Raw genomic sequence first — 278516 nt, 5'->3', positions numbered from 1 at the left:
TTCATTTAGGCAATCATCATATATTTAAGGAGCACACTTTTTGTGCCTGCTTGTTTTTATGTGTGAGTTGTGGGCGGGCCGACATGCGAGAACAGCAAAGAGACTAGGCAATGCTTTTTTTTTTTAATATTAAAAAGCAGGGCAGTGTGATTAGAATATAACAACAGAAAATAAGATGGCAGAGTTAACAGCAAACATATCAGTTATAACAATAAATGTAAATTGCTTGAACTCCTCCATTTAAAGACAGAAATTCTCCAATTGATTAGAAAACCAAATCCACTATAGAATCAGAGTAGAATTCAGGGCAAGAAAGGTTATCAAAGGAAATAGTAATTTTGTATTGTTAAAGATATCCATTATATTGATAAAGGAACCACTTTATTTTTACACATTTTATTTATTTATTTTTTTATAGAAACAAATATCTGTTTCTTTTATTTTTTGTGAGGAAGATCAGCCCTGAGCTAACATCCATGCCAATCCTCTTTTTGCTGAGGAAGACCAGCCCTGAGCTAACATATATTGCCAATCCTCCTCCCTTTTTTCTTTTTTCCTCTTTTTATCCCCAAAGCCCCAGTAGATAGTCGTATGTCATAGGTGCACATCCTTCTAGTTGCTGTATGTGGGACGCGGCCTCAGCATAGCTGGAAAAGCAGTGTGTCGGTGCTCGCCCGGATCCGAACCCGGGCTGCCAGTAGCGGAGCATGCGCACTTAACCGCTAAGCCATGGGGCTGGCCCCTATTTTTACACATTTTAAAATTAAATAAGTAACTCATGACTACATGTCATTGTTAAAAAAGAAATGCAAACAATACAATCTGTCCAGGACTTTTCTTAGAGCATGGGTCCTCAGGTTGGATTTTGCTTTCTCTCTCCTGATATTGCAGAACCATAATGCACTAACTAGTTTTGGGGTTTGGACACTTATAAAAACTCTAAGTGCAGAATCTTTATAAATTTTTATGATGTTTTCCCCACTACTTTACACTTGTTTTAGCTTCACCTAATTCAACAACTGTTTGTTTTTAGAGACTTGCCTTTACTGGACTCTGTAGAGCTTTCAGCATAGTTTTCATAGAAGCAATTACTTTTGCATTAAAAAAAACATTGGTTTGGGGGAGAGAGTAGCTAGTGAGCAATTTTTGTTTCTCTTCTGTAATTGCTCTTCTGTAATTCCCAAACTTTCACATTTAGAAACAAACAGTAATTTCTATTTTTTTAAAAACTCACCAGAGAGCAATATCAACAAATGGCTACCATTATTACATGGAGTCCTAGTTTGAGAAAGTTTTTACCTGCACAACTCATTTGATTGTCATAATAACTCTGTGAGTTAAATCAGACCATTTATTTTATTGCAGTAAAAAAATATTTAATAAAATTTACCATTTTAACCATACATTGGTTTTCATAATTAAATTATATAATTACATAACAAGTACGACTGGCATGAATAAGCTTAAGGATAAACCCACCGCTGTAAGCTCAACAGGTGGGAAGAGAAATGCGCAGATGCCCTAGAGAGTGTATTCTTCTGCTTGGAGGGCTCAGTGTACCCTCGAAACAAGTTTTATGGGGAAACAGAGAGGACTGTGGAATTTAGCAAGATCTTCTGTAGACATTAGTTAGGAGAGCTTCTGGTGCATACATCTTTGTGCTCCCGTGAGATGATGGCTATAGGATAGATTCCCAGATGTTGAACTGCTGGTCAAAAGTGAAATGCATTTTAAGTGGTGATGCATATTGCCAATTTGCCTTTCAAAAAGGCAGTACAAATTTTACATTACCACCAGCAGTGTGAGAGAGGTCACTTTCACACACCCTCCTAAGCCCTGTTATCAAACTTCTTAATTTCTGCTCTAATCTGTTGTTCAGAAATGGTATCTGGTTTTCACTACCTGTCCTCAATGACTCCTAAAGTTGAGTATCTTTATGTACTTATTGGCTTTTTCCATTTCTCTGTGAATTGCCTGTTCTTATCCTTTGCCCTTTTTTCTATTTGTTGATATTTATCTTCTTGATTTGTAGCAGCTCTTTATGCCTTTTGGATATTAATTTTCTTTAATATGTTGCAAATGTTTTCTCCCACAGTATGGTGTAGAGGAGGCAATATAACATGGTGGTTATGCGTACGGGCACTGGAGCCCAACTGCCTGGATTTGAACCCCAGCTCTGCTACTTCTTAGTTGTGTGATCTTGGGCAAGTTACTTAACTTTATGGGCTTTGGTTTCCTTATCTGTAAAATGGGAGTAATCATAGTACCGACCTCACCTCAGAGGGTTGTTTTGGCATGCCGTGTCTTCACAGGACTTAAAGATTAAATGAGTTAACACAGGTAAAGCACTGGGGACAGTGCTTGGTGAAAAGCTGACATGGATCAAATGCTTGCTATTTGCCACTTGCCTTCTCTCTTTGTGGTATCTTTTAACATATAAAATTTCCCTTTCATTTTTGTAGAAAATCGGTCAGTCTTTTTATTTATGTAAGCCAAATCTTTTAGATGTTGTATCTTATCATTAGGAAGGCCGTTCACAAGAGGTACACTTTACACTGAAAAGGTAGCAATCGTGAACTATTATGACCTGGGCAATCAAATAGAGCACAGTGTGCCAGAAACCAGAGCAGAAGTTGCCCCACACAGTGGACTATATGGGACATAACAGGGATATAGGGCATCTTAAAAATCATTAGGTTGATTTATAATATTGGCACTGAACTTTGTACTCGCTCAAGCAGTGCTGCCCCTAAAGTAGCCATTAGCCCCTTATGGTTGTTGAGCACTTGGCAAGTTACTAGCCCAAACTGAGATGTGTTGTATGTGTAACATACATACCAAATTGCGAAGACTTGGTTTGAAGATGAAGAGAAAGATGTGAAATATCTCACTTATAATTTTATATTAATTACTTGTTGAAGTGATAATATCTTGGATATGTTGGATTAATAAAATATATTAAAAAAAAAGAAAAGGCAGGGCACCGTGATTGAAATACGAGCCCTATCGCGCCGGCCACGCCTTTCCCCGCCCCGCGGCGGCTGCAGCCAAGACCCGGAGGCGGATCTGTCCTCGCCGCCGCAGGGACGACCCTGCGCCCCGCCCCTTCCGCGCCCCGCGCGCGTGCGCACTCCGGCGCGGGTCGCAGAGGCTCTCTGGGGTCCCTGCTACCCAAAGCCTGGGCGGGAGCCGAGCACCCCCTGATCCCCGGGAGGCTGGGGTGGTCCCGCCATGCGTTGGGGGCTGCGCCCTTCTGGGCCGGGGGCAGCCGCCCTGGCCCGGAATTTGTGGGTGCCGCCCCGCCTTCCTAGTCGCGCGGGGTGGCGAGGGACGGCGAGGAGGCTTTTGGTGCGGTCAGTCACCGGGGCCAGTAACCAGCTGCAGAACTCGAATAATGGCGGATACCGGGACACGGTGCTGCTGCCGCAGACCAGCTTCCCCATGAAGCTGCTGGGCCGCCAGCAGCCCGACACGGAGCTGGAGATCCAGCAGGTACGGCCCCGCCTCTGCGCCGCGCGGGGAGTGGGGCCTCGAGAGGGAGGCCCGACCCGGCCGGGGGCCACACCCGGGGGACCCACACCTCGGGCGGGGGGGACAGGGCCACAGGCTCCGGGCCCCTGTGGGCGGAGGGGGGTTGTGACCTGATCGGTGGAAATCATCCGCTTCCTACAGGTTTTATTGGCTAAAGACATGAGTCCGTCAGTGGTAGCAGGTTCCAGGGCGGAATGTTAAGGGGGAAACTAGCGATGCTCAGATAGCAGCGTGTATCGAATGTAAGTCCCATTTTTAGCTTAGGCAAAACAAATCGAATTTGGACTCTTTTCCAGTGGTTTGTAAGAAGTAAGTTAACATGCACACATATAAATAAAAACTCGCTTATGAGGAAACGTTGAAGCTCACCTTTATGGTATCAGTAAGGCCCTAGTTGGAATTATGACTTGTTTGAAGGGTAACGTAAAGGTACTTAGTTCCTCTGAGTCCCCTTCCTACATATTGTGCGTCTGTCTCCTGTCTTAGACGAACTTTCTAAGGGCAGAGAGGCACTTGGTAGTTTCTGTAATTCTAGAGTCTTTAAAATCCCTGATAGTCAGGACATATTGGTTAAATAAATGTGCTTAACCTGAATATTCTTATGACAGTTATCAGCATTCTAGACTCATAAATCTGTTTTGGCCACCTAATTTTTTAAAGTGTTTTATCCAGTGCCTTCTGTCTGCCAGCAACTGTGACATTGTCAAATGTTTTCTCATTTAATCTTCACACCAGCTTTGTGAGTTGGTATTAACATTTTTTCAAGTGAGGAAACCGGTCCCATAAGGGAAAAGTGACTTAGCCAAGGCACATGGCAGATGAGGGAAGAGGAGTGGGACTGCAATGAGTGTGGTTCCAGATTTAGAGAGGACAAGTGTTGAGGCCAAAAGATTGCAAGAATAGGGGATCTTCAGGTCCTTCAGCATGGCTGGACTGAAGAGTGGGTGGGGTGGGTAGTGCTGAGAGACTGCCCAGGAATTTGGTGGTCCTAAACCTTTATAAGGTATACGTATAAAGACCTCAGACTTGAATCTGCAGTCTATGGGGATCTTTTGGAAAGTTTTAAGAGATGAGTACTCAGGTGTGCATTTTAGAAACCTCACCATTTGTGTTTCAGTGTTAAATACATTGGAATAGGATAAGAAATAAGCAAGTGCTGGCTGTTAGGAGTGTGTATTTATATGATGTTTAGACATTACTGTTCTTTTTAAACAGAAATGTGGATTTTCAGAACTTTATTCATGGCAAAGAGAAAGAAAAGTAAAGACAGAATTTTGTCTTCATGATGGACCTCCTTATGCAAATGGTGACCCTCATGTTGGACATGCTTTAAATAAGGTAATTATAATTTAACTTATGAGATTTGAGGGGAAACTTTTATTTAAATACGATTTGCAAAAGAATGTATTCTAATTTTATGACAATTATGTAGATCTGCATTGCCACATAAACTAAAATGTCTTGGGGCCGGCCAGGTGGTGCAAGCGGTTAAGTGCGCATGCTCTGCTGCAGTGGCCCGGGGGTGGGGTGGGGGGGGTAGGTGCTCCGCACCGCTTGGCAGGCCATGCTGTGGCGGCGTCCCATATAAAGTGGAGGAAGATGGGCATGGATGTTAGCCCAGGGCCAGTCTTCCTCAGCAAAAAGAGGAGGATTGGCAGATGTGAGCATAGGGCTGATCTCCTCACAAAAACAAACAAACCCCCCCCCCCAAATAAAAATAAAATGTCTTAATAGAAAGCAGCAATAAACAGTTCTAGTACTGCATGAAAAGTAACATCACTGGTACTTGCTTTGAGCTTATTGCTGTTTTACATTAGTCGGTATCATTTTACTCAGTACATCATAATTGAGCACCTGCTATGTGCCAGGCATTGTTCTAGACTCTGGGAGTAGCAGTGAACAAAATAAAAGTAAGTCATATATATATATATATATACACACATACAAAATATGTAAGATGTTAGGTAGTTGCTATAGACTGAGTATTTGTCCCCCCACCCTGAAAATTCATATGTTGAAACATAATTCCTGATGTGATGGTATTTGGAGGTGGGGCCTTTGGGAGATGATTAGGTCATGATGGCAGCAGCCTCATCAATGAGATTAGTGCCCTTATTAAAGTGACCTCAGAGAGCTCCTTTGTCTCCTTATACCATGTGAGGTTACAGCAAGAAGGTGATGGCCTATGAACAGGAGGTGACTCTTACCAGATACTGAATCTGCTGGCACCTTGATCTTGGATTCCACAGCCTCCAGAACTCTGAGAAATAAATTTCTGTTGTTTAAGCCACCCAGCTTATGCTATTCTGTTATAGCAGCCCAAGTTGACTAAGACAATAGTGATAAGTGCTGTGGAGGAAAATAAAAACAGGGGAGAGCAACAGGGAGGGTCAGTTAGGCAAACTGCAATTTTGTTCAATTGGTCTAGGATGCCTTCCCCGCTGAAAAGGTGACATTTGTATAAAGACTTCAAGGAAACAAGGGAGTGAGATCCAGGTTTGTGGTAAGTATAGCCAGTGCTAACACCTTAAGGTGAGAGACTTTTTTTTTTTGCTCAGTGTAGTGCCCCTGAGACTCATCTAAGTTGTTGAGTGTATCAGTAGTTCATTCTTTTTTTTTTTTTTTAAAGATTTTATTTATTTATTATTTTTCCCCCCAAAGCCCCAGTAGATAGTTGTATGTCATAGCTGCACATCCTTCTAGTTGCTGTATGTGGGACGCCTTGCCTTGGCCTCAGCATGGCCAGAGAAGCGGTGCGTCGGTGCGCGCCCGGGATCCGAAACCGGGCCGCCAGCAGCAGAGTGCGCGCACTTAACCGCTAAGCCACGGGGCCAGCCCAGTTCATTCTTTTTTATTGCTGCGTGGTATTCCATGGTATGGATGTACCACAGTTTGTTTAACCATTCACCTGTTGAAGGAGATCTGGCTTGTTTCCAGTTTTGGGCTTTTATGACTAAAGCTGCTATAACCATTCATGTACAGGTTTTTGTGTGAATGGAAGTTTTCATGTCTCTGGGATAAATGCCCAGGACCACAGTTGCTGGGTTGTATAGTAGTTACATGTTTAGTTTTTTAAGAAAATGCCGAACTGGTTTCCATGGTGGCTGTACCATTTTACGTTCCTGCCAGCAGTGTATGAGTGGTCTGGTTTCTCTGCATCCTGTCAGCAGCATTTGGTGTTGTCACTATTTTTTATTTTAGCCATTCTGATAGGTGTGTAGTGATATCTCATTGTGGTTTTAATTCGCGTTTCCCTAATGGCTAATGATGTTGAACATCTTTCCATGTATTTATTTGCCATCTTTAGAGCCTCTTTGGTGAAATGTCTCTTTATGTCTTTTGCCCTTTTTCTAATTGGATTATTTTTTTTACTGTTGTATTTTCAGAGTTCTTTATATATTATAGATACTAAATCTTTGTCAGGTATTCAGTTTGCAACTATTTCTCCTAGTCTGTAGCTTATCTTTTCGTCCTCTTAACAGGCTGTATTGTAGAGTAAAAGTTTTTAATTTTGATTAAGTTCAGTTTATCAGTTTTTTACTTTTATGAATCACGCTGTTGGGTGTCATGTCTTAGAACTCTTTGCCTAGCTTTAGATCCTGAAGGTTTTCTCTCTTATTTTTTCTGTAAGTTCTATGTTTTACATTTAAATTCATGATCCATTTTGAGTTTATTTTTATATAAGATGTGAGACTTAGGTTGAGGTTTACTTTTTTCCCTGTGGATGTCTACTTGCTCTAGAAACATTGTTGAAAAGACTATCTTTTTCCTAATGAATTGCTTTGATATCACTGTCAAAAATCAGTTGGGCAAGTGTGTGGGATTTTGGATTCTCTGTTCTGTTCCATTGATCTGTGTGTCTCTCTTTCTACCAATACCGTGATTTTGATTACTGTAGCTACAGAATAAGTCTTGAAATTGGGTAGTCAGATTCTTCCTATTTCATTGTTTTTCAGAATTGCTTTAGCTATTTCGGTTTCTTTGCCTTTCCATATAAATTTTACAATAATTTTTTGATTTTGGTATCAGAGAAGGTCTCCCTTTAAGCTGAGTTTTGAGAGTACTTATTTGAGTGACTTATTTCACTTAGCATAATGCTCTCAAGGGGTCCATCCATGTAGTCGAAAATTGCAGGATTTCCTTCTTTTTCGTGGCTGAATAATATTCATATATATATATCACATCACATTTTCTTTATTCATCCATCAGTGGGCACTTAGGTTGTTTCTAGGTCTTTGCCATTTTAAATATTGCTGCAGTGAACATGGGGGTGCATATATCTTTTTGAGTTAGTGTTTTTATTTCCATCAGAGAAATACCCAGAAGTAGAACTGCTGGATCATATGGTAGTTCCTATTTTTAATTTTTTGAGGAACCTCCATACTGTTTTCCATAGTGGCTGCACCAATTTACATTTCCACCGAAAGTGTACAAGGGTTCTCTTTTCTCCACATCCTCATCAACACTTGTTATTTCTTGTCTTTTTGATAATGGCCATTCTAACAGGTGTGAGGTGTTATCTCACTGTGGTTTTGATTTGCGTTTCCCTGATGATTAGTGCTGTTGAGCACCTTTCTATGTACCTGTTGGCTGTTGGTATGTCTTCTTTGGAAAAATCTCTGTTCAGGTCCTTTGCCTATTTTTAATTGAATTATTTGTTTTTTTTTGCTATTAAGTTGTATATGTCCTTATATATCCTTGTATTGAGTTATATATATCCGTATTATAAATATCCTTATATTTTTGGATATTAACCGCTTATCAGATAGATGGTTTGCAAATATTTTCTCCCATTCTGTAGGTTGCCTTTTTATTTTGTTGATTGTTTCTTTTGCTGTGAAGAAGCTTTTTAGTTTGATGTAGTCCCTTTTTTTGATTTTGGCTTTTGTTGCTTATGCAACATAAATCATTGCCAAGAAAAAAGTCAACGAGCTTTTGCCCTATGTTTTCCTTTAGTAGTTTTACAGTTTCCAGCCTTATATTTGAGTCCTTAATCCATTTTAGGTTAATTTTGCTGAGTGGTATAAGACAGGGGTCTTATACCTTTCATTTTTTTGCATGTGAATATGCAGTTTTCCCAGCACCATTTATTGAAGAGACTGTCCTTTCCCTATTGCGCATTCTTGGCTCTCTTGTCCAATATTAGCTGATCGTATATACAAGGGTTTATTTCTGGGCTCTTGATTCTGTTCCATTGGTCTATGTGTCTGGTTTTATGCCAATTCCATGCTGTTTTGATTGCTATGGCTTTTTAATATCAGGAAGTATAATACCTCCAGCTTTGTTTTTTTCTCAAATTTGCTTTAGCTCTTTGGGATCTTTTGTGGTTCAATATGAATTTTAGGATTGTTTTTTCTATTTCTGTGAAAAATGCCATTGGAATTTTTATAGGGATTGCATTGAATCTGTAGATGGCTTTGGGCTATATGGACGTTTTAACAGTATTAATTCTTCTGATCCGTGAACGTGGGGTATCTTTCCTTATATTTGTGTCATTTTCAGTTTCTTTCATCAATGCCTTAATGGTTTTCAGTGTACATATCTTTTAAAGATTTTTATTTTTATTTATTTTATCCCCCCAAAGCCCCAGTAGATAGTTGTATGTCATAGCTGCACATCCTTCTAGTTGCTGTATGTGGGACGCGGCCTCAGCATGGCCGGAGAAGTGGTGCGCGCCCGGGATCCGATCCCCGGCCGCCAGCCGCCAGCAGCGGAGCGCGCGCACTTAACCGTTAAGCCACAGGGCCGGCCCTAGTGTACATATCTTTTAGCTCCTTGGTTAAATTTAAGTGTTTTGTTTTTTATGATGCTGTTGTAAATGGGATTATTTTCTTTATTTCTTTTTTAGGTAGTTCATTGTTAGTGTATAGAAACATGACTGATTTTTGTATGTTGATTTTTGTATCCTGAAACTTGAATGAATTTATTTAATCTAATAGTCTTTTGGGGGAGTCTTTAGGATTTTCTATATATAACATCATGTCAACTGCAAACAGACAATGTTACTTCTTCCTTTCTGGTTTGGATGCCTTTTATTTATTTTTCTTGCCCATTTCCTCTGGCTAGAACCTCCAGTACTCTGTTGAATAGGAGTGGTGAGAGTGGGCACCCTTGTATTGTTCTTGATCTTAGAGGAAAAGCTTTCAACCTTTCACCATTAAGTATGATGTTAGCTGTAGCCTTGTCATAGATGGCCTTTATTACGTTGAGGTACATTCCTTCTCTACCTTCTTTGTTGAGAATTTTTATCATAAAAGGATGTTGAATTTTGTTAAATCTTTTTCTGCTTCTATTGATATGATCATATGATTTTTATTTTTCCTTCTAATGTGATGTATCAGTTTATTGATTTGTGTATGTTGAACTATCCTTTCATTCCAAGGATAATCCCACTTGGTCATGGTGTATGATCCTTTTAATGTGCTGTTGAATTCAGTTTGCTAGTATTTTGTTGGGAACTTTTGCATCTCTACTCATTAGGGATTTTGGCCAGTAGTTTTTTTGTAGTGCCCTTATGTGGTTTTGGTGTCAGGGTAATGCTGGCCTCATAAAATGAGTTTGGGAGTATTCCTTCTTTAGTTTTTGGGAAGCGTTTGAGAAAGGTTGGCATTAATTCTTCCGTAAATATTTGGTTGAGTTCACTGGTGAAGCCATATGGTCTTGGGCTTTTCTTTGTTGGGAGATTTTTAATTACAGATTCCATCACCTTATTTGTTATTGTTCTGTTCAGGTTTTCTGTTTTTTCATGGTTTAGTCTTGGTAGGTTTTGCATGCCTAGGAATTTATCCATTTTTCCTAGAGTGTTCAATTTCTTGATATATAGTTGTTCATAGTAGTCTCTTAAGATCGTTTGTATTTCTCTTGTATCAGTTGTAATGTCTTTTTCATTTATAATTTTATTTGAGTTCTGTCTCTTGGTAAGTCTAGCTAAAGGTTCGTCAATTTTGTTTATATTTTCAAAAAAGCAACACTTAGTTTTGTTGATCTGTTCTATTATTTTCCTGTTCTCTATTTCATTTATTTCTACTCCAGTCTTTCATATCTCTTTCCTTCTGCTAACTTTGAGCTTAGTCTGTTCTTTTCTAGTTCCTTGAAGTGTAAAGTTAGGTAGTTTGAGATCTATCTTTTTTCTTAATGTAGGCATTTATTGCTGTAAACTTTCCTCTTAGAACTGCTTTTGCTGCATTCCATAAGTTTTTTTTTTTTCCAGCAGTTACTTAAGATGTTTATTCAAATTAATTTCATCTTTTTGGTAATTAGAAATATTATAATTTGATTTTGATTCTTTAAAATATCTTTTTAAATCAAGTCAGAGGAGTTTGCAAACACTGAATATTACCTTTTATTGATTCATTTACTCTTTCAATTTCTTATATATCTTCCTTTCTTACCTTTGGAAAATCTACCTTATTAGCTATCTTATATTACTGTCTTAGTCATCCTGGGCTGTCATAACAAAATACCGTAGACTGGTTTGCTTAAACAACAGAAATTTATTTTATCACAGTTTTGGAGGCTAGAAGTTCACCATCAAGGTGCCAGCATCATCAGTTTCTGGTGAGGATTCTCTTCCTGGTTTGTAGATGGCACCCTTGAAGCACCTTGAAGCTGTGTCTTTGTGTGATGGGGAGAGAGACAGAAAGCAAGCTTTCTGATGTCTCTTCTTATAAGGTCACTAATTCCATTATGAAGGCCCCAACTCATGACCTCATCCAACCCTAATTACCTACCAAAGGCCCCATCTCCAAATGCTATCACAGTGGGAGGACTTTAACATATGAATTTGTGGGGGACAAAAGCATCTAGTCCATTCACTAATAGAAAAAATGACACTGGCTCCAAATCACTAAGTAGATAATATGGAAATGAATGAACAAGTCAACTTGTTTTCAAATAATTCCAGTAAAAAGCTTCCCTTTTTCTTCCTTTCGTAGTAATCTAACTCAACAAGGAGGAACTTCCTAAAACTTTATGAGCTAACACTAATTTCGTAAAGTGATGACTTTTAAAAACCGAAGATAGAAAGTGAGACATACATTGTTTTGGTAAAAAACTGAGAAACAGACTATTAACCCATTGGTATATTAAATAAAAACAGCTTTTAATCCCCTATACATTGTTCCTGTATCAACTAAAGATTCTTAAGATAGTTTAAAACACTTGGATGTCCTTGGGAAGTGATATTGTAATGTACAGTAACATTTCTATATTATATTTTCGATAGATATTCTTAAAAGGAATAGTAGGGCTGGCCCCATGGGCTAGTGGTTAAGTTCGTGGTTTAGTTCTCGGGCGCGGACCTATACCACTCATTGGTGGCCATGCTGTGGCAGTGACCCGCATGCAAAATAGAGGAAGATTGGCACAGATTAGCTCAGGGTGAATCTTCCTCAAGCAAAAAAAAAAAAAGAGGAAGATTGGCAATAGATGTTAGCTCAGGATGAATCTTCCTTAGCTAAAAAAAAGGAATAGTAAATCACATGTTCTTTCATTCAAAATATGGAAGACTGAAATGTTAAAACAAAATTGACAAAATTATAATTGGTTTATGCTGGATTTTACCTAATTTTAATACAAATAGCTATTTTATTACATATTACATACATTTGAGGGTATAAGAATATATTTTTCTTGATTGCACAAAATTCTTTTTTGCAAAATACTTAAATACAGCTCTCTAAGAACATTTGCACAGTGACCATGAAGTGAATAGAGAGCATTTTTCATATTTTTGAGTGGAAGTGTAGGGGAAAGCAGGTTAAAAGGTGACTGAGATCCAGAGTTTAGGTGACTTGGTAAGGTCATCCAATTAGCAGGTTGCCATTATGGATGGGACCCAGGATTTCCTTGTCTAAAAATGCTGCAGATGAGTGTATTCAAGACAGAGGGGAAGAAAATCTTAATTATAGTCTAGATCATTTTATACTAGAAAACAATTGTAGAAACTAACAATTTTTCAAAACTCAATTAGCTGTGAGTATGGTCCGTTGGTATCCAGCTTTAACACCTGCCTGTCCCTGTAAATGCCATGTTCCACCAAAACCCCAGCTTCAGCACACTTGCTGTTAGCAGCTAATTCTTTTCCACGTAGAGTCACAAATTGGGAATAAAGTTTTAACTCTCCTTGTTTTCCCGAGTTAGAGTGATACTGCATGTTTCTTCCTTTTACTCTCCCTGCAAGGGTGGCTTGTGGGGTGATAAGAATGTTACCAGGTAGATCCAATATAGAGATGTGCTTGCCATTTTCTGTCTTAGGTAATTTCCCATTTGACAGGGTATTAAACATTTTGACAAGAAGTTCATTATCAGCTCCCTTGAGAAAGCTCATGTAGATCACTAATCTTCTCTGAACCTCCACCCACTAGGCCATGGCGTCCCCCTCAGTGGGGCGTACTTGCAGCCAGGTGTACAGGCACTGCCACAGGAGCACTCAGGCCTGAGGTGTCAGGCCGCCCTCAGCTGTGGCTGGAGCCCGCGTGGCAATCTGACGGGTTCAGGCTGTGTGCCATGGAGGCTCTTCTCACCATAAGTTTTGGTATATTGTGTTTGTTTTTATTTCAAGATTTTTTTTTTTTTTGTGAAGAAGATCGGCCCTGAGCTAACATCTGCCAGTCCTCCTCTTTTTGCTGAGGAAGACTGGCCCTGGGCTAACATCCATGCCCATCTTCCTCTACTTTACATGGGACGCCGCCAAAGCATGGCTTGACAAGCGGTGCGTCGGTGTGCGCCCGGGATCCGAACCGGCGAACCCCCGGCTGCCGCAGCGGAGCGCGTGCACTTAACTGCCTGTGCCACCAGGCCGGCCCCTATTTCAAGATATTTTTGATTTCTTTCTTTATTTCTTCTTTGACTCGTTGGATTTTCAGAAATGTGTTGTTTGCCTTCCACATATTTGTGAATTTTCCAGCTTTCTCCCTGTTATTAATTTGTCGTTTCATGTTATTTTGGTCAGAAAAGATTCTTGGTATGGTTTCAGTCTTTCTACGTTTAAGACTTGTTTTGTGGCCTGACATATGATCTATCCTGGACAGTGTTTCACATGCACTTGAGAAGAATGTGTAATCTGCTGCTGTTGGATAGAATGTCCTGTATATGTCTGTTAGGTCCATTTGGTCTAAAGTATAGTTTAAGTCCAGTGTGTCCTTGTTGCTTTTCTGTCTGGACAATCTGTCCATTATTGAAAATGGGGTATTGAAGTCCTCTGCTATTATTGTATCGTTATCTATTTCTCCAAATCTGTTAGTTGTTGCTTAATATATTTAGGTGCTCTGATGTCAAGCTTGTATATATTTACAACTGATATATTTTCTTGATGAAGTGACTCCTTTATCATTGTGATGACCTTCTTTGTCTCTTTTTTCAGTTTTTGACTTGAAGTCTGCTTTGTCTGATATAAGTATAGCTACCTCTGCTCTCTTTGGGTTTCCATTTGTGTGGAATATCTTTTGCCATCCTTTCACCTGATCCCAGTGTATGTCTTTAAAGCTGACATGATCTATTGTAGACACCATATAGTTAAGTCTTGTTTTTTTAATCCATTCAGCCACTCTATACCTTTTGATTGGAGAATGTAATCCCTTTACATTTAAAGTAATTATTGATCGGCAAGGACTTACTATTGCAATATATTAATTGTTTTCTGTTTGTCATGTAGTTCCTTTGTTCTTCTTTTTTTCTTTATGACTTGATTTTTTTCCTTAGTGGTATGCTTTGATTCCCTTCTCTTTATCTTTTGTGCATTGACTGTAGGTTTTTGCTTTATATTTACTACGAGGCTTACGTAAAACATCTTAGAGATATAACACTCTGTATAAGCTGATAACTTAAATTCAATTGCATACAAAAACTCTCCCCTTTTCTTCCCTCCTCATTTTATGTTTTTGATATCACACTTTACATCTTTTTATATCGTATATTTATTAACAAGTTATTGTAGCTATAGTTATATGTAATACTTCTGTCCTTTAACCTTTATGCTAGAGTTATGTGATTAACATACCACCATATTACAGTATAGGAATATTTTGAATTTGACTATCACTTACCTTTACCAGTATATTTTATAGTTTCATATGTTTTCATGGTACTAATTAGCATCCTTTCATTTCAGCTTGAAGAACTCCTTTCAGGATTTCTTGTATTGTAGGTCTAGTAGTGATGACCTCCCTCAGCTTTTGTTTGTCTGAGAAAGTAATTATCTTTCCTTCATTTCTGAAGGACAGCTTTGCCAGGTAAAGTGTTCCTGGTTTGCAGTTTTCTATTGCAGCACTTTGAATATATCATCCCACTCTTCTGGGCTGCAAGGTTTCTGCTGAGAAACCTACTGGTAGCCTGATGGAGGTTCCCTTGTCAGTGATAAACTTTTTTACTCTTGCTGCTTTCAAGATTCTCACTTTGTCTTTGATTTTTGACACTTTTATTATAATGTATTATAATACTATGTCTTTGAGAAGATCTCTTTGGACTGAATTTGTGTGGAGACCTATGAGCTTCATGAACTTGGATGTCCATCTCTCTCTCCATATTTGGGAAGTTCTCAGCCACTATTTCTTTAAGTATGCTTTCTGCTCCTTTCTCCCTCTCTTTTCCTTCTGGGACTCCCATAAAGCATAGATTGTTTGTTTTAGTGGCATCAAATAAGTTCTGTAGGCTTTCTTCGTTCTTTATCATTCTTTTTTGTTTTTGTACCTCTGATTGGGTAATTTCAAATGATCTATCTTTGATTTCACTGATTCTTTCTTCTGATTGGCCGTGTCTGCTGTTGAAGCTTCCTATTGAATTCTTCAGTGCAGTCGTATTTGTCAGCTCTAAAATTTCTTTTTGGTTGTTTTGTTTTCTATCTCTGTGTTGAACTTCTCATTTTGTTCATGTATTATTTTTCTGATTTTGTTAAATTGTTTATCTGTAATTGTGTTTATTTGTTTATCTTGTACCTCTCAGAGCATCTTTAGAACAATTATTTTGAATTGTTTGTCAGGCGATTTGTGGATCGTTATTTCTTTGGGTTTACTTATTCCTTTAGTGGTGTCATGTTTCCTTGATTCTTCATGGCCCCTGTGGCCTTGCGTAGATGACTGTGCGTTTGAAGAAGCACACACTTCTAGACTTTATGGACTGACTTCAATAAGGAAAGACCTTCATTTGTGAGTGGGGCATGTTGGAATGTGCTGTGACCCCGGGTCTAATAGTGCAGGGTGCCAAGTGTGTGTATGTGTGGTGCCTCCAGGTCAGCGATGAGGCTGGCATGGTGTCTTGTCTGCCCAGGCGGTTGGGGTCCGTGACGTCAACTCTGTGATCCTTGACAAGATCTACAGGTAGTCTGCCGTGGTTGCAGGAGCTGTTGGCATCTTCAGTGGTGCCTCCACGTCCAGAGACTAGGGACCAGGGCAAGCAGTGGTCATGATTGGAGCTGGTGATGTGCACGTGCTTGGCTCCAGGGGCCAGCTACAGATGCCTTTGTGGTGGCAGGGGCCAGCTGCAGATACACACGCTGTGGTCAGGGTCAGAGCCAGCAGTAGTGTCCCAGGCCACCTGTGGGCACCTGATTAGCTGTGGGGGCCCTGGCTGCCAGCAGGTACTCTTGTGACTGCAGTGGCTAGCTACAGGCATGTGCACACAGTGGATGTCAGTGATGGGAGTTGAGGCTGGCAGCATGCAGGTGAGGGATAGGAGTCAGGGCCAGATACAGGCCCATAAGCACCTGTGGGGGCCTTGGCTGTCAGCATGCACTTATATGGCTGCAGGGGCTTGCTGCAGGCCCTTGCAGCAGTGCCAGCCAGTGACAGGAGTCAGGGTCGAATCTGGTCCCAAAAGCAGCTCTGGGGCCCCCGGCTGTCAGTGTGTACTTGTGCAGCTGCAGAAGCTAGCTTTAGGCACATGCACGACAGTGGATGCTGATGGTGAGAATTGGAGGCCTGCAACATACAGGTGCACAGCTGCTGGGGCTAATCACAGGCACATGCAGTGGTGCAGGCCAACGAGATGCGTCAGGTCCAGATCTTTGTCCTCCAGCAGCTGTGGGACCTTAGTTGTCAGCGTGAACTTGTGCAGCTGCAGGGGCTAGCCATGGGTGTGTGCACAGCGGTGAGGGTCGGCCACAGGGACCTAGGCTGGCTGCTGGTGTGGATCCCGGGCTCTGGCAGCAGAGGGTGGGGAGCTAGCAGGGAGAGACTCAAGCAACTGGTGTCTACAGGAGTGAAAAGCTGGAGTGAAAACCTCAGTGGCGAAATCTGCAGGTTGTACAGGCATCTGTGCTGGCTGTTGGTTTCCTCAGCAGTGAAAGCCACTGGGGTCCTCTGTGGAAAGTCTGTTGTCTGTGACGAGGTCCTCAATAACGAAAGCTGGGGGAGGCTGCAGCCTCTGCAAGCACTGTTGAGATTCTCATGGGTGTAGGCTGCTGGAGTCCTCTGTGGAGCAGGCCACTGGGAACCGTGATTGCTCATGCCTCCTGGCTGATACTTGTTGCCTCTACCCAGCTTCCTTGATCCTAGCTGTCTGTAGATGTTTCACCTTTGCCACTCTCAGGGTGGGATGAAACCGAAGCGGATTCTTCACACAGTGCCCCGGAAAGCTGGAGACGCTGATCATTCACGCTGCTCTCCTTTTCCTGGTGTGGAGCCTTCTTAGGGCAAGGGGTGCCCTTGGTGCTGAGAATTGGTGGCCTGAGTGATGGGATGATGCAGGCAAGAGGAAACTGTTCTTCCCACCCTTTTTGTGTGGTTATTCTCAGGTTTTATGTTCCACTGTGTTGCTGAGGCTTCTTAAATAGATTCCAGAGCTATTTTCATTTGTGGATAAGTATCTAATTGTTCTTTGTAGAGGGACAGATATGGGGCCTCCTACTCCACCGTCTATGTGACATCCCTCATTTAAATTTCTTTAATTACTGTTTCACTATATTTTTTGTTATTTTTTTCTGGCTGCTCTAGGGCTTGCATATACATCACAACTTGTCGGAATCAGCTTCAGATTTATACTGGCTTAATTTTAATGAGATACAGAAATATTACTACTATATAGTTCTGTTCCTTTCTCCCTCTTATGGTTTTATTGTTGTGCAAATTGCGTCTATTAATGTTACAAACCCCAGAATACATTGTTATAATTATTATTTCACCATCTATAGTTATTTTCTTATCCCAGTACAGCCTTTCTCATAGGTGCTTCCTTTGTGCTGTTATTGGCAAATATATTACATTTCTGTGTGTTATACGCTGGACAACACATCACATACATATTATTTTATGCATTTGCCTTTTATGTCAGTTAGGAGAAGAAAGTAGAATAATAAGTATGCATTTATTACTATCATTTATAAATATTTCATTACCTTTACCAGTCCTCTTTGTTTTTTCGTGTGGATTTGAACTACCGTCTGTGGGTACTTGCTTTCAGCCTGAAGAACTTCCTTTTATATTCTTTCATGTAAGATGAGTCTGCTAGCAACAAATTCTCTCTGTCTTTTAATAAAGGAATTGCTTTATTTTACCTGCATTTTTGCAACATTGCTTCTTTGATGGATATAGGATACTTGGCTGACATTTTTCTTGAACACTTCAATATGTGATCCCACTGCTCTCTCCATTGTTTCTGCTGAGAAGTCAGCTATTAATCGTATTGGAGTTCTCTTGTAGGTGATGAGTTGTTTTTCTCTTGCTGCTTTCAAGATTTTCTCCTTGTGTCTTACTTCTAGCGTTTTTACTATGATGTGTCTTGGTTTGGCTGTCTTTTTGTTTATTCTTCTTGGAGTTAAGTGAGCTTTCTGGATGAGTAGGTTAGTGTTGTTCAGTAAATCTGAAAAATTATCAACTGTTGTTTCTTTGTATGTTTTTTCAGCTTCTTTCTCTCCTTTCCTGTGAAACTCCCATTCCTCTCATTATGTTGGTATGCTGAGTTATTCCTCCAGTTGGTATGCTGAATATGCATGTCCCACATTTCTGTGAGGCTCTGATCATTTTTCTCTCTGGTTCCTGTTTTGTGTAATCTCTGTTGATCTACATTCACACTAATTATTTCTTCTGCCAGTATATATATATATATATATATATATACTGTTGAGCTCCTCAAATGAAATTGAAATTTTTCATTTCAGCTATTATACTTTTCTTTCTTTTTTACTAATTTCTCTCTCTTTGTTGACATTCTCTATTTGATGTGACATTGTTATCCTTTACCTTTTTAATCATAGTTTCCTTTAAGTTCTTTACACACATTTATAATGGCTATTTTGAAATCTTTTTCTGTTAATCTGACATTTGGTTTCTGTCATAGATAGTTTTTGTTGCCTGCTTTTTTTTCCAGTGTATAGGCCATCCCTTTGTACTTCTTTATATGTCTTGTAATTTTTTTTTGGTTGGAAATTGGGCATTTTAGTAATATATTGTAATTAATCTGTGTACCGGTCTTTCCACCACCCTCACCCCACTCCCCCAGCTTTTCTTTGTAATTTGCTTGTTTATATGTATAGTGACTGGCTGGCTTAGGTTCATGAGGTCTGTTCCTGCCCCTCACCATTTTTGCTGTGGTAAGCCTCTGATGTTGCTTCTCAGGGAGGAGCAGCTTTGCTTATGCTCACTCACTCTGAGATGACATTGGTTTTGGCAGGGCTGCATCCTCTCTTTCCCTGACAACACCCATCTATTTTGTTCTGGAAATTTCCAACTGTCTGCTCTACTGTTTTCAGCAATGCCCTGGGTCATAAACTGTTCTGTAGACAAGCCAATCAAATTTGGGCTCCTTTGAAGTATTACTTCCCTGAGGTCAGTGTTTGATTTTTGTTCTGATCCTAGGAGGGCTCCTCCCAGCTGTCTCTTCTGTTTTTCTCCTGCAAACTAGCTGGCCTAGAGTTTAGCCTGTATCATCTTGAGTCTGTGAACTTCTCCCAGTTGCCTTTCCCCACAGCCTCCACTGTTTTGTGTTTTTGTGTGTGTGTGAGGAAGATCAGCCCTGAGCTAACATCTGTGCTAATCCTCCTCTTTTTGCTGAGGAAGACCGGCTCTGAGCTAACATCTATTGCCAATCCTCCTCCTTTTTTTGTTTCCCCAAAGCTCCAGTAGATAGTTGTATGTCATAGTTGCACATCCTTCTAGTTGCTGTATGTGGGACGCAGCCTCAGCATGGCCGGAGAAGCGGTGTGTCGGTGCGTGTCGGGGATCCGAACCCAGGCCGCCAGTAGCGGAGCGCGCACTTAACCGCTAAGCCACGGGGCCGGCCCAACCTCCACTGTTTTTGAGAGCCCTTTTAGGCATGAATTTCTTGTTTGCTGGGAAGAGAGTAAGAGCTGTTTGTCTTACTGTCTGCTTCTCCTCCCCTCACGCAAAATCTCCCAGCCAGGGCTCTGGAGCTTGGAGTGGGATAACTGTACACCTCTGTGTGAGACACCCCTACTTTAGGAGCTGGACACTCAGGAGGGTCAGTAGCCTGAGGTATTTGAATCGCCTTTCCTAATGTGCAGCCATCATCTTATGACCCTGGACAGGGGTGGTTGGAGCCCCAGTATTCCCAGTAGACTCACATCCCAAGTAGAGTTTCTGTTCCATGAGTGGGGGCTGAGTGAGGGAGGGAGTCCCTAGCTCTTGACTGCACTTGCCCAGAACTTAGCCTCAGCAACAGGTGGGTGGGGCAGGATCGTAAATGCTGACACCTTGCCCTTCCTGCGGAAGATAGCCCTCCAGCCGGGAGCTGGAGGGAGAGGGAGCCAGGTGTTGTTGGCTGCACCAGTCTGGGTGGAGTCGGCCTCACTGAGCTGGCAGGCTGGAGGGAAGGAGTGGTCTTGGGTCTCGTTTTTCTTACCAAATTTTTGTAGAATTTTTCCTATGTAGATACTTTTTCATTTGCTGTATGCCTTTAGGACCATTTCTAGAGGCTCTAAATGATTGGGTTTTAAATTATTTTTACCAGTTTTGCTGAGAAGTGGATCCATGTAGTTTCTCAAACTGTCATGCCTAAAGTCGAACTCTGTTTCCTTGAGTTTTCTATTGTTTTTCTATTTTTAATTTCATGATTTCTGCCTTTTATTATTTCCTTACTTCTACTTGCTTTGAGTTCATTTGTTCTTCTTTTTCTAGTTTCTTGAGGTGAGACTTTACATTATTGATCAGACTTTTCCTCTTTTCTAACGTGTGCATTCTATTGTTGGAGGGAGAGGGAGCCCTGTGTTGTTGGCTGCGTTAGCACTATTGTAGCTAATGTTCCACACATTTTGACATGTTGTATTTCCATTTTTATTCAATTCATTGTATTTTTTTATTTTCCTTAGGAATTCCTCTTTGATCCATGGATTATTTAGAAGTGTGTTGTCTTTTTATATCCTTATTCTTTAAAAGGTTCTGCTGCCCCCTAGTATCTAAAATGAAGCAAGGTGTAAACAGTTTGGAACTATACCAAGTGAAGAGGTCTACTGTTTTAATGTGGGTTTTGGTAATGACAGAAAGAGTTAACCATGATATTCCATACTCTGAGTACATTATAAATTCTGCATTGATTCTATAATATTTCTTAGCTAAATGTACATAATATTAGATCATTCACATTAATCTTTTTTTTTATTTGGTGAGGAAGATTAGTCCTGAGCTAACATCTGTTGCCAATCCTCCTCTTTTTGCTGAGGAAGACTGGCCCTGGGCTAACATCTCTGCCCATCTTCCTCTACTTTATATGTGGAATGCCTGCCACGGCATGGCTGGATAAGTGGTGCATGGGTCTGTGCCCAGGATCCGAACCTGTGAACCCTGGGCCGCTGAAGTGGAGCACGTGAACTTAACCACTACGCCACCAGGCTGGCCCCAATCATTTTTTTATAAGAGTAAAGCAAATTTGTAATTGACTTATTTGTACGCTGATTTTTAGAAGGTTCAAATTATTTCTTAAAAAATGTAGAATGGGCTGCTTATTTGGATATTCCAGCTTTACAAACAAATTAGTTATTTTGGGCATAATGTTTTTCACTTTGAAATCTTCTTTGGGGCTGGCCCTGTGGCTTAGCAGTTAAGTGCGCGCGCTCCGCTGCTGGTGGCCCGGGTTCGGATCCCGGGCGCGCACTGATGCACCGCTTCTCCGGCCATGCTGAGGCCGTGTCCCACATACAGCAACTAGAAGGTTGTGCAGTTATGACATATAACTATCTACTGGGGCTTTGGGGGGGGAAGAAAAAAAGAAAAGAAATCTTTGATTTTCTTCTGGGGGGGGTGTGTAATGGCATTTAAAAAGTTAAATATCTGTTACTCCTGTGTTCATGTAGAACTTGAGTTAGTAGATTTAATAGGTTATTTTATATAAATTCTTTTAAAATTGGGCTTTCTTAGTGTTTTAAAATGATATTAAGAAGAAATATAAATTGTAGGCCACATGCTTTATGTATGAATGATGATCATTTTATCTTTGCAGATTTTGAAAGATATAGCCAATCGATACCATATGATGAGAGGTTCCAAAATACATTTTGTGCCAGGCTGGGATTGTCATGGGTTACCCATTGAAATAAAAGTATTATCAGAACTTGGTGCAAAAGCTCAGAATCTTTCAGCTGTGGAGATTAGAGAGAAAGGTAAATAAGCACTATTTCTGCTTTAAAATGGTATTTGTAAACACTGGTTCTTGGGAAAAGTCAGGGCTTTATGAAGGAGACCTTTTGTTTTTTTTGTGTTTTGTTTTTGTTTTTTTGGTTGTAATGAGATTTGTTGGAAGCCACTTTGTGTCACAGGAAATTCAGATTTGGTTGAACTGACTTTTGTGAGAACTTATGTTCAGAGATTGAAGGAAAGATTTGCGAGCATTTCCAAGTACATTTTTCAGTTCTTTTGTCTTCATATTTTGTGAAATTATTATTTTGGTCAGTGTTTTTGTTTACTTTCCTGGCTAGGGCTTGGTGATTTATTTTAAGTGCTAAACCAAAAGTATATTCTAAAATATATATATATGTTTTATTAATGTATATATTAATCCCTTGTAATATATATTATATATACCCTTGTATATCTGTTATGTATATATATATACACACACACCCATATATTATATATTTTTATGTATATATATATATTTTTTAAATTAGTCTCCTATTTGATCCTTTCCTTCAGTAAATTGAGTCGGGGGGAATCTTCTAGTCCTATATGTTAAACTATTGTATACTTGGATATGATTGTGAAGATTTTTTACTTCCTTATGAAACATATTATTATTGGCTTAGACAGGATGTATGATTAATGTTTTGCATGTATAATGAAATGAGAATTTTTCTCTGACCTTATCTTAAGAAATATGAAGAATAATTTTTCCGGTTTATTTTTTCAAAAGGCAAGTTCATTGTATAAAGTCTGGAAAATACAGAAGACAGTGACAAAGTTTTAACTTTTGAAATTTTAGTTAATTTTAGAATTTGTTGGAGGTATCTTCTGAATACCTTTAACTTTCTTTTTTTTTTGTGAGGAAGATCAGCCCTGAGCTAACGTCCATGCCAGTCCTCCTCTTTTTGCTGAGGAAGACTGGCCCTGTGCTAATATCCGTGCCCATCTTCCTCTACTTTACGTGGGACACCGCCACAGCATGGCCTGACAAGCGGTGTGTCAGTGCACGCTTGGGATCCGAACCCGGGCCACCAGCAGCGGAGCGTGTGCACTTAACCGCTACGCCACGGGGCCAGCTCTGAATACCTTTAACTTTCAAAACAATTTTCCTATTAAATGAATTTGTAGTCTAAATTATATACAGTACCTGCATTTAGAGAAATATATGCTAAACCATGTTTAAGAATTTGAATTAATTGGTTTTCAAAAGCTTTCATTTCTTCCTCTTTTTTTTAGCTAGATCATTTGCTAAAGCAGCAATTGAGAAACAGAAATCAGCATTTATTCGTTGGGGAATAATGGCAGATTGGAATAATTGCTACTATACATTTGATGGAAGCTATGAGGCCAGACAGTTGAGAATTTTCTACCAAATGTATGATAAGGTAATAAAGTACTTTTTTCCTTTGAATATGTTAAATTATGTGTTAACAAAATTCCAGCTTTTGTATGTCTTTGTCTCTTCTAGGGCTTGATTTATCGATCTTACAAACCTGTGTTTTGGTCTCCCTCGTCAAGGTATTTGTGTGTTTTTGGTAGCTAAAGGGGAGAATTTTGTGAGGCTTCCAAATATTTATGTTTAATATTTTTAAACCTTAGGACTGCATTGGCTGAAGCAGAACTTGAGTATAATCCTGAGCATGTCAGTCGCTCAATATATGTAAAATTCCCTCTCTCGAAGCCTTCTCCTAAGTTGGCGTCTCTTATAGGTAAGATTTATTCGTTGCTTTAGTTTATTAAAGTTATGGAATTGTAACATTTGCTAGCATATTTGAAATTTTGTTTTCACAGATGGTTCATCTCCTGTAAGTTTTTTAGTCTGGACCACTCAGCCTTGGACAATTCCAGCCAATCAGGCTGTTTGTTATATGCCAGAAGCAAAGTAGGTATATCATAGCATTTTTTTTTTTGTCCACAAATAGGATCAATTCCGCATTAGCATTATTTTGAATTTATTTCATCCTCATTATCCTCTTAAAATTTAGTGAATTATAACATAGTTATTATGTTCATGTAGATTTTATTAATCTTTAGATGATTCCATTTACGACCTTATTTCCAGCCTTTTTGGAAAACAAAACAGAAATGTAAGGGATGAAGTCCTTTGCAAATGGTACTTTTTTTAATCTTGAGGTTAGTTTTTCTAAAATGTTGTAAATCATTTAAAATGTTATCAGTGGCTTTTCTTTTTTAATTATTATTAATTTTCTCCTAAAATTTTGTTTTAGATACGCTGTTGTGAAATGTTCCAAATCTGGAGACCTCTACATACTGGCTGCAGATAAAGTAACATCTGTTGCTCCTGTTTTGGAAACAACATTTGAGGTTATTTCGACATTTTCAGGTGAAGATTTATAGGTATTCTGACTATCACAGTCATCAAAATATTGAGTTGATTTGAGTTCAGTACCTTGCTGAACATTGCTCATTGTGAGTCAAGATGGATATGGCCTCTACCTTTCTAGAATCTATTTTACATTGATTAAACTGAAGGAGAATATACATTAAACATGATAAGAGTACAGAAAAATGTGAACACTGACAAAGGCACAACTGATAAAAATATTTCTGGCAAATATCCAACATAAAATTGGACAAATGTCCTTTGCACAATGTAGAATGTACAAATATCTGTTTAAAATTTTATTCAAAACTGAATCATTAAAAATTATTTTATCTGATTTAATCAAAGGAGCAAGGAAGGAAGGAAATATATATATTTTTTGCATATAATTTTAATAAGTAAATTGAATAAATACTGAAAATTATTCCAAAGACAGTGCTTTTATCAAAAGAATCCTTTAGTAAGCTATAATTTGGGACTTCTAAAGTAGTGACTGATTTTGAAATATTACTGTGGAAATCTAGGGAGGTTTAAAATTATCTTTGATCCTTAGGGAAGATATATCTTTGAGTTTCTTACTAAAGAAAAAAAATCACAAGAATAAAGATATTCAAAAATAGAAAAATTTCCTAACTAAATAAGGAAGGCCTCTAAATGCATCAGTTCAGATACAAGGCAATTAGAGGTTTAAATAATCTTAGCAAAAGTAAAAAGGTTTTTATGTCAAAGACAGAAAAGGAGCTACAGAATGTTTAATATTTAACATCATTTGCTCCTTGTTGGTGCAGAAGATAAGTTAGGGGATCCAGTATATTCTTTACTCCATACCCCCCACCTTTTTAAAAAAAATTTTTTTAAATTGGTATGTAATTGAAATATAACATTATATTAGTTTTAGGTGTACAACATAAAGATTCGAGATTTGAATATATTGCGAAATGATCACCACAATAAGTCTAGTTAACATCCATCACAACACATAGTTAACAAATTTTTTTTCCTTGTGATTGAAGATCTGCTCTCTTAGCAACTTACAAGTATACAATATAGTATTGTTAATTATAGCCCACCTCTTTTTTAAGTGCAGAAGGTATTATAGACTTGATTGACATGTTAGATTTTATTACAGAAGCTAAATGGCATTCTCACACAGTTTTTGAAAGTATTAAAGTTGAATTTAAAGACCGTTTTTCTAGATTGCATAATTTTTTCTAATTATTGCTGTGCATAGCATTGGTTGGTTGCCATTTTGAGCCACCATTTTGAGCCACCATGTTGCAGAGGAGTATATATACTTCTCATTCCTGGCAAAATAAGCTGGTGACAGCTAGCTTACTACTTGTTAAAGTAGTCGGAATGTTGAATAGCTAAAATGGAATAGTTTGTATGGGGTAGATTTTCTTTCCAGAAAAATGTAAGTTGTTTCTTATTAATCATTTGGAGATCTTAGTTGGGAGATGTGGGAGAGTAGTAAGTGGTATATACATTAAGTATGGGGATAAAGGAAAGTAGGTGAAATTTACTTTGACTGCCTCAAACATTTGGTTTCCATACTAAAAATAGCTAAAAAGTACAGCATAGGGTCATGGGAACTGGTTTTATTTATGAATCTAACTGAGAGAAAGGAATCAAAGTGAAAACTACAGTGTAGATTTCTCTAAAAGTGTTGACATTTTTCTTCTTTGACGGCACTATGAATTATCTGTGAAAGAATGCATCCTGAAGTATTCAAGTTTTTCCTAATAATTCAGGTATTTGCTAGTAATAAAATACTAAGTCATACAGCAAGGAGAGCTTGTGATTTTTTTTTAGAAAAGGGAGTTATGTTGTCATTAGTTATAAGGGAATGTCTGTTTTTCTCAAGCCTCTTACCGGTATTTTAACCAAAATGAAATCAGCGCCAGGGCTGTCAGAGTTAAAAGATTCATATTGTTCTTCGGGTAGTATGCTCTGGTTATGTAGTTTTTATTCCTATATGGCTAGAAAAAAGGATCACAGAGGTGGAGAAATTTCTCTGTGATTATAGATGTTTTTTAAAGTTAATATTATTTAGTTTGGAAAGATGAAGAATGATTTGTGGGGAAGACCTGAGGAGTAAGGGGGCCATTGAAGTTTCTGTAATTATTAAAGAGTAGAAAAACAGACTTCCTCAGTGTATCTCAGTAAGTGGGTAGGTAGAACCAAGTAACCTTTTTTTTTTTGTGAGGAAGATCAGCGCTGAGCTAACATCCATGCCAATCCTCCTCTTTTTGCTGAGGAGAAGTTGCCCTGGGCTAACATCTGTGCCTATCTTCCTCCACTTTATATGGGACGCTGCCACAGCATGGCCTGACAAGCGGTGCATCGGTGTGCACCCGGGATCTGAACCCCGGGTCGCCAGCAGTGGAGGGCGTGCACCTAACTGCTGTGCCATGGGGCCGGCCCCCAAGTAATCCTTTTAAAGTGAAGATTTATTTTTAGAATACATGAAAGATGAGTATATGAAACTCAACCCAAGACGCAGTAAAAGTGGGAAACAATAATACTGGTGTAGAAAACTAACAAGTGATGAGTATGATATATTATTAAAGGGAGCTAGAGTTATTAAAGTTATTAAAAATTTATTTTGAGTCCGGTCTATAGTATGTGCCTAGTAACTATTAGGTATTATTTGTCATCTTTTACCTTTTTAGGGTAACATTATGAAAAGCAACAACAGTGAGTTCCCACAGAGATAATATTAGAATCTGCTGGTCATTGACCTGTTGATCTAGAATTTCTTTGTTCTTATATTCCAAAAGGTACATAGCTGTACGTAAATTAGAGAAATTTCCTTGGACTCACTTGAGTTATCTATATATTATAATAATTGCTAATATTTTAAAGCATTCACAGTGTGGCAGATATTGTGCTAAGTGACCAAAATACTTAAAATGCATTAACCCAGTTTATTCTTACAGCAACCCTCTGAGGTAGGAACCGTAATTATTCACATTTTATAGATTTCTGAAGGTCGCAGAACAAGTGAAAGGGGATGCCAGGATTTGAGCCCAGTCTTGTTCCCGATTCTACACTTTTCACTTTTCTTGTGTTCTGTTGCTACTCTTAAAGAGGAGAAGAATTGCCATATAAAATGATTCTTAACTGTAGTTTTCTTTCCCCACAGGTGTAGACTTGGAAAGTGGTACTTGTATTCATCCTTTAATTCCTGAGAAAGTGTCTCCTCTTTTACCTGCAAATCATGTGACCATGACGAAAGGAACAGGCTTGGTTCACACAGCCCCAGCTCATGGTATGGAAGATTACAGTGTGGCCTCTCAACACAACTTGTCCACGGTACTGCTCCTCTTTTTTCCTTTTTAATGATTGCTTTTGTAGAATTAAAGTGATAGTTCCTAACTAACAACTTTATTTTTTGATAATAAACGGTCATTTTTGTCATCATAATTAAAATTGTGAAATGCTTAGGTTTGTGCAATACACTAAATAAAGCCTCATTAATTCATACTAATTGAGAAAGATTTCCTAGAATTAGCACAAAATCAACACAGAGTTAGAATTGAAAAAATATATTAAGTGGGGGAAGTTTTTTTCTTTCAACTGTTAAATCACATAGATTACTTTCAGTTCCTGAAAAATGGCACGTGAATTTTAGTAAATAGTTGAAAAGAACAGTTTGGTGTTTTTTTTGCTTTGTTTTTAACTAAATAATCTTCTCTAAATTTATTTTACACGTCAGTTACTTAGCGAGTTTTTCCATTTAGTTAAAGGCAAGTCTCATTCATCACAATGTATATACATTACCATAGATCTGTAAATTGAGACCAAGTTAAAGATGTTTTTAGTATATTTTCTTACTTTGTGGTATTAAACTTTGGGTATATGCTTTAATAACACTTTTTGGCTTTTGTGATTTAAATGTGTAAATTCATAAATTCTGATTGACTGAATAAGAAGTGCCCAAATTTTCAGTGTAGTGCAAGACTAGACTATACTGAGATGTTTTATATATATTGTTTTGCCAGATATTGTCATAAGATAAAACATCTTGATACTTTATTTTAATTGTTCAAAATGATACTTTGTAGGATTGTTTAGTAGATGAAGATGGAGTTTTCACAGATGTTGCAGGTCCTGAACTTCAAAACAAGGCTGTCCTTGAAGAGGGAACAGATGTGGGTGAGTATTATGTTTGCTGATATCATAAATACCTATTTTCTGAAAAACAGTCAGCAGTAACCTTTGCCGACTACCCTCCCATCTTATATTTTCAACAGAAACAAAAAGCTAAAATTATATTTTATTTTGCCACATAGTTTAAAATGGAGTTTGGGATTTTTTCATCTTTTGCTTTGAAGTTGCTCTATTTGTTCAAGCAAATCAGAGCAGTCAACAGGGAGTGATGTTGTTTTAGGACTACACAGATAGTGATCAGCAGTATTAGTTCTGTGGAAGGATGAAATCAAGCTTGGGGCTAGATGTTGACTGTGAATCAGACACTCCCCACTCCTTTTGTAACTCTCGTAAATTGCTGACCCAGGTAGCATGGTTTATGTATTGCCAATCTTAGGGGTCCTCCAGTCTTGATTTGTCTTTCTGCGTTTCTAAATTAGGTTTGTGCAATACTCTAATGGATCTAGGGACCAGGTACTATGAAAACCTTTCTTTGCCCACACTAAGACTAAGGCTAATTTAGACCTGGTGTATTACTTCCCTAGGGTTACTGTAACAAATTACCATAAATTTAGTGGCTTAAAACAACAGAAATTTATTCTCTCACAGTTCTAGAGGCTAGAATCTGAAATCAAGGTGTTGGCAGGGCCGTGCCTCCTCTGAAATCTCTTTGGAAGAACCCTTCCTTGCCTCTTCCTAGCTTCTCGTGGCTCTGATAATCCTCAGCGGTCTTTGGCTCAGAGTTGTATCACTTCAGTCTGCCTCCACTGTGGCCTGTCCTTCTTTGCTCTTGTGTGTCTCTGTGTATCCTCTCCTCTTCTTATGAGGACACCAGTCATTGGATTTAGGGCCCACTCTAAACCAGTGTGACCTCGTCTTAATCTGATTGCATCTGCAAAGACCATATTCCCAAATAAGGTGACATTCACAGGTACTAGGGGTTAGGATTTGGACCTATCTTTTGGGGGACAAAATTCAACCCACTATGCCTGATTTCTTCTAGATTATCTGGAGACCATTTTAAGATTCATGGTCTGAAAGCTTATGACTGAATTTCAGATACAGAATTCTAGATATATTCTGTCATCTTTCTTTTGAGGTGAAGAGCCATGGGAATGGGATAATTTGGAGTCTGATTAAGGTTTTATAGTCCTTGTTTATTTTTGCCAGGAGATTCACAGATTAAGCGTTTGATACCTGGGAGATGGCTACTCTTACTGTCAACCTATTGGTCCAGATTTAGTACTCCTGGGAGTTTAGAGAGTTATTAGGATTTTTGTAGTACTTTTTAATGATGTCTAATGTAAATTGTTATTGATTTCTTCTTTTTAAGTTATAAAGATGCTTCAGGCTGCAAAGAATTTGTTGAAAGAGGAAAAATTGGTACACAGCTATCCTTATGACTGGAGGACCAAGAAACCAGTGGTTATTCGTGCCAGCAAGCAGTGGTTTGTAAAGCTCACGGATCTTAAGACTACAGCCAAGGTATAAAAGGCATCCTACTATAAGGGTTGGGTTTATCACTCCCTCAGTATGAAAGGGTTGTGTGTGAGGTTCGGGTGGGGTTTGCGAAGTGGAAGGGATTGCTGCTATTATGATTTGGTTTCATAAAAATGTAGAATTTTAGATCTGGAAGGACCTTGGGTTTCATTCCTTCATTATACACATGCATAAAATCAGGCTTAAAGAGGCTAAGTTCCCAAATTTCCTGCCCACTGTTGTGAAAGTAGCATAGAATTAGGGCAGAACTGAGTTTAGCAAGTTGTTTAACCTCTCAGAACCTCAGTTTCCTCATCTATATAAAGGTGATAATAATGCCTAGCTCATGGGATAAGTGAATAAAAGTTCCCAGAACAGTGTCTGGCACGTGACAGACGTTCAGTAAAACTCTTTTAAAACCCTTTGCTTCCTTAAGATTGAAATTGCAATCTATTTGGAAAGTCGTTGCTTTGTTTATAACTGGTGTTCTAAATATTAATATATATTTGAGCTCTTTCATTTAGTACATGTATGTATCTGTGTATCTCACGAACAACTTGATTCTGTTGAATGAAAGACCTCAACTATATGTTTGTTAATCAGCCTCAGCATACAAATATTTTGCTTTACAGCTTACATCTAACATTACTATAATTAGTTGGTTTACTTGTTGGCCCAGCAATTTGAGGCCCTTGCCAAAGCTATGCAAGCATTTATGTTTTCTATATTTGTGTAGAGTGGACAACTGTGATGTGGACTGGTTTTTGTTCTTTGTTTTTTACATTTTTATGAAGTCTATTTTCCTTTTAAATGTTAAAATTTGTAACTTCCGGCTCTGCACAGATTTTTGGTTGCAGAACGTCCAAGTCTGATGTAATATGCTAAAGCCAAATGTTTTTTTTTAACTTCTTCATAGATAATTTTCAATTACTCCTTGCAGAAATAGAGAGAACAGAGTAACGTACTGCTATGTTTCCATCACCCAACTTCAACAATAATCAACTTTTTGCCAATTTTATTTTTATCTACACCCTGACCCGTTATCGACACTTCCTACCCTTTGGATTATTTTGAAGCAAATTTCAGGCATTATGTTTTCCATAAATATTTCAGCATGTATCTGAAAGATAAGGACTCTTTAAAACATAATTCCAGTGCCAATATTACCACCTTAAAAAAGTACCAGTTTTTCCTTAACAAAACCAAATATCCAGTTAATATTTATACTTCTTGGGTATTTAAACCATTTATTAGTCAAAATGAACTGCAGATGATGCCATCCTGCCAGCAGGTGGTGCTACAAAGAGCTTTCTGTAGTTCAGGTGAGTAAGGAAACGGTTTAAACCTGTCCTGAAAATATAAAAATGCTTTTATTATTGGTAGAGAGATTTTTTTTTTTCGGTGAGGAGGATTGGCCCTGAGCTAACATCTGTGCCAGTCTTCCTCTATTTTGTATGTGGGTCGCCACCACAGCATGGCTTGATGAGTGGTGTGTAGGTCTGCACCCACAAACCCTGGGCTGCCAAAGCGGAGCGTGGGAACTTCACCACCATGCTACCGGGCCAGCCCTGGTAGAGAGATTTTTTAAATGAAGTTAACATATTTTGGCTTTTTTGGAGATTATTATCAAACATTTTTGCTATACAATTCTTTTGATAATTGACAAATGAAATCAAATGCTAGTAGTTTACAACTTTTTTGGGGGGTGGAGAGAGGGAGAGTTCTTGAGAGATAATAAGTAAATAGGAAGTAGCTGTTATTTTGAGAAAGTGTTTTCTATGTTGTAATCCATGCTATGTAAAATTAGGTTATATTGCAATCCTTGTTTGTCAACCTAAGACAGTAGCTTATTTTGTAAGCATTTAAAAAAAATTGTTGAAATCAAGTTTGAATTGATTTTAACTGTAGTTTAATGAAGTATAGTATTTCTACTAAATCTGTTATTACTAGTTTTGATCTAGGGTGCTTGGAAATTAGTATAAAATCTCTTATCACATCCTCCAAAGGTGAAGTCTGTGCACGATGTTATTTATGAGATATTTTGTGGCCCCGTTTTAACTTTGCCTTATTTGCTCTGAAATCTGTAGTTTTTTAGTTTAGTTTCTTTTTGAGGGGGGCATGTGAATGACTATAAACATGCAAAGTCAAGGCTGTGTTAGGATAAATAGTGACAGTTTTAGAAAATTTGTTCTGCTTTCTCTCATTGGACTTGATTTTTGAATCAATTGCAGGAATTATTAAAAAAAGTGAAATTTATTCCTGGAGCAGCACTGAATGGCATGGTCGAAATGATGGACAGGAGGCCGTATTGGTGTATATCAAGACAAAGAGTTTGGGGTGTTCCAATTCCCGTGTTTCATCATAAGACAAAAGATGAATTCTTGATTAACAGGTAGAACTCTTTCTAAAATTTTTGAACATTTTAGAGTGAGTGTATTTTCTTCAAAAATAGAAAAATAGTGGACTATTAAGAACTCTTGATATGTGTTAAATAAAATACTGTAAAATAATTTTTGCGGGGGAATAAAATATAAATTTCAGAAAGATCCTTTCATATGATTGAAATTTTAACAAAAACTAGATTTATTCAATATTGATACTAAGAAGGAAAGGCTCTCATTTTTTCTATGAGACTTCATTGTTCCTGTGTGTCCAGTGTTGTGCTGGAGTAAGGTGTCTGGAATCCAGAGATGAACAGTGTTTAGTAGCAGAGCCTCGTATGTGATTGGTGTCACTCTCTTCCTCTAAGTCTGCTCTCCCTTTCAGTAGAAATGGCATCATGTAGTAGTGTAGGTACTTTAAAATTCAAGAAGCTAATATAGCTGAATGCACATAATTAAAGTTATTCTAGTGATGATTACATTCCCAGTTATTTCTTCTTTTTTTCCTTAAGTTTTTCTTAAAATTTGGAAAGATAATACATGGACCTCGTGAACAATTCACAGTAGAAAAGCCTGTAAAGTGAAAAGAAGATTTTTTTCAGATCATACACTAGACCCTTTTTTAAGGCAGTAAACAAGACTGACTTGGTACCTGCTCTTAATGAGATGATAATCTAGCTAGTTTATCTTCTAGTAAATTAGAGAGGCTTTCAGTATTATTGCTGATGTGGAAAAGGGGGTGTTAATCATTCCTTTTAGGAATGCATCCTAGGTTTTCATTTTCTTTGAGTAATTTTGTTAATGGAATTTTTACTAAGTTATGCCATAACATGAGCAGAGAGTTTGAGCACATTTTGGTAAGTATTTCCATGTTTCATCAGTTGGGGATCCAGTGAGGTTTTTGAGGGCATGGAGGCCAGAGTGTAATGGCGAGTTCAAGAGACTGTAGACAGAGTTGAATGTCCCTACCTTGCGGTTTCTCATCATTTTTGTAAAAAGGTTCTACTTTTCGTTGTCAGCATTATCAGTATTTCTTTAGGTGGTACTTTATGAATACATGTATTTTAGGGTTTTTTTAATGTCAATTGAAGTGGTTTTTTTTTTTAATCACCTGTAGCCATGTATTAGGTAGTTCTTAGTATGCTGTATGTGACGGTTCCTTTTCAATTTGAAATACTGTTTATTATATCACTACTTCATGGATGATTGGACACCTTATGGCAACATGGCTCAGAGGGAAGAACTAAAAGCTCTGCCTTTGGCAAATATTGAACCATAAAACAGCTCATTTGCTTCATTCGTAGAGGATGTGGCATTTAGGGCCTGGAGGATTAGGTAGGAAATGGGGGAAAGTATTTTGCAAGTAGAGGGATCAGCAGGAGCTGAGGACCTGAAGGGGGAAAAGTATAACGTGTACAGGAACTATAATGAGACTGTGGGGTGTGGAAGGGGACTAGAAAGGTAAACTAAGGAAGATTGGTTGGGGCAAATTGTAGTGAGTCTTGAATACCAGGCTACGGAGTTTAAAGTTTTAAGTAGGCATGAGGAGTAAGAGTATGTTTTAGGAAAAGAAACTAGAGGCTAGAGACCAGGAAGTCATTGTAAGTCTATTGTAATATTATTACAATTTGGAGCTGAGAAAGATGCTTTGGCCTAAATATTGTTACTTATGTTGTTCTTATAATTTAGAGCTTGGTCAGATATAAATTGCTAATATGTTAATACACCTATTAAAAATTAAATTTGAGATAAATCTACACAAGTATTGTTTAAAATTCCAAACCGGAAAGTTTTCTTTTAAGGAAACATTTATAAGACACTGCCTCATTCTTTTCAGTATTTAAAGAAAAAGATTTTTAGGGAATTTCTTTCAAGTGATTTGTATATATCATTTGATCATTTGATCAAGTGATTTCAAGTGATTTGTATATATTAGTAAGTAGAGCAAACTGGTTTATTTGACCATTAGTTAATCACAACAGTATAATGGTACGTAGGTCAATTGGTGAGTAACCTAGGTGAAATAAATGTGAGCTGTCAGAAAAACAGAAGCAAATTTTCATTAAGTATCATTTATGTTTTATTTACAGTCAATACATTTACATGGTTGTGTTACAGATTCTTTTCTGTGCGTCTACCATTGTGTTACTTGCATGGTATTAGTTGATTTCTGATTTTGAAGTAGCAGAGATATACAGAATATTGGCCTACAGAAATGACAGACAAACTTAGCTATATTGTCTGTCAATTCATAGGTCATTTTCCTGTACATCATTTCTTAATGATGACTCTAATCCTCTTCCATTGTTGGGTCCTTTTTGTGATGTAATATTTGATTTAAGAAAACAGATGTCAATTCTTAAGTATTTGTCAGTTTTTAAAGATAGCGTGAGAAGTTATCTTTTTTCCTCCTTAATCAAATGAGAATCAACTACCATGATTTTCTGTGTTTCTTGGGTATGCCTTTATATTGTAGTGAGTTGGTAACCATCAAAAGTAACAGCATCTCCACTGGAAATTGGTACACAGTCCACATGGAGTTGCTGTTACACTTGATAACCCCGTTAAACATATCAGAAGATTCCTCCTGCTTTTCTTGATGAAAGTCTGTAAATTATCTTTTAAGTATACTTTTTTCACAGAAGAAAATTTTGGTTAATTGATATTCTAAATAAGTTTAGAGTCTGGTAGATTTGAAACTCTGATGCTTAATTTTGATTTGAGTTAATGTTCTCACTTATACGTTATATTCATATTTGTATTTTCTCAAGAAATAATTCCATTTCTGACTCTAACAGTCGATCATTTTTCTGAATCTGTAATATAATGCCATTATAATTTAGGTGGACATCTATTCCTGGGTAATAAAGACAAACACTTTTTAGTATAAAAAAGATAAAATTTAGAAACATTTGCAGAGGCCTGGCTGGTGGTGTAGTGGTTAAGTTTGCACGCTCTGCTGCGGTGGCCTGGTGTTCACAGGTTTGAATCCCAGGGGCAGACCTACGCGCCACTCATCAAGCCATGCTGTGGCGGCATCCCACGTACAAAATAGAGGAGGATGAGCATGGATGTTAGCTCAGGGCCAATCTTCCTCACCAAAAAAACCCAAAAAATTTAGAAGCGTTTGCTACCTAGGAAGGAAAAGAAGTTGTTAGTTAAATTTCTTTCATCATTTCAGATGATTGTAATCAACTTAATAGTATTAATACAATAGTTAACATATGCATTTAGGAAACGGCCCCTGATTTCTGGAAATAATGAGAAATTCACTAGAAATAGGTAAAGAATTTCCAGTTTAATTTGATTGTTAGCTTTACCTACCTCAAACTTTTGCTCATGTTAATAATAATGACCTTTTGGTAAAAAAATTTGGACATGTTCATTAAATAACAAAAAATTTTTCCAAAATTGTTTTCTGTCACCTTTAAAACATAAATGTAGGATTAATTAAAAATAGAATTCCCCCCCAAAATTTCATTGTGTTCTAGAATTAAACTTAGTAAATAAATATGAAACATTTAGCCTCTTACCTCATTCTTTTTCCAGTAACTTGCAGAAGAAAAGTTGTCTTATAGTCCTTAATAGTTTTGTCTTTATAAAGACGAGACGCAGGAAACAGTGGAATGACAGCGACACTTGCTTCATCACCTAGTAATCGTAATGCAGCTTCATTTCCAGTAACTTGCTAAATAAGCCTTCAGCCCAGCTGATATGGAAGTTCAGAATGATTGGTTGGTGTTACGGTTGCTCATACCACCTAGTGGGTTTGCACGGATTGGAACCTAAGAAGGGACACGTAATGCATGTGTTCAGATAAGGCCCTTGTGTAAGGTACAAAGTTTTATGACAGACTTATTGCTTTATGAAATACAGCAGTAAAATGGAAGCATAGAGGTTATGTAGCGATAAGTGGTTTCACCCACTTTTATCAACAGTAACTTATACTGATCTTTAGGTTATAAGTTAACTATATATTTGTGCTCAGTATAGGATATTAACAAAGTAAAGGGGAGAATTCTTAAATTTCCAAAGACAAATTTTGACTTTCTTGTATTTAATATCATTAAGAAATGCCTATAAAATTGTTTTAAAAACTTTTTAAAGCGATTTCAGTTTCCTTATAAAAAATTACACTTCTAAGTATTTATCCTAAGGAAATGATGGCTAACGTCTCTTGTACAAAGATATATATGTAAGGATGTCTGAGTTGTTTGTAAAGGAATATAATGATGTAAAAAAGAAGAGATAATTTAAGTCACTTTTGGAAGAGTGAATATGCAGCCATTAAAAATGGTAGCTTAGCTTCTAATGGCTGCCTAGTTCCCTGTGTGTGAAAGTCAAATAGATGTGGCCCATCCCAACGTTTGGCTGTTTCTGAGTTTTCACTATAGCACTGTACTGAGTATCCTTAAGCACTTGTGCAGCATTTATTTGGATTTTTTTATCCAAATTATCTTTTCAGATTTTGTTTGAATGTTAAATTTGTCTTTGTTTTGGGACTAGCCCGGTGGTGTAGTGGTTAAGTGCGCGCGCTCGCTTCGGTGGCCCGGGGCTCGCAGGTTCGGATCCCAGGCGCACACAGACGCACTGCTTGTCAAGCCATGCTCTGGCGGCATCCCACATAAAGTAGAGGAAGATGGGCATGGATGTTAGCCCAGGGCCAATCTTCCTCAGCAAAAACAGGAGGATTGGCATCGGATGTTAGCTCAGGGCTGATCTTCCTCACACACAGAAAAGAAAAAAAAAAATTTGTCTTTGTTTTGCAACCCAATTTGGTTACCTCAAGTTTGTAGGTTGTATGTGTATGTTTATTTTTATTGAAAATTTTGTTTTTAAAACTCTGCCACAATTTTTTAGGATCATTCAGACCACCAGAGTACAAGTCAGGAGCAAGTTTTCACTTGGTGATACCAATTCTGTGTACTTAAATTTTGATTTGTTTGGATTGTAAGAATGTTTTTGTCTTTGAAGTCTGCATTCTTGTTTATCATACATTTTGTTCGGTTTTTATCCTCTAACTCCAGAGTTCTCTTTAGTTTATTTTCCTGTCTTTAAAAAACATTAGTAATAGAGTTGTCTAAGATCTCAAAATAGATCTGAGCAACAGAATATAAGCCTTATTAAAGTACATTTAGTGCATGATGTTTTTATTTCATGATACAAAGTAAGGAAGCAAGTCTTGCTCTAAGTATTAGTGAGACTTGCTCTATTAATGAGGGGGGTCTTCTTCTCTCCCCTCTTCACAATGGTTCATGTTTCTTTTGGATATGTGGAGAAAATTTTTCTTTCGTCTAGATTCGTCTGCATATGTTAGGAGGGACCCAAAAATATTGAGTCATTTTCTTAGTAGCGTGTAGTTTTACTTATGACAGCTTTTTTGAAATTAGATTTTTAAAAATTACTACTGTAGGATTATTTTCATTGGTGTAGATAACGTTATGTGGTTATGTCATTTTTAATAAATATTATTAGGTAAACTAAAAGAAAAATGAAACTAAACAAATTTTAAGAGTTTAAAAAAAGGATATTTGCAAATAAGGTATGTATAAAATGCAAGATTAAATTTCTTATATTGAAACATATTGTATATCTAAGTGAATTATTAGTATCTTTATAAGAAAATGTAGCAATTAAAACTTCAATTTTAGTTAGACCAGAGGTGGTTGACTAAACTTGGTGGGATTTTACAGTTGCCCTAATAACATGCCAGCTGCAAAATTGGAATCCTTCTTTGCTGTTTGGTATTAGACTAGTTAGTTATAGGCTCAGTAAGATACTTGAGCATAGTTAAGTAACACTTAAAATATAATTCTAAAACTTCATTGAATTATCTGCTACTTACGGATATAAAAAAGAACTTAGAGCTGTTATAGTTGAATTTGGCACTCTAAAACGGATCTGTGGGGCCGGCCGGTGGCGCAAGCGGTTAAGTGCGCGCACTCCGCTACGGCGGCCTGGGGGTCGCCGGTTCAGATCCTGGGCGCGCACCAGCGCACCGCTTGTTAAGCCGTGCTGTGGCGGCGTCCCCTATAAAGTAGAGGAAGATGGGCACGGATGTTAGCCCAGGGCCAGTCTTCCTCAGCAAAAAAGAGGGGGATTGGCATCAGATGTTAGCTCAGGGCTGGTCTTCCTCACACACACAAAAAAAAAAGGATCTGTAAGTATCATCTATAGTTGTAAGGTTACTGACTGAAATATTAGGACTTTTTCTTTTTATAAGTATAAAATTTTTCACATAGCCTTCTTTCTCACAGCTTTTGCCAGTGTTCGTAGAAGTTGAATCTCAGAAAGATAATATGATGTATTCCTGTCAGTATCTAATAAGCTGCATGTAGAACCTGGTCTTTGGACCTGGTGCTTGCTCTGTCAACATGCTAATCTCCTGAGACGCCCTGGTGCCTGACTTCATGTCTGGCTCCTGGTTTCATTATGCGTGGGTCATAAGAGTCTTTTTGCCTTTGCTTAGCAAACCCTGGAGAATAGGAGTGTGAGTTCACGGTTACAGTGGTTGTCTTGTTGGATGAGTTAGAGAGGCTGAATGGAGAAGTGAGAACAGAGTTGAACCGTGATTTAGAAGACACACTTTCAAGGCCTGGCTTTTAACTGTGTTACTTGCTTAGGCTCATGATTTAAGGAACCTGAGGCACAGAATAGTTTATCTGTCAGTTTAGCTACTGAATATGTTTTTCTGTGAATCCAATTAGAATGCTTTGAAATCTATAATGTGTGATATACACATAAATGCTTTTATTTTGATTAATGATAATATTAATCCTAACATCTCTATGTTATGTTCTAAATTAGTATGAAATTTTACTTCAGTATTATTTTGTATCTGTTTATTTCCAATACATTTAACGTAGTTTTACTATTTACCTAAAATTACGATCTATTGTAAAAATAAAAAGGCAAAATGACACTCATATTTAGAATCATTCTTTTTTATGAAAATTTCATAATTGGTATGAACAGCATATTTACTATAATTGTTTATGTGTAAATGCACTTTGCTAGTATTGCTCTTTTTTTTGGTTCTTTTAGAGTAATAGCTTTAGGTTTATTCAGATTTTCTATTATAGTATATTCAATTTTCTTAACTGATAAAATGTTCTGTGCAAATTATATAAAATAGTAATATGTAACTAAATATTGTCATATAACTAGGTAGTTATTGCACAAAGTTTTTATGGTCTCATATTGTAAAAGTTTATTTTTACTGTTAAAGTCCATCTAAAATGCGTGACTGCATTAGCATTATGGACTTGTGCCCATTTTAACATTCTGTTTCTTTATAATTTCTTCAAAATAGATGCTGGTAACATTATGCTTTTTCAGTCTTTCCTTTATTGTATGACCAACTTAAGTATTTCAAATTTTAATTTGTAAAGCATGTTTAATTTATAATACCCATTTGATTTTTGCTGCCCACAGCAATTTTTTCTAAACACTTCATTTTATCTGTGAATTATCAGACCTAGAGAGGTTAAATGATTTGCCATCAGTAGTCATGATCAATAAGAAGTAGATCCAGATTAAGAACTTAAAGCTTTTTCCTGTCCACTGCTCTGTCCATCTACTCTTGTGGACCCACATTCTTAGTGATTTGCATTAATGAAGTATGGTAGAAAGGAGGATAATTCAAAAGTTGGCTTTAGTATGTGTATTTTAATCTTTAAATATTAATATGAGTATGTATTTTGGTAATTGGTTAACAAAATTGACTGGCTAAATTTACCTGACTTTAAAGAAGCAGTTTAAATAATAGTTAATGCTTGCCTAACACTTACATGTGCCAGACATTGTTCTAGGCATTTTATATATAAGCTCCGTTAGTATCCATAATAGCTCTGGTAATGATGCCGTTCTTATTTGCGTTTTGCACACTGAGGTACAGAAATGCCAAGTGCTTTGCCCAGGGTCGCCTAGCTTGTAAGCGGTAGAGCCGGGAATTAAATCAGAGCTCTCTGGCTCCAGGGTCCGTGCTCTTGACCTTGATGTACACTGTGACTCAACGGAAGGCAACTAGAGGAGGCTGTAACGTCAATAAAGCTGTGATAATAAATGAAAAGTAGGTTATTCCTGTGAGAAAATTTAATATAAATTTTTCCCTGAGTTTAATTTTTAAATAATTTATAACTGTGTATCTTTCCAAAGAAATGGTCAATTTCAGTATTCATTTGACATGCATTTATTGGTTTCTGTTGTGTGATAGGCACTGTGCTAAGTTTTACGTGGATCATCTCATTTAGTTTGCCGTGAGGGGAGTATGTAGGATCACTAAAATGTAAGTTCTATTAGGTCAGGAATCTTGTCTGCCTTGTTAACTACTCTATCTCCAGTGCCTAGAACAGTGTCCAAGACTTTGAAGGTGCTCAATAAATATTTCTTTTTTTTAAAAATTTTTTGTTTATTGCAGTAACATTGGTTTATAACATTGTAAAAATTTCAGGTATACATCATTATACTTCTATTTCTGCATAGATTACATCATGTTCACCACCAAAATACTAATTAGAACCCATCACCACACACATGTACCGAATTATCCCTTTCACCCTCCTCCCTCCCCCCTTCCCCTCTGGTAACCACCAATCCAATCTCTGTCCCTATGTGTTTGTTTATTGTTATTATTATCTACTACTTAATGAAGGAAATCATACGGTATTTGATCTTCTCCCTCTGACTTATTTCACTTTGCATTATACCCTCAATGTCCATCCATGTTGTCACAAATGGCTGGATTTCATCATTTCTTATGGCTGAGTAGTATTCCATTGTGTATATATACCACATCTTCTTTATCCATTCGTCCCTTGATGGGCACTTAGGTTGCTTCCAAGTCTTGGCTATTGTGAATAACGCTGCAATGAACACAGGGGTGCATGTACCTTTACACATTGGTGTTTTCAAGTTCTTTGGATAAATACCCAACAGTGGAATAGCTGGATCACATGGTAGTTCTATCCTTGATTTTTTGAGGAATCTCCATACTGTTTTCCATAGTGGCTGCACCAGTTTGCACTCCCACCAGCAGTGTATGAGAGTTCCCTTCTCTCCACATCCTCTCCAACACATGTTGTTTCCTGTCTTGTTAATTATAGCCATTCTGACGGGCGTGAGGTGATATCTCATTGTAGTTTTGATTTGCATTCAATAAATATTTCTGAATAAGTGAATTCTATTATTCTCCTTAGCAGAGGGGACAACCAAGACTTTGAGAAGTTGTAGTACTTGTGCATGGTCATGTGTATAAAAAGTGGCAGAGTCAGGATATAAGCCTGGATATCTGTTGTCAACGTCTGGCCTCTAGTATGGCCTTGTGTCTTGTGCAGATGGTTTGGACTTAGTCCTGTAAGCAGTGAGGAGGGCCCTGGAAGTATTTGAGAGGGGGCTGGTATGATAAAAGCCGTTTTAGGAATGCAACGCTCTCAAAGATGGGTCGTGTCAATTAAAGAGATGAGAAGAGGGGAAAGTCAGACCACTGCATCAATCTAGTATTGTGGCAGTGAGGTGACTGATATAATATCAGTGAGACAAAGAACAAATCTGAGTAATACTTCAAAAGTAGGGACCTGGCAGAACATGTTGGTTTAATTTGGGCAGAAATTGGAGGGGGGGACATAATTAGGAGGTTGTGAATATAGAACCTGGATAGAAAATAGATTGATAGAAATAGGGAAACCAGTAACTGAAATAGGGATATCAGAAGTCTTTTTTTTTTCTTTTTCTTTTTCTTTTAAGGGATACATATGATCAGTTTGATATTGAATTTAAGATGACAGCAGCAGCCAAGTAAGCATGTAATTGAAGATAATACCACTAAAGTTTGGGGAAAAAGATAGGAAAAAAATATCCTGCAGATAGGGAAAAATATCACTATTTCTTAATTTTAAAATGTCCAGTATTAGTCACAATAGTTAATTGAACAGTTCTGCCTTGTCCCCCCTAAAATAGCCAAACCATCGAGCATATTGTGAAACTAGTGGAACAACATGGCAGCGATGTCTGGTGGACTCTTCCCCCTGAGCAGCTTCTTCCAAAAGAAGTCTTATCTGAGGTACATTTCTGTCTGTATTTAACAGCCTTTGGTGTGTTGCATGACTGAGTGACAACATGAGGATTCTTGGGTGTTAAAAAGTAGTTACATTATCGTGTCAAGTTAATGAGTTTATTATAAATTAGGAACTGGTGCAGTTTGAGAGTAGACATTTTTCTTTAGCTATAGAAGCTTGGTGTTTAATACAGCAGTAGAGCATGAGGGTTATTTGTTATTTCATTGAGGGCCAAGAGTTTAACTGATTTCGTTGACTGAGTAAATGTAACTGTGCCTGTGAGAGAACAGTGCCTAACATTGGTACATCAGAACTTCGTGGGGTCTGAATCAGAGTTAACTGGCTGCATCACACACCAAGAAAGCCAAATTGGAAGATAATTTCAAGAAAATAAGAACAATTTGTATTTACCTTAATAAGTGTGTAATTAAGTGGCCACAGTCACTTTTACATGCAAATGAGTCAGTTGTACTTAATTGTGAAATATTTGTATGTTTTAAATTTTATTTTAAAATGTGAATTTAATGGTCATATTTCATTTTCTTAAGACTTTTTGGGGTATTTATTATAAATATTATGGTCTTAGCATAATTAAAATGCTTTTACATTATCTTACTAGGTTGGTGGTCCTGATGCCTTGGAATATGTGCCAGGGCAGGATATTTTGGACATCTGGTTTGATAGTGGAACTTCATGGTCTTATGTTCTTCCAGGTAATTTTAAATAATAGGTTACATACGAATCAAGCAGTTTTGAAAATACATAAATGTTACTTAGAAGAAATCTATAATCAAGAACTTTTTTTTGTTTTTTGCTTTATTTAGAAGACAATCTCCTGCTCTAATATATTTTAGATCTGGAAGGAGCCTCGGAGATCATTTAATCCAATGATTGCTATGTAGAAATTTTATGTAGAACCACAATACATAAGACAGATAAAAATGGGAATTTTCTCCTTCCTCTCAATCAGCTCATTCTCCTTGGCCCACTTGGCAACCTCAAGGCACCCAGTTCTGTAAAACAAAGTTTGGAAATCACTGAAATGGTCTGACCCCATCATTTTTCAGGAGAGGAAATAAGATTGAGTTAGAGGCAAATTAGGTGATGGTCACATAGCTTAGTGTCAAGACTAGAACGAGGACACCCTGGGTTGTGGGTCTCATTCTTTTGTACCACATTGCCTTTTCATGGCTTTCCCCCTCTCTGTACAGACAGCCCACTAATCTTATACTCACTCATAGTTAGGGTAAGCTTTTGACTTGTTGGCTAAAGAGAAAGGAGAGATTGGGCAGGAATTAAGGCGGGAGTAGTAGGAGAAGGCACACGTTAGAAGATGTGTTTAGATGCTTGAGAAGAAATATCCTCAGGGATATTAAGTGAAAAGTCAGAGATAAAATGTAGAATACAGCTTGTCATCCCTATGCAGATAAAGACAGGGATGAGGTGGCAGGGAAGCAAGGATAGATCAGATAGTTCCTCGCATTGCTGCTAAGTGCCGACTTTGCCCCCAAGAGATCCTGTTTGCTTTCTGGAGCAAGGGAATGTGGGAAAATAGCTTGTCTGTGCAGCTGGCGGTTGTTAAAGGGATTGGAAAGGATTGTCCTCAAGTTTTCCTCGAGGTATGCTTCTGATACTGGGCCTCATTATTGAGAGGACAGCAGTATGATTCCTAGTAGGTAAATATATCCCTTCATTTGGGCTTTTCTTTCAGCTTAGGAAATTTGAAAAGCAAAATGCATGTCAATTTATGTTTATATTACAGCTAAAATGTACATAATAGTTCATAATGGCCAAATACAAGTTACATATTTAAAAAATTTTTACAATTTTTTTATTTCATAAGTTTCTCCTACTGTATTTAAGAGAAAATATTGCAAGTGTTAAGTACTTTGTTTTCCTAAATTCTGTTGAAAATGTAGACACAACACTACGTGAGGTAGGTAGGCTAAGTAGTGTTATAATAGAAACAGGAAGAAGAGTAACCTACTGCCACATTTGGGGCAACATCCTGAATTTCAAATGAGTAGCCATATGCAAAACAGTGCTTATACAGTATATTTCTAAGTTCATTAAGGACTTTGGCCTTGGTGAGAATTGCTGCTGAGCATTTTTACCAAGAATGCTTACCAATTCTTACCAATTCTGTCCTAGCACTGTTGCTTTTTACTTTCTGAAGTGGTTTTACGTTGCTAAGTACAGCAAGTGCAAGTTATAGATGGAGCCTTCACTTGGGTTAAACTACATGAAGACTGTCCTCACAACCTCTCTCTGCTGCTGTCATTGTTGTGATAGAGTTTGGTCGTGCTGTTTCTAGTTTGTGATGTTCTTAACCAAATATTTGACTGTGACAGAAGCACTTTATTAAATGAAATTAGTGGTAAAAATGCACCTAATCAGTAAATTTTTTTTTCTTCCCTGTCATATTTAGGTAACTAATGCAAAGAAAGAACATTAATTTGTCATTTGTCATTTAAACATGTATGTTGCGTACATAGGACGCTGCCAGAACATAAGTAAACTACCCTCACAGATAACATACAAACCCAGTTTTAGACTGTAGTTTCTACTTTTTCACTCAGATCTCATATTTCTCTTCAAAAAATAAGTAAATAAATAAATAAATAAAAATGAGATCAGTCAATAAGAATTAGATTAGTTGGCTTATGTTTTGTCCTGTTTTGCTCCCTTTTATTCTTTTGTGATAAGAAATTTCAAGAGATGAGCAGAAAGAATGAAGTGGGAAGGAGTCAAGATACTAGGTGAATTCCTAGTTTGAAAAGCGATAAAGCAAAGGTGATTTGCCTTTTTTAAAAAAAACAAAAAATGAGAAGTCACATACTTTCCTGAGAAGGCTTATTGTGCTTTTCCTTCTCAAGTGGTTTGTGTCAAATGACTTAATGTCTGTGTATTTCCCTGAGAGTACATTATTGCAAGATAAAAACAGCTTGATTTTGAGCTTAATTTTACCATCAGTCGTCATCAGTATCTGCTAATGTTTAGCGAGATGAATTTGGTGACTATATAGCCATATATAACTGGTTTTACTTGTCACTGAGCAGTTTTAGGTTCACAGTAAAATTAAAAGGAAAGTACAGTGATCCCATACCCCCTGCCTCCCCTCCCTCAGAAGCTCCCTCGCCATCAGCATCCCACACCATGGTGGTACATTTGTTACAGTCCATAAATCTACACTGACACAATGTTATCACCCAGAGTCCCTCGTTTATGTTTACGTTACAGTTCACTCTTGGTGGTGTACATTCTGTGGGTTTTGACAAATGTATAATGACATGTAACCCACTGTTATAGTATCACACAGAGTAATTTTACGGCCCTAAAAATCATCTGCTCCATCTATTCATCCCTTCTTCCCTGTTAACCCCTGGCAACCACTGATCTTTTTACTGTCTCCATAGTTTTGCCCTTTCCAGAATGTCATGTGGTTGGAATCATGCAATATGTAGCCTTTTCAGATGGGCTTCTTTTACTAATAATATGCATCCAAGGTTTCTCCTTATCTTTTCCTAGGTTGATAGCTCCTTTCTTTTTAGTCTTGAATAATATTTCATAGTCTGGGTGTGCTACAGTTTATTTATCCATTCACCTACTGAAGTAATTAGTGTTTCAAAATTCTTACTCTACTTCATTTCTTTTTTTTTTTAACAGAGAAATAACTTGAAGTAAATAGAGAAAAGATCATTTTTTGAAATGGAAACTTAGATTTACAAATAACTTTTTTTAAAAAGTTTTAAAAGTTTAAAAGTTTTTTAAAGACCTTTTTAAAGGTCACCCTTTTAAAGACATATATAATACTGCTTTAAAAATAGCCTAATTTCAAAAATTAATAATTACATTTTAGCATATTTTTAGTCATTATTTTTGGTTTAAATGATTTTCAAATGTTACATAGATTAAGCAGTTTTTAAAAATGTGTTTGTGCTGGTTCTACAACTTGCCCTCTTAGTTAAATACAATAATCTTGCTCAAAATTTATCAAGTCAGCTAAGTTAAAGAAATTGAGTAATGAAATGACAGATTCCTCAGTTTTTTTTTTCTGATTTCTGTCTGACAGGAATTTTTTTATCGTTGATTTATTCCTTAATTACTGCCGTATTTAAATCATAATCTTAGAGGTGCTGAACAGTTTATTGTTCCCTCTAAACGTTAATCTTTATAATTTTCCTAAGAGTAAAAGTTACCATAATTGAAATACTGACTTTTTACCGCATGGTTAATTGCTACTTTCCCTGGAGTTTTAAAACTCCAAACTTACTACTGCCTCCATAAGAAAGTTCTAAATTTTTCTTTTACTAAAAGATCTATTCAGGAAAGAAAAAGGATAAAAGATAAAAAATAGGCAGAAAAAAATTGGCACCATTCCTCCCTCTTGTACACTGCTGGTCGAATGTAATTTGGCACAAATTTATTGGAAAGGATTTTAGCATTATGCATCAAAAGCTTTGAAGTAGTTGTCTGTCCTTTGACCTCGTAATTCTACTTACAGGAATCTCTCCTGTAAAAAGAATCAGATCTGGGTGAAGAAGTATGTGTGAGGATATGCAGTGTTATTTTTGATAGTAAATGATTTGACCCAATAACCCAGTGTCCATCTGTAGAAAAATGACTAAAGCGATATGATATACATTATATGACAGAATGATAGGTAGCCTTCATCATGTTTTTGAAGAATATTTGTGGGCATAGGGAAGTATCATTTTAAATGATACTAAATTTTAAAAAGTGCAGAATACAAAAAAGAGCAGGATGCAGATAAATTATCTTGATTTACTCACAAATTCATGCATATCGTTGATATACATAGACAAAATAGTGGAAGGAAATATGGTAAAATAAAGTGATTATCTCTAGGTAGTGGGAATATATGTGATTTTATTTTCTTGAACTTCTCACTGTTTTACAAATTTCTTAAAGTGAGAATGTACTTTTGGTGTTACAAAAAAATAATCATTGCTAAAAATAAACTAAGACAGGAAATAGTCCCAGTAATTAATTATGTGAGGTTGTACAGTAATTCTACAGTAACAGCACTTGAGTTTGACTATGCTTCGTATTTCTTACCATCCAAGACTAAACTTCTCGTGTTTGTTTTGAAAGTTCCTGCAAGTTTTACTTTTTCATTGCTTGTTCAGAGCTTTGCTACCCCAAAACTTCCCTCTCCATCTTTTTTGGCTGGTTTCACACACCGTCTTGGAAGGCTCTTGCTTGCAGAAATTTTCTGGGACTACACTTCCTTTTCTGGGATGATATTTTGCTTCTTACCCACTTCCAGCACTTCAGTATATATGAGAATGTGAAAGACAGGGAGACTTCACTCTTAATAAGTATTAGCTGTTTTGTTGTGCTGTTATTAATGGGCTGATATCTTCTTGTTTTATTAGGGTGTTACAACATGTATTTGTAGGGCAGCATCAGAGACCACATATTTTAAAAATAGTTTAGTATAACTAATCATATTTTTGCAAGTAATCTTTTATATAAAACTATTTGGAAAACTATACCAGGAAGAATCTTTCTTAATTCTCCATCAGGAAATATCAGAGTGCCCTTTGTGTCTTAATAGTAATTAACATTTAATGAATGTTTACTATTTCCTAAGCGTTGTCCTAAGCGTGTTATATTATTTATTTAATCTCTGTAACAACCTTATAATTTTGGTACTATCATTATTTTAGTGAATAAGAAATGGAAGCATGGAAAGGTTAAGCTAAGGCCCCACGGCTAGTGAGTGCACAGCCGGGATTTGGACCCGGGCGCTCTGAATCTAGCCCCTGTGCAGTCCTCAGATTGCTTCTGTTCTGACTACTCTAAGTCCTTAGGCAACAACCAGCTTTCTTAAAATTAAAAATTTTAGAGCTGGCAAAGATTTTAGAGATTATTTAAACCCCTTGTTTCTTAGGTGTGTTACTCAAGGCTTGGTAGCAATGATTTCTCCAAGATGACAGAACCTTATTTGATTCTGTGATTATGGACTGTCAGTGGTCATTTCACGAGGCCAGAAGTAGGCATGTTTCAAAGAGACGAAAAGGGTTTGGGGATAATTTGTGCTATTTCATTATCTACTTTATCTGCATTATCTACAGGAATAGATTTCCACTAGTATTCTATTATTAATCATCTCATTGATTATTGCTATATCCAAAATGTGGTCACCAGTATGAAGTTAATGTTTTGGGTGGGGGGTGGTTTGAGTGCTGGCATTATAAAGGTTTCAATGGTTACAGGTCAGTAGAGGAAGAAGAAAAGTAGGATATAGATGGAGCATTCCAGATGTTGAGGCTAAAACATTTTGTTCTCATTGCATATGCATTTATCTTTTTATATTATCTTAGACTTTCCTCACTGCATGGACTAAGCTAAACTGTATTTTTGCTTTGACAACATGCAACACAGTTATTTCTTATTTAACATAGAATCTACCCCACTAGCTATCGTCTCTAAGAGGGCAGATACCAGATTTCTTCACCTTTTCCCCCCAGTGTCTAGCACAGTGCCTGCTAGGTAATAAGTGCTCAGTAATGTTGGTTGAATTAAACTGGTTTTATTCAATTATTTTAATTTTGTCTCCTCACCGCCACCTAGATACTCTTTGTCACATAAGGATTACAACACTGAATCCTCAATATTAGGACGTAAGGACAAATCATCATTTTACAAATGAAAGGGATTATGGGGGCTTTTTAGAGTTGTGAGGTTAGATTTAAAATCTGGAAACAATCTTCCCCAAAGACCTCATGTTTTCTTTATTTAAAAACCACTTTATTCCTAAAAGTCACAAAGTAGTATAAAGAAGTACCACATACCCTTCATCTAGATTTTCCAAAGTTAACATTTTACCACATTTGCTTTATATATTCTTTGTATATATTTATATATAAACAAATAAAACTTTTCTGTACCGTTTAAGCTTAAGTTGCAGACTTGATAGTCTTATCCCTGAATATTTCAGTGTGTATTTCCTAAAAACATGGACAGTCTCTTATGTAATGAATACGAATATCAAAATCAGGAAGGTGACACTGATTCCATCCTGTTACCTATCTACAGATCTTATTCAGTGAGTAATGTCCTTTATGGGAAAAGAAAAAAAATAAAAAGGATCCTAAATCTAATTTAGGATCACATGTCACATTTAGTTGTCAAGCTTTTGGAGTCTCCTCATTTTGTCTTTGTCTTTTGTGACCTTGACATTCGTGAGTGTACAGATTATTTTGTAGATGGTCTCTCATTTTGGGTTTGTGTGATGTATTCTGGTGATTAGATTTATATTATGGCACTTTTGGCAGAAGTATCACAGAAGTAATACTGTGTCCTTTTCAGTGCATCATATCAGAAGTCACATGATATCTGTTACTGGTGATATTTAACTTTGATCACTTGGTTAAGGTGGTGTCTGCCCATTTTCTCTATTGTACAGTTACTTCCACCCTCATCCTTCTATAGTGATTGTTATTAACAAGGGTCTTGTAGGGAGATACTTTAAGATACTCTGTTTTCTCACCAAATTTTCACTTAGTATTTAAGCACCCTTGATGAGTCTTGTTTGAAATGATTGTTACTTTTGATGTTTGCCAAATGGTCGCTTATCTTTGATTATTAGCTCTTGAATTAACTCTTAGCTGTTGAATGCTAAAGTAGCTTTCAAGCTTGCTTACATATATGTCCTAACAAATTTGAGACTAAATTATTCATACGGCATTTTTTCTTTTGCCATATCTTTTTTTTTAACTTTATTTTTTAGAGCAGTTTTAGGTTCACAGCAAAATTAACAGGAAGGTACAGAGATTTCCCATATGTCCCCTACCTCCCCTCCACACATGCATAGCCTCCCCCATTATCAACATCCCCCACCAGAGTGGAACATTTGTTATAGTTGATGAATCTACATTGACACATATAATCAAAGTCTATAGTTTACATTAGGGTTCCCCACTCTTGGTGTTGTACATTCTGTGGGTTTGGAGAAATGTATAATGACCTGTGTCTGTCATTAATTATAGTATCATACAGAGTATTTTCACTGCCCTAAAAATCCCCTGTGCTCTGCCATTCATCCCCTTCCCCCACTTCCCACCTCAGCCTCTGGCTCGTATGGCTTTTTAATAGTTTGCCCACCTTTTGACAGGGTCATTGTCAAATTAGAAGCCAATAATATGCCCTTTATAAGACGTTCTTTTTTTCTGATTTAATTTCTTTGTTGAGCGCATGCATTCCTGTGCCAAAATTGTCCATCTCTGCTGCTTACTATCTGTATAACTTTGGACACGTTATAAAACCTTTAGTGTCTCACTTGCCTCATCTGTAAAATGAGGATGATAATAATTTCCATCTTATAGTTACCATGAGAATTAAATGAACTAACATATAAAGTTATTAGGTGCTCAGTAAATGTTGAATTAATAAAAAGTGTAGTTTATTTTCATAAGAGACTTAACTCAAAATACTGATAATGATAATTGTTATGAATCGGTCCCTAATTTAGATAGTGTTTTGTTATCTGTGGTTTGGGAGATCATACTCCAAGGTTTATTTTCTTTATCTTGACTAATAAATTGGCAATGAGGGTAATAACTCAAGTAAATGCAATCTAGCCGTTGGGTATAGCATGACAGAAAGAAATAGCATGATTACCTTTATTATTTGAACACTTTGATACATTCTCATTCTCATTTTTCTATTGTAATTAACTTAAATTTCTGTTTTTTTAATATTTATTTTTGAGGTACTGACCAAAGAGCAGATTTGTACTTGGAAGGAAAAGACCAACTTGGGGGGTGGTTTCAGTCTTCCTTATTAACCAGTGTGGCAGCAAGGAAAAAGGCACCTTTTAAGTAAGTATTATACCCGAGCTAAACAAGGCAGCACACTGAGTACTTCTGCTGAGTATTGCCAGTGTATGAAGCACTGTGCTGAGTTATATATAGATGATAAAATGCTCCCCTTAATTAACTTACAGTCTCCAGTCTCATGAGAGAAACAGGTGTTTGAAGTAAAAAAAAAAAAAAAAAAAGAAAGAAAGAAAGAAAAAGGAAACAACAGTACAGAGAAGTCTTGTCACTCTGATACAGATGATAACTCAGCCTTGACTGGAATAGTGGAGAGAGCTAGATCTTGAAATATGGTAAGGCTTGACACAGAGGAATGTAGACAGGGTATTCTAGCTTGATTGAAGACAGCCTGAGCTCAGATATCCTCGTATTTGTCATATCCACAAGTGGCTAATGAACTGAAACATTCCTTTAGTGAATTTTGTTAAATTAGGGATTCTTATTTAGTTGCAGATAATTGCTTTTCCTTGTTCAGATGTGTAGAGAGAAGCTCTAATCAGAAAGATTCTTATATACCTTTAAGATTCTTCTATCTTACAGTGAAAACCCATCCCAGAACAATTTATGTGTTTATGTTTCTTGTATAACATGCTTTTAAAAGCCAGTAGAACAGTAGATGTTATTTCTCTCAAATGGTCTTTTTGAAGATAATTTTGAGGTGATAATCTGCTCTTTTTAAGACATACTTTTTCCTGCTTAGTTTTAATCATCAAAATTAGGACATAATAGATGCTCAGGAAATATTTGTTTTGTGAATATAAACGTCTAAAATTTTTCTATGTATAATTGGAGATCTTAGAGAATTAGACTTTCAAGAAAAGGTTTCATACACAATCTGTCAAGAAAAATCCCATTTTTGTGTCAAACTAAGATACTCTTTTTAATGATTATAATACCTGATTTGTCTTCTTAGGACAGTAGTTGTTCATGGATTTACCCTTGGAGAAAAGGGAGAAAAGATGTCCAAGTCTCTTGGAAATGTCATTGATCCTGATGTTGTCATCAATGGAGGACAAGTAGGTGGTTCTCTAAAAATTCATTTTATTTTTGTTTTAAGGCTCTTAAGTTGGCCACAAAGCCCTTAACGGTAGTTATTTCAATGTAAAAAACAAAACAAAACTATTTTTTATACTAATAGTGATGCCTTACCATGTTTTAAATGTAGACTCTTAAATAATACATGATTTCAGTGAGAAGAGAAGGCTGGGATTGTGGCCCTTTTGACTCATTTCTAGTCTGAGTTTCTAGTTAGGTCCTGAACCATGCTTTCCCTTTTTTAATTGTTTGAGGTTTTAAAATTTGTAAACTGTAATTTTACAGTTAAATGAAACAATATAAAAACATTGAGATTACAACTTCTAAATGCATTTTTCATTATCATATTCCTGGAAATGATATACTTAAAAGCCTGTCATTAATGAACATCAATTCTGGGGTGCTGATAATGTGGTTTATTTTGGAGTTGCTTTCAGAAAAGAAATCACTTGTCTGTTATTTTACTCCTTTGGCTTTTTAGTGCCCTGCTAATGGCCAGTAGTCATTGCTCTGTGTACAGAGTTGCTAGGGAATACTGAAAGGGAAAAGCAGAGACCTCGGGGTGCTGCTCTGTGTCTCACCACCAGCTGTGAGAGATAGATGTATACAGATGTGACAGGAAGAGATCAGGTGTGGCCTGTTTGCGTTAGATTGCAGAGCACACTCTCCTCCTCTGTTCCAGTGTTGTTTTTTAGATGCAGCCTAATTTCTGAGATTGTTAGCCCTTACTTCATTACACTGCAGGTAGATTTTATGCTCATATTGTGCTCAGGCATTTTTGAATAGGTAACTTACCTAAAATATATGTTGATCTACTTGGAATTGAAAGCCATTTGTATGTTTCTTTCCTCGGTGCAAAGGATCAAACCAAAGAGCCTCCCTATGGTGCTGATGTCCTCCGCTGGTGGGTGGCTGAGTCCAACGTCTTCACTGAAGTGACAATTAGTCCATCTGTACTTAATGCTGCTGGAGATGATATTAGCAAGGTCAGAGTCATTATTCTTCCTATTTCTGAATGCAGATTTACTAAATCGTTTTAAAAAATGAGGCACATTTTGTTTGACACTGCAAAACTGAATGAAAATGAATTCTCCACATGTTGTGAGCATTTAAAATATCCTGTTAATTCATTTAAAGATGTTAGTAGTGGGGGCCGGCCCTGTGTCCTAGTGGTTAAGTTTGGCACGCTCTGCTTTGTCAGCCCGGGTTCAGTTCCCGGGTGCAGACCTACACCACTCGTCAGCAGCCATGCTGTGGCGGTGACCCACGTACAAAATAGAGGAAGACTGGCACAGATGTTAGCTCAGGGATAATCTTCCTTGGAAAAAAGAATTAGTAGTAATGCTAATAATTATATACTGTCTTTTTATATTTTATTAAAATATATAGCATAATATAATATGAAATTATACTATTTATATACTTTTTATGTGCTCAATGACCTTTCACGTTTATTTCATTTATTACCTACACAGATGAACAAACTGGGCCACTGAAAGGTGGTTTGCCCTGAGATTATAAAGAAATATAATGAAAATTCAGTCTTTATGTGTAAAGTCCAATGGTTGTTTCTATAACTGGGCTGTTGGAATGAGAGTTTGTTTTTTTGCATTTGTAGTGTTATTTAGGAATGTTATCAAAGAAATATCCCATTAAGAAAGTAACATGAGTTGAATAAAACTTAATTATAGAGAAATAAAATAACTTTACAGTAAGAATTGAAGGCTTCATATATTTTTTTTGATTGCATATTTTTTTTCAATAGCTTAGGAATACACTCCGTTTTCTTTTGGGAAATGTGGCTGGTTTCAACCCAGAAACAGATTCCATCCCTGTTAACAATATGTATATCATAGACCAGTATATGCTACACTTACTGCAGGATTTAGCAAACAAGGTAAGTGAGGATTGATAATTTTCTTTTGGAAAATAGAAGTATCAGCACTGTTGTATGTTGAAATTTGAGTTGCGTGTGAGTGGAACAAACCTTGCTAGAAATACTAACTATAGCTCTGAGAAAAGTTATACTTGATAAATTCCACACGTTCCTAGGTTGACCTTAGGTGTGAAGTCTTAGAATTTCTTTCCTAGTTTCTCAGAAGACTAGGGAAGTACCTGCTGGAAACAATAGACCCTGGCTTCCCCTCAGACTATATTTTTCTCTCAAGATCAGCTCTATGTATTTCTCCAACAGGACGGAATAAGGTAGATGTACTTTATTTATCTGCACATATACCCCTCAAAGTATAGAAATAACTGAAATGACTATTCTATGTGTCTGTCAAAAATTGGAAATGTGGTTGTTTCCATGTACCCTTAAGTCGGAGGCGTACATGCAGATTTTTGCCCAATTTTACTTCTCAGGCATAAATGAGGGAACATTGGTAACCTACACTCTTTGCTGTTTTAAAATGGTGTGATTTCATCATTTGAAGCCTGATCTTCCTTTGATGAGTGTTCTTTTGTAGTTTCCAGAGTAGAATATTCAGTATTTTCTGAGGGTAGTTGAATTTGATATCCGGAAATGATGTTTGGGAAATCTTCAGAGCTCTCGCACGTTGCTTGTTTTGTATTAGTCTGCCTTTGAGACATATTTTGAAAAGAGACATATTTTGCTGATGATGACTTGCATTTTCATTTGCTTATCCCAGCTTCCAAATTTATCTTGGCTTTGTTCCCTAGATTACTGATTCATATAAACAATATGATTTTGGAAAAGTTGTTCGGCTGTTGCGAGCATTTTATACCAGAGAACTCTCTAACTTTTATTTCAGCATAATCAAAGATAGGTATGTATGACTGAATATTAAAATACACAACAAATATTTCTTGAGTGTCTACTCTGCTTGGCAAATGTTGGGCAGACAGTGGTGAGCAAGATGGGCAGCACTGTGCAGTTATTAGCAAGTTGGGTTCTAGTCATGTCTGGTTATGTATTTTTACCCTGCCACTTACTAGCTTTATGATTTTAAGTAACTTGTCCTATAATCTCAGTTTCTTTGTCTGTAAAATGGTGATGATAATACCTATCTCATAATGTGGTTATAAGAATGAAAAGAGGTAAGTTATGTGCTTTATGCTGTGTTTGAAGTAAGTGCTCAATAAGTAATAGCTGCTAATATGAGGTCATGAGTATGGTGCTCGTTCTCAGGAGTTTGCAAATCTAGAGGGGGAGAGAGAACTCTACAGGCAATTCTTAATGTAAACACGTTGTATAATGTCAGTAGTATTATATAAGGCTTGATGCTAAGTGTTCAGTTATTGCTCCAGTATGTGGGTGATGGTGCTGTCTTTATAGTAACTAGGCTGGTGTGAGGTGTCAGCACCAACCTGTCAGCATCTCAGGGACCTTCCTCATAGAGATTGTAACTACCGGTCTCTCCAGCACACACATGGCACTGCAGGGGAGGGGAGGCACGTTTTAAATACGTCAACTAAATTATTAGTTGTCCTTTGACACACACACACAGTCCTGTGGTCTAGACTCTATCTATTGTCTATATGAAAAACAGAACTGGACATGGCTACTGAGAGTTTTTTTGAGGAGGTGGGCACAGCTGGGAGGAGGAAAGTAGAGTAGAGGCTGTTAACAGAAAAATGGTTTGATAGAATATTTTATTCTTTAATTAGAAGATGGTGAGAGTCATAGAATTAACGCTCTAAGAATAAACTCAACCTGAGACAGATCCTGTCTTGGCAATCATAATCTATAAAGTGTTGTTGACTGCTGAATAAGTTGTTCTTGTTCAGGCTTTATTGTGAAAACGGAGATGATCCCAAACGACGCTCTTGTCAGACTGCGTTAGCTGAAATTTTGGATGTCATAGTTCGTTCTTTTGCTCCCATTCTTCCTCACTTGGCTGAAGAGGTATTCCAGCACATACCTTACACTAAAGGTAAGGAATACTTGATTTGTTCTCAAAACAAAAAAGATCCCCGGTGAGGGGATCTTCTCACTGTGTCTGCTTCACTTGAGGAGCACGCACTCATCTACAGTGACGTGATGTGTCTTGTCATTTAGTAGTCTCTGCACCTAATGCAGAGGAGTAGGATGAATTTCATAACGGCCTTCGAGCCACCTTGAAGTGCTTTCTGAAATGTATTAGCAGCTTGACAATATTGAGAAATCACTTTTTCTTAAATACCTTTATGAATGTTGGAAATATATTTTAGGTTTTATTGAAACAATGTATAGTGCCTTTCAGTGAATATTTTCTATAGTAGTTTTTTCCCTCTGATTGTATTAGGCTTATAGAAAATGTGAAACTAAAGAAGTTGAGAGAGAAGGAAAAGTCACTCATAATCTTACTACCCAAAGACAGCTACTGTTAATATTGGAATATTTATATTTTATTTTCATCTAGGCAATCATTTTTTCTTTGAGATCTTACTAAATATTTTATCCTTTGTTTAAATATAATAGAATTATTTCCAAATGTTGACATAAATATTTGGTAAGCATTTAAGGATGGCTCCATAATATTTTGTCACATGATTGCCATAAATAGCAAGTCTTTTTTCCCATGAAAAGAAAATATTTAGAGCCAGCCCTGATTGCCTAGTGGTTCAAGTTCGGTGCTCTCTGCTTCAGTGGCCTGAGGTTGGTTCCCAGGCGCGGAACCACACCACTCGTCTGTCAATAGCCATACTGTGGCAGTGGCTCACATAGAAGAACTAGAAAGACTTATAACTAGAATATACAACTAGAATGTACTGGGGCTTTGGAGGGGGAAAAAAGAGGAAGATTGGCAACAGATGTTAGCTCAGGGTGAATCTTTCCCAGCCAAAAAAAAAAAAAAAACCAAAAAATTTAATGGTTACAGGTTTATACAGTTTAGAATATATGTAAATTAATTTTTTTTTTTTTTCATTTTAAGAACCCAAGAGTGTTTTTCGTACTGGGTGGATTAATACAAGTTCCATCTGGAAGAAGCCCGGGTTGGAGGAAGCGATGGAGAGTGCATGTGCCATGAGGGATTCATTTCTTGGAAGTATTCCTGGCAAGAATGCAGTCGAGTACAAGGTGATGATTGTGATAGAACCTGGACTGCTCTTTGAGATAATAGAGGTGAGCAGCAGTGTGTACCCTTTGAAATGGTGTTAGTATCATGCAGCTTCACCTGAAATTTGTTTCTTAAAAATCTGTATAAGATTTTTTTTTTTTTTTTTGTGAGGAAGATCAGCCCTGAGCTAACATCCACGCCAATCCTCCTCTTTTTGCTGAGGAAGATTGGCACTGGGCTAACACCTGTGCCCATCTTCCTCCACTTTATATGGGACTCTGCCTCAGCACAGCCTGACAAGCGGTGCGTCGGTGCACGCCTGGGATCTGAACCCAGGCCACCAGCAGCGGCGCGCGCACTTAACCACTGTGCCACGGGGCTGACCCCCAAATAAGATTTTTTTTTAAATTTAGAAACTAGGATTTCTGTCTTCTAATCTTGATATTATCACTGATTGTTTCCTATTCTCTATGCTTTCTTTCCCTTATAAAACATGCATGCTGTTGCTACCTACTTTATAAGTTGGGACAAGGAAGGTTAATAAAATTCTGTTTGAAATGCAAGCCCCCAGGCTATTTAGATGATGGGTGAAATAAATCTATGGCAGTAACATTAGAATACACAAAAATTGGAAGTTTTGTGTTAAAGGTCTGGTTTTCTGAAAATTTTGTCCATCTGGACCAGATTCAAAACACCAAAAAAAGATTTCCATCTTTTTCTCATGAGATCTGGAGAAAATTCATTTGCTCTAGCAAATTATCATGTGATTTCAAAGCATTTATCCTATTTTTATTTCCAAAAGGGCCATCAGAATTTTCTTCTTGGGATTCTTAGGGGTTGATTGGCTGGATTGGCTTATAGCTTAACATATTGACTGGAGATTTTTCTCTCGTTTTAATGCTTAAGAAGAGAATTGGCAATGAATATATTTTTAAAAAGTTTACCAGTATCATAGTGTTTTTTAAAATGACCATCTCATTTGGTTGGTAAACTCAGTTAAAATTGTTAATAATGTAATTAAATTGATTAAGATTTGAGGCTAGTAGGTATGGGGTTGTTAATCAGGTAATGGAATCTTGATAAGATATTCACATTTTACAATTTACGAGTTGGGAAGCTCTGACTCTTTCATTTTTTTTTTTTTTTAATAATTTTATTTATTTATTTTTTCCCCCAAAGCCCCAGTAGATAGTTGTACGTCATAGCTGCACATCCTTCTAGTTGCTGTATGTAGGACACGGCCTCAGCATGGCCGGAGAAGCAGTGTGTCAGTGCGTGCCCGGGATCTGAACGCAGGCCACCAGCAGTGGAGCGCGCGCACTTAACCGCTAAGCCACGGGGCCAGCCCAGCTCTGACTCTTTCATTTTGAGTGAGGAAACTGAGGACCATTGAAGCTGTGACCCAGCTAAGGCTATGCAGCCTAGTCCTGGGCTGTGCCCCTACATCTCATGTTTCCTTTGACTTCATTAATTCTGAGTAATCAGCTGAAAAAAATATAGCTTGTTTGGATCATTTATGTTGGAAAAAATACTTTGGGTTTTTCAAAAATGTGAGTGTTTTGCTTAGGAATTACACTAAGTAGCTGTGAGATAGAGTCCTGGTTCTGTCAACTACTAATTGCATGAATTTGTTAAAACCAAATCAATCTCTTTGAATCTCCAATTGTCTCATGAGTTTTCTTCTTTTTTAAAGAATGTCTGTATTAGTTCACAAACTCATTTTGAAGATCAAAATCATAATGAAGAATGTAAAAGCTTATCAGACATCCAAATCCAGTGTACCTCAGGGGTTCTGTGCATTATTCAGATCACCACCACTGGTCTGCATTGCAGGAAGGGGGTCCTTTTTTAGATAGTATCTTAACCCCTCTCCTAATGTAGGAAGCGTCATCCAGGGAAACAAGTGTGGGCTTGGAGGCTGACAGACCTGGGCTGGAATCGCAGCTCCTCCACTTCTTGGTTGAGAAACTTGGGCCGGTCAACCTCTCTGAGCCTGTTTCTTCATTTGTAAAATGGGGATAATAAACGTGTGTAGGTGGTTTGTGACGATTAGAAATGATGGACATTTAGTATCTAGCATAGTGAAGTGCCTGACATAGAGCATATTCCCAATAAATGCTATCGATTGGAAGTTTTTAGTTAAAACCTTTCATAGTAGTAAAAACTGATGTATTTAATAGTATTAGCTTAAGCAGTAATGGTACCAAAGGGTTCCTTACTAAACATAAGAATTTGCAGTGTCTGTTTCTGTAACCTCAGTTTATGGTAAAAATGTAATATGTAATGTAAAAATGTAATAACTTCCTCCCAGATGCTACAAGCTGAGGAGACCTCCAGCACCTCTCAGTTGAATGAATTAATGATGGCCTCTGAGACAACTTTACTCTCTCAGGAACCACAAGCATTAGCTGCAGATGTAATTGAGCGTAAAGGGACATTCCTAATCAATTTAGAAGGTAAGAAGGTGAGAGTAACCAGTGGTATCTGGAGAACTGAATAATTGTTAGGTAGTCTCCAACTTCCCAGTGGTTTCCATGTGGTTTAAAGGCAGATCTACACTTGGAATACATCCTTCTATGGAAACAATGTGAACACAAGGGTCCTACCTGATAATCTTGGGCACACAGGGTTAGGGACAGAAAAGGGAGAGTTTTCCTTCCTGCCTGTGAATAAGTAATCGTCATTGTGTGTGAAGTTAGTTGGCCTCACTCCTGTTTGGCTTTTGTGTCTCTTTCCTTTGATACTTAGTCCCTAGTACTGCCCTGCCTGCCCACCCTTCTCCAGCGTTGATTCTAAAATTTCTTTTATGCACACCCCCAAATTAAAATACTATTTAGCCATTTTTAATGAGGAGTTAAGGAAGAAGTTTTATCGAACTCATTCCCACAGTGGTATCTCCTAGGCAAGCATTTTGTAGATATTTGTTTGATAGGTGATTTTGTCAACCTAATTCACTCTTGTTGATGGAAATGGAGGTAGAGTAACATTAACCGAAAATAATATGTAGATATTTTGGGAAAAGTGATGCTGCTTGTGGTTTTCATAGCAGCATTTAGGTACCAGCAGGAGGTGGAACCTCATTTATAGGCATCAGTTTAAATTTGAGGCCTGGCAGCACTGACCATGTAGTAAAGATTCTGCCTTAACTTGCATTTCAGTTCATGTGCATTCTTTGTGCAATGACTAGAAAATAATTTACTTTCTTCACTCTATGTTATCAGTCTGAGTCTAAGAGTATTAATAGTGGAGAAATTTTTGTTTCCTTTTGTTCGAACCAAGAAGTTCTAAGTGGGGACACTGCAGGTGTCACTATAATTTGACTCTTTTTAAAATCTTAACCAAGTACATAGCTGGAGAGGCAATGTAATTTATCAGAACTATACCCGGATTAAGAGCTAGAAGGCCTGCTCTGCTCTGAGTAGATACAGAACTCAGGGACTAGGGGAAAAATCGGTTAATCTCTCAGGGTCTCGGATTCCTCTGCTCTCTTCAGTTGTCAAGTTGTGTGATTCCATTGTCTTGGCTGTTTATGTCACATGGCAAATGAAACAGTTAAGAAATAGTGAATCAAGGTGGATGGCTTGTCAATACTCTTCATGGATTTTTCTCTCACAGGTGGTGATATTCGTGAAGAGTCTTCATATAAAGTAATTGTCATGCCAACTACCAAAGAAAAATGCCCTCGTTGTTGGAAGTATACAGCTGAGTCTTCAGAGACACTCTGTCCCCGATGCGCAGAAGTTGTTCGTGGAAAGTAGTCCCTCACTCTGGGGTTGACAGCTCTCTGAGCAAGAGCCCCCCGCCCCCGACAGTACTGACTGGGAGTTGAGATGCATTGTTTACAATGTGGAGGGAAATCCAACGTGTAGGTAATGAGTGAAGAGTAAATGATGGAAGATGTGGGTCAAAGTCAGAATTCTGAGATATTCCTGTAACTCGATAAAAAATAATGTGTATATATACATGCGGAAAAATATATACGTGCAGATGGATATAGATATATCCACAACGGACTTATTCAGAACATAGACACTGAATACGCTTGCCTTCAAATGTGGCTGAGCAGAAAATGTTTTATATTTTATAAATCTTTTTGACTCAGTATTTAAGTTCTATAAATGTCTAAAAATAAAGCCAATCTGGAAAATTACTGAGTGATGTTGGTGTAGAAGTTGTGAATATCAAGTAAAAAAATGTGGTTTTGAAGAGAATGACAGAGGAGTGTTTCCCTGAAGAGATGAAGAGAGTAATTTCATTCTGCCTTACTAGCTAGCGAACATACCCTTCTGAGAATAGCTAGTATTTTTGGCTGCATTAGAAAGAAAAACATCATAAATTTGTTATTCCCATACAAGAGGGGAACAAATCTTAACTTAGATTCATGGATGTTAAGGAGAGAACATGGAAGCTGGAAATTTATTCCACTAATAAATGTACATTAGTTCACAACAACGAACAGACCCGGAAACAGCAGTATGGACAGAATTTCGTTACAATACATTACAATAGATGATAGAACATTTTATAAACAATAATTGGATTAAAATCTTTCTTTCTAGGGATGGCTAATTCTATTCAGCAGAAATCTAACTTTTAGAAGCCCCCAAACCCATTCCTGTTAGGATGAGAGAGGGCTTTCACTGCTGCTATCGAGTACTTTAAAAATATTTTTCTCTTATAAATGAAATGAACCACAGCAACTTCTAAGTGAACAATATATTCCATGTAAGCTTAGTATTATTAAATCTTGGTTTTCTGTGATTTTAAGTTGCAGTTAATCATGTTTTTTTAAAAAAGAAAGCAATTTAAATATAACCGTTTACTTTGACCTTAGATGAATTTTTGTAACAAGAGTGAAACTCTCTCCATCACTTATTTTCCTTTTTGCAAAAGTATGAGGCATTCAAAAGCTTGGTGCTATATTCCTCTTGATCTACATTTATCCTGGCTCTTCTAGTTCTACATCTAAACCCAACCTGTAATGTAGAAGTTATGAGTATGTGAACACTTCTGTTTGCCTTCAGCGTTATACAGTGGAATTTAACAAGGTACAGAATGCCTACTTAATGTTCATGAAGGGAGCTGGATGGGGGTGGGAGTGTATCTAGGAAAACACTACTGGTTAGTGGCTTCCCATTGATACCTACAGTACATACCACAGAAACCACCCATTTCACATAAAATCTGACTCCTTATTTGTGGCTTTTCGTTGTTACAGAATGTATTCGTAGGTATTTATTTTCATTTCTTCTCTGAGATTTATTTTAAAAGCCCTTGATGAAATAGTAAAATATTTAGCTGCTTTTCTTAACCATACAAATCAGAATTCAATTTTAAAATTCTATGAATGGTAAATTGTAGGATTATAAATCTAACTAGAGACTCAATTATTTGTTATGGTTCTATGAGCCATGTTTTAGCTTACTAATATTCTCAGCAATCCCCAAATTTGATTATGTGTCCTACCAGAATAAGTTTAACCAGCTTTATTATCTAAAATGCTTATTAAGTACCCCCTCCCCCAAAAGTGATAATGGAATCAAAGTGAGGATTTAATCTGTAAAAACACCTATAATTCCAAGTTTCTTTGACCAGTCTCCAAAATTCCTAACTACTTTCAGAGTATTTAGAAAAATCACAGGAAGAACTAATCTTTTAGCAGACAGGTAACAAGTGACTATATAAAGCTAGCTACAGTTACAAGAAATCAAATGCATGTGTCTGGATGGGGCAGCAGAGATCCAGGCAGAGGCTGAGAGGCTGGACTAGCTTCACTGCCACACTGTTCACAGTGTGCCCCTCAGTCAGATGTACAGGCCCTCACCCCAAATACTCAAGACATCTTAAAATTTTATTTTTCAAGAATTTAAATTAAACAGTAATTATTAAGTTTTAGGCAGGTAAGTTCTTATTTGGATGTGATCTTTTACTTAAAAAGAATTTATACTGGGATATCCTCAAATATCAGACTTTTTTCTTTATATCCCTGAAGGACATACTCCTCAACTTTGTACGATTGCTGGAGTTGGCTTCTTACAGGAGATGAGGAAACAGACTTCTGTAGCACAGTGAGTTACTGTGGATAACAACTGTGATCCATGACAGATATCAATAATATGGCTACATTCCACAGATAGACCACAGTAAATACTTGGTATCTGTAGAGCTCAAAGCCCTTTTTACAGAGTTTTGGTTAATTTGGTTTTAATCGACAAATAGTTCTTCAGCACTTGGACTGCTCTAGGCACTATAGGGTACAAAATTAGTTGTATTTTATCCTCTCAACCCAGCTGTGAGGTAGGTTTGCTAAAGCTGTAACATCACTAAGCATTTCCGTACTGTCCCCAGAACAGACACATTCCCACGTCCCAGAAGCAGACGTTTCTAAACACTTGTAGGAAAAATAAAGTTGGACTTAAATTTTTAGCATCTTTGCCTTTTTCGTTTTAACATAAGTTTTACAAGATAATACATTTTTACAATTACCTGATGTGGATACAACTTTGAACCTTGGCAAAAAGCAAATCGGAACTTGTGTTATAATTAATTTTGCTGTGATTGCTTGCATCTCAGATTCTCAATTTTGGTAAGTATAACGGGTTAAGGGTTCTATTTAGTGTCCCTTCTGATGACTATGATGATCTCGATCCCGGTATTCCTCCACCAGCAAGGTCATCGTCCTCAGGGCAGCAGCAGACCTCTGGGAGAGGAGCCTGCAGGCATCCAGAACTCCAGGTGGCCGGCCAGCATGGGTGAAGCGTGGTGACAAAGCGTTCTCCCAACATTTATTAAAGGAGAGTGGGATGTTGCTCTAATTTTACTGATGGGGACTATACATGAACACACTGAAGTTTAATTTCAACAATAACATTGAGTATGAAATATAGAATCTCATAAGAACATAATCTGTAAATTATAACCAGTTTTAAATAAACAGTAAAACATCTGTATTAGTAATTAATAGTATAATTGATATCTGTTGATATTTTGAGTATTAACCAAACGAGTGGAATTTAGCCAGGACTGCACTTTTTAAAAGTAATATATATTTTTATTTATTTTACAAAAGAAAAAAAAAAAAGACATACTCCCTCCATAAAATTCCAGATCTTACTATGTAAAATAACCATGCACTAATTCATAGTATAGTCACACAGTTTGACTGTTTTCAGTAGGTAAGTGTCATAAACAAGGAATAGATATGGCTTCCACAGCTTCAATGAGGTGTAAGGCTAAACTATACTGCCCATGGTTTTCCGGTAAAAGCTCAATTACTTTATGTACCAGTTTAGCTGTTGTTGCAATTGGCACTTCTGTGTTTTGAAGATCCTGGGGGTCCTGCAAATGGAACACAAAAGTAACCCATCAGGTATATACAACTAAACAATAATTGATTGTTACCAACTTAAGAGTTCTCAGAACAGTTATTTCCCAATAAAAATGCTTTTCTTCTGAACTAAGTAAACCAAACTTATAATTTAAATTTTCTCCTTAACTGTTATTAAATATGCATTTAGGAAAACATCCAGTGACCTTCTGATTTGTCTCATTCTGTTGTACTTACCATGGCTTTCAGCCAAGTACAGAGAGTGGGTGGGAGTCTGGCAAGCAGCTCCATTCCTTCTTTGGTCTGGCTGTGGAGTATCGCGTAAGCCAGCCTCTGCCCTGTTAACACCAGCAGCTGAGAGGCAAGGACCTCTTTGTCCTGCACCTGGAGAATGGCCTGAGGAAATGAACACGGACAAACATACAGTGATAGCTAACAGATTTCTTTACTCTATGAAAGGCATTGCCAGGGAAGAGATTCTGGGTCATTTTTGAGTTATGGCCATGTATATCACCAAAATAAAGTCCAAATCAAACTTAGCATTCAAAACCCAAATTTCTGCCATCATCTCAATTTTTTTTCTCTTACCACCTAATTTTTCAATTCAATATGACTATATGAGTCATTTTCAGGCTTTTGGCAAACAAAGGGAACTATATTAAATCACATCATGACCGCTCAAAACCCTCTAAAGCCTTCTGAGTACACTTTTTTTTTTTTTTTTGTGAGGAAGATCAGCCCTGAGCTAACATCTGTGCTAATCCTCCTCATTTTGCTGAGGAAGACCGGCTCTGAGCTAACATGTATTGCCAATCCTCCTTTTTTTTCCCCGAAAGCCCCAGTAGGTAGTTGTATGTCATAGCTGCACATCCTTCTAGTTGCTGTATGTGGGATGTGACCTCAGGCTGGCCGGAGAAGCGGTGCGTCAGTGCGCACCCGGAATCCGAACCCGGGCTGCCAGCAGCGGAGCGCGTGCACTTAACCGCTAAGCCATGGGGCCGGCCCTGAGTACACTTTGAATAGCCATGGGCTATGAGACCTACTATGATCTGGCCTCTGCCTCTGCCAACCTCCCCACCTCACCTCCTATTTCTTTAATCCTTGCTTACTATGTATGGTCAGCCATGCTGGCCCTTCTGGCCAGGACCTCGCCAAGCTAGTCCCTACCCCAGGGCCTTTGTACTGCTCGTTATTTCTGCCTTGAGCACTGTTGCCCCGGTTTTCTGAGTGCCTGGCTGCTGCTTTTCCTTGGGGGCTCACCTCTGACCACCCTCTTATAGTAGCTCGTGTTTGTTTACAGGATCCTGTTCATTTTCTTCATAGCATTTATTTCACTCAATACAAAATTTAGCATACTTTTCTGCTCTTACCAGCAGACTATCAAGTCCATGAAGAAGGAACTGTGTCTGTTTTGTGTACTGCTCTGCCCCTGTGCACAGAACAGGCCTGACACCTGTGGAGTTCACTAAACACTGACCAGAGATAGGAATTTGACTATAGTTTTATATTTTAATATTCTGTTATTCTATTTTTGTGTCTAGAAATTCTAACAAAAGGAAAAGCAAAAAGCTTTGTTGGAGACTTTACTCTTTACTCCAACTACTCTTTACTCCAACTATCAATTTTATCACTTGAGCCCAATTCACATTCACAGGGTGGGGATTACCTCTTCTCCTAAGTGGTCGACTCCATAGTTGTAGAGTTCCCCTACATAATGCCTTCTAACAGCATCTTCACTGACTTGAAGGTGATGGGCCAAATCCACGGCTAGAACTGGCCAATCCTGGTCTTTCCCAAAAGGAGCTGTCGGTGCCTCTTCTGAGGAATCTTTGTCCTTTGCAACTGCATGCTGAGCCTGCACAGCTGCACTAACAACTTTCAATAAGAACTTGAAAATGCAGGAGATACAACAACATCTTGTTAGTATGTTTCATTAAAAAATTCAAAGCAATTTTTGGTCAATTAGAGTGGCTTTCCATTAAAATTGTTTAATTATCAAGAAAGAACACATAATTTAAAGGGAAACTAGCTTTCAATACCTTGTAAGTGGTCATCCTTTAAAGGCCAACTAGAATTTTGCTTTACAATTTCACCCAAGAAACAAAAACAAAATCCGGTAACTAATTTACCTGTTGTCGTACAGAAATAAAATTTGGATCCATTTCCCCACTAGGTAATAACTGAAGTGAAGTTAGGTCTTTGAAAAATGCATTTTTCCCCTAAAAAAGAAGAGATCAAGAAAATTGATGAGTATGGATTATTATTAAGGGGGGAAAAGAAGAAAGATTAAAAAAACGAAGTCATTTAATCAAGAATAACGTTGACTTTTTTTCTCCTTGGAACAGTAACATTTTAGAATTTTATTCATTTAATTTATAACAACTATCTAGTATGTGGTAGGCACACTTCAGGGTGGTCCCCAGTGATCCTCTCCTCCTGGCTATTCATGCCTGTGTAAACCCTGTCCCCTGAGTGTGGGCTGGTGACTCTGCTAGCAAACAGAATTAGGCAGAGATGACAGCATGTCCCTTTTAAGATTAAGTTACAAAAGGACTGTGGCTTCTGTTCTAGATGCTCATATTCACTCTCACCCCCTCTGAGGGGAGCCAGCTGCCCTGTTGTGAGCTGCCCTGTGAAGAGGTGCACGTGGCAAGGAACTGAATCCTGCCAACAATCCTGTAAGCTCAGAAGTGGATCCCCCAATTCCCACCCCAGTTGAGCCCTGAGATGAGACCACAGCCTTGGCCGACACCCTAACTGCAGACTCTTGAGAGACTTGAGCCAGAGACACCCAGATAAGGGGAACCCAGATTCCTGACCCACAAAAATGATAATAAATGTTTGTTGTTTTCAGCTACGAAGTTTTGAGATAATCTCTTATGCAATAATAGATAAGTAATACATAGTGTGTACTCTGAATCCTCCCGAAAACACTTGCTGAACTGTTTAAAAACACCTTCTTTAAGAGAACAGATGTCTGCCTGAATAGTCAAAAAAGAATATCAGAAAATAGGATTTCAGAAGTTCCTTGGAAGGAAATGCAATACAGAGCAAAGAAAACTGGCCTCTAAGTTGGAAGACCCAGGTTCTAGTCCCAGGTCCACCACTTCCAACCAGGTTACCTTGGACAAATGACCCCACCATCCCGGGCAGCTGTTTTTTCACCTGCAAACCAGTCATCCCAGATATCTTCTAATGTGCTTTCTAGACCTAATCATCTGAGTGTAGGTCATCTAGTGTGACGGCCAGGTAGGTAAAGCTACGCATCCTTTAGTGAGGAGAAACAGCACACTTCCTAGGGAACCCACTGCATTTTGGGCATCACCATTTGAAGGTTTTTCCACATACTCACCCACAACCTGTTACTCTGTAGTTTCCATCTGGTGATCTTAGATATAAGCGTCTATTTTGCATGAGGGCCTTTGGAGTGGAGAGTATGTGTGCACATCTATAATAGTACCATTTATTATTCACCGTGTTCCAGACTTTGCTAAGCACTTCATGTTGAGTATGTCATTTAACCCGTACAACAACCATGAGGTAGGCACTGGAATCATCACTCTATGAGGAACTAAAGACTACTAGCTAGTCAATGGCAGAGCTGGGATTCTGTTTTACTAGCTGAAACGCACTGCCTCTCCATTTGCATATGAGAGGCACGCAGCTGTCTCAGGGCATCTTAGCATGACATGGGCTGGGACTAACATCTCTACCGTGCTTGTCCAAGTCTGGATGTGTTTTGATTTCACAAACTCCCTTTTAGAAGGGAGTACTGAGCCAGGCATTTAATTTTGGTTTTTCTTAAAACAAAAACAAAAACAAAAACAAAAACTTTATTTATTTATTTTTCCCCCAAAGCCCCAGTAGATAGTTGTATGTCATAGTTGCACATCCTTCTAGTTGCTGTATGTGGGACGCGGCCTCAGCATGGCCGGAGAAGTGGTGTGTTGGTGCGCACCCGGGATCCAAACCCGGGCTGCCAGCAGCGGAGCACGCGCACTTAACCGCTAAGCCACAGGGCTGGCCCAACCCAACTTTTAAGTACTCTTTCCTTTTACAATCTTGAAAGAGATCATAATTCATTCAAAATCTATACTGACAAATACAAACATTATGCAATGTTATTTTATTAGAAAGATGAAAATCTGTCATCAGACTTCTAGTCTACCTTTCAAAAGTAAACTAAATGTTAACGTAAATTTCTTAAAACGTACAGTATTTCTGCTTCTATTTACCCTCAAACTCAGTCTGTCCAAAATTGTTCTAAATGGGCTTCCTCGTAAATGGCATGCCCAGTCTCCCAAGCTTGAAATTGGATTTAATTTTAACCCCTTCCATCCCCTTCAGCACTAAACCCAGTCAGTCATTAGGTTACTGGTTCCTCTAAATCCCTGCATGATTTTTATCACTTCTCCCCAGTCCACATCCTCACCACCTCCTGACCTTCAATGGTTTCCAGACTCGACTCCCTTAGATCCACTCATCTCTTCTGCACTGTGGTCATGTAACTTTTCTGTAACATCTCGTTCATTATAAATGCATTACACATGGATTGGGCTCCTCTTATGTGCCAGGCAGGGCACACAGACATGGGAACATAGTAATGAGGTGGTAAGTTCATGGAATGTAGATAGAGACTTGGAAGAGAAAGTGACACTTAAGTGATAAGTGAATAATAAATAGGAGGTGGACATATAAAATAGTTGTCTGTGAAAATGGAACAATACAAACAAGACAAGAAATGATAAAAATGTCTGACTCACTGAGGGATGGAGGGTAGTTAACAGTGGCTATCGCACAGGGTGTGAGAGGAACGGATAGTAAAGCAGGAAAAGTAAGTTATGGCTGTGGGAAGCCTCCTTCCTCTGCTCTATGTTTCCATGTGGCAGGACTTCCATTAGAATAACCAGGTCTTGGGCCGGCCCCGTGGCTTAGCGGTTAAGTGCGTGCGCTCCACTACTGGCGGCCCGGGTTCGGATCCTGGGCACGCACCGACGCACCGCTTCTCCGGCCACGCTGAGGCCATGTCCCACATACAGCAACTAGAAGGATGTGCAACTGTGACATACAACTATCTACTGGGGCTTTGGGGGAAAAAAAGGAGGAGGACTGGCAATAGATGTTAGCTCAGAGCCGGTCTTCCTCAGCAAAAAGAGGAGGATGAGCATGGATGTTAGCTCAGGGCTGATCTTTCTCACAAAAAAAAAAAAAAGATTAACCAGGTCTCCTGCTCCACCCCTCACTGCTCCCCAAAATGGACTGGTGAATTTGGGAGGATCTGGGCATTCTCAACAGTACCCAGCTTTCCTTCTTCAGGATGCAGTCTTCCTGCAGGGAGCATCTTTGCTCCTATAGGGCCAGGAACCTGAGAGGAAGCCTTCACGTGTCCAGCTGTGTCCTGGGTGTGCAAGTCTCTCATGTAAGGGTAAAATAATAAAACCACTTTCCCACAAGCCTGAGCTGTGTTCTCCAACCTAGCTTGTATTCTTCTACTTACTTCTTAAATAATAAAGCTGGCCAACTGTCTGAATTTTTATTTTAATCTCTAACTGTCTGAATCCTATGTCTGTCTCGTTTGGCACCTGAGTGGGGAAGAAACGGGTTTTATGAATTGGCATGGAATTAATATGAGTAAGTCTGTGTTTTGGAAAGAAAGCTCTGGAAGCATGGCATTGGATGGAGAGAAAGTGGAGGCTGCTGTAATAGCTAAGGGAAAGATGATGAGGGCTATAGCGACAGAGGAATGGACAGATAAGGTTTAAGTAAGAGCTTACAAGAATGAATGTACACTGAATGAGGGACTTGAAGAAGGGAACTGAGCTAGATAACGTCAAGGATCCTAGTTGGGGCCAGTGCACAAAATGATGACATCCCTCATCAACTAACTAAGCCAGGGACTCCAGGAGGAGCAGCAAATTGAGGTCAAGGGTCGGGTGGGGGTGAGGATATGGAGACAGAGTTCAGGTATGAGGTGTCTGAAGTCTCACAGCACATTCGAAGACGTTCAACAGAAACACAAGCCTCAAACTCAGGATAGGTCAGGCCTGGAGATATACAAGAGGGAGAAAATGAGTCTGTCCAAGAAGAATGTGTAGAACGAGAAGGGTAGACAGATGAGAGGGCAAAACCATGGAACACTAATATTTAAGGTAAATCAAAAGAATAGGAAATCTGATGGAGAATAGGGAGCAGAGAACCCCACGATGAATAATCCTATACAAGTCACAAAAGTACTGAACAACTTCCATTGAATAAGACAGTCCTGCCTGGGCCTGCTAAACCCTCACCTCCAACACGGCTCTGAATCCTTTGAGGTACTTACCTTACTGTCAAAAAGTGAAAGTGGCTTCACAGTCTTCAGAGAAAACCTCATCACCGCATACAAGATGGAGCACAGGATGGAATGGTGCTCCACCAGCGGGTAGTGGATGTGTTTCTGTTCAAGGGCCAGTTCCACTATCGAGATTGGTCCTTCGACAGTGAGCCAAGCATCCTCAGTATCCAGGACAGGCGCTTGCATTTCATCCCTGCTAACATCTGCCTAAAGGTTTTGAGGACCGAAAACTGTGTTCAGAATTAGAGAAATAATAGCTTGCAAATATCTTAATGAGTTTACCAGCAGCAAAGTGCAAACCCATATTTCTCCCCATCCCCCCAAATTAGAATAAAAAAACATAAAATCTAATTCTTATGAGAAACATCACGATTTTTAGGCTTAACTGAAAACTTAAAAATGAATAAATGAAAAGCGATCTCTTTCTACAGTGCTTTCTTAAGTCCAATGAGTTTCAGAATATTTAATATCTTAGAGACAGTTCAGAATGAAAATACACTTCTTTTACCTCCATTAAAGTCTGAAGAAGATCCAAGCAGGAGCCAAGGAAAGACGTCATTGCTGTGTCACTCATCCCCACGTCCTGTTTTTAAAAAGGAACATAATTAGCTCCTGCCAGCAAAACTGCTACAGTTACTCTCAGAAAAATAAAAAACAAAACAGAATACATCTATTCAACTGACTTTCTAGATTGAACAGACAGGCAAGAATTTGAAAGTCAAGGCATTAGTACATTTTAATTTCTTTCTTTAGATTTAACTAATTTTAAAATTAGACTTTAAAAAGATGGTACTACTATCAACTTTTAAAAATTGGTGTTCTTTGCGTATTGTAAAGATCACGGCACTTGCGCTCATCGTCCAGCTTGCTAAGGCCAAACAACAGCCAAATCATGCGCCTGGTAAGATACACACATGAGAGTCCAACCTAAAAAGTTCTAAGAAAATGGCCCGGTCTAGTTCCAGAGCGTCTTTTAGGGACTGAACTGAACCTGCTGATCAAAACTAGAATCTTCAAGCCTATGGGGGATTCATGCTGTGGGCAACAGGTCATTCTCCTTGACGCCCTTCCAGGGCCTGCCAAGAGACCACTGCATTCACATACAGTCTTTTTTAAACCAACAACCAATAAATCTAGCACATCCTTAAAGTAAATAATTCAGAGTATGCATATAACTGTAGTCATAGAGCCATCCTCAAGAGCATACCAGCACAATTCTTCAACAATGGTGAATTTTTGGGACCAAAGGCTTATTATGGCTACATTCATGTGTCCCAATATTTCTTAAGATATTTGTAATGAGAATATTTCAAAGTTTTGAGCAAAAGCTAGCACTATCAATCCCTGGCCTCAAATATAAGCCCCAGTATCCGTGGACTGGAATAGTATTTAAGACTATTTGTACAGTGGCTATTCCATGCAGGTCGATCAAATTCACTACTCATATGAATCTATTTCAATTTGATGTTGTATGCTTCCATTATAAACTCCTAATCCCAAGTACAGCAAAAATACGCAGCCATGGCAGCATGTTAACCTCCTGTCAACAGTCCAAAATTGAAGACGGCTTGTGAAAACTGAGTTTAAACATACTATCTGACAATCTGGAAAGGTGAATTAAAATTGGCCATAGTTCATGACCAGTTCCCTTAATACAGTATTCTCCTTCCATTTTTCTTATCTCCTGATGTGTCATCAAAATGGTAGAAGGCAAAGTCCGTTCCTCCAGTTAATAAGGTACCATGTAAAGTGCAGGATTAACGACTACACATCTAGTTAAGGGAGATTCACTTACCCTTCGGCATAACCTGTCCTTTGGTGATTTTCCAACCTAAGACAAAAGGACACAAAATGCTGTATTTATTTCATAATTTACATACAAAAGCAGTACTATGGTACAGGAAGTAAAAAGTAACCAAATTTTAATATAAATGCAGCTATACACAGATGTGGCAACCTCTCATCCATTTAAATGTTAGTTCTACTCATTTGTAACACAATGCAATTAATTTTGTGGGGGAACTTAAAAATATACCACACTGGACTTAAAAATAATCCTTTTCAAAAACAAAGATTTTTGAACTGTTAAATAAAAAAAAACTCTAAAAATCTGGTCCTTATTTTGTATAATCAAATAACTGTGTTGCCTTAAAAGTCAGAACCAAACTCACAGTTCCAAATCAAAAGCAGCTAAGAATTTTGTTTGTTGATAAAGATACACAATTTTACATGGTCAGAAGGAAGAAAAAACAATCTAAAGCAGACAGGAGTTATATTCCCAGCTCAGAAAATCAAGTGATGTCCTTGATTCAGTCAGTACTCAGTAAGATTCTACTGACAACTGTATACAAGGTAACGAGTGGTAGATCAAAGTTCTGCTCCTCAGCATGTGACTTGATAAGACTAGAACTCACAGGGGACAGTGACAGTGGAAGCAGGGAGTCCAGGACCAGGGACTCTTCACGTCATCACCTCTTGCTGAGATTACTGCACCAGCCTTCGAGCAGCCAAGCTCAGCCCACCCCAATTCCAACATTTTCCACCCTGTTGCCAGATCTTTTTTTTTTCTTGTGAGGAACATCGGCCCTGAGCTAACATCTGTTGCCAATCCTCGTCTTTTTGCTGAGGAAGGCTGGCACTGGGCTAACATCTGTGCTCATCTTCCTCTACTTCACATGGGATGCCGCCACAGCATGGCCTGACAAGCAGTGCGTTGGTCCTCGCCTGGGATCTGAACGAACCTGGGCCACCAGCAGCAGAGCGTGCGCACTTAACTGCTAAGCCACCGGGCCGGCCCCTGCCAGATCATTTTTTAAAATGCATATCTGAACATATTCCTCTGCTTAAAACTGCCCTAATGTCTTCAAGATAAAATAACAGCTGCCATTTACGGAGCCCTCACCATATGTGCCAGGCCCCACGCTAAGCAGTTTAGACATATTATTAGAAAATAATTAGAAAATCCAAAAATTATTAGAAAATCCCAAATCCACAGCTACACTGTGGGAATTCACAGTGGGAAATTCTCCTCGCTCCTTCCCACAGCCTGTGCTCCTCCCGTACAAAGCTACTCGCAGCTCTGTGAATCCAACACGCTACCTCAGACCTCCAGGACTTTTTGCTGAATACGCTTCTTCTCACCCACTTGGTACTGGTTCACACACACTCATCCCTCAAAATTCAGCTCAGAAGCCTTCCCCTTGTCTTGTTGTTTATCCCTCTTCTGAGTTCCAGAAGCTCCCTACTATCTGTTACCTGTCTTTTAGACTGTGAGTTCTCTGAGGGCAGGACTCTGACTTTTATCTTGGCAATCAGAACCCACCACAGTCCTTGGCACATAAGAGACATTTATTATAATAAACAGTTATCGAATGAATGATCATAAACTCTCTGCTTCCTGGTTCAGGACTGTTTAAAACCAAACCTAAGTTCTGAGCATCAAATGCGACAGTGACGTGAGAATGCTGTAAAACTGGAAACAGTAAAACAGGGACGGTCAGAGGTAAAGTAGAAGAGAACGACATCTTAAAGGCCAACAGGAGTGAGTTAAGTGGGAAGCAGCGGTTAGGTGGGCAAGGAAGATGAGCACATGGGAGAGAACAGTTAGATTTAACTAGACAAAAATGTTACCCATGTCATTAAAGAAAGCATTTCAGAGGAGCGGTGGCCTAACGTGGGTCTGAGTTGTAGTGCTGTTCATGGTTTAGGAATGGCTGTCTCTGTGCATTTAAAAGACCAGGTTGTCATTATGGTGGAAGTTCTCCTGACATGCACTGAACGGATGCCAGATTAACTGACATTCTCGACTGGCCTGTAAAACATCCTGATGAGGCCCCGGCCACTCTGCTTGAGGCCAGGAGGCCCCTCTCCAGTACGTGGCAGCTCCTGCTCCCACCAGGTGACTCTTATGCTCACATGTCATGTTTGTTCCCAAATCTACTTAGGCTGCTTGTACATGTCACTGTAATTATGTAATTTAATTAAATACGTGATGAAATATGAATGAGGAAAAAAAGGAGTTTATATGAATTCTATGTTGAATGCTTTAAAAAGATTTACAGAGGAGGGTAGCTAACTCCTAGGTCTATTGGATTACATAGAAAAGAAATAACTACAAAGATTAGGGGATCAATTATAAAACTCTAAAGATCTTGCACTCAGACTGCATCACACCTTTAAAGAAACAGGCTTGAGAAATCAGAGGCAGTGCATTATGGGCGAGACTGATGCAAGCAAACCAAAACAGAACTGCAGTCAAACCCATTCAAAGAAAACGTCTTGGCCCTACCTCCAAAGATAGGTCAGTAAGCGCACACTGTACGTTTTAATTTAAAATAAAATGAAAATATTTGCTTGACTCAACCTCCAGTCCTAACCTCCTGGGTTAAGAGACTTTTACAGTATATTACTTTCTTTCGAGGATTGGGGCTCTTCAAGTCATCCAAGTGCAGCACTGGGAATTACATTTAACTGAGCATGAGTAAAATAAAACATCAAACAAAAAATGGTCTAACAAGGCCAATGGAAACAATCTTTCTAATATCAGCCAATTAATTAAGGGAACCAGATCAACAAGAAGTCAGTACACGGAATTTAAAATTGCCTTACCTTATCCATTAAGTATGTAGCAGCGGAAAACCTTTTAACCAAGAATGTGTTCCACATCATCAGGGCAATGCCTACGTAGCAAGTAAAGGTCAAGTAGTAAATAGAAGGCTTGTACATTTTCACTTTCATTATACATAACAAATCACTGTCTTTCTTAAGCCTATAAAACTATATGGGCTATTTATTTAGATATGATTTCTTATATCTTATGTAATATTTATAAAATTAATAGAAACTTTTATCTTTAATAAAAACCAGAACTGGGCTGCATAAGATGATATCCAAATGGCCCATAAGCATAAGAAAAGATTCACATCATTAGTTATGAGAGAAATATAAATTAAAATCACAGAGATATAACTACACAACCAACAGAAAGGCTAACTCTTTTTTTTATGACAATAAGTGTTGGCAAGGAAGTAAAAACAACTGGAATGCTCATACATTGCTGGTGGGATAATAATTGTTAAAACCACTTGGAAAACTGTGTGGCAGTGTCTACTAAAGCTAAATATGTGTCTACCCTGTGACCCAGCAGTTCTCCTGCAGAAATGAGTAGAAAAGTACGTTCAAGAGTGTTGAGAACAGCTTTGTTCACGATAGACCAACACTAGAAATAACCCCAATGTCAGCCAATTGATTTTTTCATATGTAACCATCAAATAAAGTGACATATAAACAAGTAATAAAAAACAAAGCAAAATACAAAAAATATTTTTTTAAAAAACAACCAAAAACTCTGGGTTTTATACTTCCATCTTCAGTAACCTTTAGGATACAAGTTTCTGAAATAGTCGTCAATTAGGCAGCATAAATACAACACTTCACATGCTATTATTATTACCACGTAGCTGCTTTTGAGTGAAGAAGCCAGGAAGCTTACTCAATGTACAAATGGGCACAGCTCTAACTTGAAGAAATACTAGCCTGAAGTCAGTAGGTAACTTAATTATATCAATAAGGATAGACTACTCTAGAGACCATATTTTCCAAATGAGACACTTTAAATCTTTTTTTTTTCTTTGAAGAAGGTAAGATCTAAGAGATGAATAAATAAAATAATTTTCAAGTTCTCTTCAGGTAAAATGAGACATTTTAAGATTTTATTTATTTATTTTTTTCCCCTTAAAGCCCCAGTAGATAGTTGTATGTCGTAGCTGCACATCCTTCTAGTTGCCGTATGTGGGATGCAGCCTCAGCATGGCCCGAGAAGCGGTGCGTCGGTGTGCGCCCGGGATCCGAACCTGGGCCGCCAGCAGCGGAGCGCGCGCGCACTTAACCGCTAAGCCACGGGGCCGGCCCAAAAAATGAGACATTTTAGAACTTCTGCAATTTGAAGGTCGTAAAGGTGAAGAATTTATCACACAGACATTAAGGCACTACCTCCTTTTACTCAGCCCAATGTCTAGTCTCACCACTTCATAAGACGACTAACTAGCCTACGCTGAGTTCCTCATTTAATTCTTACAGGGAAACCCACCTATCTATTAAATGGAACCAACAAACTGTTTACAATTTTTCAACATTCTGTAACATTTTTGCAAGGAGACATCAGCAGTCCCCACAGTATGGCAGCCAATGAAGAATATCCACATTTACTAGAAGAAGCAGAAGGCAGTTTCTAGAGTAAAGTATTATTAGGTTTTGGCTCCCTAACTTTTTCATCAGGAATTACAGTTCTGAGCAACCCATCCCTCCTTCCTTATCTACCTGTGAACTAAAGAGGGAATCAATGATTCATGCAGAATATTCTCCTTACTCATACCCAAGGACAGTCGTCAGCTTGGGACACTAATGGGTCAGGACGGAGGTGATAATTACTGTCCTCTCTCTCCCCCCTCTGGAGAGTGTTCCTCCAAGCAGTTACAACAGCCAGCACTTTGTATACAGCAATACACAGCCATGTGTCAGGCAGTAGGACCAAATAAAAAGATTAACAGGATGTGAATGTAAAGATTCTTGCCTCTTTTGAATCAACCAGTTATGTTTCTAACACCTGTTTACTTACCATTCTGAACATGTGCATTAAGAATGTGCTTCAAGTGTTCTATTGACCTAACAAAAAAACGTGCTTCCTTACATACAGGGTGGAAACAGGAGAAAAAAAAAGAGGTATCATTTAATAGGTGTTTCAAATACAAATGGAGACATTCTTACATAAATTTCTATATAAAGCTACCCAAGAATGTTATGATAAGAACATGGAATTATTAGGTAAAAAGCAATTTTTCATAAGATAATGTCAATGGTCTCTCTCAAATTCATATTATCTATATAATGATTGATTCCTAGAAACCTGCAGGTCATATATGCTGATATCTGGATTCAAAATTTACTGTGGTTTGTACATCATAGCAATTCATAGAAATTCAATATATACTTGAATTTCACACAGACAACAATGGGTTTCCTTCTTTGCAAATATCTTCATTCATTCATTCTTCAACGAATATTTATTAAACATCTACCATGCACCAGGCCATGTGAGGCATCGGGATACTGTAATGAACAAAATAGACCCAAGCCCTTTACCCACCAATTCACTGAGGTTACATTCTAGTGAAGGAGCTGGATAATAAATATGGTTAAGTAAATTGTACGGTATGTTTAACAATAAGTGCCAAGGAGAAAATATTAAAGCAGTGAAGGGAAATATGAACTATCAGAGGGATGTCTGAAATTCAACTCTTCCTAATCAAGGTAGTTTACATATTAAAACTCAAACACAGTATGTAAAACTGATGAAATTATCCAGATCTTTGCAATAACTTTGTGCAAAGATTAAATACATCACCTTTGTCAACATATGTAACGTGTTAGAATTTCCCCAAAGGTAATTTCAGTTGTTTTGAGCCTAATAAGCTGTGTGTGTAAAATGGCGGAATTGGGATGGGGGTGGGTGGGGCAAGGAGATAAATATTTAACAGGAAAAAAGAACAAACAAGAAAAATGGCCACTTATTTTAAATGCAAACAATTTTAATAATAGACAATGATAACACTAATTAAAATGCCAGGCACTACGCATGCACTTTCTCTATAACCTGCCACAACTCTTCGAGATAGCTATAGTCCTCATTTACTTTAATGGAGAAAATTGAGAACAGAGGGTTCAGAAACGTTCCTACAGGTCACACAGCCAATAAGTAGCGGCAGTGGGACTTGAACTCAGCTCTGTCTGTGTCTGTTATGCACACTGCCTTTGGTTTACAAATGAATGCCGTAAAAAAATAGAGTTTTTTCCTTAAATATCACTTTCTTAGACTTGAACCTGGGAATAATTCACTCAGATTTTAGAAATTATTATGTCCTTGTTCTAGTCCTAATATTCTTTTTTCATGTAGGAAAAACGCATAGAGGTCTTTTATGTAGGAAAAATAAGTAGGCTCTCCTTAAGCAGAGAGTGGAAATGTGACTACCATTGAGGCTGGAGGGAAGTCAACTGAAGAGGGGACCCTGTCCTAAAGTCACTTTTTGGTCAAGGTTTAATTAATCAAAGACCATTCCTTTGTTTAAAGCACTTCCTTTTTTACTGTCTTCCTTTAAGATGTAGGTAATTACTTTTTTTTTTGGAGGAAGTAAAAGTATCATTACCATTAATATATTAGCATGAACTAGTTCACCAGTGAGATTTTTCTTCAAGCGAGTATAAGGTCAATAAAGGAAAGAATTTTGATTTGAGAGGCATGATTTACCAGGGCACTGACGAGGGAGGCCTATGTGAAGGACTTACTGGCAAAGAGGAATATCCATCGTATGTTTTTACATCTTATTTGATCCTGGCGTCAATCCTGAAGGATTGGCACCTTCATTAAAAAGGGGTGGAGAGAGAAAAAAACAGGTTCAGAGATTCAGTGACTGGCCCAAACCCAGATGTTTGTGTCAGAAATTCATCTGGGATCCAAATCCAGTTCTCCTGCCTGCAGGCTGGCCTTCTCCCTGCACAGCTTCTAGCCAGTGAGTGCCCTGGGAGAGAGCGTGAAGTGGAAGAAAATGATGTCCACCCAGAGGTGAGAGGGCAACGACGCTAACCCTGGACTAGAGTCAGCCCTGCACACAGTACGGCTTTCTTGATTTTTCTCTGGAGACAAACGTTAAGAGAAGTGATGAACCAAAACAGACCTGTCTCAGCAATCAGACATAGGTTGGCGTCAGGATCCTTCCTCTGGCTTTTATCATGATGACTAGAATATTACCAATTTTCTGGTGGTAGGTGCTATCTCATACAGGAACTCAAAAGGAAATAAAAAATACACTTATCATAACCCAACTAGGAGTAGGGCAAAACACACTGGATTACATATAGACACCTAGGTTGAAATCCTGGCCCAACGACTGATGCAGCCGTGTGTCCTGAGGCAAGGACAGCCCTCGTCTTCTCTTCTGTAGCGTGGGGACAGTGACAACACCCACCTTCATAGGTTTACTGAGGATTATAAGAGAAAATGTATGAAAGAGGCCTAGCACAGCTCCTAGACATCCCAAAGGGGAAAAACCTGGTGTTTACAATAAGTTATTTAATGAAACCGTCTCACATATGTATAGCATGAGCAGAGACAGAATTAACACAAAAGAGGTCACGAGAACCTCACCTCTGGGTCTTTATTCCACTGAACAACGTACTCCCAACAGCAGTGTGTGTGCAGCACGTCCAGCTCCAGGCTGCACGGAAACTGCTTGTAGGCCAAATGCAGCAAGTCTGAAAGTCAGAAGAGAGCAAGGTTTTATTCTTTCCTTCATGAAAACAGCTGCATCTCCGCTCTGGATTTCATATTTCCCCGCAGTATGTATTACCTGGAATGGCTCCCAAGTCCATCTCTACCTCTGACACCTCAAATAAACCTCTGTTAATACCTTCTTTGGGTTCATCTGGGTTTGCTGTATCTCTTTCTTTATTAGCCAGTTTTAATACTTCAGGGCTGAAATCCTGTTTAAATATCCACTTGGCTACTGTGTCTGCAATGCCACCTACAGTGTGGAGACAAGAAAGAAAATGACGATTGGCAGTGTTTGCCAAAGGAGCCAATACAGTGCATGATCCGCGTCTCCTTATGCAGAGAACTAAGCGCTACACTCAGTTTTAAGCCCGAAGGTGATCCCCCACAGCCAGGAGACTTACAGCAGTGTTATTACCTGCTACTCAGCGTGTGAGGGCAAGTGGGATTCGGGTATCTTTATACTCTTGTCAAGTATTAGATAACTATAAACACATACACATACACATGTCTATGTACCACATACCTTCTACGTTCACAAATTCAAAATATACTTTACCTGACAAAGATGAAGGGATGAATACATCTTTAACACACTTTCACTTAAATATCAGTGAAAACAGACTGATTAGCATGATACTTATCTAGACTTCTTAGGGCAATCTATTACTTTTAATAGTCAACTAACTTGCCTCTATGGAACATTTACGGCCAAAATTTAGCCATAGCATAGCTAATCAGCAACATGATACTGTACCATGTTCCGGTCACCAATATAGTCCAAAAATTATAAATGCAAACTGAAAAACATTCAAGATGAAGAGTCCTGTTTACTACCTAAAACAAATTATGCATTTTTCTGTAATTTACCAACACTTTTCCTCTCAGTCTTTCCTCCTGTTTCGATTCAAATAAAAACCTTTTCACAAAGAGAATGCTTCACAGTAAAATTACAATGATTGGTGAAAACAAATGAGAGCAGTGTGCTGGGGGATCTAGTTTCTTATGTTTGGCTTCTAAACCATTTGATCATTCTCACTGCAGAATCAAGCCCCTGATTACATTGCTTAGGTTAATATCAAAATACTTTTCCTATACTTTCACCTGGGGGCAGCATGGAGTGCAGTGAGTTTACAATTAAAAAATTTTCACAAGTCTTATAGAGAAAGAGAAAATGAGCTAACTAAATAAAAATTTATAAATACCCGGGTGTTTATAAACCCAGAAACACAGTCATTCCAGTATCAAATGCCCGAGAGAGCTGCTGGTAAGAAGAGGGAGTATGCCAAGATAATTCAAAATTTAAGATGCTCATGGTCCTGCAAGATCTAAGCACAGGAACCCCATGACTCCAGGACAGGAGAAAGTGATGCATCAGAAAAGAGGTATAAAGTTCTGTGGAATTAGGAGGAAGAAGAGAAAATCTGCAGTTAGTGGATCATGAGAGGTTTCCTGGAGGAGGCAGCATTTGAGCTGGGCCCTGAATGATGAGTAAGATTTAGAATCTGAGTGGGAGAGGCGGGGAGAGGGAAGACGGCAGGCTCAGACCCAGAGATGGGGAATCACACAGATGTTGCATTTGAACCCAAATCTAACAACAAGCAAGCGAGAAATGGAAAAATGGGTCAGATTCAAAGTCAAACCACTGGGCCGGTGGCCTAGTGGCTAAGTTCATGTGCTCCGCTTTGGCAGCCTGGGGTTTGTGGGTTTGGATCCCAGGTGAGAACTTACATACCACTCATCAAGCCATGTTGTGGTGGCGTCCCACACACAAAATAGAGGAAGACGGGCACAGATGTTAGCTCAGGGCTAATCTTCCTCAAGCAAAAAGAGGAAGATTGGCAACAAATGTTAGCTCAGGGCCACTCTTCTTCACCAAAAAAAAACAAGTTCTTGGAGAGAACGCTTAAGAGTTCATACTTTGTTCCAGCAGTCCTTGAACTTCTTAGTCTCAGTCTTAGTCCTTTAAACTGTTAAGAATTACTGACAACTGCAAAGAACTTTAACTTATGGGTTACATTTACCAATATGTATGGTATTAGAAATTAAAACTGAGAAATTTAAAAAATATTACTTTATTTTGAAATAAAAATAATAACCCATTACATGTTAATATATTATGAAACTAACTATATTTCCCAAAGCAAAAAAAAGATATTTAGTGAGAAGAGTGCACCACACTTTTGCAAATCTCTTTAATATCTAGCTTCTACCTGGATTCTCCAATCAGCCTCTGTGTTCCATCTCCTGTGACCTGTTGTTTTGGTTGAATTATATGAGGAAGATCCGGCCTCACACAGACATGAAGTTGGAAAAAGGAGGGCTCTTGGGGTCCCCTAACTCTTCTTTGAGAACCGCTGCTGATTCTCTAAGGCAAGGGGAAGTAGCTGGGGGTTCCTGAGCAGGGAACTGATAGGATCAGACTCTGAGAAGATCAACTGAGAAGTATGTGGTGGGTCTTTTATTTATTTTTAAAATCTGAGTGTATTTCTCTTTCCTTATTCTTTCAGTCATTTCTATTAAAAAAAAAGCCCATATTGTAAAAATATAGATATACAGATACAAATGCTCAAATAAACTTCAGGTTACCTTTCCCTCCTTCCAATAACTTTTTAACAGAAAGCCTGGGGAGTGGCTCAGCCTGCAGTGACGACACGCTGGAGGTTCGCGTGTTCACTCTGCTATGAAGCAGAGTCTGAAGTATGAGACAATCCTCCAGTTGTTTCAGCAGGAGTTTCCAGTATTCAGTGTCGAGAGAAAGGGCCTCCCAGGAGTCAGTGAGGGCCTCCGAATCAGGACCCAGCGCTGTTTGGGAAAACTAACAGAAAATGCACCAGTGTTAACTCTGGCAAAGATTCTGAATCAACATTAACCTGAATAAGCTTTTAACTTGAATGCTGATGGACAGTTAAGATACATGACAAAGAAACACAGGGATGCTGTTGCACAAATATTACTGCCCGGCTGGGTGAAACCTAAGGGTGAGGAGTAGACTGAGGACTTAGGGGCAATGATGAAGGAGTTCAGACGTTCACAAAGGGCCTGCAGTATTACATCCAATTCAACCAATGGACACTTCAGAAGTTTTCAGGGCCACAGCTCTTTCTATCTGTATCAGGATATGGACATCTCTTCAGAATTCACTCACTAACATAAAATGTGTCTCTCAAATTTCTTCTCTCTCCATTATTATAAACATCTTAAGCTAGGAATATTAAATTTAGCCTGTAAACTGAGACTGACAATGCTGAGTGAATTTCTACAGATCTATTTAAGGGTCTCATCCAATTTAATGAACATCGCCTAGGAAAAATAATTTGACTCACCACAAGACATAAGGGATGTTAGTCTTTTTTTTTTTAAATAAATTTGAGTCTTCAAGAGATGAGGAAAAACCACAAAGCAAAAGGTCAATAGGAAACTTTCATTTGAGTTATTCAATGCTACATGCCAAAAACAACCTATGTTGATAAAAGGAGGCGTAAATACAACCATAGAACCTCAGAGCTAGAAGGAACCTGAGGAACGTGAGGTCAGTCTAACCCTGACCTCTTCTGCACGAGGAAACGGGCACTCATTTTAAGGGACTCACTACAAAGCAGCAGCTATTGGCGGACAGCAGATCTCTGCACTCCAACTCCAGCACTTTTCCTTACGCCATGTGGCGACTGCTGAATTCAAGTCTGCGTGTCATCTGAATAAGCACATTAAGGACAGCACCCCTCACCGCCGAAAAGACAAATAAGAACCTGCTGGACACATGTATCAAATTCTAGACGTTCCACAACACCAAGGGCAACGTAGCCCCAGAAAAGGAAAAGCAGCCCCTTAGCCTCCTGGAAAGATCCCGATGAAAGTTGCCCCTTTGCCCGCTTACTTTTTTCTCTGTCGTGTTGTTGGATATCTGCGCGGCAACGGAATGCCCAACGTGTGCGGACAAGAGAGCAGCCCCGTTGTTCTCAGACTGGATGCAAGCTGTGCGCATCTGCTGCCACCAAGGGGACACAGACTGGGAATCCCAGGTCTCATCGATGGCCACTACAGGCAGATGGGAGAGGTTAAAGGAGAAACTCTTCGTTTGTTGTGTTTTTTTTGGTTCAATCTTTCACATTAAACATAATGTTAAAACTAAATTCCCCACTGACGTATCTGTATACTTCTGAATGAATTGGAAAGTAAATCTATGATCTATTTTACTCAGAACATGTCTATTCCATTATTTGTGCTGTGTTAGTCACCTTGCTTCTGAATCAACTTTAAATCCCTGTTTGGAATATTTTCATCATTGCTGAAAACTACTACTGAATGTTTCCATATGATAGATTAGTGTTCAAATCATGCCAAAAATAGTAAGAAAAATATTACCTCCATCAAAGCCCATTCTTACCTGAGTTAAGAAAATGCATTCATTGTTCACAGCACATGATTTTTGATGACATAAAATACAAATTTAATTTTAATAAAGTATACTTCAAATGCATTAAGAGCTTTCTATTAACACATGAAAGAATCTAGTGAAAGGTTTTATACACTGTAGTCTCCTTCTGCTAGGAGAAATGATCTTCCCTCCCTGCTTCCGTGGTATTTCTAACTCTAGACTTTGTTTCCGAGAGCAGCAGCCCACATTCCTGAGAAGGCTGACCCACAACATCCACCAGCACTTTACCTTTCATCTTGCTCAGGAGGGACAGCATTGTATGAAGACAGCAGACAGACTGCGGTTTATCCAAAATATCTTTTTCCTTAGATAGCCAAACACTCAGGAGCAGAGACTGAAACCAAATTTAAATCTCTTTCAGTCTAAAAAAATATTTCAAGTAGACAAAATCTTGCACTTTTCTAGAGAGCACATGTGTGTATGAGTGATTCAGTCTTTCAGGTTGGGAAATAAGTGGTTACTTGTTATGTCAGGTAACGTGAGGGACAGAACAGGGTACCTTGTCTACCTAAGAGATTCTTCATCATCTGCCAGGCCTCTAAATTCCACATTTCCCTCTCTTCTTTGGGTTAAGCACCGCCTTCCAGTCTAGCCTTCATTAGGAGCATATCACCATTAAGGACACCACTACGTTAGCATGGATTCACTGTAGATCGGTGAGGGGCCACTCAGCTGTAGGTTTTTTTTTAAAGATTTTGTTTATTTATTTTTCCCCCAAAGCCCCAGTAGACAGTTGTATGTCATAGGTGCACATCCCTCTAGTTCCTGTATGTGCGACGTGGCCTCAGCATGGCCGGAGAAGCGGTGCGCCGGTGCGCACCCGGGATCGGAACCCGGCCCGCCAGCAGCGGAGCGCGTGCACCTAACCGCTAAGCCACGAGGCCGGCCTTCAGCTGTAGGTTTTGACTGGAGGAGAGAGGGAGGATCTGGAGCTGTGGACCTTGCCCTTACCTTGGCTGTACAAAGGCGCTGCGGACTTGGCAGTGGGGAACAAGTACGTAAAACTATCAAACTCTAAATTTTAAATCACTAACAAGTCATGAGAAACAGATTTTAAACAAAAACACTTAAGTCACCATAAGCGACTTTTGACGCCTATAAACCAGTATATCTACTTCAATTTTCTTTTTTTTTTTTTTATAATTTTATTTATTTATTTTTCCCCCAAAGCCCCAGTAGATAGTTGTATGTCATAGTTGCACGTCCTTCTAGTTGCTGTATGTGGCACGTGGCCTCAGCATGGCCGGAGAAGCGGTGCGTCGGTGCAGCGCCCAGGATCGAACCCGGGCCGCCAGCAGCAGAGCGCGCGCACTTAACCGCTAAGCCACGGGGCCGGCCCCTACTTCAATTTGAAACATTTTAAGATTTATATAATTTGTACACAGATAACTTTGGGATAATGAAAAATTTAATGGAATGTGTCACAGCTGTAAGTACTGGTGTCTGCGACAGACGTTGATCGTTTATAATTCTGCAGCACCTTCAGTGATAAAAAGCTCTAAAATAAAAGGCTGACTATCGGTTTAAATGTATTAACACAAATAATTTTCAAAAATGCAGAAGAGTAGGAAGTGGAAGTGTGTGAAGGAAATTAACTTATGAGAAGGACCTACAGGCCAGGAGCTACGATAAGTACTTGACATGCGTATCACCTCATTCGATCCTAACAACTTCTTGTGGTGGGGACGATTATGCAGATTTTACAAATAATGGAAAGGAAAAATAACTCACCCAGCACCACACAGTTAGAGTTAGAACTAAAGTCTGAACGGAGACCTGCCTGATTCTAACACACCTTTTCTCTTCTCTCTCAAAATACATGTGTACACACATGTATATATGTGTGTACAGGTACATATAAATTTATATATGTAAATAATTACAAATATAAATACACACACACTTTTTAAAGTGAAGTCTACTTCTCCCTCTTTTTAACTTTTCTCTCTTTTTTGTTTAACCCTGACATGTCTCTCCCCTTGTCAGCCCCCTTTCTACCTCATCCTATCCAGAAACCTTTTTATTTTTTACAACCAAACGTCCTTTCATATTTTCTCTCATATTCATAAAACAATGGCAATGGTAACAACAATAAATGCTAACAGTTATAAAGAGCTTACCATGTGCCAAGTAATGGCACTAACAGCTTTATAAGTATAGATAAAAGAGTATTCTGGAGGGGAGACAGGGAGTGGGGAGTCACTGTTTTACAAAAATGGGATCATATGATCCCATGTTTATTCCACTTGCCACACAACATCCTGCGTAGTCCACAAATTTTGACTGACTTTATCCATTTACTAAAGTTATGCCCTCTCTTCGAGACTTCTCTTAACCTCATAGAACACTGCTGCTTATAACCACTAGGGCAGGCTAAAAAAACCCTGGCTGCCTATATAGGCAACAAAGACATTCCGTCATCAACTGGAAATTACCGTCTCAGTGTTTTGTGTGCACATATGCTGCGAAGCAAATCAAAAGACAATGAGGGGGGAATGGGAGAACTAATCTTTTAGATTCACTCTTGCCATTAGACTCACTCTGATTAATTTTAGGCACAAAATGTATGACCAGGGCTTATTATTTTTTTAATTTTATGGCGGTCATAATAGTTGATAACATTGTGAAATTTCAGTTGTACGTTATTATTTGTCAGTGCCCCTTTACCCCTTATGGCCACTCCACAACCCCGTTCCCCTCTGGCAACCACTAACCTGTTCTCTTTGTCCATGTATTTGTTTATCTTCCACATGAGTGAAATGACACTGTGTTTGTCTTTCTCTGTCTGGCTTATTTTGCTTAACATAATACCCTCAAGTTCCACCCATTTTGTTGCAAATGGGACGATTTTGTCTTTTTTTATGGTTGAGTAGTATTCTACTGTATATATATGCCACATATTTATCCATTCATCAGTCAATGGGCACTTGGGTTGCTTCCACATCTTGGCTATTGTGAATAACGCTGCAATGAACATAGGGGTGCATAAGACTCTTTGAATTGTTGATTTCAAGTTCTTTGGATATATATCCAGTAGCGGGATAGCTTGGTCCTATGTTATTTCTATTTTTAATTTTTTGAGAAATCTCCATACTGTTTTCCACAGTGGCTGCACCAGTTTGCATTCCCACCAGCAGTGTACGAGGGTGCCCTTTTCTCCACAACCTCTTACATTTGTCCTTTTTTGTCTTGGTAATTATAGCCATTCTAACAGGTGTAAGGTGATATCTCATTGTAGTTTTCATTTGCATTTCCCTGATGATTAGCGATGCTGAACATCTTTTTATGTGCCTGTTGGCCATCTGTAGATCTTCTTCGGAAAAATGTCTGTTCATATCCTCTGCCCATTTTTTGATCAGGTTGGTTGTTTTTTTTTGTTATTGAGTTGTATAAGTTCTTTATATGTTTTGGAGATTAACTCCTTGTTGGATATGTGATTTGCAAATATTTTCTCCCAGTTGGTGGGTTGTCTTTTTGTTTTGTTCATGGTTTCCTTTGCCTTGCAGAAGCTCTTTAGTCTGATGTAGTCCCATTTGTTTATTTTTTCTTTTGTTTCCCTTGCCGGAGTAGACATGGTATTCATAAAGATCCTTCTAAGATCGATGTCAAAGAGTGTACTGCCTATATTTTCTTCTAAGAGTTCTATGGTTTCACATGTTACCTTCAAGTCTTTGATCCATTTTGAGTTAATTTTTGTGTATGGCGAAAGAAGATGGTCTACCTTCATTCTTTTGCATGTGGCTGCCGAGTTTTCCCAACACCATTCATTGAAGAGACTGCTTTCTCCATTGTAGGTTCTTAGCTACTTTGTCGAAGATTAGCTGTCCATAGGATGTGTGGTTTTATTTCTGGCTTTCAATTCTGTTCCATTGACCTGTGTGTCTGCTTCTGCGGACCAGGGCTTATTTTAAGAGTACACCAGGTTTATAAACACACTGATAGGTTTCGCGTCTCTCAAAGCTTGATTCATGTCCCTGCCAGCAACAAAATTTCAAGTGCTCATAAAGACTGCCAACCCAAAGGCTTATTTTAGACTAAATCATATTTAGACAAATTAAATGTCATGCCCTGGACCTCTCTTCGTACTATGAGCTCTTCTACTTTTCTCTCCAACTAATCACTCCCCCTGTCCATCACCACCTTTAGCAAATTCTGAAACAAACAAAAAAACCTGTTCCTCTGCCTAACTCCCCTTCCCTGTCTCTTCCTAGGCTGGCCCTTCTCTATCTCTCGTCCAATCAGGTAATCTTTGCTTATAACCCAGAGTGTGTTTTTCTTTTTCTTTTTTTTTTTTTTTGCTGAGGAAGATTCGCCCTGAGCTAACATCCATTGGCAATCTTCCTCTTTTTCTTTTTTTGTGCTTGAAGAAGATCAGCCCTGAGCTAACATCTGTGCCTATCTTCCTCTACTTTGTACATGGGACGCCTCCACAGCGTCGCTGATGAGTGGAGCAAGTCCGCGCCCGGGATCAGAACCTGTGAAACCGGGCTGCCAAAGTGGAACACGCAGAACTTAAACCACTTGGCCAGGGGGCCAGCCCCATTGTTTTTTTTTTAATAAACTTTAAAAATTCCAATCAATTAAGCTTTTGTTTGTACTAGAAGGTCACCGTAAAATAGAGGATGCCATGGGAGCCATTAGAACACAACGATACAATTTTAGAATCACTTACAGGCAACAGAAAGATTTTTTAAACTATAGAAAAAATTAAGGTGAAAGAAGAAAATACAGAGATAAATTAAGCTACCACATAGAAACATACACATGGACATACACAACAGGAAAAGATAACATATAGAAAGTAACTATTTCTTAACTAGTAAATACAAAATTCAAAACATCATAGCAAATAATGTCACACTATATTATTCAGAATGCAAACATTCATATTATAGATTCACATATTATAAATGTGAATTATGTTATTTCACATGTAAATGTCACATATTGACATATTACGAGATGAAATTTGAATAATAGATTTTGAATAATAGAAATCTGGAGAGGAAATTTAGTTAATTTCTCTGTTCTAAGTCAGGCAGTAACTAAGACTTGTTAAAACTTGTACCTAAGAATGAAACAGAAAATCCCACAAGTCCTTGGTTGATGTTTCTAACACCTAATGAACGTTAACTTTTGCAAAGTATCCTCCTATAACATTGACATCCTAAATGTTTCAATCCTTCACTCAAGTGGAAATGCTGGCAGAGAGAACGTGAGGAAGCCATCTGTTAGCCTTGCGTGTCTACATTTTAAAAAAACCTATTTTGTCAGTCTTTTGGACGAGCCTTATTGTCTAGTCTTTCCTGAAAACTGGAGTTTGCCTTAGGGTACAGAATCTAAAACTTGATAAAATTCCACGGAGGATAATTATAAAGTTTTAAATGCTGTGAAAATCTATCAGCTGTCACCTGTGAATTACACTAATAGAGAAAAATAGTGACTAAATCCAATATAAGTTTTAGAGAAAAATCTGTGGGTATAGTACATCTAGAATTTATACAACCTAGATTATAAATACCAAGTTTCTTCATGAATATAATTCCAATAAAACTACCATTTAAAATTTTCAGAAAATAATCAGAAAAGAATAGGAAGAGTTATTAGCATTTCAAATAGATTGTCTTTATAACACTAATAATATATTTTGCTGAAAGACATCACTTTTTATTTATGATTTTTACATCTAAAAGTCTGTTCACTCTTTTAATATAATACAACAGAAGTTTATTCTCTTTAAAAGCTATTTGAAATTTAATAACTCAGGAAGATGTCATTGGTCTATTTTGACACTGGCACTAACTGCTTTGGGAACGAGCAAGATGCCAGCAGAATGCACACTTACTGCATGGTGCACAGGACCCCTGCACCTATGTTCCCAGGGCCAGAGGGCTTAGTGAAGACCTGAGTGTGGGCTGCCCTTTCCTCTGATTGCTGTGACCACAATGACCAAGCAGGCTTTTTTAAAAGCTGGTCTTATTGTACATTCTTTTAATTCTTGGGCTTTGCATTTTTTTTTTTTAGAGAAGTTCTCCCTTCCCTTCCCATTCATAACTACTAATTACATGCTTTAAGTGATGATGCCTTCTTACCTATTACTCTGTACTCATGAGAGGATTTTTTATAATTAAATGATTGCTTAAAAGCATTTAGGTGCTGATATAATATTTAAAGAAAGAAATCTAGCCATAAAACATTCATCTGGGAAAAGCAAAGGAAAAGAGACCAATCATTTGGAATGTGTGAGATACAGTCTCTCAGAGTTAGATGATTTTTAAAAAAATAATTTAATGTAAAATTATAACCCGTTTTATAAATTTTATAGCACATAATATACTTACAGATCACAGCCTTATGGGTTTCAAGTAGGGAAATTTCCCATATAATACATATGACTTTATTATAGTAGAATATATATTTACAATAAAATTCCCTCATTTTAAGTTGGGTAAACAACACCATAAACACAATAAAGTGCATCTCCATCAAGAGTTCACTTGTGCCTCTTTGTGGTCAGTCTCCAACCCCCACCCTCATCCCCTGGCAAATGTTCAGCTCCTTTGTCACTATATTTTTGCTTATTCTACTATTTCATATAACTGAAATCGTACAGTAGGTAGTCTTTTGTTTTGGGGTCTTTTCACCTAGTACAGTGCTTTTGAGATTCCTTTATATTATTTTGTGTACCAGTAGTTCATTCTATTACATGGATAGACCATAATTTATCCATTTATCAGTTGGTGGATATGTGGGTTATTTCCAGTTTGGGCTATTATAAATAAATATTTCAGTCCAAGTCTATGTAAACATATATTTTCATTCCTCTTGATAAATACCTAGGAGTGAGATTGCTCGATTTTATGGTAAATCTATGTTCAATTTTATAAGAAACTTTCAAACTGTTTTCCAAAGTGGCTGCATTAGTTTCCATTTCCATTTGCTGCATTGAGAGACCTGACTGCTCCATATCCTCGTCAACTCTCTGATCAATCTTTCCAATTTTAGTCATTCTCTTGGGAACGAGACACTGTGATTTTTTTTGCATTTTCCTAAAGGCTAATGATGCTGAATATCTTTCAGGTGATTATTTGCCTTTTGTACGTATATTTTTTGGTGATGTGTCTGTTCAAATCTTTTGCTTTTTAATTGTATTGTTTGTCTTATTATTGAGTTGTACAAATTCTTTGTATAATGTGGATAGAATTCATTTATCAGAAATAAGTTTTGAAAAGGAGTCTTGTCTTTTCAGTTTCTTAACAAAGTCTTTTAAAAAACCTAAGTTTTGAATTTTGATGAAGTATAATTTGTCGGTATTTTTCTTTTATAGTCCATGTTTTTCTGTGTCCTGAGAAATATTTGCCTAAACCAAGCTTTCTCTTATGTTTTCTTCTATAAGTTTTGTAGTTTTAGCTCTTATATCTATGCTTTCATTTTGACAACGTTTATAAATGGCTTGAGGTAAGGTTCAAGGTTCATTTTTTTTAAGTGTTTCTTTGACCCCAGATTTAAAGCAGACAAGAAAATTTTATTGATATTGATTAAACACAATGTAAAATAAGAACTATTCTGTACTCATCTTATGTAAGCGTCTCAACTTTGAATAAAAGGTATTACTTATCTCCTTTCTTTCTAACTTTTCTTATTATTTTATGTCATTTTTTTTTGGTGAGGAAGATTGGCCCTGAGCAAAATATGGGATGCCACCACAGCATGGCTTGATGAGTGGTGCATAAGTCCGCACTTGGGGGCCGAACCTATGAACCCCAGGCCACTGGAGCATGCGAACGTAACCACTACGCCACTGGGCCAGCCCCGTAACTTTTTATTCTGAAATAATTATAGATTCACTGGTAGCACAGGGAAGTCCCATGCACCCTTCTAGCAATCTCCCCTGAATGATATCTTACACAGTACCAAAACCAAGAAATTAACGTTGGTAAGAGAGCCTACTCAAATTTCACCAGTAACACATGCACTCATTTATGTGTGCCTGCAATTTTATCACATGTGTAGCTTTGCATGACCATCATCACCATCAAGACACCCAACGAGATCATTGGTACAAGACTTCCTCGTGTTAACCCTTTATAGCCACACCCATCTCCTCCCCCAACTCATCCCTAACCCTTGGCAACCACTAATCTGTTCTCCATCTCTGTAATTATGCTATTTCATGACTGTTACAAAAATGGAATCATGCAGCATGTGTCTTTTTAAGATTAGCTTTTTTCCACTCAGCATATTTTCCTTGAGGTTCATCCAAGCTGTTGCGTATATCAATAGTTCACTCCTTTTTATTGCTGAGGAGTATTCCATGGTAAGGATGCACCACAGTGTGTTTAACCATTCACCCACTGAAGGACATTCACGTAGTTTCGGTTTTTGGCTATTATGAATAAAGCTGCTTATGAACATCCATGTACAATCTATGTGTATCTTTAACTGCTTTACTTCCCGACACATATGCTGCATAGTGAGGCAGAATAGAATACATTTTTAAAGGACTTAAATGTTCAGTTAAAACAATGCATGAACGCAGTAAGTTCAATAAGGTAGAACACTTAAATCCTGGCCAAAATATAAGATGTGAGTGGGAGTGTGAAAGAGTATGTATATGTGTGCATGTGGCAGGGTGGTAAAGAGAAGGGGGGTAACTTCCCTTGGCCTTTTCAGAAAGGGCAAAAGTTTAGTGTAGTTTTTCCATTGGATGATTCTTTTATTTACATCTGTTACAGCACAGAGATTAAATCCTAACATATATTCAAAGTTTGGAAATGTTTGATAATTCTATATTGCTTTAAAGGAAATTTATTTTTTGTCTAAATAAGATCTTTTTTAGTTCTAATATGAACATTTTTACTGATGATCACAGTCCATTGTAAATGCATGCATATATGTCAGATTCTAAATTTATTTTAGGCCAACCATTGAATATGCTTGTTATAATTTATGAGGAATGAGAAAACTAAAATAATATTCTTCAATGAAATGTGGTGATTATAAATTTCTTTGATGATTTTTACAAAGTTTTCATGTATGTTCTACGATATGCTTTAGCCAATGGTAAAAAAAGACTGATACTTCTGGATGACATTAGCAAGAAAGAACAGCATCCAGCAACAAGAAACCTTACCAACAACAGCTGAGGGCTAAGTCCAGACGACTCCAAAGTGTGACACATGTCCTCAGTGGAGCTCTCGCCATGCAAACACTTCCAAAAAAAGAAACTGCCTAGTAACACAAAAACAGAATGCATCAACCAACGACTACTTACCAACTGGACTAACAATCTTCCTGAGTTGCAATCTACATGCCCATAGGATCAAAACAACATGAGAGAAGGGAAAGTAATGGTCCAACTTGCTTGATTTATTAAAGCAGAAGGCAAATCATGACTTGTCTAACACTGTCTCTTAAGTAGACTTATTAATACAATATGACTTTTATGACGTAGTGCCTAGATATCCAGAGTCTCATTTGTTGACTGAAAAATATACATTAGATTCTTTGGTTAATATAATTTCAAAACAAACTGAATCTTTGAGGTGCTGGAAGCTTCTCCTGGGCTTTCATCTAGAAGAAGAAGGATTCATAGAGCAGTTTCTTACTCTACCTACCCAAAGCCACATACTCCTCTTCACTTATCTTCTTTATGTTGAGCGCATCTTTCTCATATTCTAAATATTCCAGGAATGTTTTTACAGGCAACACACCATCCTTATCATCAGAAAATCGGACAGCAGTCCTGATGTTCTCTTGTTTATATTTCTCTAATAATGCCTGGAGCCGAAGGAGTTCTTTCTCATCAAGCCTTAGTAACACAGCCAAGTCCTTAAAAATAAGACAAAAAAGTTCTGAATTGACCACCTCTCTTTCTATGAATCTGCCATATGTGTCAACCCCACAGTCTGAATGAAATGCAGGACTATGAGCCAAAGATGACTTTTTAATTACTGTGGTAGCTATAATGTACTCTGCTTAAAACTTTACTCTCAAATGCATGAGTAGGAGGTTATTAAAATAAACAAATCTTGAAACACTATATATTACTAAAAGTATCATTTTTAGGAAGTTTCTTGAGATTATACTCTTCTAAAATGTTTGAATTTTAAACATATATTATTGTGTAATCAGGAAAAAATTTAAAAGGGTGTCAATTGCAACTCTCGTGATTCTGAGGAAACTAAAGAAACTATTCAACAAGAAACTGAATGCTTATTTATTAAGCAATGTAAACACTGTAAAACTTTTTTCCCTCCATGCTACATAATTAAAGCTGCATTCTTAAACGAGAACAGTTTTATTTATTTAAGACTGCTGTTTTTAAAAACAAGAAGTACAATGCAAAATGCTACTGAACGCATACCAGCAATTCAATGCTATATTGAATTTATACATTAGCCTATGTGAACTACATTCACAGACAGCAAAAATGAATTAATTCAGATTTGAATTTTAGTTTTATATGTACAAAATTAGCCATTCAGCCTCGAAGCTCACTGCATGTTTTCCGAAGGATCTAAACAAGTCTATGGCAAAATATGGTTTTAATTCTCCAAGTGCTTTAAAAGTAAAAAAATAATATAAAAGAACAATCTACCAACTCATTTTTAAAATTTTGTAATTCTTCTTTTATCTTTACACACTACATTGGGGCTATCAAGTGGAAAGGAATTCTAAAGGGGATTATTAACGACGTACATTTAATTTTCTTTGGCAGGGAGCGAAAGAGAGAGTTCGGACCTCATGAAAAAATTAGGCATTGAAGAGTCTATGAAACGTCTAGGCAATCTTTAGACATGACTTAATCAACTTGAACTTTCTCATTGCTTGAAATGATTTTACACTACTGCTCAAGTAAAGAGAAAACCAAAAGACCCTGAAAAAATGGCTTTGTCATAATGGCAATCACAGAATATTATTATAAACAGATTATTGAAATGCTTTATAAAATTCATCTATAATCCCAAAGATAAAAAATATGGTAGAATGTGTAAGCTGTTTCCATTACAGAGAGAAAATCTTCTCTCATTTTTCTGTTAGAAAATTTTTATTCATGTATGTGTATTTAAAATAAAAGGCTTCTACTTTAAACCTCAATTAACTTTCACACATACCACATAATTTTTTTCAAAAGCATTACTAGAGACTTGACAAATCACTAAAATCACTTTAACAATAATATTCCTTTAGATAAGAAGACATGAGGCCCTGAAGCCAGGCAACCCGGCCACCGTCACAGTGACCTTAGGGGAAGAGAGGACGGTATTTCTCTCCATTCCCTATGAAGGAAACGTCATTTCTCTGTCTGGAAAGTAAGAATTTTGTATACACTCCTCAGAAATGAACAAAATTGCATTGTAATAAAGATTACAAGGTGCTGTCACTCTTTTATGTTTTAAAGAATAAAAACATAGAACATTTACTATACAGTCAAGTATTGCTTAATGACGGGGAGACGTTCTGAGAAATGCATCGTTAGGCGATTCCATGCTGTGTGAACATCATAGAGGGTACTTACACAAACCTAGACGATATAACCTACTACACGCCTAGACTATATGGTGCTAATCCTATGAGATCACCATCATATATGCAGTCTGTTGTTGATCAAAACGTTATTATGCAGTGCATGATTGTAAAAAGTTTAAACACTTTGATGTAAGATAGAATATTTTTTAAATGTATTTCATCATGTAGTACACAAGAGAGTAAGCTGTATGAGTTTGCTAACAACAACAACACAGAAAAACCGGTCTCTTCTGTTTGGCAAAATCATTTGTTTTTCTTTAAAAGAAATTAAAGTTTTGCTACTTTAGTCAACTGAATATATTTTAATTGTCAAATCTTGTCTAGAAGTTGTATTATAAGAACACTAAAACATGAACTGAGAAAAACCAAATGTTTCTAGGGTAGTGAAAATGGATTAACAATAAAATGCAATATAATAAATAAATAATACAAATTTAGCAGTAAGGCACAGAGAGTCAGCAGGAGGTCTTGTAAAGAAAATACACCTTTACATTTTATAAAAATTCTTAATTTTCTACTTCTTTACTACCAATTTAAAAAGTTAAAAATAAAGAGATTATTTTGTATAATAAAAAATGGGATTACTCACATTATCAGAGAATGGTGTGTCTGAATGAAAATCAAGGGAATTTAATTGACTGACAGATTCATAAAGATGAAGTAATTTCAGTTTATTGGCACAAAACTGCAGCAATCCTTCATCAACAGACTCAAGCTCTAAAAGGTAGAAAAAAATACATTAAAGAGATATACTTAGACTCATAAAAAGGCTTTTCCTTCATTAAATCTCTTAATATTATTACATAATTCTCTGATGTACTATTTTATTAAATATTGGGATGCTTAAGCTATAACAGATTAATAAAACAAAGACAATTTTTCCATTATGGCAAAATGTCTAAATTTTTAAATAAGATGGTCTAACAGCAGAGGAAAAAAGAGAAAAAGAAAAAAGAACTATCTTAGTGTAATAGTCAAATTTAAAGAAATGACCTGGAAACAGCTTTGAAAATGTTCTTCCTCTCCCCATAACCCATATGCTGCCTATTATGCTCCCACACTGAGGACAGACAAATAGAAAGCTGCCTGGCTCTCCCTGTTCTCATGGTCGTCAAAGATATTATAATCCAACCAGAAACTGTGGACTGTGACAGATGCATCCTCGAGAAAGGATGGCAAAGAGACCAAAAGCAGAATTCCACTTAATATCCTCCATCAATCAGGTTTTTTTCAAGATGAATGCTGGAAAAATACTCGCTTTGTATATAATACATTCTTGTATGATAATTTAAATATTTATATGTAATAGAAAACAAATACTTATTCTTTAAAAAGGCAGACACTGAAAACCCCGAAGAACTCTTTTTTTGTGTGTGATGAAGATCAGCCCTGAGCTACCATCCATGCCAATCCTCCTCTTTTTGCTGAGGAAGATCGGCTCTGAGCTAACATGTATTGCCGATCCTCCACCTTTTTCTTCCCTTTTTCTCCCCAAAGCCCCAGTAGATAGTTGTATGTCATAGTTGCACATCCTTCTAGTTGCTGTATGTGGGACGCCACCTCAGCATGGCTGGAGAAGCGGTGCATCGGTGCACACCCGGGATCTGAACCCGGCCGCCAGTAGCGGAGCTCGCGCACTTAACCACTAAGCCATGGGGCTGGCCCCCCGAAGAACTCTTATTTAGGATAAAGTAATCTAGAATATGTCTAAGTTGTTATAGCCATAATAAAACTTAGCATACTAAATACTTGAAATTTTTAGGAATCTCATTTATGGGTAAAACTTGAAACCAGTAATGATTTTATAGAACGCCAACAATGGTATTTGGTTTACTCCAAGCTCAGTGCCACACAATTTTTGATTTAATAAATTCTGACATTTTGTTAAAGCCCTGAGGGATGGAGGGGCTTTGTTAAGTAGGTATACTATGCTTTTTAAAAGAGGTATTTCTAACAAGGTACATGCACTAAAGAAGTTCACTGTTTACCAAAAGTCAGCTTTACATACGTGTTGAAAAAAGAATCTCAAAATTAGGAAGCTTAAAGTCCCAAAAGGGCATATTATGATTTGTTTATTAAGCCACTTTGAATTGGCTTAAATACAAATATAATTACGTGCAAAGCTGGCTTTATATAATTAATATGACAAGCAAAAAGTCATGACTAGATGAAGTCAGTATACTGCAATTTAATTTATGTTAGGAATTCAGAGTAAATTGAATTTTGCTAGCTCAGCTGGAGAGAGTGTGGAGTTACAACCCCATGGTTACAGATATAATTCTTTTTCAGACAAATTCTGAACAGTAAAAAACAAGCATAAAACTCAGAAGTAATAATTTAATCATACTCTGTGACTAGAAGTCCTAACTCTGTTCATGAAGGAAACGGATGAGAAAATGTGGATTCCATAGGCTGAGAGAACATTAATCAAATCACAAATACAGTCAACCCTGCATATGCACAGGTTCCACATCCCAGGATTCAACCAGGTGCAGGTCAAAAGGCCTACGATGGCTGCCTCTGTACTGAATGTGTACAGACCTTTTTCTTGTCATTATTCCCTAAACAACACAGTATTACAACTATTTATATAGCATTTACATTGCATTAGGTATTATAAGTAAACTAGAGACGATTTAAAGTATACGGGAGGATGTGTGTAGGTTATATGCAAATGTATACACCATTCTATATAAGGGACTTGAGCATCTGAGGATTCTGATGGGGGGTGCTGGAACCAATCCCCTCATGGATAATGAGAGTTGACTGTATTTTTTATCATTATCTTGGTCAAAATGATATTACTTAAAGAACGTCCCATCTACAGAAATCTCTCTCCTCCCATAAAGTTAAATAAAAAACAATGACAGCAAGTGAAGCTGGCTGTTTTCTGCATACCACCAGCTAACTTTCCCCTCATGCCACTGGTTTTCGAATGTTCTACAACTACATCAGAATAATCACTTCTCATCAATCTATACTGCTATCTTTCCTCACAGTAGAGGGATTCAAAAGAGAAATATTTGTAGTAAGAAACAGAATCAATATATTCAGAGAAAGCTCAGATGAAGACCTACCGCATTCACTGAAGAGGGAATAAAAAGTCCCCAACACTAAAGGTACGAAATAAGTTTTCTTATTTCTTACATATATTATTTCCACATTAAAGCAACATGATGGTATCATAGCAGTTAATAGCTTTCTATAAAGTGAGACCACAACCTCCAATCAGTACAAACCCTATTACCTTGATTTTGTAAAGTGTCCATTAAAGTCTGAGTGATGTTTCTAAGGCAGGAAAATGGTAAGCATTCACTTGCCAAAATGCTTTCCAAAGCCTAGAAGAAAGATATTGAGCAATTCTAATAATTAGAAGGCAATGATTTTGTTTTTTAAATTTTATATTTATGGTTATATTATCACTGTCTCAAGTTTCAAAGGGAAGCTCCATTTTTAACATGTTTTAGTATACATACCTGAGAATTAAAGTTGCATCATATGTAATATGTAATCAATTTCATGTCACAGTAAATATGGTATAATGACAAAAAGTCCAGATCAAGGATGAAACAACTAGAAGGCAAGTGATGTTTAACAGGCCAAGACAAAATAGAAATAGAGATAAAACTATTCACCAGTAAGAAGAGTTTGATAAGTCAAACTATATAGGCATAAATGCCAAGCAGAGGCTGTTACTGTCATGTCAATAATACAAGTGTTAAGTGAGCATAAGTGAGGCCATCTTGTTACTCTAAATGACCCCAGCCCCTCCTCTGTGTGACTACTCGCTGCTCGGCACGTACTCTAAAAAAATTCACATGCTCTCCTGATTTATGGCCTCTGTTTACAAATGTACTCCCCTATAGCTTGATAAATTAAAACTTTGTTCTATGAGTTTCTTTCCAGGAACAGGTTGATCACAGGCAGGAAATACACCTACAAGGTATCCCTCACAGCTGACAGAAGGACGGAACAATGTAATGCCTGGAGCCCATCACGGCTGGAGACCAACATCCTGGACCCCCTCCTCACTGCCCATTTTCCCTATATAACTGCCTCAAGATTCTGTAATCCTCGAAGATGGTGTTTTTGAGACATTAGTCTGCCATCTTCCCAATTATGTCCCCAATCGAATTAAAACTTCCTTTTTTTTTTGGGGGGGAGGAAGATTGGCCCTGGGCTAACATCTGCCAATCCTCCTCTTTTTGCTGAGGAAGACTGGCCCTGGGCTAACATTCATGCCCATCTTCCTACACTTTATATGGGATGTAGCCACAGCATGGCCGGACAAGCGGTGCGTTGGTGCACGCCCGGGATCCAAACCGGTGAACCCCAGGCCGCCGCAGCAGAGCGCACGCACTTAACCACCTGCGCCACCAGGCGGGCCCCAAAACTTCCTTTCTCGATCCCTAACTTGTTGTGATTAATTGGCTCAGATTGCGGTGAGCAGAGAGCGAGCCCACTGCTCGGTAACAAAAAGCTGACAACAACTTAATTACTGCATTTGAGCGTGGCTGGCTGAATGTAGAGGCCATGCTAGATACATATACTCCCTACCTCACCCCACCTACCCTTCCTGCCCCTGGGAGATATTTAAGAGCCTTCATCACCAGTTCTAAAATATCTCTTTATGTCTAAAGAAGCAACCATCAGAATCACCAATGAGTTAGACACAGCAGCTAAAGTGCATACTTATCTTGTCATATCAGCACATTAAATTGGCTTTTTATTGATGAGATTAAATAGTTTAAAAAGTAAGCTGAGAATGTGGCATGAAACAAATATCAGATCATAATACATCAACCTCTGTGTGTCTGGGGGAGAAATAGATTTAGAGAGTGGCTCAAGAGGTTGGTCAGGTCTATGATGAGGCAACCATTTGGAGGATATAAAGAAAGAGACTGAACGAGGCAATTCCCCAGAAAACGTAATCTGCCTCTGTTCTGTCTACTATTACACAAACTAGCAGCTGGCTTACCTTCCTTTCTATTTTTCAGTCTTCCAAAGCCTAAACTGGTTACTTTTCTCCCTTTAGTGTCATAAAACAACACACGACTTTCACTATTAGCTTTCCAGCATTTTTTATAAAATTCATAGCTTCATATACAATTCAGTAGTATAGTAAAAAACAAAACAAAACAAAAACAGAAAACCAAGATAGTTCACACTATGCTAAGTTCCCCAATTGTGTTGTTCCATGACGTAAGATAAGAAGAAAGATGGTATCGGAATGAGAAGACTTGTTTGGGTTACGACCCTCCCTTTCTACTATAGGTTCCCTAAACTGCCTCTCTAGGTGCCCATCTTGTCATCAGAGTGTCATCTTTCATAACTGAGACTTTGCCCTGAGGAAAATGAGAGCCAATTAGCACTGTCAGTGGAATGGAAAACTCGATTAAAAGTCACAGGGAATTGCCTGTTCTAAATGAAACCATAAAAAGTGTTTTTAAAAATTGAATGCAACAGTGAAATAAAAGAGGTGAAAATAAATCAGTGTTCACTGAATTCTCCCATGTGTCGAGCATTATTTGAGATGCTGTGGATTATGAAAATGCCATATTCAGTAAGGTCCCTACTTGAAGGAGCTTAAAAGAGGAAAAAGTTGAGGAGCTGCGACCAATATACATGAAATAAGCAGAAAACAAGTAGTCATTAGCTGTCAGTTCTGATTAAAAGTAGAGCAGGAGTTCAGAGATATCCATGGGGACTGAAGTGTCATGTAAGAACTTATGGAGTTAGAACTTGAGCAGCATTACGAGAGGTCTGGACCAGCGAAGTGGGAATAAAAGAAATCATGAGTTACCATATTATAATCACGAGCCTGGAAAGGGTAACAAGTCTGACAACACCATGAGATGCTGAGGCTGTGGGGCAACAGAGCATCTTACACAGTATAAGAGTGAATATAAATTAGTGCAAGTATTTTTTTTTTTTTTGGTGAGGAAGATCAGCCCTGAGCTAACATCCATGCTAATCCTCCTCTTTTTGCTGAGGAAGACTGGCTCTGAGCTAACATCTATTGCCAATCCTCCTCCTTTTTTCCCCCAAAGCCCCAGTAGATAGTTGTATGTCATAGCTGCACATCCTTCTAGTTGTTGTCTGTGGGACGCGGCCTCAGCACAGCCAGAGAAGCGGTGCGTCAGTGCGCGCCCGGGATCTGAACCCGGGCCGCCAGCAGTGGAGCACGCGCACTTAACCGCTAAGCCACGGGGCCAGCCCCTAGTGCAAGTATTTTGAGAAGCAATGTATCATCAACTAGTACAGCCAAAGCAGCTCAGACCCTACAATTCCACTCTTCGGTATAAACTCAAGAGAAACTCCTGCATATGTGCACCAGGACCCATGTACAAGGATAATCATAGTATCACTGTTCGTAAGAGCAAAAACACCGGCAACAACCTAAACGTCCACTGACAGGAGAGTGAATGAATAAATGATAATCACAGAATGGGATTCACACGGCACAGTTCAGGAGTCAACCATAGCTCCATGCATCAACGTGGAGGACTCAAAGAAACAATGCTGAAGGAAGAGAGTCAGTTACACAAGACGTGGAGCAGGACTCCATTTAAAAAAAGCTTTTAAAGGCAGAAAATGCATCAATGTATTTTAAAGGAGCCATATAGAAATGATATAACCATAAAGAAAAGCAAAACAGAGAGAAACACAAAATGCTGAACATCGGTTACCTTAGGGATGGGAGAAAGGGACGGGATTGAGGAAGGACACACAGGGCTCCTTAGAGTTCCCATAACACTCTATTTCCTAAGGTGGGTGGTCATACATATGTGTGTGATTTATTATTATTTAATCCGAATATATGTTATGTATGGATTTGTGTGTGTGTGTGTATAAGACATATGCACTTGTGTATGGGAGGGAGGGAGGGAGGGAAGAAGGAAGGAAGGAAGGAAGAGAGAAAAGAGAAAACAGGAACTTCCACATGGGAATATAAAAAAGGATGAACACGAATAAAAATATGAAAAGAAGACTTTAGCTGTCGTGTCTAGAGGGAAACAGGAAGATAAAGATTTTCTTAAGAGGGATATGTAAAAGCTACTCAGCAGGAAAGTTCATATATTATATATGCTTACTTGTTTTTTGGTTGCAGGGTACTTAATATCGAGAATTAATTCCTTTATTTCTGTTTCAACCAAATCTAGAAAGAGAAAATTAACCAAAGTAAAATTTTCACTTTTATTACAGGTGAACTTTATTCTGAAAGAAAAATGCACGTTTGTACTATCAGTCGGTCTAAAGGATTTCTGGGTTCTCGCAGAAATTATTACAAATTTTAATTTTCCATCTCTAGATGGCACACTTCATCCTTACAGAGCAACTCCGTTAAAAATTACACGTGATGACTGGTACCTCACCTCATTCCAAAAAGGAGTTGCAATAGCTCATAAATGCTTTGAAGAGTTTTGATTACTCCATTTAGAATATTCTATTAATTTAAAAAATGACATAACAGTGTGTTTTATTCTTATTATTAAAGGATACCTACCAAGACTGGGAGATTTTGTTTTCAGTAAGGCTCCTAGTTTCTTAACTAAGTGCATGTCCTTGGCTCGTTCACTCTTCTTATCACTAAAACAACAAATACAACAAATTCTTACAGAATGTGAAATTGTTTTCCTTCTAATTCTCACATGCTCCAACTTTCTTTTTCCTTTATATTCTTCCTATTTAACTTTAAAGGTATCAGTCTAATGAGAAAAGAAAACAAAACAATAACTGCAAAACAAATAGCAAAACAAGGGACGAGGAAAAGTCAGCAGAGGGACATGAATAAGCAGACACTCGGTACATCTTACCTCAGTGCTAAATGGAAAGGGACATTGACTGTTTTCACAGTTCCCGACACTGGATCAACAAGACAGATCTGGTAAGTCTGTGGCTGCCAACTCTGACTGGTAACATTATTTAAGCCCATTATTTTATAGCCAGGATACAGAAGCCTGAGGAAATCATACACCAAAATGGTAAAAAATACTAGAGAAAGGAGAAATCTCAAAAGGTGCTTTTATTATAGCTAGGGACCCCTACATTATTATCAATTCAGGAGCATTAATATGGCAAATAAATACTAATTGATACTAAAAACAGAGAATTGTTTCAGTAAACTGCCAGTAAAGTAGAACTCGACTGGCTGAGACCTACCTTATTAAAATGTGCTAGAAAATTAAATGAACACAATCAGCCCCGTGCTGCAATGGCAAACAAGGCATCCGTCTCTCTTAACATCATCACTAGGGGACTCGAAAGGAATCTTTCTCTTGGAGCCTCCACAGCGTAAGGAAGGGATGAGGACAAATGGGAGCACGAAAGCTGACTTTAATTCAGTAGCATATTATAGCCTTTTCAATAAGATTCCTTCATTATTAAACATTTAATCCTTAATTACATACCAGGTGCTCGCAGGAAAAACCACAATAAAGAAGATTTCAATTCTCAAACAATCAGCAGTCTAATAAGTGGCTTTAAAAAAAACTTTGCTTTAATAACAGCATTCCTTTTTGTAACCAGGAGAATGCCAGGGGCTGCAGCTCACCTGCAGTGCTTTCCCACGTTGAAGGCGCCTACCCTAGGCCCCTGCTGTGTGCTCCACACTTCTAAGATTCCCCTTCTTGGCGCATAGATCACGAGGAACTGAGCCACTCGACTCGGACCCTGAGTGTTTCCAAAGGGGGAGAAATCCACCTTTTCTGGTAGTCTTTCGTGGAGGTCCTCTACAATCTGGATCCAGCCAATCTGTGCATCCCGATACCCTTGGAGACAGAGGAAAAGGGAAGTTATTTTGTTTATTAATCTAAGTTCAATCGCAGCCTTCTGAAGCACTCTGGGATATTTTTTTTGGTGGGGAGGGGGTAGTTAAGAAAGTCTATAAAACTATGTTATCTTTTTATTATGAAATATCTTAAGCAGAAAATAGTAATAATATAATAAATATTGAATCAATCACCAAGTCTTATTAAATCTTAATATTTTGCCATTTTTGCTTCCAATCACTTTTTTTCTTTAAAAAGAAAATAGGCATCATTGAAGCCTCATGAGTACTCTTCCCTGATCCCATTCCCTTCCCTGCCTCTCTTTAAAAAATTCTCTCCATTTAAAAAATTCTGGGGAGGTTATCAGGTTTGGATTTAAAATAAAAGTCCAATTGAAATATAAGAAAAAAATCAGACTGATTTCCTGCTATTCCAGGGCCTTGGTGGTATGCAGACAGAGGGAAAACATGGGCTGCAGAGCCATGGGAGGAAGCTCCTGCACATGAGAAGAAAGACACAGCTGACACTGCCTTCCATTTTAGGGTGGTCCCTCTCACAGGCAACTGATCCCTCTCTTCTCGGTGTGGGGAGGAAAATCGACTGCACCAGCTACAGAAGGACAAGCAACAATGCCCGCAATAAGGTCGCCATGCTGGATTTGGACCAGTTGGCATACCTATGTCTTCTATACTCCGGAAGTCTTGCTGAGAACACACCTTGACGTTATTTCAGAAGACAAACACCAAGGAGAAATGATGTGTCTGCAGCATTGAAACCTATTTCTACAGACACTTAAACATGTGGCAGGTAAACACTGCAGGAGTTCTTTGGCAAGAACGTGAGAGTAGACTCAGTCTGGTCTGAGTAATTTAATGTCCTCAAATCCATGATTCCTCACATTGTTAAGTACAGACCAGATTGCACCAGAATTGTGGTTTCCAACCAGTAGTCTGGGCTGACATGGTACTATTCTAGATGATTCCAAACAATGTATTCTCAACTTCTTCCTTAGTCAAGGAGATTTTCTTTTGTTCAGGTTGACAATGTGCCTACATATTTTCAACTCTGCCTTCTAGTTAGGTCATGTGACTAAGTCCTGGCTAATATATTATAGGAAAAGGTTGGAGAGACTTCAGGAAATATCTCCAAAATGGACTGACTTAGTTGACAGTTCTTCTTTTCCCCTCCCTTCTTCCTATCTCTGATCCAGCAGATAAGAACGCTGGAGCTCCAGCAGCCATTTGCACCATGAGATAATCTTGAGTGGGGAAGCTACATGGATTAAGAGTAGTTTCCTGAGGATATCATATCAACCAACATAGTTGCCAAGAACCTAAATGAACTGACCCAAGCATATGGATATGGAAGTCAAGTCAGCAAAGATGGATTTTGCTAGGTTTTGCTATCTTAAATCTGAAAGACTTGGGATTCTAGATTTGGAAAGAACATTTAACTCAAGCATGGCCTTGAAAAGTGGAATGAATGTAGCAGGAGCAAGAAACCGAATTTCAGAATTGACAATGACAATGACAGTGAGAATGGAAAAGAAGTACATAAGAAAGAGGTTAAAAGTGCCTATAAGATATATCCTTAAGTCAGACTTAAAGGATATATCAATTGGACTACTGGACCAAGTGTTGCCGATATGAGTCCATGTTAAAAAAGAAAGTATAAACATAAAGGAGTAAATAAACACTGTTATCAACCAGAAGGTAAAGGATGATCATGTTGCTCAACTACTGGGATAAAAAGCAAATTCACTTTTTTTTCTGGATTTTTGTAAGGAAATACCTTTCCACATGCGTATTGCAATTCCTCTGGCTACATCCAATAAAATAACTCTGCCAAAATCATCTGTTACTGCTGCCAATGTGTTACATGGAGACAGACATATACTTTCGCCATGGCGTCTAGAATCTGGAAGTCCAAATCTGATATTTAAAAGAAAATAAAAAGCTCAAATCACATTCCAATCTAGAAATATATAACAGAATAATAAAATGCATAAACAAAATAGGCCGAATCTTTTTTATATGAACTTGTGTGGACTAATCGTCAATTTATTAACTAATCACAGCTGCCATTTGTGCTATAAAATACATCAAGAAGTTTCTGCCATTACAAAATGAAAACACCTATGTTTTATTTCATAGATTTTCTATACAGATATCCACAACCTTATATTTTTAGAGACCATCAAGTATAACTCTCTCTTTCCTTGATTGAATGGTGGTATGTCATAGGAAACAACATCTTCACAACCAACTAAATTTTAGAACGTTTTGCTCCTACACAGGCATCTTTTGTCTCTTTTAAATTCTTATTCCTAATCTGTTCTCTTTTTTGCTAGATATCATATCTTGCTGACACCAATGTATTTGCCTGAAGCAAGAACTTCCCTTCTTCTAAATAGTTATCTCGAAACTGCGCTTAGTCTATAACCAACCTTATTAGAACTGTGAGTAAAATAAAAGTAAAGAGGTGCTGAGAAATGACCCGGAGCACTCACTTTGAGAAAAGTCCCTGAGACCAAGTGCTGAAACTTTCTTACATCTGTTTGAATGCACAGGCCATCTGGCTTGTTTCCGGATTCTTGGGTGAATTCAGAAAATGTGATGTGTTACAATATTTTAAAATATGACAAAAAAACCTTAGAAGATAATCTTCAAGAAATTTTAATAACAGATAATTAGTTATATCTCTTTAGTTGAAGAACATCTAAAAAAAAGGGAGGTTTTTATTTTCCTTCATGGTGGTACTTTACATTAGGTAATAAAAAATGATTTAAAAACAAAATCAAGTAAAAATCACACCTTCCCCCCTAAAACCTGACACATACACTAAATATCTACAGCACTGCTGATGTAAGCAAGAAAGCCCGAGCCAACATTCAGAAGAGCGCTTGAATGCCCGTGACTCCTGTTTTTTTTTTTGTGAGGAAGATCAGCCCTGAGCTAACATCCATGCGAACCCTCCTTTTTTTGCTGAGGAAGACTGGCCCTAGGCTAACATCTGTACCCATCTTCCTCCACTTTATATGGGACACCGCCACAGCATAGCCTGACAAGCGGTGCATCAGTTTGCGCCCAGGATCCGAACCCAGGCCGCCAGCAGTGGTGGGCGTGCACTTAACCGCTATGCCACGAGGCCGGCCCCATGTGACTCCTGTTTTTATTTTCATTTCTCTTGCTGAGAAAAATTTGCCCTGAGCTAACATGTGTGCCAATCTTCCTCTACTTTGTATGTGGGACGCTGCCATAGCATGGCCACCGATGAGTAGTGTAGGTTCGCACCCAGGAACCGAACCCGGGCTGCCACAGCAGAACACGCCAAACTTAACTACTAGGACACGGGGCCAGCCTGTGTTTTTATTTTTTTTAAAGAAATCACTAGATACTTTTGAAGTTTATACAGCTTAGTGACAAACTATCTAAACTTTTTAAAGAAAGAAATTCAACAGCTCTCACAAAACTAATTTTCCTGCAACTTAAGCTAAGTTTATATGGGTTCGTAAAAAAAGTATACTCAACAGACAGCTGTTGAGACCTATTATATGACAGGGAAACAGCTGCAAACAAAATAGGCAGGAACCACTGTGCTCATGGAGTTTACCTTCTGGTGGAAAAAATATCCCACACGAATGAGCTCCAAAGACTCACGAGATCAACAAATCCACTGAAAGTACACTGAAAGACCATAAAGTGAACAGTACATTTCTAAAAATATGAAACTTTGAGAAGCGCACGACAGACTTGCCTTACAGCTAACGGGGTGGCTGGTTCCACCTTCGGCTTTTGCTTTTGGACAGTTTCTTCTTCATGCTTACTTTTCCAACCAAGCCAACCACTGAAAAGAAAGAAAGTTTAGAATAAAACCAGGGCTTCCAGTGTTTCACAGTACAGACTATAAAAATATAAGGTAAAAACCAAGCTAGGTACAAATTAGATAATTTTCAGTGTAATTGTGACATGATTACCTGGCAGCATTAAATAAAGCCGAAGTGAGTTTACTTGCAACGGCTAGTGCAACATGAGATAACAATGGCTGTGTGCTTCCCTGAAAAAAACAGGACATTTGAAAGAGAACACTTAACAGCTGTGAAGAAACAAAATATACTTTCTAAACAAGGCTTACTTTAAAAAGTTTTGAAAAGTTGTAAACCCTGGACTAGCAAGAGTATTCAGCATCTTTTAGAGGGTATCGTGAAAGCTTTATTATAGGAGGTAGCCATATAATCAAAAGTTTTAACTCCATGGTTTAAAAGTAAAATCAGTAGTAATCTATTTCATCTTTAGGATTTCCCTCTTTAAATTGTAATTTAATTAAAAAAATTTAAACTAGGACACTAAGATGGCATTATTCTAGCAGAGCTATGGATTTCCATCTATACACAACTGGCTTTTTTCCCTCTTTTTTTAAATACATACTTTTATCCAAGTAAAAAGATAGTTTGGAGAATTCTGAGAAGGCTGCTTTTTAAACAAGAGATAAGAGCCAAATCTGTCACCTAACTTTCCCATATTTTAGGAAGCAATTTTACCAACTAAGCTGGCAGGTTGTTCTGTCTTTACAATTCTTCCTTTACTCTAATCCCTGGCGGGCTGACATCATTAACGACCCTGTGTTTCTCGCTATCGCACCAATATTTAAATAAAACTCAACTGCCCGAGAACTCTAGGCGTCAGAAGCAAAGAAGGTTGTTTATTTAATATTGACTTGAGCACCTTCTCAGTTAATCTAAAGAATTTAGAAGAAATCGAGTTGAGACTAATTTTAGCTTAAACTGAAACTTAGAAACGTAAACTGCTTAACCTTTCTAAGGCTAAGGTACCATATCCAATTTGCAAACAAGGTGAAGAATCGAGAACGGCCTCACTTATAATCAGCGATGGAACGCTTACCTCCAAAGCATAGAAGAAGCCAGTAAAGGGACTGGACCCCACAGTGATATACTGGGACATGGCGGGTGGGCTGGTTTTCACTGCTGCATTAAACCCACCTATATTGGAGGCAGTCTTCATTTGATCGAAAGGGCACAGAGTCATAATACCTAATGATAATACAACAACACATGATTTGAATGCACTGAAATGACACTGTAATTTTAGGTCATTAAATTTTTACTTCAACTCCATTCTAAGATGCTAACTGCCTAGTTTTTTGTTTGTTTGTTTTTGCTTGAGGAAGATTCAAGCTGAGCTAACATCTGTTGCCAATCTTTCTCCCTTTTTTTTTTTTTTTTCGCTTGAGGAAGATTAGCCCTGAGCTGACATCTGTGCCAACCTTCCTCTATTTTGTATATGGGACGCTGCCACAGCATGGCTGACAAGTGGTGTAGGTCCGTGCCTGGGATCCAAACCTGAGAACCCAGGCTGCCGAAGCGGAGTGCGCTGAACTTAACCACTAGGCCACCAGGCTGGGCCCTACTTAGTTTTATTTAACAGACAAAAGTCATTTTTAAAAGCTACAAAATCAATGTCATAAAATATTCACAGGATCTTAAAACTGCCATCTACAATTCCTCTAAGCTATAAAATACGACAAAAACAAAATTTAAATATTAATTTTTAAAACAGATACAAAATTCAATGGTACAAGAAGTATACAGCCCATTTATACCTCCAGGTATCAGTTCACTTAGAGGCAACAACTGATACAGTTCCTCATGCTGCTTTCCAGAGATGTTGTACATACATAAATGACAGCACATCAAATAAACTATGCCTTGGTTTTTTTTCTTTAATAAAACATCAAGGAGACATGTCTCATTCTTCTCAGTCACTCAGAGTATCCCACTGTGTGGTCATACCATAACTGACTTGACCTACTGATGGACATTTAGGTTGTCTCCCATCTTTTGCCACTACAAATGCTGCTGCAATATATATCCTTGATATGTCTTTGCACACCCATATAAGTCTATGTGTATGGTAAATTCTTATAAACAGAAGTGCAGGCTCAAAGCGGATTTATATTTTAAATGTTTTTTTTTTTTTAAATTTTATTTATTTATTTTTCCCCCAAAGCCCCAGTAGATAGTTGTATGTCACAGTTGCACATCCTTCTAGTTGCTGCATGTGGGACGCAGCCTCAGCATGGCCGGAGAAGCTGTGCGCCGGTGCGCGCCCAGGATCCGAACCTGGGCCGCCAGCAGCGGAGCGCGCGCACCTAACCGCCAAGCCACGGGGCCCGGATCTATATTTTAAAAAAATTTATTAAGTACTGTTCCACTGCATTCCACAGAGGTAGCGCTAATTTACAATCCCACCAAGAAGGTGAGAGAGCATCTGTGCGAGATGCTTCCCAACACAGCGAGAACAAATATCTACTTCGTAGTCCAGAAAACCCCAACCTTTTATAATGAGTTACTTTTCATTTCCCCAGGGCTCTAAGAGCACAACCAGACAGACTGAATGCTGACATCCACATGTGTGTGGAACAGTAGAGAAAAAACCAGTGTCATTTAAATTCACCTGGGTGGCAGAGAGAGAAAGAGGGGGAAGATCTAGGAAGTAAAGATCTGCTGCTAGACTTCAACATCTGTGGACTCAGGCAGTGTCTTCATATGGGTACTCATATGGTCAATGAAGACACTCCGTTGAGAGGTTCTGAACTCAAGTATACTGTAGAATGGAACATGAGTTATCCTAATTTTCATTTATAGGTATTGCCTAAAAATGGTCAAAAAATGTGTTGCTCCTGAAGAAGAGTCCTGGGAAAGGAAATACTTTTAGGAGTTCATAAGCAAACCATTTACTGGATTTAGGGATTAAAGCGATCAAATAACCATTGTAAAAGTTGGATTATTCTGAAAGATCAGAATGTCTGTCTCATATTCATGAATGAATTCATGATTCAATACAGAAAATGTTTTTGCTATATGATAAAATTAGCCTAAATTTTGCCTGATTCTACCAGAACAAAATCAAAGGGTGAATTGTGTGGCATATAAATTGAAATTCAAGTTTTAACATAACTTCTCTTCATATTCCTACACACTATTGGTGTGAGCATATATTGCTACAAGCTATCTAGAGGACAATTTTGCAATATGTACCCAAAATTTTAAGTGAATTTATTCTAATTTCTTCTAAAGAGATGGTTGATCAGTTCTTTCCATCCTTACCACTAGTTATACTTTTTTCCATAATTTGTCATCTGCTTTCAATGCCATACCTTAGCTTCTGTCATCAACAATTGTATATTCTTTGAAACCTTGATTCCAATCATACCACTCTTTGACTACCAACTCTTAGCTTTCCACCTAGGAACTCCCTGTAATAATTCCACAATTTCATTAAGAGCTTCAATTCATTAATCCTAGTGTTTTTTCACTATTTATGAAGCAATTCTTATGATCACCTTCCTTCTTCTTCTTAGATTCATGTTCCATCATAATCACTATCTTGCGGAAACCCACAACTCTGTCCCTCTCTCCCTCCACACACTCATCTGGCTAAATCTCAATCTTCGTTGACCTAAACTTTCTGCATTCTCTGCTGTTTGCAGCAAAACAGCTGATCATTGCCACAGAAACACAATACATCTGGGTTTCAAAGTGAGGACCACAACAAATGGGCATACAAGACCACCCAAAATCCTACTGTCCTCCTCGATCCCTCTCCATGTCCCCAATCCCTTGAAATCTATTTGTTGAAGACACCAGGTTGTCTGACACGAATTTCCCACAGTCTAGGTTTTGCTGACTGCATCCCTGTGGTATTCTTTAATATTCTGTCTTGTTCTCTGTATTGTAGAAAATTGGTGGACTCTAGAGGACTGTTGCCTTTTGAGTCACCAAGTTTAGCATTATTTTTCATTGACTTAAAGTATTTATGAAGATACGGCTTATTTACAGCTTCTCCTCTTCTCCCCATATCCTTCCAATATACCCACACATTCACATTCACTGTTTTCATTATTAAGAATGCTGTAAATATTATTCACTGTTCAGACAAGCTGCCTACTGTAATTACATTTCCTTAGATGTGAATTTTTTTCCTGGAGTTATTGTTACATGGTCATTTAGGGTTTTCCCTGAATATCTGAGGCCTTTCTACACTTTGAAACATCTTCAAGTTCCTCTTCATATAAATTTCCATGAAGCCAAACTCGTTGGATAATTTTATAGGTCTATTACATTGGCTAAAGAACGCCTCTTTGACAAAATGGTATTTCTACGGAGACCTGAGTGAAGTGAGGGAGAGAGCCATGTGGCTAGCTGGGTAAAATTTTCCAGGCAGAAGGAGCAACAATTACAAATGCTCTAAAGTGGGAGGATGCTTGGTGTATCTGAGGAATAAGGAGACCAGCGTGGTGGAACACAGAGGGGCAGAGGGGTGCTATAGAAGACAAGGTAAAAGAAGTCCCATAAATCAGACAGCGTCAGGCCTTGTATGCCATTGTAAGGTCTTTGGGTTTTGTTAGGGATAAGATGGGAAACCACTATAAGGTTGTGAGCAAAAGAGGGACAAAAATATGATTTATATTTCAAAAGAATCACATTAGATAGTAACTGGTGAACAGATTTTAGAGAGGGGAAAAAGGAAGCAGAAAGACCAGTTAGAATTTTTTTCTTCAGTGGTTCAACCAAGAGATGATGGTGGCTTGCACTACCATGCTAACAATGGCAGAGATGAGAAGTGGTCAGATTCAGGACATATCGTGGAGGTAGAGGCAAAAGGTGGACTGGACGAGGAACACGAGTACAAGAGAAGAGTCAAGGGTGACTCAAAATCTTTTGGTGTGAACAAAAGAAGAAGAAGAGAGATGATATGGAAGAGATGGAAGAAAAAACAAGCTTGATGGGAGGAAATCAAGAATTCTGTTTTGGATATGTTAAGTTTGGATACCCAGGTGGAAATGTTCAGTAGGAGCTGGAAAACGAGTATGAAGTTTAAGGAAGAGGTTAGGACTAGAGATAAAAATGGAGATGCTGTGATTTGATTTCTTGTTCTTGTGCTTCTGATTTTTGAAAGTAGTGGGTGGAAATATTTATTTTTAAACCTACCCCAATCTGGCTTTCATCTTCACCGTTCCACTTAAATTCCTCATATCAGAGTTAATGAAGAGCTTTATGTTGTCAAATCCAATGGACCTTCTCCCTTTCTTGAATTCTATGAAGCATTCCATAGTTAACCACTCCCTCCCAAATTTATACTGATAATCCAGACTTCCTCTCTGAACTTCCGACTCATATATCCAACTGCCTACTTGACACCTCCATCTGAATGTATAATTGTGTCACAAGTTAACCTGTAAAGAACATGACTCTCAATTTGTCCACCTCAAACCTCTTCCTTCTCCTTATTCTCATTTCAGTAAACAGTCTGATCATCCACTCATTTGCTCAAATTTAAAAACTAAGAAATCCTTGAATCTTTCCTTTTTCTCATTTCTCAAATCCATCCCTTAGCAACTGCAAAATATATCTCAAATCTATCTACTTCTCTCCAACTCCACGGCCTCCACCCTAGACAAAGCCGTCTCTTTCTCTTATCAAAACAAACTCCTTACTGGTCTCCTTGCTTTCACTTTTTATTTTACAAGTCTCTCTCTAAACGGCAGTCAGGGGGATATTTTTAAATCCCATACCTAGACGCCATCAATGACATCCTCTGCTTTCAGGATAAAATCTGAACTCCTTATCCCCATGTGACCTGACTCCAGTCCTCATCTCCAATCTGACGTTGGCCCATTTTCCTCCTACTCTTTACAATCAAGTCACATCAACCTCCTTTCTGTTTCTTTAACACTCAGCTCTTCTGGGCATAAATAGGCCTGCGAGGCCTAATACTTGCTGTTCCCTCTGCCTAGAACGTTCTTCTTCTACCTCTTCACATAGCTGGCTCCTTTCCTCACCAGTCTCCCTACAGTACCCTCTTCCTTTACTCTCCATCGTAACCCTCTGCTTATTTTCTGCATGACCCATACTAACATTCTGATATCACCATATTTATTCATTTAGTTTGTTTATTGGTTGTCTCCACATCACCAGAACATAAGGTTGATCAGGGCAGGGGTCCGTCCTGTCTGCCTTGCATTTGTTGCACCAATATTAGTGCCTGGGACGTAACAGGTATTCGTTCATTTGTTGAATGAATTCATCAGACCTTTACATAAAGATGTACATACAATAAAGCTCAATGCACCCTTTTTTTTCACTTTGTAGGCTAGGAGATAAATGAATAGAGTAATATTTTCTATCCAATCCTTTTTCCCAGCCTGTTTCAATGTTCCAAAGTCTAATTAACAGAACAGGGAAGCTACCCTGCACTGCACTCAACGCTTTGGAGTTTTATGGCATTTTTATGTCAGCAAGAAAGTAAAGATAAACTGAATGTCTACCAGTAACGTGTTTATCACAGAGCTTTCCATATAGGAACTATGCAACAATAAACCAAGATGGTCTGTGTGTCAGATATCGCCTGTTTGACCCTCCAGATTCATACTCCTTCCTCTTCTCCCTGTTCCTTGGGGACCAGTGTGTGCAGATTATGCTGACTTCCACTGGGTTCAGACAATGGGAAGCCCCATCATGAGATCAGAGAGAGAAAGGAGAATGAAGTCAAGATATCTATCTCCCTGTGACCCTTGAACAAAAGTCATCCTGCTCTTAAGGTGTTGATTTTTCTCATTATCTTCAAGTTCTAGAACTGCTTCCAGCCCCCGTCCCTGTAGGTCTAGAAGTGGTTAACCGGTGGGCTGCTAAGAAGCCCTAAGATACTGTTCTATCCCTTTGGTTACCCTATATCATATCTTTATGAACAGTTTCTCTGGAAACAAAATCTCTTTCAATTATCCTATTGCAAGGATGCCATCTGTCTTCTCTTAGGACCCTGATAAAAAGTATATTTAGCAAAATTGATGTGAAGGGCTCTTCGCAATATGTTGATTTAATATAGTTGGTATGATTTAATCCCATTTAAGAAAACACATCTCTCTACATAACCATACACATATTACACATGCACTTACACATCTGTAAAGATGTTTATCAAAATGCCAATGGTGGGTATTTCTGGATGGTAGGATTTAAAGGGATATTTTTTTTCTCTTTATATATTTATGTGCTATTTGAATTTTCAAACAAGCATGTACTATATTGATAAACAGAAAAAATACATACATATTTTAAAATAGTATGTCCTTCTTCTCCATTCCCATTTCTACTACCTTAATTCTACTACTTTAATTCAGAAGCCCATTACTTCTTATCAAGATTGTTACAGCTTCCTTACTGCACCTAGTTTCTAGTCTTGACCCCCACGTTGTAGCCTCAAAAGTTTCACTAAAGTGATTTTTCTAATAGGCTAAGTGATAATATTCTCTTGCTCAGAATTCTTCACTGGCTCTCAAAGTGGCTAGGAGAAAGACCTAAATTCCGACGCCTGGTATACTAGGCCCTTCAAAATCTGACTGCTATTTACATATTTGGCCACACTCTTGCCAGTTTCCCTTGGCACCCACTGTTCTTCTTGCACACAATGCACTTCCACCCCCAAGCCTACGTACCCGGTGGCTAGAATGCCTCCTCGGTGCTTGTTCTCTTGGTCAAATCCTGCTCGTTCTTTCAATCTCAGATTAAAGTCAACTTCCTCTTCCCTGACTTCCCTCAGTGCTAGGGGCTTCTCTGCTCCCCCTCCAGCTAGTCCATGTGTCTACTACCACCATCGTTATGCTGTGGTACTGTAATTATTTTCACACGTTTCTTCCAACTAGACTCAGGCTTCCTGACAGCAGAGACCATGTCTTTTCATCTCTGTATTCTCGACACCTAACACAGTAAGCCTTCAGATACTGGTTGCAAGAAGAAATCTCCTTTTATCTATATTCTGCTGGTCTAGAGACTATATTTTTAGAAGACTGATCTATATGGTAATTACATGAATTAAACTTGTCTGCAGAAAAATTAAGTCAAATGGTAAGTGACTTAAAACTGTACAGTAATGCTGCTGAGGGCATAATTATTAAAACTGCTATCATTTCCTAAAGACACAAACCTACGATAATCTGTAAATCTGAACTAACTTCCAAATGTCTCATTGAAGGCAATGCATTTTCTTTTCACATGAGAATAAACGTACATTTCTAAAATAAGACACTTCAATAAAAAAATAAGCAGCAAATTCCATAAGAATTTGAACTAGTAATGCTTACCAATGCTAGCATGATCAATAATAGTGTCAATATCTTGTAGACCCCATTTCTTATACGCTAATGGTGGTGGTTGTATGTTCTCATTGCCTGATGCTGCAGCTGTCAGAGACAAAAATCAGACAATCCAAACTTAACTACAACGCATAAAATGAAGCTTTACAAAAAAATCATTAAAAATGTAATAACGACTTATTACTCTAAAATTTCAACTAATAATAATGAGACAAGGTAATGTAAACAAGGCATACAGTGAGATTTATTCACGTCAAGACAATGCACATAAAATGCAAACATTACAAGAGTAAGTTGGCTGCCAGAAGAGATTTTGGAACATTCAAGTAATTAGAGAAGACTCTTAAAAGTTCTAGACTACTACTAAAAAGGTGAATTCAAACCACAATTAAAGCCAAATAAGCAATTTCTCCTCCTTGAGAAAGACAGTAGATAAAATCCTGGGAACAGCAACTAGTGCCTTACTCGGTGAAAAACTGAAAACCTGATGACATATATGCGTGGCAGGAGCAACACACAGCAAGGTCTCCAAGGCAAAGAACCGATGCCAGGCTTGATAGAAAGACAGGTTAACAGCAACAGCATCACCAGAAAGAATTAATGAAATGCTTATCGTTAACCTTAGTATTTTCACCTAGTGAGTGAGTAACGAAAGGAAAAGCAAGTGACACCTCTTGCCATAGGTTCATATAAATTCTCATGCTACATATAAGAATACAGCTGGATTCTGATTGTTTATTCTGGAAAGTGAAGAAAGTACTTCAATAAAGGAAAAATATAATCCTCTAAGCACTTCATATTTGATAGTAAGGCCAAGAAAAGAGAATTTTCCTATATCCTGAAATAAATGTCACAACAATTTGTGGCTAGGTAATCAGGACTCTTTTAGAGCAATTTACAGTAGGAGGGCACTAAGTGGCTTCCTTCCTTCCTTCCTAGGAAACAAAATGGCTTTACGGTATTACACAAAACAAAATAAACAGGAATTCAAAAACAGTAAAAATGAAATGGCTGACAATACCAAGTATAACACAATTGTCTATTTCTAGTTTATTTTATTGATAGAATTCTTATCTACAGAAAACTGCCAGTCTCTTTGGGCATTTATATTAAATGGTGACTATTTTAAATATCTTCAAGAAAATGACACAGAGTGAGCTAAATTTAAATAACTTAAAATATTATGAAAATAGATATAAAAATTCAAACAAATTCTGACTTCATAGAAAATCCTGTACTATTAAAGAACCACACAACCAAGACTTCAGGGTTTTACCAATCACATCAACCTGCTAAAAAGACAGTGGAAATTTTTCTATTGCAATATAAGACGCTAAATTTTTTTCCCTAGAAGAAATTGTTTATTTTGCATCTTACAGTTTAGTTCTGGATTTATGAACAACTCGATGAATCTGCAAACACATCCTAATTAACCTATAATTTCAGGCAGTTGTTTAAATCATTTAAGAGTTATACTTTGTTTGCTTTAGGGCCATTAAGGCCCCTCTGCCCAAACCCAGAAGAGGAAATCAGCACTAGTACTGATATTTTCATTGATTGTAATTAGGGCTTTTCTTCCCCATATCTTAACATCTCTAAAATTGAGATCTTAAAATTGATGGTGTGGCTTTCACTGGTAGCATTTTTGCTTTCTAGTGGTACATAAAATAACAGTGCATCTTACAATCAATGGCATCTTGAATTTGATGAAATATAATATCCTCTTCCAAAGATATAACAGCATCAGAATGTAAACTATAGGCAGTAAAAGAATTCTTGATTATTTGTGCACTTTCCACTCCCAAGTTTGGAAACAATGTAGTTGCCTATATATACATTAAGTTTAGGCCTCTAACTTTTCTCCATTCAGAAGTGTTCCAAGTTAGCAAAAAGAAGGTGGTATTAACTCCCTGTTGGGTCCTGCCTACTGTGGGAAAAAATTCCCCCTGCACACAGTGGTATCTTTACCCTCAGTGAGGATGGAAGCAAGGTAGAATCACAAGATTTTAGAATACTGGCCCATTAGCGCTGATCTAGTGAGAAATTTCGTTCCTCAGCTAGACGCAACTAAATTCCTCACCCCAATGTTAATTCTCAATACAGGTGCAAGGCTCTCTCGTCACTGGCCAAGACATATTGCCGAATTAGTGAAACCTGTTGATCCCGTGCTGGTCACACTCTCCACGGGCAACACGTCAAGAGTGTTGATGATTCAGTCCTTGCCTTTATCTCACGAAGCAACCACCCAATAATGCACTCCCATTTCTACAGTAGCAGGTTTTTTTCCATAAATCCAGTTCAAAAGGCCTCTTTAATTTAGAGGACATATTTAATTCTCTAAGTAGGTTAAATTAAATAAGATAAACATCATCAGAAGTTAGATATGTCTTCCCAAAAAATTACCTTTTGCTACCTGATTTCGACAAGCACGAAGAGATTGAAAAAGGCTGAATCCATCAATAGTCACAATGGCAGCTGGATACAAGATACTCAACTCTTCATTCTATTAAAGAAATAAGAAAGAAGAAAACAATACATTTTCGTCATTGCCAAATAAGCGTATCTGTTTTTCTATTATACCTGAATGTCATGATTGATGAAAAATAAAAAATACTATGACTAAACAACCATCAACTACCCAACAGACAAACAACGCCAGGCAAAGGAACAGTAAAAATCAATGGAAAATTAATTTTAGAAGGCCTTTTGGTCAAGGACTTAAAATTCTTCTCAAATATGAGCTTTTGTACATGGTGAATAATGCTTTCAGGACAGAGGGTGAGATTAACAAAAAAAAAAGTACAAGTTTCATAAAAATAAAATATAGTTATTGTGCAGATATGAACAATACATAAAAGAAGAAAGAAGAAAAAAGAAAACTCACCTGAAATCCCAGATGTGGCTCAATACATATCCTCATATGTTTTTATATGACATTATATCAAACACAGTATTCTATGACATGTTTTTTATTACTCAATAATATGTCAATGATATTTTTCCATTCAATAAGTGAGCAAATCATTTTTTGTCGTGGCTATGCAGTATTGCATTATATGTACCAAAATCACCAGCTCTTATTGATGGACACTGAGTTTGGCCTCCTGCTCCCTCTTGCTCTCTACAAACAATGCTCCATACAGCTAGCACGAGCTTCGTGAGACACAGCAGATCAAACCACTCTCCTGATTAAAACTCTCCAATGGCTTCCTTCTGCATTTTGAATAAAACCTGAACTCTTTAACCATGCCTGCAAGATCTGGCACATACCTCTAATGTATCTCCCCTTGCTCCTTGAACAGGAAGGTCGTCATCACCTCAGTGCTTTGAATGTGTCTGGACCTCACCTCCCAGATCTTCACCTGCCTAATTCTTCTGATCATTCAGGTCTCAGCTCAAATGTAGCTCCTGAGCCTCTATCTCAAACAGTATCTCCCTTCTCTTGCCACACTGCTGTCTCATCAACATGATTACTTCCTTCCTAGCACCTATCAGAGACTGGAATCATCTTGGTATCTCCAGTTGTTTATTATTGGTTTCCCTCCACCATCCTGAACTGTAAACTCCATGAAAGCAGGAACCTTGTGTGTCTGGTTCACCAATAAATTCTCAGTGATTAGAAATGGGCTAGGCACATAATAGGCAGTAAGTAAATGTTTATCAATGAAACAGTATCTTTTCCTTATTATAAACATCACTGCAACGAACATTCTTCTGTATCTTTTCCCACTACTTTTGCGTAAATTCCCTCAAGTGGGTCTGCTGAGTCATAGAGTACTCACAATTTTCGTTTTCATTCATATTATTAAATTGCCCTCAAGAAAGTACCTATCAGTTTACACTTCCACCAACACATGTGAGTGCCTGTTTCGCCATACTGTCACCAATAGTTTTGCTAATCTTCATTTTTGCCAACCTGAAAGGCGGAAAATTATCCAAATGTAATTGCTTATAGTTTTTAGATTATTAGTAAGGTTCAAAATTTTACCATATGATTTTTGACCAGTTATATTTCTTCTTTTGAGAACTGCTTGCCCCTTTTTCCACTGGACTAATGGGCTGTTTCCATTTTTAAAAGAGATTTGTGGGCCACAAGGGGTAGGGATCCAGGGGGAAGGGAACTGGCCTGGGTGCTCACATGACGGGTTCAGAAGGCTAAGCTTGCATGATCCCCTGAGCATGACAGTGGGGAGAAAGCCTCCTCACTGACTTGGAGGAGCTGATCACCAGCAAGTCAATTATCTCCAAAACCAGACGGTCTTCCTGAAGAAGATAGTAATGCAAACACCAGTGGTCCAAAAGCTGCAGAAGTTGTGCTAGATGACAGAGATCTTGATGCAGAAGTCACAGAAGAAGGTTCTTTGACATTCCAGAAAGAGATCTCTTCTCTTTGGAATTGTCTCCTGCAACAACCCACTGTCATCCCTACTACACTCACTGCCCCCAAAATTGAATTAGAGGAAATCTGCTCCCATCGTCTTTAATAGATCTGGGAGTACACCAAAGAAGCAGCAAATAGATATTTTTGATACATAAATCAAGGTATCAGATCCAGAGGTGCTTACGTAGAATATAGAGTAACAACAAAGACTTCTCTCTCCACGCTCAAGAAGAATTATTTGTCAGCTAAAAGATTTTCTTGACTCACATAGCAAATAGCAAGCAAGTATTTAAATGTTAATTATATTTTTCCACTAGCTCTATAAAACTAAGAGTATTATAGACATTCTATATGTCTATATAGACATATAGATTGTCTATATAGACATTCTATATAGACAATCTATATAGACATATACATTATAGACATAACCAAGTTTAAAGTGCCTAAACAACCTTCACCATCCACAGAATTTGCAGAAAAATGGAAAACAGCTCTTGAGAAGTATCTTTGATGAACAGATTATCTTCTTAGATTTCCAACAGTTCCTTCTTTGTTTCCTGCAAGAGTTTCATTTTCTCCTGTTTTCTTATGATGAATATTACTAAGACTTAAGTCTTCAGTCTTCAGTTTTATCTTCCTATATCCTTTATTTGGAAGAATTTGTTCCTTATCTTGCCTTCAACGCCTTCAATCTAGTCTTTGTGCCTAGACAGTAGTTCTGTATCACTACAGGCATACCGGTATTGTCGTTTTATTTCCTACCATCGTCTCAAACTCAGCACGTCCAAACCAAATTTTATTTTTGATGTTTTAATAGTTTATAACATTGTGAAATTTTTGGTTGTACATTTTTGTTTGTCCATCACCATATACATGTCTCCCTTCATCCCTTGTGCCCACCCCCTACCCCCATTGGCCCTGGTAACCACAATACAGTTTTCTCTGTCCATGTGTTGGTTTATATTCCACATATGAGTGAGATCACATGGTGTTTGTCTTTCTCTTTCTGGCTTATTTAACTTAACATAATACTCTCCAGGTCCATCCATGTTGTTGCAAATGGGACGATTTTGTCTTTTTTTTTATGGCTGAGTAGTATTCCATTGTATATATTCACCACATCTTCTTGATCCAATCATCAGTCAAGGGACACTTGGGTTGCTTCCACTTCTTGGCTATAGTGAATAATGCTGCAATGAACATATGGGTGCATAAGCCTCTTTGGATTGTTGATTTCAGGTTCATTGGATAGATTCCCAGCAGTGGGATAGCTGGATCATAAGGTATTTCTATTTTTAATTCTTTGAGGAATCTCCATACCGTTTTCCACAGAGGCTGCACCAGTTTGCATTCCAACCAGGTATGTATGAGGGTTCCTGTTTCTCCACATCCTCTCCAACATTTGTTGTTTTTTGTCCTCATGATTATAGCCATTCTAATGGGCGTGAGGTGATATCTTAGTGTGATTTTGATTTGCATTTCCCTGCTGATTAGTGATGTTGAACATCTTTTCATGTGCCTATTGGTCATCTGTATATCTTCTTTGGAGAAGTGTCTGTTCATTTCCTCTGCCCATTTTTTGACTGGGTTGTTTTTTTTGTTGTTCAGTTGTGTGAGTTCTTTATATATTATGGAGATTAACCCCTTGTCAGATATATGTTTTGCAAATATTTTCTCCCAGCTGGTAGGTTGTCTGTTCATTTTGATTCTGGTTTCATTTGTCTTGTAGAAGCTCTTTAATCTGATAAAGTCCCACTTGCTTATTTTTTCTTTAGTTTCCCTAGTCTGAGGAGGCATGGCATCCAAAAAGATTCCTTTATGACCAATGTCATATAGTGCGTTGCCTATATTTTCTTCTATGAGTTTTATAGTTTCAGGTCTCACCTTCAGGTCTTTGATCCATTTTGAGTTAATTTTTGTGAATGGCGATAGCAGATGGTCCACTTTCATTCTTTTGCATGTGGCTGTCCAGTTTTCCCAACACCATTTATTGAAGAGACTTTCCTTTCTCCATTGTATGTTCTTAGCTCCTTTGTCGAAAATTAGGTGTCCGTATATGTGTGGTTTTATTTCTGGGCTTTCAATTCTGTTCCACTGATCTGTGTGTCTGTTTTTGTACCAATACCACGCTGTTTTGATTACTATTGCTTTGTAGTATGTTTTGATGTCAGGGATGGTGATGCCTCCAGCTTTGTTCTTTTTTCTTAGGATTGCTTTAGCTATTCAGGGTCTTTTGTTGCCTCATATGAATTTTAGTATTCTTTTTTCTATTTCCATGAAGAATGTCATTGGGATTCTCATTGGGATTGCACTGAATCTGTAGATTGCTTTAGGTAATATAGACATTTTAACCACGTTTACTCTTCCAATCCATGTGCATGGGATGTCTTTCCATTTCTTTATGTCATTATCGATTTCTTTCAATAATGTCTTGTAGTTTTCATTGTATAGGTCTTTCACCTCCTTGGTAACATTTATTCCCAGATATTTTATTCTTTTTGATGCAACTGTAAATGGTATTATCTTTTTGAGCTCTCTTTCTCTTACTTCGTTATTAGCATACAGAAATGCAACTTATTTTTGTAGACTGATTTTGTACCCTGCGACTTTGCTGTAGTTGTTGATTATTTCTAATAGTTTTCCAATGGATTCTTTAGGGTTTTCTATATATAAAATCATGTCGTCTGCAAATAGTGAGAGTTTCACTTCTTCGTTGCCTATTTGGATTCCTTTTATTCCTTTTTCTTGCCTAATTGCTCTGGCCAAAACCTCCAGTACTATGTTGAATAGGAGTGGTGAGAGTGGGCAGCCTTGTCTCGTTCCTGTTCTCAGAGGAATGGCTTTCAGCCTTTCCCCGTTGAGTATGATGTTGGCTGTGGGTTTGTCATAGATAGCCTTTATTATGTTGAGGTACTTTCCTTCTATATCCATTTTGTTAAGAGTTTTTATCATAAATGGATGTTGTATCTTGTCAAATGCCTTCTCTGCATCTATTGAGATGACCATGTGGCCAAACCAAATTTAATAACCTTTATTTACTGCCAAAGTAGTCCCCTCTTCCAACTTTGTCAATGGCACTCCTCAGGACGGATATCTTAGAGCCAACTCATTTTTCTCTTTAATATTCTACATCTCTATACAATAACCAAGTCCTGTCAATTGCTCCTTTAAAATGATTTTTGTACTGGTCCTTTCTCTCTTCCTTCTGCCATCACAGTCCTCATTTCCAAAACTCCACATCTATTACAGATAACTGAAAAAAACAGATAACTAACCTCTCTAGTTCCAGGCTCTCAGAACTCCAGTTCATCTTGAAGAGTCCTTCCATATCCCTTTGATTACATCACTTTCTTCTCATAAATCTTTAGTAGCTTCATTTCCTGATTCAATGCTGATTTTTACTTGGCTTTCAAATTTATGAAAAATTTGGCCACTCTGCCTACCCAACAGTTTCTCATAATTTTCTAACATTGGTTTCTTTGTTGTCTCATACATAGTCCTACATTTGAATCTTCCTGCATTTTTCTCCTGATTACCTAAAACACTTTCCCCTCTTTTCCCACTAACTAATTAAATTCTATACCCATTATTCAAAGCTTAGTTCAAATCTTACCTCCTCGATGACATTTTCTTTTATTGTCCTAGTCTTAATTGAGCTCCTCTTTCTCCAAATTTGTAGAGAATTTATTCTGTCCATATAAATTAGCAATTAATTAGGTATTGCTTTAAGCTACTGATTAACTCATTCATAGGTATTAACAGGTATTAGTCTAGTCTCTCTTACTAGATTGTTAAGTTTCTTCTATAGCTCCAGTCCATGTATCATACAATTTGAGTTGACCTAGGCACACAATACACGCATCTGTTTACTTGAAATCTTTTGGAAGCAGAGTAGTACAAAGGAGGATGGCATATTATATAGTTTTGACTCAGTACATCATGAACTAAACAAAAGCATATTAGTTTATTTGGTTCTACAATTATATTTTGACTATGAGACAATCAAAATCTCACACAGCATTTAGGAAGAAATGAAAACTGTGGCAAGCCTTTGGAGAGCCTTAGATACTAAACAGTATTATTTTCTGCCAAGATCTTCAATAAATATAAAATATTTTCCACTACAAACAAAAACTTAATAACCCCTTTTTTGAGAAACAGGTAAGTACAACGTAGTAGTGTTATTAATAAGGCCAGAATTTTTTTCTTTACTCTGTATAACTTTGACAGCTAAATCCAAATAAAAAAGATATAAAGTTATATAATACCACATTTTTGCCTTAAGTCACTACTAAATACTAAAAATAAGAAAGCTTTTTTGGCTTCTGACTAAAGTGTTTTATTTTATTAGAGAACAAGACATACAGTATTTCATTAAGTAAAAGCAACACTGGTATTTATTACTCAGCTATAAATAGGTTATATTTCTAGAATATGACAGCACAGCTAACTGTGCCACAAGACAAAGATATCTTTAAGTTTCCCCCCAACAAAGAGGGAAGAAGCTACTTCAAAGTAAAGCCACGTTACTCTGAACAAAATCTTTTACACTACCTGCTCAGTCACACCAGGATGTCGTGGGATTTCATAGGTCCTGCATTTAAGCTGCAGCACTGGGTCCTCATTCAAAAGTTGTGCAAGCAAGAGCACACCGCTCTAGGAGGAAGCACAGAGAAGAGTGCTGCTTGTTTTCTTACCTATATACCTGAATAGGTACAGCCAGGCAGAGAGCATCATTTCCCTGACAGTTTTCCATGGATACCAGGTGCTCTCTTTTCAGAAAAATACAGCTTCTCTTCTCCATAGCATCTACAAGAACTTTCCACCACCACCCCTCCCCCCACCCCAGCTTCCACCCCCATTAAATATCAACTACACATTCCCAAGCAGCAGCTAATGAGCCAAAAATGAGTACAATGGGGATGCACAAGTAGGTATTCTAGTCAGCTGGTGTTTTTTGTCTTGTTTTGTTTTTTGCTGAGGAAGATTTGCCCTGAACTAACGTCTGTTGTCAATCTTCCTCTTTTTTTTTTCACTCGAGGACGATTCACCCTGAGTTAATATCTGTGTCAATCTTCCTCTATTTTGTATGTGGGTTGCCATCACAGCACAGCTGCTGACGAATGGTGTAGGTCCACGCTCGGGAACTGAACCTGGGCTGCTGAAGTGGAGTGCGCCAAACGTAACCACTAAGCCATGGGGCCGGCCCCAGCTGGTGTTCTCTAATTGCTGAACACCCGGCTCACCTCTGTGTAGAAGCGCACGTAGCCTGAAGTAAAGCCCACCACAATGCAGGTCCAGTCAGGACGTCCAGTGGAACTCCTGTTACAAACAAAATTTATCATCTTAATAGCTCAAAAACCAAAGCAAAGAAAACAAATAACTCTCATTTATCCTTACCTCTTTTGGCTTGCTAGTGGGATACACAGAGCACTGGTTACACATTCCCTAAAAACAAAAACAAAATCATATGCTTATCTAATGGATTTATCAATTACTTCTATTTCTCTATAATTTAAATGGTAAAGGTCAATACGCGGAAAATGAGCTCTGTGGATCAGTTTTATTCAACGCAAAAGTAAAAATACAGTAAAACTCCACCGTAAGTAGGGTCAAAAACTCATTCACATAAATGGTAATGTCACATTCACTTAAGGTTAATAAAAACCAGTATTTTTCATTCTGTATTGTCATGAAAAGCAGGAAAGTAAAAGAAAGCAAAATTTGATTGTACACAACTGATTATATATAGAACTGAGAAAGTATCAAATGATCACCAGGCAGTCATTTCCTAATGTCCCCCTCTTCTCCGCATCAGCTAAAAACTTGGGGAGAGGGTGGGAGGAAGTGTCAACCACGTTACAGGCAAACTGCATTTCTGCAGAGTACACTATGCTAGGGACTTACCGTATTTCCACTGGTTGGCTTCTTCTTTTATATTTTGCAGAAATTGTCCCTGATAACCTATTTTAAGCACGTATTAGGTTGGATGTTTCCTAAAAGATTTTTTTTCTGACATATAGATTTGAAAAATTTGTCAGGAGCTCAGAGACCAAGCCTCAAAATTAATTTAACTCCTACTTACTGACTTTTATTTAACCTGTCAAGCCTTAGGACCATCACCAGCTTATCCAAGAAACCACAAATACTCTTGCCCCATCCATCGTACTATGTAATCATTAAACAAAATTAATCGTTTTGTTTGCTTGTTGTCTTTAAAGTAATTGAACCATTATGTTTGCTTTGCATTTCTGGCACAAATTTAATGTCTTCAAAATGCTTAGATTAAATGATGTAAGGAGAAATATTATCATTTATTTTGATAATAGTAGAAAATATTTCATTGAATATCTGCAATGGGTCAGGTATGCACTATGGGCTTCCACTTGGTTGTCTTTTATTTGAATTTAAAGTCTGAAGAATCTTATTATTCTGATCAGATGGCTTTCAGTCATAAAAATTTAACTGAGAACAGTTTTTGGCTCCAGGTTCCAGGCTAGGAGCTCCATCATGTAACCACGCTAGAGATCTGGTTTTAAAACTCTTACTGGATCAGTAGGAAACCTGAACACACCAACTTGCATTTCTGAAGTATTTATGAGTTTTAAGAATGAATGTAGCACTGTCTCCTTCAAGTACAAGCCCGATGCTAGCAAAGCAGAGAAGATAATGACTGCCCTTGACTTTTTGGCTGAATACAATTAGTAATGGAGAACAGAGGAAAAGACAAAATGTAGAAAGGATATTATGGGATTCTCTCTGAACTCTTCTTTACATCCTCTCCAAACAGGAGTTTTTTTAAAAAAGTAATCACATGATGAGTAAAATTAAAATTTGCTGACTGAATCATGCTCTAAAATTGGGATGAATATACATTTACTAAACATTCCAAATAATGAAGCTTCTTAATAAAGTCACTTACAAGTCAAACAATTTCACATGTACATTTAATGCACAGAGAGACAAAAAATTAACTGGTACTTACCCTTCTTCAACATTTAAAAAACCACTCCAGCCAACAGCAAATTGCATTTCTTCCTTTCCTTTATCACTGTATTTCCATTTTGCTGGAAAAATTAAGTTATTATATAAAATAACTTTATAGCATACTAAAACAGTAATTTATAAATTCACTCTTTCCCTTTAGAATGATGAGTACAGTGTTTAATTGTTCTGTATTGATTTGAGTCTTTTTAGAAGCAAATATCAGATAATGTTTAAAAATTTTTATAAGATTTTAATGAAACTCTAAGCCTAGTCTCCTAGGCTTCAGTGTCTCTTTCCTCCAATTAAATCCATATAACGTTGTCATGGTTCTTGCAGAATAAAGTTATTAATTCATATGTACCACCCACCTATTTTATTTACAAAACTGCTTTTATCTTCAGATGGCAAAGAAAATTTATCTATTAGATTTGTGCTACTGGAGGGTAAATCTGCTTTGTAAGACCATCCCACAGCCATTTTATAAATGGTCTTATTTTCACCAGTGAGGTTTTTCATATCCTATGTATGCTCAAACCGTAATTTTAATCAATAAAAATTATGAGTTGAAAACTTATGCCCCAAATAGGAAACTACAGGACTGTTAGTTTTCAAATTATAATTGAAAATCACCTCACTCACATTATCACATACTAAGAAGGGGTCAGCAGCCTTTTTAGCTCTGAGCGCCCCTTGTAAGAACTGGACAATGCCCAGTATTGCCTCTGCAGTGCCATAAAGAGATAGCTAAAGTATCTGCAGACAGGAAAGAAAAAGAGAGAGGAAACAAATAGAACAGAAAGGGAAAAGAAAAAAAAAGGAGAGAGAGAGAGTAATTAAAAAAATAGGAAAGGAAATAAAAAGTGCTACATAATATATAAATTATAGAATGCCACCATTTAATGCATACAACAGAAATAACATTTTTTCTTCCTACCTAATCCATTTTCTGTCCTATTTTATGCATTAAAATAAAGGCCACCAAAAAGAGAGTACTTACGCACTAGAAATACAGCTTTTTGCTCCCGAGCTATAACCATCAGATCATTAGTTGGAGATAAGGATAAAACACAATCTTGAAGCCAGGAGGTTTTCTGTGTCTTCCAAGTATTTCCTTCTTCTTCCTATGGATAAAACTACAATTATTGTATATGCAAAAATATCAAGAGTATTTCAACTCAGCTGGTCCACCTTGAGGGGCAACAGAGAAGAAAAAAGGAAAAAGAAGTCTTCCCAATTCTTTTATAAAGTCTCAATAATATCCCTTATCAAAACACGTCAAAGACGACCAACAAACGAAATATCCACTACAAACAAACCTCAGTGTTGACTATTAATGCAAAAATTTTAAATATAAACTCGTAAGACATTAAAAGAATGTCACATAGAGATCACTCCACAAATGACTCAGGAAGTTCAGTATATAATCCTATTCCAGAGAGACAGCTAAGGTATCTGCCCCTAGATAGCAAGGAAAAAGTTACCCAAAGCTTATGGTTGTAGGATCTGTAAAAGCATTTGATAAACTTGACACTTGTTTCTTTTTTATTTGACTTGAAAGGTGCTTTCATTTTTCAATTGAAAATTTATTTATTACATAGGTAAAGCCCCATGATTAAAAATTCAACAGATCTAAAAAGGTCTTTTTTGAAAAGTCTCTCTGATACTTCTGTATTCTAGCCACCCAGGTGCTCAGTTTAGAGACAACCAATGTCATGAGTTCTTGTGTGTATTTCCAGAGAAACACTTTATGCACGTACAAGCAAATACATTTACTACCCTTTCCCCCCTCTTTCTTACACAAATGGTAGCATATTCTGTACACACTTACATATTTTTTTCTCTTAACATATACCTTAGACGTTAATTCCATGTGAAGTTTATTTTCGAATGGCTACATAGTATTCCATTGTATGGATGCACTATAATTTATTTAACCAGCCCCTTATTGATGGACATATGTGTTTTTTAACTCTTTTGCTGTTATAAACTAAGCTACAATGAATAACTTTATACCTTCAGCAGTTTGTATGGGAGTGTATCAGTAGGATAAATTCCTACAAGTGAAATTGCTGGGTCAAAGGGAATGTGTAGTAGTAAATTTGCTAGATATTCCCAAATTGTGCTCCACAGAAGTTGTGTTAATTTATAATCCAACCAGCAATTTTTTGAAAGTCCTTGCTTCCTCACAGACTTTTCAAAAGATGCTTTAACTCTGGATCTTTGTCAACCTAGCAGATGAAAAGTGGTATCTCAGTATACTGCATTGCTCTTGTGAATGAGAATAGCGTTTTCTCATATGTTTCCAAGTCTTCTCTATGAACAGTTATTTCCTTTCCTTTGCATATTTCCCGTTGGGTCACTGCTCTTTTTCTAATTGATTTGTATATACTCTTTACATATAAGGAAAACTTCTTTGAACATTAAGAATTGCAAATAGTTTTTCCAGTCCATGTGGTAGCCTAATTTTTTCCATGAAGAAAATTTTTAATGGTATGTAGCTATTTAATGTTATGTAGTTTATTATCTGTTCTCTTACGGCTTCTCAGTTTTAGGTCACGCAGACTCCTACCTTACTCAACCCTACCTGGTGGCTTTTAGACTGAATTAATCAAGAGGAGAGGGGTAGAGAGGGGAAAGAGATGCAGGCTGTTTTCATTTTTTTAAAAAATTTACACATTTATACTTTTTTTAAAACTTTCAATAAGCATGCATTAGTACCATAATAAAATTTAAAAGATTTTAAAAACAGAAAATCATCCTACTCAGAAATATTATGGTCGCATTTCTAGGGAAGATAAATTATTTCTCCCTGGGATACCATCAAAGAAATGTTTAAAACGAATAAAATACAGGGTTACAGGACATCTTTAGGAAAATCCCTAAGTAGGCCCGGAACCTCTGGGACAGTCATGCAATTATTTTTCCTTCTCAATGGAACATTAGAAGGAATCCAAATAGATTTGGAACGCTTTTCATACAAGGTAAGCTAAGGAGGCTGTACCCTCTCCTGAAAGATAGGGAGAAGAGAAATATTGAAAAAATCTCTTGTTTTATTAAAGCTCCATTTTTAAGGAGTTTTTCTATCTATCTTGCTGTTTTTAATTGGGTATTTTTTTACAGATAAATTAGGGAGAAAATTATCCCCTAAAGGTAAAAGTTATAAGATAAAAGTTAGTTGGAATTAATTTCTCCCTGAACTCACAATTTCTGCCATAGAACAGTCTCTGTTTAGCCAGCTCTCACTCAAGACTTCTCATAGTGGTTGGGCCATCAGCTGAGGCAACACCACCCCACGATTCCCTCTCCAGTAACTGAGACCCCAATTACACCAACTCTGAGGCTGGGGACTTGTCAAGTGATTAGTCCTCCTACTTCAGGTAGGAGGCAGAAGCAGGGTAAGTTATATGGGGATATTATTCAGGTATTGTGTTTGATAAGAAATTAGGGGTGTCTAAAACTCTTTGACTGGTCTCTGACTCTTACCCTAAGATTTCCATCTCGTTGCAATAAAAAAGAATCAAAACAATGCTCCACAAAAGGGAATACAGCCCTAATTTTGTCAAGTTCTAAAAAATAAATAACTTAAAAAAATAATTAAATATCAATACAAATGAGTTTCTTCCTTTTATCACATTGCCAAAATTATGTTCAAACAGTAAATCCTAAAAATGTTCTAAAAGTAACTTTTCAATAAAGAACATTACTTCTAGGTTTCTGTCCTATGTTTTCAAAATAATGCCACTAACAAGGATTAGATCTGTGCGTTTATGTTTGCTGAAAAGATAAAGAGTGAAAGAAATTCAAAGATGGAAGGCATTTAAAGACCAACTGGTCCAAAACTTCACTTTATAATAAAGAAAACAGAGTCTCAAGAAGGTTAAGGGACATGCTCCTCCCTCCACAGAATCAGTGTGAGAGACCAAACTAGAACCTAGGCCTCCTGACTTTTAATTCAGGGGATCTTTCCATTCTATCCCCCTGCTCGTCTCGGCAGGTAGCTGGAATAGCTCTTGGAGAAGCCTGCCTTCACTTGGGATTTGACTCTAGTCTCATAGTCAATGAAAGGGCTTTTCTCAAAAAGAACTACCTTATTACATATCACTTTATACCAGGCTAATCTTTCTGTAGTTCTTTAAACTGGTTTAGAGCTGTAAGAAATGACCTAAACATGTGAGCCAACTCTTGAGGCATTTCTTTAAGCACTCTTGTAGCAATACTTTTCCTCTGCTTATCTGTCTTTCCATCTTAAGTTCCAGTTCCTATGGCAGCTCCATCCCACCCTGACTTTTACCTTCTATCAAACTCACTGCAAATAAAAGTCTTACTATTCTGTTACCTATTTATTCTGTGACTACATTCCTCCCACCTTAGACTGGAAGCCTTCTAACTGGCAAAGCCTATGCTTTATATTCTCCTCAACTCCACATGCAGCACAGCCCGCTAACAGCACATATGAGTGAAAAACAGCATTCCCATTTCTCCTTACTTGTATTCACAAGATACTTGAATAACCTATTATTTATTCTTGCAAATGGAACTGTATGAAAATGAACAACTGAATCAAAGCTACTATCCTTAAGTAACAGTATCCTTAGTAGTGTTTTCCCTTAAGTAGTATTAAGATTTAACAATTCAAGATTCTGGCTGACTTATCCATAGTAGGTACAAGTTAGAGAGATCTAAGAAGAGACAGGACACTACCCTCTTGGTTAGGTCTAGAACTCAGGGTAAATTATGATCAAGCTCTGTCTGCCACCAAATGGACTACAAGCAATGAGAGAAGCAAACATGAATTTTGCCCCATAAGACCTAACTAAAATCCCTCGGTACATCAGGATGGTGCATCAACTATGAACATACTATATACAAAGGCAAACAAAGAACAAAAGGATGGAAGGGTACCTGCCCTGGATTGCTCTATGACGTCTGCTTGTTTGTACCCAAGCAATCTGATGTGTAGAAATGGGGCCACAGTAACTCGAAATCTCTCCTCATGATAAAGAAATCCTCTGGCACCATCCTAAGCAGAGGACAGCGGGCCTATCAACAAATGTCTGACTCAGAGTGTTTGGGTTTGGTCATCTGGCTTAAGAGGAACGAAGAAGGGATGACACTGGTGATTCAGATGATGTCACAGCAACATCTGCCCGACACTTAATGTGGGCCAGACACTCTGTTAAGTGCTTTACACATAAATCTGACTTAATTCTCACAGCGACTCTATAAAGAAAGCTCTGTTACCACCCCCATTTGGAGATGGAGCAACAGAACTTATCAAGATAACGCCTCCAGCTAACACAGATGGAGCAGAGATCTGAACTCATGTACTGGAGTTCAACTGTACCACCAACCCTCTGTGCTGCTTCCCACAACATGCTGCATAGGAGCTGGCCCCTATAAGCAAATCGGCCCCAGCACCTTTAAATCTTATCTGCTCTGCTACTCTCCCTGCTGTGTGACTTCAAGTGACCAGGTATTGTGCCTGGTGCTGTGGATCCAGAATTAAGGGGGTGGCAAGAAGCTCTACTCTACTTCTAGGTTAAAAGATTAGTGCCCCTCATTGATTAAAAAAAATAAAGAAGAAGTGACATGGAGCGAGGGAGGTCTAACCTAGTCCAATTCAGCCACATGGCTGACGGAAGTAACCTTGTTTGCAAAGGGTGATTATGTATTTAACATTATTGTTTAACTAGTCTCTTTTTAAAGAGAGCCATGAAATAGACCCCTCCCTTTAAGCACAAGCACTGAATAACTGATAGACATACACAGAGTATTTATCAAATTAAAGAGGTCATGAATAGTATAAAGAATGCTAAGAAACATAAGAGCAAGCTCTGTCTTGAAAGTACTAAAGCCTTACTGGGTGGTTTGATGGTTTAGCTCGGGGTTTCTCAGCCTCAATGCTACTGACATTTTGGGCTAAGAGATTATCGTGGGGGCTGTTCTGTACATTGTAGGATGCTCACCAGCATCCCTGGCCTCTACCCACCGCACTCTCCCAGTTGTGACAACCACAAATGTCTCTAGATATTGCCAAATGTCCCCTGTACAACAAAATGCCCCAGTTGAGAACCACTGATTTAGCTAAATAAGAAACATATTGTAAAATGTTTTTTAAATCAACAAATTAACTCATTAAGAAACTGTAGCAGTAGACAGAAGACAGCATGATCAAAGACCCTAGAACTGTTAGTCTCCCCATCACACATATGTCATCATCTCTCTCAGCCAGCTGACAGATTATATAATCTTATAGAGAAATGGAAGGAGCCACGGAGATCATTTGATTCAAACTCTTCACCGTCCAGAAAAGGAAACCAAAGCCTGAGAAAGAATAAGTGGATTGTCACTAATCACACGAAAGCCATAGGTAATAAATTTAAATATACACTCATACTTAAAGTAATATACACTCATATTGGACACTTTCCTTAGCAACTCTGGCTCCTCACCTCTAAAATCAGAGGACTGGCCCAATAATACAAATAAGAGGAAGAATCAGGAAATGGCCTGTGGGTCAGAATCCCTGAGGAGGACTGGATCCTCGATGGGCTCCCATCTTTCTCTCTCCCTGCCTTAGTCTACGCTGCGCAACACTGCCTCGGAAATGCTCCAGAAGGGCTGCACACTTCTGTGTGCCAGCACTGTGTTAGGAGAGAAAGACAGGAGAATAAAAGAGTCCCTTTGCTGCAGGCTCTTCCATCCTCCGGGGAAGACAAATGGATAAATACACAGTAGTCAGTCATGGCAGCACATGGGAGGGTCACCAGACCACACTGGGCTTGGGAGACGGGATGTCAGAAAAAAATCTTCCTTCAAAGCTAAGTCCTACAGGTAGAGTCAAAAGTAGCCAGCAAGAAAAGGGGTAGGGGGCCGCAGGAGAGAGGAAGAGGAGGTGGACATTCTCAGCAGAGGAAATACTCCCAGACCAGTCCCCTGTGTCCTATTTCTCTAGGAAACCTTTAATTCAACATATTCGAAGGCCGAGAGGCAAGAGAGTCCAAGCGAGGAGCTGCTGTCAAAGTGATGTCCAACAGCGGAAAGGAAAAAGACAACCCTGCAGGGCAGGCAGGTGACAAAGAACTTGAACAGACTGTGCTGAGGAGCTTACACTCCATCTCGAAGGATCTGGGAGTCACCGAAGGATTTTCTTGAGCAGTGAAGCTACCTGGTCAGATCTGCTCTCTCTCAAGTGTCCACATTTCTAAATTTTTTAAAAAACTTCAAGTAGCAATAAAAATGATTTTACATCCCAACAGATTTCAGTAACTTCCTCCCTCCCTCCCTGTCCTAACCACCACCCCCGCCCTCCACAAAACAGAGGCAAAAGTTGCCCGAAATAATACCTACCCTTTACAAACTGGGATGACTCCAAATTTTTTTAATTCTATTTCATTATTTTAAATTTTTAAAATTATTTTAAAAGTGCTGATCAAGATGCAGTAAAGTGATTTCACCACAAGTCACGACACGCAGTTTGAAATACACTGCCCTAAGCTGAGGTTTCTCAACCTCAACACTTGTGACATTTTGGGCTAGGTAATTCTTCACTGTAGGGGGCTGTCCTGTGCACTGCAGGATGTTTAACAGCTTCCCTGGCCTCTACCCATTAGATGCCAGTAGTACCCCAGGTGTGACAACCAAAACGGTCTCCAGACTTTGCCAAACATCCCCTGGGGGCCAAACTGACCCAGGCTGAGAACCACTGCTCTTAGACTGGGGTCAGGGTTCAGCTCAACACACGAGGGTAGGGAGCAGGGGAGGACACACAGTAGTAACACAAACCAAGAATAAGGAGTGTGGGTTCCTGTGTCAGATTTTTCAGGCGAGCCTTAAATCCAAGCACAAGTAACTGGATGAAAGTGTTGGTATAGCAGAGACAAGGAAATTCCCTCTCCAGGCTGGATCACAATGAACTAGTATCAAGTTTTACAACAAAGCTTGATTTCCAATTCCCATCAAGAAAACTCAGCCAGGAAAGAGAGCCTAATAAAAACGCCCAACGAAGTCAAACAGAGTATCAGCACATATTTGGTGGCTGACAAGATGCAAGGTCATTTTGTTTGGGACCATAAGGGCATTTGTCTACCAATTAGGTTTTCTGAAACCTCTCTTACAATAATGGGGCCCACAATCACTAATACTGCTCCCTTGAAGCTACTGATCCTAAAATAACACCATCATTTGACAAGGTAGTTAATTTCCCAAGCGAGGGATAAAATTCAAAAAAAGCAAAAACAGCACCACCAGGGACCACCTTGACTTTCCCCAAAAACCAGCACCTACCTCATTACTGAAGTTAACATTAAATGCATCCATTAGCCATAACACATAACCTCTGTTTGGGGGAGCGGGGAGGGAGAAAATGTATAATTTTATTTTAGTGTGGCCTAAACTTCAAGGATTTTTCTTTGAATTGAGACCAGTAAAAATTTTTCTTAATCCACATAAATATGGAAGCCACCAATGTGGATTATAAGAAGGAATTCTTTCTAAACAACTAGGGTTATAACATATATTTTTAAAAATTTTCTTTATTTTGATTTTAAGCCCACAAATTTGTTAAGTGATTATTCTCTCACAACGTAGCAGATGGTAAAATTGCAGTAATTTAACCAGCCTTTCAATTATAGCTGGCCACTATAGAGGCTGGTAAATTACCACTCTGCAAACATAGTGGCAAATTCTTTTTGGTGTATCAGCTACTGTGGTTACTAAATAGCCATTGAAGTAGCAAGAACAGTTTTTCAAAGCTTTCAACTTTAGTATAATAAGTCTATCATTTGCAATTTATATTGTCAGTATCATTGTGCTAACTTTCATAGACATTTACACATTATAGTGGTGCTAGTAAAATCCAGTATAATTAAGGGGCTGTCGGCACATTCACTGTAATTCTCAGTAGTTTTCCACCTAAATCATAGAAATAAAATAGTCATCTACACTTTTTAAACCAAGAGACCTAAGTGCTTCAGCAATTTTGAAACAAAAACAATTCTATATAAATAGGTTTTTCTAGTCTGCTATTAACCTACGTAATGCCCAATGTTTCTCAAACATTTTTTTCTAGATAGCAGGACTTCTTATTCCCAAACAAAATTTGACACAAAACTTCAATATATGAAATAGGTAAAAGCAGAGACGAGGAGCTACATAGCACCTCTGCAGAGCCCTGGAGCTCTATCTCACACAGCATGAAAAGTATTGGTCTAGGCCATTTTCCAGATCAGACATTAACATTCTCAAATGAAAGATCTTAAGGTCTTTTTAAAATTAAAATGAGGCAAGGCAAGAACTCTTTCTAAATTTGATTACAGATAACCCAAAGAAAAAAAATTTACAAATACAACTTGTCAGTGACAAAAACCTACAACTTCAGGAGCTGGCCTGGTGGCAAAGTGGTTAAGTTTGTGAGCTCCACTTCAGCGGCCCAGGATTCGCGCGTTTGGATCCCAGGTGCAGACCTATACACCGCTTATCAAGCCATGCTGTAGTGACGTCCCACATACAAAAACAGAGGAGAATGGGCACAGATGTTAGCTCAGGGCCAATGTTCCTCACCAAAAAACAAACAAAAACCTCTACAACTTCAATCTCAATTTTTAAAATTATTTTTCTTCTTAACCTTAGGAAGTTAATTATAATTCAGTAACTCTTACAGTTTTACTTGAACTATCAATTCAAGCATGAGTAATTCTGTTATTATTTTTAAATTGTAAATATAATATCCCATTTTTATAGAATTTTCTGAGAGCCCATTCACCCAACCACTCAATTGTATATAGCCATAGCAAAATGCCTACATTTACAATCCTTTCAAGTTAATAATGATGATTATTCTTAGATGTTAGGAAGTTGATTATTTTACTATGTATTTTTCTATAATACCTGAATTTTCTGTAATAAACATGTCAGTTTTACAAAACAAATTCATCATTACTCGTAAAAAATTCATTTCACAAATAATTGCAATGAAACTCCAAACCTAAAAAGCATACTTCTCTATTTTCTGAAAAATTAATACTAAATACTAAATCTATGTGCTCTCCTAGGTGCCATGGGATATAAGAAAGTACCAAAGATTTCCTGCTCAAAACTTTATTATCTAGTTGGACAAACAAGGCTAATAAATAAGAAATAATTAGCACTTACGATAAATCAGAATAGATCTAATAGTTAAACTAAATGCTATGGACCTTAAATTGCTATTAGTGTTTATAAAAAAATAAATAATAGTAAACATTTTCCAAAATAGATTTATAAGGGAAAAACATGAAAAGATGATCAACCTCATTCATAAATTTAAAAATACAAATTAAAAGACTGAAAAGGCATGTCACACTGATCTGATTTAACAGATCTGATTAAAGTGTAATAACATATTAGGGGGCAACAATTTAAAAAAATACCTGAGAAAAGCAGGTCTCTGTAAAAACACACACTCATCTTTCATAGTCTTTTGTTTCCCAATATGGGTAAAAATATGGGTACAGAGAAATATTTCATTTCTACAAAGTAAACAATCGCACACAGTCAATGATACAAAGCACTTGGGCCAGAGCTGGTTTTATTTCTGTCACAGAGTAGAGAAAGGCACTCTCATATACTGCTGTTTGGTCACAACTTTTTTTGTGTGTGTGTGGGGAAGACTGGCCCTGGCTGACATCCGCGTCCATCTTCCTCCATTTTACATGGGACGCCGCCACAGCACGGCTTGACAAGCGGTGCGTCGGTGCGCGCCCGGGATCCGAACCTGCGAACCCTGGGCCACCGCAGTGGAGCGTGTGCACTTAACCGCTTGCGCCACCGGGCCGGCCCATATACTGTTGTTTGGACTACAAACTGGGCCAGCCCTCTGGAAGTACCATTCAGCAATTTCTATTGAAATTTAAAATATGTATACCCTCTCTTCTTAGCAATTCCACTTTTAGGAATTTACTCTAAAGGAAATATAAGAACGGCTACCATTTATTGAGCCCTCATTATACTGCAGGTACTATTCTAAGCACATCTCACTTAATCCTCTTGACGAGCCACTGAGTTTGATGTTATTAGCCCCACTTTAGGAGTGAGGTAACTGAACTCAGAGAAGTTAAGTAGCTTGCCCACAGCTTCCTAGTCACTAAGTGGCAGAGCCGGGAAAGAAATTCAGGCAGTCTGACTCTCAATCATGACACCACATGCTCATGAGTAACCAAAGATGCATCGTAGATGCAAAGATGATTATAGCACTGCTTGTGATAGAAAAAAAAAAAAAAGGAAAAAGAACAAACAAAAACTGAATATCCCTCAACAGGGGGTGGTTAAATAAATCACAGTATATCTATACAATGATATATTTAGTATTCCTTAAAAGAACTAGATGATTTATATGTATATGCAGATATGGAAAAACCTCCAAATTACATTAAATGGAAAAAGCAAGAGGTAGAACAGTAGGTAAAAATGAAGTCTAAATGGATTTTCAGATAAAGAGAGAAATTAAACACATGAACTTGACTCTCACTCTCCCCAGCACTCTCAATCCCACTAAAAACAGCAGTAAAAGAATTTGTTTAAAGGCAAAAACCAGTACGGGCAAAAAGAACAAGAAGAGAAAAAGCACAGAATTTTGAGAGCTGGAAAGCAGATGGACAGGTGGTAACTGATTTTACAGTCCTAGAAAACTAACTCCTAAACTGACGGAGAGGAAGGCTGAGAGGCAACCCCAGCTGCACTGCAACACTGCCAACAGGCTTAGGAATTGGTGCAGGTCCCTCTGGAAGGGAGGGCAAAGATGTGGCTGAAACCAGGAAACTTGTTTGAAAGTGTCTCTAAAAGCAGCGGCCAGGTCTCCAGAGTCCATCCCCCACTCCACCCTGTCAGATCACGGTCCCTCCCTCCCGGGCAGAAGACCAGAGGCCCATCACCAAGTCAAAACTAACTAACAGAAGCTATGCCACCCTGCAGGAATGCCGGAGGAGTACAGATCTGAACTAAAATTAACAACTATAAACAAGAGCAAGGAAAAGTGGTGGCTGACTACATTGAGAGACTAAAAATAGGTCTCTCCTAAACATTTAGGCATAAATAATGCCACCAAGACTGAGCCTGGACAACTTGTCAGTCAGTGGCCAACAACCCAGGAATCTACTTCACCAGAATTTACTAAAACCAAGTTAAAGACCATAAAGATCAAAAGTTTTGAAGCCCCCAAAACAGACTAAGAAGTGTTAGAGAACAAAAAGAGGGAAGGGCAGAAAGACTGGGGGAGTTACAATGAGCTTTCTGAACTTCAGCACAATCAATATTTGGGCTGGATAACTGTTTGTTTTGGAGGGCTGTTCCGTGCATTGTAAGATGCTTAGCAGCATCCCTAGCCTCTTCCTTCAAGTTGTGACAACCAAAAATGTCTCCAGACATTGCCAAATGTCCCCTGAGGGGACAGAATTGCTCCTGGTGGAGAATCACTAGACTAGACCCTGCTTGTATTAATGCTGAGAGGAAGGCATGGGCAAAATGAGTGTTTCTAACAGTCACAGGTCGGAAGTCCCAGTGAGAGCCCACCTTAGGAAGGAGGACCTCTGCAGCCACTACTCCCTCACCCGAGGAGAACCTAGGGCATCTCCTTAGCATAACTTCAGTGCTCTCCTTCTGCCTCTGGCCAATCTGGTGCGTATGTCCCTTGTGTGGTAGATGACACCAGTCTAATGACACTAACATAAGGCAAAGTATTTTCCAGAATTATCCCAGATTATCCACACTCTAAGAATCTCTAATCAGGTCATGCTACATCCTATTTCTCAGCCTGTAAACAAACATTTCTCTGGGGCCTCTATCTGACCAGCACGCTTTCAGTTCCTGTTAATCTGCTAAACTGTAATTGCCTCTGTAAACTGTTTAGACCAATTTCTGTAAAACAGATGGAGAATATTCCAAAGTGTCTTTTGAATGGAAATTTTCCATGCTGTCTACCTTAACTGAGGACTTCAACCCAGAACCTTCTGTGCTTTCTGTTGCAGAAACCACTGCCAAGCAAATCCCTGATTCTATACTTCCTACCTTTGGTCTTAATATACCAAAGAAGGAAAGCTCATTAAAGCTGCCTTTCCAGTTAAAATTAAATTAAACCTTGTCAAGCTTCTTCTCAAACTGCCTTGATTCCCATTATAGCATGAGGCAGAGCAAAACATCCCCTCTAATCACTTCTTTCCCAAAGCAAAAAAATTATAATCCCAACTAAAAGCCCTTGTAACACTGAATAAATACAGCAAAGCTATTTACTATTTGTTACAGGATCATTAATCGGTAGATGTTGTAGTACAACTATCTTCTTTTCCCATTTCTCCAAGCTAGACGCTATCTCTCATGATGTCCCCTTAAAATTAAGTTTGTACAGAGGAAGATCTTTGTTTTGCCTTTTCTTCCATCTTGAAAGCCTCTTCTGTTTGCCTTTCCAATCCTTTAGTGTATTTACTTTTGGGCAAGTAGGAATTCCTTAACTTTCTTCTTTGCTCTTGTACACATAAGAACTATGCCTGACATGATCCATTATTTTAGGCACTGTTATGGACTGAATTACGTGCCCCTAAAATTCACATATTGAAGCCCTAAGCTCCAATTTCAGTGTATCTGGAGATGGGAACTTTAAGGAGGTAATTAAGGTTAAATGGGGCCATAAGTGTGGGGCCCTAAATTGATAGACTGGTATCCTTGTAAGAAGAGGAAGGGACACCAGAACTTGCTCTCTCTTTGCGCACAGAGGAAGGCCATGTGAGGACACAGTGGGAAGGCAGCCGTCTGCAAGCCAGGAAGAAAGGTCTCCCCAGAAACCAACCCTGACAGCACCTTGATCTTGGACTTTTAGCTTCCAGAACTGTGAGAAAATAAATTTCTGTTGTTTAAGCCACCCAGTCTGTGCTTTTCTGTTATGGCAGCTGAGCAGACTAATACAGACGTGAAATATCTATAGGAGAAAGACGTTTGTCCTCTTCTATAGCAGAAGCCATCCTTAAAGTTCCTAGGGCTACCGGTGTCATAGACACATCCCTTCTTGCATGTGGCTGGCTATCGCTGACAACAGAATTAGAATATGCTTTCTTCACTAAGCCCTTATTGTAGCTGACACCTCAGAATCAGAGAAAGCTAAAGAGCCTTTCTCCTTTCTTAAGAAAGCCTGTCCAGACCCCTGGAACGAAATCTCTTTGATTACAAAAAACCCTTACTCTCTTTTGCCATAAAAATAAAACACTGTCTCTCGAAGAGCTAAGAGACTTGTGGAGACAAAAAGCACCTTGAATTTTCAGAGTTTCCTGCTGGACTCAGGGGCAGCCAGCTGGCCTCCGCTCAGCTTTCAGAGGCAGTGGCTGCTGCTGCACTTCACTCTTAGCTGCCCCGTCTGTGGTTCGCCTACATACCACTGCAGCTCTCCTAGAGACCAAAACACATCTCTCTGATGCTAGGCTAACAAAGAATAAAAGTTCACTCTCCTCTGCTGGTCATAACAACCACAACTCAACGGCAATTGGTGGAGAGCACGATCACTGTTTACAGTTACAGCGCCTTGACACAACCATCAACTGACTTCAAGACGTTCCATTCTACCAACACTGGGCTCATCTTGAATGTGGGCAAGACCTGCCAGTGAGACTCTCAGGGAAGGTAGGTTTTGAGTTTGCTATCTGTTCCTAACAAGAGAGAGGAGAAAGTTCCCTTTCCATTCTGACTAGGTGGCTACATCTGTTACCTTTACTAGAGCATAGACTACTATTTCACACATCTGCCAAAATTTACTCTGATTCTTGTCATGCCTCTGGAGCTGGCTATGCCTTTGGAGTTGTTCAGAATCACAGACAGTAACAGAAATAACAGAAGTCTCTTACTGTAGCTGAACAAAATTTCTAAAAGTCCTGGCATAAAACATTTTGCTCAGCAAAACCTCATAATGATGTTATACATAGAAAGTTCTGGATGATGCTGCAGTGTAAGACAGACGTCATATCCTTTACCCTGGCCATATTGCCATTTCTGTTCTCACTCAACAGTCTCCCTTGGCAAAGATGTTGTCTTGTTTTGAGGACAGGATCCAAATTCAAAGAAGCTCTCTTAAACATAGCAGGATAACTTGAACATCCAGATAACTCCTGAACATCACTGTCCTGGTCCACTTCTGTTGTCATCCAAGTATCTTCTTCCTCACCATGAACATAAGACCACGACAAGGCACAAGGGTTCAAAGGGGGATAATAAAAGCAGTTAGGAATGACTGGTGCACCCAAAATTGCTGTCAGTGGGGCCTAACAATACTGTTTCACTTGCCAAGTTTGTCAAGTCCACAGTGTGAGCAAATCTATCAAGACAAAGAGAACAAGACACCGTCACCATGAGGGCCAGTTGTAAATACTCAAATTTTATCCAGATGAAGACATGTTCTACACGCAAGTAATTTTATGTGTTTTTGGAATGAGTAGAATTATATTTCAGTTTTTAACTGAAACAGTGAGAAGACATCCCTAGATTTAGGATATCCTCGCCAATAAAGAGAAGATGACATACTTTACAGGTCAGATTTCAAGGAAGTCCATACACACTTACACTTTCTAACCAGTCTGTCTTTGTCCACATCACTCAGAATCAGCCGGAACAGTGGAACATCAAAATGAACTAAAATAAACCAGCCCAAGACCTTTATGAGAATGACAGGCATAGCTAATAAAAGGGCTTACTACAACCTCTTCCACAGAGCAGCTCAGTGAATTTTAAAAACCAGAAGTCATATAGCATGGTTTCTGATCACATGTAGAATAGACTCCAAATTCACAAAGTCTTACTTCAGGCCTGCTTGCTTCTCAGACACCAGCATGTCATGGCAGTCATTTCTACCACGTTAGGTTATAACGCCACAGGGGAGTGTACGCTTAAGGAAGGCGCACTGTTAGATGAGCCAAAAAGCAGGTCTACGACACACCCTCATTAACCCCCTTAATGCTATCAGGAAAGATGTAGCAGATATTTGTAAGGAAAACTAGCCTCACACACAGATCCCAAACTACATCATTCACAAGTAAAAATCCATTCCAGAAAGAACCAACTATGTACCAGTGCATTCTCTAAGATGCGGGCTTCTGGGTCTGTAAATAAATACCATAACTCAGCACCAGCACTATTTTATACATTTAATAATACCTGTCTATCAGAGGAGGTCCCAGAAGAACCAGACGAACCTCCCTAGAGGAACCTCCTCTGAGATTATGAATGCACATGTCCCCTTTAACATGCAACGTCTGTGAGGTTTATTCCAGAAAACCTCAAACTTACTTGGGACCTTGTTGTCTGACTCAAAATAGTTACTTAGCTATATGATTCTAGAAAACAAATACTAAGAGTAACTGTACCCAACACCACACACAAGGTAGCTGCCAGTTACACTACCCCGTCTGAGAAATTTTCAAAGCACATCCCCTCCCAAGAGGTTTGCTTACGTAGAGTCATGCAGGGTCTCCAACCTTTTTTTACACACACCCCTCCTCTCCCTTCCCTCCCCTCCTCATTCTTGCCATAGCTAACTAGACTGCTGACGGACGCCTGACCAGAGGGCAGCATTAATGGGCTGGCGGATGTCCCATGAAGTGGTCTGGTATAAATACTATGTCCCCTCTTACAAATATCCTATATTGGATGGTGATAAACAGACTCAGTAAAATCCTCGTATGAGCTCTGAGTGTGAGACAAAGAGGTGAAAGAATCAAAGACAACCACAAACAAAAGATGTAAGTAAATCCATGAAATAGTCTAAATCATGAGTAAGCAGAAGCCAGTCAGTCTTAGTAAAAGCACAGGCAGAGTACAGGTGAGTCTCCTCGTTGACACAGCACCAGAGTAGCAAGGGACGGGTATTTGTTTGCTGAGGTGACAGGATAACCAAGTTCCTTGAGCTGCATTACATCCTAGCCAACACACCCCCATTCTCCTTGAGGTCTTCTGAAATGGTTTCCTGTTCTTAATCCCGGCTTGGAGCTTCTCCATAAATCTCTATTATATTAGCATGCTCTGCTTTTTATAACACAGTGCTCTTTCATTCTCCTCCAGACCTATTCTTTCAGTCTTCCCCAACTCAGTAAATGACACACCACCCATCCACTTGCTCAAGCCAAATAGCTGGGAGGGTTTTTTAAAAAAAACTTTTTATTATGGATATTTTAAAACACCGACAAAAATAAAGAGAATGGGACCTATTACTCAGCTTTAGGGAATATCAACATCTTATCAATTATGTTTTTATCTATTCCACACTACACTCCAGATCATTTGTGAATTTTTCTTTTTCTCCTCATCCCTCACAACTAACTCACAGGAAAGTTTTAACATTATCTCTAAACTTATCTTGAATCCATCAACTTCTCGTTTTCACTAATTCCAACTTAATGCAAGCCACCATCATTTCTCAACTCAACTACTACAAGAGCCTCCTAATGGGTCTCCCTGCTTCTACTTTTGCTCCTTACTTCAACCTATTCCAAACAGCAGCCAAGACAGACTTTAAAAATGAGAAATCAGGTAAGTGTGGTTTCCTATTGCACTTAGAATAAACTCCAAATTCACAAAGCCTTAGATCAGGCCTGCTTACTTCTCTAAACCCATCTTGTAGCTGTCCCAGTCCTGCCAAGCCATACTGGCCTTCTTTATGTTCCTTCAAACTCCAAGCCCATTCCAAGAGCTGCCGCCCTGGCTTGCAATGATCTTCGCCAGATCTTCACCTCGCTGACTCCCTATTGTCTTTCAGACCTGAGCTTAAATATTACATCCTCTGAAAAGCCTTCCTAGACCACTCAATCTTCAACAGTCACTTGATCACTTGCTATCACATCACCATTTGAATTCTCCGTGTTAACTATTACCACCGTCTGATACTTTACATCCGTCATTTTAAAAAAATTTATTTCTCCCCATTAGAGTGTAAGCTGCTGGGAACAGGGATGTGAAGATCTATCCACTATATATGTTCATTCTTTCTTCATAAAAAAATCTCGATTGTGGGGGTTGTCCCTGTGGCATAGTGGTTAAGTTCACGTGCTCCGCTTTGGCAGCCCGTGTTTTCGGGTTCGGATTCTGGGCATGGACCTACACCACTTGTCGGCCATGCTGTGGTGGCGACCCACATACGAAGGAGAGGAAGACTGGCACAGATATTAGCTCAGGGCTAATCTTCCTCAGCAAAAAGAGGAAGATGGGCAACAGATGTTTGCTCAGGGCTGATCTTCCTCATCCCCCCAAAAAATCTTGATTTTGTTCAGGTATCAACTCCTCCCCTGTGCAGCCACGGGCCTCACGAGAAGCTGCCCATTTTATCCTTCAACTCCAGGGAATGGTATAATTGACCAAGGGAAATCTCATATCCTTTGCCAGTGACTAGTTTGGAAATGAGTATCTGGCCCAATTCTGGCAGAGAAAATGTAAGGCAAGGTTTGCTAGAGGCTTCTGTGAAAGTTGTTCCCCACTCCTAAAAGAGTCGTGGAAAGCCCCAGTCTTTTTCTCCCTCTGGTGATGAAATGAAGAAAAAAGGCTGCCACACCACATTTGCCAGAGGAACCAGCTTTAGGATGAAGTCAACACCGTGTATGCAGAGCAAACAGAAGGAAAGAAATGGAGTCCTTGATGACACGGTTGAATCGCATGATCAACCAACCCAGGAGTCCACACTATCTTTGACTCCCTTCTTGTGAGCTAATGAATGTCCTTGTTATTTAAGCCAGTTTAGGTCAGATTTTCTATTACTCAGAGGTGAAAATACACTAACATGTACAGGCACTTTGTCTCTCTTGCTCATTGCTGTATTCCCAGCACCTAGAAAAAACGCCTAGGATATGTGGGCACTTAAGAAATATATGTTGATGGGCCGGCCCTGTGGCTTAGTGGTTAAGCACACGCACTCCGCTGCTGGCTGCCCGGGTTCAGATCCCGGGCGCGCACTGACGCACCGCTTCTCCGGCCATGCTGGGGCCGCGTCCCACATACAGCAACTGGAAGGATGTGCAGCTATGACATACAACTATCTACTGGGGCTTTGGGGGAAAAACAATAAATAAATAAAATTAAAAAAAAAAAAAAAGAAATATATGTTGAATGAATAAGTGAAAAAGTCTAAAAGAATAACTAATGAAGGAAAAAGAATCCTAAAATAACTATTCTCCATTTAGCCCACTGAGCTATAAAGCCACTAAATCTTTAAGAACACGTACCTACTTAAGTACTATAAGTAAGCACAAAAATGTTCTTGACAAAGATTTTAACGTTGAAATACGTCAACATCATTACAAAAGGAAAATGCCACTATCAAAAGGCATGCATACATTTAGAAAGACTTACAGGTTCTTGGGGTTCCGTTTCTTCCCATGCTCCCCAACCATCATCTTCCCAGTTTGTTGATTTACCTATTTTAAAAAAGATGAAAACCATTTACATGAAACAAAGAGCTTAGAATATTTTAAAAACATTTTCTCTAAACATATCAGAACACTGATATATAATAAGTATTATATAAATATATATTATATAATGTTGATATTAAGGAAGAAAACAATGGTACACTATACTATATCAGGATTTTGCTATATGTAATAATATTCAGGAAACATCTGACCTGAATTTCCGAGTCTATGTAACAGTAAAATTGTACAAATTACCTGGATCTTAAGATACTGGACATTGAGTTTATCTACATTTAAATCAAACTGCAAAGGTGACTTTAAAAAAATCTTAAAATGACAAATATTTGTTACTTAAGACATTAGACAAATATACATAGTGACAAAAAAACGCACCTAAAATTTCACACAGATGCCTTAAAAAGTGAATTGTTTTCTGATAAAACAAGGTTATCAATGAAAAAGAAAACTAAATTTTAAAACAAGACAGATCTACTATTCTCCATCCTTTTCTGATACTCTGACTTCTTACACAGGAGAACATTCTCTCAGATTAAAATAAGACATTCAACAAACACTGCAACAAGGAATTAAAACTCCCAGATAGGTTTGGAGAGTAAGATCCCTTACACCTCTCCTGTTACTTGTTTTTATATAATTATCTTTGAATTTATCTCTTACGATATCACATCAGAAGAGAAGGAATAAAACTATCATTTTTTGAGCAACTACTCTGAGATAAACATTAGATACTTCATATATATTACCTCAAATTAAATTAAAAAACAGATAAAGTTCAAATAAAATGTGAACAGAGCAGGAAGTTGCATAATTATAAGTTTAGGCCCCAGAATCAGATTACCTAGGTTCATATCCTGGATCCAGCACTTACCAGCTCTGTGATCTAGAACAAGTGACCCCATACCTTTAAGCTTTAGTTCTCTTATCATAAAAGCATGGAAAACAATAGTACCTCCACCTAGTAGGGTTGCTGCAAGGATTTAAATCAGATAGCATACCAAAGTCCTCGGAGCCTGACATAGTAAGTTCTCTACGCTTGTCATCAAGATTTAGCCATTAAAATACTACAAAATATAAATAAAAGATTGCTAGGTATATATTAAGTCCTGAACTAGTACTACCATTTGATTAACACTGCATAACTTAGAGAAGATTTCCATATACACATCAATTAAGCAATTTAACAAATGCCCTCCCTGTTAAATACCATGTGCCAAACCCTGTAGCAGGAACGGAGAAAAACACAAACATACTCCTGTCCTTAAACAGCTTGTGATCTCATGTAGGAGACAGACAGACATGTGACGATAATACAGGGTGGGTGCTGGGATCGCCTACTGTGCAAACTCGATGAGACGGTGAGAGATGAAAAAATACAGTGAGGAGGCATCTGAAACTAAAAAGTAGCAACAACTTGAACTTCAAATATACTTGAAAAAAAGGTCAACGTGGGCAAAGGCAAAGAGGCAAAAAGATGTGATGCACATATGGGGGTTATCACATAACAACACCTAACATGTATCCGGCATTTCTATCTGCCTAAGTGCTTTACAGACATGAATTCACTTAAGTGTGACAAGGACCCTTTATAATCCCCCTTTACAATAAGAAAAACAGACTGCTGAGTTTACATAGCTTGACCAATGTCAAAGGATTAAGTGGGGAGTGGGGTTTGAATTCAGGTCGGCCTGAGTTCCAAAGCCCACACTCCCAAGTATTCTGCTGTACTTACTCCTCCGAAGGATTATGAAGGAGGATAAGATTGGGAAACAGTGGGCCTTACAGTTAAGGCCAAAAGAGAATACTTATCATTTTAAAATAGAAACATCCCCTTGATATTGAGATTTGGAGATTGTTTTGTAACTTGGAAAATTACAGTTTGTTCTTTGGCAAGCTAATTCAGTTAGGCAATCTCTTTTTTCTGCTAATTTTTCCAATGCGCCAAAAACAACCGCCTTACTGGGGGCTGATGGCAATTAGGCCATCCCATTTAAACTTTTAGAAAATGCACCATCTCTTATACAAGAAAGCAAAGTACCTAGACAAGCTTATTACTCTAAAGTTCACGATTCAATTTTAAAACTGCTGCAAAAATAACGTATTTATCAAATTACCACAATCTCAGAAAGACCATGTGGAATTTAAAGAACTTCATGAAGGTCAGCTAATCATTCATTCATTCATTCAACAAACACAGCATCTTTTATGTGTTGGGCACTGTGCTAAGTGCTGGACACACAAAAGCAAACAAGCCTTCCACTGAATGCTGTACAAAACTGTAAAAAAATGTGTTGTTTCTCTTTCATATTGGTATAAAAAGTACCTGACTCAATTCACAAATGACTCATAGCATCAAACAGAAGACAGCAGCAATCTGGATTTCCTGCCCCTGCAGAGACCCAATATCTCTTTATGTCACAACTCAAAACATTCAGGAAGAGAAAGACCTTGAGAAATATTTTCTTTATACAAGATATTTGTGTTCATGACGGTTTACCCATTTCTCAAGGCCCCTGACTGGGGAGCTTCTATTAAAGAGGGAAAGAGAATTTAATCAGGCTCCTTCCACTATCACAGGAATACATTTTCCAAAGAAATCATGGTACAGACAGAGGTTAAAAGAAGGCGAAACAGAACTATTACTCAGGTTAGTTAAAGATGTTTTTGAAGATTGGTCTAGAATCCTAAGTCTATTTATAATATAATAAGAAAAAGCATTCCAAACTCTAGTCAACTTAGAAATGAGAAATATTTTTTAAAAAAGAGAGAAACATTTGCAAACTGAGCTCTACCCTTGTGGCTATTTCTACTAAGTAACAGTGATGTAATTTTTGCAGCCTCTTGACTTCTGTTGAAAATCATTTGATACTGTTTTGCAGGTTGCTCTTTGACAGCTATTGTCAGCTGTTAAAAAGTGTTGGAATCTCAGCACTTTACCAACGTTATTTCTTATGCCTTCAAACTATGAAAAAAAAGTTTATATTAAAAAAATAGCTGATGAATGTCTAATATTCATTCCTTCTGGTAACTTTCCTTTCTTTTTTTTGGTGAGGAAGATTGGCCCTGAGCTAACATCTGTTGTCAATCTTCCTCTTTTTGCTTGAGGAAGATTGTCACTGAGCTAACATCTGTGGCAATCTTCCTCTATTTTGTATGTGGGATGGCGCCACAGCGTGGCTTAATGAGCGGTGTATAGGCTCTCATTCAGGATCCGAACCAACGAACCCCAGGCCGCTGAAGCAGAGCACATGAACTTAACCACTACGCTACTGGGCCAGCCCCTTCCGGTAACTTTTCTATGAAGGATGGTGTTTTTCAATCAATATCATTATCAGTGTTTTTTAATTGATAATTGATCAAGGTTGTGCATAACCAAAGCAATGTGTTTAACATATATTTGAGAACTGTGCACCGTTTAATGTCAATATGGAACACTACTATAAGACCTTAAGGTCTATAAATTCTATGTACTCATGACAAAATAAGACTAATTTACTTTTTATTATCAATTACTATGAAGAAAAGCTAAAAATACTTCACCAGATTGTCTCAGAATGAAGAGATCAAAATCTCCCATAGGCCAAGGTAATTTGAAAGTCCCAAGCTCTGCTATAACTGAGGACGTATGTCAGTTTAACAAAGTGCATTTAGAACAAAGACAACTTCTTTAGGGTGGTCAGGGTCCAGTGTAAAAATTCCAAACACCCCACAAATCACCAGATCACACAGCCACTGGCATTTACCTAATTTGCTTAACGAGCTAAGTGGCACTCATTTCAGTCAAAGGCTAGACTATAAATTATAAGGTAATTTTAAGTGTTTTTTTCCCATTTATTAAATAAATAAGTAGGAACTACCCAATCTTCAAGAAGCAATTCTTTAAATGACACTGTTATCAACCACCTGTGACCTTTATTTTGCTGAAGTCAATTCAACAAAATTGATCAGAAAATTAAGAAAACGGCATTCACATTCATTGCCTTTTAAAACCAGAGTTACAGCCTCTTCTGCAGGTTTCCATCCCTAGGTGTCCTTAAAATCTCTGCATGGAAGAGATTAAAATAGTGAATTAAGGACGACTGGTTTCAGGGTTGGCCCCAACTCGCAAATCCAAGGCAGATCATCTATGGATCACATGCTCCGAGGAACTCTAGCTTCAAGGATAACTTGAATGCCAGTCTAATCTGATCTTAAATATCCTGTTTTCCTTTGCCTGCCATCACTCTTCTTTCCATTTTTGCACTCCAGTGAGACTCCTCACTCACTGGTGAGCAGTCTTTAGCAGCACTATCCAATAAAAATATAAGGCAAGCCACTATGCAATTTTAAATTTCCTAGTAGCCACATTTAAAAAGTAGAAACAGGTGAAATTAATTTTAATATTTTACTTAAAATAGCCAAAATATTATTTCAATATGCAATCAATGTTAAATTATTCATGAGATATTTCACACTGTTTTTTTTTCATACTAAGTCTTCAAAATCTGATGTGTATTTTATACTCAGAGCACATCTCAGTTTCGACTAGCCACATTTCAAGAGCTCAACAGCACATGTGTGGCTAGTGGCTACAGCATGAGACAGCACAGGTCTAGGACAACTATTAAGTCTCTGGTGTCAGGTTGCCTGGGTTGGATACCCAGTTTACCCCTAAAAAGTTATATGACCTTGGGCAATTTATTTATTCTCTTACTCTCTCAGCTTCCTCTTTTACAAAATGGAGTTAATAACTGTATCTAGCTCATATGGTTGTTAGTTAATATATGCAAAGCACTAGGAATGGTGCTTGGCACACAGACACCCTCAATGGCTCTTAAAATTATCATTCTGCAAACACATCTTCACACCTCATTCTTACTCTCTGCCTTTGTCCATCCCATATTCATCAACTAAAACGCATTCCCATTTGTGTCTACCTCTCCAAATCCAACTTCTCCTCCAGGACTCAGATTAATATTTTTGTGTGTGTGTGTGTGAGGAAGATTAGCCCTGAGCTAACATCTGTTGCCAATCCCCCTCTTTTTGCTGAGGAAGATTGGCCCTGGGCTAACATCCGTGCCCATCTTTCTCTACTTTATATGTGGGATGCCTGCCACAGCAAGGCTTGATAAGCAGTGCGTAGGTCCGCGCCCGGGATCCAAACCCATGAACCCTGGGCCACTGAAGCACCACTGAAGCAGAGTGTGCCAACTTAACCACTACACCATCAAGCCAGCCCCTCAGATTAATTCTTTATGAAGTCTCCTTGCAGCCACCAATGATCTTTCTCTCTTGTGAAACCACAGGATTTGACTGTATTTTTCTTTCAGAACTAAATTATAAACTGCTTTGGGTCATTTGTTGCATTGTTAACTTGTCTGATTTACTATAAACGTACATCTTGTTGATACAACTAACTATTAAGCCTTGGAGGGCAGGGAATGTGTACACTGTGTGTGTACAAACACTTATACACATATACATATATAAATATTTTCAAGAACATCATATAAATATTTTCAAGAACATCATAAGTACTTAATAAATATTTGCTGAATGAATATAAAGTCTTTGAAAATGACCTTCTTACCCAAACACTTCCCCATATAGCCCCACAAGAGCAGCAGGATTTAAATTAATATTTTTAAATACAGTGAACAAGTCAGTTGTTGATTGTAAAGCCTTTGCATTTCAGAGAAATACAAAACAATAAAACTTTTTAATAAACTTTATATCCTGGATCAAAATCATTTTTTTCAAATAATTTTATGTGTGTAAAACTAGAATATTGATAATTCTCTTCTATTCCATCCCATTTTAATTAGTGAGACAAAATAATTAAAAAGCACCAATTCCTAGCTTTAGTTTTGATTAAGAAGTAATGAGAAAAATAAAGTAGTTTTGTTCTAATTCAAGTCTAAGTTGCAGAATTTGATTATGTAAGAAAAGATCCTCTAGACATATAGCTCAAAGTAGATGACCTGAAATGGATTAATGGACCTTTGTATTTCATACACACACACACACACACACACACAATGTACATTCAACATTTCAAAACAACACTTGTATCATTACTAACGAAAGATCCTGTACCAGTAATGGAAAACCAATATGCTCACTCAAGTGTGACTTGCAACAACCTAATTCTTTGGTAGGCTAGAAAAAATAATTACAAAAGACATTGAGTTCCCCAATAAACAGCGTATCACTTTCAAGGGAAAAAAAAAAAAAAGAACATCCACATCATTCTTAAATTGCGTCTGTACTCTATTATGGAAATATTCTTTTTGCCAATAGTGAATAAAACAGGTTATACTAAAAACAGCTAAAAAATAGCAAATATCGCTTATTGGAAAAATTTAAAAATAGGTCATGAGAATGCCTCCCTTGTCTTGTTACTTTCATGCTATGATCCACATGCCAGATGTTGCTCCTAAAGCAATCATTTTACAACTGTACTACATCAGGACAGCATCCAGCTGTAAGCAAAATATTTCAAAAGTTCACATTTTAACTGGGCTTTCCAACCTCATTTCCTGTACAACCTACCGAAAAGATGGTATTTCCAGTATGAGACATGTCTGCTTAGTTTTGAATCTTTCATTTGGCAAGGTAGGGGAGGAGGGAGGTAAATCTTTTTTGAGGAGTGAGCTTCCTTTAAAATCTATTTGTTTTACATTCTTCGCCCTTTTTCCTTAAACTTTATGGAAAATCAAGAACTGTATTGATGATTCAAGTCTTTCAAGAAGTTTGCCAGCTTAAAATACTTTGTTAATCCACCTTGTTTGCTGAAATTATCCTTCACTTCTGTTTCATATCACCTGTTGAATCATGCTTGCTCTCTATATAAATAAAATTCACAGGCTGATCTCCAACCAACTTATATGATATGCAGAGAAATAAAAACAAGCAAAGCAAGATGAAGTTATAAATAATAGTAACGAAAAGCAACTATTTCCTCATTGATTAGTAACTCGACTTTTCAATCTTTAGCTTTTTTATACTCGTCACTGAAGAGGATATTCTGAACTGTCTAGCATAACTGGTAACATAAGCATACACCCTTGTTCTTACCCTTACCAAGTTAAACGTTTTGCCTGAATGAATAAAACTAATGACTTCAAAATGTAAACTATAAATACAATTCCCTCTGGAGAGAATTTTCTCCCTGAAGAGAATAGATTATATTGGTATAAAAAAAACTGTTTAGTCTCTCACTTGATAAATGATATAGTCATTGAAACCTTCAAACCATAGAGAAAACACATTTTAATTCAATCATGAAAAAAACTGTAGATGTTTTTATGAGTATTTCCAATGAATGAATTATTCTACCAACAACAGCTTAAATAAGAAATTCAACTTCTGCTTTCCATAGCTCTATTTCATTCCAAAAATACATTATTCTGATTTGCTTCTGAACAGTCTGTCCTCATAAACGGAGCGTATGTTTTTCATTTAACAAGAACCTGAAGCTAGAAAGGAAATTGAATTCTAGAAGTGGGCAATTAATTTGACAGCATTTGGTTTTTCCAATATGAGTACGTCAAGATCAGAAACTAAATGAGAAACTAAAATCATTAAACGTTAGGAAAAGGAAAACTTAATTTAATCTCCATGGTCTAATAAAAGATCTTATTAGCACAGAAGCAAATTCATTTCCATTCTTCTGAGACAAAAAAAAAAAAACAGGGATAATGTACTTGTTTCTATAAAGAGCAAGAACCTTTAGAACCTATGATTTGTAAATAATTCAGGGAGTTCAACAAATTTTAGGTGCCTCTTCTTGGCCAAGGCAAGAAAAGCATTATAGCAATATAAAGTAAAAAAAGACTAAAGAATAGAGAAGCTGCTTCTTAATTTCCTATGCCTCAGAATTATTAACCTTTTTCTATTTCTAGGGAAATGGAAAATGAGAAAAATACATTTCATATTAGCATATTCCTTTCAGCACATAAAAATATGTAGCAATCTAAAATGAGGAGGCCAACCTATTTTCAACAAGAAGGGTTTATTTCTTTCAAAACACCATGATTAAATCAGACTAGATCTTTAAGGTCCCTTTCAGTTCTAGAATTCTCATGACTGTTGTTGTCAAATAAGTGACCTCCTATATCACATAAAAAGAAAATATGTTCTGATAGTCAATTCACAATATGACAGAACTGAAAATATCTTAAAGCAGAAATCAAGTGTATCCTCTTGCTCTAAAATGTTTATAAAAATAAACATGCTCCTTTTGCCCAAAAACCTAAGAAATTTTTGGACTCACCTTAACAAAAATGACAACAAGAAAACAAAAAAATCTATAGACTTGAAGAAATTTAATATGCCCTATTCTCCTTTCTTTTCAGTTTGTTTTTCAAAGGAAGTCACTAAGGGCAATAATATATTATGTATATTAGAAAGAACTTATACATCTTTTATAATTGTTTCCTACAACTTCACATTTATGTTATTGATTTATTATATCCAAAGTTATTGAATATAATTCATACTATTAGTATATATTAGAATATAGTACATTATATTTATACTTATATGTTATTGATTTACTATATCCAAAGCTACAGAAAAAGACAAGCATACCCAATAAGGTGAGGGAGGTTGTGCCGTTATGAAATGTGGGTGAAGGTATGTAAATACTGTTAGTTAAAGCTAATTTTTGCATATTCTAAAGAAGTCAATTTGACATCTTCTTTACTTAACCCATTCTAATATTCAACTATTGTCCCTATGAGAAAACTTTCCTTATATTTAAACTAAATTCTTCCAATACCAGCTTAATCTTGCTATTACTCACACTTTAAAAAAAATACAGATAAAGTCTGATAGCCTTAATATCACATAAGAATGATTTTTCATTTATCAGAAGAGCAAAAGTTAAAGAAACTGATAACATAGAACGATGATAAATATGTGTGTAACTAGGCACTTCTGTTTACCATGGATAGGAATGAACCTGACCAATTTTTAGAGTAATTTGGAAACTGACCAACATTTAAAATGTGAATTTCTATTATTCATAAATTCCAACCCCAGAAATTTACATACAGAAATACTAGCATCATACGTAAAGACACGTATAAGGATGCTTACCAGAGCATTTTCTTATAGCAAAACTATCAGAAATAACCTAAATGCTCATTGATAGGGCAATGGTTAAATATAGACTGCTAGAGTCTTCACTGGAATACTGTGCAGCCATTAGAAAAAACGCTAGCGTTATATATACAGACTTGAAAAGATGGTGACATTATATAATTACGTAAACCAAAAAAAGTTCCAGTATATACATTTTATAAAAATGAGATGATATAAAATTAAAAATAGAGAAATAAAATACCCAAGCAGCATATGTGAGTGTGTGTGTGTGTGTCTGTGTCTGTGTGTTTATTGCCTAAGCAGAAAGTCTGGAAGGATTCTCACCAAGGTGAAACTTTACAATAGAATTTTCTGTAATGATGGAAGTGTTCTATATCTGTGCTGTCCAATAAGGTAGACACTAGGCACATGTGGCCACTGAGAATTTGAAACGTAGCTAGTACAACTGAGGAACTGAATTTTTATGTTTATTTAATTTCTATTAATTTAAATTTAAATAGCCACACAGGGCTAGTGGCTACCATATTGGACAGCACAGCACTAAAGTTTTAACATCAGGAAGGTGGGATATGAGTAGCCAGAAGGTATCTGATTTAATAAACTTATGTCATGTCTCATTTCATATACTTAAGAAAAAGAACAATGCGATAATGGGTAATTATCTGTCTCCTGACCTGATTCTCTTCTGGGGAATTCATATGTGAGACCTAGGCTCACATGGTACAAAGAAAAGTGATCTATATTCAAGGGACTGTTTCTGGTCTTTTTTTCAAAGGAGGAATATCGGGATGGCAGACACTTAAGGGTTTCAAGGATGCCTTTCTATGAGGAAGGTTCACTGAGGGTCTTAATGGTCTCAAATGGTGTTAGCATAGTAGTCACTCAAAAAATACTTGCTGTTTATAATTCCAGGATTGTCACTGTGCAGACTATTAAATAACATCTGAGGAATACCAATCTAAGGAAAAGATTACCTCCCCTTTTGGAATACTGCAACAGCGGCCTAACTGGTCATTCTACTTCCACCTTCCCCTACCACTCCCAACCATTCTCTTCTTTGCTGACAAAGAAACATCTCCAAATTATTAGCTTGGTTATCCCATTTCTCAGCTCAAATTCCTTTTAGCTATTGCTAAATCTAGCAAGTTTCAAACTCCGTCACCATTGCTACTGCCTTAGTCCTGTCTTTACTTCTGAAGGCCCTGATCTGGATTTCTACAAACATCTCCCGAATGGTCACCTATCTCTAGTTTTGAACTACCCAACCTATCCTTTTCACAGCAACCAAATCCGTGTGTCTACAACTCAGATCTTGAAATGCTATACTTCTGCTTAAAACAATTAATGGCTACCCTCTGCCGATAGCACTGATTCCCAGTAAACTGCAAATGAGTTACATACAGGTGAGCCAAGATACTGATCTTCTCAGCTCTCAAGACATCCAGGTAGGGCCTGGGGCTACTGGAACCTCTGGTAGGTCACTTTCTACCATGAGCAGCTTTATTTATTTTTATGACCTATTTCTTTATTACCATACTAATATACATTTTTTTATTACACTTAAAAAAAACATAAAAGTTACCATCTTAACCATTTTTAAGTGTACAGTTCAGTAGTGTTAAGTATATTTACATTGTTGTCAAACAGATCTCTAGAACTTTTTCATCTTGCAAATCTGAAACTCTATATCCATTAAACAAGTCCCCTTTTCTCCATCCCCCCAGCTCCTAGTAACCATCATTCTACTTCCTGTTTCTACGAATTAAACTACTTTAGATAGCTCATATAAGTGGAACCATCCAGTATTTTTCTTTTTGTGACTGACTGATATTTCACATAGCATATTACCTCAAGGTTCATTCATGTTGTAGCATGTGATATGATTTCCTTCTTTTTTAAGGCTGAGTAATATTGCACTGCATGTGTACACCCCATCTTGTTTATCCATCCATCCATCAATGGACATTTGGGTTGCTTCTACCCCTTGGCTTGTGTTGCTATGAACATGGCTGTGCAAACATCTCTTTGAGACTCTGCTTTCAATTCTTTTGGATATATACCCAGAAGTGGGATTGTTGGATCATATGGTAATTGTTTTTTTTAAATTTTTTTGAGGAACTCCATACTCTTTTCCATGGCAGTTGCCCCATTTTACAATCCCACTAACAGTGTTCAGAGTTTCAATTTCTCCACATCCTCGCCAATAGTTGTTATTTTCTGGGGTTTTCTGATAGTAGCCATCCTAGAGGGTGTAAGGTGGTATCTCATTGTGGTTTTGATTTGCATTTCTCTTATGATTAGAGACATTGAGCATCTTTTCATACGCTTATTGGCCATTTATATATCTTTGAAAAAATGTCTACTAAAGTCCTTTGCCCAGTTTTTAATTGGGTTATTTGATTATTTTGTGGTTGAGCTGTGGGAGTTCTTTATATATGTGAATACTAAGCCTTTATCAGATATTTGATTTGCAAATATTTTCTCCCATTCCATAGGTTGCCTTTTCACTCTGTTGATTACATCCTTTGATTCCCATTTCCCTATTTTTGCTTTTGTTGCCTGTGCTTTTGGTGTTATATCCAAGAACTCATTGCCAAGTCCAATGTCATGAAGTTTTCCCCCTATGTTTTCTTCTAAGAGTTTTATAGTTTTAGGTCTTATAATTAGGTCTTGAATCCATTTTGAGTTAATTTTTGCATACAGTGTAAGATAAGGGTTCAATTTCATTCTTTTGTATATGGATATGCAGTTTTCCCAACTCCATTTGTTGAAGAAATTGTCCTTTCCCCATTGAGTGGTCTTGGCACCCTTGTCAAAGATCATTTGACCATAAATGTAAGGGTTTATTTCTGCACTCTCTATTCTATTCTACTGGTCTATTCGTCTGTCTTTATGCCAGTACCACATGATTTTGATTACTGTAGCTTTGCAATATGTTTTGAAATCAGCAAGTATGAGTCCTCCAACTTTTTCAAAATTGTTTTCACTACTCAGGGTCCATGTCTCACTTTTTCTGTATGCTATGATGCAAAAAAACCAAAAAGGTTGGGAAAGAATGAGCCCTATAGGAGAAAGTCTTCAAACTTTTTGCTTATATAAACCCCAAAAGAGTTTTTCTATAGTATGCATCCCTTGCACAAAAGATGTAATTTCTGATGTACTATAAACATGGACATTTAATATAAATTCATATCATATTTTTAAGTTTATTCAGTGGATTCTAAATACTATAGGAAAATGATACCCACCAACATCCATTAAAAAAATGATGATTTTCTCTAAGAGTAATTTTATATAAGTGCTTTTTTCTCCTTAAATTCTTATTTCCATTCCATTTCCTCCACAGAATGCTCTTCTAATGTAATAGATTTTTATTATCAGTCCAATAATTTCTCCACAAAAAGGGATATGAATTGAGAAGAAATAGTTTTCCTGTGATCATATGGCTCTAAGCATTAAAATTTTTCTTCTTACTTGACTTTTTCCAATTATTATAAGAAGCAGATAATGGAAAAAAACAACATACACAATCACAAATTTTGATAAATAATTATTAAACATAAATAGAAAAAATTAGTTAGAAATCTCTTGATGAGATGGATGGAGGAGTTTATAGTGCCTTGATTAAAGGGGAGGTTTTTTAACACCTTGTAGCAACTTACTATAATTACATTTGGAACGTGTGAGAGGTGAGCCTTTATTTAGTGAAGTGAGAGAAGGTAGGGTGGAAAAGTTGGCACTTTCACAGGCATATCTGGAAACTGATTTACTTACAACTATCTGTTCCCAAGTAACCCTTAGCAAATTTCCATGTAATCCCAAGGCACTCTTACTTCCATCTGAAGACCCTGTTACTGCATAAAATCTAACCTCCTCTGCCGATCTCTCCTGCTTCACCCCTTACCACACCCCACTCGCCCACCACAATTTACTATTTGCAGCTTTCTGAACCCCATGCTGTTTCACATCCCTTGCCTGACCATTTTCTCTCCACCTGATGGACATCTATTAAACTATTAAGATTTGGTGAAAACGACAGTTCCTCTATGAAGACTTTCCCAAGTCCCCTAAATAGAATGAACCAACTCTCCTTCATTCTCCAACTGTCATGTGCCAAATTATAGCAAAAACGCTCTAACACTCCTTTTACATACTTATCTCTTTTATTGACTGAAAGCTCCTTGAAGAGAGGGACTTATTTTATTTACCTTTAAGACTGCTTTGTGCTTAGTACATAGTAGGTGCTCAACAAACATTGGCTGAATAAAGGAAATAAACTACTCATGTCTAAATTTCCTCACTGATAAAATTTTATCTGTAGGATCCTCTTCCAATTTTAAATAGCTAACGAAACCCAATAATTCTATAAATTTTCTGAAATTCCTAGAAATGTTCTACTTTCAGATTACTTCTCTCTCCCCAGTATGATCTCAAACAAGTAAAAGCATTTTCACTAAGTATCAAAAGTTGGTATTTTATAACCTGTGTAATATCCCATCATGCAAAGTGATTCCATAATTTTAGGTTATCCTAAGAAGCACACTTTTCTCAGTGATTGTATAAAAGCACGACTTCAGGGGCTGGTCCCGTGGCCTAGTGGTTAAGTTTGGTACGCTCTGCTTTGGGGGTCCAGTTTCAGATCCCGGGCGTGGACCTACACCACTCATTGGCGGTCATGCTGTGGCAGAGATCCACATACAAAAAAATAGAAGACTGGCACAGATGTTAGCACAGCGCAAATCTTCCACAAGCAAAAAGAGGAAGATCGGCAACAGAAGTTAGCTCAGGGCGAATCTTCCTCAGCAAAAAAAAAAGACAAAACACCATGACTTTAATTGATGACTCCAAGGTAATTTCCTGCATGCTTTATCTTCTATCTTTCTGGTAAGAAGGAAAGCTGGTCTATCTTTTTAGTATGTCAACAGAAAATTATTTTACTGTTAAGCAAATTAAAGAGATTCACAATAATACCCAAATCACCTCCAAATATTCTGATTCTCCCTCTTTGTACATGTATTTTTTTTTTGCCCAACTCAATTATAAACATCAGAAAGCTCTAGTCTAGAAATCAAGTCTCACTGGAAATTATGTCACTGTAGGTTAAGTGGGGACTCATACTATTACCATCTCTGAAATTTCAAAGCATAAGACCAAACTTTGTCTGAAATAGATAGCATCTGATTGAGTAGACACAATTATTAACAGTTCTCACTAATGTAAACATTGGGAAATAGCAGGGTTCAAGATCTCCTTTAAAGCAACAGAAGACAGGCTCATTTGATAATTGAAGAACAAAGTAATATAAAGTCACATTTTTATTCTCTGACAATTCAAATATAGAAGACTGTAGCACTGAGTTCTGGTGCCCAGGTACCAAGCATCACTATGGCAGCCGTCCACATTAAAATAAATAATTTATTAAACCAACTGATAAACCTTCAAAATTATCACTTACCTAGGACAAATAATTCATGACAATAAACTGAGGTTTCTTTCTTTGGTTTTACATATCCCCTAGAGATGAGCTACAATAAGAAATTAAAACTATATAAGCTAGGAAAATAAATGATCTCATGATTTCTGCTTCCCAATAATCATCTATAACACTAATAAATAAAGCGAAGAAGCGAAGCCAAACACCATCAGCAGTTTAAGGCAGGTCCTATTTACTTGCTCTGCATTTCATTTTTACTCTGTAAATTTTCACCCTCACAAAAGTTAAGGTTCGGGTTTTCTTAAAGGAAGAGCTCTTTACAAAACCTGATGTTTTGTAAAAGATGGCCTGGAGTAATTGCTGAAACCCATAGCCCTGGTCATTCCAAGAATTCCAAGTAAACTATCTACAGTAGGACAAGTTGTTTTGTTGATTTTTATGTGCAAATAAAAACTCCATTTCACATATTCATTTTAACTGTGAAATATAGGTTTGACAAAGGGGCTCACTGGTTAAGAGGTTCCTTTTCCACTTACTTTCTTCTTGAATTGATGGTAGCCACAATAATACCAACATATATAAACCTAACAATTTGATTTAAAAGGGTAATAAATTAAACAATATTTTCAAACCTATAGGCATATTACAAATTAATCTAGATGTCTGGAGTATGATTGTATCCCCAACTGCCTGGATTGAGTTTATATCCTAAGGCTACCCTTCACTGTGACCTGGGACACGTATTCATTCTGTACATGCCTAAATTTTAGCATCTATGACTGTGCCATATAATATGGTAGCCACTAGCCACATTTGGCTATTTAAATTTAAATTAAGTAAAATTAAAAATTCAGTTCCTCAGTAGCACTTGCCACATTTCAAGGGCTCAACAGCCAGATGTGGCTAGAGATTACCATCTTGGACAGTATAGAGTGATGAAAATAAACAAGATGATATGATTGAGAGTAGCAAATACTGTCAAGGGGGTAGGAGTGACTCTTTTAGATTAGATGGGCAGAAAAGGCCTCCTTGAGATGTTGACATTTGAGCTGAGACTTGAACGACAAGATGCGGCTAGCACACACAGATCCGCATACAGCATTCAAGTCAGAGACAAGCGCAAGGGCAAAGGCCCCAGGCACAAATGAGCTTGGCTAGTTCAACAGCAAGAAAGTGTGCTGGAAGCATAGAAAATAAGGGGAGAGGAGCGTGAGGTGCAAGAAGTGGCAGGAGGCAGGGTCTCAAGGGCCTTGTAAACCATGTAAGAACTTGGGATTTTATATTAAGCGCAATTGAAAGCCATAGAGGGTTATAAAGAGGGGAAGGTTACGATCTAAATTGTCATTAAAAGCTCACTCTGATTTTGGGAACTAATTACAAAAAACCAAGAGTGGAAGCAAGAAGATCTGTCAGAAGACTGGTGCCATTGCCCAGGTGAGAGAAGATGGTGATCTGGACCAGGGGAGTGGCTGTGGGATAGAGAAAATGTATTCTTTTTCTCTACATCCCTGTCTACAGTCCTATACCTACTATCTTCACAACATGGCTCCTTGCAATAGTCAACTACTTCTTCTTTTATTTTTTTGCTGAGGAAGATTGGCTCTGAGCTAACATCTGTGCCCATCTTCCTCTTCAACTTCATTTTTTAACTCTTCAATATCCTATAAATATGCTGTCTGCCCCCACCATTCCACCAAAACTGTCCTAAGGTCCCACTCACCTCCACCTTCCCCAAACCAAGCACTTTTCTATCCTTATCTTAGCTGACCTCTGCTGCATTTGCAACTGCTGACCACTCTTCCCTTTCATCAAACTCTCTCCTTCCTTGGCTCCTGTGGCATTACTCTCAACACATTTTCCTCCTGTTACTCTTTCTCAGTCTTCTTCCCATTAACCTCTACTTGACTCTTAAACTTCAGTGCTCCTCCAAGGTTACATCTTCACTATGCAGTTCATTTCACTACATACACAATCCTTGAGACTGAACTGACACTTTTGTGGGTAAGTCCCAAATTAATATCTCTGGCCCAGGGATCTTGACAAAGTTTTAGACTTCATCTAGTGTTTGACTGGACACCCCCACTTGGACACACCACAAATACTTAAAATGCAAAAGGTCCAATACCTACCTCCTTCATTCTCTCTCGTCATATACCCTGGCCCAAGCTAAAAGCCAAAGGCATCCTCAACTCCCTCTCGCTCACCAGCTACACCCCCATCACTAGATCTTCACTAAGTCCTGCAGATTGTACCTCCTTAATATCTTTCTAATCTAGCCCTTCCTCTCAAGTCCTGCTGAGATTATTTTAATTCAAGCTCACATCACTTCCTGCATGGATTATTGGAAATCTCTCAACCCATTTTCCTGTTTCCTATCTCTCCTCCACATTGCTGCCAAAACACATAATAGGTATTCAAAACTTTTGTTGATTACACTGAGACAAATCTGACTATGTCATTTCTCTGCTTCAAGTCTTTCAGAGCCACCTACTACATCTATTACTTTCACAAGGCTTCTCATGATGGAGCTCTTATCACCTTTACAGTCTCATCTCCCCACCATCCCCCTCAGATCCTCCTCTTCAGCCATTCAGCTTTTCTTAGTTCTCTAAATATCATGCCATTTCAGGCCTCCCTTCCTCTGTGCATGCTATTACCTCTCTCTTATTCACCTAACTACTACTTCGAGGAAGTGTCCCCTAGTGCCATATATACACATACATACACACACACACACACACATATCTCAATAATACTATCCAGGAGCTGTTAATTTATTTGTCCCAACAAACTATAAGATCCTAGAAGGCAGAGACCACCAACCTTATTTGATATGCAGCACTAGTGATTGGCAGAGTAAATATTCATAGTTTTGACTTGATATCTTCTAAATTTAAAAAAGGGGGAGGAGCTTATTTAGAGGGATAAAAATCACCATTCCAGTATAGCACAAAGTCACAGCACTGTACTACAAAGCCAAAGGCGCTTCAGACTGGAAATATGAAGAAACCAATAAACACAAAACACACACCCTTTCAATAGGAGAAACGTAGGAAATTCTGAGGAACTATGCAGAATCTAACAAATTAGACTGGGGATTTTATACTACGTGGGCAAGGGCTTACTTAGCACTGTTTGATGATAATAATAGGTGGAAGGCTTCTCATCTTAATAAAGCAAATTAACTTTTCATGGCCATGTGTAGACTCTCGCTCACTTCCTGACAGGTTATTTTCTTTATTTGGGAGACGCTTACTCACCTCCTTAGGAGTCACTTATCGTCAATCAGTCATTTATTCTCTAAATCTGAATGGGGGAAAGGGCTGAAAGAAGGGAGCCTATGGGCGATAATAAACACTTTCGGAAGAGGAGGCAGCAGAAGGCCACAGTCCCAGGGACGGAGGAAAGTGGGGGTTGAGGCAATACCAAGGTAGAGCGCTGACAGCTGGCGAGGAATGGAGGGGAGGATGCGATCTCGGAGCAGGCAGGAGGGAACAGGGGACGCCGGGCTGGAGGGAAAGGGCGATGGAGAAAAGACTCCGAAAGAAAACGAGGAGTGGGGGGTGGGGAAGTGGGACAGGCAGAGACCAGAGCAAGCAAGATGCAGTTTGGGGCCAGAGGGCGGAGTGGCTTAGGAGAAAGCTGGGGCGAGAGGAAGACAACACCGACGCTGCCAGGGCGGACGGGGCTTTAGGACGAGGAGAGCAGGGGATCGTCCCAGAGCGAAGAGGGAAGGCGCGGGGGGCAAAGGCCGGAGGCCCGAGCCCGCCAGGCAGAGCCGGCGAAGGGGGCGGCGAGGTGGGGGCACTTACTGGGGTCCCTCCATACGGCGCCGCTGGGGGTCTCCTCCCGCAGGTGAGGGAAGAGGAAGTCCCGGGCGGCCTGGAGGTCCTGGAAGTAGCAGAACTGGACAATGGAGCAGGCCATGGCCCCAGGGAACCCACTCGGGCACTGCCCTCACCTGCCCACGCCCTGCCCCCCGCCGCCCCTCGGCCACCACCGCCGAGCCCGGACAGCTTCAGCCACGCACGGGCGGGGAAACCAGACCGGAAGCCGTCAGCGCGCTCCGTCCGCCGCCCCGGCGCACTGCGCAGGCGCAGGACGGCCCGGGCGTCCGGGCTGCTGTGGTCGGAGTCATGTGACCAGCGGCCGCCCGGTCCCGGCAGTCGACGTGGAGGCGCCTGGGGTTCGCCTTTAGTGCAGGTTCTGCGCCTACAGCTGGGAATGAAGCCTTGATTCATTCTGGCTTTTAGCCAGAGATGATCTAATTGGCCGTTGTCCGCGCCGGCCTTTGAGTCGTTTAACCAATCTTATTGATGTCCTCCTATTGGCACGATCCTGAGATTTCACAGAGAATAAGCCCTGTTAAACTAGCGGCAGGCGAGTGGGGGACGGTATCATGCAAGTCTCGGAGTTTGAAAAGATTAATTTCTCTTCTGGAAATCAGCCCCGTCAAGGCTAGCTTTAAATGCTCCTCCTATAAATTCTGATAGTACTATGCACGCCTAATACAGTCCTTGTTATACTGCATTATACTCTTGTTTTCCGCATATTTGATTTTTCATTCATTCGTTCATCCATCCATTCAACAAATGTTTGTTGCTCGTCTTTTCTATGCCAGCCGCGCAAGGCGCTGAGTATAAAGCAGACAACAAAAGAGATGAAATACTTGTTCCCATGAAGCTAAAATTCTAGTGGCTGACACAGGTAAGCAATTACTCAACTATTTCACTGAAATTATGATAATGCTAGGAAGGAAAGTAGTGCGAAGTGCTGTGACAGAACATAACGGGAACCTGACTTAGTTTTTTGTTTGTTTTGTTTTGTTGGGGTGGGAGTGGAGGGTTGGCAGGATCAGGAACAGATTTGGCTGTGAACTCTTGGAGACTGGGTTCTCATTTAACGCCACTTTATATCCACAGTATCTAGCATAGGACCCGGCACACAGTGCTTAATAAACATTTGCTGAAGGAATACATGGAATGGAATGTGTACAGAAAGTAAATAGAATAACCCACTTCTTTTACAAAGCACTTTATATGAACTACTTTTCCGTACATGGTCCTATTAGTCACAATGTCATCTTGAAAGTGTCTTATCTCAGTTGTTTTAATAAACAAATTTATCTGTGTCCCTGAGAAGACTCTTAAAGTCCATTTACATTATTTTTCTAAAAAGTAAAAACCAAAAAAGGAATTATTTTAATGTTAGTACAAAGCACGGTAGACACCCTTATACTTCCCAAAGGAAACCTAAAGTGGTCGTCCACTTTGTGTTACAGAAAATGGAACAGAAATAAATTGAAGGCAAATAGATAAAGTCCAGAGCATTCATTTCTGTCAGGCCTGTGTACATACTTAGTCCTACTAATATAACAACTATAATTTAGTGCCCAGGTTCCTACTCCATTAATTCTTATTTCTAGAGTAGAATGATTTTTACAAAACAGGATAGGTAATTTCTCTGTTATCAGGTTAACAGGCATCAGTTCCTCACCTATAAAATATACGGTTGGATTAGATGTGCTATAAGATTCCTTAAGCATCAGAGACCTGTAATTCTATGATCAAAAAGTGTTCCTTTTTTCCATCTGGAAAAATACAGAGCTTCCTCAGATCATCCAGTCCTGATGATTAAATCCTAAAACATGACGCCAGTACCAAACTAGAATAAAATTTAAATTTAGATTCTTAGCTTGGCAGGATGAATAACGAACACATGACACTTTTTGGAAGGATAAGATGTCATTCCTTGAAAACCATTCAAGTTCCTATTCAGGTAAATGCATTTTGAGGAAGTAACTGCCCTTGGCTGATTCAGCTGGCCTTTGTTCTGTCCTGAGGCATTCATATATCTCCTGTGCGGAGGCCATTGAATTTCATTACTGCTCAGTTTCGATGGTGACGTCCCTGACTTCCTTCCAAGTGGTATTGAAAAGGCTCATTCATTAATGCTTTTAAGAACTTTAGATACCCTTCGCAGAAATTACAACACATTCATGAACTGAACTCTTCCCCCAGGAAGTTGTAAAGCTGCGGGGCATGCTTCTGGAGTTCTGCTGCCATGGTTTCTGGGGAGTGTGGGAGGACTGTGTTAGACGGTGAATATCACTAACCACACGGTCATGAGAAAGCGCACTGCAGAAAATGTGCAGGCTTTACATATCCCAGCATAAGCAGTGTCTCTCTGCAGTATAAGTTCAGGAGCTAGGAAAAGCACTGTGACCAAAATAATCAATGAAGGGTCCTAATGTGAACTCTCTCCAGTATCCGGTATTGTGTGTTAGAGCACTGATAGAGCACTGATAACTGTTAAGAGAGAGATGCTTACTGAGCATAGTTAGCAGCGGGTCCTTGCCAATCTTTAACAGCAGCCTGAGGCTGAAGGTGTTGAGTTACAGGATTGGCAGGAAAGTGTGAAAGAAAGAGTAATGGACTTGGAGTCAGGAGACCTGGGATCTGTCTCAGCTCTGCCACTAAATCGCATAAACTTGGGCAATCCATGTCATCTTCCTGGGCCTTAGTCTCTTGATCTAGAAAGTAAAGAGACTGGATTCTGAAGTCCATCCCAGGGATGTTTAGATATTGGTAAGAAAACTGGAAAGGAAAAGGTCTGGGTGTTGGATTTGCTCAAAAGGAGTGGCCTATGTCAGCACCCCAGTAAGAGGCCTGAGTGGGCAGGGGTGAATGTGAGGGCACTGAGCATCTCTAAGTGAAAGAAAGGAGAGCAGAGAAAGGGGATGGAGGGACACTGAAGCTTTACCTCCTAACTTTGCTGAGGATCATCCTTGAATTGAAGTCTGAATTGAAGTGTGAGAAGATGCAAGTGCTATATACAGCTAGTTTTCATTCAACAAACATCCATGGAAGATAACATTTTTTTTTTTTTGAGGAAGATTGGCCCTGAGCTGACATCTGTTGCCAATTTGCCTCCTTTTGTTTTTTCTCCCCAAAGCCCAAGTACATAGTTGTATATCCTAGTTGTAGGTCCTTCTAGTTCCTCTTATGTGGGACACTGCCTCAACATGGCTTGATGAGCGGTGAGTAGGTCCGTGCCAAGGATCTGAACCGGCGAAACCCGGGCAGCAGAAGCAGAGCGCATGAACTTAACTTCTGTGCCACCAGGCCGGCCCCATATAACATGTATCTTATTATACTAAAGGTGCTTTGGTGAACACAGTGAGTTGATAAGGACGAGCCCTCCAGAGACTCACTATCTAGCTGGAGAAACAGATGAACACAAATAACTCTAACAAAAAGCAGAGTGTGATGACTACCATGGGTGACTTTTGATACTCATAAAGGGCTGTGGGAGAAATAAGAGAGAGAGTAATTTTGATTGCTAGGCTTCTCCTGTGGAAAAGTAGTAGTAGGGAAGAGGTAAGAAAGGCGATAAACAGATTGGTTCCAGATAATAGAGAACCTCGAAGTCCAAATAGTATAATCTGAGTTTTATTCTGTGTGCGAGGTGTAGCCAAGTGAAGATTTTTTTGGAAGAGGTAGGGCACGATGGGGTAGCAGATGTGGCATGACCAAAGGCAGAGAAACACCTCAAGATGTCATAGCAGTATTCTAAATGACAACGGAAGTAATGACAACGGAAAGGCACTGCTCTGGAGGCTGAATCAATGGATTTTTGGTATATGATTAGATATGGATGGAGGAGGGAAGATGAGACCCAAGATGGTCTTCAAGTGTTCAGTTTAAAGAACTGGAGAGATGGCAGTGTCATGTCAGCAAAGAAGATAGAGAACACAAAAGGAGGAATGGATTTGGGGGCAAACAGGAATAGGATGAATTCAGTATTGGATTTGCTAAATTTGAAGTGCCTGTGGAAAATCTAGGTTTAAAAAAAAAAGTTTTTTGTTTTTTGTTTTTTTTATAAACAGAAATTAGAGATGTGGAATTAGAGAGGCCAAAGCTAGAACCTCGCTGTGGAAGTCATGCACAGCAGTTGTATTGAAGGGAGAGGATGAAAGTACCACCAGACTCCACATGGGCTGGGAGAAGGATTGGGCTGGGAATCAAGCTGGGAGGACTGTTTTTTTTAGGGGTAGATGGAGGAAGAAACTCTGGTAAAGGAGATTGAAAAGAAACAGTCAAAGAAATCAACCATACATAGTAGGACCATGTCACAGAGGCCAATGGAGGGAGAAGAAAATTTCACCAACAGGTGAATCTATTGTGTTGAATTTGATAAAGAATTTAAGGGGAGCGAAGGCTGAAAAGAAGTGATTGCATTTAGTAGTCCGAAGTCACAAGGGATTATCCAACGTGCAGAACAACCAAACTGTTTCCTTGGCAGAAAATTTGTAACCTCTCTTCAGAAGTAGGTTATTTTTCTAACAGCCACAGAGGCTAGCTGTGGCACTCTTTGTCTTTAACTCTGGCTAAAGGAGAAACTTTTTAGAAAGGGAAAGAAGTTTTCTTTTTGCTGGCATTTACCAATTATGAAACTAAGAACTAACTACACTGAACATTGTGTTTTATTACTTTTTTGAATATAAGAAATGTGTTTATATTTTCAGTATTTTCCAATATTTATATTGGGCCAAAATCTACTTTATAATGGCAAAAGAAAAGAAGACATTAGCATAGTTAGCGCAGACATATACATGCTAGTGCTTTTAAGTCTCCTTCTTCTTATTTGTGTCTGTCTGCTGTTAACTTTTTTTGAGATATAATTGACATATAACATTATATAAGTTTCAGGTGTACAACATAATGATTCGTTATTTATATTGCAAAATGATCATCTCAGTAAATCTAGTTAACATCCATCACCATACTTAGTTACAAAAATTTTTTTCTTATGATGAGAACTTTTAAGACCTGCTCTCTTAGCACTTTACAAATATGCAATATAGTATTATTAACTGTAGTTACCATACTGTACATTACATTCCCATGACTTATTTATTTTATAAATGGAAGTTTTACCTTTTGACCCCCTTCACCCATTATGCCCACCCCTCACCCCCAAGCTTTGGCAATCACCAATCTTTTGTCTATGTCTATGAGCTCATTTTTGTTTTTTTTCTTTTAATTCCATGTATAAGTCTCCATCTTCTTGACCTTAATGCATTTGGAACTTGTCAGGTCAATAAGCCACCACATTTAAAACAATGAGAATTGGCATTTGTGGAAGAGATCATTAATTGCCCATTATCCATTACCCCTTTTTCTTTACCAAGGGGACCCCTATATTACTGGGCCAGCTAGGTGCCTAGATTTAAAAACAAAGCACATTTCCCAACCCCTCTTGACTCTGAGTGTACCATGTGACTAAGTTCTGGCCAATGAGATGGAGCACAAATTGTTGGAATTATTGAGAGGGATTTCCAAGAAGTTTACTTAAAAGAGGGACAGACAGCTAAGGAAAAACCCTTTTCTTTCCTTCCCTGTTCCTGTTTCCTGCCTAGAATGTGACATTGTGGCTGTAGCTCCAGCCTCTGTATTAAACAGTGAAGTGACTTGAACCACAGTGGAGCATGAAGATAGGAACCTGAGTATTCTTTGTTTCTTGGAGCTGCCATGTCAAGCTTATGCTGCCAAATCTGGACTTTCACATGAGAAAATAAATCTTTACATGTTTCAGCTACTGTTATTTTGGATTTTCTGTTATTGTAGCTGAACCTAATCCTGACACGATATGACCTAAGTAACCAAGAGGAACTGTTCATGAAAGAAACTTGATCTGCTCCATATGTCTTATTTAAATAAAAGCATTTTTATTTCTCTGATATTCTTTTTCTCTAGCATAGTTCAGAAGAGATTAGACCAACTATCTACCTAAAAATTAGACATTTTTAATTGTTTAAATACTTTTGGTTTCATTTGAACATAAAAAATATGTCCCAGATGACCAAATATTTCTTCTTTTCTTATTTTGGGGACAACTGAAACAGATCCTTAAAAGGTTCTATGAAATCAAGGAATATCCCCAGGGTTGTTTAGTAGTTGAGTGATAAGTTCCAACCAGCAGTTGTCATAGTGGAAGATCAAGGGCAGGTTAGGAGAAGGGGAAACAGTTGGAAGGAGTTATATTTAAACCTGGGACGCCAAGTTCAAAAAGCCATTGCCTTGGGATTTGTGACCTGAGAGAGCTGAGGCCCACATCTTTCTTGACTTTGCTGTAGTTTCTGCACTCTGGACCACTCTTTCCTTAAAGCTTTCCCAGACTTTAGCTTCAGTGAAGCTGCATCCTCCTGGCCCCTTTCTTCCCTGTTCATCATTTTATTTCTGGATATTTTATTAGCTTCTTGTCATCTTTCTCCTCTCCTCCAGGGCCGCCTTTGAAGTCACTCTTATTCCAGACTCCTTTCTTTCTTTTTTTTAAATTTTTATTTATTTATTTTTTCCCCCAAAGCCCCAGTAGATAGTTGTATGTCGTAGTTGCACATCCTTCTAGTTGCTGTATGTGGGACGCGGCCTCAGCATGGCCGGAGAAGTGGTGTGTCGGTGCGTGCCCGGGATCCGAACCCGGGCTGCCAGCAGCGGAGCGCGCGCACTTAACCGCTAAGCCACGGGGCCGGCCCAAGACTCCTTTCTTTCTGTTAATGGTATTATTATTCTGTTGGTGGATTATACTTAATAACAGAAAAACTAAAAATATTCCTTTTTTTCCCCTTGTTCAACAGCCAGCCACGAAGTTCTATTGATTTAACTTCTAAAATGTCCCTCAGATTGATCCCCTCCTTGCCATCCTCATTACCACCTCCTTAATCCATACCTTCATAACCACCAACCTGAGCTGTTTTTAGAGCCCCTGATTCTTCTTGCTTCTGATTCTGGCATCTTCCCACTTCAATCATCCTGCACATTGCTGCCAGCACTGTCTTCCTGAGGCACAGCTCTAATCAGGTTACTTAGCTAATCTTCCAATAACACTTGAATATATTCTTTAATTTGTTCATTCGTTTAAGAGCTATTTTCTGGGTGCCCATTAGGTGCCAGGAATGGCTGGAGGCCCCATGAACATAAATATAAATAAGACTCTGTTCTGGTGGAGGTGGTGGGTTACCAAGACACAGCGGGTAAAAATACTAGAAGAGCACAGAGTAGGGGCAGATACCACAGCCTTGGGATTCCAAAAAGGCTTTTTGGAGATAAGATCTGAGCTGAGTCTGGAAAGCGGAATAGATTCTAGTCGGTTGATAATGGTAGAAGAGGGAGGGAAGAAAGCAATCCCGGCAAAGGAAACAGCGTCAATAACTTGTGTGTACAGAGAAACATAAGGCGCTGTTTCTAGAATGTGAAGTGTGACACCGTGATCCAGGGTTAGTCCAGAGAGGTGGCCTGAGTGTTTTTAAACTTCCCCAAATTTCATTTCCTCCAGAAATTGAGGACTTATCAAAATTTCTTAGTTTGCTTAAAGGTGAGAAACATCTCCTTTTGTTCATTTTCTTCATTAATGCCGCTTTTCACATCTTGCTTGCAGTCTGAAGGGCTGCAGGGAGGGGACAAGGGTCTGTAGGAGTCATAATGTGTTAATCTGGCCTGGTTCCACATGACATGCTTGACATTTTCCACCAGAGTCTAGATTTGTGTTGAATGTTGGCTTTCTGTTCCTCTTTGGTAAAACTTTCACAGACTAAAGGATTCTGTAGCTGAGGAACTTTCTCTTACATGTTCAGTGAAGCATTCCCTGTCTCAGGCCCTCTGATTTCTCCTCCTTACATTGACTGACATCAGGCGATCGAGTGTTTCCCTCTTCTTGTTGCAGTTTCTTTCCAATAGATGTAGTCAGAGATAATAGTCCTGCTAGAAGCCTGTGATTTGATTTTTATTTGACACTTGCATTTTTGTATCTTTATAAGTACAGCCCTTCCCACTGTCCTAATTAGTTGAATTCTTTGTTTGTGGCTGTACTCTATTCTTTTCTTTCTTGCACCAAAAGGCACCTGGAAGGTTTGAACCATTCAGGACTAGTGTAGACCTGCACGGAGATTTGCTGGAACATTCTAAAGTAATTACTGAGCATCTGCTATATGCCTCTTCTCTACCCAGTATGCTTTGAAATGCTTCAAAACTCAGTTCAAATATCACCTCCTTGGTAAAAGACCTGCCTTCCCCAGGCAGAATGAGTCACTTTGAACACCCCCTGCAGGTTTTTATCTATATATCTATTCTGAAACTTAGCACCTTGTATTATGGTTTATCTGTTTGCATTTCTGTCTCCCCCACTAGACGGTGATGTCCTCAAGGGCAGGGATTGTGACCTGTTTACCCTTGTGACATTCATTCATTCATTCATTAGTTCAATACATTTTTTTAAATACCTACTAGGTACCAGGAGCAAAACATGCACATGACTCATACCCAATATACAAAAGAAATGCATATCTGTACTAATAGATAATAGACTCCAGTGACACACACAGATAAACAGGCAATTGTGACTCCATTTTGAAAGCACAATATTGGGAACAGTACAAAAAAGCACATAAGATGGGCACCTCACTGTGGGGATCAGGGAGGGCTTCCTGGAGGAAGTATCATCTAAGCTGAGACCAGAAGGATTGAGTAGGTGTTAGATATAAACGGGGTGGAGGTCAGAATGGAAGCAGGGAGGGAAGAGCATTCTTAGACACAAAGGAAACAGCTCAAGACCACAAAGGTGAGAGGACATCGTGTATAGAGAGAATTGAATATCCTTTAGCCTGTCCAGAGCTGAAAGAAAAGTGTTAAGAGAGGCTGAAGAGGTAAAGAGGGGTGAAATCACAAAAGGACTCCAGGGCAGAGATTATGGTTTATTCAAATTTGTTTCTTTCTCCAGTGCCTAGCAAAGTGCTTGACAAACAATGGCCCAGCACTCCAGTGGGTGGCATATAAACGACACGAAATGCAGATCCTGCCTGCTCTCAGGGCCACTGGGCAGACAAGACATATCTGTCGACATAGGTGAATCAAAACAGGCCCTGTTTGATGAAATACCAAAAGACAGTGGTGCAGGCAACCACGGTTGGGTCTGGAGAGATTGCTGTGACCGGGGTTGTCAAGGAAGCCTACATCGAGAACATGGGACCTGAACTGTGTCTGCAGGATGAGTGTAGTTTAACCAGGAAGAAAAGAGAAAGGACATTCTGAGACTTACCACATGGAGGTGAGGGCATGGAGAGGCAAGATGAAGGGGGAAGCAAATCCCTTCTAAATTTTTCTTGGTTCCTTTTCCTGTCAACGTCTATTGAATTAAGAGCTGTTTTCAGGACAGCAAGGTGTTTGCCCTATTTCCACAGCATAAGGCAGGGAACTTTGGGATGGCCTGTTCGTAGAACCCTAGAAACTCAGGGTCATATACTTGACCTGAATTAATATACTTTTTAGTGTGGATGTGTGTTCTGAAAAAAAAAGATGTGCAGAGATACAAAATGTGCTCAATGTTAATTGTTCAGTTAAAATAAACACCACTTTTCAAACAGGATCTTCTTTTGCTTTACAAAAGCAACCAACACCCTACAAATTTCAAACAATATTTAACTGAGAAAATTGTAGAACAAGAAAAGTCTATAGCTAGTTCCTTAGAGCCCGTGTAATGAAATTTGACTTGTACTGTCCTGGCTAAGTCTTCTATTAGATGTCCTGGCATTTTTGCCTATCATCTTGTAAACACATTTTCCATTTGGAACTTGCATGTCACAGTTGACTGTCTTTGAATTTTTATTTATCCAATTTTAGTGTGTGAAATTATTTTCTCTCAACTTAATGGTTCACGTTTTATGAAATTAAAACTTATTTCCTCCTCGTGATTCTTTTTCCTTTGAGCTTTTAAAATTTTTGGCATTCTTTCTCAGTCTTTGCTATTGTTTGCAATACGCCCAAATTTAGAATACTCTCTGAATTTCCTTACTGAGCTTCCCCCCCCACCCCAGAAAATCCTTAAAGTTTGAGGAAGAAACCACATTCATGCTGTTTATTTATAGACTTAAAAGTGCTGGGTTCACTGTAGTAGTTCAATATATACTTGTAGACAAATACCCTGACCAGATTTATTGTTCGCATTGTACATCCTCCCTTTAAACAGGCTACCATATTATGTTTGTTTTATGATAATTTTATCAGTTTTTAGTCCTCCTTTCCAAGTCAGTTTGAGTTAATATTCCAAATAAGATTTTACAAGACATGATCATGAGATAAAATTTTGTCTTCATCATTAGTTAACATTTACTGGCAGTGGTGTACCATAGCTGCCTCTTATAGCTTGCCAGAGCTAATCAACTGTTCAAGAAATCTGTAAGTTGCTTTGCTTTGGTATCTTGAAATCTGCCCCAGTGAGTATACTTACACATAAAAATCAGCAAATACTACAAATTAGGGTTTACCCTCCCTAGCCCTCCCCAAACCAGTTGTTAAATATTTACCAGCGTACAACTGACTGTCTTCAAAGTAATTTAAAAAAATAGGTTTTTAACTTTTTGTGTTTTCTTAATACAGAGCTTTAAAAAAAAAGTCTCAAGTAGGCATTCATGAGCAACTGACATACATCTTTGTATGAAACTGATCCTCTCTGCATGTTTCTTAATTCCTAGTCCCATGTTAAGATGGTATTGTCTGGCTAGAGCAAGGGCTTGCTCTAAAGTCAGAGCATCTTTTTTTTTTTTTTATTAAAGATTTTATTTATTTATTTTTTCCCCCCAAAGCCCCAGTAGATAGTTGTATGTCATAGCTGCACAACCTTCTAGTTGCTGTATGTGGGACACAGCCTCAGCTTGGCCAGAGAAGCAGTGCGTCTGTGCGCGCCCAGGATCCGAACCCCGGGCCGCCAGCGGTGGAGCGCACACACTTAACCGCTAAGCCACGGGGCCGGCCCCTAAAGTCAGAGCATCTTAAACTTGAATTCTCGCGCTACAGTTTTTTAATAGTATAAGTAGCCAAGTTACTCTCATCTGTCTAAACTCAATTTCATCACCTGTAACATGGGTGTATGAACATTACCTAATGCACGTAAACCATTTAGCACATATTCTACCTGGCATATACTATATTTCATTGAATCTAAGATGTCATTGCTTAAAAGATGCACCATTATTTTATATACCACAAAGAAATACGAACCATTGTCAGTTAAACTATAGCATAGCATTTTTTTTTTATGGTAAAATGTATCTCTATTTCAGAGGTGTTAAAATGTGGGAAAATATATCTTAGAATCAATGACATATGACAGTGAACTCTCAAGTATTTTCTACAATTAGAACCATTGACACTGAGAAATTTTCTCAATAGTCTCCATCTATTGTGGAAATAGCAGTGTGAGGGACGCCATCACAGCATGGCTTTGATAAGCGGTGCGTAGGTCCATGCCCGGGGTCTGAACCTGTGAACCCTGGGCCACTGAAGCAGAGCACATGAACTTAACCTCTATGCCACCAGGGCAGCCCCTAAAAGTGTTTTAAATGAATTAGTTTGTTGATATCAGCACCTCAATCTGTACATTAATCTGACCCGCTAGTCAGTTTATATAAAATCACAGTAGTGTTGATTACTAAGGACTTATTTCTTAATAGTCAATGCCCTCCCTCTTCCCCTGAGTCTTTTCTGAACTTAAATGATTAAAGAAAATAAAAAGAATTTCAAAAATTTCTCTGAGAGCCATGGTAAATTCTTTGTTGCTAACAGAAAACCGTAACACAGAACTAAATATTGGATTGTCTTTCTTGCCAATTAGGTAATTTATATTTTATTGGGAAAATAGCTATTTTAGTGATATATCTACTTGCTATTTAAAGGACAAAATTCATTTGAGACACTTGAGAAAATCAACAATCAGGGCTTGTATAAACTACACATTCACTAAATTCAAAATACACATGATCAGCAGATAATTTATGGTGGCTTAAGGCCTTAGTGATATTAACAAAAATTCAAGCCATTGAAGGATAATGTACGTGGCAGAAAAGTGAGGAGGCAATCAACATTGTGTTTTGAAAGATCAAAAGTCCAAGCAAACTGAAGCATTGAATCCGTTTCAAAAACCGTTTATTCTGAATAAACATTGTGTTTGAAAAGATGAAAGGTTGGATAATCATTTGTAAGCAGGAAAATAAAACATCTTTTGTTGTTGCAGAATTTGAAAGACCAACGCTATAACTTTTAGATTGTGCAGTAATTTCCATTGCAGCTAATACTTTTAAAATGTAGCTATGAAACAATTTTGCTGTTATCACCAAATGCTGAATGAGTGATGATTTATATAGAAAAGGAGTAAAAACCAAAATGTTTATGTTTCCACACAAAAATGGAGTTCTCCTACCCGATGCACATTAAAAAAACCTAATTATTACCGCATCAGCTTTAGGGAAAGGAAAACAGCTGTATTGCTGTTTCACTCTGCAAGGAGACAACAGGCATGTGCTTTCAGATCTGTCTCCCTGATCCAGGACTTGGGGCAAAATTTATGAGATGAAGGGCAGGGCAGTCTGAAGTGTGGAGATAGAAGATTGGAGGTAAGGAAAAGTGAGGTAATTGATCATCTGCATAAGCGTAGTCAAGCTTCCTGGCCCTTCATAGGACACAGGCTCACAAAATGGTGGCATTAGCATGATCTGAGGGTGGAGTTTTCAGCCTGTTGACATCAAAAGGGTCACTTATTTGGCATTTGCACAGGTCCAGTTGGTGGGTTGGTGGTCTCAACTGGCCTGAACTGGACAAGGGGTCTCAGTTCCTGAAAAACAACTCATAATTACTCTGTTGGTAAGACGGGGTCAGTTTGGACTGGTCCTAGAGGGCCTGTGATTACATTTATTATTTAGTTGATACTTTATGTAAGTCTAGGAGTCTCACACACCAAATGCCCCTAACCTTTGAGATAGAGAAATGACTTGCCAGCCTTCATTTAATCAGAAAATAGATTCTGACTGTGTAGTATGTATAAAAACTGTCAACTTTTTGAAATTATTATCATTGATGATACAAAATCAATAAAGTTTTATGTATGGAAATGAGCCACCCACGTTTTATTTTTTTTAAATATATATAATCTCATCTTACATTTTATCACCTAATTTAGCCACATGCTATTAATCCTTTGGCATCCATTCACATTGTGTTTTCATTTGTCTCTTGTGTTCCTCCTCCCCTTACCCCATCATCACTTCATCTTTGCACACTAGTTGTATACTGTCTGTGTGCATGACGCTATACTATAGGCAGGATTGGTAAAGCTCAGACATTCTAACTAAATCACATTCCCTAAGAAAACTTACCCTTTGGAGAACACTAGTTTTTGTAAGGTATGACATTAAGCTCTGTAAACCCGGTGAAATCTGTTTTGAGATTTTTTTTTTCCTAAAGAAATTAAATTTCAAAAGTGCTGAGATGTTAAGCAATGAATAAAACAAGGGAATAAATAATTCACTAATGTATTAATAAATATTTCAGTGCTGAATGGAGCCCTGGTTAATGCACGTTAATATCTTAGTAAGTGAAGTTCTTTGAATGTTTTATACGTTACAACTTAAACTATTTTGTGTTATTGACCATGGAGCTACAAATAAAATATTTAACAAAAGTCAGTAATGAATATGAAAAGAACACTTTGAGGATGTTTTAATAAATGAACTATTTATAGTGCAAGACATTCAAAGGCAAAGGTAGGAATTTATCTCCCCCTAAATCTGATTTCATTGTACTTATTAGGACTCTTTGCACTTAAAATAGATGGTCAAGGTGAATTCTGAACACAAACATTAAGAGGATCATTGCCTTTTCATTAAACTTACAGCCTTTTTTTATGTTGTACATGTGTCCCTGAAATGTTGTCTTCAGATGGACTTTTTTAACTCAAATTTTATTTTATTATTTCAACCTTTCACAGTCCATTTTTAAAAGTTTGACGTTATCATGTAGGAGGAACAGTTTATTAGCACAGTCGTCTGTAAAGCTGTCCCTTTGGTCACTGGACTGGGCGTTAGCAAAATTGTATAGATGCTCACATTTGATGAGTAAATTAATAATCTCACTAACCTTTACGTGCACGGTAGAATATTTCAGAAAATGTTTTCCAGCAGGGAACTTTTGACATTTCGGGCCCAATAATTCTTTGTTGTAGGGGCTGTCCTATCCTGTGCACTGTAGGTTGTGTAGCTGTGTCCTGGCCTTTACACACTAGAAGCTGATAACCGCCCCTGCCCCCCAGTTGTGACAACCAAAAAAAAATCTCCAAACATTGCCAAGTGTCCCCTGGGGAACAAAATCACCCTCTGTCGAGAGCGCCTGGTTTTACAGTAACATGTTTCCTAGAAGAAACATATACTTAGGAGTTGTAACATAGGAAAGTGTCAAAAATCCTTTATCTTAAACAATAGAAAGTATGTGGTAGTCTATAGTGATCAGTCTTTTTTTATTTTTTATTTTTTTTATTTTTTGTTTATTGCAGTAACATTGGTTTATGACATTGTAAAAAGTTCAGGTGTACATCATTGTACTTCTATTTCTGCATAGATTACATCATGTTCACCACCAAAATACTAATTACAACCCATCACCACACACATGTACCGAATTATCCCTTTCACCCCCCTCCCTCCCCCCTTCCCCTCTGGTACCACCAATCCAATGTCTGTCCCTATGTGTTTGTTTATTGTTGTTATTATCTACTACTTAATGAAGGAAATCATATGGTATTTGACCTTCTCCCTCTGACTTATTTCACTTTGCATTATACCCTCAATGTCCATCCACGTTGTCACAAATGGCTGGATTTCATCGTTTCTTATGGCTGAGTAGTATTCCATTGTGTATATATACCACAGCTTCTTTATCCATTCGTCCCTTGATGGGCACTTAGGTTGCTTCCAAGTCTTGGCTATTGTGAATAACGCTGCAATGAACACAGGGGTGCATGTACCTTTACAAATTGGTGTTTTCAAGTTCTTTGGATAAATACCCAACAGTGGAATAGCTGGATCATATGGTAGTTCTATCCTTGATTTTTTGAGGAATCTCCATACTGTTTTCCATAGTGGCTGCACCAGTTTGCACTCCCACCAGCAGTGTATGAGAGTTCCCTTCTCTCCACATCCTCTCCAACACATGTTGTTTCCTGTCTTGTTAATTATAGCCATTCTGACGGGCGTGAGGTGATATCTCATTGTAGTTTTGATTTGCATTTCCCTGATAGTTAGTGATTTTGAACATCTTTTCATGTGTCTGTTGGCCATCTGTATATCTTCTTTGGAGAAATGTCTGTTCAGGTCTTTTGCCCATTTTTTAATTGGGTTGGTAGTTTATTTGTTGTTGAGATGCATGAGTTCTTTATATGTTTTGGAGATTAAGCCCTTATCAGAAGTATGGTTTGCAAATATCTTCTCCCAATTGTTAGGTTGTCTTTTCGTTTTGTTGATGGTTTCCTTTGCTTTGCAGAAGCTTTTTAGTTTGATGTAGTCCCATTGGTTTATTTTTTCTATGTTTCTCTTGCCCGGTCAGATGTGGTGTTTGAAAAGATGTTGCTAAGACCGATGTCGAAGAGCGTACTGCCTATGTTTTCTTCTAGAAGTTTCACAGTTTCAGGTCTTACATTCAAGTCTTTAATCCATTTGGAGTTAAATTTTGTGTATGGTGTAAGGTAAAGGTCTACTTTCATTTTTTTGCATGTGGCTATCCAGTTTTCCCAACACCATTTGTTGAAGAGACTTTCTTTTCCCCATTGTATGTTCTTGGCTCCTTTGTCAAAGATTAGCTGTCCATAGATGTGTGGGTTTATTTCTGGGCTTTCAATTCTATTCCATTGATCTGTGTGTCTGTTTTTGTGCCAGTACCATGCTGTTTTGGTTACTATAGCTTTGTAGTATATTTTGAAATCAGGGAGTGTGATACCTCCAGCTTTGTTCTTTTTTCTCAGGATTCCTTTAGCTATTCGGGGTCTTTTGTTGTTCCATATAAATTTTAGGATTCTTTGTTCTATTTCTGTGAAAAATGTTGTTGGAACTTTGATAGGGATTGCATTGAATCTATAGATGGCTTTAGGAAGTATGGACATCTTAACTATGTTAATTCTTCCAATCCAAGAGCACGGAATATCTTTCCATTTCTTTGTGTCTTCTTCAATTTCTTTCAGAAATGTTTTATAGTTTTCGGTGTACAGATCTTTCACCTCTTTGGTTAAGTTTATTCCTAGGTATTTTATTCTTTTTGTTGCAATTGTAAATGGGATGTTATTCTTAATTTCTCTTTCTGCTACTTCGTTGTTAGTGTACAGAAATGCAACTGATTTTTGTATGTTGATTTTGTATCCTGCAACTTTACCATATTCGTTTATTACTTCTAAAAGTTTTCTGGTGGATTCTTTAGGGTTTTCTATATATAAAATCATGTCATCTGCAAATAGTGACAGTTTCACTTCTTCCTTTCCAATTTGGATCCCTTTTATTTCTTTCTCTTGCCTGATTGCTCTGGCTAGGACTTCCAGTACTATGTTAAATAGGAGTGGTGACAGTGGGCATCCTTGTCTGGTTCCTGTTCTTAGAGGGATGGCTTTCAGTTTTTCACCATTGAGGATGATACTAGCTGTGGGTTTCTCACATATGGTCTTTATTATGTTGAGATACTTTCCTTCTATACCCATTTTATTCAGAGTTTTTATCATAAATGGATGCTGTATCTTGTCAAATGCTTTCTCTGCATCTATTGAGATGATCATGTGATTTTTATTCTTCATTTTATTAATGTGGTGTATTACGTTGATTGATTTGCGAATGTTAAACCATCCCTGCATCCCTGGAATAAATCCCACTTGATCATGGTGTATAATCTTTTTAACATATTGTTGTATGCAATTTGCTAGTATTTTGTTGAGGATTTTTGCATCGATGTTCATCAGTGATATTGGCCTGTAATTTTCTTTTTTTGTGTTGTCCTTGTCTGGTTTTGGTATCAGGGTAATGTCAGCTTCGTAGAATGAGTTAGGGAGCTTCCCCCCCTCCTCAATTTTTTGGAAGAGTTTGAGAAGGATAGGTATTAAGTCTTCTTTGAATGTTTGGTAGAATTCACCAGGGAAGCCGTCTGGTCCTGGACTTTTATTTTTGGGGAGGTTTGTGATTACTGTTTTGATCTCCTTACTGGTGATTGGTCTATTCAAATTCTCTACTTCTTCTTGATCCAGTTTTGGAAGGTTGTATGATTCTAAGAATTTATCCATTTCTTCCAGATTGTCGAATTGGTTGGCATATAGCTTTTCATAGTATTCTCTTATAATCTTTTATATTTCTGAGGTGTCTGTTGTAATCTCTCCTCTTTCATTTCTGATTTTACTTATTTGTGCCTTCTCTCTTTTTTTTCTTGGTGAGTCTAGCTGAAGATTTGTCAATTTTGTTGATCTTTTCAAAGAACCAGCTCTTGGTTTTATTAATTTTTTCTATTGTTTTTTTGGTCTCTATTTCATTTATTTCTGCTCTGATTTTTATTATTTCCCTTCTTCTACTGATCTTGGGCTTGGTTTGTTCTTCTTTTTCCAGTTTCTTTAGGTACATTGTTAGATTGTTTATTTGAGATTTTTCTTGTTTGTTGAGATAGGCCTGTATCGCTATAAACTTCCCTCTTAGAACCGCTTTTGCTGTATCCCATAAATTCTGGCATGTCGTATTTTCATTTTCATTTGTCTCCAGGTATGTTTTGATTTCTTCTTTGATTTCTTCTTTGACCCAGTCGTTGTTCAGTAGCGTTTTGTTTAACGTCCACGTATTTGTGGCTTTTCTAATTTTCTTCCTATAGTTGATTTCTGGTTTCATACCGTTGTGGTCAGAAAAGATGCTTGGTATTATTTCAATCTTCTTAAATTTATGGAGACTTGTTTTGTGACCTAATATGTGATCAATCCTGGAGAATGTTCCATGTGCATTTGCAAAGAACGTGTATTCTTTGGCTTTTGGATAGAATGCTCTGTATATATCTACTAGGTCCATCTGTTCTAGTGTGTCATTTAAGGCCGATGTTTCCTTACTGATCTTCTGTTTGGATGATCTATCCGTTGGTGTAAATGGAGTGTTAAAGTCCCCTACTATTATTGTGTTACTGTCTATTTCTGTTTTTATGTCTGTTAATACTTGCTTTATATATTTAGGTGCACCTACATTGGGTGCGTAGATATTTACAAGTGTTATATCCTCTTGTTGGATTGTTCCCTTGATCATTATGTAATGCCCTTCTTTGTCTCTTTTTACAGTTTTTGTTTTAAAGTCTATTTTGTCTGATATGAGTATTGCTACCCCAGCTTTCTTTTCATTGCCATTTGCATGACGTATCTTTTTCCATCCCTTCACTTTCAGTTTGTGAGTGTCTTTAGGTCTGAAGAATGTCTCTTGCATGCAACATATATATGGGTCTTGTTGTTTTATCCAATCAGCCACCCTATGCCTTTTAATTGGAGCATTTAGTCCATTGACGTTTAAAGTAGCTATTGATAAGTATGTACTTACTGCCATTTTTAACTTTTGTTCCTCAGTGTTTTAGTAGTCCTTCTCTGTTCCTTTCTTCTTCTATACAGAATTGATGGTCTCTTTAGTTTGACCTCTGTCTGAAAGCTCTACTCTTTAACTTCCCTCCTCCCTCCTTTTATGTTTTTGATATCATATCTAACCTCTTTTTTGTGCATTTGTATCCATTACCCTCTTATCATGGAAATAGATAATTTTTCCTATTTGTGATCTTCTCTTTTCCCCTTAAATCAGTCCCTTTAACATTTCTTGTAGCACTGGTTTCTTGGTGACAAACTCCTTTAATTTTTGCTCGTCTGGGAAATTTTTGATCTCTCCTTCCATTTTGAACGATAACCTTGCTGGGTAGATTATTCTTGGCTCTAAGTTTTTTCCTTTTAGCACTTTAAATATATCATGCCACTCTCTTCCTGCCTGTAAGGTTTCTGCTGAGAAGTCAACTGATAGCCTTATGGGGTTTCCTTTGTATGTAACTTGACTTTCTCTTGTGGCTTTTAGGATTCTCTCTTTATCTTTAATTCTGGACATTTTGATTATGATGTGTCTTGGTGTGGGCCTCTTTGGGTTTATCTTGTTTGGGGCTCTCTGTGATTCCTGTACCTGGATGTCTGTTTCCTTCCTTAGGTTAGGGAAGTTTTCATCTGTTATTTCTTGAAATAGAATCTCTGCCCCTTTGTCTCGCTCTTCTTCTTCCAGGACACCTATAACATGGATGTTAGTGTGCTTGATGTTGTCCCAGAGGTCCCTTAGACTGTCCTCACTCTTTTTTTTTTTTTTTTTTTTTTTGTGAGGAGATCAGCCCTGAGCTAACATCCGCCAATCCTCCTCTTTTTTTTTTTGCTGAGGAAGACGGCCCTGGGCTAACGTTGGTGCCTATCTTCCTCCACTTTATATGGGACGCCGCCACAGCATGGCTTACCAAGCAGTGCGTCGGTGCGCGCCCGGGATCCGAACCAGCGAACCCCGGGCCGCCGCAGCGGAGCGCGCGCACTTAACCGCTTGCGCCACCGGGCCGGCCCCTGTCCTCACTCTTTTTAATTCTTTTCTCTTTTACCTGTTCAGCTTGGGTAATTTCTTCTAGTCTTTCGTCCAGATCACAAATCCGTTCTTCTGTATCCTCTACTCTGCTTTTGAGTCCCTCTAGTGAATTTTTCATTTCCAGTATTGTATTCTTCATTTCTGATTGGTTCTTTTTTATATCTTCCATTTCTTTGTTAACATTCTCACTGAGTTCATCTATTCTTCTCCCCAGATCAGTGAGCATCCTTAACACTCTTTGTTTGAACTCTCTGTCTGGTAGGTTGCTCATTTCTGTTTCACTTAGTTCCTTTTCTGGGGTTTTGTTCTGTTCCCTTACTTGGAATGTATTCCTTTGCCTCCTAATTTTGCCTCTTTCCCTGTGCTTGTGTCTACGTATTAGGTAGGTCAGCTACGTCTCCTGTTCTTGGATAGGTGACCTTATATAAGTGATGCCTTAGGAGGCTTCCAGTGTGCTTCTCTCAGTTCTCAATGTTCCAGGGGTGACCCCTATGTGGGCTACGTGTGTCTTTCTGTTGTGGCCTGTTTGCTCTCCCTGTAGGCGCCCAGGGAGGCTGAGTTATGCTCCTGGCCAGCTGTTGTAATGCTCAGCTGCTTGTAGTTGTTGTGAGCCCTTCAGTCTCTTTATCAGGTGTGGGGAGCCCCAGCACAGTTGGCTGCAAGTTCTAATACCACATTTGTGTTGCAGTATTTCTTTTAAGTGAGTAGGCCCCCAGCGTGGCAGGTTGTTAGGCTCAGGGCCTTACAATTGCTGTAAGCCTCTAGCCTATTAGGTCTCTTGTCAGCTCTCTGAGGATTGCAGCGGGGTGGGGCTGGCCTCAGGCACAGGAGCACCCAATCGTTTCAGGCTTTGGAAGGTGGGGCAAACCCCCTATGTGGGTCTTTGAGAAGCACGTCTTCTGCAGCTGAGAAACCCTGCCACCCACAGGTCCACACACACAGTCAACACAGTCCTGCCCCGTGTGAGCGCCTCGACCTCCCCAAGCGGACCAGTCTCTCCACGGTGGGAGCCCCACACACTCCGCCACTGCCCCACACTCTCCACCCGCTCCTTGTGCACACCCTGCCCCGCTCAAGTCGGCTCAGTTGCCAGGCTGCAGAGAATCCAGTCACCAATCTATGCAGGCCCACAAGTTGCCTGAGGGCTTGTTGGGTGGGGCCAGTCTCTAGGGTGGGCTGCCTGCCCTGGCTGAGCTGGATTAAATCGGTGGGTGCTCTAGTGGGTGGGGCAGACCCTGGGCTAGCAGGCCTCAGGGAGAACTCCAATGGCATCTGTGTCAGCACGCCCACACCAGGCCACAACAATGGCTGCCGCCAATGTCCCAGTCCCTGGAGAGGTCTCACCCCTCACCGAGATGCACTCAGGGCCTATTAGGTGAGTCTCTTGTCACCAAAGCACTGTGCACCTTTCTTTCTGGTGATTTTAGGATGCTTTCTGAAACGGGTGAGTTTGCGCGTGGGTCCTTTAAGAGCCGGTTTTAGTTTCTTTGTGAACCGGGTTTTTGAGGGTGCTCCCCAATGCTTTAGTAGCAGGCACAGTCAGATATTATGCCACTTGTCTCGATTGTGCTGGGTCCACAAAATGCCCACAGCGGGGGTGCTCCCCGGCTCAGGGCCCCGCGCCTCCAGGGAGGCTGCGTACCTGTGAGCTGCTCCCGGGCGGCCGTGAAGCTGGCGGCTTGTGAAGGCGGCGTTTTTCCTCTCCAGAAGGGAGTCTCTGCCTCTTTCACCTCAGTTAGGATTGTCCGTTGTTGCAGGAGTTCCTCTTATCCAGTTTTCAGTTCTGTCTCAGTGGTAATTTTTCCACCAGTAGTTGTAAATTGGCTGTGTCCGCGGGAGGAGGTGAGTTCCGAGTCTGCTTATGCCACCATCTTGACTCCGCCTATAGTGATCAGTCTTATAGAATCAACTTTATTGAAATGTAACATATACATTAAATTGCATGGATTTTAAGTGTACAGATTGATGAGTTTTAATAAACATATACGCCCACGTAGCCTTGACCCCAGTCAAGATATGGAACATTTCCACCACCCTAGAAACTTCCTTCCTGCCCCTTTGCTGTCATTCCTGACCTACACTCATCCAACCCCTGCCCCAGAAAAGCACTGACTTCTGTCATAATAGGGTAGTTTGGGCTGTTCTAGAACTTCATATAAGTGGAATAAGGAAGTATATACTCTTTTGTGTCTCACTTCTTTCACTCAGATTCATCTCTATGAGATGTATCCATATTGTTGTGTGTATCAGAAATTTGTTGGGCCGGCCCCATGGCTTAACAGTTAAGTGCACGCGCTCCACTGCTGGCAGCCTGGGGTTCGGATCCCGGGCGCGCACCAACACACCGCTTCTCCAGCCATGCTGAGGCCACGTCCCACATACAGCAACTAGAAGATTGTACAGCTATGACATACAACTATCTACTGGGGGCCGGCCCCGTGGCTTAGCGGTTGAGGGCACGCGCTCCGCTGCTGGCGGCCCGGGTTCGGATCCCGGGCATGCACCTACGCACCGCTTCCCTGGCCATGCTGGGGCCGCGTCCCACATGCAGCGGCTAGAGGGATGTGCAGCTATGACATACGGCTATCTACTGGGGCTTTGGGGGGAAAAAAATAAATAAATAAAATCTTAAAAAAAAAAAAGAGTTAAAAAAACAAAAACTATCTACTGGGGCTTTGGGGGAAAAATAAATAAATAAATAAAATTAAAAAAAAAAGAAATTTGTTTATTTTTATTTCTCAGTAGGACCCATTTGTTTGATCATACCACAGTTTGTTTATTCGTTTACATGGTGAGAGACTTTGAGTTGTTTCCAATTTGGGGCTGTTACAAACAAAACTGTTGTGAACTTGCACGCACAAGCCTTTTTACAGACATAAACTTTTCTCTCTGTTGGGTAAACACTTGGAACTGGCATTGCTGTATCAGGAGACAGGTGTCTTATTACCTTCATAGATAAATGGTTGTACCATTTTACACCCTTACCAACAATGTGTGAGTTCTAGTTGTTCCACATTCTCATCAAAACTTGATACTGTCATTTTAATTTTAGCTATTTTCATGGTTTTCTAGCCGTTTCTCATTGTGGTGTTAATTTGCCTTTTCTTGATAACTAATGATGTTCAGCATATTTCCATGTGCTGATTGGCCATTCATGTATCTTCTTTTGTGAGGTGTCTGCTTAAGGCTTTTGCCCATTTTCTAATTGGGTTATTTTCTTGTTGATTTATAAGAGTTCTTTATATATTCTAGATACAAGTCCTTTGTCATATGTGTGTTTGTATGTGTATATATATATGTGTGTGTACACACACCCACACACACACATATATATAGTGAATATTTCATCTTCGTCTTATAGATTTATTGTGACAGAACGACTATAAAGAATGCATTTAGAGGACCTCGTTATTTGAAGTAAATCCTTATGAGATTATTTTTATAAAGTAACCATCTAACCAAAAGTTTATTCTGTTTTCATATAATTAGTTTGCCTACAGGAATGTTGTATAATTCTGAATTATAGTAGTTATGCATAAAAAACACTCATTCCCCAGCACAACTACCAACAACTCTGTAATTGTAAATAATCAAAAATTTAAAAAGCAACATTTACTTTGTCAAATGTTCTGAGGCTTTTCTCCTGAAAAAGTGTGTACGTATATGGCTCAATGTAAAGTAACTCATTAAACTGATATTAAGGCAGTGAAGAGGCGTGTTGTTGATAAATACAAATGTAATACTTTGTAACATTTTTCACACAACATATAGGATTTGAATATGTTCGATTCTTTTGGCTAGAGGACTCACTCTTAACAAAAGATAATTAAGTAATTATGTACTACATTAGAATCATAGAAATTTAAGCTGGAAAGAAATCTAGAGACCATTTAGTCCAATATTCTCCTTTGACAGTTGAATAAAGAAAGAATAATAGGACCATTTTAGGACTACCGCTACATGGAGGGATTGTTAGGCAAGGCACGCTTGGTTAATATAGAATATATATATATATATACTATATATAGAGATTATACTAATAGTATATACTATATATAACTATATATATAATATAGTGATGATATGATGATGATGAAGATTCTTACTGTTCTTTAGTATCTGCTGCCCCAGAGAATCCTGTATTTTACAATACCGTACATTTGTCAAAGGAGGTGCTATAGTGTATAAACAATAGGGTTATCTGGGTTGGATTCCAGATTAGACCACCTCCAATTGCAGTATTTTCTAATTAGTCTAAAATTTTTGGAAACTTTTACTGCATTTATCCAAAGAAACAAGGGAGTAAATAGTAGTTAGCTTTCTTGGAGGGTCCTCAAAAAATGTAAAGTTTGGAGTTAATACAGACAGTCCTCAGCCTTACGTGGTTCTACCCCCACTGTTTCACATTTCTGGCATTCAGTCAGTTTCCCAGATATCACCACTTTGTGCGTTGAAAGGAAGCCTGAAGATACAAATGGATTGATATCATTCTTCCTTCCTCATTTAATTGTGTCACTGCCTTGCTTCTGAATGACCCTCAGTACCCATTGAGTGAAGTTCAAACTCCTTAAATGAGAGAATATATGAAAAACTCCTAGCAGAGTGCCTGGCACACAGTAGGACACAATAAATATTAGTTCCCAATCCTCGATCATGGCATAAAGGGCCCTTCCAAATTGAGTTGTCATTTACAGGACTCTCCCATACTCCCTTCTCTCTTTTCACTTCTCACTGCCTACTCCAAAATGTGTCCAATGTTCTACAATGCTGGAGTCTTCTCTGTTCTGTGTACTATCAGACTGCTCTGTCTTTGTCCATGTTGTTACCTCCATCTAGAATCCACACCCACACCCTCCTGTCAGCCTGCTGAATACCCACTGCTCCTTTAAAGCCCAAATCAGTGACAGCTCTGAAGCCTCCTCTGATTCTGCCTTTCCCCCATCTCTGCTCTCAGACAGAATGAATTGTTGCCTAACCTTGCTTTTGTACATAGTTCTGTCTTGGTGCTGACCACATTAGGGCAGTTATTTGTTTATGTATTTGCTTCTACCAATAAATGATAAACTCTTGAAAGTAGAGACTGTGTGTTGTATAACCAACTTATAAGTCAGTGTCTAAAACATGGTGAGGGTTTAGTAAATGTTTGCTACTTTGAAGCAAATTGAGTTGATATATGGGTCACATTTATTTAGGACCACAGTCCCAGGATCATTGTTCAGTTGTCCCAAGTAAGATAGCAAGGAGAGATGGTGTAAAGTGAAACTGAGAAAAGCAGCAAAAAGTAAAAAAAAAAAAAAAAAGTAGCAGACTGAGATCATTTTTCTCTAAATGGTTAATTTTTTCGAAGGACATTTAAAAAGAGGAACTGTACAAACATATGGAGCAATACCACCACCTTTGGGAAAAAATGCGTTGCCTCCAAGTGTCTATTTGAAAGATAATGCTCATGTTTGTATAAAAGCTATTTTATTTTTCAGAAAATTATTATTTCACTATTTATATACATATATTTTTGGAGGGGGGTGAGGAAGACTGGCCCTGAGCCAACTCTGTTGCCAATCTTCCTCTTTTTGCTTGAGGAAGATTGTCACTGTGCTAACATCTGTGCCAGTCTTCCTCTATTTTGTAGGTAGGACACTGCCACAGCATGGCTCAACAAGTGGTGTGTAGATCCACGCCTAGGATCCGAACCCGCAAACCCCGGGCCACCAAAGCAGAGCATGCATACTTAACCACTACACCACCATGCTAGCCCCCCACGATTTTATCCTATTGAAATGTTTTACCAGCCTTAAAACTGGCTGACAGAAAAAGCACCCATGATTCTGGTAACGGCTATAACTCACTGTAGAAAGCAAAATATGGGACTTGTGACTGAGATGGCAAGATTTGTGATTTTTTGAATTTAGGATCTAATCATTATTTTAAAAATTAAAAAATTATTTAACATTCAAACATCCAGGACATATAGAAACTAATATAACTGAAACCATTGTTTTGTGGATCTTTCTCCTTCAATTTTCTGATAATATTTTTCATCATGGACGCATGAATTGTAATTTTCTTAGTGTGTGTTTGTCAGTGTCTTAATTTCATCCTCCTCATGAAGGATATTTTACATTTTTATAGTCCTGCAGATTGAGAGTTATTTTACCTTACTACTTGAAAGGTATTACATTGTCTTTAGGCTCCTCTGATTGCTGTTGAGTAGTCTGTTGTAAACAATTTTTCTTCCTTTGAAAGGATTTTTACCTTTTCACTGTGGTTGCTTTAAGATTTCCCTTTGGTTTTTGGTGTTCTGAAAGTATTTTTGCAATGTTTGTGTGTGTAGATTTTTTTTATATTATGTAGTTCAAGATTCACTGGACTTCTTGAACCTACAGATTCATGTCTTTTTATCAATTTTAGAAAATCATTAGCCATTAGTTCTTTGAATATTGCTTTTCCAAATCACCTCTATCTCCTTTTGGAACTTCTATATAATATATTCTGGGTTTTCACATTCCATTCTCCAGTCTTTTTTTTTTTTTTTTTTCTCCTCTTTTAGCTTGAGCTGCATTTTGGGAAATTTCCTAAGGTTAATTTTTCAGTTCACTAATGCTCTCTTTAGCTGTATCTAACCTACTATTTAACCTATTTATTGTAATTTTAAATTTCAAGTACTATGTTTTTAAGTTTTAGAAATTCATTTTAGTTCTTTAAAAAAATTTCCCTTTTTTGAATAGTATAATTGTATTTTATTATGTTTTAGTTTCTTATTTTATATCTTTAATAAATGTAAACATACTTATTTTATGGTTTCTATTAGATTATCCTAATATCAAATGTTTTGGAAGTCTAATTGTGACTCTCATTCAGGGTGGATTATCTCCTCTTGTGTTTTGTAACTTTGGACTATCTCATCTTTAGCAGAGCCTTATGCATGGGAATCCTGTGCAGCCTGGATTGAAGGCGTGATCCTCTGGAGTAGGTTTTGGTTTGCTCTGGTCAGGTGTCATAGGGGTATTCATTACTTGGAACCATTTTTTGTGTTACTTCTTTGACTTGGGGGTGGTATTAAATTCTCAGGGAGCATTTTCCCCATGTTGAACCAGGGCTACACAGACAAGCTCTCTTGCCAGCTCCCTCTACTGGAAGGTGGATTGTTTTCTAAACTATTCCTTCGCTGAGGGGAAGCTCTTATAGAATCCTAGTTTTATGAAGCACATTCTCAGTTCCAAACCCTGTTTTGAACAAGCCCAAGGCATAATCATCATTTGCCAGATGGGCGCTAAACTTCCCCTGGTTTCCAAGGCTGATACTGCCCGCTGCTTCAGTGTCGTCTTGTGTTAGCTTACAAGCTTGCTTCTCTGTCTTTTAGTTTTTCTTCAATTTCTAGCACCAGCAGTTTTCCCTTTGTATTTATGCCCTCAGCTATGATTTAAAAGAGTACTTGTTATATTTTATGCAGCATTTTGAGGTGCTTATAGTTGAGAGATTGTCAGATATTTTTAGTCCTCCTTATAGCTGGAACCAGAACTCTCTCCAATTCATTCTTTTTAAGACCTTTAAATTTGGTTTTTATTCAGAACAAAGCTTTGAGGCATTTTTTTCCATTGTGAATAAAGAGCAAAGTATGAAAACCTGAATGAAAATGAAATCAATACGTGTATTTAAAAGGCATAGAATCCTTGGCCTGCTTTTTGTATTAACCAGTTTGCCCTTCTGAGTGCTAATGGAGGCATCATAACGCAGTTGAAGAAAACAGACTTTTGCCTTCTGGGTTTGTGTCTTTGCTCTTCCTCTTATTCTCTGTTTAACCCTGGATGTGTAATTTGTCCTGGGAGAGCCTTAGTTTTCAACTTTAAAATAGGAATAATGATACTTGTTTAATTCCCTTGTAGGGTTATTATGAGGTTCAAATGAAATAATGCACAGTAGGCGACAGCTTTCTGCACACTGTAAAACATGATGCAAATTATAGTTACTGCTATGCACTTTCTGGTAGTAATGGGACCAGTGAATTGCACTTGCCTTTTATATATTGAACATTTCTGAGAATTGTGGGTCTAGCCCACTCGTTTGCTTATATTTTAATGCCAGAACTTTTTTTTGGCAATGAAAGAGAAAGGCTGGATTTAACCCTTCATGGAATACTAACTATAATTAATTATGTTGAAAGTCTTATTCCGTATCTATATCTTAGAATAGATAGAATTCCTAAAGTTATTGGAAATAGGAATAGATTATATAGGAATAGATAAATTTCTAAAGTTAAAGGGAAAAATGCCCCTTCATTTTCCCATCCAAGAGCAAGGACTTCAATAATTTGGGTTGTATGTCATAGTTTTTATTATTTGTCTCTTCTTACTAAGTGTTCTCACATTCTGGGCAAGATACACACCCAGGTAGTTGAGAATCTTGGCCACTGCTGCATACATAAGTAAAATAGTAATAGTATTTAAAAAAATTTTTTTGTAATTGTGGTAAAATAGATATGACATAAACTATACCATCTTAACCATTTTTAAATATACAGTTCACTAGTGTTGAATACATTTATATTGCTGTGCAAACAGTCTCCAGAACTCTTCATTTTACAAAACTGAAATTCTGTACCCATTAAACACAACTCTCCATTTCCCCCTCCTCTCAGCCCCTGGCAACTACATTCTACTTTTTGTCTCTATGAAATTGACTAGTTGGTACCTCATATGAGTGGAATTATACAGTATTTGTCTTTTTGTGACTGGCTTATTTCATTTAGCATAATGTCCTCAAGGTCCATCCATGATGTAGCATGTGTCGGGATTTCCTTCCTTTTTAAGACTGAATAATATTTAATTATATATATATATATACACACACACACATATATACCACATTTTCTTTATCCATTCATCTGTCAGTGGACACTTGGATTGTTTCCACCTTTTGGCTATTGTGAATAATGTTGTGAACATCGTTGTACAAATAGCTCTTCAAGATTTTGCTTTTAATTCTTTTGGGTATATACCCAGAAGTGGAATTGCTGAATCACATGGTAATTCTATTTTTAATTTTTTGAGGAACCTCAATACTGTTCTTCTTAGTGGTTGCACCATTTTACTTTCCCACCAACAGTATACAGGGTTCCAATTTCTCCACATCCTCACCAAAAATGTTATTTACTGTTCTTTTCATAGTAGCCATCCTAATGGGTGTGAGTTTTGATTTGCATTTCCCTAATGATTAGTGATGTTGAGTATCTTTTTCATGTACTTGTCAGACATTTGTATATCTTTGGAAAACTCTTTTCAAATCCTTTGCCCATTTTTAAATTGAGTTGTTTGTCTTTTGTTGTTGAGTTATAAGAGTTCTTTGTATATTCTGGATATTACCCCTTGTCAGATATATGATTTGCAAATATTTTCTCCCATTCCATAGGTTGCCTTTTGACTCTGTTGATTGTATCATCTGATCAACAGAAGTTTTTAATTTTGGTGTAGTCTAGGCTATCAGTTTTTTTCTTTTGTTGCCTGTACTTTTGGTGTCATATCCCAGAAATCATTGCCAAAAACAGTAGTATTTTTATGTAGTTTCTCAACGAAAGCCTGGATGAGAAAGAGCAAAATCAGTATTTTCTAGAATTATAATTGTTTAAGGACATGGCTAGGATTCAAATCAACTTGGTGGTGAAAAGGAAGAGGAGTTGCTCATTCTTTTAGGCCGTTCAGCACTGCCATGTTCCTGTGTTTGGGCATTTTCACACCTTGTGAATATTGTGGACTATGGAGCCTGTTTCCCATTCTAGATGCTGATTAAGTTGGACACTCAGTTTCCGGGCCTGCTTCTCTTTATGAATTGTGGGCACATGACCTTGGCCCTACCAATCGAACACACCTGTTTCAGAGTTCCTTGCAGTGGCAATGGTTGCAAAAAACCTGAGTTCCTGGGGGCCAACAAGGACAGCAGAGGAAGTGGTGATGTTTCATGTCTGGTGCCTACTATGTGTGGCAGAGGCTGCTGGTTGTCTGTTCTTCCCTTTACCCATAGTAACAAAACCTCTTATTTTTAACTGGGCACATACCACCCGGAATAAAGACTATATTACCCAGTTGCCCTTGAGGCCGGGTTTGGCTAGTTCTGGCCAATGAACTGTAAGGGGAAGCGTGGCCTGGCCTTTTCTGGGATCCCTCTTTAAAAGACAGCTGGGGCTTCATCGCTTCCTCCTCCTTGTTGGCTGGAATGGGGATCAGGATGGCTGAAACTGGAGCAGCTATCACGAATCCTGAGGTAACCATGGTAATGGAGGCCCTGCATGGGGACGGACAAAATAGAAGGGGCCTGCATGTCTGGGGCCTCCACAGAACTGAGTTTACCTGTCAGACCAAATGTTAATAGGAGAAAGAGAGGTCCACGTCTGTCTTATTCAGGATCCTGTAATTTTGGGTCTCTGTTAATTGCTGCTGAAGTTAATCCTAGCCAATGCAGCCTGTCGGTGGTTCAAGCTGCAAAGTGGAGGCTGCAGGGGCCAGTTCTGTGGTGTGATTTCAGGCTTCCTTCTGATTCATTACCCTGAACTGGTTCTTCAACGCTACCCCTTATGATTCTGTGACTTACCTATCATTTTAATGAATCTCTGTTTTCCTTAAAGCGGTTGGAATTGTTTCTGATTGTTTACAACAAAGAATCCTTACTGATATATGATGATGATTTCTTAAAAGTTTTTTTTTCCCCAGAAACTGATGTTTGTTTTCCATCACAAATTTCAGCCTAAAGGGTCAACCACATTTTAAGAAAACCCCATGTGAAAGTCCACACACAGAAACAGTCAGAAAACCTTAATTTTGCAAAAGGAATCATCTTCAGTCTTGTTTTAAATGGTGATACCTCTAGTGTGTCTAAAATTATTTAATTTCCAACCTATTCTCCTTCTGAGTCTTTGATAAATGTTCTGACTCTAGGAAATAAAGTCTAAATGTGAACAAAAGAGTGATTTTAATGCCTGTTGTATCTCGGCGCCTTGCTAAGTGGTTCTCAGACCAGCTATCGCTGAACTGGGGCTGGATCTCTTCCTCTTTAGGATAACGGCAGAACATTCTTATCATAGGTTCTTAGCTATTGGTCAAAGACAGAAAGGCTGGGGTGCAGAGGAATGAGGATGCCCCTAAAAAAAGAAAGGAGGTGATTGTGCCTCAAATCAAAGATCTCTTTTGAGTCTTAAAATACCATCAGCATCTCAGTTCAGGCCTCTGATGGATATGATACCCTTCTCATCACCTACTTGTTGAACACACCAGCAATCTGAGCTGTTTGTTCACGTGTTCATTCAACCATGCCTTCCTTAAACACTTATTAAGAGTACTCTGTGCCAGGCATTGACTTGGCACCAGCTTCTTCCCTGCCTCTTGTCTCCATATCCATGCATACTACACATTCTGAATGAATTCAACAGATTAGGCTGACAAGTCTGAAGGAAGTAACTTGATTCATTTATCCATCATCTGCTGAGTGCAGTAGGTGCCGTGCTGGGGGTGCAGCACCCGGTCAGCAGTGTATAGGCTAGGTTGCAGACTGCCTCACTTCCTCACTGTTGCAGGAGGCACACTACCAAAATGCGTGTCTAGAAAAGCCTCAGTCCCTAAAGAAGGATGGTTATTAAGACAAATTTTGCTTCTTCTATCCTCCATATTTCTGTTAACATCATAATTACCTTCAGTTTGCAGCCACAGACCTCTGGGAATCCATTGGCTCCACACTGTCTTCTCTGGCCTGTCATCCATAGATTGTTGTCTGGGAGGGCAACAGATTTTAGTATTTTAAAATGTATTTTACTCATCTTTGCATCCCCATAGCGTAGCACATGGTAAGCATTTAAATAATGTTTTAAAATTTTTTAAATTATTTCTCACAAAAAATTTGCATACTGTTTGCTGTTTACTACCCACCCCACACAGCTGACTCGGTCCCTGCTAGTACTCTCAGAATTCAGCTTAAAGATCACTTCTGAGCCAGCCCTGATGGCCTAGTGGTTGAAGTTCGGCTCTTTCACTGCTTCGGCAGCCTGGGTTTGGTTCTCGGTCGCAGAACCACACCACTTGTCTGTCAGTAGCCATGCTGTGGTGGCTGCTCACATAGAAGAACTAGAAGGATCTACAACTAGAATATATAACTATGTACTGGGGCTTTGGTGAGGAAAAAGAGAGAGAGAGAGGAAAATTGGCAACAGATGTTAGCTCAGGGTGAATCTTTCCCAGGAGAAAAAAAAGAGGTCACTTCCTCAGGGCAGCCTTCTCTGATACCATACTAAAAGTCTGGGCCCCCTGTAATGAGCTCAGGGAACACCCTAGGTTTCCACTTAACGTCATTGCTTGTATTCAGGTAATATTTGTGTCCTCTGTAGAATTTAAGCCCCAAGAGGGCTGGAACTGTGGATTCTCTTACCCTCAGTGCCATCACACTAATCACAGTGAGTGCTGAGGATACAGTAGATGCTCAGTAAACATTTCTGGAATAAATGTATTTTGGTCAATAGCATTTGTGAGACTAACCTCTCTCTCCCTCTCATCCTCTACTGTCTGCAGAGCTGTTTACACCTTTCCACAAGTGTTTTTTTTTTTTTTCTCTCTACTGTCTGTTTCCTATTTCTACCACCTACTGGTTGGACCCATGGTGTCTTGGTGAATCGATGTCAGGGTGGCTACATTTCCATGCAGGAGAAAAGTATCTCTTTTTGCACTTCTCCAGGGCTTCGATTGGCAAAGCCAGGGTGTCTTTCCGCCCCCAGAACTTTGCCTTTTAACCTTGTTCCTTGGGCGTGTGCCGCTCAGGCTCTGGAGAAAGTTGTTCCTCTCTTCCTTCTGAGCCCTTTTCCTAAGTTAACCACTAGAGGGAGCAGTGACATGCTCTTTGCTGCACCTGAACGGCACCTGTAGGATATTAGGGCTGGATGGATCTTAGTGGTCTCCTGGGCCAACTTGTCCCATTTTATAAACAAACAGGGAGATGAAGGGACCTGCTGTGGTTACCGAATTGGGTCAGTGACTCAACCCAGATCTCTGGCTTTCACTTCCAGCACTCTCCATTGCAGCACTGTCTCCTGCCCGCCAGTCCCAGGAGGATTCTTGCAGGGTCCACTGAATACATCAGTTTTGACAAGGCTGATGAACTTGCCAAGAATTCCTTGGACCGCCAATGTCATCATCCAAGTTTACTTATTAATGGTCCATATCTATCCATGTGGGCTGGAGGGAGGAGTAGCATGAGGTAATGGCAGTTGTGCTGAATTCCAGCACTTACAGAAAACAAGATGTAGTGAGTGGTGCTAGCTATTGTCTTTCTGTCATACCAGCAGCTTTCCCATCACCCCTCATTCTTGGAACTATTCTCCTTCTCCTTCCCCCACTCACAGAGTGGGCCAGTAACATAGGTCTGGCTAATCATTGCTTCACGTTCCTCTCGACACAGTGCTGGTTCAGGGGAGGGTATGAAGTTCAGCTGGGTCTGTTAGAGTCCTTCCCTGGGATTTCTGAGTTTGAACTTGGAGGAACATCTGTCTTGTCTCAGAGTGCCGGAAGTCTATGAGGTTAGATGACTGTGGTTGCCTTTCTAACCCAATAGAGAAGACTTGCTACAAGAAGAGATGAGAGTTAAGCACAGATCTAGAAATAAAAAACCAGGTGGAGGATTGAATCCCAACTGCAGTCCTTCAGCGCCGTCTCCTACAGCTTCTCATGTTCTCTGAGTTACCCTAGTTATTATTCCTAGCTACACGAGCCTATCAATTCCTTTTTTTTCCATCAATTCCTATCAATTTCCTTTTTTTTTTTTTTTGGTGAGGAAGATCAGCCCTGAGCTAACATCTGTTGCCAATCCTTCTCTTTTTGCTGAGGAAGATTGGCCCTGGGCTAACAACCATGCCCATCTTCCTGTACTTTATATGTGGGATGCTGCCACAGCATGACTTGATGAGCAGTGCATTGGTCCGCAGCTGGGATCCAAACCTCTGAACCCCAGGCTGCCGAAGCGGAGCATGTGAACTCAACCACTACGCCACTGGGCTGGCCCCTCAATTTCCTATTTTTAAAGATAGTTTGAGTTAGATTTTTGTCCCAGTGGAGAATTTTGACTAGTATGGAGACAGTTCAAACTTGGTCTAGGGTAATATTACCACCTTTTCTCTGACCCTAAACTAAGGGCCAAGCCAAGAGACCATCTTTCAATACCAGAATCATGGGTGAGTAGTGGTTAGTTTTGTGTGTGTGTTTCCTCACTGTCGTCTGTCCTCGTTAGCTCAACCGGAAAGAACATGTTGCTAGTGAGGCCAAGAGCACAGGGCATGCGGTTCAGTTAGTTCTGTTCTGTCTACAACATAAGCCTTACCCCTAAAAACACCCAGCTTTTTGCAATCCATGACCATAAGCGTGATGTGAACCAGCGTGGCTCAGTGCACATCTGCACGAACTCTGGACAGAGCGTGGGGCAACAGGAGGAGCACTGGGTGGAACCTTGAGCAATAGCATTCTAGTCACAACTCCATCTTTCCCTTATTGGGAGACCCCCAAGAGAGCCGTGTAACTTCTTTGGGCCTCAGTTTACCAGGTTACTAAAATATATGATACTTGAACAACATGATCCTAAGATATCATCTGGCTCTAAAATTACATTATTCTCAAAGAACAACTGAAATACATCCTGTACCGAGGGCAAGTCAGCCTAACTGTTCTTGTTCCAGAAAGATATCATATTTAACCCTTCTCTTTTTTCATCACTCCTTAGGGCAAGCTAGGTAAGGCATCATCAAGCATCTTTCAAATAGAAAGCTCTGCTCTGGCACCAAAGTGCAGCCCTACCCTCCTTGGCAAATGATTTGTTCCCCTTAGGGCCAAGTCCTAGATATGCCAGGGAAAGCAAATTCCTTATTCCATAATATTAATTACTGTGAAGCAGCAGTTCTTTCCTTCAGGGCCTGGGAGCAAAGACCTTTCCTCACGTTCTCACCTCTGCCACCCAAGCTCTGTTTGACACCTCCACCTCCCAAACTGAAGAGCTGAGGGTTGCTAGGAGACTGGGCTGAGGCGGTGGCAGTGATCAGGCGGGCCGCGGCTCCCTGGGGAAGCGAGGAGGGTGAACACAACTGTTGAGTAGGTAGGGAAACACACACTTCCTGGACTCCTGATCCAGTTTTTAAAAACAGAGTTGAAGTACAAATGGGGGTGGATTGAGGAAGGGAAAAGGAAGTTTTGGGGAAGAGCTTATAGGTAAGAGACAGGGATCCAAGATGAGGCCCTTCATGAAGTGAGTGCTACATGAGGCTGTATAGATGGCAAAGAAACTGAAGAGTTATTGCTGAGAGGAGATACATAGAGAAGTCATTCTGATTGAAGCTCATGGTGAACTGGAGTGGAACTATTAGTTCCCTGCTTTCCTCAGGCCCACATAGTGGCCGAGTGCCTGCAGGATGCTAAGATCCCCATGACTGAGGCCATCCTTGCTGGGCCTGAGCTTGTCCCTGGGCAGCACTCAAGCTGATCCTAATGCAGATGTGTTTGAATTGCTCTGGGTGGCAAGAGGCTGATCCAGTAGAGCTCAGCATTACTAGGTGGGGGGCAATGGTCAATTGGACCCTGACAGGACCCCCCAAGGACACAAGGTTAAGAGGCAAAGGGTGGCCTTCTTACCAGGTCATGCTGTTAGCAGAGTCAGGAGCTTGCTTGACATAGCACCTGGCACATGGTAGGAGCTCCATAAATGCTTGCTGTTATTTCTATTGTTCTAGTTATAATTATCCTTATCATTGGATATTGACTATTCATCCTCTCCCACATCTCTCAGGTCTTGCCTCTATAATTATTTTGAGGTGATTGTGGGTTACAAATGTATTTAAAGTAGGCCTTGTCTTTTTTTTTTTTTTTGCTGGGAAAGATTCGCCTTGTGCTAACATCTGTTGCCAATCTTGCTCTTTTTTTTCCCCTCCCCAAAGCCAGTGCATAGTGGTATATTCTAGTTGTAAGTCCTTCTAGTTCTTCTATGTGAGCTGCCGCCACAGCATGGCTACTGATAGAGGAGTGGTGTGGTTGCACAACCAGCAACTGAACCCAGGCTACCAAAGCGGTGCGAGTGCCGAACTGTAACCACTAGGCCATCATGGCTGGCTCACCTTGTCTTCTTTTAATGCCCCTCTAAAGGACTTTTGTCCCATTCCTGCCCGTATGTGAGTTATACACTCAGAGTCAGTTTCCTTCAGCCAATCAACAGTGACAGTTCACTCCAACATTTGCCCAAGTCTGGGGACCAAAATACCTGGCTCGACAAAACATGAACCACATACTACCACATCTTGCCAGGAAAAAGCCACCTTCCTTTCATTCCTAGTCTTCAATTGTGGAATGTTTTATGTATGTTTAATGTGTTGTGTGGCCTGCCCCAGGAATCACTGCATTTTGATGAGGGCAGTACCCACCTCAGGTGAGTCTATAGTCTACCTAGCCTTGACTGCTGACCTGCATAAAGCTGCCTCTGCCTGAGGTTAGGGTTTGTTGCTCATAGCGGCCACAGCAGCAACAGCAGCACAGGGACAGCAAGCCCTGCATTAGAAGGAATCACATCCTGGAATGATGTAATTTTTCCCCACGCGGGTGGTTGGGTCACATGAAGTCTGACATCATCTGGAGGTGGGAGCTTCCCGGAATGCTGCCACCAGCAACCTTGCCAGGCAGACACTGGATCGTAGCTCTTTCAGGAGACAGAAAAGCGAAAGCAAACAAAGCAGGGCAAAGCAAAAGCTATGTGCCGGCTTCAAACATCTGAGTAGTCACATCACAAGCGAGAGGAAAGGGAGTTGTAATACTTACTCCAGAGACTCTAAACCCTCACCCCTCAGCATTCAGACACATTTATAATCAAAAGGACCTTGGGAGGCTTATCTGGTTCAACCATCTGTCTCTAAGGAAGATTATATCTAAAACTTCAAAGCATGTAAAACTCTCCAGGAGAGTGTTGGTGCATAACCTGCTTTGGTAAGTGGCTCCAATGACACTACCTTTAGACCAGTGGCTCTCAGCTGGACTAACTAGATATCTGGGAGGAGTGGTAATGGGGGAGGGTGTGGGCATGATCCTTCAGCAGAGATGACAGTGGGTAGAGAGACAGAACCTTGGGGAGAAGAATGGATGTCAGTAAATGAGGCTTCTGTAAGCTCCCTGGATGGACTAAATATAATATTTTAAAAGTACAAAGCTTTGCCTTTATTAATCTTGATGATATTTTTAACTGTAAAATTTTAAATATATGGAAAAATTACAGAATATAAAAGAAATACCCAAATATATTCTTCACCTAGGTTCACCAATTAAGAACATTTTTCCATATATATTCTTCACCTAGGTTCACCAGTTAATAACATTTTCCACATATGTTTTATTTTTATCTCTCTTTTACACACACACACTACCTAAAAAGAAAAACAAAGCAATCTATCTGTCAGGTGTATCTAGTTTTTTGAACAATTGTGATAAATTATCCACATTTTTCAAACGAAATGTCACTGCTTCATCTCCTTGATCTCTTCTCATGCTGAGAATCTCTTCTTTAAAATCAAGAAGCTTGTTCTTTTGTTTGGTTCTCTCACACTTAAGATGAACTATATAGTTTTACTCCCTCAGTATAAAAAGAAGATAACTGTCACTGCCATAAACACACTGTCTGCCTCTTGATTTTCACCAGAAAGGAAAGGGAAGTACTGAGCATGTAAAATGATTTATCTGGTCGTGGCCAAACTGGACAATGGACAGGATTCAAATACTTTCAGTTTCCACCTTTTTGTACCAACCACAGATGAGCCAAGGTTGCTCAGTGACACTGACTTTTCTGTTTTGTCTCCTGTTCAGGAAAGGTTGCATATGGAACTTCACAGGCAGAGTGCCTAGCTGCTCAGCTCTGAATCCTTCAGTATCTACTCTGCCATCTGACTCCATGTGTGGAGTTTTTAATATAAAAAGATATGCTGTAAAAATATCTTGTTGCTGGACCCCATCTTAAGCTCCCACCCTGTCTTCCCACTTCTCCACACTGTGTGTACAAACACCAACATACTCCAAATATATATGTATGTGTGCATCACCACTGAAGTTAACAACTCAGGTCAACACTGGTTTATTGAGCGTCTTGCTGTGGATCAGAGTTAGGTCCTGGAGATTCCTGACATGATCCCTGCCCTCATGAGTTTATAATCTACCAGAGAAAAGATATTATTATAATCTACCAGATATTAAACATATAATTTCATTTGTGATGCATGTTATATTATGGGACCCTACTGCAAGGGGAGTTGAACCTGGTCTAGGTCAGGAAAGGGCTCCAGGGGAGGAGATATTTAGGTTGAGATCTGAAGAAAGGGTAGGAGTTATCTGAAAGTTTGGAATGGGAGTTGGAGTGAGGATTTGAGAAGGAAAAACATTCCTGTCAAAGGAAACAGCTTGCACATAGCCCTGCGGGCATGAGAGGGCAAGGAATGAGAACAATGGAGGAGGTAAAGCTGTCTATGGCCAACACTCACAGGGCACATAGTGGCTTATTACTGATGCCAGGCATGACAAGTAGCAGGTGTATGTGCAGTAGGTCAGTTCCTATCTCCCCTTCTTAGAGGAAGGAGTCTTTAACATACCCCTGTCATCGGCCCAGGCACTTCCCCCAGAAGGTTGGTGTTAGTGCCAGCAGTTTGGCAGGACAGAGGCAGACAATGTCTCATAAAGCAGTGCTTTCTGCCATAGTACAGGTGAGGCACTGAGGCTCAGAAGGGGTAACTGCCCAAAGATCACACAATTTGTAAGAGGCACCTGGAAGCTGAACTCTAGTTAGTTTGACCCCAGGGCCACATTCCTATGTGGAGAGACTATCAAGTACTAGATTCTCAGTACTCAAGAAAGGCAAACGCAGAATCTGTAGGAGTATGAGGAGTGTGTTGATAACCTTCCAGATCAAAGAAGTACAGACTCATGAGGCTCTGCAGCTGTTAGAAAAGCAGCCCAGTTGCTGTCTCTATCCATAGCACATATGAGAGTGTGAATAAATTGCCTTTTATCTTAAGCATTATTTTTCATTATCTGTTGAAGCTTTCTGGGTCCAAGAAAATGTTTCACTTAGCTAAGTGTTGGAATTATAATAGAAAATACTCACCTGTATGTCTGTCTATTCTGGCAGAATCTTCTCTCCATTCCTAAGTTGGGAACCATTTTTCTAGAGCTAATATTTGAAGTCTCTGGGAAGCCAGTCAAAATAGAAATCCAAATATGCACTGGATTAATCCAGAGCAAAAACATATTTTTTGACCCATGCCTTACTTTATAGTGAGAAATCAATCTTACTAGCACTTATGCTGTATGTGTTTACATATGTCACACACTCTCAGTTAAAACCTTCTACTTTTTTCTATCCTGATCATGAAGTACTGGGGGAAGAGGGACAGAATCAGTAACTCCATAAAAACTGTCCCTTTCTAGGTGTTGATTAAACTCTGTTATATATGCACTGAAAATATAGAGTAAAAAGGGAAAACTTCAGTCTGACTTTTAGTTCCAGCTATAATGAAGTAGCTTGTGTGGACTCATCCTCCAATAGCAAACCACTGTAAAACTGAGCAAAATATATGAAGCAACTTTTGAGTTATTAAACATTGAACACGGCAGGGCGGGGTTCTTGAGAGAAGGGAAACACACAAAGTAACCTGCACATTCACCCCAGCCTTCTACCTGGGAGCCCTTTCTAAAATGTAGCATAAGGAAATGGAGCGAGAGAGGGGGGAAGATAGAAATTAGAATTCAGGGATGATAAAATAGCTGAAATCTGTGGTCAAGGTACTGGGAAGAAGGAAGCTTCACAAAGAAGGAGACCCAGATATCAGCAAAGGAGTCCTCCATGTCTTTGGCCAAACACTAAGCTGTACATGTGGATGGGAAGACTCTGTGAAGCTGACTGGAGATTCTGAAGATTTCACAGTGCTGGGGAGACATTTGAATTCCAATTAGCCAAAGTGGAGAGACCTCACTACGTATTCTGGATATTTAGGTGAGATAAGAGAAAGGTTACACCTTAGGGAAATCTTAGGGTAAAGGTTACTCTTCACTTTGCCTAATACAGCGTTAAACTAGGATTCCACGGGATTAAGCTAAACCACCAGTTAACTATCTTCTAGAACAAAACTTAACACTCTTAGAAGAAGATAATAAAACATGGTAGTATCAACAATGTTCGGCTTACAATAAAAGAAATTACTCATGTGTGAAGGGACAAGAAAACTTGAGCCATAACTGGGAGAAAAAACATTCAATAGAAACAAACCCAGATATGACACAGTTATTGGAAATAGCAGAGAAAGACTGTAAAAGAGCTATTATAAGTATGTTCAAGGATCTAAAAGAAATATACAAAATGAATAATCAAATGGGAAAATTCACCAGAGAAATAGAAACTATCTAAAAGAACCAAGTGGAGAGTGCCAAGAATACACAATGGAGAAAGGATAGTCTCTAAAAAATAGTGCTGAGGAAACTGGTTAGCCACATACAAAATGATGAAATTAGACCCCTATCTTACACCACATGCAAAAATCAACTCAAAATGGATTAAAGACTTAAAAATAAGACCTGAAACTATAAAACTCCTCAAAGAAATCATAGGGGGAAAGTTTCATGACATTGATCTTGGTAGTGATTTCATCAGTAAGACAGCAAAAGCATAGGCAACAAAAGAAAAAAATAGACAAGTGGAACTACATTAAACTAAAAATCTTCTGCACAACAAAGGAAACAACCTACAGAGTGAAAAGGCAACTCACAGAATGGGAAAATATATTTTCAAACCAAGTATCTGATAAGGGGTTAATTTCCAAAATATGTAATTCATACAACTCAATAGCAAAAAACCAAATAACCCAATTAAAAACTGGGCAAAGGACTTGAATAGACATTCCTCTAAAGAAGGTGTATATATGGCCAATAGACATGTGAAAAGGTACTCAGTATCACTAATCATCAGGGAAATGCAAATCAAAACCACAATGAGACATCACCTCACACCTGTTAGGATAGCTGTTATAAACCAGCCAACCGACCAACAAACAAAAGATAGCAAGCGTAGCCAAGGATGTGGAGAAATTGGAATGCTTGTACCCTGTTGATGGAAGTGTAAAATGGTGCAACCACTATGGAGAACAGTATGGAGGTTCCTTAAAAAATTAAAAGTAGAGCTACCATATGATCCAGCAATCCCAGTCCTGGGTACATATCTAAAAGAATTGAAATCAGAATCTCGAAGAGATATCTACACTCCTGTGTTCATTGCAGCATTATTCACAATAGCCAAGATATGGAAATAACTCAAACATCCATTGACAGATGAATGGATAAAGAAAATTTGGTATATACGTGCAATGAATAGGTAAATACATGCAATGGAATATAATTCAGCCTTAAAAAAGAAGGAAATTCTACCATTTGCAGCAACATGATGGACCTGGAAGACATTATGCTAAGTGAAATAAGTCAGTCACAGAAGAACAAATACTGCATGATTCTACTTATATGAGGTATCTAAAATAGTCAAACTTCTAGAAGCAGAAAATAGAATGGTGGTTACCAGGGGATGGGGAGAGGAGGAAATGGGGAGTTATTGTTCAATGGTATAAAGTTACAGTTATACAAGATGAGTAAGTTCTAGATATCTGCTGTACAACATAGTGCCTATAATTAACAATATGGTGTTGTACACTTAAAAATTTAAGAGGATAGATCTCACATTAAGTATTCTTATCACACACACACACAATACACACATACACACACACAAAAAAACAAAAACCAAGCAAAGAAACACAAGAAAACTTTTGGAAGTGTTGGATATGTTTATTAACTTGATTCTGCTGAAGGTATCATGGGTGGATGCATATGTCCAAACTCATCAAATTGTATGCATTAAATATGTGGAGTTTTTTGCATATCAATTATACCTCAATAAAGCTGGAAGAAAATTTATGCAGCCTCAAAATAAATAAATAAAGCGGAAATTCTAGAGCTGAAAAATAAAATATATGAAAAGAAAAATTTCTGACTGAGCTTAACGGTAATTGGATCACTGCAGAAGGAAAAAAATCAATAAACATTAAAAAAGATCAATAAGAACTATCCAAACTGAAGCACAGAGAGGAAAAATGATTGAGGAAAATAAAAAAGGAACCAACTTCAGCAACCTGTGGGAAAATATCAACGTGTGGTCTACCATATGTGTAATTGGAGTCCCAGGCAGAAGAGAAAAAGAAAAAATATATTCGAAGACATATTAGCTAAAAAATTCAATTTTGATGGAAAATATTAGCCAACAGATCTAACAGGCTCAACTAACTTTGAGTGGTATAAACATGAAGAGAACCGCACCTAAGCTAATCATAATAAAATTACTAAAATCAAAGATAATTTTGAAAGCAGCTAGAGGGGAAGAAAACATGTATTATATTCAGGGGAACAATAATAAGAATGACTGCTGAACTTCTCAACAGAACTAATGCAAGCCAGAGGACGATTGAATGACATCTCTAAAGTACTGAAAGAAAAAATACACTATCAGCCTAGAATTCTATATCAAGGGAAAATATTCTTTGAAAATGTAGGTAAAATAAAGATATTTTCAAAACAACAAAATATGAGGGAATTCAATACCAAAACATTTTTACTATGAGAAATATTACAATAAGTTCTTCAGGCTGAAGGGGTGATACATGACAGAAACTCAAACCTATATAAAATAATGAAGCATGCTAGAAATAGTAAATATGTGGGTAAATATTTTTAAAACTTTTTTCTTATTTCTTAACTTTTGAAAAGACAATAGCCTGTTTAAAGAAAATGTAATAACAATGTATTTTGAGGTTTATAACTTTTGTACAACTAAAATGTTTGACAGCAGCACAAAGAATAGGGAGGGGTTAAATGAAAGTATTTTGTTGTTAGGTTCTTACATTATATGTGAAGTGTACAATACTAATTGTACAAGGTAGAACAAAACATAAACAGAAACGTATAACCAAAAAGGCAATAGAGATACAATTGAATACCAAAGTACTCAATTAATCCAATTGATGGCAGAAAGGAGGTGAAAAAATGACAAGGAACACATAGGACAAATAAAAAACAAATAGCAAGACTTAAACCCAACCATATCAATAATTACATTACAAGTAAATGGACTAAACCCATTAGAAGACAAAAATTGTTAAACTGGATGAAAAGCAAGATCCCACTGTATTTGTTTATAATAAGAGACATACTTTAAAAAGAAAGACACAGACAGGTTAAAAGTAAAATGATGGAAAAAGATATATCATGCAAGCACTAATCATAAGAAAGAAGAATAAAAAGTAAAAAGCAATGGTTAATGAGAGAAAACAGAAACAAGAAAATAAAATGAGCAATCCAAGAGGTGCAATATTTAATTAATAATCATTCCAGGAAAAAAGAACAAACAAAATGGAAAGAAGGAAATGATCAAATAATGAGAAATTTTCCTAGACTTGAGGAACATACTTCTCCAGATTAAAAGAGCCCATAAATGCCCAACACAATAAACAAAGAACCAAGCCAACTTTTAAAACACCAGTGATAGAACATACTGAAAATTCCCAGAGAGAAAAATAGAATATATACACAAGGTCTGGAATAAGAATGGCATCAGACTTCTCAATCACGTCATTGGAAATTAGATGACAATGAAGCAACACTTTCAAAAGCCAAAAAAACCCTGTCATTCTAAAATTCTATTCAGCCAAGCTATCAGCCAAGCGTGACGCTAGATAAAAGATATTTTCAGATACATAAGGTCTCAAAAATTTACTTTTCCCTTTCAAAAAGCTTCTGAAGATGTGCACCACCAAAACAAGGGAGTAAACCAAGAATTAAGCATCCAAGAAACAGAGGATCTAACACAGGAGCAAGTGAAAGAAAATTCCTAAGTTGGTGGAAATGCAACTGAGTTTCTGGCTGAGCATCAAGACTAGAGCATATCCAGCTCAGATTGAAGAGAGGGCAACAGAGCACACCAGGAGAATGTCTCCAGGGGTGAAAACAGTTCTGATAGAATATCTGATACATTTGCAGAGGAAAAAATGTTTAATGAGGATGACTTCCTAGGCTTCCTTTGCAGTTAGGAACGAACATGTAACATAACTCTGGCCAGTGAGATGCAAGCTGCGTTCTACCAGGTGGAATGCTAGGAAAACTATTGTTTTCATTTCCAAGGAAAGATCAAAGACTAGCTGGCACACTCACTCTGTTGTCCTTACCCCTTCTTTCTACCTGGGATGAGGATCCAGTATCTGGATGACATAGAGGAACCATCTTGAGACCATGAGAACAAAAGCCACACACTAAGGATTTTGTAGCATAAGGATCCAGGATTCTGAATCCTTGAATGATATCATAATGACGGAAGCAATGTTTCCTAAAGCATGGGAGGGAATGGGATCATTTTAAGTGGAATTGTATGCAGCCTTAGCATTAAATAACATTGAATCACACACACCAAAATTCAATCATTATTACTATCTGTTTTTCTTCTTTGCTGAAATGACTGGCTTGCTTAATGCCCAAATAGCCCAAGCTAATTATCGCCACCACCTTCAAAGGAAGGGCAATGTAAAAGTCCAGTTTTCCATAGTTTGAAATGAAAGAATATAGAACTGTTTTGATAATATGGGAAAAATATATAGTAGATAACTAAGAAAAAGAATTACTGCTTAACCAACTAGTCACAGCGCAAGGAGAGATGGGAAGAGATGGGATAGGGATGAAAAATAAATGTTCATATAACCCTATTGCATTCATTGTAATGTCCCCGTATTGTAAGAGAGAAGCACAAAAGAAATAGCAGTCACTCCAGTTCCAAGATAACTCTTTCATCAAAGATAATTCTGCTTCCAGTATTAAATTATGAAAATGATATCATTTCGCCTCATAAAACTGGTTACTCTTTCAAAGTTCTTCCCTTCCGCCCCTTCTCCTGCCTCAAAAAGCTTTTGAAAATAAATGAACTGAGAAAAATTATTCATGTCTCCTGGTCTCTTTGTGACTTTCATATCTAATGCTTAACCCCAGACCCTGGGGAATCGAGTGTCCCTCACCAATCAGATTTGATGAAACAGCAGGAGGTTTTCAGGGAAAAACTGAAAATTCTAATTGCCGGCAGCAAGGACAAAGATTCAACCTCTAGTTTTCCAGGTGTGGAAAGATTCTGTCCACACAGATACCATTTAAAATTTAATTTTAAGTCCTTTGAGTTCTTCAAAAGAAGATATTTAATGAACTGAAGATGCTGATGACAATTTTAACTATTCACAACATCCTTTTCTTGGTGAAATGATCCAGCCCTCAAAAGGGCGAAGGGAAAACACCAACAATTTGCCAGGCACCGTACCCCCTTTAATTCTTATAAACACACTGAGAAGCGGTATTATTATTGGTGATTGAGCTGGGACTCACAGAAGTAGGTAACGTGGCCAAATTTACTTAACTATTGGGTGGTGAATTTAGGATTAGAGTTCAAATATGCTTGACCCTAATTTTTTTAGTATTCCTCTACACTGGGAATTTTGGCATCTTCATTGCTGTAGAATTTCACTCAGTGACCTGCTAGTTGTTTTGTTGACAGATAAGGCCTTTTTAGAAGTGATTATTGAACTGATGGTATTAGCTGCTTCTTCTTAGTCTTATTGGTTGACTGCCTCTGTGTGCAAAAAGTCCTGAACTATAAGGGAGAAAACGAAAGAAATAGTGGACAGGGTCTTTACTCTCAAGGTACTCAAATCTAAATGGAGGAAGAGAGCATGTACATAAAAGCTATTTATTTTATTTGTCACCAGGTACTAATTAATAAGCCGGAGACAGCCTGATTGCTCTTCCAATGTTTTCCTTATTCTAAAGATAAAAACTACCCATTGTAGGAACATCTCTAATCCCGTCATTTGGTGTATTTTCTTTAACTCTTGTTATTTAATGCACATACGTATATATATTTAGACATTCAATTGAATGATATTTGTATATACTTGTATGTGCTGTTTTTTATTCAGTATTGCATTGAGCAACTTATTTATTAGCCATCTATAACTAGACATTTAGAGTGTTTCCAGTATTTTTTATTTTTTATAGATAATATTATACTGAACATTCTAGACCATGAGTCTTTACCTATGTGTCTACTTATTAACTTAGTATAAATTCATTCAAGAGGAATTGAGAATAGGGCCGACCCTGTGGCTTAGCGGTTAAGTGCACGCGCTCCGCTACTGGCAGCCCGGGTTTGGATCCCGGGCGCGCATCGAGGCACCGCTTCTCTGGCCATGCTGAGGCTGTGTCCCATATACAGCAACTAGAAGGACGTGCAACTATGACATACAACTATCTACTGGGGCTTTGGAGGTGGGGGGAAAGGAGGAGGATTGGCAATAGATGTTAGCTCAGAGCCGGTCTTCCTCAGGAAAAAAAGAGGAGGATTAGCATGGATGTTAGCTCAGGGCTGGTCTTCCTCACAAAAAAAAAAAAAAAGGAGGAATTGAGAATAAATTTTTGGAGACTCTTGACGCATAATGGGAAAATGTGAAATGGAGATTCCTAAGAAGAAGTGGAGCACATCACTTTGGGCACCTAGCCCTAGAGGCTAAAGTACCACATTATGTCTCCAAATCACTCACCAGTTTGGTCTACATTCTTTGCTTCTTTGATTTCCCTGAATAGAGCTTTCTACCCATTTGAAGGTGCATTTCTGATGATGCCTAGTGCTATTTTGCATTCCATTTTATTTATAAAGTTTTATAGTTAACTTTTGTGATTGGAGTATGGTTTGATAGGGTTGGAATTCTTTGGTGTCTCCATATTTTCTACTTAGGATCTTATATAATGTCACTGCAACTGAGATATCAAAGTGCCTTGAGTCTGGAAGGGGTCCTTCACGTTCTGATTGTCTGAGGTCTTGTATCTAGCATTCTGAGAACCTGCGAGAGGAAGAAACTAGCACTGGATAAGGCTCCTGAGCACAAACCCCTCCAAACAGGGAAAGAATGTCTACATTTGCAGAATGACTTCTGTTATCAGCCCTGATATCCTGATATAATCAATTGTGAGTTGTTATGATGATGAAAGACAAATGGTTCTGGGGAGAATTATGGATGATGTAATTTGAAAATGGGTTCAGTGCACTTAAACTTTTGTGAAAAATTATTCTGATAAGCTGGTCTTAAGGCATCACATTCTTTACCCCCATGATGCTGGTAGGAGTACCACTTGGCATCATGTGGACAATATAGACTCCTAAGATTATGCCAGACTGGTCTCTGTCTCACTACTTTGTTTCAGGGACTCAACAGTGTTTTGATGGAGTGTTTTGGTATTGGTAACAATGCATGTTACCAAATTGCTTTCTAGAAATGTATAAATTTACACTTCCATCATAAGAGCATGTGGTAGTGGTTCTCATGTCATGTCCTCACTAACACTGAATGTTATCTTAAAAATCTTTAATATGTTGTTAGTTGTTTTCTTGGAGTTCTGTGTCTCAGGCTGTTGGAGGAAGCCTGGGGCAACAGAAACATAATCCTGGTTAAAACTGATCAGCAAAGATGAGCAGCACTAGCAATGACTAGCCTTGGCTGAAACTGGGGGAAGAAAAGATTTGGCAATGGGAAGAGAAAATGATGAGTTCTGTTTAAGATAAAATAACTGGCTTGCCTGTGGGACATCAGATGGTGACATCTAGTAGGCTATTGAGTATCTGTGTGTGGAGTTCAACAGAGAAGTGTGAGATGTAAATAGAACATCCAGAGTACAAATGTATGGTAAGTGGGCAAAACCATAAATAGAGGTATGATTGCGTAAGGAGAGTTCAGAATGGGGAAAGAGTTGAATGTGGAGTCTTTGGAAATATCAACATTTAAGAGGTTGACAAAGAAGAATAAACTAAAGGCATTTTTTATGAACAGCCAAAGAGGTAGAAAGAAAACTCAGAGGGCCGGCCCCGTGGCTTAGCGGTTAAGTGCGCGCGCTCCACTACTGGCGGCCCGGGTTCGGATCCCGGGCGCGCACCGACGCACCGCTTCTCCGGCCAGGCTGAGGCCGTGTTCCACATACAGCAACTAGAAAGATGTGCAATTATGACATAGAACTATCTACTGGGGCTTTGGGGGAAAAAAAAGGAGGAGGATTGGCAATAGATGTTAGCTCAGAGCCGGTCTTCCTCAGCAAAAAGAGGAGGATTAGCATGGATGTTAGCTCAGGGCTGATCTTCCTCACACACACACAAAAAAAACTTTAGAAAGAAAACTCAGAGAGTACTGTCATTGAAACTAAGTAAGGAGACTTTCAGAAAGCAGGGAATGGTCAGCATTTCACAAAGAAAGAAAGTCGATACAGTGTTGGTGATTGGGAGATGGGGTTTTAATGATAATAGCTAATGTTTAGGAACTAAGAAATACCCTCATTAGCCTCTTCCCTGCAGGTTTCCGAAGGAATGGTACACATAGGAATATCAAATAATAATCAAATTGCAATTTTATTAAGAGCCAAGATGATGTCAGTAATTCTCAATGTCTCCGTGCAGCTCTGATGGGATCAGGGTGGACCTCTGGCTTGGGCTTGAGGCATAAATGAGATTTCCTACCCTGAATTTCCTCTCCCTTCCCCACTTTGGGCCAGATCTAAGGCTTAGGATCTTACCTACCTCTGGCTGGCTCCATGATGGAAGGATGTTGAGGTGAGCAAGACCTGACAGGGTCTCCTGAGGGAAGGTTCTGAGTCTACTTATCTGTCAAGCCACATGGAGTGGAAAGAAGAGCTCAGAGAAAGACTGTGTGCCTGTGTGACCCAAAGAGACCTCACTTTTGGCCATTGAAGCAACTCTACCTCCTGGGCATGTGAACAGGTTCTTGAAAGACTGAGAACAAAGGCTGTCTGCTGCATCTTGTCCCTTTAATATGAGGAAGCAGATTCCTTTTGCTCTCTAGGAACTCAGTATTAGCACAGCCCAGATGATAGCATTTGAAAAATTAACATCTTCTAAGAATAGAGCCTATCATTCATGAAGACACGTTCTAGAGCAGTGCTGCTTAATAGAACCTTCTGTGATGATGAAAACTGCACAGATATAAATCTGTGCTGTCCAATGAGGTAGCCACTAACTATGTGTGGCCATTAAACACTTGACTGAGTATGACTAAGGAACTGAATTTTAACTTTTATTTAATTTTAATTAATTTAAATTTCAATTTCAATAGCCACATATGAGTCGTGGTGATTGCATTAGACAGTGAAGTTCCAGGGATTGCAGGGAATGGTGAAATCTGCTGATACTCTACCCATGACAGACTTATTTTCTCTTTTTAGCCTCTTGATTTTTATTTGATCTATTACTCCTGATTATTTTAGATCTATGATTAAAGGAATGGATTAATATTTATGCAGACCTGATATGGCTCATGGAACCTCAGTTTCCTGATCTATAAAATGGGAATGCTATTGTGGAGGTTGACTGACATAATTGCACTACAAATTTCAAATATGCAAATAGCTTTCTCAGTTGATTTGCAAATTGTCGGTTTTCTGCATTGATTTTTGTGATTCAGAGTTCAAGCCTGCTGATGGCCATGAATCACTGTTCTCAAGTTAAAGCAAATCTCTATGAGTGTTGGGGATGTGCAGATGGTGATGATGGAGATGAGGTGTAACCATGATCTACAAAAGGGGGATGGGGAGGGAACCTCAGTACTGTTCTCATATGAGAAAGCTCCCAAGAAACTCAGAGCCAACTAGGGAAAATCTGATTTGGATTCTATCAACAGGCCTCCAGAGTCTAGCTCCCTGATATACGGGAAAGAATTTTCTGTCAAGGGAGTAAAAACAATTTTGTCTGTCCTTCCAAACATGGGGAAGCCTTGTAGGGTGATGGGGTTGGAGATTGATACCATCCACCCTTTTGTTGGTAGCGCCATCCAGGCCTCCCAGTGACCCTGTGTCCAGCAGAGTGGAACCCGCCTGGTCTTTTTGCACCATCCTCTCCCCTTCCGGTGCTATATCAGACAATGCTCCACTTTATCCATAGGGTTTTCATGACCAATTTTTTTAGAAGTGGGTGGCCAGGTCCTTCTTCCTAGTCTGTCTCAGTCTGGAATCTCCGCTGAAACCTGTCTGCCATGAGTGACCCTGCTGGTATTTGAAATACTGGTGGCACAGCTTTCAGCATCACAGCAATGCACAGCTGCCACAGTATGACAACTGACAGACAAGTGGTGTGGTTCCCTCACCGGGAAACAAAGCTGGGCCGTGGCAGTGAGAGTGCAGAATCTTAATCACTAGACCACCAGGGCTGGCTATCTACTCTTTAGAGCTCTCCAAATTTGAAAAGAAGTAGAAGACTTTTTCAGGGGTGGGCATGAATGCATTTGCAGAAATAGAGAATTAATCAGTAATGGTTCCACTCAACAGGAACTGTTTACTAACGCCATATTCCTAATAATTCCTAAAGCTGAGGGTGAACAAAAGAAATTTGAGACACTAATTTCAACAAAACTTGAAGCAAACCAGTGATAAAAGAGGCCTCCAACGCTTTACTTCGTGTGTGTGTGTGTGCGCGCGCGTGTGTTCACTGCCCCCATGGCGGGATTACATTGACATCTGAGAGCTAAGTCCTTTTAGCATGGCTAAATGGCAGGTCGCTGTTTGAATCCAATGGCCTTGCTCAAGGCTGGTTTCTTTGTTTCCTTGGCCTATAACAAAGTTACTGGAGAATGCCTTTTGTCCCTGAAGATTCTTTTGCCTTAAGAAATAAACTTATTCCATATTCCATAAGCTTAGAGCTGAAATGGACTTCAGAAAGTATTTAAATCCTTCCTCCCATATGGAGCTGAGGGCTACAGAGATCATTAGTGAAAGGTCCAGGGCCAGACCCCAGGGTCCTTGCCACACCGTGGTCACCCTTTCTTAGTGACTGGGATTGGGTTTCTTTCAGTTCTTCCCCTTTGTTTGTCCTGTTTATTAAATCATGATATCTTCACGACTGAAATATTGGAATGTGTAGAGAAGTGTTAAGAAGAAGAGAGAGTAGGAGGAGGTAAAGGAAAATAAAGAGAAGGAGAAGGAGAGAGAGGAGGAGAAGGGCTAGTAGGTAGAAAAGAAGGAGGAGGACAAAGAAGAGGAGAGTTGGAAGGTCCCTGATGTTTCTTAGCAGACAAGTTGCTAAGAACAAATTTTTCCCCTGTGAGCCTAAAAGAAGGGAAACTGATTTCCTTGCTTTTCCTTGCTGGAATGAGATGATGTTCACATGGCACACCTGTGGGAGTGTCCCACCCTGGAGGGACTGCACAAGTGTCTGTGTAGTCCTGGGACAGAAAGCACCATTCCTGGGTGGACGGGTCACAGGCCCTAGGACAGCTCAGCAGGAGGACCCCGCTCCATCCTGGTGCCCTCGTGTACATGGACCACTGGGGCCAGGGTTGGAGGCAGGCTGCCTGGCTGCCTGTGGCTGGCTCTGGACACCTTTACGTTTTCATGCTTCCAGAGGTCAGGACAAAATAAGCAGGTCTTGAGAAGCAGATACGCTCACTCTAGTGAGTCACCATGTGGGAACTCCTCTGGAGGCAGAGGAGTTACCTGAGGAGCAGGGTTGGGTTCTGTGGTCAGGTGTGCTGATGCCCAGAACACTTATGACCTACATTTGGTTGGTGTGTAAATTATAATGTGTTCTCTTCTCTATGCATGATGATCATCAACATCATCAATAGCACATACTCTGAGTCTGTTTCTATTAGTGGGAATAGACTTGCACAAGACCATGCATGGTTTCAAATAGCCTCTCTCTTGCCCAAGTGTTTGCAAGCTGGCCATGAAATAGAGGAAGACTAGCCAGCTCAGACAATCAATCCTTGACCTTGAGCCCAAGGGCACAGTGTTCTAGTTAGCTGACTAAACCATATACACCCTTAATGAAAGTGTTTGTTCATATTCCTCACCTTTCTGCTATCTTATTTATTATGAGTGGTTATTCTCCTAGTTGTGAGAGGTAGAGTTTATCTCCACCACTCCCTGATGTAAACAACATGGAAGATTCATTCCTAGTTGCCCCCTCCACCCTGGGCTACCATCCTCACCTGTTAATTAGATTTGAGACACATTGACCTTTCATATCCTCAAACACCACACTCCTTTCTGCCTCAGTGCCTTTGCACATGCTGTTCCCTCTTCCTGGAGGGATTAGTTGGTCTCTCTCTGTCTCTGTCTCTGTCTCTCTGTCTCTTTCTCTCTCTCCTTCTTCTGCACACCCTAATCTCTTGTTGCAGTTAAAATGTCATTTCTTCAGAAAAGTCTTTGCCCAAACTCTCAGACTAGGTCAAGTCTCCATTTGTACCCCTCCATAGGTTTATTTTGTATCACCTGTCGTGGAGAAGGAAGTAAATGAGTATTGTGTAATTTTTCGTATGTTTGAGATGTTTTCCATAGTTAGCGCCTTTGCAGCAGAGACCTGCCTGGATTCTCCACTCCATAGGCACAGTGCCTGCCCTCCTAGCCCTGGGCCCGCAGGTATCACTGCCACTGGGTTGGAGGTATCTGGGACGGGGGCACAGGAGGTAGGCGCAGCAGGCAGGTCCGCTCTACCTGAGAACAAACCACATAACAACACCATGTGCAAAAGTAGCGCTCATTCCAGAAACCAGATGGAGCTCCAGAGAGGATTTTTTTAACTTCCGAATGCCTAGATAATATATCTGAAGAAAACTGTACTCACCATAAAAAAAGGAATATCCAGGCTTGTATTTATTAAGCCCTTTTCTTCTGGCGATAATAATTCTAATGCCTTACTTTTGTGTAGCACACCTGAGTTTGTTTACAAAACTCTTTCAAGTACATTATTTCATTTACATAAATGTAGGTCTTTCAGGTTTGTCATTCCAGTCGTAGAAAGCAAATGCTGCTTTTCTGGATCAAAAAAATATTAAGGAGAAAGCGTGGAGGGGAAGTACCTGAGATTCAGTGGGCAGCTTAGGCTGGAATCTGGAGATGTTCCCTAGGCTCTCTCAACTGTGTCCCTTCTGACACTGGACTCTGGAGAAGTCGGGCCAGACATGTGTCCATTCTTAATTGAACAGGCAGAGAATGTGCCTTTGCCGAGGTGTCCTCCAATATGGAGATCAGATTGTATGTTCTGAATGTTATTCACGACAATAGATACTGCATACTAGGCACTTGGCAATAATTATCTCATTTAATCCTGACAGTAGCTCTGAGAGGGAAGTATTATGATCCCAGTTTTCCATACATGGAAACTGAACTAAACGAAAGTAATTAACTTGCCCAAAACTGCACAGTTAATAAGTGGCAGAGGCAGGATTTGAACCCTGGTCTCTGAAACCTTAAAGCCTCTGAGCTTAAAACCTCCGTCTCTGGCCTCACGCCATCTCACCGAATCCTGTTTTCTTTCTCTGTTTCCATCACACTCCCCAGGGAATCCCTCCTGGATTATTCCCAGAAAGTCCAAATTCTTGTTTCTTTACTAAGAAAGCCAACAGACCCATGAGGAAGCTCAGAAGAACGAAAGGACCCTCCTGGACCAGGATCTCCATCCCTTAGAAAGTAATTGTGGCAATTTACAGTGATGCTTTTTCTCTTCTCCCTTACACACATACTATCTCAATGTTCAGAACAACTCTGTGAGAGATATATTATTACTCCCTTTTACAGGCAAGAAAACTGTGTCACAGTAAAATAATTTGTCCAAGACCGCACAGTTCTTAACTAGGGCAGATGTAATTTTTAATCACATCCATTTGACTCCAAAACTACTGTTCTTCCTTGCTATTCTTAAAATATACCAGAAATTCCAACATCTGTATTTCTAAACTATGATTCTCCCAACTGACTCATGCCCCTGGGAGCGGCACAAAAATCCTTTTTCAGACCACATGTGCGGAGTTTGGTTAGGAAAACAAGGTTGAAGACAAGAAGCCTTGGAAATAGGGAATGAACTGATATTCCTTCCTGCCCTTCTTCACTGGTGAGTTTCTCCAGTTGGGAGGTGCCACAGCAGGAGTGATAGTTGGTGGTCTGGAGTGGCCTCAGTCCATCCATGAGCCAGGCTAATTGCAGCTCTGAGCAAGTGCAGCCTAAGTGAAAAGAGATAAAAGCCACAGAAGGAAACAAACAGCTACTACTTTTTATTTTATTTTTATTTTTTAGCTGTCTGGAGGCCTTGTCAGGAGGACAGGACTCAGGAAAGAGAATGCATCACGGGCGCTTATGGGACCACAAAGTTGCCTCCAGCCTCTGCCTTTGTCTCTCATGGTTTAGCTTCTGCTATTGGGCTCTGCCCACAGCCCAGAAGCCACTACTCAGCAAGGATCACCGTTGAGCACAGACTTCTAATACTCTTGTTGAAGATGAATTCAGCTATGAGGCGATGCGCCTTACGTTTTGTGACTCCTGTGAATGCTGCCTGACAGATGTAACTCAGCTTTTCCAGCAGGCCAAGTAGCAAGGAGCTTGTGCTGAGAAATGGCTTTAAAGCATTAAATGCCAAGTCCAGCCCCACAGAGCACACGATCCCTTCTCTAGTGTCATCCTCTCTCGCCAGTCTTCAGATCCAGAGGAGCTGATCCAGTCAGCCAAGCAGACAGTCATCTGGTTCGTGCAATTCCTCTATTTAGCAGATATAGGGATGATATTTCCAGGAAGGCTCCCAGAGACCCCTGGCATGTGCAAAGGGCAGAAGATGCACAGGTAATCATAATTTTATCATGTTTTGGCTCCTACTTATTAACTAAGAATACTTCACACAAGTCATCATTTGCCCTGCTATCCTATAAAAACACAGGCAACTTTAACGTGTGTCAAAAATTTAACTCAGGTTCCAGGTACTCTGTTTGCACTGGATTGCTTCCTTTATAATGTTGGTGAAACAAGGAGAAATCATCCCCTTGAGAGCTAACTCCTGGGAAGACACAGCCATCCACTGGGTCTGTCTTAGAGTGGAGGGCATTAAGGAAAAAGATTCCCACTTAGACGGAAACATGGAGCTGTAACTTCTCAAAGGTGACATCTTGGAAAAGTAGTGGCAGTCTGGGAGGCGAGTGACACGTGCTCTCCGAATCCGTCTCTGTAGTCTGATCGTGGAGTGAAAGTATCTGTGGATGTCAACGCCTGAGGGCCAACGGCCTGTGTGAGAGGAGACCCCGGCACGGTTCTCATGCATTCTGGATTCCTAGAACAGTCCCAATTTGGTCACCTGTGATTCTTCTCAAAGTTGTTCACAAAATACGGAAGTGAGGTTTAATTGTCTTCACAAGAACTTTCAAAAAGAGAAAAACAAATCAAAAATATTTTTTTCTTAGACTGCTTGGTTGTATTTTTGGTTTAGAAAGACCCAAACCTGGCAGGTGAAGGAATGGCTGCTGACTGAGATCTGGGTGGAGAGGGTGGTTTGGATTGTCTGGAGCCATCCCAGAGCTGTCTCTGAATGAAGCAGGCCCAGACAGGCAGGTTTAAGTCTCATTAGAGTGACACAGTGGCAGGCAGGGCAGGAGGTCAGGCTCAGCTAGGGGCAGTGTGAACCACCCCCGAGGAGCAACTTCATCCTGGCATGGCTGACCCTGGCATTTATAGTCACCACTAGAAGCTAACCCTGTCCTGTGTGTACTCGATGATTTATTCCTAACCCCCTTTTAAAAATATATGACTTTTGCCATTTATTAGAATATATGCATGCAGAAAGAGGTGAAGGGAGTGAAGAACACAGTCTACTCTCATATCAGCTTTAGGGTCTTACACCTAAATACAATTCAATATCCCCCTGACCCTCTGGCTTTTCTAGGAATGTACAAGGTTGTGAGCCCCTTAGATCAAGTAAATAAACTTCAAAGGTCTAATAATAATTGAAGAGTAATATAAGTATACATTTTGAAAAGAGTCGAAGTAATAGGAAGAAAGTCAAATAAACTTTGACAAGAGATTCAAATACATATTTTGAAAACCAGAGTGGCCACAGTAAACAAAGTACAATGTACATCTGAAAAGAAATTGAGGTGTACATTTGAGAAACAGGGGAGTCACAATATTTGGTCTGAAGGGCAAAAGAGAGGTTGGCCTTGAAAGGGTAAAACATTAAGAGTATTTATTATTTCTGTTACTTGAGTGCTGGGGAGGAAGGGGAGCTGTTTTCTCTCATCATTTCCACCACTTTGGGTGTATAACTCGGTGACCAGGAATCAGGCAAGGAGAGGGTTACTGAGAATCTGATCAGTGGCTAACATGGGCTGTCCAATGTTTTCCAGATAAGGAGAAAATAAATGTTCCGTGTTTTCAAAAGTTGATGTCCGCGTTTTTGCAGATGTTGCCATGCTCCAGTGAAACTTACAGGAGCAAGACCCCTGCAAATTACTCCAGCTCCAAGTGTCCAAAAGTTACCGTAGACCTGTTATGTAATGACATGTTGCTTAAACTCGTTATGTAATGGTGCCTTGACCTTGTTATGTACTGGCCTGCACATACGCCCTGATTGAGCCCAGTTGTTACGCAGTTGTAACATATTCTCTGCACCCTTGTGTATAAAGTCTCCACTGGCACTAAGATCGGGAGGTGGGGGACACTGTTTTGGGTGCTATCCCCAGTGTTCTCCATTGCTTGTGCAAGCAATAAACCTTTTCTTCACCCACTTCAGCCTTGGTTGTGCTTTTCGGCTCCACGCTCACCAAGAGATGAACCCATTGAGTTTGGTTACAAATCCATGCATTTATACCTGTTTCTTTATTAAGTTATAATTTATCTTTCCGAGGATTGTAAATGTTAACCATCATGGTATGAGACACTTGAGGGTCATGAAATGCTGAGAGGGAGATAAAGAAGACCTCTGGCTAGGCAGCTGCCGACTAGAACTGTAAACAAACTGTAAACACTTATGATCCTAACTCCTTCATTTTTTTAAAAAAGACATTTCTTAGAGCAGTTTTCGGTTCACAGCAAAATTGAGCAGAATGTACAGAGAGCTCCCATATACCCCCTGCTGCCACACACACAGCCTCATTCACTATCAACATCCTTACCAGAGTGGTACATTTGTTACAATTGATGAACCTACATTGACACACCATAGTCACCAAAAGTCCATAGTTTATATTAGACGTCACTCTAACCCCCTTATTTTTCATGTAGGGTCTAATGTGCAAGTTCAATGCCAGTGTCCACACCAGGTTGGCCCACAGCTGAAGCAGCCTCCAGAGCATTTCCACTTGTCTTTGCGAAGCCTGTCTGCTCGCCGACGGTCCCTTCAGCGCCTATGCCAAATGCTGTGTGCGATTCTCCACTTTATGACCAATACTGCCAAAGCAAGACCAGTGTCTGGGCTTTCTTCCGCTTCCTCCCCACATCAGGGCTTTTAATTATGTCTCATTTCCCTGGGAAGAAGTTGAGTGCTTTTCAAGGTCGTGTCTTGTTATTTATATACGAATGTGGGCTAAGGTGCTAATGAGTGATATTGGAGACAGAGAAAGCTATAGGAACAATGCTCACCCAAAGGAAGGATGCTCAAATCCTGTGAATTTCAAGAAGCAAGCTAGGGCAAGCCAGAAGGGTCGATATTTCTGGGCTGGCAAGCTTTGGAATACCTCTCAAATCATACCAGATTGGAGGCCTCCTGCTCTACCTGTGCAAAGAGAGAGCCCAGTATTTTTCATGTCTATCATTTTCTTCACTACTTTAGATTTGAAATGCAAGGAGTAGAATTATCTAGAACAACCTTTCTCCTCCCTGCCTCCATCCATGCCTTTCTTCTTTCTTTCTTTTGTTTTACAGGTGGAAAAATGAACAAAAGACTCACTTCACATCTCCTAGGGTTATTGACCTTCGGCCAGTGGTGTGCTGGTGATGTTTAACAACTGGCTCTCTGAAAAAAAAAAGTGAGTTCATGAGTTTATTATGAATTTTACTGATATAAAGGGAGTGTGGCATACAGTTTACAAATAATAATAAAATAGGCAACTCACTTGATTATAAATTCCATCTAGCCAATTGACCCTCACAAAATGCATTTGTTGATTTTTGCAGAATTCATATATCCATAGCCAACCTATGGTTGCAATTCGACCGTGTATGACAAACAGAATTGCATCCCAATCTGCTAAATCTTTTCCCAATAAATTTATTGTTATTACGCCTGTTATGTAATCTACAGTTTATTTGCTATTTATCACCTTTATGCAAATTATAACCGTTATACTGAGAACTCTTCCAGCTCTAGTAATATTTGTAATACAAGTTTTTAAAATAATGGTTGTATTTAAGAACTGGCTTGTAGAATTCCTGAAAATTTAACAGTTGGCTGCCGTGAGCCCAGCCGGCTCCAGCACACCTCTGCCTTCGGGGCTGGCAGCCATCTGGCTCGATTCTCTTCATATCTTCTCCAAAGCAGGGCTAGGATGTAGGACTCAATAGTTAAAGCACCAAACTGAGTTTGCTTTCTGTTGTGCCCGACCACGTGGAGTCTGCTGACATGTTGCTAACTTTCCGTTCTGAGATGTCTGGATACCATCTAACAGAACAAACTGTGAGCCTCTTTATGAAGTGACATACCCTCTTACCAGCCATGTCCTTTATCTCCCAGCTTAGGCAGAGATGCTAAACCCTCCCACTGAGGAGAAAGCATGGCTGAGGCAGGAAGGGAGGGCAGGAATTTAAAGCAAGTGTCTTTCAGTCCATTTTCTTCAAGCCTCGTGTCCTTCTGCCCACCTACTTGGCACAGCATCAGAGACAGGGACAGAGTGACTCTCCAGGGATCAGGGTGACAATCACAATCCAACCCCACCTCCTTTTCTGCCCTCCAGTCATTCTATTCTTCTTCCCTGTCTAAGTCTGGTTTGCCACAAAAACCAGGTCTGGGAGGTAAGAAGATTTGAAAAATGATCAAACCTATAAATAGCACCAACATGCATTTGGGGAAGATAAGTAGGCAGGACCCAGATATATTTCTTTGCTCTGTTTATTCATCTCCCATCCAGGAACCTATAGTTCTATGTCTGCTCTGAGTGGAAGCACAGTCTCCCCTGAGACTTGACTAAAAAGCACATGATTTCCCCTTTCAGATTTTCCTCTGATTTGGCAGACAGTCAATTGCCCTAAAGTTGTTTTGTGTTTTTGCCAGTCTGGTTACAGTGAGTTGCATTTAATTTCTTCTGTTATTAATGCTACTATTATTAATACTACAGCTTCAGGAAGGATGAGTAGGAGACAGAGCAGGAATACGTGGGACAAGGGAGGCGACAGATAATATTGTTACTTTAAAAAAAAAACAGAATATTTTTAAATTGAGGTAAAATTCATTTAACATAAAAGTCACCATTTTAACCATTTTAAAGGGTATAATGCAGTGTCATTTTATACATTCACAGTGTTGTACAGCCATCATCATAATCTAGTTTCAGAACATTTTCATCATCCCAAAAGGCAACCCTGTAGCCATTAAGCAGCAGCCACTCCCCCTGCCCTCCCTCCCCTCCGTGCCTGGCAACCGCTAATCTGCTTTCTGTCTCTATGGATTTGCCTATTCTGGATATTTCATCTAAATGGAATTATACAATAAGTAGCCTTTTGTGTCTTGCTTCTTTCACTTAGCTTAATGTTTTCAAGGTTTATCCATGTTGTAGCATGTATCATGAGTTACTTTTGAATAAGAAAAATTGAGGGGAAAAGTCACAGACCCACTTCACCTGTCCGGCTATCTCCTTTCACCCAGTTTTACCTGGCAGTCTGTGAGAGAAAGAATTTCCATTGCAAACCTCTGATTTGGTGCCTTATCCAGGTCCCCAGGAAATGGGAAAAGGGGATTAAAAGAAATAAAGCCTATATATCCCATGTGAACAGCTCTTCCTCCAGGGGAGCCAGGTCAACTATTTCTTTTAAGTTTTAGTCATATTTTGGCTTGTGGTTTATATACTTAAAGAGCATTGTGTTAGCAACGTCTTGGTTCAGTAAGAACTGACTTAGTACACTGTCTCTTTAATTTGTTTTATTTTCCAATAGCCATGGGGAAGTAAAAGATAAAACCATAGCAATGCAGAAATAAAGGTTATAAACAAAAACCTATGAGCTGATCAGAAAGAAAATGGGTAGACTCTCCATGACGTCACCACTTGTGAAACAAGTTCTCAACTCTTGGCAATTCTGACAAGGGAAAGGATACTATAAGAATCTTTGCTTAAACATTTCCTGCTGGCTCTGTGCCTCATCGCTAATGTCTACAATAGGAAAACAAGGCCTTTTATTAGGTTCCTGTTTATCCTTCCATTGTCACTTTTTCTCTAAGCTTCTTAGTGGATTGCAAGCTCTGTGGAGGAAGGATCTATGTCTGATTCATGTTTCCGTAACCCACATCTCTGATGGTTCCGAGGCCCTCATCTGTGTGATAATAGGAATCAGACGTCTGTTTATGTTGTTGTATTAGTCACAGTAATTAATGTTAGCTGCAGGGACAAAAACACCTCAAACTCAGTGGTTTAGCACAATAAATGTTTATTCTTTGCTCACACCACAACTCAAACCAGGTCTGACAGGTCTCCTCCAAGAGAAGACTCAGGGATTCAGCCTCCTTCTATCTTTTGGGTTTGCTGTCCTTGCTGTCTTGGAGTCCTCTCTCTGCATATTGTCTGAACTGAGCTGACCAGCTAGAAAGGAGAGATCAAGCAGAATATATCATGGCAATTTCAGGGCCCAGGCCTGAAAGTGACCTGCATCACTTCTGGTCCTGTTCCGTTGGCCATTGTAAAGAGGCTGGGAGATATAGTCTTTTGTGTGCTCAGGAGGTGGAAACAATATCGTTGAGCACCTATCCAGTCTCTACCACAATTGTTCCTTCCTCTTCAGCATGCTTGGGAAGAGGTGGGTGGGGTAAGTTTGCCTCATGTTGATTCCCAGGTCAATCATGCCACACCCATGCCTCTGCTTTGCAGGATTCCAGACTGGTGAAGTCTTCTCTACCATGGGCTGCCATTCACTTTCCGGCAGGCCACTTTCTGCAGTTCCAGAACCTTTGACCTCCCTTCAATCAATGCTGCTGTCATGAAGCTGACCTCAAGATGAGGAAAGTCTGTTACTTTCTCACCTCTTCACACAGATCCTTCCCTTACTTGCAGCAAAGCCAAGGCCAGACTGTAACAACAAAACTTTACTGAAAGCTTTAATATCACAGAAGGAAATCACAATGCAGAGAAATGTAAAACTAGTATTAGATATGACTATTCTCAGAGGCCACTGGCTGAAGCCTGTTTAGTTTCTGGCCTGCCTCACTGTGGTGGAGGGCAGCTTTCTTCTTCCCACCACGAAGGAAAGACCTCAAGCACGTCCCCCTTTGCTGAGCCATAGGCCTCATCATCCCCAAATCCCTCAAAGCTAAAAGATTTTCTGCCATGTGAGTCTTTTCTTTTTGACCCTGGATCTTCTGATCCCAATATGACAGGTTCTGGAAATTTCCATTCCCTTTAGAAATATATGCAACCCTCAGCACATAGAAGGTGGCCTCTATCCTCAGAAAGGTAGTCTCTTTAAAGTATAACAATTTGGGGGCAGGGGGCTTCAAAATGTTTTATTTAAATTTTTAAAACAGACAGCAATAATTTATGCCATGAACTGAATGAGAATACTGATGAGCATTTCCTGGCCTGACCCCCTTCCACCACAGGCCCCCTGTCCAGGTGCCTTGAGCTCTGCCACCACTAGGGGTGGCCCTGCCTTGGAAAGGTGACATGGTGGGGCGTGGTCAGCCTTGGAAAGGACAATGGGGCAAGGCCAGGACCACGGGCTGCAGGAGACCCCTGTATTGCCCACGAGCAGACCCAGCAACCACAGCAAGTGGCCGGGGTGTTGGAATTTTTTCCAAGTTATTATCAAAGGGAACTCAACACACCAATCCCAAGAACCCTGAAAAACAGCAAGATGACCTGGGGACACGGCCATCTCGGTCCTGCATGCACAAGCGAAACCCCGCGGTTCATTTTGGCTCCAGTGTTTGCTTCTTCTCTCCTTCCCTCCCGTACACTGACCCCACAACTGAGCAGAGCTCTAGTGTTTGGTTTCTCAATGAGTTAGAACAGCACTACATAAGGGGCACAATGGGTGAGGTCTAGAGCAAGCATTGCTCAGCTCAGTCCAGGTTGTTTTCAGTTTTCTCTTGTTTGAGGTAACATCCACGCCTGCGTATCCCTGCCGCCATCTTGGGGTCAGCAGCCAATCTCCTTGAGAAGCTGCTTTTCCCAATAGCAAGCAAGAATTTGTAGGACGATGCTAAGTTCATATTTAGCAAGTCGTCCCACAATAAAATGGGCTTTGTAGGACCATGAAAGTCAATTGAACCTTTTGCAGCTGGTGAGTTACAAACCATACATCCCAGAGGAGGGCCTCTGCTCTATTTTTCTTTTTTTTTGAGCCTAAGGTTCTTTTTGGTAACAAATAAGATTCCACTAAACTGACGTAAGCAAAAATGTGGTGTGTGGAGGATTTATTACAGGACAACAGGATCCAAGCGTAGGAGGCAAAGCTGTCTCACAGGGACTTAAGCTATTGGCAACTAGGCTCATTTGTGCTCTTGTTGTGGTATCAGCTTCCTCTCTTCACAAACTGGCCTCTGCTTCTCCATACACAAGATGGAAAGATGGTGTCCAAGTGTCCAAGGTTATAATATTATTATATTATTTCAATTAAGTTTATATTCAGTTCAGCACAGTGTCCAAGTTTATATTATTTCAATTCAGATAGCCATTAGCAAGTGGTAAGTGTCCCTTAGCCCCAATTCTGGTTTTGGAGAGAGACTGTCCATCTTTGATGGCCACCCTTTATCTTATTAACTATAGCCAGGGAGAAAGGGTCATGTAGTATAAATGTCTCTGCCATTGTCTGTCTTGTGGTTTGGAGTGTGTGATATTGTGATTTATCATCAGAAATATATATTTTGTCTTCGTCTACTGTTCCTGGTCCAGAGCTCCTGAAAACTCTTGGAATTTCCTAAAGTGATGAGAACAATAAAAGTGTCTTTTCTTATGTTAATGAGGTGACTTATGGACCACACCTATGGATGGAGGCAGGTTGCCAAGAGAACCAACCATATGATTAGAGGGTTGGAACTTTCAGTCCCAACCGCCTGATCTCCAGGGAGGGGAGGGGGCTGGAGGTTGAATCAGTCGCCAATGGCCAATGATTTAATCAATCATGCCTATGTCATGAAGCTTCTATAAAAACCCAAAAGGACATGGTCCAGAGAGCTTCCAGGTTGGTGAGCCCGTGGAGATTTGGGGAGAGTGGTATGCTTCGAGAGGGCATGGAAGCTCCGTGCCCTTTCCCCATGCCTTGCCCTATGCTTCTCCATCTGGCTGTTTCTGAGTTATGTCTTTTTATAATACACCAGTAATCTAGCAAGTAAAATGTTTCTCTGAGTTCTGTGAGCTGCTCTAGCAAATTAATCTAACCCAAGGAGGGGGTCATTGGAAGCTCTAATCTATAGCTGGTCTGTCAGAAGCACACTTATGACTGGTGTCTGAAGTGAGGACAGGTAGCGAGGGATGGGAGGATGAATGAATGGGGCGGGGATGACATGACAGTCTTGTAGGACTGAGCCCTTAACCTGTAGAATCTGATCCTATCTCCAGGTAGTGTCAGAATTGAGTTGAATTGTACCAGCTGGTGTCCAAGAATGGCTTGGTGGTGTAGAAAAAAAAAATCCACATCAGAATTGGTATCAGAATCATAATTGGCCATTTCCATGACAATGGAGGTTTCTAGAGCAAAGGAATCCTTGTCCAAATGTGATTTTATTTCTACTACCTGTAACACAGAAAATTGCTCAAAAGTTTGATATGAGATTTTGCTGGATTTGATCCTCTTCATTAAAATGTCCACACTCATAGGTTCGAGTTTAGGTCAAAGCTCAAATTATTTGAGGCCCTCTCCCTTCCCCTGCGGGAATCCCTGTAGGAAGGAAACTTCTAAAACACAGAGCGTGGGAGTGAGAGCTCAGTCCTGAAACGACAGCCAGAGAAGATCTATGTTCCCCTTTCACATGTAGCTACACGTGTCTTTGTCCCTTGTCTGTCATACTTGTGTCTACCACAGCCCCAGGGCAGTTCTTTATACATAGAAGTCCCTCAGTTAATACTCACTGAATGAATGCATCCCTGGTTCATTTGAACTGGAGTCTGTTCCATTTGCTGGCTTCAATAATTGCCAGTTACCCGATGATTTGCTCCATGTCCCAAGCATTTCTTTCTTTTCCATATTGTGAATCCATAACTTTAGTTGATATCTTTTGGTCCTCAGCTTTTTGAAACTTTCCTAACTCTCTCGACAGGCAGCATTGTCACCTCCTCTATGCTACTATAGTAACTGGTTTACATTGTTAGTAAGTCATTTGTCATATTGAAATCCAGTTCCTTGCACCCAGGTCTGCACATCCGAATAGAACATGAACTGCTTAAAGGTAGAATTCTCTTTCTCTCTGCCTGGTGCATGTTAAATGCTCAAAAGATGTTTCTTGAATGTATGAATCAATAAATGAGTAAGCCGTGCTTCCTGGGGTATACTAGCCCTAGAGAAAAAAATCAAGTCACTGTAACATCACCAAACAACTTTTCCCTGGATAAGCCTTCTTCCCATTACATACCCTTCAAATTCCACCCAGATATTTCTGCTATTGCCACATGGTGAGTATTGCACATATTTTCTCTTTCATTCATTACCTCAAATATATATATATATATATATTTTTTAGAGGTTTTCTTTTCTTTTCTTTTCTTTTTTGTGAGGAAGATCAGCCCTGAGCTAACATCTGTGCTAATCCTCCTCTTTTTGCTGAGGAAGACTGGCTCTGAGCTAACATCTATTGCCAATCCTCCTCTTTTTTTCCCCCAAAGCCCCAGTAGATAGTTGTGTGTCATAGTTGCACATCCTTCTAGTTGCTGTGGGACGCGCCCTCAGCATGGCCGGAGAAGCGGTGCGTTGGTGCACGCCCGGGATCTGAACCTGGGCCGCCAGTAACAGAGTGCGTGCACTTAACCGCTAAGCCAGGGGGCCGGCCCTCAAATATATTTTTATGTGTCTTCTAGGGCCAAGTAATATACCAGGGCCTGAGAATACAGCAATCATGATGATGATGATGATGGCGATGATTTCTATGGTTCCTGTGAGTGTTTGAGAGGCTCAATAAATAGCATTCTCTTTCCTGAGGTCTGAACCAATCTAGAAATAAGACAAAAGAGCCAACATGTGGAATCGAAGTTATAACATTTTAAAAATTCCTGATTAAAGCTTATATTGAAGAATAAGCCTTCTAGCTGTGGACAAGTGGATTTGTAAATAATACACCCTAGAATTAAATAGACTCACCCACCCAGTCACTGGCGGTGATTTCCCATGTGGTCTACGCCTATAAAGTCAGCCATGGAGAGGGGCCAGCCTGGTGGCGTAGTGGTTAAGTTCACATGCTCTGCTTCCGTGGCCTGCAGTTCCCAGGTTCGGATCCTGGGCACGGATCTATGCACTGCTCATCAAGCCATGCTGTGGCAGGCATCCCACATACAAAATAGAGGAAGATGGGCACAGATGTTAGCTCAGGGCCAATCTTTCTCAGGAAAAAGAGGAAGATTGGCAGCAGAGGTTAGCTCAAGGCTAATCTTCCTCACTCCCCCCACCAAAAAAAATCAGCCATGGAGAAACAGGATGTGTGCTCTCTGAAGGAAGGCTAGCCCCCAAGGGAAAGGGCAGGGAAGGGTTAATTGATGGAGCAAGATACTCTTGGTTATCCCATGGCTACTGCAGTTTTCCTGCTATTGGTGATGTGGCTTATAACCAACACTGAAAGTGACAGCTCTGCTGTCAATGTGCCTGGAAGATGTGGCCGCTGCTGGTGTCAGTCGAAGGCACCTCCACCGTGGTGATGGCCCAGCAACACCTGTGCCAAAGCTGCTGCTGCCTGGTCGAGGCCATAATGTCTCAGCCGACTCCTGTGGTTGCCAAAGTCACCAAAGTTGCTGAAGAAGTTGTTGGCACTGGAAACTTTGTGAGCTCAGCGTCTCTCTGAGCTTATGGATGAAGAGCTCTTGTGGTTTCGACTTGCTCTTTTCCTGCAGGCCCCTAGGCATAAGATTCAGGCTGGGTCAGTGAGGACCGAGCAGGAGGACACTCTGAGGGACAGACACAGCTACCACAGGCCAGTCATGGAGAGGACCCCAAACAAAGTCATTCATAACATCTCAGAGAGATGCCACCAGGACTTAAAGAAGACAGTGTTCACCATGCAGCCTTTGTCTTGTGTTCCTGATTGATCACATTGCCTGTACTGAATTATGTATTAGTAATGCCTATAAATCCTTTAATTATCTTGTGAATAGCACAATTATTTGCAATGTGTTTTTATTTTGCTGTTAAAAAATTACACGTTAAATGCAAATTTGTAAAATGTGCCTGTTTTTATAGCCCACTATGGGTATTTCTTAGTGTTGTAAGATTTCAGGAGTCTCAAAGACAGAAGTAGTTTGGGGCTCCCTCAACCTTCCAGAGGCCCCCACTTTATCCATTTTGCCCTTATACTCCTCCAGTTCTAGGTCTCTGTCCTGTATCAAACTTGTTTGCCTTAAAAGTCTCTTTCCTGAAGAAGACATTTTTTCCAGAAGGTTCCTCTATCCCTCACATAAGCGAATCCCCACCCCCACCCATCCTTGCAACGTGCCTTAACATGCCTGAGTCCTAGAGTGAACCCAGCTTAGGCTCATGCTGGGTTCCCTGCATGAGTAAGGAATGAATCAGGAGGGGCTTGCCTGAATTAACCCAGGATAAACTAATAAGAGAAATCTTCACTGGGTGGATATATAGAGGACCCTGGGTCTTGGATTTGTTTCCATTCTTCCTCCAACTTTAGCTTCTATGCAATACTTAACCCTGACTATATTTCCAATTGTCATACCTAGATATCTTGTGAATATGGTCATAATTTAAGGAATGTTTAGAACAAATTTTTGTTGGGGATTTGAATTAACGAAGCTAGTTTGGGAGTTCTAGATCCTCCTGCATTTTGTCTTCTCACAGAAGGAGTCTCACTTCTGTTTATATTTAGGACTCAAATGTATTGATGATTTGTGTTTCTCTGAATTCCCTGGTGAAGGTGCTTATTGAAATGACTGAGGCTGGTGGCAGTAAAGAGGAAGTAGACGACACTTTCACGCTTGACCTCTAAGAATGTGAATAATCATAATTGTGTTGTCATAGCACAGATAAGTGATGATTCTACCCTGCTGTCCTGCTGCTGATCAGCTAATCTAACCAGCTCCTCTTCCACACACAGCATCATCCTTCAATTTAGAGTGGAGTCCATAATTCATGAGAATTTTGGGGCAGTTATTGCCACCGCTGACTCACCGGCTATTTGGGCTGAAGCCACCACCAGCATATACCTGCCTCAGGCACAGGCGGGAAGTTGGGTGGCCTGATGCTATCTTAGGTAACTGGAGCATCGCTTCTGGAAGTGAGAAGCTGCCTTTAAATTATTCATCAAGCCTTCCTCCAGTTCACAGGCCTTTCACAACAGTAGGGAAAGCAGCAGAAAAGTGCCAGTGACAGTCTTGATGCCACAAGATTTAACGGGAAGGAAAAAAATAGGGGAAGAGGAGTCATCAGTTGGAAGATTCCAAGCAGGGCCTAGAATGTTGCAAAGCCCAAGACTGCTCACCTTTTTTCCAGGTGGGAATGTTGGAAGAGGGAAGGGTGCGGTGGTTCTCAATCAGGGTCGCTGCCATGCTTGGGGACATTTGTGAATATGTGTGTTAATGCGACTGTTAATGTGTATGTTATTCACAAGATTATTTCCTGCTAGACTATTTGCACTTTGAGGGGAGGGACCTTACTTATGTCACACCCAGCTCTGGCACTTAGCAGGCTCTTGATAAATGTATGTTGAATGAAATGTGCTCTGTTTGAACTTCTCCTTTTAGCTCTATTCATATACTCAAGAAAAAAAATAATCACAAAATAAGTCTATTTCTTTCCCTTTACTGCTTAGCTCACAGTCCTTCATATATTTGAAATTGGCCTTCTTTTCTTTAGGTTGAATGACCATGTCCAGTGCCTAGGAGTTTCAAAGGGATTAATTGCTTGGAGGATAAGTCTTTAAATACTTTTAAGACAAGAGAGATTAAAGCACTCCCCAGGTTCATTGGACACCATATTAAGTGGTGTTGGGTACTACATGTCAGCTGCAGAAATTTTATCAACGTTCTTTCTACATCAGGATAGATTTTTTAAATTAGACATGCTTCTGTTTACATGATCAATACACTTTGGAAGCAATAATGCTCATTTCTATGGGTCTCTAGCAACCCTGGTGTCTATGGGGTATTTCATTAGATGGAGTCCAAAGACCTCAGTTATATATCTATGTCCTAGAGTAAGTTCATTTACACTCCTTCATGACAGTCAGGCGATTGGCCAGACTTCATTCCACATATCCCAGCATACAGGATGGCATGAAGAGGAAAGAGAGTGTGTCAAGTTAGGGATGCAGAGAGCTCAGTATAGCTGGAGTGTTGAGTATAATCTGAGCCTAGGAAGAACGAATGATCAAGGCTGGGTGTAATGGGTATTTGTTGTTTGCCTTCCTGGTATCCAATCCTTCTGTTTCTGTCAATAGCCCCTATTTTCATTTTGGAATCCATTCCTTCTCCATTTCATTCCTTGTGGTCTAGATGGGGCTCTAGCCCTGGGAGTGGAAACTGGATTGACACCTAAATCAGTTGGCACACCATATTCTCTTGGCACAAGGGTGGGAAGGAGACCTAGACTGGTCTAATCAGTTTGTATCTCTGAACTTTTCTTGAGAATTCTGAGTCAAAGACACCCACTCTTTTCTACCAGGTTTGAACCTAGAAAGAAGTTGTTCCCAGTGCAGGTGGCAGCCAGTTTGGGTCCGTAAGGGGAGAGCCTATCTGAGAATGGAATCAACACAGAGAAAGAATAGGATGTGCCTGAGCTTCTGAAATTTCCAATTACATGAGCCAATACATTTCCTTTTTGGTTTAGGCCGGTTTGGGTTGAATACTCTGTTACTTGCAACTGCAAAATTCCCAATACAGTATATACTGGGTTAGCCAAATTCCTTCATGAGGAATTTGAGAGAAAGAAAACCAAACGAGTTGTAAGAGGACACTGGAAAGGTCTATGGAGTATGAGCAATAGCTGTCACGAAGTGAGAGGATCTTGATGATGCCCTTCAATGGGGACACACATGTTGTTGGGTTGGCAGTTGAAATCCTACTTACTTATTTTTTTTTAGTTCAATTTTGAGTAAGTCCCAAATGGTCTTATTTAAAACATAGCTTTTAGTAATCTAAATATGGGATATAAACCTTCCCAAGGCCTACTGACCTTCTGAGAAATATTTGAACCATAAAAACCCAAAAATAAACTAAGTCCCTTTTCTAAAAGTTTCAACCCTCTGAAAATCAAAAAAGGGCCATAGATTCCTATAGTTCAATCTACTCCAAGTCTTAGTTACCAATAGCAACAGATAGTTATTTTGAACACAGTTCTCTGACACTGCTCTCTTTCTCCATATTCTTCTTGGCAAATGGGTGGAAAGTCTGTAGTAACATCTCACAGTGAGAATATGAGATTATTCCAGATAGTCACAGATACAAAATAAATTACCCTTTTACCCTAACAAATGCTCAGTATTTATGGTTTCAATTCCATTGTTTTCCATCCTGCTGATCAGAACACAAGATTTTCTCATGGTTAGTGGTTCCATTTTATCTATACAAAAATATGATGCTGATGCTTGAGCAAATGGTCTATGAAGAAAAAAGAGTATACAATGGATTTCCAAAAACCACTGCTGGGAGGAAAGATTATGATTTGGGGCTGACTGAGAAATTTCACTGTTACATTCAAACTACTGCAGTCTAAACCTTTCTCTTTCAGAAGAGTGGTGGTTTATTTTCATAAATCCTTTTCATTCATTTCTAGGAAATAGATTGGTATCATTTTCTAGCCATAGAATGCATCTATGACCCATCTTCAATCCAGCTCTTTGCACCTAATGCAAGGTTAGCTAGTGATAGGTGAATTAATATGAATAGTGTTGTGTGAAGGTAATTTTCATGTTTAACACTCTGAAACTTTCTGTTCTCTGAATGCATAGTCCAAGTAATTGAGCATGTAATTATCCCTCTAAAGGTTTCATGTGTGTTACTTTTGTCTCTTCAACTAGGTCATAAGACAGGAAGGAAAGTCCCTCCTCTGGGATGGAGAACTGTTTTCTCCGTTCCCCTAGCTCTGATGAGGTCCCACAAATGAATGGCTACCATGTGGTCTCTGCCTGCCTACCTAAAAACGTTTCCTTATACTTGCTGGATTGTTCCCTCTCCTTTCCCCTTCACTTGAGTTCCCCTGACCTTTAAGCATCATGGGTTGGATCCCTCATGATGCTGCAACAGCTGAAGTAGATATTTCCAGTCTTCATCCCTCTTAATTCTAGCTTCTTGTTCTGAGCTGCTGCTTCTTCACTGACCCATGCTGCTTACGTATATCCTTAACCAGAACTCACCAAGTTATGACAAACCAGATTAAGAAAATGCAATAGCGTATCTCTTATCTATGTTAGCTAACACATCATCCCAAAACTTACTGGCTTAAAATAACATTTATTCTGCTCACAAATTTGCAGTTTAGGCAGAGCTTGGCAGAAACAGCTCATCTCTGCTCCTCTGGGCACCAGCCTAGAGTGACTTGAAGTCTGGGGGCTGGCATCATGTGAAGGCTCACTCACTCACTCACATGTTGCCGGTTGATGCTCAGCATACTCAAATAGCTGGAGCTCCTCGAGCATCTCACTCTATTTCCATGTGGCCTCTCCATGTGTTCTCTCCAGCATGGTGGCTTCAGGGTAGCCAGACTTTTCACATGTCAACTCAGGGCTCCTGAGATGTGTGTCTGAGAGAGTGAGCTCAGTGGTTGTTGAATTGCCTTTTCTAGCCTAACCTCAGAAGTCACGCAAAGTCACTTTCACTGCATTATATTCATTAAAAGGGAGTCAGTAAGGCCAACCCATTTTCAAGGGGAAGACAATTAAACTCCAACATGTTACGTGAGGAGTGGCAGAGAATTTCCAGGGCATCTCTCTCCATGTGGTTTCTGGTCCTCAAAGGGGCTACCTTGGGCTTGTTCACATGGCATCACATTCTGGGAGGGGAGGAGTGGCAGCTGTAAGGCCTCTGGAGGCTTGGACTCAAACTTTGCAGAGTGTTGTTTCTGCCACATTCTATTGGCCAAAGCTGGTCACAAGGCCAATCCAGATTGAAGGAGTAGGAAAATGCCCTACGTTTTGGTGTGAGAAGTTGAAACTCTTTGTGGCTAGTTTTAATCTTCCACATGTGACCATCCAAACTTCTTTCCTTGAACAATAGTAGTTAAAGACTAAGTCCTAAGATGCAAGAAGGGTTAGTTAGCTACCCTATTTCATCCCTCTCTTATTTGTAGTAAAGTGGCACAGGAAGCTGTGTTGGAAAGTTGCTGGGAGCTTCCTTTGTGTCTTTAGGGGAACGCCTCTTCCTCTCTTTCATGGGGAAGGGTTACCAATGGACCCGGCCTGACGTTTGTGCCTGACTAGGCAGAGAGACTCACCAATCAACTAACTCTCCACCTGAGAGACAGTGATGCTGGGAAACTGTAAGGATGAGGTATGGAGTCTTCAGGAGATGGCTGAGAAGGAGTCCTGAATATTGCCTTTTTTATGCTCCCAGACCAAACTCACACACTGAAATGTGAATGAAAGGTTTAGCCATGTGTCCCAAAGCATTACAGAGCACAGGACCAAGAGCTGTGAGTTTATTTAGTTGACTTTCTTCCTTATAACATACAGAGATGGCTGAGGCAGGGTGAGCTGAGGGCTTAGCTAAGTGCTAAGCCTCATTGAGTTGTCTGTCATTCCCTAGCTCTATCTCCCCATTCTTCCACATGGTCTTCCTACCTGAAGAATACTCTCTGCAAGGCCCCCTTTCTTCCTTTGGGCACACTGTACCTCCCCACAGGTGAAAGGAGTCCAAGCCCCAATCCCTCTTGTGTCCTACACACTCCACCACCTCAGGCTTCAGCTGGAGTCAGTAGAATCTTCCCTGTGGGTTTCTGCTGGCTCTGAAGGGGGTGGTGGCTGAACTCAGCCTCCATCTCAGCCAAATATGGATGGGGAGTAGGGTTGGGGTTGGGAGAGGTGCTAGGTTGGCTCACTATGCCTAGAGACAATGCCACCCCAGTCTCTCTCTAGCAGCAATAACCAGGGCTAATTTCTCTTAAGTTACCCAAGAGCAGTCATACCCCACCATGGAGAGAACTAATTGTACTTTTCCATTCACCTTCTTTCACACAATTTTGACTCTACTTCTTATGAAATAATAGCCCTGGCCTTATTATAGTAGAGGTTCATTTACGTCGTTTTGATTACAGAGGCCCTCACGTTAACAGCAAGTGCCTCTATTTGGTCTCTCTGGGATGAATGGCACAAAGCTTGAAATGATATTTTTGGATTCTTGAATTTCTCCCCTTAAAATTGGGTTGCAGTTGGAGTGAGGTGGGGAGGAGCCAGGGAGGTTTCAGTTCATTCCTGATGAGAATATCCCTGAAAAGAGGAGAGAGGCATGGAGGAACCAGGTTGGAATATCCTTACCTACTGATTATATTTTGATTAGATCCAAGAATCCTAGTAGGACAATATGGCATAGGGCAGAGGTTCTCAAAAGCATATAGGTTTTTTTTTTTTTTTCTCTTTTTTTTTTTTTTAAATTTTTTGTTTATTGCAGTAACATTGCTTTGTAACATTGCTTTATAACATTGTAAAAATTTCAGGTGTACATCATTGTACTTCTATTTCTGCATAGATTACATCATGTTCACCACCAAAATACTAATTACAACCCATCGCCACACACATGTACCGAATTATCCCTTTCACCCTCCTCCCTCCCCCCTTCCCCTCTGGTAACCACCAATCCAATCTCTGTCCCTATGTGTTTGTTTATTGTTGTTATTATCTACTACTTAATGAAGGAAATCATGCGGTATTTGACCTTCTCCCTCTGACTTATTTCACTTTGCATTATACCCTCAATGTCCATCCATGATGTCACAAATGGCTGGATTTCATCGTTTCTTATGGCTGAGTAGTATTCCATTGTGTATATATACCACAGCTTCTTTATCCATTCGTCCCTTGATGGGCACTTAGGTTGCTTCCAAGTCTTGGCTATTGTGAATAACGCTGCAATGAACACAGGGGTGCATGTACCTTTACAAATTGGTGTTTTCAAGTTCTTTGGATAAATACCCAGCAGTGGGATGGCTGGATCATATGGTAGTTCTATCCTTGATTTTTTGAGGAATCTCCATACTGTTTTCCATAGTGGCTGCACCAGTTTGCACTCCCACCAGCAGTGTATGAGAGTTCCCTTCTCTCCACATCCTCTCCAACACATGTTGTTTCCTGTCTTGTTAATTATAGCCATTCTGACGGGCGTGAGGTGATATCTCATTGTAGTTTTGATTTGCATTTCCCTGATAGTTAATGATTTTGAACATCTTTTCATGTGTCTGTTGGCCATCTGTATATCTTCTTTGGAGAAATGTCTGTTCAGGTCCTTTGCCCATTTTTTAATTGGGTTGGTAGTTTTTTTGTTGGTAAGATGCATGAGTTCTTTATATATTTTGGAGATTAAGCCCTTATCAGAAGTATGGTTTGCAAATATCTTCTCCCAATTGTTAGGTTGTCTTTTCGTTTTGTTGATGGTATAGGTTTATTTTTAAATATAAGTTTATAACGTGTTGTGTGGGTGTGTAGCTAGCACCACACCACTTGTTAGATGTGCCATTGCATAGATATAGTAGAAGCTTGTCTCAAAATAATTTCCCCAGAATAAGGTTTTTACTTCAAAGTTATTTCTAATTGTGAGAAAATATTTTAGACCAAATATCTTCCCAAGAGGTGTTAGACTCTTACTGTTGGATGTAAGCAGGTCCTTTCTTCCTCCCTTCCTTCCTTCCCTCCCTTCTTCCCTCCCCTCCTTCCCTCCCTCCCTTCCTTCCTTTCTTCCTTCCTTCCTTCCTTCCTTCCTTCCTTCCTTCCTTCCTTCCCTCCTTCCTTTCTTTCTCTCTTTCTCTCTCTCTCTCTTTCTCTTCCACTAATTTAATAACTATTTTTGAGCATGTTCTGTGTTCCCAATACTCTATTAGATGCTGGGGATGTCACAGTGAACAAGAAACAAAATCCCTGCCCTTTGGTGCTTACAATCTAAAAATCTTGGGGATTCTCGTAAATTGCGACTGTGTGTCTACAGAGCATTATGTAGCTACTGTGTGGACTGTATCTAACCAGCTGCTATTCTGATAATCTGCCCCGTGACTTTACCCACCATGTCCCAACCCCTCAATCTTCTATCCCTGGATTTTGCTGCCTAATTTTCTCATTAGTCCAGAATTTGCCATTTCAGACTAGAGTTAGAGTCAGAAAAATCATAAAGCTTCTTCCTACCTTCTTTAATCTGGACAGGTTTGCTATGTTTTCAGCAGCGAAGTAAGCATTGGACACTGATTGTTTTGTAAATTGCATTTCATCAGCTTTGTTATTAGTGAAAAATAACCTCCAATACTTTTGCAATAGCATGATTGTGAGTCCTGGTTTTAGGTGGTGATGTGAGATTTGATCTTTTTTTAATATTTATCAGGCATCTTAGAGGTATTTGAGAGATGTGTTGGGTCTGTCACTTAGGTGCCATTGTAAACCAAGTTGATATGTTTTATTTCTAGATATTTAACTGTTATTCTTCATTTGTAGTATTAGAACAAATGAAATCAAGAACACTTCCTATCCAATTGGTACTTCAACCCAACCCCAGTTCAATGAATGTTTATAATAACAATTCCAAAGTACATTTTACATAATCAAAAAGGCCAAATTATATTCATCACAATTTTTGTACACATTTTATTCTATTCCAATTATTTGGAAATTGATAATCCCAGTATAAAACAAATGGCATCTTTCTGTTGATAGGCTACAATACATTTACTGCATTTTATTTTAATAATTAGTCACTGTAGTGAGAAGAAGAAATAATTTTATCTACCAAGTTACTTCATAGTGAATTAATTACAATTAACACTGAATTTAAGTAATATCTTGATAATTTCATGAAGAAACACATTTTGTTCTGTAAAGGAAGTGAGAGGGCTAGTTTCTTCATGTTTGCAAGAATTCACTGATTTATCTGTGTTATAATTAAGGACACTGATGAGGCTTATTGCTGCAGTTCAAGACAGAGGCCAGAGACATATGGCAGAAATCTTGCCCAAACACCCGTTACCACTTGGTCTAATCTTACACATTTTTCTCTGCCTTCTCTGACCAAAGTTTTGACCCCTGATGATTTGAAAGTAAAATGGATTTTACTTTCTCCTTTCGGAGAGATTTAGGAGATCCAGATTTAGTTCATTCGATGAAGTGAGTTCAAAGACATAGATGGAGTCCCAGAAGCAATGGTCCAAATCCAGTGTGGCTTGATAAGACATCAAGAAGCATTGGGTCAGCAGTTCTTCTATCTTAAATCTGCCTCATAGAGTGAAATATAAATTGGAACCAAGACATCTAGCACAACACAGCAGTTGTTCTTGCAATAGTAACATTGCAAAACATGAGCCAAAACATTCCTTCTTGAATCCTGCCACTCCTTAGACATATCACAACAGTTAAGCACCAGCCATCAGCCGTTTGTGGCGGCTGTCTCACTAGTCTGGAGGTTCTTGTTAAATAGGCATTTCGTCTTGCCATCATTTACATCTGCACAAAGCTAAAGAGTACGTAAGGTGTTCCGTTTGCAGGGTTAAGGGATAGGAAGAAAATGAGTGGCTTAGACTTTTTTAGCCTTTGAGTTCACAGGAAGATGCTAATGTGGAGTTGGGGACATGCACACAATCTCCATATCAACAAGTCACACTTCTCTAAACGTGGGATTAGATCCAACATAGGGAAAACCTGTAAAAATAAGCCCTTAACAACACGTATTTTTGAATTATTTCATATAGAAGACCAAAACCAAGCAGTAGAAAAGTGTACCTTCCTTTCCTTAAGTAAAATGGTATTCTTAAGGATGCTGAGAGGCACCTGAGGCCCGTGAGTAATACCTGTTAGCAGATCTGCTCCCAAAGCATGAAAGTGTTCCAGCCCACATATTGTCAGAGAAGCAGAGGGGCCTCATCAAGCAGGAGACTCACCATGGAGGCAGCCAGGCATTTTTATCTATTTGACGCTCCTTTCTGCTGGCCCTCAGCTCCCTGGTTCTGCTCTGCTCAACTCTACTCTAGCCCAGACTCTCAACCATGTCTTCCCCTTACCTGTCCTGACTCTGACCATTGCCTTGAACTTGATTCCATGATGGGACCCTAACCACCCGATGTTGCTAACCTTGTTGCCAATTTATTGCTCTGTATTCTCCCAGCCCTTCCTCCACCTGGTGACCAGATCCCTCAATATCCTCTATGGTCTGGTTTAGACGCTCCTGACCTTGGACACTCCTCAGATGTTTTAATTAGTCACAGCCTTCCCAGCAGAGCTTTAGCTGTTTTCTTTGGCAAAAAGTTCAGCTTGGTTGAGGTTGAGTGAAGAATTCCCATAGCAGTGGTTCTTGTTCTGTTTTTGTTGACTCAGCACAGCTGAGGGATATGCGCAACATCATCAGAAATAGTGTCTCCCTGATATAGTGACTCTTAACAGGAGTGGATAGAGGAGAACGTCGGGTAAGCCCCTATGGGGGTGTATTCAAATTTTCCCGGGGTGGGAGGAAAGTCTTACAGTAAGAAAGTTCCCTTCCTTTTTCAGATGCATCTGATGTACCTCCACGGCAGCAAGCCTTCTTTCCAGTACCTCTTTCTCCTTTAGACATCGCTGCTATGTAAGGGCTAAAGGAAAGACACCTTTCAATGGAGCTGGCCAGCATTACTCATTTCTCCAACAGGAGGCAGAAAGGAAAGAAACCAAGGGGCTATAGTTTGGAGTTTATCTGGAGTCTTCCTCCCCTCAGCACAGGACATTCAGAGTGTGTGTATCTTGGTCCCAGTTTTTTTTTCTCTGCCCACAATCAGTAGAAGCCTTCAGGAGCAAGAGTGGGCCATCACTCCTCATAAATGCTGCTTCAATTGTGGTGAATGTATTCTCCCCGCATTCTCTGAGCAAAGTGAATGATCCAGAAAGAAAATACTATATGAGAAGTCTGGCTGTAAGGGGAGCACAGTGAATTGGGAGAGGGGCAGGTGAGAGGCAGGGAGAGCTTTCTTCTTGCCACCATGCCCCTGAATTGTCATGTGCCTCTGGGCAATTCTCTTATTATTTCTGACCTTTCTTCTCTAAGATGAAATTTGCATCATGTGGTCAACAGCACAATGAGACCCTTGAGTAGTTGTTTGTGGTACTGTTTCCTACTTGGACCTCCTAATACTTCATGTCCATAAAATGTTTTTCTGGATCTTGATGAAATTTTATTATGTTGCCATCAGCTCTGAGGGGTTGGCAGAAAAGTTACTACTATGTATCACTAGTCCCACTTTTCAAAGGGAGAGTGGGCATCCCACAGCAGTGCCATTTTTCAGAGTCAAAATCAGTCTTGTGATACACATTTCCACACAATAGAAGGAAATGGTAAGGCCTCAATGCTCTTTGGATCAGAACATTAATGCATTAATGCAAGAAACCCATGATGCTACCTTCAGCGTTTCATTTCATTGAAGCACGGCTAACACTAAGTTTTGGAGTATCTAAAGGTAATACATAGTCATAGGTATTTGGAGAAAACCATACCACCAATAAATAGCAGGTCATCTGTGGCATATTAGATAAGAGTAAGCCTGGCTAAGGTGGCCAATCTCAAGGTATGTTGTTTGTCTGGTCTTTCATTCTAAAAATCAAAATCTTGTCTGCAGTTGTCAGTAAAAGTCTACTTACTGTAGATATAATCAATACACTTATTGAAAAGGATTATTTAACTATAGACTTCATAAACATAGAAGACAACATTAATTCAGAATGACTAAATTTACATACGAATTAGCTATGTATAGTTTGCCTTATAATAAAATCAATCAAGCATAATTATCTACAACAAACTATATATACTATCTGTTGTGGGTCAAATAACTAACTTGAAAGTCCTCCATGGTAGGAATTATTGAAATCCTTGTCCAGGGTATTCAGGAGACTTGTCGTTGTTCTGATATAGTTTGCTGGGCTAGGTTCCACACATGCTCTTGTTTATGGCTTATATTGTTTTTATATCAAGGACCTGATACTATCGACAGAGAATTTTCAGTCTCTGTTATCTGCAGAGGCTCAAAGTTTGGATGTTAAGTACTGAAATTTTATCAGTTGCAGTTTAGAGAAGTTGCTATCTTCTAAGACTATTTGAAAAGTGCCTATTACTAGTTACACATTACTCAAAAGGGGTGTCTCTCTCTATTTTTGTCATTTGCCAATTTCTTGTTTCTCTCTAAATGCTTTTTAACTGCTGCCTGCGAGTTTTTCCACAGGCTGCCAAGCAGAAGGAGGGGAAGGCAGAGTGATGGGAGTTGGGAAGACTTGTTTTATAGCCTCTGGATGTTTGGTGGGAAGGAATGTGGGTACTCTAATCTGAACTGAAAAGGCCTCTGCTATTGGGAAGAAGTCAGAGATACCAGGAGCAACTGCTGCAGAGATCCTGGATCCTGTTTAACCATTTCACACCCAGTTTTGGGCAGGCTGCAGAATTGTCTTTCAAAACTAGCAGAAAGCAGCCTGGAGTTCTGGCTCTTAATGGAACTAGCAAACAGAATGCGAAGAGTTAGTTTAAAAACTTAAAAGATTTAGAGTTTAAAGAAGAAAGTGTTATTCACTATTGCAAGATTTTAGGAGGATCAAATTCTTTTATCTGCTCATTAATTTTCTACGTGAAGCTTCTCTATGTGACTCTTGGGTCCAGCAGCCTGGTTTACACACCATGAGCTATTCTCTCGGCAGCCCACCCCACTTCTCCCTGCTCCCCAAATCCCTAGCCAAAATCATAATTCAGATGCCTAACTAGGTCTCGCCTAAGATACATTTCCCAAACTAGGTTCTGCAGAACACTGTTCCACAAGCTATTAATAAATGTGCTGTGAAGACGGTATGCTGTGCTGTAAACAATATGGAAAACGCTGGATTAAATTAGGAAACGATTTATTTGCTTCAGGATTCCTCAGGATCTTTAATATGTTAATTCACATAGTAACTTGCAAAGAGGGACACAGTATTGGTGTTTCCCAAATTTGTGTGACCACCGTGGACTGTTTTGTGGTATGTTTGTGTTAATTTTAAGAGTTTTCAGTGTACCCAAAAGATGATTTGAGAAATGCTGGCCTAAGCATATTCCCCAGATAGTATTCTGAAATATATCCTTACACGATCCAACCCAGAAGCTATGATGAAAGAGTAAGGAATATAAAACCAGTTCCTTCTCCCCTCCGTGTTGCAGGGAAGGGCCTGCACTCAGCCTGAGATTTCTGAGTCAGTACCCGTTCCAGCCTCTCACCCGCTGCTCCTAAGTCGAGCATGCAAGGTTCTTTGTACTATGGCTCCAAACTCCCTTTCCAATTTTACCACCTGAGGTTTGAGGTGGGGCTATAACCAGACAAGGCAGTACCTGCGTCTCTCATTATCCTCTACCTATACACATTAAATTATTCATGCCTTGAACCTGTCCCTCTAATCTCCCACCTCTGCCCATTTCTCATCCCAGCCCCGTTACCATGAATGTCCCTTCTTCCCATCTCACTCGTCTAAATCCAACCAGTCCTTTGAGGGCAATCTCAAATGCTACCTCTTTCAGGCAGCTGTCCCCCATCACCCCTTTCCAGAACTAAAAGTTGTCCTTCTCTCTACTTTGAATCGTCACAGCCCCTTGATTGCTTTGCATGGTATTTAACTTCTGCCTTACATGATAATTTAATTTTTTTATTTTTTGCCTTCTTTAATAATACTAACTTCCATCTGTTGAGCACCTACTACATATCAGGTATTTTGTTGGAGTCTTTACACGCCTCTTCCTTACTAACTGTGAAAAGTTAGTGTTATTATTCCCTTTTTACAAATTAGGAAAAAGCTGAATCGCTCAAGTATCCTAGCTGATAAAAATGGCAACCAGGATGGTCCTTAGACCTAGACCCTAGTCTACCTGCCACCAAAACTCATAGGCTAAAAGAATGACCTGTGGTTTGTACCTCATTAAGGAAACATTTTTGTAAAGCATTCTACTTACCCAACTGTATGATCCACAAGCACTAGAACCTTGATTATAATAATGAAGCAGAACCCTAAATGGATTTTTGAACAAGGGATTTTACAAAGACTTCAACGGGATTATTGAGAATGACTAAACCATTCTCTGCAATAAAAATTATATCAAATAGTTATACAACAGATTCTGATTCCAGTCATTAACTGGAATCTCATCATCAATCAGTGAAATTTTAAGCCATTATGGCCTTTAGCAAAATAGACTCAGTTTTGTTATAATAATCGTAACTTCTGTACCAAAAATCAAACTGATGATGGTAAAAATTGTTTATTGAGGACCTACCATTGTGTTAGCTAGGTAGTGTACTAGTTGCTTCACATATATTATCTTATTTAATTGTCACTATAACTTCATGATATATGTCCATTATCCTTATTTTACTCACAAGAAATTTGAGACTCAGGAAGACTAAACAACCTGCCTAAAGTCACACAGCTAGTAATGACAGTGCTCAGATGGCAATCTACATATAACTTACGGCAAAACCAAACTCTCCTATTCAATGGTTTTCAAACTTGAGTATGTGCAACTCTGGGGTGTGCAAAAAAATTTTTTTAGGGTATATAATGTGCAGTTTTAAGAAAATCAATTTCCAGATCTTGAACTCTCCTCATTAGATATTCTTTCCTAGAGAGTAGACCTGTGTTCACAATAGCTCTTCATATTCCTCATCCGTTTTACATCTTATTATGGGCATATTGTCCCGAGATGTAAATATTTCTAGGTGCCAAGCAGTAAGAGGGCTTCCTTTGATGGGTACTGAAGGCACCATGAACCCCTAGGCTTCCTGTCCTTCATGGTTTTACTCTTGTTTCTGTTAAAGGTGGAGGGGGGTATTCCCTGTGTTGGGAAGTTCTGATTCAGATATATGGTAGAGTGAGGTGGTGGGAGAGGGGACAAATTTGCTTAATAATTTTGCCTCTTTTATTCCCTAACTATTGAGAGACAGTCTTGTAAAAGTAAAGCAGAGACCATCAATAAAAAATGCTAAGGGGCCAGCCCGGTGGCGCAAGCGGTTAAGTGCTCGCACTCCGCTGCGACATCCTAGGGTTCGCCGGTTCGGATCCCGGGCGCGCACTGACGCACTGCTTGGCAAGCCGTGCTGTGATGGCGTCCCATATAAAGTGGAGGAAGATGGGCACAGATGTTAGCCCAGGGCCAGTCTTCCTCAGCAAAAAATGAGGAGGATTGGCAGATGTTAGCACAGGGCTGATCTCCTCACACACACACAAAAAAATGTTGAATGCTTAAAATAGATTTCTTAAGACATTTAAATGTAAACTTTTTTTTCAGCTATTTTCAAAGGAGTACTGCTTATTCCTTTACAGCGGGGAAGCTAGTCATCTCTGAATAATGATATAGGGGAGTGATATTAATTCTTTTAAGTGTAACAGGAAGCTTTTTCAGGATACATTAGTTAAAACACATAGATAAAACTTTTACGTGATTTCTTTTGCAGAATTGGTGGTTAAAAACCTATATTATCAAATCATATTATTAAATATTTATTCCAGTTATAATCAATCCTTGTTTCATCTTATAAAATGTTTAAATTATTTTTAACTCATTAGCAAAAAATAAAATTATGGGCTAGGGGCCAAACCTATATACAGGAAAAGTTTGATCATTACTCACCTGACTAGGACATGTAGTCCTGATATAAATTTATGTTTTATTATAATCAATATTTATAAAAATATTTACTTTGTTATTAACAATCATCATGATGATAATGCAATCCAAAAAATTTTAAAACATTTAACACCTTAGGTCACAGGAAATAAAACAAATTTTAAAATTTCAATTAATATACATATTTTCATTACAGGTATGATGAGGTGATCAAATAGTTTTAACCATTAAAGACTTTTAAGACTTTCAACCATAAAATATATTAGGATAAATTTTTTGTTGTGGAGAAGCAGAATAGAAATATGAATTAAAATAGAACAAGGAAGGATGTTAAATTTCCAAATACTAAAAACAACCTTCCTCATATTTTTAAAGTGAATGATAGTGGATAGCAAATGGTTATGATATATTTCATTGGATAATGTAACAGTTTTATTTTAAAATGTCGTTATTTACAATATACCAGAAATTACATATTGGTATATATAATTTTTGTATGTCAACTTAAAAATAAGGTATAAGGAGGTATGTAGTTTTCAAAATTCTTGGATATGCAAGCAAAAAAACCACGGAAAACTCCTAATCTGTATGACATAGCATGTTCATTTTCTATAAGAGGACTCCAATGATAATTTCAGAAAGATTTTGCTAAATGTTGCTCAAGATACAGTCTTTGGTTACTAAGATTTTAATGATTGCTTTTGTGGGGAGCTTTCTTTTCCCTCAAAATGCACTGTCTGACATTCCAGTTAAAAAGACAGGTTGCAGGAGGTTGTAGCTCTCTGTCTCCCTAAGTCAAACCTCTTCTTCTGTGTTCAGGGGGCTGCATGCATTCTCAGAGCTGGGATGATGGGAGGAGTATTTTAAAACCTTAAGGCGCAGGAGTTACTTTCATCTTGGAGTCCGAAGCTGAGAGAGAGATTCCACTGTTCAGTGGTGTGGTAACATGCTCTGGTGACACCATTAAATCTCTCCAGGCAGAGGCAGCTCCCAGGTACTCCTGGTAGGACTAATAGCTTATAGAGTGACCAACTGTCCTACTTTGCCGGGGACTGGTGTGGTTTTAGCACTAAAAGTCTTGCTTCCCAGAAAACCGCTGTTAGGATGTGCAAGGTCCTGGTTTTTGGTGATGAATATGGAAGATTGGTGGGGAAAGTACAAAACCCTTAGAGTGGGCCAAAATATAGAAGCTGAAAGCAACATTGATTTAGTGTCAAATGGATAAGCATAGATTATCCACCTTCCACAGTCACTATTGTCGTTTTCTTCCCCAGACAGTGGTGTTGGCAACCATGATGGCTAGTTCTCAGTAATGGATCATCCCTTGTTGCAACTTTAAGTGTGTAATTTAAGTGCACTGTAATCATGAGCATTAACAGCTCATCTTTGGCTTTGCCTGTGGATTAACTGTCATGCTTTGTATCAAGTGCTAAAGTTTTCACATTGTGAATATTGTGATCATGTTTGCTAAGAGTTTAGATAATGAAAACAAGGACAATGAAAATCCCACCACCAGCATGACCCAGATATCACTGAAAAAGAAGACTAAACAACTGTGTTCTTTTTTATGATTGATGGAAGGACGGATACAACTGGATTAAAGCAGGTAAATGATCCAAAGAGGACAATCCATACACTGTGCAGAAAAGAATTTGTGACTGGGAATGGTAGAGAAGGGGAATTGAAAGCACATACAGAGATTGAATCTCCCAAGTTTAGCTTTTAAATCAATCAAATTTTTTCATCTCCCCCAAAGACGCCAAATTCTCAGTCAAGAATAGTGGTCACTGAATTAGCTTGGGCATTTTGCACTAACACTCATTATTCATCATTCTCTTGATTATTCTATGAAACTTAGTAAAGTTACATTTTCTTATTCAGATATTGCAACTGAAATGTTTGGGTGAACACAAGAGGACATTTTAATAACAAATGTGCATCTGCAGTGTAGAGCTGATTCTGTCAGATGTTACCAACCATCATGTTTTCCATAGTATATCAAGTGGTGAATCGAATCACAGCATCAAAAATTGTGTTGTCCCCAGTTCTTAGGTGCTTTGATTTCAAAACTGGAGTTTCAAATCGTCTTCTTGATTTCTATGAAGATTTTAATGAAACTGCAGAAAACATCATTAAGATTGTTGATATCCAAATAGAAACTAGACTTTGCTCGTCTCTACGCATTCAGGAGACAGTGCAAATGTAAATTTTGGCAAATTCCATTTAGTCTATAAACTTCTCAAACAAAATGAAAAGGTCTTATCTGCTAAATGTCCTGCACACCTTGCATACAACGCTGCTAAGAAGGAGTATGGTTTGCTTACCTGTGATATTGAGGCTTTCAGAATGAAAGATGTTGGTCAATTTTCAGTTTCCTCAAAATATGGAGAAGCACTTAATGAGATTTTTGACTTTATAGAAATTGAAGGAAATATCCTTAGACTTGTGCCTATAAGTTTGCTATCATTGATGCTGGCCATTGTAAAGATGTTAAAATGCTGAACTGCAGTAAAATCATATTTTCAAAGTATGGGAGAAGAATGTCCTCTAATGTGGAAAAGGCATTGAGGATGAGAACAGAGAAAAGGATTTAAGTAATTTAAGAAATTTAAGTAAAACTTAAATTTATAAACTGTTTCTTCAAAACAACATGATCTTTGAAGAAGCCGTAAGGAGCCTAGAAGAAAATCAATTGACTGCATCTGGGTTGTTTGATGCTTTGTGTTGGTTGTGATAAAAACTCACATAGTTTTTAAAAAATGATTCATTTTGGGGAAGTAAGACTACTTCAGAACTTAAAAAAAATCTTACCACTAAAGGGCAGCCAAGTTAAACCAGATTTTCCTAACATCTTTACTAAAACTACAACTTATTTGGAATTCAATTTTTATTTTACAAGCTCAAATTACCTTTCTGCTTTAAAACCATTTTCCCTGAGAAGATGTTTAACTTATGATGACATCTAGTGTGCTTTGTAGTGTTTAAAAATGATAGACATTTTAGACATGATAGCCAAATGATGAATTTATTTTAGACGTGATAGCCAAATGATGAATTTATAGATGCAAAGAACCTGATTGATAAACAACTGGTCTACCAAAATGAGCCTGTAAATACAAGGCGAGTGGATATTTTTGCACAGCTGGAGATGAATTCCTACAAATCTAAAACCATGTAGTTGTTAACAAGTAATATTGTAAGGATTCCAAATTCAAATGCATTTGTTGTGCATATTAAGTTTGACGTTACCACATTGGACTAACACCAGGAATCAGAGGAACTTGAGCAGGGTAGGAGCAGAGTTGCAGGTCAAAGTGAATTTGACTGTATTTAGTTTATTTCTACATAAAGAAAAGAAGGAAGTACTGAAAGCCATAGGCAGTCCACAGAAGTGTTATTGGAAAAAGAAACAGAAAGAATAAAATATCCTGCTATATCATGGGACAGAAGGAAGCATGTCATTGTTAATTTTGGTTAAATATTGATAACAGTTCAATTAGTCCTGTTGTAGCTATGTTCTCTTTTTTAAAAAGCCTTACATTTATTTATATATCTTAAGAATACACAATAATGTAGCCTATAAAATTTAACTATCCAAGTTAAAATAAATTGCTGTATCAGAAGAAACACTATGAAAATACTGTTATATTTTTCTTACACTTATTTTTTTTTAGTCTCACCATCAATTACTAGTAATTCACACTGTTAACTAGTCCTATTATTGTTTTGTTTTAAATAATAGTATTTATATAACAGAATGGCAAACAATATAGAATAATATATAATTTCAAATTATACCTATTTTTCATATTTTATGTTAATTTAGTAATAATATGTCTATAATAATTTATTATATATTATGTATACATATAATTTTTTTTGTTGTTGGTGTGGTATGGGAACACTATCAGGTGTGTCCTGATTTGTCTCTCTGAAAAACTGGTTACCCTATGTGTATCATGTGGAAAAACACATCTGGCTTTCTAGGTGAAAAAAAAACTCTTATTTTTTAAGCAGATACTAAGATGTGGATTCTGATATTTTTTTGGCTATGACTAAAAATAATTTTAAAAATTGTTACCCTAGAGAAATCTCACCAGTGAGTCAAATGGAAGTGCACCTGTGGGTACAGAACGTTCCGTTCATAGTGGTGAGAACCCAGGAGCCCAACTGCTGGGTCACATACACACACCTTGTCCCGAATCTTGTTCTCACACTCTCTAGAACTCTCTACCCTGACATTTTGTTTCAGGTCAACTTGCTAAGGCCCGGGTAAAGAAAAATTCTTGGTTCTAATTACACACACACACACACACAAAGACAATTAAAATAAAAAAGCATTTGAGCACCTACTATGTGTCAAGAATGGTGACAAGCATATGCATTTTCTCATTGAGTTCTCATAATAAGGTGAGAGGTGGTACCATTATTATTCCCACTTAGATAAAGAAACAGGCTTGGTGAGGTTATCTCATCTGCCCAAGATAACCTGGCCACTAAAGAGTGGAGGTGAAATTTGAGCCCAGATCTTTGCAACTACAAAGTCTGGGATCTCATCCTCTGTGAGGGCCTGTTCTTGTCTATTTTCGATCCCCACTGAATCCTCAGGTTCCAGGCAGTTCCTGGCACGTGGTAGGCACACAGCAACTATTTGGTGAATGAATGGCCATAATCCTCTCTGGTCAATTGATCACCTACGTAAGGAGCCTGGCACCCTGTGGCAACCTTTGTTAGAGCTCTATCATGGCACCCACTGCTTGGGCTCAGTGTCTCCCTAATTGGACATGTGAATTCCTTGAGTGAAAGACCTTGCCTCATTGCCTCTAGTAAAACTCCACTACCTAGCGTAGTGAAACAATGCCTGAATCACGATAGGTCCCCAGTAAGCAAGTTTTGAATGACTAAAGGCCTGAAAGATATGTTGATAGCTTGAAAATGGTAACATTATTTTTAGCTTCTCTTTTTGCTATTGCTTCAACAATCATTCAGTCAGCACCTATATGTGCCAAACATCGTGGTCTTTACGTAGGTGGCAAAGAGGTGGGAATAATGTTGCTGAGTCAGAGTCTATCTTTGGTACCATGGCTGTTGATCCATCAGGGTAAGGAAAGTCTAAGTCATCATGGGGGGCCAATTACCTTGCCACTCCTTTTCCAGAAGCCACTCCTTGGACCTCTGAATCCAGTAAGCCTGAGTCCCTTATCCTCTGACTCACGTGATCCTGTGGGCTCTTAGGCACTTACATGATTGTCCTGATTCTTTTGTTATTTGGAATGAGGAGGTGACAGCAGAGGGCACGTGAATGATGGATGGACTGAGTAAGCCTTCAGTGCCCCGTCTGGGGTCATATCGGTCCAGTGGATGAATGGAGAGTTTAAGTTCATTTTCAGCAGTTAATCCTTCCAGGGTCACAGGACCTGGAGGTAATGCTCTTCTATTAAAGTTGAAGTAAAAGGGAGTCACAGCAGCTTTGATCTCCCTCACTTTCTGGCTGTTTCATTTACTCGGAGATATGTGTTCAGGAAGCCTTTGGCCATCTCTCTTGAGCAACTGTCCATGCTGTGGCACAGTTATCCTGCTGCTTGGCAAACCCCCAGATCTGAATGCTTCTCCCCAGTGCCTCTTGGTTAGTGATTCTTAGAGGTCAGGGTTGGGGATGTTAGGCTAGAGTCATGTTTTTCCATTACTCATTGTGAAATGTGTCCCCAAAAGACACCCACTTATACTGGTTGATATAGTCCTACTTTATATAGCACTTATAATTTTATTCAAAGCACTTCATACACTCACTTTAGAAAAAAATAATTTAGTAATATACTTCACGTGTTCTTTCCTTTCGTCCTTAGCACTCTGAGACTTGGGATTTATATTTGACCATATCTCTGTTTCCTCTGTAAATGCTGTGGGTCATTTCCATCACATAGTTTTTCATGGATAGTTTGGAAGTGCTTACCCTTGATAACTATGCTGTTGTCTAGCAGCAGGAATAGAAATAGTAGTGATAGCTGATATTTATGAGTACTTACCTTGTGTCAGGAATGGTCCAAGCACTTTACATATTTTTTAAATGTAATTTTAACAACTGGAGCTTATCTAGAGAGGTCGAGGAGATTGCACAAATTCATCCACTAGTATTTGGTAGAGCTGGGATCAGGTCCAGATTGGTCTGATTTCACTAGTCTCTGTGAATGGCACCACCCTCCACTGGAATGGGAAGCCAGGACCTAGGGTACAATGTCACACCTCCATTACACTTCCAGCTCCGATGCATCATTGAGTCTTGGCGCTCTATCATCCTCATAGCTCTTGGATCTCTCCACTTCTGCATATCTCCTGCACTCCACTCCATTGTTGGCATCATCTCTTGCCTGGCCTACCTGTTTGTTTCCTACCTGTACTCTCCACTTGTCCTTTGGTTCCCTCCAATCCTTTGTCCACACTGCAGCCAGAGCAATTATGAAGAAATACGAATCACATCATGCCACTCCCCTGATCCCATTGTTCTTATGATAATGTGGCTGTGCTGGTCCCAGTTATCTCTAGATTTTAGAGGCAACATGTACCACGTGTAGGTACATCACTCCAGCCCTTTACCAAGTAGCCTCAAGGGCTGCTGGTTTAGAGTGGGACCCGAGGTAAGAGAAGGCTCTGCAGCAGGTCCAGGCTGTGGTGCAAACCACCCTATGTCACCTCGGCCTTATGATCAAGAAGATTCACTGGTGCTCAAGATGTCAGTGGAAAATAAGAATTCTCTCTATGGACTTCTCTCTCTCTCTCTTTTTTTTTTTTTGTGAGGAAGATCAGCCCTGAGCTAACATCCATGCTAATCCTCCTTTTTTTGCTGAGGAAGACCGGCTCTGAGCTAACATCTGTTGCCAATCCCCCTCCTTTTTTTTTCTCCCCAAAGCCCCAGTAGATAGTTGTATGTCATAGTTGCACATCCTTTTAGTTGCTGTATGTGGGACACGGCCACAGCATAGCCGGAGAAGCAGTGCGTTGGTGTGCGCCCAGGATCCGAACCCGGGCCGCCAGTAGCGGAGTGCAGGCACTGAACCGCTAAGCCACAGGGCCAGCCCTCTGGACTTCTCTTGATGGAACCTCTGACCTGCCGACAGTTTTGGATCAAAGCCATGCCCTTTTTTGCTGATTCTCCTTTTGAGAAACAGCTGCTTGCTTTGCTACTGGGTCCCAGTAGAGACTGAACACTTTACCATGACATAGCAAGTGACTCTGTGACCTAAGCTGTCCATCACAAAGTAGGTGCCATCTGACTCACCAAAGTATAATGTCTACAGCACGATTAATTGTCAAATGGAAAGGGGTATATGTCAGACTGGGCTTGAGCATGTGTTGAAGGCACAAGGAAGTTCCATGAGCAGGTGGTCTAGACTCCCAAAACACTTACTCCTACAGCTGGAGCTGCTTGATATACTGGTCTAGCCAGAATGGACTGCTGCAGCATTACAGGCCCACTCAGGGGTGACCTTGAATTGTAGTGGTGAAGGAGACCTTCCTGGTAAGTAGGAATTCTGAGAAGGCACCTGGTTGGGCTCAACGACACGAACTTTCCCTCTCCAAGGCTGACCTGACCACTCGTTACTGCTAAGTGCCCACTTTGCCAGCAGCAGTGGTCAATGCTGAGCCTGGATATGGCTTCATTCTAATCTCGTGGGGAGATTAACTAGCCATCAGGAGGAAAGTTAGTTACATTGGAATCTGTTATGGGCTGAGTTGTATGTCCTCCAAATTCATATGTTGAAGTCCTAACTCCCAGTACCTCCGAATGTGACTGTATTTGGAGATAGGGTCTTTAGAAAGATAATTAAGTTAAAATGAGGTCATTAGAGTGTGCCCTAATCCAATATGATGTTCTTATATGAGAAGATTAGGACACAGAGAAGTACAGAGAGAAGACCATGTAAAGACACAATGAGAAGACAGCCACCTACCAGCCAAGGAGAGAGGCCTCAGAAGACACCAACCCTGCCAATACCTTGATCTTGGACTTCTAACCTCCAGAACTGTGAGAAAATAAATTTCTGTAGCTTAAACCACCCAGTCTGTGGTACTTTGTCCCAGCAGCCTTAGCACCAATACAGAGCCTTCCCTCCATGGAGGGCATAAAAATTTGTCCTCAGTGGAGTAGACACCCATTCTGGGTCTAGGTTTTCCTTCTCTGCCCATAAGCTTCTGGCAACATCAGGTGAGGAATTCTGACCAGTGGAGGTGCTGGCTGGTCTCAAGGCCAAAACTGAATTACGATTTCCTTCTTTCACAACCCGTTCCATGATCTCTTTGCTCTCATTGGGAGCCGCATCTGGACCTCATGAAGAGGACTTCATATTGCCTGGAGACTTGAGATAGATATGAAGACTGGATATGATGATGGGACTTTTGTTCTCTTCTTTTGGAAAGAGGTAGAAGTTTCTTCATGTGTATAATGACTAGTGCCTCACCTTAGGAGGAAGCATGAAGTTACCATAGAAGTGGGCCTGCTTGAACCTTGAAGAGGTTCAAGCTTCCGCCAGGTGAGTCCAGCCCCTGGGCTGCAGAGACACCTTCCTCCTTTTGTCCCCAGGCTAGGGCTGAGAATAACTTCCTGCTGTTGCTAATTTCTGGGTTGCCTCATCATCCTCTTCCTTCTCAGCTCTTCCTTCACCTGTGAAATCAATTTCTTGCATTATTTTGTCTCTGTTTTAAATGGTCAGAATGGTTTCTCTTCTCCTGCTTACACCTTGACTAACAGTGGCTACAAAGCCATGATAAGGTAGACTCTGCTGACCTGTCCAGTGTCATCCCAGACCCATGCTTGCTTATTCCTTTGTATACACCTTTCACACTGATTTTTTTCCATTTCCTTGAATGTGTTAGTCTCCCTCCTGCCAGAGGATCTTAGCACATGCCGATCCTCTTTTTAGAAAGAGCAGAGTGGCTCTTCTGTTCTTTACCAATTAACTCCACTCCATCTTAAGAACTCGTTACAAATGCCACATCCTCAGGCAAGACTCCCCTGACATCTCACCTAGGTCAGACACTTCGTTATATCTGCTCACAGAACCATAAACTTTTCTCCAGAACACTTAGTAACTTTTAAATGACATATTCACTATTAGCAAATTAGTGTCACCTCATTAGATTGACAATTCCATGAGATCCAAGATCATAATTTTTTTCAGTTCTCATTTCATCCCCAGCATCTAGGACAGTGTGTGGTACATACCTAATGCTCCATAAATATTTGTTGAATGAATGAGTGAATAAATGAATGATGAATCCACTCTCTCTCTGGAGCAGCAGTTCTTATCGTTGGCTGCAAATTAGAATGACCTGGGGGAGTTTTACAACGTACTGATGCCTGGGTCTGGCCCCTAGAGCTTTTTAACTTAATTGGTCTGGAGTGTGGATTAAGTGCCAGAATTTTTAAAAGTTCCTCAGATAATTCTAGTGAGCAGCAAAGCTGTTGTAGACGGAGGGTTAGAAGAGTCGAAGTATGTGGATAGATGTATGTGAAATATGTAAGCACCTATGTATGTGTGTCTATTTAGACATAGACATACTTACACCTTGAGGAGGGTTGGGAATATGCCCAATAGGTCTTTTCCCCAGTGTTGAAACAGAATAGCACTTTAACCTCATCTACTCAAATTCCGTTTCTTTGGGGGCTGTAGAAGTTGACCTCGTGATTGGTTAGACTAAATCACTTTCGAAGTCCCTTCTAATATTGACAGCTTAACTTTTTTTTTTTAACTCCACGTTGCTGCCCAGTAAAGACAGTCAGAGTATTAAGCCGCCATTAATTTTTAGGCGGAAGAACTATTTTCAACTCTGGAATCAATGCTCTAATTTGCAGTTAATGAGCCACAGCATTCTACAACCCTTGTAGAAAATCTCCATGTATTAAAATTCCAGTCACATAGATTCCAGGGCTCTGTCTCTCCATCAAGATGCTACATTACCAGAGTTCATAGCCGGCCCCCCTCCAACTACGTTTCCCCAAATGTTTTCAGCTAGCGCATCGCCCACACCAGTGATGAGTCACTAAGCTGCTGTTTGAGGCAAATCTGTCATGTGCTCCATAATCCCTTCAGGTGGAGATCAGACATCTGTCGGTGAAATAGTTTTTATGAGGCAGAGGCAAACTTTTCCAGCACCCAGCTGGTTAAAGCACGCAGAGCTTCCTGAGGACTCAATTGCTTGGACGTTCGAATGTTTTCCCCAAACACTGAGGCTTATGAGCTGTTTGCTGACTGTGGGCCCTGAAGCACCCTGTGCTTGCTCCATCCATCTCTGAGGCCCTCACCAAGGACAGGGGCGATCTCAAGCAGTGGTTCTCGACGATTTTTTTAAAAGCCCAGTAGCTCGCTACAAAGCTTTCCCACTCAGTCCATTGTCCAGATTTCCGTGGAGCTTCACTTCCTGTAACTTGTGTTAGTAAACCAGACGCACATTGAACAAGCTTTTTAAAACCAGATACCATCTCCTCTCTTGAGATTTTAATACAGTCTCATCCCTTGAAAGAATCACTGGCTTGTTGCAGTGTGTGTGTGTATATGCGTGTGCACAAGGTGACAGGTGACACCATCCCACTCTGAAATAGGTCCAGTGACTTTGGGCTATCGGGGGACAGATTAGAACCGAGTGACTCCGATGTTGCTCCAGACCAAGCACACACACCTCAGGCCCTGAATAGGATAGGACAGACCTACATTCAGTGTTCTCAGGCTCAGCAGGACTCCCAGGTGTAAGGGCTACGGGGCTATCGGGCTATATCATTTTGCATCTCTTCAATCTCTATTTTTAAATTCACTTGGGTTTAGAAAACTCCCTTCTGTGGACCTCTTTCTGCAAGGTCAGGTTGACCATCCTATTTGCTTCGTTATCCCTCCTTGAAGGCGTAGTGAGATGCAGTGTTTTTCTCAGAGTTATCCACCTACACAAACCGTCTTTAATGGAGTGTGGTTTTAAATGGCGTCAGTGAAAAACAGGCTAATGTAGCAAATAGAAGTCTTTCCTGTTTCCTATATCGATCAAAGTGTTGTAACTTATAGCTTTTGGAGTTCAGCTTCCTTACCTCTACCTTTGATTCTCAAATATTCATTTTTAACCTGATAATTTCCTTATGACCAACCTGCTCCGGTGTGGTCATCTGCTTCGTGGGAGTCCTTCCTCATTTTCCACAGAGACTGTTGAAATGGGCATTTGGTTTGGTCTCTTGAAGTTCTCGTTTTCTCAAGTGGTGTATACACTCTACGGAGGCACATTTCCAGGTCCCATTAGTAGGGGACAAGGAAGAACTCAGATAAGTAGCTGGAGATAAGCCCCAGGAGCAGAGCTGGACCAGGAAACAGACAGGAGACTTAGTGGAGGGTGGAAGTCAGAGCTTAGAGCCAGTAGGGCAAGTTCAAAGTCATAGGTTGACCTTGAGTCCTGGTGCTCAGGATTAGAGGGAGCTTGGGAACAAATCTGGAAGAAGGGGTTTAAGATCATCCTGAGCAACAAGGACGTGTCTTCTAATTTTGTAAATTTTAGAGGATATTATTATCAGGGAAGAATCCCAGCCCAGGCACTGGAGGCAATGCCCTAATGGGCCCATTGACCCTACAAGGCTGTGCTCCATGGCCAGGTAAGATGCTGTTGGTCAGAGTCATAAGGCTCTTGTCACAAAGTTAGAGGGCATCTCTAAAGTCTTTCTCCTCTGGAGGGAAAGGCTGACCTCCAGTTCCTCCCCATTGATGTTATAATTTTCTCCCCTCTCACTCTTAGTGGATGTCATACCACTCCTTTTTTTTAATTGAGGTATATTTGACATATAACGTTGTGTAAGTTTAAGGTATACACCATATTGGTTTGATACATTTATATTGTGGTGTGATTGCTATTGTCGTTTTAGCTAACAGCTCTATCACATAATTATCATGTTTTCTAGCGTTAGGAACAATTAAGATCTAGTCTCCTAGCAAGTTTAATGTTTATAATAGTTTTCTTGTCTATAATCACTGAACTGTGTATTAGGTCTCCAGGATTTATTTTTCTACTAGTTGCAAGTATGTACCTTTAAACAACATCACTCCCATTTCCTCATCCCCCCAGTCCCCAGTAACTGTCATTGTACTCCCTGCTTTTATGATTTCATTTTTTTAGATTTCACATATAAGAGTTAATCATACAATATTTCTTTTCCTCTGTCTGACTTAGCTCACTTAGCATAATGTCCTCAAGGTCCATCCATGTTGTTGCAAATGAAAGAATTTCCTTTTTTCTCATGGCTGAAAGTATTCCGTTATATATATAATCACATCTTCTCCGGTCATCTGTTGACCAACACTTAGGTTGTTTCCATATCTTGGCTATGGTGAATAATGCTGCAGTAAACATGGGAGTGCATACATCTCTTCAGTAACCTGTTTTCATTTCCTTTGGATATATACCCAGAAGTGGGATTGCTGGATTGTGTGGTAGTTCTATTTTTAGTTTTTTGAGGAAACTCCATACTGTTCTCCATAGTGGCTGAACTAGTTTACAATCCCACCAATAGAGCACAAGGGTTCCCTTTCTCCACTTCCTCACCAATACCTGTTATCTCTTGTCTTCTTGAGGATTGTCATTCTTATAGGTGTGAGGTGCTATCTCATCATGGTCTTGATTTGCATTTCCCGGGTGATTAGTGACGTTGAGCACCTTTTCATGTACCTGTTGGCCATTTGGATGCCTTCTTTGGAAACATGTCTGTTTAGTTCCTCTGCCTGTTTTTTAATTGTATTGTGTTTTTGTTGTTGTTGAGTTGTATGACTTCTTTATAAATTTTGGATATTACCCCCTAACTGATAACATGGTTTGCAAAAGTTTTCCCTCATTCTGTAGATTGCCTTTTCATTTTGTTGTTTGTTTCTTTTGCTGTGCAAAAGCTTTTAAGTTTGATATAGCCCCACTTGTTGATTTTTTTTCTTTTGTGCTCTTGATTTTATATACAAAAAAATAATTGCCAAGACCAATGTCAAGGAACTTCTTCTCTATGTTTTCTTCTAGGAGTTTTACAGTTTCAGGTCTTATGTTCAAGTTAATTTTTATGAATGGTATAAGATAGGGGTCCAGTTTCATTTTTCTGCATGTGATTATCCAGTTTTCCCAACACCGTTTGTTGAAGAGACTAGCCCTTCTGCACTGGAGGTTCTTGGCTCCCTTATCAAATATTAATTGACCTTATATGTGGGAGTTTAATTCTGGGCTCTCTATTCTGTTCCATTGGTCTATATGTCTGTTTTTATGCCAGTGTCATACTGTTTTAATTACAGATCTTCCTTGATTTACAATGGGGTTACGTCCTGATGAACCCATCATAAATTGAAAATATTGTAAGTTTTAAATGTATTTAACACACCTAACCTCCTGAACATCGTAGCTTACCCTAGCCTACCTTAAACATGTTCAGAACAGTTACATTAGCCTACAGTTGGGCAAAATCATCTAACACAAAGCCTGTTTTATAATAAAGTGTTGAATATCTCATGCAATTTATTGAATAGTGTGCTGAAAGTGAAAAACAGAATGGTTGGCTAGGTACAGAATGGTTGTAAGCGTATCGGTTGTTCACCCTCGTGATTGCAGGGCTGACTGGGAGCTATGCTCACTGCCACTGCCCAGCATCAAGAGAGAGGATTGTACTGCATATCGCTAGCCTGGGAAAAGATCAAAATTCAAAATTCAGTGTGTGTTTCTACTGAATGCATATTGCTTTGATGCCATTGTAAAGTTGAAAAATCATAAGTTGAACCACCGTTAAGTCAGGACATCTGTACTATAGCTTTGTAATATAGTTTGAGATCAGGAAGTGTGATGCCACCCGTTTTGCTCTGCTTCCTCATGATTGCTTTGGCTATTTGGGGTCTTTTGCGGTTCCATGCAAATTTTTGTCTTGTTTTTTCTATTTCTGTGAAAAATGCCATGGGAATTTTGCCACTGTTTTTTTATTTAGTCATAGAAAACCATTTATAGAATGCCTACTATGTGCACGGTTTATGCACTGAGAATACAATGGGGAACAAGACAGAAGCTTCCATTCTGTGCAGTCATCCCAATGGGACAGCGATAGGATTGATGGAAAGATGCCAAAAGGCAAAGAATCTGGGTTCTCTCCTTCATGTGAGGGATGCAACTCACCCCACATGGACAGCTCTGCAGAGCTGGAGCATGGTGGGACTCAAGTCAGAGGGGCAGTTTTCCTGAGCTTCAGGCCCTGGGAGGACCTCCGGCAGCGATGATTGAACTGAATGGACTGGAAGATGCTAGGAGATGGTCCTTTCACCACTGTCTTGACGGCTTTATACCCTCTGGGACCCACCCAACTGTGCTGGAGGCTGAAACCGTTGGCTGGCTGGCTGCTGGAAACATGTGACAGAGAACCGCCTCAGCCATTTCAGAGAGCTTGCTGCAGGACTGACTGGATTTAAGTCCAGTTTCCCAGAGTCCATTTCCCAGACATCTCATCCCCCTCGCAGACCTAGGCTTTAGGCCTGCCTGAAGTAAACAAGGCAACAAGCGGACGTGTAATACAATGTCAGGTAGTGACAAATGCTATTAAAACATCAAGCAGGGTAAGGGCATCATGAGGGAAGGATTGGTGGCTATTTGGGGTAATTGGGGAAGAATTCTCTGAGGAGGTGACATTTAAGCAGAGACCTAAAAGAAGGGGAAAAGAATTCCAGGCAGAGGGCCTGGCAAATGCAGAGGCCTGGAGGCAGGAACTAGCTTGGCGAGTTCAAAGACAGCCAGATGGTGGGTGGTGGGAGGGCAGTGAGCGAAAGGAGAGTAGTGGGAGGTCAGGGCTGTGGTAAGGAATTTCTCTCTCTGTGGTAAGCAATTTCTCTCCTTTCTTTCTCCTTTCCTCAACAACTGGGCAAGTGCACAAGTGAGAGGGATGTAAGTCTCCCTTTGTCTCTTGTCCAGAGGGGCTGAGGCTAGGGGTGTGTATGCAAGAGGCAGCACATCCTCAGACAGGGAAGCTGAATGGAGTCACCCCTTGCTGGGCCCAGCTGTTGACCAGTTGGCCAGAGGGTGAGGTTTGAGCTCAATGAGGCTTGAGCTGCCTAGGATGTTATGGAAGTCCCTAGAGTGGTACCTAATAATACAAAAATTATATTCCTGTTGTACTAAGACATCTGTCTTTTCTAACTTTTAGTTAAGTTTACTTAAGTTTTAAAGAAGAAAAGTATTCTTTCTTAGCCCCTCACTTAACCAGAACCTGACCTTGTGGAACTAAACGCCTGTCCTTTGCTTGAAAGGAAAAGGGTGGGGATCTTCTTTTTCTGTTGAGGAAGAGTCACCCTAAGCTAACATCTGTGCCATCTTCCTCTATTTTGCATGTGGGTCGCCACCACAGGATGGCTGATGAGTGGTGTAGGTCCGTGCCCGGGATCTGAACCTGCAAACCCAGGCTGCCAAAGTGGAGTATGCCGAAGTTAACCACCATGCCACAGGGCCAGCCCAGAGTGGGGATCTTTTGTGTTTAACCCAGGGATGTCAGATTTTACACTGGGCCCACTTTTTTTTTAAACTACTTATGCCACTGTATATTATGCTGATGGTAGACACACAGCTCTTAAGCTTATGTATTAAAATTTATATCCCATCCTCTCTTTCTAAAAAGATTGAAGATGACATGCAAGTTTGAGGAGTGGAATAATTTTTGAGGGAAGTCATGGATATATCTTAGACAAAAGCAGCTTTGAGAGACTTGAGGAACTAGAGGCAGAAAAACGCTCCCAGAGATCCACTTGAAGTGACAGTCTAGGACTGCTGGAAGGTTCTACAAGTTCAGTAAGGCACTGTAGGGGGGCAGTATCAGCCTTATAAAGTTTTATAAACCTGTATTTACCATCAGCACACTCTTGCTAGACCTGTATAATCTCAGGAGATGTCGCTAGCTGAATAGTCTCATGTGACTACCTGTACACTGTTTTAGAGATCTGTTGAGGTTGGAAGTAATTCAGCCTCCTTTGAAACATTTGTTTGTGGGACAGATGTCATTAAAGCAGGCAATAGAATCATAGAACCATAGACCTTAGAGTCATCTAATCCAAACTCCTTCTCTATGAAGTAATTTCCTCCTCAACCCTTTTCTCAGATAGAATTTTTTTTTTAAAGAAGTATATCCAGATGGCTATTTTTTTTTGAGGAACATCAGCCCTGAGCTAACATCCATGCCAACCCTCCTCTTTTTGCTGAGGAAGACCGGCCCTCAGCTAACATCTATTGCCAATCCTCCTCCTTTTTCCCCCCTTTTCTCCCCACAGCCCCAGTAGATAGTTGTATGTCATAGTTGCACATCCCTCCAGTTGCTGTATGTGGGACACTGCCTCAGCATGGCTGGACAAGCGGTGCGTCGGTGCGTGCCCAGGATCCGAACTTGGGCCACCAGTAGCGGAGCGTGCACACTGAATCGCTAAGCCACGGGCCGGCCCCTCTCAGAGAGAATTTGAAGGATATCTACTTGAATACTGACAGGCTGCTAACTTTCTTCACAAAGCAACTGATTTCCTTGTTGACAGCTCTAGTCTGGCATTCCCAATTGTGTTTTACAGAGGACTTGCTTCAGGAAATGTTAACAGATGAGTCATGAAAACTAAATTAATAAATAAAATAGACTTTGATTCTGTGGTCAGTTAAGTTTTGGGAAATGGTCTTCATGGAGAAATTTTAAGCATCCTAACACGTTAATGGGTTTGAGGAGTCCATCTGTGAAGAAACCTGCTTACTTTGTCTAACCCGTGAGATTCCTAAATTTTCCCCATGGTGTGTTCTAGTAACATCCAGTGGGAGAGTAGCCTGTGGAGAAATAATCTGGGGGAAACCTCTTAATGGTTAGAAATTTCTCCATTTATTGAATAGAAATCAGCCTCCCTATAAATGTCACCCACTGGTTTGAATTCTTCCTTCAAGAGTTACTACGAATAAGTCAAATCCTTTTCCCAAGTGCCAGCACTTTGGCTATAGCAGAAGCTGCCATGTTCCTCAGAGGTGCTTTCTTGACCAGAAAACAACAACAGAAGCAATGCCTAACTTCAGTCTCCTCAACTGTGCCTTAGATAACCTCTCCTCATCCTCTATAGTTTGTGAACACGGAGTGGCCAGACCTGAGCTCAGTTCTCCAGATGTGGTTTTAAAATGCCAAATACAGATGATTTCCCCATTGATCTGCACACTACGCTTCTAAAAATGGGGCTGGCACAGACTGCGTTAGTTTTTGTAGAGTCCATGTTAGCTGTTGCTTCATGTTAATTTAGTGGTCAAGTAAAAGCCTCCAGGCCTTTTTCCCTTGACTGGTTGCCAAACTCGTTCTCCCTCGTTCTCTCCTCCTAGGACGGGTATAAGGACATAGTGCTCTCTTGCCTTGTCCTCTCTCAAGCTTCACAAGCAACCAAGACCACTTAATTCTCAGTTGCTGGATCAGTCCTCTCTGTACTCTAGAACAATTGCAGACCATAGATGGAGAGACATCTGCAGCCCTGAGATCCGCAACTCTGAAGAGCAACATTACTCAGCCATGTTGCTGACCTCCCTCACTCCAACTTGTCCTCCAGGGACCGGCCTCTGGCTCTTCTCTTCTTCTTTGAGACCACATACCAAGTCACTGAGTCACTGGCTGATTTCTTTCCAAGATCTTGTTCTTCTGGAGAAAGAATCCCACTTTCACTACTTACCCTTGGATACCTGGCTACTGACTCTGAAGAGCCAGCTGGGACCTTCACTTATGTGCAGACTCTCCTGATGCCACCTGCAGCCTGCCTCCTGGAGCGGACACCTTTTGTCATGGTTCGACCTCTCCGATGCTGGCCACATAGCTATCTCAACTTTTGCCTGTCTCCTTGAAGGAATCCTGCTCTCTCTCTGCCATCTGTGGTCTTCTGTCAGGACTGGCAATTACACAGCACACATGCTACCTGTCCCCAGCCCCTAGGCCCATGGCAGATAGTGGTCACCAGTCTCAGCACTCTTTCCAGCTCAGCCTGGACACTGTCTCAGAAACCTCTTTCATATCCTATTTCAAGTAGCCTCACCCAGGCAACTGGAGTTGTCATGCAAGTTGAAACCTATTTGCCATCCTGTATCATTTGCCTCCAAAGAATGGGCCTACTCTTGCCTTGTTAGTAGTGCTTTGAAGATAAATTGTTAAAAAGTTAGTATTTCCATAACCTCTAGCTTAATTCGGGATTTATGCATCCTGATATTGACCTCTCAGGTCTATGCCCCTTTTTCACATAGGAAATAGTTAAGAGTACAGACTCTGGAGTCAAATCCACATTTGGGGAACCTACCAGTTATATGACCTTGGCCAATGTACGTAACCATGTGAACCTTGTTTTTCTCATCTGTAAAATGGGCACAATAACAGTATCTAACAAATATAGTTATTTTAGGATTGAGTGAAGAAGTGTTTGTAAAGGGTTTCGCATGGTTCCTGGCGTACATTAAGAATTCAGTAAATGTCAACTAAAAAAGCCACACACAAATTACTTGTGCCAGTCCCACTTAAATCATCACTGGATTGTTTGGCATTACATTATTAGAATTATATTTAAATTATTCTGGAAACTTTCAGCTTCTATTAACCATGCCTCTCTTTAGAATTTCTGGTCATGGTATTTAACCTATGTCTCTGAGGGTCTGACTTTTGTTTTCTGTGCCAGACTATTCCCAGCACCCATTCCTTGGTTCATGAACTCTAAGATGACCAGGTCACCAGGTCCTAAGGTATTATCTGCTATGTTAGCAACCAGTTGGTCATGTCTGAGTGCAAATAACAATTCTTCTCTTGATTCCCTCTGCTTTCTCAGTGAGGCCACCCTAAAAGAGAGATTCTAATTCCCTCAGGCAGATCTGTGCAATGTATGTGTAATTCAAACCAAATGTTAGGACCAGGCCCAGCAACTCTGGAGCCTGAATATCAAATAGGAGCAAGACTTGAGGCACTTTCTCTAGAGCGCAGGAGCCAAGTCTTCCACATGGAGTCAGTTTAGACTGAGCTAATGGCAAGTGCTAGAAAACTGCATTATCCAAGGCTGACCGCATCTATCTCTCCCTAGGTTGTTTTCAAGGTCTTGGCACTTCCCATCAAGGGGTCATATCTAGTGCACTCACTGAGTGCATAGGGAAGGGATCACATTCCCCAGATGAGGCTGGGAGAAGGCATTAGTCAGCAGTTGTGAAAGAGACTAGCAGAGCTTGGAGCCCACATTACTAAAGGATTCATAATGCCATCCACCTTCTCACCCCCCACATTCCCACCAGACTCACTTGCTTGTTTGCTTGCTTCCTTCCCTCCCTCTCTTCCTTCCTTCCTAATTTTCTTTCATTTCTCCTATTGTCACATCCCCCATCAGAGTGGTACGCTTGTTACAACTGATGAACCTACAATGACACATCGTTATCATCCAGAGTCCATAGTTTACCTTAGTGTTCGCTCTTGGTGTCGTACATTTTATGGGTTTGGACAAACGTATAATGACATATATCCATCATTGTAATATCATAGAGTATTTTCGCTGCCCTAAACATCCTCTGTGCTCTGCCTATTCATCCCTCCCTCCCTGCTAACCCCTGGCAACCACTGATCTTTTTACTGTCTCCATAGTTTTGCTTTTTCCAAGATGTCATATGGTTGGAATCATACAGTATGGAGCCTTTTCAGATGATTGGCTTCTTTCATTTAGTAATACGAATTTAAGGCTTCTCCATGTCTCCTCATGGCTTGACAGTTTATTTCTTTTTAGCACTGGATAATATTCCATTGTCTGGATGTCTCAGAGTTTATTTATCCATTCAACTATGGAAGGACATGTTGGTTGCTTCCAAGTTTTGGCAGTTATGAATATAGCTGCTATAAACATCTGTGTGCAGGTTTTTGTGTGGATATAAGTTTTCAGCTGCTTTGGGTAAATACCAAGGAGCATGATTTTCTGGATTGCATGATAAGAGTATGTTTATAGTTTTGTAAGAAATTGCCAAACTTGACAAATTATCCAAAGTGGCTGTACCATTTTGCATTCCAACCAGCAATGAATGAGAGTCCCTGTGCTCCACATCCTCGTCAGCTTTTGGTGTTGTCAGTGTTCCAGATTTTGGCCATCCTAATAGGTATGTAGTAGTATCTCATGGTTGTTTTAATTTGCATTTCCCTGATGACGTATGACGTGGAGCATCTTTTCATCTGCTTATTCATCATCTGTATCTTCTTTGGTGAGTTGTCTGTTAAGGTCAATGGCTCATTTATAAATTGTTTATTTTCCTATCATTGAGTTTTAAGATTTCTTTGTATATTTTGGATAACAGTCCTTTATCACATGTGTCTTTTGCAAATATTTTCTCCCAGTCTGTGGCTTGTCTTTTCATTCTCTTGACTTCGTCTTTCACAGAACACAACTTTTTAATTTTAATAAAGTCCAATTTATCCGTTCTTTCTTCAGGCTATTTTCCTGTTTCCAATTCTAAGAAAAGGTCAGGATTAAAAGAACACAAGCTGATTTACCAGAATCCTAGTCACTCCAGGCCCTGGGAGAGGGAGTGCCAGGGCTTTCCCAACTGAGATGGCATGGGCTGACTTACAGAGAAGATAGGACCCAGGTACCAGAAACTGGGCCAAGAGTGGGCACTGGCTCTTGGAAATGCAGGAGAATTTTAGGTCTCAAGGCTGGAGGAGTGGTGAGTTCGGTTGTGATTGATTCCAACTCTTGATTGGGCTGAGAAGGTTTCAATCCTTCTCACCCAGGCCTGGATAGGCTCCAGTGACGGAGACAAGCTTTGGCCAGGGACAAATCAAAAGTCCCCTGCTGTGGGGACAGGAGGGGATCCCAGACTAGGAACCAGGCTGGACCTACAACTATGGCACTCTATACTGATTCATTCTGCAGTGTGCTGTTTGGGTCAGCCTACCTGACTGGGAGGGCAAGGGACATTTGTCAACGTTGCGTAACAGACACCTGTCTCTCCATCCCCCTCCATTCTCCGGGTTACATGGCCGTGATTAGGAGGCAGCAAGGACAGGATGTCTGGGGATTCAGGTGTTCTCGACAAAGTCAGGCAGGTAGGTATCTGAGGTGACAGAAAAAGTACGCTGAGAACACTGAACTGGAAAAACTGAAAAGATAAGACAGATGGGGTAGATAGAATGTGATGACTCCAAGGCTCAATGGCCTTAATAACTATGGCTCAAAGGTTACAGTGGCCCAAAGATTCAGGTTCCACAGGTAAAGGAGTCTGAGACAGTGGTCTGACCGAGCAGGAACATAGACACCAGTCTTGATACCAGGACGGGAACCGTCCTCTTCTTTCAGACCCTACTGGCTATAGGCGGCCCTGGGTCCTTGGGTGAGCAATTGCCAGAGACCTGTGGGCACACCCTGCTTCTGCAAGAACAGGGACAGAGGTTCTGGCATAGCTGGGAGGGTCTTATACAGTGAGTGTGACTGTGGTTAGATTGGATACAGACATCCCCTTGGCCATAGAGCATTTTTTTGGCACAGGAACTAATATATGACAGTGGTTCAGTCACCTGGGTGCCCTGGGGCTTTGATCATGTTTGTAAGAGGTTGGCCGAGAGGCCCCATGGTGGGAACACAGGCTGAAGACTCTCTGAATTTTGGGATTTGACAAGGATGATCACAGAGTGTGGAGAGAACCAGTGAGTGTTTGTGAAAAGCTTTGAACTCTCTCCTCTGTGTTAACACTGAGCACCACTGTTATTAAGGTACTTTGAGATCCTCAGATAGAAGTCTCTGTCAAGTCAAAAGTTAGAGGAACAATAATGAACACTGCTTTTTGGAAAGGCCAAATGTAATGTAAAGGCATTGCTGACCAACTGTTTGTCATCTTTCCACTCTCTGAGCTCTCTCTATTAACCAAACTACTCCAGGGAAAATTTGCAGCAAGTATTGAAGACAACAACCGGAACATTAACTTCTACAACTTAAAAATTTCTAGAACTTTCTCTTCCTGCATATTAGTGGTCTTAGCTAACGTTGTTGGTTAGCTCCTGATGCACATGTACCAGAAATAAGAGGCATCTAGAAATTTCTATAGGGTAGTGTGAAGCAGGTCTGCTATAACTCCTCTCTCTCTTCTGTTGAAAACCAGCTGAGTTCCCAAGTTAAGCAATTAATTCCATTTTCAGTGCTTTTGAGCAGCTGTGACACTTGCAGTCTCAGTGTGCTCATCTGAGACTGAGGTCAAGTCTTGCTCCTTCCCATTTGCCCTCTTTCACTTCTTGGCCAGAGCCCATTTTGCTTGTGAATCTCCAAGAAGAGTACAATATCTCACATCTTGGGTAACAAATCCCAATGCTCTCCTATCCCTTGTCTCTGCTTTGAGCAAATCAACCCAAGCCAAACCCTCCACTTGACCAAGCTGCCCATCCGTGGTGACACTTTCTCACTAATTTCATTGTATAACCCCTGGGTCTAGTGAGCATGGTGTTGTGCATGGGGCTAATGATGCTGGTGTAGCAGGGTGGGGCCACTCTTCCTACTTGTGTTCAATTTAACAATCATTTAACAATAATTCATCTCTGGGTTTTGGGAAATGATTAAAATGGGGTCAGTGTCCTCACGGAGCTCATGGCCTGACTACTGTTGATACCATCTGTGGCTCTGGCCACAGGAACAGTCATGCTGGTGCGATCCCTGGTCTGCCACTGTGTGTGTTTTGGGGCCTCTTTAGCCGGTACTCCTGGAGTCAGAGTCGAAGTTCCCTCTTTGGGAACTTTCTGTTGATGTTTCCTCACCAGTGAGGACACTAGTACCACCTGACCATGCAGTTAATTTGTTCTAGACTTTCCCCTTCTTCTAGGGTTCAAGCTCTCTCAATCTTCATCCAGGGACTCAGTTTTTGAATGACCCCTTGGGAAGCTCCCTTCTGTGTTAGCTGACTGTTCACCCTTATTTGGGGTGTGTTAGGAGAGGAAGGATTTAGAAAATAGGAAAGAACCCTCCTCATGTTACCACCTTACCATGTCCAAGGTCTGACTTAAAATATTAATCCAATTTGTTGTGCAGAAGCCCTAGATAGCAACTTTTAATTGTGCCCGAATCTCAGAATGTAGGGAACCCCGGTGACACTGTATAGATTCATGGCAAAGGTCTCGTCAGTCAATCTCCTAATATCCAGGCACCCACCCATTGTTCCTTATCATCTAATCTCTTTACTGCTCTCAAGTTTCGGGGGAATATACCTGAAGACATATCCATTTCCTCTTCCTCTGTGTGGGCAAGTCGTCTTCATAAAGCTCTTTGGCAGTTTTAGATTTTAGTATATATTTTAAAATCATAGCATTGCTTATATTAGCAAAGAATTAGAAACACCTAAATGCCCATCATAGGAAAGTGGTTGCATTTAAAACAATCTATAAAATAAAATACTATGCAGCCACTCAAAAGAATGAAGTAGATCTATAGACATTTATGTGGAAAGATATCATTGTTATATTGTTAACAGTAAATAGTGAGTTTCACAATAGCATTTATAGTATGATCCCATTTTGAGAAAGTTTTGGATATATGTCCATCAACCTGTATAATGCAGTGACTATTCTGTAAGAGAGGTGGGTTTCCAGGAGACATCTGCATTCTGCTTGGTGTATTGCTCTATTGTTTGATTTTTATATGCTTGTATTACCTTTATAATAAAAAAACCCAACACATCTAAAATTATACCAAAATATGGCAGGTGTTCATTTTATTGAATGAATAAATGAATAAGCTATTGTTCACTGAAAAGTAGTCATGTTAAGTTATTGTTTCAGAGTTTTGGGCTGATAGCAACAGAGACCCATCTCAAGTGAGAAACAAGGATTAATTGGAAGGAAACTGAAGGAAAAGTTGAACAGCCTGGATCAGGAATAATTAGAACTAGGTCAGCTCCTGGGCTCTCAGTATGGGAACGCAGACACCACTGCAATGGGTCTATGGTGGCAGGAACCATAGGACACACCCACCAGATGACTCAGCTACAACAGCTTTCAGGTCCCTGTATCCCTGGTCAAGATTCACAATCCCAGGAAAGAAGATTTGGTTGGCCAAGATTGAGTATGTCTGCCTGTGCAAACATGGGTGGGTGAGGAGTACTGTGATAGGTGGCCGCACTGGAACTTCATGCAACAATACAGGAGTTCCTCTGAGGAAAGAGGGCTGCTGTTTCCAAAAGGCAAGGTGGGATGTTGAGCAGATAAAAATCAACAGATTTCCCCTGTAGTTATTTTTCTTAGCAGTGGCATAAACGTGTTCTGAAGCAACCACATTCTTTTGCCTACTGTGACCTATATCACCTATTTTTGAGGAAAAAATGAATAGGGACTAGTAACGCTGCCTGTGACAAAATAATACAATGATGTTAATTAGCTCATGAGACTTAAACCCACGACATTGGCATCATTAATATCGTGTTTGAACTGATCTAGTTAATCAGCCATGGATAACACACCCCACACACATGCTCTCTGGGGGGTTTCTGCTTCCCGCATATCCAGCTGAGCAGGGCTGTGCTCTAACATTCATGTCAGAGCTGGCCATCAGCTACATCCCAGAGCTTTCTAGTGACTGTTTAATGTTGGGTAGTGCTCCTGAATGCTGATGAAAAAGCATTCAGGCAAATTTCATGGCTATAAAATAGTGGGGTCATACTACACCATCTGCAGATTCTCCCCAGACAATCATATACCTAATTTCTCAAAAAGTTGTCAAGTGCATGATTCACAGTCATATTGAAAGTGAAATACCATTCAGCATCACCAACCTTGGCTTTGTTTTGGAGTTTAATGCAATTTCATATTCACATTCTGCTGACTTCCTAGATCCATCTTCTGGACCGTGGTTAATTAGTGTATATTGAGACCATATGTTGCCCAGAGTGGATTTCAGTTATGGTTTCTTGAGATTAAACATCTGATAAATCTGCACCATTTTCTATTGTGCTCTTAGTTCAAAGATGTATTAGTCAGAGTTCTCCAGAGAAACAGAACCAGTAGGAGATTAGATAGATAGATAGAAAGATAGATAGATAGATAGACAGACAGACTGATTTATTATAAGGAGTTGGCTCACACAATTATAGAGACTGGCAAGTCCAAATCGGCAGTGTGGGCTGACAGCCTGGGGACCCAGGAGAGCTGATGGTGCAGATGAAGTCCAAAGGCAGTCTGCTGAAGAATTCCTTCTTGCTAGGGAAGGCCAGTCTTTTTGTTCTATTCAACTCTTCACCTGATTGGATGAAGCCCACCCACATTATGGAGGGCAATCTGTTTTACTCTAAGTTTTCCAATTTAAATGTTAATCTCATCCCCAAACACCTTTCAAAGTGTCACATAAAATTAACCATCACAAAAGAATTAAGTAATTTTGATTGTTTTCATTTTGATGGACTGATTCCACAATGTGATTTTTAAAATTTTGTGTCCAAAAACTAGCCATGGGCTACTTCTTAAATATTTGCCAGTGCATCCTCCTTTTTTATATCTCTTCCTACACTACCCTAATCCAGGCTGCTGACATCTCTCCCTTGGATAGCTCCCAACTGGCCTTCCTGATTCCAGGTTTGTGTCTTTTCAATTAATTCTCCCACATTGCAGCAAGAATAATCCCTCTAAAACCAAAAATAGATGGTATCTATCCCATGATTAAAATTCTTCAATGGCTTCCCATTGTACTCAGAAAAAAGTACAAACTCTTTAAGGTGGCTTCCATGTCCTACTCTTACACTTCGTCTAGAGGAGTTTCTCAAACCCACAAAGCCCTCTCCCAACTTTCTATTCCTGGTGCCTGCAACTCAGCTGCTTCTCTTCTTTGCCTGTGGCCTACTCCTCTTTCAAGGTCTATTTTAAATGTCACTTCCTGCTGGAAGATTTCCCAGATACTCAATGCCCACTCCCCAGTTATGTTACATGCTCCTTATATTTATTCATTCATTCAAAAAAATATTTATTGAGTCCTGTTATAGGCCAGACATTGGTTTCAGTACTGGGGATGCCTCAGTGATATAAAAAAAGACATAGATTCCTGTCATGCCATGTGCTCCTGTATTGTACGTCTCTATCTTTTTGTATGCTATTGCTATGGCTTGTTAATAATCTGTCTTCTTATGAGACAGGGATGACTTTTTCACACTTGTACCTCCAACTACTACTGATATAATAGATATTTAATAAGTACTTGGTGAATAAATACATGAATGAGCAAAGTTGTATAGTATTTTATTGGTGACTTGCCCCCCTACCCCAGCCAATATCCTGGTCCTGACCCTCCTCCCTTTCTGCTGATCCACAATTCAGATATCCAGTGTTCTAGTGCTCGCTCCTCTTCCTTGCTTCCCAAACTATCACTCAATTGATAGTTAATCATACTCTTTATTCATACTTGGGTTCCAGTGAAATAATAGAAAAAATATATATTGGTCTCTGTTCCCAGTTCCCTAGTGATAAGAGCACTAGGAACATTTTTTATTCTAATATTTGGTCTTTGACCCTGGTTCCTGACACAGAGTTCCTAAATCCCTTGGAATTTCCTGGATGATAGGGGTGTCTTTTGTACTAATGAAACAACCCTTGGTGGGCTCCTGAATGGGGACTGGGCACCAGAAAGATTAAGCCATGACTAGAAGCTTGAAACTTTCAGCCCCACTTCCCATTCTCTGGAGAGCGGAAAGGGGCTGGGGATGGAATTAATAATCAATCATGCCTACGTGATGAAGCCTCAATAAAAATCTCAATAGTATGGGGTTTAGAGAGTTTCCACGTTGGTGAACACATCCATGTACCAGGAGGGTGACACATCCCAACTCCATAAGGACAGAAGCTCCTGCACTTGGGACTCTTCCAGACCTTGCCCTATTTACCTGTTCATCTGTATCCTTTATCATATCTTTTATTATATAATAAACTGGTAAACATAAGTAAGTATCCTTGATTTCTGTGAGCTGTTCTAGCAAATGATCAACCTGAGGAGGGGGTCATGGGAACCTCCAATTTATAGCTGGTTGGTCAGAGGTACAGGTGACAACCTGGGACTTGCAACTGGTGTCTCAGGGGTGGAGGGCTGTCTTGTGGGACTGAACCCTTAACTTATGGGGTCTGCACTAACTCTGGTTAGAGTCAGAATTGAATTGAATTGTAGGAGACCCAGCTGGTGTTGCAGAGAATTGCTTGATGTGGGGAAAACCCATATATCTGGTGTCAGAAGTATTGTGAGTGTGTGGATAAAGGAGAAAAACACAGGAAGAGTATGTTTTTCCAACTCAATTCCTCAATGTCAGGGGCCAATGCTCATTTGTCTTTATATTCCCAGAGTGCTGCTCATTACCTGCCATATAGTAGGTGCTCAAAAAATATTGGCATGAGTTGTGAGTCAGCAACTCCCAGCAAGGGCTTGAAGTCTTTGAATTTAGCTGATTGGGAAAGGATTTCACCAAATGTCGGCTACTATCTGCTCTACTTATGGATAAGTTTGGTCCTGCTGCCAAATGTACGCTTTGTAAAGACAAGTCCGGATCACCCAGGAATTCTTGAAAGACCTAGGTCTCTGATGGGATTTAATTATTTTCTACTTGAATAACATACATATTTCAGGTTAAAATCATATGAAATGAACAGTGGTCATCAGTAAATGTGCCCTATTTATCAGCTCAAGATTAAAATCTTCTGAGAATTAATTTCCTTAGAACAACACCATCACCAAAAGCACAGTAGCTGCTGCCTACACATATTAAGTGTGTTTAGAGTTAATTTAGTCATTGTAATCTGATAAGGTTGGATTATTTTAGTGGATGAAAAACCAACCTTGATCTGAGGCCTCTGTGTAGATATTCTGCCAAGTCTTGTAATAATTTACCTGGTTTCCTGGCTCTGTGTCACTACACTGCTTTTAGAATAGATGGTGCCACCAAAGCAACTTTCTATGTAGGTTTTGCTTTGATTCTTTATCAAAGATCCCTGGACCAGACAGTCAGCACCAAGCCAATCTCCTTATTAGTCCCCCTCTGATTTTAACTTGTGCCCATCTCGTGACTCACGTTGCACTTCTAGTAAGTGGTTTCTTTTCTTCATTCTATTCCTACATGTGATGTGCCCTAATTCCTTGTAACCTGCCCAGTAACCTCGTTCCTCTGAGATAGGATCCTTCTTTGCCTTTCACTACTCACAGCACATTTCTTCTAGGCATTGGGATCTTCCTGTTTTTCCTAGTTCTCATGACTGAGTCTTTGTTTCTTGCCGATAGACCTCTTGGTGCTGACAACTTACCCACCTAGACATCTACCTTTTAGGTGATGCCTCACCAACCTCCTGCTCCCTGGTGTCTCTGGGATCTGACTTTTCCCTATCTGGGCAATCATACTGCCAACCTAACCCAGGAAGGAACATCTCCTTCTCTCTGCTAGTTAGTTCTTTGCTAGATTAGGGGAGAGACTTCAAAACAAAAACAAAAACAAAAAAATAGAAAGAAGTGAGGGAAAGAAGAGGGGAGAAAAGAGAGAGAGAGAGAGAAATTGGTTTGTACATAGAATCTCTTTCTATCACTCTCATCGGGTTACTAATAGGAAATGAGCCAAGGGGAGACAAGTAAGAAAACAGATGTGGTAACATCATGAACTCAGAAACAGATAATCTCATCTAAACTGGCCAGCTTTGCTTGCAGAAGGTCAGATGGATCCATACTCCAGGATAAGATCTGTTTCCTGAGATTTGTAGTTCCAGGAAGTCTCTTATCATCTTTTGTACAAGCAGAAAAGCTACACTGTTCGATTCTCAGTTTGCTAGGGAAAATGTCATGTTTAACATTATATTAAGGTGGAAACTGGAAGTCTGTCCCCTTCAAAGACGTGCATCAAATTTCTGCCATCTGAGTCTTCACTCATCTTCCAGGCCACCCATTCATGTGCAAGCAAGGCTTGTACTTGAGTTAACTGTTTTCTTTTAGAAGGTCTGTGCTGACCAAACCACACACTCTCCTTCAATCTCTTTTGTGATTACTGGAAATATTAGTGAGGCTACCAGTCTGCAATCCCAACCACCCAGCCAGGGAAAGCTCATTGAATTTACTTACAGCTGTTTTTCTCTCCATGTTCAGCCCTGAATGGACTAGCTCAGAACTTTTAGTGTTTTAGAAATACAATGGGCCATCACCATTATGTGATAAGGAGCTACAATTCAGCATTGACTGTGGGATAGGCACAGGAGTGTGCTAGTAAACTGCCTCAAAGAAACTAAAGACAAAGCCCTGATTTGTAGTGTTGCCAATTTCCATGGTATAAATATTCCCTCCGTGGCCAATTTCAAGCTACCAAAGTTGGGGAGAGTTGAGAATGAGAACCAGGAAGAGATAACGCAAACTAGGTTCTCACAAGCCAGTAACAGTCGCTCCAGCACACTGTAGGCATTTTACAAATGTCATCTCTTTCAGTTCTTGTTAGATCTTCATGAAGTGGATACTATTATTATCTCCATTTTATAGATCAGAAAACTGAGGTTCAGAGAGATGAAGCAACTTTCCTAAGGCCACACACCTACTAAGGAGAATATCAGAGATTTGTAGCCAAGTTTGGGTACTCCAAAATTATGCCCATCAATGGAGATAAAGGATCCATGTATCTATTTATTTCATTCTTTTATTTGGATGGAGCAAAGAAGAGTCCTGAGTCTACAACATCTAGTTTCTTTAACTTAAAATGTTCACAAAAAGATGTTCTACCTTCCTACAACCAGAGGAAAGTAAAGAGTACTACCCTTTATTATGCTTTTCTGTTTCTCAGAGAAATAAAGGTGATAAATGTACTTTATAAACCTTTTCCTTTGGAAAGACAGCAGAGCTGATGGACAGATTCAGGGCGAGAATCTTTTATCAGCTTAGGCTAGTAGTTTGTGACCCAGTCCCTTCCTAAGCATAAAAATTATCTTCAACTTCTTCATGTGGTCTATCAATTCAAAGTTAAATTTGATGGTATCATAAATTCTGAAATCAGTGTTTCCGTTTGCAGTTGAAGATTCTTTTCTCTGAATGAAGTGTATGTTTCACCTTGTGCAGAAACTTTTATTGGGGGGGCTCAGACTTCTACTCACCAACCAGGGATGTTCATATTGGTTGTTACATGGAGAAGAAAGGGCCTTATGGGTCTCATTTAGGGACACGTATACACTTTCACCCACTAGTTGGATCTTTGTAAAGAGTTGGTAGGTTAAAAATAAGTCAAACCATTTTCTTGACTATTATAGTGATCAAACCAGTCATGTGTGTGGAGAATGTCTCTGTCATTAGATCAAAGTTTAATATTTTTTCTCCGAGATGAGTGTAGAGAGGGAACTACTATTTTTGATGGTCTTAGATTTTTATAAAAGTCAAATTTGTTGTGCATGAACAGCCTGAAACAGGATGCACAAGTTTGGAAAAT

General features: G+C 39.2%; 2 protein-coding genes, 1 long non-coding RNA gene, 1 other non-coding gene and 1 pseudogene across 5 annotated transcripts; 2 read left to right on the top strand and 3 right to left on the bottom strand.

Annotated features, from left to right (window-relative positions):
* Window positions 1-3152: 3152 nt before the first annotated feature.
* On the top strand, window positions 3153-61539 carry IARS2 (isoleucyl-tRNA synthetase 2, mitochondrial). Its single transcript, XM_058533685.1, has 23 exons — window positions 3153-3492; window positions 4747-4869; window positions 21916-22075; window positions 23331-23479; window positions 23563-23612; window positions 23694-23803; window positions 23886-23976; window positions 24323-24438; window positions 27584-27753; window positions 28506-28596; window positions 29924-30075; window positions 32301-32461; window positions 42408-42510; window positions 43125-43218; window positions 51246-51354; window positions 52265-52367; window positions 53247-53372; window positions 54152-54283; window positions 55069-55175; window positions 56137-56282; window positions 57264-57454; window positions 59701-59845; window positions 61005-61539. Exons 1-23 carry the CDS (start codon window positions 3232-3234, stop codon window positions 61145-61147), a joined length of 3033 nt encoding a protein of 1010 aa, XP_058389668.1. The 5' UTR covers window positions 3153-3231; the 3' UTR covers window positions 61148-61539.
* On the bottom strand, window positions 12488-16973 carry LOC131399526 (D-aminoacyl-tRNA deacylase 2-like; annotated as a pseudogene).
* Window positions 61540-64322: 2783 nt separating the features above from the next.
* Window positions 64323-166590, bottom strand: RAB3GAP2 (RAB3 GTPase activating non-catalytic protein subunit 2). 2 transcript variants are annotated; one of them, XM_058533683.1, is made up of 35 exons: window positions 166413-166590; window positions 148000-148064; window positions 129653-129776; window positions 128654-128735; window positions 127069-127116; window positions 126915-126990; window positions 126223-126324; window positions 119688-119787; window positions 117273-117371; window positions 110015-110163; window positions 109090-109169; window positions 108870-108959; window positions 106905-107044; window positions 104897-105113; window positions 104160-104303; window positions 103850-103932; window positions 103437-103501; window positions 99590-99680; window positions 96932-97059; window positions 94428-94641; window positions 93944-94041; window positions 85039-85144; window positions 84250-84410; window positions 82962-83190; window positions 80452-80625; window positions 80250-80356; window positions 77667-77733; window positions 75659-75729; window positions 72846-72881; window positions 71559-71633; window positions 71039-71257; window positions 66846-66935; window positions 66383-66604; window positions 64954-65112; window positions 64323-64727 (listed from the first exon to the last, which is right to left on the bottom strand). In XM_058533683.1, exons 1-35 carry the CDS (start codon window positions 166525-166527, stop codon window positions 64572-64574), a joined length of 4182 nt encoding a protein of 1393 aa, XP_058389666.1. In that variant the 5' UTR covers window positions 166528-166590; the 3' UTR covers window positions 64323-64571. The 2 variants fall into 2 exon arrangements, with proteins under 2 accessions (XP_058389666.1, XP_058389667.1); XM_058533684.1 differs by having other exon boundaries at window positions 80512-80625.
* On the bottom strand, window positions 115277-115408 carry LOC131399610 (small nucleolar RNA SNORA36 family). Its single transcript, XR_009217169.1, has one exon. It is a non-coding gene; the product is annotated as a small nucleolar RNA SNORA36 family (small nucleolar RNA).
* Window positions 166591-166832: 242 nt separating the features above from the next.
* LOC131399438 (uncharacterized) lies at window positions 166833-223989 on the top strand. The gene is made up of 3 exons (XR_009217129.1): window positions 166833-167307; window positions 220288-220827; window positions 223894-223989. It is a non-coding gene; the product is annotated as an uncharacterized LOC131399438 (long non-coding RNA).
* Window positions 223990-278516: the final 54527 nt, after the last annotated feature.

This window comes from Diceros bicornis, chromosome 38, assembly GCF_020826845.1.
Source record: "Diceros bicornis minor isolate mBicDic1 chromosome 38, mDicBic1.mat.cur, whole genome shotgun sequence".
Lineage (NCBI taxonomy): Eukaryota > Metazoa > Chordata > Mammalia > Perissodactyla > Rhinocerotidae > Diceros > Diceros bicornis.
Note: the sequence above shows the minus strand (reverse complement) of the source record. Positions and strands in the feature narration are given on the sequence as shown.

Excerpts from the sequence above, each read along its gene's own strand:
- IARS2 (XM_058533685.1), top strand. The coding sequence starts at position 3,232 with ATGCGTTGGGGGCTGCGCCCTTCTGGGCCGGGGGCAGCCGCCCTGGCC. Across the intron at positions 27,754-28,505 it reads CTCAACACAACTTGTCCACG|GATTGTTTAGTAGATGAAGA; the intron begins GTACTGCTCCTC and ends GATACTTTGTAG. Across the intron at positions 59,846-61,004 it reads ATTCCTAATCAATTTAGAAG|GTGGTGATATTCGTGAAGAG; the intron begins GTAAGAAGGTGA and ends TTTCTCTCACAG.
- RAB3GAP2 (XM_058533683.1), bottom strand. The coding sequence starts at position 166,527 with ATGGCCTGCTCCATTGTCCAGTTCTGCTACTTCCAGGACCTCCAGGCC. Across the intron at positions 108,960-109,089 it reads GCTTTATTTAATGCTGCCAG|TGGTTGGCTTGGTTGGAAAA; the intron begins GTAATCATGTCA and ends CTTTCTTTTCAG. Across the intron at positions 71,634-72,845 it reads AGGACAGGTTATGCCGAAGG|GACGTGGGGATGAGTGACAC; the intron begins GTAAGTGAATCT and ends TTTTAAAAACAG.